The sequence below is a fragment of the Rhipicephalus microplus genome, chromosome 2 (assembly GCF_043290135.1).
Source record: "Rhipicephalus microplus isolate Deutch F79 chromosome 2, USDA_Rmic, whole genome shotgun sequence".
In the NCBI taxonomy this organism is placed as follows: Eukaryota; Metazoa; Arthropoda; class Arachnida; order Ixodida; family Ixodidae; genus Rhipicephalus; species Rhipicephalus microplus.
In genome coordinates this window covers 172878430-173166787 of record NC_134701.1, presented here as the reverse complement: position 1 = coordinate 173166787, position 288358 = coordinate 172878430, and the positions used below count along the sequence as shown (strand labels likewise).

Sequence of the window (288358 nt, the reverse complement as noted above, 5' to 3'; positions counted from 1 at the left end):
GTACGCGAGGCGGAAATGCAGCCACCAGGGCATTTTCTCTGTTTTTATTATTCATCGTTGGTTGCGCAGCGAAGGTAGGTATAAAATTTATTTACAATATATTTTTGAACTTTTTTGCCGGCACGTGTTCGTAGCTTACTGCTCCAACAGATTTAGCTTGCTAAAAGAATTGCCAACGGGGCCTCCTGTTCGCACACAAACTTCTTTTCCATTCTTCCGCACCTTTAGCTTTAGTGCAAGGGCTAATTACTTATTTATGAAGCACGGCATATTAGGATAACAGGGACTGCTGATGCACTGATAATATACAACACCCAGTCATTTTCGGTTAGCGATGTTTGGAATGGTTAATTGAATTTCAACAGTTACCTTACCGGAATAAAAATCAGGTACGTGATATATATTGACATCAGTACAAAACTCCTCGTGAGAGGTTAATTTGGCCCTTCTACTACAGCACTTGCATGGATTCCATTGAGGCTCAGCAATACCTCTGAAAGTACCCATACTACACGTATAGTTCTGCAAATACTCGCAGAGTTTATGCATTTTGCAATCGATACACATGCGTGTGTGCTTGCTGAACATAACCTATTTATTCCTGAGGGCACTGTGGCATTCGAGAATAGTTTTTAACTAATTTAGACCACGTTGTAAAATTCATACTTCTACGAATGTAGCTTTCGCAGTGCAAGCACATCCAGTTTATTTTTGTTTGGTCTCATTTCTACACAATTCAAAAGTCGCAAAGAGTAGTGACAACAATGACCTAAAAAAATCAGACATCAGGAAGCCTAGCTTCTCTGCATAAGTGTCATCTTACAATAAAGAAATAACTAGATGACATACAAAACATAGCAGACACGCGCCGTAACAAAAAATCTAGATTAATATATAGTTTTTCAGTGGATCGCAAGTCACAGTGAAACCTTAGGAAGTGTCACAGCTGATTGATTTCATGGCACGTCAGCATATAAAAAGAATTAGTTGTCATCGCTAACCCTAGCAGTCAGTGATAGTTGATGCTTATTGATAGAATAAAATCTATACGACCAATATTCCAAGAACACTTTGTTCGTAAATAACAGATCTACAAGTTAGCTAATGCTAGTGCTGAAATAACATTTTCACTTCGAAAGTACCTGACCGATATCGAAAATTAACTTGTTCGAAGACTTCGGTGAGACACTGACTATACTGAAAGGTTCTTCTATAGGATAAGCAGAACTAACGGAGCTACGTGCCAATGAAAAGAGGCTGTAAAGGACATGTGAACCTTCTACTACAATGTGAAAACATGATGCGTCCTAGTAAGATCTGTCTGTAAAAACTATTTGTGTCATTAGGCGGCCACTTTCATGAGCTGAAATAATAGGTCCATAGCCAAGAAAACATATTGAATACATATCTGCACCCGCATTGGTACACCTTTTTAGGAAAAAAATATCTTGACAATAAGGAATCAAATACAAAGGAAGGCTTATATCAGTAATTATTAAAAGGGGCTCTTATGTACATGTCTAGTTTGCACGTGTCTACGCAAAAATTGCAGTTATACCAAAAAGTGACAATTATACAATAGCTTTAAATTGTTCAGCACCTTCTGTATGAACTCTTTGATGAACTTCTCTCTTATCTAAATACATTCAAGTTGAGTCAAGATTTATATTGCGTAAGCTTTGTTTTCGCGTGAAGAAGTGTATTCCAGAACAAAAAGAAAGTGTGTGAATGTCCATTCATGTGTTTTTTTTTTCGCATTGGGGACTCTCTAAAATATTGCGACATTAACATATTATGTCATAGAAACCAGACACACAGGCATCATTTCGGGCCGGAAGACAGGGGTGAGCCTGCCTTTCCTTTATATAATAATAAACAGAAAGCTTACTTGAGCGTGCTAAAGTTCAAAAGTACTTTTCTTCTAACTATTTAAGTACACATATATATGAAGTGAATCACTTCCTAGAGAGACACAGTGCTTTAGGCATTTGTTCATGTATATTCTTTCACTTACAGAGGTATGTGGCACAATGCACTAGCTCAAGTACTTGCTACTACTATTGGAGACTTTGGTTTTTGCCGGCAGCAATCACCCTCCCAGATGTGATATTAACCGGTAAACCTAATTTATTTAGTCTCCAAAGCCCCGTCTGGAGTTTTCAATAAGCGCAGAGCTCTGTATTATATTTCCCATAACGCATATGCTCGTACTCTGCTAAGCTAGAAAAGTAGAATTCGTCAATTTCTGTTCCTATTATCACTGTGCCCAAAAACAATAGGCTCTCTTATTTCCGCGCGCTTCTAGCATACCGAGGTCATCAAGAAAACGGGAAACAAACGCAAAAAATCACTCTGACTTGATCAATGCAGCCCTAAATACATATAACCGTCTGGTTTCACTTCATCGTGAATGCGTTCATGATTATATAGGTCATTCTTTTCAACAACGAAAACGTGGAAGAGAAGTCACTCTTTCTCATCAAACATATATACTAAGGAAAATTGCAAAATTGCACAGAAAGCACTATGGCGTAAAACATGGCAAAAGATTATGGCTCAGTGCTGCGGAGCTGGAGGTATGAGGGAATGATTTTTCATGGCGATGACTAGATTGCAAAAAAGTAAAACCCAAAAATCCTCGTGTGGATACCTATTTAAAGACACTTTATGACATCCCCTTTGCGAGTACGCTAATGCAAAATGCTATCATGCTGTATTTTCCATACTCATATTGCGATTGAACCTTAAACCAAAAAAGCATTAAGATAGCTTGAAAAAGAGTCCACTTTATACGAGCGACAAGTTTAAAGAAGATGTTCTTTTTCAACTTGAACAAAAACGTGCGTTTCGGTATATGTCTAAAAGTAAACAACGTAAGGCCAACCTTGTGATCCACCTAAGTGTCTTCTAAGGTGCTAGATCATAGAAAATAACTTTGTGATGCACTTGAGTAATATTTAAAGTGAACTTCTGGTCATCGACCTCTATTGCTTCAGCGTACACAAGGAACCGACTAAAACTGTGTTGTTCATCATCATCATCATCATCATCATCATTATCATCATCGTCATCATCATCAACTTGAATGGGAGAGAAATGAATGAATTTGAAACTTTATTTTCAGTTCTCAGTGGCATGACTCAAGGCACAGTGGATCGTTTCCACGTTGGACAGTCAGACCCAGTCCGGCCGCAACATCATGGGCTCTCTGACCAACCTATTGTTTAGATCCGACGTTCATTTATGCAAAAGTTCTCAGTGATAGTCAGAGAGCCTCTCCTTCCAGGAACCCTATTGCCTGTTCCAACTGTCGGGCTCAGACGACGATTTTACGTTGGTTGACGGGGTCTGTCTTGGAATTAGCATTCTATTCTGCTTCCGAAAAAAAAAAAGCCGTAATAGAGGCGTGAATTTATGATGGCACAAACATACAAGAAAAAGTGTGCGCTCTCTCAATGAAATCATTACATTAAATTTTATTATTTCTTGGAGCGGTTAATTATCCCCTATTTTAGCTAAATTTTCTTCCAATGCAATCTGTATCGCAAACAACTCTCAAGTTGAATCATTACAAGTCGCGTGAAAGCTTCAAGCGGTCGCCCTGAAATGGGCTTGCATACTCTTCTTGTCTTCGGTTGCCCTGAGAGCTAGGCCAGAATGTTTTTCCGGACATGGAAGCGAGAGTTTGTGACACGTATACTCCTTCGGGAGACCCCCATGATTCACTGGGAATGGCTAATGAGCCCCACACACTGAGGGTGCTATTCTGGATGCTGTCGAATTTCGCCATATCGTCAAATTTTTAACGGCGGCATTTTAAGCGAATCAGAGAGGTCGCAGCAGCTCACTTGGCCAATTAGCATCGATCATTGGCGGAATCTGACAACATCGCGGAATTCGACAATGTCCAGAATAGAACCCCGAAACGGCATAATTGCACTCATCTGATACCTGAGTAACACACGCAATTCAATAGTGGCTACGACCAAGCACGATTAACCACATTGAATTGAAGTGAGCACCCAGCTCGGCTCGCCGATGCTACGCAGTGCAAGAAAAGTCCTTGTTTAAGGCGGCTGATATCAACTTGTACATGCTCGCTGGAATGCAGTCATACTTCATGGACGCTGCCACTTCCTCGTTCAACAGACAAACCGAGGTTCCCGAACTTGGTTTTTTACAACCGCGGTCACAGCATACCCACGGTCCCGTGTACTATGTAACACATGCGAGCCGCGGTCACGTTAATCATGGTTTAGGCTGTTAGGCTGCCTGTACAACAAGGCTTAGTAGTGCAGTTTAACTTCCAGCTTCGTCGCATATCTGTTTCGAACCAAACCGACTACAAATGTATACATTCGCGTCTTTCAGCACTGGCATCAGGTCTGGTTCCACCTGAGAAACTGTGATCGGGCGCTGCAATTTTCATCATGAGCCGCAAATTTTAACGTAATATACAACATTCAAAGTCAACCATAATATGGTATTCTGCAACTTGGAAATATCTTCGTAGGTTTTGCTCGCTATGTTGCTTTCCTCAGATATGTTTGCAGCGCGATATGTGTGTGTGTGTGTGTGAGATCTAACAGACAGTAATGCCAAGGAATGTATAGGGGAAGTTATTAGAACAAATGGAATTTAAATAAGAAGAAAGAAAAGTGGGTGAAAAAATAACCAGCCGTGAGCACTTTTCTTTCTTCTTATGTACATTCCATTTGTTCTAATAACTTCCCCTATACTTTTCTTGGCACAACTGTCTGTTAGATCTCATTGATATTGTGTCAAAACACGAAAAAACGAGCCCTTAGGTGTACACTTATTTCCCTTTATATATATATATATATATATATATATATATATATATATATATATATATATATATATATATATATATATATATATATAGTCATGAGCTGCTTTCGAAGAGCCTAATATATTGCTTTCATCCATGCGACGCCAGTGTATTCGTAAACAGTTCATAGCGAGAATGAACTACATCAAAGTTTTGGCACTAGGGTACTCAGTACGTTTAAAGTTTTTTCATCTATCAATCGCGCGAGAGCGCCAACGACGGTTCCTAGTTCTACATGTTCTCAAGAATAATTGTGCATTCCGACTCCCAACTTCTCGCCAAGCGTTCTGGAATATATTGGTTCCTGCCTCCCAGAATGAGGAGTATCGTGCTGAGAAAATACTTTTTTCTTAAGAATTAGTATTTTTAGTATGATTTAGTATGAAGCATCACTGCCAAAAAAGGGAACTTACACTCGGGAACCCATCCCACCAGTTAAAACAACACCCAAAATTTCCTTGTATTTGACAGCGATACGGAAAGTACGCGCTGTAAATTGCAGCGAAATAGGAGAGCAATATATCTGCCCCTCTTCCCCTTATATATGTAAGTATAATGTTTAAGGTAACCATTCTTCAACTCGTTTCCGCCGCGTCACTTCTTAGCTACTAGCTGTTAGCAACTTCCAATATATGCGCTGCCTCAATGCCGAGCCTCCTTTTATTGAGTCTGCCTAGGCTGTAAACAGGCCGGTCAGCATTCCCCCGCTCAGTACCAGCGTACCATGGCTTCCTCCGGCGTGCAACCGTTTCTCCGCCACCGCATATTTGCGGCCAAGTGTTCCGGTAAAGCGTGAAAGGGCAAGCGGGCAGGAGGTGGAGTTTGCGTCTAGGCCGATTTTCACTGGGATGCATGAAGGAAGCGGGCCAAGAAGAAAGTAGACAGTTGAGAGAATGAGATAGGCCCTGGCCGCTGTGGAGGAGAGGGAGGGTGCAAATTATCAGTGGTACAGCCACGTTGCTCCAGACTGAGTGGTATAAGGCGCTTGGCAGGCCGTTTCCTGTCCGTCCCGGAAACAAACCGGAAGTGCCACGCTCTGAGGAAGCGGAAATTAATCCCGCCGAAGGAGGAGAAGCCAAGGCCAACGAGATAAGCGTGGCCGAGCCGTCGGTTGCCGCCGGAACGAGGGGCGACATAGCGGAGCAGAGAACGACGCCACAATCGCTTTTCCCCGGCTGCGGAATTCAAAGCAAGACATATACTGTCTACGTTTTTTTTTTTTCGGAAGGAATGCAGGCGTCTAAAAGACGTTCATTTCTCTTCCTTTCAGAGATCTTGTTTCCGCCTCATACGTAGAATTCCAGAATGAAATTGCCATTAGACCCCTGCCTATATTTTTTCCGACAATTTAGCCCATCAAGTCGGACCCTGTGTAAGCGGCGAAAGCGTCTACTAGTTTGTTGCTCAATGTATGTTCTCTTTCGACCGCTTTCTCATCTTCTCAAACATCCTGAACCTCTCAGTCAGTGTTCTCAGTTACCGACTGTATTAGGGTGTATATTAGAATCAACGACTTCATCAACTTCTATATATACAATTTCGTAATATAACGCTGTAGCACGCCCATAAAGACCGAACGCCGGAAAATAGGGAGCTACTTAGCCCTATTGCTCCCGCCATACAATGATAAATCAAGATGAATTCTTTTGACAGCTTCTTAGAGCTCGGCTACTTGGTGCCCGTTCCTAAGTGGGGAGCCTTCTCTCGTCCCTCGCCCTAACTTAACGAAGCGAAAAGTGAAATCGTCGGCAAATAGAATAATAGCTCCAACGGGGATCGAAGCCAGGCATACTGCGTATCAGTCAATAAACTACCACAGATCCACTGGCGCGGTTACGAGCGTTATATCGGCTGAAGGGTGATGCCCGTATCAATGAATACTATTGCATATAAGGAGTGCACAATCGCACCGGTCCGCAAAGAATGCGAATTACATATAGCGCGGATGCTTTCATGCTGCCCACCCATTAAAGCGAGTTCAAACTATCATTCATCATAATCGTCATCAGGCACAACATCCGCTATGTGCGCAGCAACGTCGGTGTGCATATTGCGGATACTTCGCTACCTGTGATGCATTATGCCGCAGTGTGCACTTCCTAACTTTACCTGCAGTAGACTGCAAAAGTTTACGCCATTTGTTTGTGAATGCCAAAGGTGGAAGTGTTTTGGCCACTGCAGCTTCGCGCCAAGCGAAGCCAGGGCTCATCGGCTCTTACGTCACTATCCAAATGTGCGAACCACTGAAGCACAAGTTAGACACTGTCGCTGCCAACACCTGGGAAGCAACAGTATGTGATTTCAACATATCTCTTTTCCTAAATATACCACTGAATGAAAACACTCGCAGCAAGGTGCTCAAGTTTGCAATTATGGAGTATCACATTTGTCGACACTGTATTTGGTTCAGGCTCAGCTGATAAGAAACGTTCCCGAACTACCTTTCTTTTGGTGCTCTCAAAAATTAAGGTACTAACGCAAAAAAAATCTGACGAGTGAAGTACCTGTAAGAGTGCACTAGGGCGGAAATTACAATATTTGTTCTTATCACAGTGCAAGATGTGAATGAATGTGTAAATTGATCTAATACTTCTACTGGCAAATTAAATTCATCCTTCGTGCACCTTCAGTAAGGCTCTGTGAGCGCTTTCCATCTATATCCCCTATTTGACATGGGCTGTCACTATATGGGCTGTCACTTCCATTGTACACACTAGGTCATCCAACACTGATGTGACTGCAGCAACAAACAGCTAAGTAGATTCCAAGAAATTAACAAAATTAATGAAAAAATGAAACGCATCAGGTGAAGACAAATATATTGCACATCTGAGTCACCCGTATCTTTTTTTTCACGATTTGAAGAAAAATATAAGGTGAAGTCATCAAGTTTATTTGTATACCATTACCCCAACCAAGTTCGTTCGTTAATTGATGTAATATACCATAACTACTTGTGGAGCTCATTTACCTAAAAAATTGTAACAAACCATCTATGTGTTATATATGTACGTAATGAGATTAAAAGCTTTTATTTCGGGCTACCTCCTGAACCTCACAGCGCACTTACAGCGATTAATTTTTTAAAAATATTCTTGTTCATACCTGTGCCATGTTGCACACAGAATGACAAAAATGATGCAAATATTAAAGAAAACTTGCGATAAACCTGGTTGAGAAATGCGTTTTTTTCTTCGTTATGACATTTGTAGTTTAGTAACAAACCGTCCCGTTAAAAATGGCTTCGAGTAATCATTTACCGAGGTCCAGGCAAATTTTTATTAACGTGAACAAATGGAGGGGTGGGCTGAAATTGCGTAAAAATCGCCTTTCACGGCGGCACCTTTTACGCATATTTGAAACACAAACAAGAACGTCAATATATTCTATCTTTTGTTTGCCTAACTTAGAACAGCAGCGCTTCCTAAATCAAACTGTGCCGCGTATAACCACACTGTAGAACACTTGAGAGCTTTGTTGAGCAGTCGACGCACTAAAATGCAAAACATTTGCCTCAGAAACTTAACGCGAACACGGAAAAATAACAACTGACGGTTTACCAATTACTGAAGACGTCTGAGATGCAACCGGATAACAATTTTGACAAGATCATTCAAACGCGTAAATCACGCGTCGCTGATCAGTAAGATGGGTGGCGTAGTTCCCGTTTGAAGTACAAAAGGCCTTGCTTCAAACTACCTGACCGCTATGCAGTATTTCTCCAACTCTTCACTATATTAGTTGTAGTTTTTCTTATATACACGAATCTTTCAAATGCTTCCCTAAATCCTAATTGGGCATTTTTATTCAACTTTCTCATCTTACACATGTAATAAAGTGAGTGTTGCTGCACCGCGCATAGTAGCTCAACGCGGGTGCGTATCCTCCTAGCCGGCCACATCTTTGTGGCATGAACAGCGCTGCATAACACTCCTTTTGAATGCCTTTCTAAAACACTCATGTCATCACTTCTTCATACCTGGTCGCAAAATACAGCCCTTGTGCGTGGTAAAGGCCAAGTTGCGCGCTTGCTGCGTGATAACGCACGCCATCAACCACATGAATTCGCCGCTGCCAGTTCTGAAGATGGTAAAAAAGTAAGTTAGGCTTGTGATGAAAAATGAAAAAAAAAATATGCACAAGGGCTGCCACTGGAGCTGCCATTTGGAAGTGTGGTCTTACTTTTTTCGAACCAGCAAATGCTTCGTTGAAGCTTAAATGACAGCCTCTGTTGAATTACAAGAAAAAACATCCACTAAACTTTGTTGATTTCATATCTGTAACTTCGTAATAATGACGCACTAGGCAATGCAAAAAGAGCCCCCAAAGTTCCCTCTTCCTTCCTTCATTGATGACAAGGGTCTTATTCCGGCACACTGGATGCTTTTAGGTATAGGACGCAAGGGATTATTCGTTCGTCGAAAGCCTGTAATGAGGTCACGTGCTTCGTCACACCAAAAGGCATAAAACTGTTCCATATCCGGTGTAATGGCTAGTGGTGGCGTTGACTGACACTCGCACATTTATATGCACGTATATACCCCATAAACTGGACGAGGAAATGCCCACTGCTGGAGCTCAGGAGGTAGAGCACCGCACGTTTTATCTTTGATTGACAAAACATTATTTTGATTGATATGTGTTCAGAAAAAGTGGGCAACGATTCATAGCAATATTTTATTAGGTACTCTACTACGGGGGGGTTTAAAGCAATCCCGCGGGCCTCGCATTTGATGAGGTCCATCATATACTTATATACCAACATATAATTATGAGAGAAGCCGTAGTGGAGGGCTCCAGCATGTTATCTCTTAGCCTACTCTACGTCATTCACATTTACATCGAAATAACTACAAATACCATCCCCTTACTTTCCTTGCCTTTCTCCTCTGTGATACTCAATAACGGTGTGTTTAGAACAGAAAAACAAGCCTTATATTTTCAACTTCATTGGCATACTTGGAAGGTTTTTATCCCTTAAATCCTTCATCTGCGAGGCATCGGCCATTTTAGGCTTCTGTTTCATACCAATGTATTAGTAAGTTTGACAAAACAACAATTAACGTTTCTAGGAGAAAAGAACAAGAGAGAATGAGTGAAAAAAGACCAGAGATGTCATCGCACTTAAAGTAAAACTTGCATGCTACCCTATATAGAAAAAATGAATTACTCGGAATACGATTGCGACACGTGGACCCCATCCAGAAATCAATGAACTAACAACTAGCCCCTTGAGAGAAAGAGCAACAAAACGTATTCTCGCGTTTCTACACTGGTGTTATTTTGGGCGAGACATTTTAGTTCCGATCTATATCTGTATTTTTCGTGGCAACCGCAGGACTCCTCTACTCTCGGTGGCACCTGTTATGGCGTAATTGGCCAGATGAATCGATGATGTGGTGAGCCACAGCAGGGCAATCTCCTCTATCGATGACAGCGTGCGTTACTCCATTGATACATATTGGGCCTGCGGAGAAACGACGGCCAATTAGGCCGTCTCTAACTTAAGTTTAAGAGCATTAACTCATAGCTCAATCAAGTCTGCACAAAACGCTCGTAGACACATTTTGACAAATCGGGCAACCAATATCATACACTCTTGTATAGCTATTTAGGATGAACACGAGGTAAAAGCTAAAGTTCCTAAACAACGCGGCCACATTTTTTTCAAGTTGCTTAGAATGACTCGCATACTATGAAAAGACTCACTTTCACGTCTTTTTTTATAGAAATAGATAATCAATTACATAGATACCCTATTTTCTCATAAAAAATGAAAGTAAAGATAATGCATGTGTCGACACGGAAGGATAGTAGTATTGATTAGTAATCATGTGTTCCTTGGCTATTTTCTGCACTGTGCTTCAAGCCTCTTTACGATCAACTATAGCAGCTCTGCTGATAAAAATTGGCTGCGCTAACATTTGGTTGGCTAAAAAAATTACTCTCCAATTTAGTTGTAAATTAGCTTTTCTACTTTAAAAACGTTAGGCAAACGGTGTTTTATTACATAAAGAAGCAGGAGCACTTCCTTCCCGAACCGCGCAGCTGTACAGCTCCAGGGAGTAAATAAAGGCTCCACAAAAAATAATGACTCTCCCGGCGCTGTGCCTGTCAGTGACAAATGAGCCTGCTTTCGGCTACCCTTTTAAATGCGAAGTAATTTATTGCGCACTGCCGGCACATTCAACATATATCTATCTAGCCACCTACGTCTGGATGCTCTCGTGATTCCCCCTCTAGCTTGGCGTAAACCAAATTTATTACGGTAGGGTAAGATGGTTCGACGAATATGACTTGCTAGTCGTGACAAGAATAATTCACAATCAATTCGCGTAATACGCCAGACTCTTTCTTCCAAACATGTAGCCCGTAACCACGGGCGGGTATGTGCCACAGGTATGTGGTTATGCATCACAGGTGTTAGTTTGTCTACCGAGGAACAGCGAAAACAGATATTGGCATTTTAAATACGAAAACATCAAAAAAAGCCTACATTGGCAGCATGAACCTGATGAATGCAAATAGTAACTGCTATGATTTCAGCAGGAATATAGGAATCCAACCCAGGCTTTCTGCGTGGCACTCAAGTATTCTACCACAGAGCCACGCCTCATCTCGAAACTGCCCTGAAAACAAAGCCTATACGGGCGTAATGTTCGCGAAACGTCAGTTGTGGTTGCAGTAATGGCTGTCCAATATTATAAGCATTACATAAGTACACGTGTGATATTGCCGCCAAGTCGGGTTAACTTCAATTGTATACTTAAGCGCCATGCACTGAAGTTGGTTTATGTAGCACAGTGTACAGGCTGTACCATCCTCGTGCGCACAGCCACCAAATATCAGCCTATAGCTTCTGGGGTTCATAATACCAACACGTCTGTTGCGATCGTTGTGAAACTGTAAACAACTGGTTATATAAAACACATACGGCTTTTTATTGTGTGTCTGTGCGTGCATCTTTACGTGCCTTCAGCGCCACCTCGTAAAGTTTCATACAATATTAAAAAACAACACAGTCAGCGTCTATTCAAATAATTCGCATCGATTCCTAAGGTACGTAAGATCTGCCGATTTTTTTTTTATTATCAGGAAGTGCTGTGGACGTTATACGAAAAAAAATTGTTCAACACAATAATTATTGCTTTAAAAAAAAGAAAGCCCTGAGAAACCGTTACCACCTTATCTCACCTATAAATTGAGGTACTGATTCGTCATTTCCATCAAACGAAAGAAAACAATGTAGCCCCTTAGTGTGCCATTACTCCATGACCAGAAACTTCAGGCATCGCGCTTTCTTTGCAAAAACCCTTTTCCCCCAGCTACATCTCTACTCAAGAAAAAAAAACACATCTTACAATTTCATTTTTACATACATCTTCAAAAACTCGAATGAACACTTTTACCTAGAGGATGATTAAATATTGAACGAAAGCGTCGGAATTCAATCATGTCACATTAGCTAAGGCTCCTGCCATGTAGAATTGTATATGTGGGTCTTTGGCTGCTTCTGTCTGTGAGAGATTTTGGAACGATATACTTTGACCTAGATATAAGCACACAAAGAAACTTACTTATTGATGGTAACTCAGCGCTCTTTCCTTCCTGGTCTGTGGGCAATGTGAAATCTACCGTATTTAGTCGCATAGTACGAGTAACGTGGGCCAGCTCTAGCTGCTGCTAATATCTGTCGGCTAGTGTTGTCTTGGAAGATATTAATTAGTGCAAAACGTACGTATGTGACAAAAATGCAAATAATAACGCTTAATAAACCGGAAAAGTTGTTTTGGTTAACATTACATACAGGAAACTGCAAAAGGTTACTCGCTCATCGAGGACAGTTGCACAAAAAGTAAATTTTATTTTCAAATCATTTTTCCGTTGTCCATATTTTTGTGCTAACTTAGCTCTACTCCCATGCAAGAAATTTCTTTCCATAAATTAACTTACCCTTTCTAACTTGCATTATTAGTGCTGAGAAGCAAGGTAATGGAAATGAATTAGTACACATTAAAGAGCACCGTGAAGCATCTTCGAATCATTTATCGCCTATCACCACTAAATATTCTTTAAACCAGAAAGTAATGAAACATTTCAATGTTATAAGAAGACCACTTGAAATTTTTTTACGTTGTGACGCCCTTTACTTGCAAAAAAATACGGACAAAATGCAGAAAGAAGACTAAGCGTGCAGCCACACCTTCTTCATTACAGCGTAAGCATACTTTATGCTTGTAAAGGCGAAAGTGTCATTTTGCAGAAGTTGTTCATGTCCTGATCTTGTAACGCTCACGCACTCTTACACGCAGGCGTTTCACTGAGCTGCGGCGCACAATTATCAGCGGTGCTCTCATACTCCGCATCTGGACCTGTCATACGCAGGCATCGGACGACGCGCGGCCGTGCTTGAGACACGCGTTCGCTAATGACGCGACGCCCGTCTTCCCAGCATAAACGAAGCGGAACGGTAGCCTATTAGCTCGGACAGGACAAAGAAACGAAGCAGAACAAAAACGCCGTCAGTCCCACAATCCCTCGTGCAATTTCGCACATGTGTACACACACCCTCCATCTCCGAGCACTTTTTGCTCTCTGCGCCTATGCAAGCTGCTTCTCTGCAACGTCGCCAACTTGCGCCACGAAATCCGTGGCTCTCAAATGGCCGCGGACGAATGACCGACCGAAGGCGCCTTCAAATGCGCAAATGTCGACGCCTGCCGTGCAGTTGGGGGATCGTTGTCAGGCAGGACTTTCCTCTCCTTCCGCCCAGCTTCTCCGTTCGCATTCGGAAGCGTCCGATCGTTAGAGCGAGGCAATATTTGCGCACTTTGTCGGCAGGGCACACGAAAGGGTCGCTTAGTGGCAGAACGACGGGCGCAAACGAAGGAGCGTAGAACAAGGCGGTGCTAATCTGCAGTCTGAGCGGATCGTTTGCCGAGGATTAGTTTCGTGTATACGTTTGGTGACCGGCTTCATCGGAGGAGGCGCGAGCGCAGCGCAAGCTGAGCTTTGATGACCGCTGTGTGTGTGCGGGAAATTTATGTGACGAAAGCAACCAGCTTAACTAAGGTTCTCATTTCTATTGTTTCATTCAGGAGACTGCTCTTAGTAGACATTCCCCTTCTATATTTCTTATTAAGAAGGGGAATGCGCAAATTTGTCAACCGTCAACAGAGCAGTGAACACCAGATTGATCGCGACATGTCAAACTGCAAAAAGGACATCAACACATGTCTGCAATGGCCTCACACGCTTTGCGGATAACTTGTATTCGCAAAATCGTTCAGCTCGATCGCGCAAGGACGTGGTAAGGATCAGAAAGGCAACTAAGAACACCGTCTTTTCGTACTAATAAGCTACAAAAACAAGCATACAAATTTCTCGGAATGTTTGGTGAGAGAGCTATTCTAATTTGAGAATCGAGCAGGTAGCAGCACATTACCAAGCCGGTAACTTTACCATGTGAGTTGAGTGATATGCTGGTAACTGGCAGAGGATGGGCGAAAAAACAATTGTATTCGTACTTGATAAACTACTAGATGTTTTTATCTTGTTATATTGTTTATTCCAGTCTTTTTTTTACTTGATTCTTAGTTAGTGTTGGTTTTATCAATTTACTCATCTCTCTGTTTTCACTGCTACTGCTAATTGAGTAAATTTTGTAATCCCATTTTGAACAAGAGGTCCCCCTGCAGCCTTGTGCTTTCGGACCTCCTCCTGTATATATACTTTGTATACTGTTCCTTTTTCTGTACTAATAACTGAAATAAACTGAAACTGAATTAATCAACAACTGGAAACACATGAACTCTAGATATACGGTGTGCTTTTAAATATTGTGCAAAAAAATTAAAATGATTTCCATATTAGACTTTCATAACTTGTACTGGTGGCCGCATTCGCCACACGGTGCCTTGTACTTGAATATATGAGTTCAGGTGAGCAAACACTGCAACATATTTTGAAATTTTTAAACCACTCACTTTTCCTTATTTTTAAACTTTGTTGACTCCAAGAAACAATGAGTTTGATTATCCTAGATTGATCCACTACCACTCTCAGTGCTACACCGCTTAGTGCTTTAAAGAACACCTAACTGGATCAAAACATCTTAAAATAGTGAGTGTTGCTGTTCCTGCCGAAAAGTATTTTGGCTTCATTGGCTACAAGAATGCTTCAAGGTAGTATATCATTAAAATGCAGGTAGGGCGTAATTTTGGAACTCATTTCAAAAGCTGCCACTCCTTCTGCATGTGTGTCACATACTGCAATTTTCGCAAACTGGCGTCCAGCCGTTGAAAGGACGCCGAACGTCAACGCTGACCGGTGTGATCGCGAAGGAACAATGATTGTTAACTTGCATGCCGGAAGCCCTAAGTATTATTGTGTATTAGCAAACACCTCAGTATCAGGGCCATCTGCTACTGAGGTGAGAGCTGGAAAGAGCTGACAAATGCGCTTCTCTACGAATGTTCTCTGCTGACGTTTGAACTTTAGTACCTGCGCCATTGGTCATGCTGAATCATTGCAGGCTGCGCTCAACTCTGAACGATGTATAAGAGAGCAAGACGCACCGGTGTGGAGCCAGATAAAGAAATAATTTCAATGAGATGGGCAAGCCGTCTGCGATCGCCTAAACAAGTTGTCGATCGTGCTCAGATTCGACCTATGTCGTCGAGGTTTTTATGGCCTCAGAAAAAAACCTGGAAACACGGAGGGTTATTTACGCGAAGGGTATTTCCAAATCAACCCACTTGTTGGTGAAACATGGTGCAGAAGTATTACTTTTAGAAATTTTCTGGGTACGTGTTAGAAATTAGCTGCCCGTCTAAAGTTTGGGATTCGTATAATTGAGACACGTATTTAACATCTGCAGCACAGGCATTGCAACTTCAATCTCATATTATTAGCTCAACCTGCCTGAGGTCACCTGAAGCATCAGTTGCTGCAAGCATCAGAAACGCAAACCGGAACCCCCAATAACATCTCGCATACGATGGGAGGGGACTGAACGATTTCGGTCTTCGTATACGTATGCCTTCATCTAGCATATTGTGTTGATCTCTGGCGCCCCGTATCATACTCGAACTTTCACATCTGCGGCTACTTTTAACTCGATTCATGTCTGTCAACCTAGATTTACCGGGCGCTTTTAGGGGCGAAACAGGGAAGATTATTGAAAACTGGTAACAACATTTCAGGTGAGTACAACTGTCTTGTGTAACAAAATCACTTCAGTGGCGTGTACAAACTATAGAACATAGACAAGATGTAACTCACAGCACTTCAATATTCTCACAGATCACGAATCACTAAAGAAAACAAAGAGAAAAGAAACGCAAAAAAGCAGCAAATTGGAACAGATTCACATTTTACGTGCAAAGACAAGCAATTTTTCCCCCGAGTTAAAACGGCAGTAAAGGAAGTTCATTATTCCCATTCCGAACTCAAAAAAACCGTGTATGCCACCATCTGATAAAGGCTTCTTCACCCTGAGTTTCAATCTGTTCGGTAAGGTACCGAACCATGATCATTCTAATCTTCTGTAGCGCTAGGTATGCAGCTCGTTGGGGTCGTCGCCGTGCTTCGGCCATACAGCGGCGACGCCACAAGACGAACATTACGACGTACGAGTTGTTCAAATAGGCCCCTTCTGCACTGTTGGCTCGAAGGAATGGACCCTCCTTATAGTGAAGCTTCTTATAGCGCTACCCATTCGTCTCCCGTAGTCGTAGTAGTAGTCGTAGTGTGTAACCAGTCTTACATTTTGACCACCAAGGGGGTGCCGGTGAGCGATTTCTTCTTTGCGTTGCTGAACAATAAAACATTTGCAGCGTGCGCGTTGACTAAGAGCCGAATTCTCCTGTCTCTCATTCCCCCTTAGCAGCCATTGGCATGTACATTGAGCACTATCTGTCAAGAAAGGGTTGATACGTTACTTGCTCGGCATAACCTCCTTGGTTTTAGAAAAGTTTAGCGAGCGTTGGGCCGCAGTGCCACGAATTCAGTGAACTAGTATATACCATAAACTCGATTTGGGTAAAGGTGGGAAGTAGACACGAAGCGCAAGCCGTAAGAAAGTGTGCATGTGCCACCTCTCGTTTACTCCTTGGAATTTCCACTTGATGGCGGTGCATATGCGGAATATATGATGAAAAGATGCCAGATGGTAGTACTTGGAGTGTTGAATAGATGGACGAACGGACACACAGACAGATGCATGGACGCACTCACGGAAGGCTGCGCTGACGGATGGACGCATGGACGGACGCAGGGGCAGATGCATGGACGAACGCAGGGACGGAGGCACAGATGGACGTGCGGACGCACGAACAGACGCACGCGTGAACGGGCGAATCGACGCACGGGCGGTCACACAGACGGACGCATGGTCGGATGGAAGCAAGAACGAATAGGCGGACGGATGCTTCGCCCTATTCTCCATCATTCACTTCGTGGATATGCTGCCATTTTTTTTTAAATGCGAAGCAGTTCGTAGCGAACTTCAGCGACATTGTGCGTATCTATCTATCTATCTATCTATCTATCTATCTATCTATCTATCTATCTATCTAGCTAGCTAGCTAGCTAGCCGCCTACGACTTTTAGCTCTCCTGGCCGTTTCGCTCATGGTATCAATACCAAACTTGGTATGGCGTAACATAACTGTATGAAGAACATATTTGACTAGTCATAACTTGAAAATCATGAAATGTATGCCATAAATGTCATGATTTACATTTCATTGTCCTACAGCTCTTGCGGTGGTTTCGTTCACATGGCACGTTGCAAAACTGGTATTGTATGACATGATTGCATGGTGAACAGAAGCGACAGACCCAAACATGGAAATCATGACGTGCGTGCCCCTGTGAAGGTGCCCATACATTTCGACGTGACGCCGTGCACGTGCTCACCGGCGTTCATTTCATCGGGTGACGCTAGCGTTGCCACGCCAGGCACCGATCCTGCCATATACTCGCAGGCGCGCACCATGCTGCGTTGCTTTGACGCATGCGCGTTTAAGCACGTCCGGCGTCCCTCTGTCACGAAAAGAGGGAGACGCAGTGTTGTCTGGGTAACGCAACGGCGCGATATGCAGCCTGTTGCGCTTCGTGCCGATTGGCGTCGGGCCGGGTCCACGGACGGTGGTCGTGCCGTTAGCACCTGGCGTCAGACGATAGAGTTCTCACGTTTTGCTAATGTAGCGTCGCTGTGCCCAGCGTGCGCGCGCGTCAACGCTACATTGGAGTATATTGGGCCCTACACGATGCGCTCGCGGCTGTTTAGCTAGCTCCAGATATACCGAATGTGGTGTTACGTAACGTCAATAGATGACAAAAGTATCTGACTGGTGCCAACATGATAATCCTTAAATGCGTGTCATGTAAGAACATGACAATATACTACCCTCATAGGGTGCTCGTTGTTGACTCGCTAGCTCCACATATAATAAAGTTGGTATCACGTGACGTGAATATATGACGAAAGTAAAAGACACATCCAAACATAATAATCATTACACGGAAGTCATGTACGGCATCATTTTCCTCCACCTCGTAACGTTGTGTTGATTTCAAGGTGACATATTAACCTTTCTCATTCGTGCTTCACATATCATCGATTCTGACTCTATGTGGGATCTGCCATTTTTTTTAAAGCTGAGCATCTCATTTGAAATGTTTATCGGTTTATTGTAAGTGCTACAGGCCGTAAATTCTTTTTACTACAATACCAAAACCTAAATATGGTTGTTTCAATTTTCCAACACGTGACTCATTGTTGCGATGTGTCTGCTCGCGTGTGGAACAGACTAACCAGTGTCACAAAACGAGTGCTCAAAAAGGGCGCGCCGCCAAATTCTCGCGACGAAACGCCGGAGTGACGCAGCGAGGTCAACGATAAAAAAAGAAAACAAGCATCCTAAGACTCCCCGGGCACGCGTACCTCTCCCCTCGGAAGCGTAGGTTCGCCCACGAACCTCCTCACCCCACATCGGCGGCCGAGCAAGCCCTGGAATTTTCTCGATGGAAAGGGGCGTGGTGATGCCGGGTTGAGTCATCCGTCGCGGATGGCCCCCGTATTGTCTCGCCCTTTCCCCCAGCCTTCGCTGCGTATCGCGCCGACGAAATGATGATAACTTTCTGGAATCTCGCACGGAAGGTATTTAATCGAGCAGCCAAGATGGGAGATCAGGAGAAGACGGAAGTTAGCGCCAGAGCGCGCAGGGTATTCCGCCGTGTAGCCAGCGAAGGTTTTGTCCGTAGTGACAAAGCAGGAGAAGAAGAGGATTTCCACCTGAGGGCTGAAGGCTCGAGCTACAGGCAAAAGCGTGTGTCTACCGCTATCGAGCGAAGACGCGTGGCAACAGCTGCGAGTGTGAAGCCGACGTGATTCTGGCGAAGAAGTTTGAAGCTTGGAGAGCGGCCAAGTGAAGACGTGGAGTTTCCTGGAAGAGAAACTTCGGGGACAGCGGAACGACAGAGGTTTCCTGGAAGAGAAACTTCGGGGGCAGCGGAAAGACAACAACGCTGGACTTTGAGTGAGTGATTCTCGGAAGAGTATCATTCAGACTTTTGTTCCAAGAACTTCGAACTGAATAAGTTTCCTAACTCTTTAGTCTTTAAGTGTCTTGGTTGTTCGATGCATGCGACTGCATTGTATTGCGTATTGTTGTCTGTGTCCGCTGTTTCGAGTGTGGCTGATAGTACTGTGTTGTACATTCTTTGATTGGTGACACATTGTATTCAACTATTGTAGAGTGTGCATACTTGGGTATTGTTTTGATCTGCCATAATCGAGAATATAATTTTTTTTTGTTTATCAACTCTCGGCTCTGACTTGTTCTATGGACCACAGCCGGCGTCCGCTGGCGCACCAAATAGGACCACTTCTAGATTGTCCACGCTTTCGTGGTGCGGTTCGGGGGGCCAATACTTCGGCCCTTGGAATTAGCCCGGCGATCGCCTCCCGAATTAACGGGACCTGTGACAACCAGCTGTCATTAGTGTCACAGAGTAATATTGCTGTTCTTATTAGCGTTTTTTAAGCAGCTTGCGCACGTTTTTTTTAATTTCTGGGAACCAGCACTACAAACAACTTGCACTATTTCGTAAGGTTGAGCCTTGAATATGTCAAGTGTGAACTGCAAACACAACAAAGGTCCTCGTTTTCAATATTGCTGAGGGCACCATTCAAGGAAGAAGGCGGTCATATAAAAGCCAGTTAAAATGCTCTTGTGAAAGTCTCGTTTACAATGGCCGCCAACGACCAACACTCACTCAAGCAGACGGTTCTTTACAACTGCTCACGCATCTAACGTAGTTAGAATTTCTCCAAGCGTGTGCGAAGCTATTTGAAATACTTGAAGAGCCTTACATATAAATTGACAGCAGCTTGCCATTTGATTTCGTTGCCAAGAAAGCTACCGTGAAGGAGATTAACGGTTTATTGAGTGACTACTATTGTATAACACAGTCGACACTTTGTAAATTCTTTAATATATTTCTTATCAGCCAGGCCCATTTTGCTAGTGCCTCTATTTTGTAAGTTGTTTATCGTAAAATAAATTTTCTGCAAACCGCAGTGGGAACGTTCACAGATGCGTGCCAATCAGCGCAGAGCGTTTTTGGCTTAGAACATTTATACAGCCTGTAGGAATTTTCATTCGCTGTTCAGCATCAGCTTGATTAAAAGTTTCGTTCGCATGGAGGAACGACATTCGCAAAATAGCCCGCTCTTTAGTTTTCACGTAATTGATTTCGCTTTGCAAGCTTAATAATACATGACCGTTTATTAAAGTATTGATTTGAAGCGTACTTTCTGAAGCAATAATGTACGGGAGATTGGTACTCGTTAGCATCTACAGGTATGCATACACGGAGCTTTACTGCTATTTGTGTTAATTTTACTTCCCGAGTGCAGTACTATATTCAGGCCCCTTCCACGAACAGAAATATAGAGAAAGAACAAAGGGAAGTTCACGCATCACTGTCCAAAGAGCGCCCACGTCTCCGTATAACTCGCGTGCACGTTAGTTTCCAGAGCACCACAAAACGAAATCCATAAATCTTGTCAACACATCGTACTAACACTTTTTTGATAGCGTACTTTTTCAGGCAGTCGTTTTTATTTTTTTCACCTGGATTAGGCAACAATTTGCATAGCTGGTATGCGTATTGCCTTTTTGCGTCATTTCACAATTCTTTTTATTAACGATGAGCCGCAGAAAGGTAGTGCGTGTATATATTCTGAGCATGTTGATTACATTTAGCAGTTCTTTATACTCCATCTTCTCTTTACTTTCTTTCGCGCGTACGTGATTAAGCTTCCCCCACAAAAAGTACAGAGCGGGAGTCTGAGTTAGACTTCTTTCGCACACTTTTCGCTTCTCACTACTTGTGCTGCCGCCATTTTTTTTTTCGTTTCGTATGTCATCTCATTGTTATTCTGCTAGCTGCGCAAATCCATTCTCTAAAAGCAACCCACGTTGCTAGCTCATCGTGTATTCCGTGTAAATCTCCAACGCCCGTGTTCTCACTTCTAACACTATACTTCGTGCGCCTTTCGTTTTTCCCTTTACCGAGATAGTTGATTGCTTTTGCCAGCTCTACCCAAATATTTAACTCGTTCATTTTTTGTCTCCTGCTCTGCAATACAAACGCTCGTTGCGGTGGCAAAATAAGGGAAACGTCACGCGTGCACAGCTGGCACAGATTCGCCATAAGGCTCTCGACGCTTCTCCGAACGTTTCTTGAGCACCGCACGTACGCCTTTCTCGCACTTCGCAAGCAGAACGTGGACGAATGGAACTGTACAAGAAACACAGGAAAACTCAAGCTTACCTGCGATGAATTTCATGACACTGCGTGATTTTGCGGTTGTCTTTACACGTGCGCGCTTGCATTTCTAGATTAGTCTGCTTATAAATCACCTTTTTGCGTGTGTGGGTGCAATAATTATAATACTAATTTTACTTTACTAAAGTATGTTCTAAAGCGTTCAACAAGATTTTGTAGTTTCTATGTTCTCAAGAACTTCCGCTGTTTCTTCACAAAAAATCACAGCATATCCACAGAGTGGGGCAAAGCGTCCGTCCGCCCTTGCGGACGTCTGTGCGACCGTCCATGCGTCCATCCGTCCGTCTGTCTGTGCGTCCATCCATGCGTCCGTCCCTGCGTTCGTTCATGCGTCCATCCCTGCGTCCATCCGTCCATTCATCCATCCCTGTGTCCGTCCATGCATCTGTCTGCAGGTCCGTCCGTCCATCTAGTGAACTCTCCTAGCACAGCCATATCGCATCTTTTCATTATATATTAAGCATATAGAAGTAGCGCCATGCAGTAGACATTCCAAAGACTAAACGAGAAGTGACACTCGCGCACTCTCTTACGGCCTGCGCTTTGTGTCTACTTATCACCTTTCAGCGCCTCTATTTTATGGCTATATACTAGTTCACTATATTCATGGCACTGCGGCCTAATCGTCGCTAAACCTGCTAAGAAAAATGTATTGCCACGGACGTCAATGAGAATTCAACAGAACATTTTCTTCTTGGACATATATTAACAATGATGAAAAAACAGACATATGCATAAACATGGAACCTTGCTAAAACCAAGGAAGTTACGCCCAGTAAGTTTGACGTGGCAACCCTTTCTCGTCAGATAGTGCTCAAAGTGCGTCCTTCCTATACTAGCTTTTTTAGTAAGCATCAAATTCAAGGCGAATTTTATTAGAGATTATGTCACCACTACTCGTCTCTGTAAGTTATTTATTCAGAAGCAACTATATTTTTTATTTCTGATTAACGTGCGCAGGTTTCCTTCTCAATTCAAAAGAGTGTGCGTGTGGCGCTCTCTAGTGGGCTGTGGAGGTGGCTACCTACTACTACGATGACGACTACTACTAGTATTACTACTACATACAACCCGGACGCACGCCCCACGGCATAGGAAGCTTCGCCCCCAAACCTATGGGCCATCTCCTTGAAGGGAACCCTGATGAGATGGGAAGCCGTAGCGGTGCGCAAGGCGTTGACCCGGTTGAAACGGGCGTCGACGCGGGTGCTGGATGAACGTTTTGAAGCAAAACTTGGTGTAGCGTTCCCTGGAGCAAACGTTTGTTTGAAACGCAAGTACACAGAAGGAGGGACGCTTTGAAGACGCTTGCGCTTGGCTTCCTCGGCTCGCGTCTCATCGGTATTACCTGCGCACCGTCTCACTTCTCGAACGCGATCGGGGTTCTTGACTCGCACCTTGTCGGCATCGTTTCCGACGCTAGTGTTCGGCTTCCCAGGCTTGTGTCTCGTCAGCGCTCCAAGCATGACGTCACCATTCGCGAACTTTATCGGCTTCGCTAACCCGCAACATCAACGACAGCCGGGAAAATTGTGCGCACACTAGCGGAAAGCACGCCCCGGGGGCGTCCTGCCCGTCTAAGTGATTGCGGGACAAGCAGCGACGTGCTGTCCATATTGCCAACGTCGTCGGTCCACGGCCGGGCGAGACGACGGCGCGCGAAGCTGCAGAGCGCACCTACCGCGGCTTCTTCTCGCCCACAGATGGAGATACCCGATACCTTAATGACGCCAGTGCCAATTAGATAAATTGTCGTAATTTTTACTTCCCGGAGATCTAAATTTATTCACAGGTAAGTGTCATGCTGAGTAGAAGCCAACCTATAGTTGCCGGCCAAAAACTGACAACACTTCGAACCTTCGTAAGATAACATTTTAAATGCGAAGCATTTCTTATCAAACTTCGGTGACTTTGCGCATATCTATCTATCTATCGAGCCGCCTACGACTTTTAGCTCTCCTGGCCGTTTCGATAATGGTATCGATACCAAACTTGGTATGACATAACATGACTGTATTAAGAACATATTGGATAAGTAATAACATGAACATCATGACATGGATATCATGAATGTCATGACTAACATTTCATGGTCCTGCAGCTCTTGCAGTGGTTTCGTTTCATGACATGTTGCAAAACTGGTAAGGTATGACATGATTGCATGGTAAACACAAGCGACTGACGCTTACATTAAAACCATGACATGCGTGTCATGTAACAACATGACTACCTGTCAAGCTGATGATGCGCTCGCAGCCGTTTCACTAGCGTCACATATACCAAATTTGGTATTACGGTACGCGAGTGAATGACGAAGGTATACGTGACGGGTGCAAACATAATAGCGTGTCATGTAACAACATGACTACATGCCACGCTCATGATGCGCTGGGGTCCATTTCGCTAGCTTCACGTACATAAAATTTGTAATTACGGGACGTGAATGGATGATGAAGGTATGATACTGGTGCAAACAGGATAAACATGACATGCGTATCATGTAATAACATGACTTCATGCTAAGCTCATGATGCGCTCGTGGCCGTTTCGATAGCTTCAAACGTACAAAACTCGGTATTACGCGACGCGAACGGATGACATAAGTAAATGACCTATACAAACATGATAATCACAATATATTCGTGTCATGTAACAACATGACTACATGCCACACTCATGATGCCGTTTTCCCAGCCTTACACATGCCAAATTTTGTATTACGGGACGTCAATGGATGGCGAAGGTATGTGACTGGTGCAACCATGATAATGATGAGATGCGTGTCATGTTTGAACATGACTAAATGCCACAGTCAAGGTGCCAATACATTTCGACGTAACACGGTGCGCGTTCTCACCGGCGTTCATTTCGTCGGGTCACGCTGGCGTTGCCACGCCAGGCATCGTTCCTGCCTGGCGCAGGCGTGCGCCGCGTTGCGTAGCTTTGACGCATGCACGTTTAAGCGCGTCCGGCGTCCCTACATCAAGGAAAAAGGAAGACGCAGTGTTGTCTGGGTAATGCATAGGTTCTAAATGCAGCATGTCTCATTTCGCGCCGGTTGCCGTCGGGCTGCGCCGACGGACGCTGGTCGCACCGGTGGCGCCTGGCGTCAGACTATAGAGAGCTCGCATCTTGCTAACGTAGCGTCAGTGTGGCCAGCGTGCGCGGGCGTCAACGCGACATTTGAGTATATTGGGCCTTTCATGATGCGCTCGCGGCCGTTTGGCTAGCTTCACATATACCAAATTTGGTGTTACGTGACGTAAATGATGCCGAAAGTATATGACTGGTGCAAACATAATAATCTCGACACGCGTGTCGTGTAAGAACATCACAACATACCACGCTCGTAGCGTGCTCGCAGCCGATTCGCTAGCTCCACATATACTAAATTTGGTATCACTTGGCGCGGATAGATGACGAAGATACACGTCACATCCAAACATGATAATCAAGGCACGGAAGTAATGTACGGCATCCTTTACTTTTACCTCGTTACGTTGTGTTGATTTGAAAGTGACATCAATTTTTCTCATTCGTGCTTCAGATATCATCGATTCCCACTGTACGTGGGATCTGTCAATTTTTCAAATTATGAATGCACTGTAAGCAAGGTAATACTAAAGTAAAAGTTAAAGTAATCGTAAGTGAAGAAGAAGAGCGTAAGCCCAGAAATTGATCAGAGAAGGAATCCTGAGATGACCCCGTAGTTATATAAAAGAATGCATTCGAGAATAGCGATGTGAGATTTGTAGGCATGGGTTGGTAAACTCACTTATGAGCTCACTCACTGAGACTTACTCTAAGATCAAGCCGTGAATTTGAGTGAGGACGGTTGTGTAGGGAGTCTTAGAACTTGTGAGCAATAAGCATGACGTATATTTTTTTAGTGAGTCTGAGTAAGCTCTACCTTTCTTTAATGCCGACCCGTGTTAAGAGACTTGAAAAATAATGCAGTAATCAAATAAATAAATATCACATACGCTGACACATAGACACATGCATATATATATATATATATATATATATATATATATATATATATATATATATATATATATATATATATATATATATATATATATATATATATATATATATATATATATATATTTGTACGTGTGTGTGTGTGCGCGTGGTGTGTGAGAGAAGAGATACACCTTGCCCTATCACCCGAAATCTTGCTTTGTGCTATCAAGACCATGTTCATAGTATATTCCCTGCACTGTTTCCACGCCAGCAAAAAAGTGAGTGAAAATCACAAGCAAATATTTACGTTATCATCGTAATTCTTGCTCTTCTCTATCGTTTGAGTAAGCCTTTCAGGTTTGTTCTTTCATTTCTTGCTGCATTCAAAAAAATAAAAGTCTGTTTGGTGTGAAGCACCACGTGTACGTCTGTGTTTACTTCCTGAATTTTCTTCGAGAAAGAGTCAGATGTCACGTAGTCAATCCTTTTTATCACCATGCCATGGATCCAAGATGCCTAGTTGGGAATTTCTGAAGGATGATGCTCCGTGCTTCAGAATTCAATCTGCGCGATACGCCATACCGTTGACTTCTCCTTTAACAGTTTATCTAAGCCGAGCAAACAAGACTGCGCGAAGTGCGCTCCACTTTCAGAGGGCACTCACTCCACTTTCGTGCACAGCATCTGCACACTTCATCTCAATTGTCATGACACTGCGCTCTTGTCAGATATCTTGTCCTCCCGTGTAGCCGTAAATCCTGTTCCAGGGAGGTTGCTTGTGCAATGCGACACCTTCTTCACTGGCTGCGTCAACACGGTTCCCTTAGTCAAACGCTGTGTATGTTTGCTAGCTACAGCTGGGCTACTCCATGGCAACTAACCGGCTCTCCTGTGTATATGTTCATGTAGAGACATGTGAGTACTAGTTGATTATTTATGACTAGTGTCTTCGACTAAGGTTGTACGAGGACACGCTTTTGCACACACATGAGCAAGAATGTATTATGGGAAAGGTTGAACGAATCTGGTTCCTGAAAATACGCACTCCTAGCTGAACAACATGTCACAAATACCTAGTTTATTTCTATTGATGGAATGGCGGCTTACACGATTTCTGAAATGTATATTGTAGGTTGTGTTGTTATCCACTCCTTCCGAGGCTACTGCACATTGTGAAAACATGTAAGCATTAGCCTGGTGTCCCCTGCTTTTGTTTAATAAGACGTATTATGCTCATTAGGTCTCTTGTTGTGTGTCGATGATGCCTACTCAATGCTCATTAAATAGGTTCATGAGTTTTTTATTTTTTTAATACAAAAATGAAACCATAAATTAGCAATCTGTCAGTATATTCTGCACACGTCTGTGGTTTCTTAGCTGTTCTTTTTTGTTTATTTGTTTGTTTGCTACGGGTAGATGGCCGACTTTCACATAGCACATGTACATTTGGAGACGGTAAAAAAAAACATGCGACTTAAATGAGTTGTAAAGGACTAACATTGACACGATGTGTCATCTCATTCTTTCTAAGACAGCTTACCAGCCTGAACCTGTATATTTTCTCTCTAATATTTTTTCCAGTCATCTGCTTTCCTTTTTTTTCGTGAATAGTTGCAAAATTTTACACGTGTAAACAATTGGCCAACACTATTTCAATGCCATAGTTTTTCAATACACAGCATAAGGCAGCTTCGATCACACTATGCTCTTAATACAGAGATATTTGGCAGCATCACATTGAACCAGTTTACTTACCGAAAGTTTGGCACTTGCCCGTTCTACTACTACTAGCTAAGAAGATTGACGTTACATGAGACTCTTGTGTTGCCTAAAACCATTCTTATCTACCAAAGTGCGACGTTCATAGCGTTTCTTTAGAATCGAGAGCATGATGGTTTTCACCAGCTTTGGCATTTACCTGAAATCAACAGCACATACGTTGTAATGATGAGCAATGTTGCAGAGTTGCTAGCCCAAGTCTCTTCACGGAAATTAAGCTTATCGAGGCTCTTACACTTTACAGCATTGCCATAGTATTACGATCTCTAAACTTTTTTACGATATGCAAGACACGTATACAAAGGCTAAAAGAATATTTTAATAATTTTTATTTCACACAAACAGTGCTTTCGTTCTTTGGTTGTCATTTTTATTTTTTGCATACAGCGAAATTGTGTCGTCCAGCAACATGCCACTTTTACTTTTTCATTTATCACTATTGATGATATTTGGACATATAAGATACGACTGCAACATTTCGCAAATGAAATGTCACCACCGTGCTTTCGGACTTTCTGTCGCTGGGCCATTTATTTTAAGTGTTGCAACCCATGTCAGCGCCATTCCGTTTTCGAGACCTTTTTTTTCTTTTTTGTGGTCTACACAATAAACGCACGCGCGCTTGATAAAGCTGAAATATAAACGACACAAGATTTTTTCAAACAAAATCTTAATGATCGTCAAATAGCGCATTCTTCAATGCCACGCTGCGTCGTGACTACTTGCGTCAGATCTTGCGTTGATGCATGCCTTCGCAACTCTACCCTATTAATAATCAATCATCGGGACGACCTCACACGTCAGAGCTCATGTTCTAAGTCCCCAATGGTAGACTGACTTTCGGAGAACGTTCCGCATCATTTTACATCTTGGCTTTCATATCATTGTAGAGAGAAACGAGAAACAAGGAAGGCTGGGAGGTTAACCAGATGCTAGTATCCGGTATGCTACCCTACACTGGGGTTGGGGAAAGGGGGTTGAAAGAGTAAGGGAGAGTAAAAAAATAAATAAGAGAAAAACACCGACACACACGCACGCACAAAATCAGCCCACTCAAAGGTGTTCCGACAGGCCAGTAGTTCGTAAGAAGCCCAGTAGCGCTTGCGCGGCTTTCATCTGTGACGATGAGTCATGACGATGGCGCAGTATACTTTCTTCTGACAGCGGCTGGTCATCTAACCTGTTTAGTTTATTAGAAAGGTGTTGTCTTTCCAGGTTGTATTTCGGGCAGTCACACAGAATATGTCGAATTGTTTCTTCATCTCCGCAGTGTGCACAGTCGGCAGTGTCGGCCATACCTATGCGGAACGCGTACGCACGGGTAAACGCGACTCCCAACCATAGCCTGCACAGAGCAGTAGCGTCGCCTCGTCGAATTTTTGTTGGAAGCTGCATGCTTAACGTTGGATCAAGGGATCGTAATCTTGCATGCGTAAAGAGAGGCTCATTCCAAAGAGCCAGGGAGCGTTGGCGAGCAAGCATGCGGAGCCTCCTAGCAGTGTCCGTCCTTGAGAGAGGTATTGACTGGTCGTTGTCTTCTGTATGGGCTGAACGGGCACCTTGATCAGCTCGTTCGTTACCGATAATTCTACAGTGGCTTGGCAACCACTGAAATATAACGTGGTGCCCTTTCTCTGTTATATGGTGTAGCATTTCTGCTGTTTCAAATACCAACTGCTCGTGTGGACCACGGCGTAGATTTGACAGAAGTGACTGCAGTGCCGGCTTGCAGTCGCAGAAAATCGTCCACCGTTGCGTGCTCTGCTTGTTAATGGAACGCAGCGCAGCGCGAAGCGCTGCAAGCTCTGCTGTCGTTGTTGTGGTTGCATGAGCTGTCCTGAATTTGATGGTTGTGGCGTGCGTTGGAATAACGACCGCCGCAGTTGAGCTGTTTGGCAGGACGGAGCCGTCGGTGTAGACGTGGGTGCAGTTATGGTAGATATCATTGTAAATGTGGATTTTGGTACATACTCCGAGAAGAACAGCTTGCGAAACGTGTACGCGTATTCCGTTGTTCAGCTTTGTGGTTTCTTTTTTGCTTACTCGTCGAAATCAATAGAAGCGGAGAATCTTTTACGACTTGAGTCATTACCAATTTGTAAGGTTGGTGGTGTCGCTGAACCTTGTACTACACGGTAATAGCCTACATACATTGCTGCGCGAAATTACACGCTTTCACTTTCAGAAAGGGTATGACAAGTTTCTTGCGTAAGCGGACCAGCAGTGCTCAATAGATCGCTTGCTGCGCCTGCAGTGAGGTATAGAGTCATATAGAGTATATACGATTCTCTGAGGTAGACAGTCAAGCCGTAGACAATTTAAAAAAAAAGCAAAGAAATATTACTGTTACGTATAGGGCTTTCCAAAGCGATGCGATGGATCTGTTATTAGTGTCGTCCCTGAATTATAGGTCTGCATGTCTACACCGACATGCTTTCCGTTATTAGACCCATTACTGGGAAAAAAGTACGTTCTCGAAGGTACTGAATGCTTCACACATCAAGATGTTGCTCGATGTCGCGAACGATCGCCGAGACATTTCATCGGAGCAAAGTAGTGCCTGCCTTGGCCTTTGAGAAATGTGCTTTGCTAGCAGGCGGCCTTTTCAGTCTCTTGTAATAACTGATTATTGCTTTCGGACACGCTTCACGGTAGAATAGGGGTGCCCATTTCTAAGCGTAATACTTGATGTGCCTGAAATTAACATTCACAAATAAACGTAAGCTTGGTCCGAATGAAGCGTTCATTGGTTCATCCGCGTGAAGCAATGTTACAGGCGCCGCATTTTCCTCCAGGGAATAAATGGCTGCAGCTTCTTGTGATCTGTTCACAGATATAGTTTCTTTATACAGGTGCTGGTTTCAGAACCAGACCAAACGATACCGCCCAGAGGCCATGATAGCTTACGGAAGACGAGATTCATGAAAGTTGATAGCATTTTCGAGAAATTGTACAACGAGCGAGTCAAGTTAAACCTTGGGGCGCTTCATAGATGAAATAATGTGAGTGATCAGTGAAGGATAAACTGAGATGACGATAATTGTACGATCCTTCAGAACCCAAATGTCTCCGCTGCAAGTAAACGGTGTCCTTAGTACGAAAACACCAAGTCGATTGAGTTACTTAAAACAGCTTTCCTTTGCAATATCTATTGTTTTATTTTTTTAAATTCTCTTCGATTTCGCGCTTGCTTGTTGTGTTCTCCTATTGTTATACGTGCCTGTACTCGCGTTGTGCTAAGCAATGACAGCATATGAAAGCTGGGGCTCCGAAAGTGCTCTGCAACCTATGTACTTTTGGTGTATGTTCAAATTTTCTAGCTTCTGCAAGACCGTGCACGTAGTGCGAAATCGACCTAAAGGTACACCTAAATGAGGGCCTATTTTCATGAAAAGTTCTTGTCGGAGGCCGTATGCTTCCACAAGAAAAAAATCTCGTCCTATCTTAGTACTTTTGGATGGCCACAGTCGAAATAAAGCCTTCAATTTTATTTAAGTGGATACTTAAAAGGGCTTTACAGTACTTTTGTTGAGTATACACAGAAAGCGCTTCTATTCAGTAGCGACGTTCGTTAGAACACGTGAGCCAAACATGATAGTGCTGGACGTGGCGCGTAATTAACAAATATTTCAATGTCGGCTAGAAATCTTTCCCTTTTTTTTCTATCAGTGATTCAGTGATGCCATATGCCCGAATGACTCCGCTATATAAAAGACCACTGGCACACAGAGAGTCGTGTTCAAGAGAAATGAAAAAAAAAAAAGCAAAGTGTGCTCAAGATCATGAGGAGCGCGTGACGTAACTTTTGTCACCCTGCCATCACACTTCCTTAGCTTTCAGCCCGCTTGTCGGGACGAGAGAAAAGACAAAGTATGCATAGCATGCCATAAATTTATATCTCCCCTTCTGCTTGACGGAGTCTAAAGTTTCTTGTGGTGGTCGATTCGGGAAGCAATAAACTCTGTTATGAAAGTCGCCTGATGGTTGCTTGAAATATTCCTGCAAGGAACCTTTAAGGAGCAAGAGTAAGCAAGTATTTATATTTTGTCAACACCGAAATGTAAGACTTTAAAATAGGCAAATTCTTCGTAGGTATGCACACATTTGTTTCACGCCTGTGTGAAAGTGTAAAGTTCAAAGTGAATTCACTAACGTCGAAAGTCGGCCAAGTTGGTGCAGGGTCATCTTCTGTAGAAAAAAAAGCTGCGCAGCCGGACGGGACAGGCAAAAAAAAAAAAACAGAAACGATCAAGAAGTGCACACTCACAGCTACTTTATCGAAATGAAGCTAATAAACCAAAATGGCCGCAGCAATTATGACTTGTCATGGTGCGCTTGTTTGTTGCTTCTTTCTTTTTGTGTGTCCTGTGCTGCCGGGCAGATTTTTTTTTTCGGCGTAACAGGGAGGCTTGTAACGATGAGCAATCATTGAACTGTTCATTTTGGGTAAGCTTTGTTGGTTTTTTTGTTTTTTTGCGCTACAGAACATAAAGATATCAAGTAGCCGAGGTGCTATTAAGCTCAACCTGTGATTGATTGATTGATTGATTGATTGATTGATTGATATGTGAGGTTTAACGTCCAAAAACCACCATATGATTATGAGAGATGCCGTAGTGGAGGGCTCCGGAAACTTCGACCACCCGGGGCTTTTTAACCTTCACCCAAATCTGAGCACACAGGCCTACAACACTTCTCCCTCCATCGGAAATGCAGCCGCCGCAAAACCTCAACCTCTTCACAGCAAGACAGTGACAAAAGAAGGAACTGAACAGGGATTGTCGTTTGAGTCAACGTCTCGAGAAGTGGACTTGTTTTCGTCAAGGCACCAATCGACGAAAACTAGTCACCTTATCTAGACGTTGGCTTCAGCGTCATTTGCTGCTGAATGATTTCTGTGTGCTATGTTTTCTTTTGTCACCCTCAGTGCATCAGGGTCGATTTTTGACGGTAATAAACAAATGGTGATCAATCAGGTAGCTTAACGGCAAATGTCTACTTTATGGTGGCAAAACGCACGCGCATATATGACTGCTGAAGAACTCAAGATACCACCACTAAAAGCCTTTTTAATAAATCGCAAGTGCGCTTTTCTGCACTGCATATTTGAACAAGTATTGGCAGCAGCCGTCGTGTTTTAAGCGGAGTCGAGGTACTAGTTGAACGTGCAGAGGCTTGTTTGTTATCAGAGTTTATATCAATAGAAAGAAACAACTTTATTCAAAACAGCAAGTATCCCAAGAATTATACCCTCTCTTCTAGATGGCAGCTAAGAGTCCTCGGGACCTAGCGGCATCTTCGGCTTGCCTGATAACTTGTAGCTGGTCCTGGATGTTTGAGCTAAGCAACGCGGTCTCCCACTGCTGTGCGTTGAAAGACTCAACATTTTCCCCTCATCGCGTAAGCAAACCACACTTCAATAGGCTATTTGCACTAAATGACAAGCCGCCATTAGTAGTTAAAACTGCATAACAGGAAAGCCAACGTAGAAATACTTAAAGGCGTCTATTGCATCGTTAAGCTTGTGTTATTAGCCTTACACTCACATAAAACGTAGCAGTAGGCGGCTTTATCCATATTGATATGTACGAAAATTCAGACATCCGCTATACTAACATCCTTTTAGTATATATCCAGTAAAGTTTTTCACTCGCTAATGTGATTAACTCGCAATTTTTGTGTACTATTTATGGCGCTTGCAAAAACAACGGTTTGTGAACTGCTCTTTCAGATTTAGTAGAACTAGAATCGACGTGCTTGACAATGCTCCCTTGTTTGTTTTTTATGCCGCACAATACAGTTTATTGCCCACTGCGATGCGAATGCTCGACAGTTGTGCTACGGGAAAGCACTATAGCTTCTTTCACAGTGCGGTACGATTGCCGAACAGTACACAAATCGCTGGGTAGGGCTAGTTCCTAATTTTGAAACTAGTCGACAGAGTCATTTTGTATGTCCTATCGACAGCCCTGTTTACACAGACATTGCTCGGCGTCGCCATAAGTTTGCTCGTCATAGCCTTTTGTATTACACTTATTGCGCAAAGGAAGCAAAAGACCAACGTTTATAGATGTATACTATTTATAAACGTTGCAATAGACAGCGTCAAGACGATGGGTCACCAGCGTGAGAGAATTGCGAATACCAGCTACAAAACCTTTGTAGAACGTATTTCGCAAGTTTCAGAAACGGATCAACAAAATTTCTTTGAAAATGCAGCCCCAACACTTTCTTTATTCATGTTTTTTTTTGCTGTTAAAGCACTGCAGACGCTATTTGCACTGTTTGTACGTTCAGAAGCTGATGTTTACAGATGGAAATCGAAAATGTGTTTTTATTGACCTTATATTTTAACGAAGTATTAACTTTATGTGTCTTATGACTGAAGCCGCACCGGCTTTTGAAAAGTAAACACCACATTAGATCTTACGCACTGCCAATTAAGCCGAGTCTTGTGTGGTGCACCGCGATACAGAAATATACATGAGCTTCAGGTACAAATAATTGAGCAGTTAGGTTGTTCGAGGCAAGCATTGTGAAGTTTGTTTTATAGAAGTATTTGATCATTGCCCAATAACAGCAATAGTTATGCAATTTAGTCCGTAAAATAAGAAAATAACGGGTGCATAAGGTTGCTAGTGACTTTCGAGGAAATTTCGCTAAACGATGAGCTAAAAGTCTCCAACAATTGCCATTTTTTCTTCAGAGTTCATCGAATAAGTCACTACTCTAGATATGTGTTGCATGCCTAATAATAAAAATTTCAGAAATATGAATGGTCTTCAAGAATACATCATCTCCGAAACCCCTCAATTATGCTGACGTGTTTCAAAGCCAATCGCATCAGGCGCTCCAACTTTAAAGCGTTTGGTGCACCTAATTGTACAACTAGCCATGCGAATGGCTTTATGGCACAAGCCTTGGCTACCACCGTTTTTTAATTGAATGCTTATGATATCCTTCCACCGCGATTTGCTAGTTTCACAAGAGACAGTGTGGTACACCTTGGGTAAAAAGCGCCAAAGCGTTGCTTGTAGACAGCTGTACGTCCCCTAATATGAATGAAAATATTTATGAAGGTAACACGACATAAGCTTTGAAGAAGCGAAGCATTAGCGATTAGTATAACTTTTCTGTATGAACTAATGTACCGGGTGCCACTGTCCATTTTTTATAGTTCTTATGTTTGCACGCGTCGTTCTGATGTGTCTGAAGCATAAAAGAAATGAGCAGGCAGACTAAGTAAATTCTTATACTGGAAATAATTTTATTGTATTTACTGGCCGATGGCAGTAGAAATACGTAAATAAATATATTTATTGCATACAAGATACATATCTACCTCTCGGCTGTAAATATCTGAACGTGACCCTGAGGCACTTCTAACATTTCACGGAATGGGCACTACTAGTAAATGCTAGAAGCCCCAGGATAGTTTGCAGTCATTTGGCAAGGAACATTCTGCTCAATGACGTAAAATGTAGACATTTTTTGGTGCAGACAAAAGCCACATTTTACTTTCAAGTGAACTCCAAAAGGCTCACCTTCATTTTATTACAAGGTTAGTTGACAAAAGATTTTTAATAGCTTGTAGTGCATGAAACCTTTGCGAACTTTCCATAGGCCCCCTACGTAGCCTTAAGAGAATAGGTGCAGAAGCGTTTGTGCATTCGGTATTGGGTGACCAGCTTTAAACCACGAAGCCATTATGATAATCACATGTTCTGACGCCCGCTGTCAGTGGGCGCTTGTACAACACCTTATTACTGCAATATTTCATGCTGCATTGTAAAGCATGTGTACAGGACGCGTGTGTTTGTAAAGTATGAACTCTACTTTTACTGCATTCCCATGCAGAGAAAGTTCTTTTCACTGCATTTACAAGCAGAGACGTGGCCGTGTGCGATGACATTCACTTGCAACGCAAACGACCCGGGTTTGATCCCCACTCGGGCTTAAGCAACCTTTTCGCTCTTCACTCTGAGCCAGGACTTATTATTCTTTTTATTCGCATCGGCTCCTTAATTTTTCGGCCACGCATGAGATAATTTTTTGCTGGCAGCCAAGAATGCACACACCGAAATTTTTGTGAGACGAGCTTTTCAAAGCAAATACATAAAAGTCACTGTCGTTAAATAGTGCTTATCGAATCAGCAAGACGCCGCAAATAGAGGACCTTCATGTGTGGGTGTGTACAGCCTGTATAGATATGTGTTTCTGGGTGTTTGTGCTTCCAATGCCTAAAATACATGAAAGAAAACTTAAGACGTACGGAATAATTTAGAAAGTAATGTGCCAAGTGATAGAGAAGAAAATGGACACTGAAACTACCGATAAAAATTGTTACGTGAATATCTCGTCACTTAGAACACAACAGTATCGTGAATAAATTACCGCAAATAGGCATACATCAAATAGGCATAGTTTTGTCTCCTTTTTTTCTTTTATTTTCCGGAATGAAGCATTATTGTGACTTTGCTTTTTCCTACTGTTTTGAGTTGTTTTAAGAATTTTTCTTGTGGAAAACATACTTAGGAAGATGAAATGTTTGTAAGCAACATTTCAACCAGCTTGAAGCGAGGACTTCGTGGTAATAATTATGTCACTAATGAAACGCGCATTTAATGCATGAAACACGAAAAGAAAGGAACTTACTATGGGAGACAGCACACGCAAACTGGGTTTTACGTAAGCAAGCTCTATTCTGAATGATTTATTTTTATCAGCTTCTCGCACCCTATAACAGCCCCAAAGGAAATCTGATCTGCTAAATGGCCAATTTGCATTTATTTCTTGCATTCTAAGACTTTTGGGAGAACTTCAAAACAGTATATCATTTTTATGAAACACACTAGTACGTGTTTGTTAATGTGCCAATGTGCATGAGGACGTCATCCTAATGAAGAAACTATGTGCAGGAAAAACACATAAGGCAACAGAGTGTGTCGTCACAGCAGCAAATTAATAAATGCAATATGTGGTGTAACGACATTGACGTTGTACAACGCCAAAATACGTCTCCTCTGCAGATCACAATCGCTGTTAGTCTTTTATACCAGCATACTGTCATTTAGTGATAATTCTATCATATTTCATCAGATGCCTTGTAATGCCTTGCGCAATGATTCACATGCTCTTACATTGTATCCATCATGATACCCAACAATGTACCCCTACACACTTTGGTTTCATGTGTGATCTGCTAGAAGATAAATACGTCGTTTTCAGTTTTGCTATTATGTCGCCCTATGTATGAAGATGCCTGCCATACGAACACAATAAAAATACACAACAGTTCAAGGAAGCACCTTAATGATGGGCGTATGAGCTTAACCTCGAATAGGTTGCACCATACGTGTTCTTCCATATTGTTTACGATATAGAGACACGTTTTTTTCTCCTCTGGTAGCTCTTTCCCCGAGATAATGAGCGCTTGATGGCGATTTGATGAACCGTATGGCAACCGAATCAATATTATGGGGTCTGGGCTAATTTCCTCATAGTGCGAAAAGACGCGATGCATAACCGTCTGAGAATTTTCTGTGTGACGCAAGACCTAAAAAAGTGAAGTAATGTTATTATGAGGCTATCAAGAAAGCGCTGCAATGCATTGCGTGTACTTCAGAAGACCGCTCAAAATAAAAATTATAATAGGGGTCTAATCAGAATACTCTTTCAAAACCACGCTGCGTATTCTGTTATATTGCAAAGTATATACCGAGCAAAGACGGAAAATAAAAGATGTGTCACATAAATTTCTGTAGCATGATATCATCATCAGCTGCTGTCGCAGTGTAGGAGTTTAAAGAACTGAAGCAACATTCGGTGCCAGTTCAAGCAGCACGAAAGAGCACTTGATGCCAGAGGCATAAGCTGTTGCTTTTTAAGCGTTGGTTTTGTTTAGACAGAATAGCTTCCTTGTTTGTCTTCTCAACTGAAGAAGTGGGTTTACGTGGCTACAAAATTCTCTTGTAACGAAAATGGCACATAGATTTAGTTACCTGTAGATATAATTACCTGTTTTACTGTTTCTTTGCTCTGAGAAGGAGGAAGAGCAGGATTGAAGAGGGAAGGACAGGGAGGTTAGCCAGTTCTCGGACCAGCTGGCTACCTTGTCCTGAGCAAGGGGTAAGGCGAATAAATGATGAAATAAAAGAGACGTTGAACAAGAAAAAAATAGGGACCACAATGCGATCCACGACGCTGTTTACAGCCTGTCTCTAAGACCACTTGCCCTCAAGAAGCGCAATGACGCTCTCAATGCCTCGACCGCCGAGGACTGTCTCGGCCAATGTCCTAATACCCTTTCTTCCGACAATTGGCGATTGTCTAGTCTATTAAAAATTTTCTATTGTTCTTTTCTTGGCACACTGAAGCGAGGACACTCGGAGAGAAGATGGGAGAATGTCTCCACGCAGCCACTGTTGTCGCGTGTTGGGCTTTTCGCCATTCTAATTCGAAACGAATAAGCATTCGTAAAGGCCAACCCAATCCACAGACGGCACAAAATTGTCTCCTCAGCTTTGGTTATTCGTGATGAAAGACAGGGCTGTAGGTGTGTGTCCAATTTACAATGGCGTGCGTTGGTGAATGCCGGTGAATTCCACTGAGTGAGTGTCAGTTCTCGCGCAAGTGATTGAAGCCTTGTAGTGGCTTCCCTTCTGGATAAGGGTATAGCTGCACAAGGGGCATCATGATAAGCCGATCGGGCTGCTTCATCTGCACAGTCGTTTTCGTCGATGCTGCAGTGGCCCGGTATCCATTCATAAGCTATGTCACGTTTCTCCATAGCCCGGTGAAGAAGCAGTTTTATTTCAGTGACTAGCGGTTCATTTAATCCATGACGATATGGCGAGGCAATGCCCTTGAGGGCTGCTTTGGATTCGGAGAAGATTGATCATTTCTGCTGTGGTTCTTCAATTAGAAGCTCCGGGGTGGCACGAATTGCAGCGAGTTCTGCAGCCGTGGAATATGTCAGATACGATGTCCTGAACTTTTTCATGACATATTTCTCCGGAATTACCACTGCGACTGTTGAACTTGCTGAAGTAACCGACCCATCTGTGTAAATCGGAATATGGCCACTGTGTTTGTCGTGCAGAAACAGTGATGTTTTTTTAGGGCTAAATTTGACATTTTTTTCTTCTTTTGCGTTCCGGGGATGGTTAAGGCTTCCTGTGGATGTAGACACCACAATCGTAACGGGGGTCTTGCTGTGTGTGTGAAGTTTGCGGAAATCACCGTGCAATGTGGAGCAATAATAGCCCAAAACGCAGAGCGTGGCCTGGAAGTTAGAGGGAGGGCGAGGTGATGCGATTGAATCCGGATGGCATGTCTTATTCGTTCTTAAAGCATCGGCATGAATGAAGGCTGTGATAGGGTGTTCATGAGCGATTGCGAGAGTCGCTGCTGAGGATGCGCTTTTCAGAAGCCGAGCCATATTCTCAGTGCTTGAGCTTGTAGTGACTTGAGTACGCGTACGTTTGTTATTCGGGCTTTGCGGAGCACTGGTAGGTGGTAGCACATGAAGCCAAGAAAAAGTGCAGTATACAGTTGAAGGATGGCTCGTATCGGTGCACCCCATGATTTTCCTGCCAGAAACCTTTGGACGTGGGTGATCATGGTGGTTTCTTTTTCATGTGAGCGATGTGAGGGCTACAGGACAAGTCATGATCTATTATTACTCCCAGGAAATGGTGGTTTTTGTATCGTGTGTCCAATAATTCTGATGACGTATGGGGTCATTGCCTTGCGCGTAAACGCAACCAGTGAGCATTTCACAGACGACAGCTCCAGTCCTAGTCCTCGCAGGTAGTTTGACGTCAGTGTAGCTGCTCACTGAACCTGGCTCGTACGTGTAGACGCGTGACCACGGATGCCCAGATACAGAAGTCGTTTGCGTCGATCGAGATATGCGTGGAGTGTGGCATGGCGTTAACGAGGCCATTGAGCCCAAGGTTGAAAAGTATGGGGCTTAGAACACCACCTTCAGGTACACCACGATAAGTATGATGATTCCTTGTTGCACCATTTATGTCTGAACAAAAAATGTTATGTCCTTCAAATAACTGTAGATTCATTGGTAGTCGTGGCCCCCCAATACAATGTTGCACAAGGCGTTGAGGATGGCTTCATGCAGTGCATTGTAATATGCACCCTTAATAACCAACAACAGTGCTGCTGATATACTGTGATGGAGTGAGCGGAATCGAAAGTGGTTGGAGTGCGCAGAACTTGAAACAGATTGAGTGAGTGGAACTTGAAGTGCCCGCCATGAACCAAGTTGAGACTCTGCAACGAGGAAGAAGCTGGCATGGATGTGAACCAACAAACGATAAATTACTGAAGTGCCAGTTGAACGCAGCAATTGTTTGAAGCACGCGCGAGACAGAGAAGAAAAATAGGAGTCACAGCGGTGACCAGAGGAAGACAAACGACGCATCAGGGTGGTCGGGTTTCAGACCTGAGCGAAGGCTCCTACCTCTATCATATGGTGACCTGAGGGTCTTCAGGACTACTAGTCTGCGCTGACGTTCCCATGCTCGTGGATAGGTCCGAGCTGTCAATCTTCGGGCTTGAGCTCAGGCGAATCTGTTCGGTCGGAACTCCACCTCGAGGCCAGTGAGTAAAATGCAGCGTCTGCTGGTGCAGCGTCCACCGGCAGCCTAGGAAGGCTGCTTCTCCTATGGTTCGTATAGCTGCCCAATGCCGACGCCAAATATGGCGACAACAGCGTCAACCACCGTGCTTCGTGCCGGGCTTCCACTCAACGACGCGAATGAGATCCTACTCCCTCGCAACTGTCCGTGACCAACTCTCTGCAGGGACTGAGTGGTAGGACTTGTTGATGAGGGAGTAACTTATAGCATGCATATTTCTTTGTATATGTATCTGAGGAGTAGGACCAGTTATTTGGGTTAAGTGTTCACAAGCTATCTTTAGTAAATGTTTGCCTCAAATGGACTCGTCGTTCGGGAAGTGTCCTGATGTGGCTCCTCGGACATACCAAATTGAACCTGCGCGTTGTACGAAACAAAAAACTACAATGTTACAGATACAGGCGTGAGCAGTGCCGCTGTTGTACAGACGTGACAAGAGAGAGAGAGAGATGCTATGAAGTAAGGCAGGGAGTTTAACCTGTAAGCAAGTGTCTAGTTTGCTACCCTGCACTAGAAAAGGGGAAATGGGAGACAGAAAAGTAAGGAAAAGAGAATGAGAGAAAAAGAGGTGGACGGAAGCGAAAGCGCACTAATTCACTAAAACGTCACAAACGTTCGACGAGGCTGGTCGATCACAGGAACTTCACGAGAGAATTCGTCACTTTTTGGCGTTAAGCTCAATCTTTCCGGTATACCAAAGTTAATTTTTTTTGAAAAGCGACTCGTTGCAAACACTTCTGGTTGCAAACACTGCTTGCAGAGACTGTCTCTCATAATTGTACTGAGGGAACTGACACAAATTATGTTCGATGGTATCGTCCGCACCGCCATGATCACACTCTTCAACATATCTATGTGCGTGCAACATTTGTACATATATTTAGCGTGATTTCATGACGTGTCGATTCATAAAAAAAAGTGCATCACGGTCACCTTCCCTCCGCATGCTTCGCATAACATCGATTTCGAGATACGTGGGATCTTACAGATTTTTTTTAAGTTATTTGAAAGCGAACGTTGCTAGACACCCGGCTATTGCAACTCTAGCCAAATTTCGGTCTTTACAGTGCTATAGCAATAAAAGCAGGATTTCTTTAAAAATAAATCTCAAATTTGGAATCGCATAAAGTTTAAAATATGTAGCAAGTTTCACTATATTGGTACACCAGAACGATCACCGCATGACAGTTGTGTGTAACAATTATAAACAATGGGACATGACAGTAATGGCATGACATTACTAGTACTAGCACTAGTATTGTCATTACTAGCAATAGCATGCCATTACATGTCATGTTATGGCATGACATGACAAGACAGTAATGGCACAAAACATTAAGGTTAAGTTTTCATTGTGGCATACTGTTGGCAACTTCCATGCGTTACCATGAAAAATGTTATGGCATACAACTCATGACATCTCATTGTTTGTTATGGCATCTAATAACACGACATACTGTATTTTTCACCGTGTAAGACATAGATATTATTATATGTTATTTGCATTCATGTGCCCTCTCGATATTTCATTTTTTTCAAAAAAGTATGCATGCCTGTGTGAGTGACTAATGAAATTGTGAGTCGTTATATATGTTTTTACGTTTCCTAGATATCATATAAGAAACATGGGACAAGCTTTCCGTTTTACTCTATTGCCCCCCGATCATGAAAAAAAAAAGACGGGATTACAAGGGCCAAGACTCAGATATCTCTTAGAGGTACCGGCGTCGAACGCTAACAAAAATAAGTTCAAATAAATATTAGATGTCACAGAATAATATTTATACGGACAAAACTCTCATAGAAACTTTGAATTTACCTTCGCAATAACGGGAAAAATAAAGAAATAAAGTGAATAAAAGAGACATCATTGATATTAACGAAGTGTTTGGGAGTAGACCAGAAGTAATGAAGCGTCTCCTCTTCTGCTCCCGTCCTGCTCTCGAAGCGGGCATCAATAAAATTTCTTTTTTGAGACAAGACTGAGAACTCAGATGTGGTTAACGGAACAAGCAAATAAAAAAAATGATCAATAGAAATGGAGGAAACCCAAAGAGAGAAGACGCTATTCCGGTGGCTGGTTAAGGAAACCACGGTAACCGCAAAAGACTTGCTCACTTTAAATGCAGCCCCACAGCGTCCTTGTAGTTTTCCAGTCGTGTCACTCCCCTTGTTTACTCAGTGCACCAAGCGGCTGCTCTCTAAAGCATCCTGACACGTACGCAGTAGCATGCGAGGCGATGACGAGAGCGTGGCCTGGCAGTGGCATGAAACCGGCGCGATTCGGCTCGAAAATGGCTGCGCCACTAACGAGGTTAAGTCACGTATAGCAACAACCGTCGCTCAACACGTACCCGCGGAAAACCTCAGGGGCGGCCGTGCATGCTTAAGTCTAAAGTTCTTGTTTTCTTAGTTTGGTGTTGGAAGCTACCGAAGCAGACGATATACGTTTACTGCGGTCGTGAAAGTAATGCCCTTTCGTAAACTTTAACAAATCGATCCCGCCACTTCGTGCAGAGACTGTAATGTAAGTCACCCGCACTAGGCTCAAAATTTCTCAGAGGAATGGCTATTCGTACTTTTGAAATGAGCACATAACCATTATATCAACTCGACTGAGATCCTAGTACTGCTTGGCGGCATAGAAATATGCGATAGAAAAAAAGTGTGCCTTTGTTGTTGCTGCGGGGTCATACGTTTTCACGACGTTAACATTACCAAGCGCAGAGGGGCAGTATTTTGCCTGTTCATGGCAACTACAAAAAATAAAAAAACGCGTTATGTTCAATTATCAACTTTTTCATTGCACTAGCTTTATGAATCAGCCAGAATTGCTGATGTTTTGAACGCGTATCAAGAGTCTGCTCAAACTAAACAGACGATGTAATCTGGCAAAGCAATTCAGGGGATGCGTTACATTGCTGTCGAGTACTAGGTCGTGTGAGCCATTGCAGATTCAGTGGCCTCACTTAAAAAGATGTTAATAACAGTTGTAATTCAAAATAGGTACACTTAGTTCCTTTCATAGGCACATGGTATTCACCACCATGAAACTGTGGAAAGATTTACTCCTGGTAATCAAAACTCCATCTTTTCGTCAATTGAGATACGCATATAAAATTTCTTATTTGCGTATATGAATGGATTAAATTCAGTAAACCATACTTTTAGAGGTTGTTCTTTCTAATCATCACAACACATGACTTTTGTTACAATAGTTTTGTAAGTTATCGTACTTGGCTACTGTGTTTCAATCTATAAATTAACCTTTGTATATTACTTGTTTTATGGGCGAAGCTTCTTAAGGCGTGGGTCTGTCCGTCCCTTCTATGTATGTGTGTAGTACATAGCAACCGGTGGCACATACCCGCTCTAGAGCGGGTATGTGCCACAGGGGATGCGAGATGGGAGATGGTGGTACTTGGAGTGTTCACTAGATGGACGCACGGACGGACGGACAGACAGACTAGCAGACGGATGGATGGATGGATGGATGGATGGATGGATGGATACACGCGCGGACGTACGAATGGATGGACGCACGGGCAGACAGACAGACTGATGGACGGACTCATGGAGGACGCATGGACAGAATGACGGACGGAAGCACGGACGGGCTGACAGACGCTTCGCCCCACTCATCATTCACTCCGTTGATATGCTGTGATTTCTTAAAATGTTTTTAAAGACGATAGTCTTTCTTGAGGACTTTCAAAGCAAAATTATTGGTCTGTCTCTTTGTCTGTACTTTTGTCTGTTTGTCTACTCTTAACAGTTCTAGGTACTCTAAACGGCACCGACCGATACCCCGAACGGCCGACGCCATCCGCATCGCCCACCAATAGAGAGTATTGGTGCTGGGTACGCAAGCTCTTAGGGCGTTGTGGGCTTGGGAGCGCGTGGCGTGGCGTTCGCAACCCATACCCAACTGGAATGCCTTATAGAGGCGCGCGCGCAAACGCAAGCCGCACGAAGATCACACGCGCTCGCAGCGCCATAGCGTCTTGATTGTCGCGAAAGTATTATTTAATTATGTTTAAGATTTAATATGTTAAATTAAACTTACATAGTGATATGAAGTAAAATAATTTCAATAAATCATTGTTAAATAATATGACAGTTATGAACACGGAACCAAAAAAATTTTTTTGTATGCGCCGCACTTGCGACTGAAGTCGGCAGCGTCGATGCCAAGCCATCCAGACGGCCGGTCGTAGTCCGACAAGCGCGACGACAAAGCAACGGTGTAACGTGTAGCTCTGTGTAACTTTTAGCTTGTACGTATAATTCTTTACGTTAACGTGTTACCGGATTCCAGTTTGCGTTGACCGTGCTACCGGAACGTGCCTCTACCAACGTTTTGAGCTCATCATACGTAAACATGTATGCCTTTACGTTTTTGCTAACCATAAGTGGTGATGCTAGCTGCATTTAAACTGCATTTACCTTACATAGGAATGAATCACCGTTGCTTCAAAATCACGAGACTTTTTTATCGCAAAAAAGTGAAATATACAAGGTTGCTGTAACGATAGTGTCGACATCTTGTGACACTTCGTGCAACCAGTCATGAACATGTTGGCTTACGCGTATTGTTCTTCAGGTGAAAATAAATAAAAAGGTTACTAATTAGTAATAACGATGCTGCACGGTTTTCGCACCAGACGTACAATGCAATAAATGTTTCTGCAATAAAATGTTGTGATTGCTTGGTTTACTATGGCCGCGCTAGATTGCGCCACCTAATTAGCTGGTTGGAGGGCTGGCATATTTCTAGTTTTTGGGAACTAGGCCATTCTAGCTATGGTAATCTGGGTAAAACAATGTAATCGCTTTTGGTGCTCTGGCTTATTTTGAATAGACGGCTCGAGTATCCGCTGTGCGGATACAGTGAGTTCCTGCGAAGGTGGACCTTACAAGGCAGCCGATCCATACTGTCCGAGATTTGGTGCCTTTGTGCCATGATATTTGTATAGTGGCTATCCCCTATATATATTTTAGCTTAAAACTTATAAGTGAAAGTGTTGGCGCTGGCCAGCCTAGGCTTTGCTCGCCGTGAAGGTGAGTGACATTACGGGTAACATGATGCGCCAGGGCTGCTTATCTCCGCTCAGGAGGCCAGTGGTGGCAGTGTTGTTTATGGCCACGCGGATGCATCGCCCCATCGCCCCAGCGATCTTGCGACGAATCTGTTTGGGGTTTCGCGCATGCGCAATACCGCCTCCCCAACGTCCTGAGTACGCAAGCCGCTTGGGTACATAGCACTGAAACTCCCTAATGTTGTTCAAGCTTCAGCGTTCATACTTGTGCAATTTTCAATTAAAAAGCAATCATTGCACATATCTGAGGCACCATAAAACACGTATATATTCTGTATGTGCGTCTTTTACTAGAAAAGCCATACATAATTCTAAGGACCGTAGCGTTAATCACGCTGCGCTGACCATGCAACGCTTGTACGAAAAGGCGAGTGTTCCAAACGCTTTGCTAAGACGAGACGGTGATGGCACGCCTCCGTCGCTTGCGTTCTACACCTTTTCACCTGTGAGGCGCACGCCCGTCTCAGAGCCGTGCGCTTCGTTTTGAGAAAAACTGCCAGATGTCTTACGTGTGACGTGACTTGATGCGCTCGTTCGCCTCCACTGCACGCTCGAGGCACTCCAGCGCATCGCCTCCAGAATACAATTCACTGATTGTCTTACGCAGAACATCAAGTAAATGTTTTGTTCACTCTCTCCATACGCCAGACTATCGTCTTTCCACGACATTTGCAGATTCACATGCAGATACGGGGTCCATGTTTTTTTCTGTTGCTGTTCACCGTTCAGTTTTTTTTTTCTTTTTAGACTTCTTTTTAACTAATAATAACTGAGGGCACCGCTGCGGTCTTCGACTGTGGGACCCTGAACTGTATTTTTCTGTAGCCACAATTTATGCGTAAGGATAATTAATGACCGACTTTGCCTTTGACTTTGACTTTGATCGTAAAATTTAAAGTATATCTGACAGACAGGCCTTCAACCTATATTACAATACGCTGCATATTCGTTACAAGATTGTAATATCAAAGAGCCCCTCGACTTCCTCTTAAAACAGGAAGAGCTATAGATTTCTTCTTCCCACCATTTCGTGTCTTGTCAGAACACACAACGTGGCACCAGCAGTTTTTTCGCGTGATGGAATAAAAAATCACCTCTTGATCGATTTCTACACTGAAGGTATCAATTGTGAATGATTTCCCACCCTGATCTGCAATGCAGTGACACGCCCATTCTAGCTTATCTCACACGACTATCATGTGTGATTGACTCATTCCAAATTGTATCGTTCGTTTTCGACGGCGCAAGTGGGGACAAAAACGTGTAGCCGGAAAAACGTGAAATCAACATCATCATCATCATCATCATCATCATCATCATCATCATCATCAGCCTGACTACTTCCACTGGAGGACAAAGGCCTCTCCCATGTTCCGCCAGTTAACTTGGTCCTGTGCTTGCTGCTGCCAATTTATACCCGCAAGCTTCCTGATCTCACCTGCCCACCTAACCTTCTGTATCCCCCTAACCCGCTTGCCTTCTCTGGGAATCCAGTTAGTTACCCTTAATGACCAGCGGTTATCCTGTCTACGCACTACATGCCCGGCCCATGTCCATTTCTTCTTCTTGATTTCAGCTGTGATATCCTTAACCCCCGTTTGTTCCCTTATCCACTCTGTTCTCTTCTTGTCTCGAAAGGTTACACCTACCATTTTTCTTTCCATTGCTCGCTGCGTCGTCCTCAATTTAAGCTGAACCCTCTTTAAGTCTCCAGGTTTCCGCTCCGAAGCTAAGTACCGGCAAGATACAGCTGTTATATACCTTCCTCTTCAGGGATAGTGGCAATCTACCTGTCATAATTTGAGAGGGCTTGCCAAATGTGCTCCACCCCATTGCATGAAATCAGGATGGGCTCAACGTTTAGTGATGACATTTCCCAACATGCCCTACGAAGAAATCAGTGACGAGGATGGAATAGGGTCTGTAGGAACACCACTACGAAGGGAAACTAAGCACTCTACCGTTTTTTATTTTGGAGTGTTTGGGAGTACTCTAAGTCACGCTGTGTTAATTGCATCATGTAGTCTATTTGTATGCTATATATGTCACCTTAGAGCGCTGATAAGTAGTAAAATATGCGCGAGGTGACCGTCTATAATTATTATTTATTTTATTTATACATACTGCAGCCCCTATTAGGGCTATTGCAGGAGTGGACATACAAATGATCAGGTGATAACAAGCAGAAACAAAAACATGAGCATATGGCACAAATTTGTGGTTTATAGTACTACACAAGATACAGAATGAACAGAGCAAGAGCACAGAAAGCAAAAGAACATGGAAATATCTACTTAACACGCATGAGATATTGCACTCAGAAACTGCTCCAAAGGGAGCCCGCGGGTATCGCCGGGTAGCAAGTTCCAGAGCTCAATAGTGAAGGGAAAAAAACTATACTTAAATCAGTTTTGGGGTGAAGTGGCGTAATATTTAGCGCATGTTCACTCCTGGTGTGAACAGAGGGTGGTGTGGCAAACTGCAGATACCTGTGGAGCGAGGGCAAGCGCGGCGAAATAATCAAGGTGTACAGGAGCTTCAAGCATTCTGAATGGCGCCTGGCAGATAAAGGAGTTAAACCCAAAGGTGCTAAGTTGGACGTAGGCGAAAAATCCCGGTCATATCTTCGGCAGATAAAACGGACGGCTTTTTTTTGGTATGTATTCTAGTTTTGCAATGTCGGACGCTTTGTGTGGATTCCACACGACACAACCATATTCGAGTAATGGCCATACTAACGTTTTAAATGTTAAGAGCTTGGTTTCTTTTGGTGCTGCACGGAGAACGCGCTGTAAGTAACCTAATCTCTTCAGGGCTTATATTCTACGGATTGTTTTGGTAAATTTGTATATTTTGTGTAGCTTAGTACATACTCTAAACAATATAAATACTTCGAAGAGACTCACATAAAATTGATATAAAAAGTGTTGAAAGCTACTCTAAGCTAGTCGCATCAGCCCGGAAGCGACTGATCAACCGATTAAACAAAGGTACGGTGAGACATTTGGAAATAACGACCGTTAGGGACGCAGTATTTCTTTATATTTTACCAGTTTCTCTCATTTGTCTTGCGCAAGACCCTGGGTCAATGCTTGCGCAGCCATGATTCTCGATCCACCAGCCGCGCCCTGTAGCAACGTACCTCACGTTCGTGGTGTAGTCTGTCGAGAAGTCATTATGGCGATTGTTCCAGAGATACGCAGTCTTCCTTCAATTCACCGTCTCTTTATCAGCTGGAAAGAAAATGATCCCACGTGAAAAATAAACGGCGACGCAGAGTCACAACTTCACCACCGGTAGCGAATAAAATCGCTAAGCATCGCGGCAACAATTAAATGACACCGCGAGAAGAAATAAGCTGCTAGCGCTTGTATTGTAACGACGTGTCCTGAAGATGCACCTTCAGAGCATAGAAAAATTTGAGCCTAAGAGCCCTTGGGTAGTAATGAGATGTTTACCACAACGATCCAAACTGCTTCGCAATGTCCAAATAATACTGACTGGAGAGACACTAACTCGCGCGCATTTTCATAGTAGGCATATGCATTTGCGGATACTCTGCCGCTCAATTAATAAACTTTTTCCAGTCATCCATCCATAATGTAAGAAGCTGCCTGCGTCACCTGGAGCAGGGACCAGCCTGCACGGATTTAGTCAGACGGCAACGTGGCCGAAGCTCATCAAGTAATAAAGGAACTCCCGGCGGGACGCGAAGCCCTATGATCGAGCAGCGACATTGCGTGAGTGAACGTGCAGAAGAGCCGCAGCGACGGGCTTTTAATCGCTGTCCCGAGGCGAGCACGAAACGTTATGATGAATGGAGCGTCGAGGCTTCGCTCATTTGCTTGCATTTTCGCTACCTTTTGTGTCGGTGTGGTTGAAGTGATAGCATCAAGAAATGAAGCTGCGAGTGCGTTTACTGAAAAAAAGGCGAATAATGCTCTCCCGCTTAGAGTAATCTCTATTAGGTTGACGAGTCTGTGGCCCGCGGGCGTTAAAGAAACTTTGCGAAAAGCTCTTTTGTGCGGGCTGGCGTCTCGCAACGCACCTTGTTTGGGTGCTCACGAGACCACTGCCTAAACTAATGCTAAACACTATAGACCCTAGGGAAGCAAACAAGGACAGCCGATTGTATTGCGCCTACAGATAATTATAAAATTTTGGGCCCATCGCTCCTAGAAAGTAATCAGGCTATCGATTACATCATTTATATAGCGTTAACATTGAAGCCTGAAATAGTACATAGCCACGCACCTCAACGTTTATTAGCGAGGTATGCTTTAGTCTATTAGGGGAATCTATGCAGCATATGCAGACACAAACTTATGTGCATCTCTCTTCCTCTGTCTATCTTGATGGCTTGCTCACAACCTCCTTAGTTTGAGTATTCGTGAGTGCGTGCAACATCCCTTTTTCGTAGCGTATGAACAAGCATCGTAAGAAACAGGAAGTGGTGTATTACAGACACAGTGAAAATAGTCTTGAATTCGGCATTTATTAAAGCTTTGGAACAAGCCTACAACAGAGTTTCTCAACAACCAATACCAAATGAACATCCTCGTAATCTCGCAAACCCGGGTGAGCAAAGCAGTCAATATGCATGTGCGAGGAACTGTTCTTGTAGGCAAAAGGTGCAAAACGCGACTTGATAATGCCTTCACCAAGTGTAGTAAGCGCTTTCGCTAATTAACTATAGGAAATTTATCGTTCTTCGCGTCAGAATTTGTTATGTTATTACCAAGACGGTAGGAACTCTTTTGACTTATTTTGGTCAGCATGAGACTTCCATCAGCGCTCACTAAGGAAGGTCCTGCAGTACCCGTTACTGTTCGCGTCAGCGCCCCGTTTAGTGTAACTAGAGCGTAACGAAGTCAGGGTCGTGCAGATAGTATTCTCGACTTCATGGAGGAAGACAGAAAAAACCACGAAATACGTCATACAAAGGGACATGAGCCACCGATCGTCAACGAGACGATGAAGGCGTGCGCGGAGCAATGTATACATTGTGCAATGCCACTTCTCCAGAACGGCGAGCTCCGCCTACTGCCCGGGGCGTATTGACTCTGCGTGTTACCCCACCAGCCGCGGCTCGAGTGAGTAGATGTAGCGTTCGCCCCACTCCCGCGGGGTCCCACGGATCCGTGTCTGCAGCGAACCCTTTCCCGACTGTTGTCCGTCGCATGGTCCCAATCTTCCGCACCACCACTACCGCTGTCAGTGGCAGGAAAGCGGTGGGCCAGCCTACGCAGGGTACGGCTTCGGGATGAATTGGCTCCCACGACGTACTTCCCTCCGACTCCTCACGAACCACAGAAATCACATTGCATTGCTCCCTGCGCAAACAGGAAAGCTCTCCTATTATCGAGCCTCATCAAGCTCGGCCAGGTCGGTTCGTTGGCTTATAGCTAGCTTGCTTGCGAACCGCGAGCGCGTTTCGGTCCTTGCAGCGTTTCTCACCACAGACGGCCCTTCTTCGTGATTTCCTTCTTTGTCTCCTCCAGCTTTTTACGTATTGTGTGGTTGCTTGTGTGGGACACGCAACGTGTTGTGGTGGTATTGGAATGACGCCCTTACGCTGCCACTCCAGTGATCTGTGTGCCGTTGCCTACGACGCGCTTGCACCCTGAATATTCGTTTCCTACCACCTCTGTCTCTTTGTTCTGTGGATTAACCATATATATACCCATATATGAAATGAAAAGTATTGCAATATATAATTCTTCATCGGCCTGCATTTCATTCTTCTTTGTAGTTTAAGCAATACTATTATCTATCTACACATTATAAGAACAGGGAGAATTGAAAATGGAGAGGAAAGGTATAAAGGGTAACCAAGCCTGTGTTAACCGAGGAAAAGTATGAACTACAAAACTGGATACCTAGTATAAACAGGTAAAACGAGGACGTCTTTCCTTGTCTGTTATTGTTTTTTGGTTAGTGTTCAACTATTAAAAGTAGCCTTGCCTTTAGACCGAATACCTCAGTGAAAATAATTTTGTGAAAAAGGTTCCACACTTTGCAGCTGCTTCGTGTGATCACCAAATCAGCAAGATTAGTCCGCGACGTTTTTCTCTGTCTGTCTGCGTGCAGTAATTTCAGTTTCACAGTACGATTGATTGATATGTGGGGTTTAACGTCCCAAAACCACTATATGATTATGAGAGACGCCGTAGTGGAGGGCTCCGGAAATTTAGACCACCTGGGGTTCCTTAACGTGCACCCAAATCTGAGCACACGGGCCTACAACATTTCCGCCTCCATCGGAAATGCAGCCGCCGCAGCCGGGATTCGAAACCGCGCCCTGCGGGTCAGCAGCCGAGTACCTTAGCCACTAGACCACCGCGGTGGGGCGGTTTCACAGTATGAACTTTTCTTGAATATGAACAAAATATGTCAGATCAGTAGAATTTTCATGAAAAAATTGTCTGAGACTGCACTGATATATGCGGCTTCAAATAAATATTCTGTTTATTACCTTCTCAGCTGGCTTAGATGGCGTCACTAGCTATGGGTTCAAACTCTACGGCAGCCGTTGCATATATTTATATTGCTTTCCGCTCTGACAATGGCGAAGCTCAGCAGAACGTGTTGTCGGGTCAGCTAGCGCGTATATTCAGAAAACACCTAGACGCCTAAGCAGAAACAAGAAGCATAAGAAGATAACTTCTTTTTTCGTGTTTCGTTTTTCTGGTTGTGCTGTGGCATTCATGTTTCTCTCTCAAAAAAAAAAAAAACGGTGAAGCCCCTTAGGTTCGGCGACGTGGCCCGATGTCCAAAGTCACGGTTGCATGTTTTGAGGACGGGCATCTCAGGTCATTGTGATTTCCTGCTCTTACCGTTTGCCGAAATTATAAACACGACAAGCAATACAAGGAGCAGTCAAAGAAAATATTTTTTTGAAAGTTGTTGTTGGGCTAGTTGGTGCGTGTTAAAAGGAAATTAGATGACGCAAACTGTCGAGGAAGAAGAGGCGAAAAGAAAAAGCCTATTTTTCCCGGTGGCTTGAGTGCTCTATTTTGTTCAAGTAAAAAAACCTTCTTGCAACGCTTAACCGAAGAACTTGGTAAGCGTTGGTTCTTATAGAGTTGTGCTGCAGTTGTTTTTATGTGCGCACGTGACACGTCGGTTTCGTTCGCGTGATGAAGGCACAAAAGGCTTGAATTTTCAAGTGAATCATCGTATTAACGATAACAAGCGCATTGTATGTGCTCTTCTCATTTTATGCCCCAGTTGGGGGCACTGTTTCATGCTTATTTTGAACCAGCTTGCCTGCCAACAATCAGTGTCGAGATGTGCAGGTTGCTTATGTGCTAATTACACGTCACACTAACTTCCTTTGTACAAGGATAGAAGAAATAGAAGCAAAATTGCAGTAATGAAAACTTTTGATTTCGCAATCGCGGCTATCCATGACTATTCCACTAGATGAAAGTCAGGCTGGATTTTGTGTTAAGCTCCAGTTATTTTTACCATCTGGTGTTCTTTAACCTTCACCCAATTAAGTACATCACTCTCTACAATTACTCCTCGATCGAAGTGCGGCAGCAACACCCAGTATTTCAAACCGCCATATTCGGCTGAGTAGAGAGCATCATGCCACAACATGGTGGCACAAAAGCCTCAGTTCATAGTACGCATTGTTTTTTTTTTTTGCATGCGAGCGAACGTGTCATTTTCTGCACTTCTGCCACTCCGAACACTTCCTGAGACATACGTTTTATGAATCCCCCCTGCAGGTTTAGTTTTGCCATCCCTGGGTTTTGATGAGGAGCCCCCTGAGAGGTACCACTTCCTCAACACACTGGGCGGATCTTTACGGTGCCGGGGACACGGTTCGCCTTCGCCCTCACTCTGGTGGATCCACGCGGACGACCTGAACGGCTCTTCTTCATCGGCGTCATGGGCGGGCAGCGTCGGCATCATGATGTCCACTCCGGCGGCGCTGTCCGAAGTGCCCGGCCTGCGGCACACGAGCGCCGACGGATCGACGCTCCTCTTCCCAGCATTCGGGGCCTCGGAGTTCCGCGCTCACGTCCATTCGACATCGTACCGCTGCGTACTCAGCAACGCACTCGGAAGGATGGCTAGCCGCACCGTCAGGGTACGAGCAGGTGAGTTAAGAAAAAAAAAACTTACGTGCCACACACACACACTAGTTGGTCTAGAACCATTGAAATTCTTCAGCTCTCCAAAGTTGTAGTACTGTGACTTCAGCTGAACATCCCTCAAAAATTGTTGGCATGGGTCATCCTCAAGTTGCAGGCGTGTTTTAAAGACATAGCGTTCACTTGTTTATTTTAGTTTCAACTACAGTAATTCTAAAATTTCGGCACAATAAAATTATAGTCTTCGCTTTGCTTATTCGTGAGTTGAAAGATACTAAAACCATCCATTGCTTATTGAACTGCAACGTGAAGGAAGATTGCTGCTCTCTGGGCCTTTGTACGTTCCCGTGTCGTTTTCACGGTTTCAAGAGTTGTATCCACAATAAAAAAATAATGACAGCATATTCACGGAGTGAATGATGACTTTGCACTATCATCTAGTCTTTCATATATAATGCTGGTCTCATGGTTGCTAGACAAGCTGCGCAATTCTGATACAAGACACATACAGAAATGCATATACACCCTTCGACCGACCGACCGACCGACAGACAGACAGACAGACAGACAGACAGACAGACAGACAGACAGACAGACAGACAGACAGACAGACAGACAGACAGACAGACAGACAGACATTGATTGATATGTGGGGTTTAACGTCCCAAAACCACTATATGATTATGAGAGACGCCGTAGTGGAGGGCTCCGGAAATTTAGACCACCTGGGGTTCTTTAACGTGCACCCAAATCTGAGCACAGAGACAGACAGACAGACAGACAGACAGACAGACAGACAGACAGACAGACAGACAGACAGACAGACAGACAGACAGACAGACAGACAGACAGACAGACAGACAGACAGACAGACAGACAGACAGACAGACAGATAGATAGATAGATAGATAGATAGATAGATAGATAGATAGATAGATAGATAGATAGATAGATAGATAGATAGATAGATAGATAGATAGATAGATAGATAGATAGATAGACAGATAGATAGATAGATAGATAGATAGATAGATAGATAGATAGATAGATAGATAGATAGATAGATAGATAGATAGATAGATAGATAGATAGATAGATAGATAGATAGATAGATAGATAGATAGATAGATAGATAGATAGATAGATAGATAGACAGACAGACAGACAGACAGACAGACAGACAGACAGACAGACAGACAGACAGACAGACAGACAGACAGATAGACAGATAGATAGATAGACAGATAGATAGATAGATAGATAGATAGATAGATAGATAGATAGATAGATAGATAGATAGATAGATAGATAGATAGATAGATAGATAGATAGATAACAAAGGCACTCTGGTAATCACGGCTAAATCAAGCAGTTGCCAGCCATCCTGCGAACATTTCGCGTCGCGAAAGTGGAGTACGGCTTCAGACGCAAATGCTCAAGATTACGCGGCAAGCGAATAGTGTTGGACCCTGTTTACTGGGGTTGACCCACGATCCGATAATCTAGATTATCCCACGCCTGGAAAACTTCGTGTTCTTAAGTGGTTCCACGTAGGTCTAATTAGCAGACTTACACCAGAGGCAGCTTATTTTGTGTTCTGCAGTTTCTTCAGCGAGAAGCTTAGGGCATTTCGATTTCACTCTACGTGTTAAGCAGTAACGTGACAACCAACCAACGCAGAGCTTAACGGGCGCTTGGAGTATCTTTTTCTTTTTGTTTCCTCAGATAAGTGAGCAAATAATGAACTACGTAGGAACACTTTTGTTAAGTCGATGTATATTTTTTTGTATCCACGGAAAGCAAGCTATATATAAGTTAACCTATATTAAACACAAAGCTTTTTTTTTCATTTTTGCTATAAAAGATGATTCAGTAGCACACTTTGTAGCATAAACGGTTCGCATGGGTGCCTGTCTGGTAAAAACAAATCAGTCTGCTTTTCTTTCTCTTTGGTTCTATTCGGTCATAATGAGTAAAAACAGAAACGCTTATGCTTCGTGATGTGTCGCTAAGTGAGTGGTGCTGCGGCTCGAATTCATGTTCTCAATTCTTGATGCCTTCTACGTAAAACAGGTTTCTTCCGCGCATTTCGTTTTCAACATCTGGCAAATCTTGATTCAGAAACCGAAGGTACCTTTTGTTGGTAATTTCTTTGGAAAAGCCGCATAACGTTACTCAACAAATGAACTTTATTTTTATGCAAAGCAATACAGAGGGCCTAAAGGATCGTTAGCTCGAAAACTTATGGCCGAGACAAAAAGTATATCACGAAATAAGGTGCACAGTGTTAGGTCCGGACTTGGGAGAAAGGAGTTGAAGAAGCCGTTTCTCAAAAAAAGTGTACGTGATGGCCTTGTCGTTCGCACAAGCGGCAGGCCATGTTTAAGACATGTTTAAAAGCGGCGCCACCAGGAAGAACTGTTTGAGTGGCTGTGTGGCCGGAACTTGTTAGATGTGAGCAAACAAAGGTGCAACTGCCCACAGATCACCATTGTATGGTATGCCACCATGAGCTTATTGCAATTGGCCAGCTCGTTCGGCCAATATGTTTGGCCTACTTAAATAAATGCAATTGGTCTGACTTACGTTTGGCCAGTCAGTTTCATCAGAGGCCATGACTTGCCGTGGGGAAAACGCGGAGGAAAACCTGGTCTGTTAGTAGCTCATACCCAGCTTGTTACGATCGTTCTTGTCGTAGAAGCGGTACTCTACCCCTTTGTCTCTCGAGCTTTGTCGGGTAAATACAACCACTGTAAAGAACTGCCTGTGAAGATGTGCGTATGTGTGAGTGTTACGTCTAGCTCTTTGTGGCAAGAAAAGCAAACGTATTTCAGGCTTGTGAAATCGAGCAACACTTGTCTCCCCCCCCCCCCTTTTATTTGTCAACAGAAAAACACTCATTAACTTTGCTTGCGCCCATAATCTGGCTCCGAACCTACAGTACAAATCAGATAAGGCGCGCGTATTGAAATAAGTCTCAATGTAACGGCTTCCAATCCGGATTGCGGTCACACACCGCTAAACTAAACAAAGAAACAAAGGCGATGACGAACAGTAGGCATATGCAGTAAAACGGAAGCCGAAAGAGTTGTTACAAGGGAATTAATGTTTGCTGCCGAGTCATACTTTTATAGTAGAACGGGTTCTACCACGCCATCTTTATGAGCTCTCATCTGTGCGTCTTCGGCATGCTCATTACCACTGATGCCGTAGTAACCTGGTAACCACTGAAAAGTTACGTCATGGCCTTTGTTCATTAGTTGATGGTACAGTTGCGATATTTGCTGCGTCAATTGGTCATGAGGCACAAAACGTAGATCAGTTTGAAGACAGTGCAGAGCTTGTTTCGAATCAGCGCATATGTTACATTTTATTGGTACTTCTCAATCGATCGAGCGGAGTGTGCTGTGTAGTGCCGCGAGCTCTGCGGCTGTGGATGTCGTCTTGTGTCACGTTCCAAACTGAATGTTTCTGGCTTTTGGTGGGGAACACCAGAGCTCCACGAGACACCCCATTCGCCGAGCCATCTGTGTAAAGTTTAACTTGGTCTTTGTATTTTTCGTGAAGCATGAAGTGTCAGGTGCTTCAACGGTGGCGAGACCTCAGCCTTCTTGGGAATTCCTGGTATTTTCGAGTGCAGTGTTGGTTACTCCAATCACCAAGGAGGGGAAGGGGCATCTTCATTGATTGAATTAAACGATGTTCTAAATCGGAAAGCATCCAGTGCTATATGAAAGATGCCATGGTATGTGTTTCTGGAATACCGTTGGCACAGTTTTCATTATTCTGCGCTCAAAGCTCATCATGCTGCAACATTTGTTGAAAATTCTTCGTTATGCGAATGTCACTTACCCGATCCGAAATAAAAACCGGTGACATTGCAATTGGTAGAACAGCGTTGCTTGTCCTCAACCAATATGCTGCAGAAATTTTCCAGTTAAGCATTCGCCTTATGACCACCCGCTCACCAAAAGCGAAATTATACGGCACCATCCTACACATACTTCAACGCAAGGGCGTTGCTGTATTTTGGTACGGAAGCGCCATACTACATGACACATTATAGCTTTGTGTGGTACTTGTGTTCTGCTGACTAGTTGGTCATTACCGTAAGCGTAATGACTTTGTGATGTTTCTCAACAGTCTTCCATCACATTTTTTTTTATTTTGTCTCTACCTGTTTTCTCTTCCAATGTACGTGCGTGGCGGTTAAGTCAAGGTTTCTGTTTTACCGCTATGCCATCCTTCACCCCTGTATATTTCTTGTTTTGAAGCTACGTTATTTTAAGTACTAATCAGGAACTATACGCCCAACGCTCACATCTATGTTTCTTTCTCTGTCGTGCTCAATAATTTGACACAAATATTTATAATCCGACGTGCTCTATTCCGCTAAGTTACACGCAAACGTGCAGACAACTGTAGCAGTCGTGAAAGCAAGGCAAGTTCTCAGATACACCATTTAAATGCTTCCTCCTACCATTCTTTTTTTTCGATTTATTACAGCAACCCTCTGTTTTTTTTTATGATTTTTCAATGGTGGTCTTTATAGAAGGAGTCACGTATAATAGTCGTGCACCATGGGGTCCGCGAAAACTTTGCTGTTTTCACTTGCTAGTGAGCACATATATCGCTGTAAGCTCCCACTTAAAATCAGCGTCGCAACGCCAAACTTTTACGTATTATTGCCTCGCATTCTCTTCTGTTTGTCACTGACCAGAAGGAGTTTTTTACACGTTCCGCTATACAGGTCACGTACGACACAAACGACTATTTTGTATATTACACTTTGTATCGCTTATTCAACACAACAAAGGTGTTACGGAGTTTCCAAGCTGCTAATTACGCAATGTTTCAAACTTACTTTTCTTTCTGCCTTTTCCTATACTTTATGCGCGCGTACCCATAATGAGCTTCACTCAACATAGGGTAGAGCGTGTTTCTCCTATATATACTGTGGTTCCCTTTGAGAACTTTCGCTACGTGTTTCCTTTCGTGTTCACCTTTTCTTCCTTTTCTTGCTTTTTTACTGAGTGATTCTCCTCTACCACACCACTTCGCGCCGTATCCGCTCATTGAATATTCCGCACAAATCACCAACTCCGACTGCTAGTGCTTCTATATTTCATAACATTACTTTTTTGGGAACCTTCAAAGCCGCCATTGCCCATATGTTACAGCACAATCTTGCTGTATTTTCCTTTTCAGAAATTTGTTACTTTCGTGTTGTCGCTTTTTTTCGCGGCACGAGGCGACGTTGGCTGCGACGAAATGAAGAGCGCGGTGGAGCGCACGTGGAGACAGCCGGCGCTGATTGCGCTATTGTTCTCGGCGTGTCGGGCTTGGCAGAAGCTTCACTCTTTCCGGTGGCCCAAAAACTGTGCGCACCCTCCATCCGGTCTTTTTTCCTTAAAATACCAGGACGAGGCCCAGACACCGGAGACTAGACTTATGCACAAAAAGAACAAGCAAAACTGAAAAAAATTTTCGGAAACAGAAATATTTGAAGGGTACGCACATTCTTGGTTCATTATAGCCTTTTCATACTCTTGTAGGCGCTCTGACGTGCCGCGTCGTTCCATAAGAATCGTCCTAACGTTTTTGTTTCGTCAAACAAGGCAACAAGAGACAGTTGTGCCTATTTTCTATCAGTGTGTGGAATATTTTCTAAATTTTTGTTCTCCAAACATGGCGCGAAAGGAAGAATGTAATACAAACGAGTTCACATGCCTGTATTGTTCCTTTATACATAGTACTTAGTCTATCTCTCCCCCCCCCCTCCCCCCCGCACACACACTACGACAAAATGCAGATTTCTCATTTTCAAAGCACTTATCTTGTGGGTAAATAGCGCCGCTACCGAACAAATATGTAGAAGCAAAGTACACGCGCACCATCGTTGCCTCTGAAAAGTCGAAAAAGCCCGATATTCCATACAAACACGTTCGATGCAATGCCGAAAGGCGCAGGCCGTTTTCGCTTGTTGGAGCACGTTACTGAAAATGCTCTTAGCGGTTTTCCCTAGGGCATCACATCGATCGACTTTACATTCTCCGTTTGTTCGCTCACATCTATACATTCTTTTTTCTCGCTAGAACCATGCAGCGCTACCTAAGCTATAGATATTCGGCGTTAAGCAATTGCTCTCTGCTTTCACCCAGCTATTTCTGTACGAAACATCTGGCTATTGTTGCTTGAGCCATTCAATGCAGCGTAGAATATATTGGCTTCTTTTTTTTTCAAGAAAAAAAAAGGTGCAGTGTCATCTAAGGAAGATTCAGCTTGCTTGCGGGCCTCTCAATTGCATGTATGTTCTGCACTGCTGCACCTTTCTTCGAAAGAAGAGACGCATAAATGCGAACGACGGTATTGCCAACGCAGGAGTGTGCCCGGTGGTGAGAAAATCCAGGGGCAAGCTGGTGATTTGTTCATGCTGCGCATGGCTAGGCACGACCACCGTAGTGCTGCACCGCATAGACTCGCAAAATGAACGGTGGCGGCGCTGCGAGAAGGGACACTCGGCGCCTTGCTCGTTCGCTGATCTCCGAACATCTCCTCTTCTTTCTCCTGCAACGGCTGCCTCATCATCACGAGGTATAAATGCAAAAGTGCGCATCTAGCCATCAGAAAAGTAGAAGGCTCTGGTGATTAAAGCGGCATTTTTTTTCGTGTTACTCAACTGCTACGAAATAAATGAGCAGTTAATGCCGCGAATACAACAAAGGCACAAGTCATGTACGACTCATGACGAGTATTATCGGCATTAGCCCTTTCAGACGCCATGTACACACTTGCTACGCCATGTACATGCTACGCGTAGAGTTCATTTCTATTAAAAACAAAAATAAAACCTTACGTCATGCTTTGCTTCTGCGCTAAATGCTCGCTGGAAACGTTACTGTTAGCCTTTATAAAAAGGAGCGCATACAAAACTAAATCGCTTCACCCTGCACGCTTGAAATTAGTTCATAGAAAGGGGAAAAATATCTGTAGAAGCTTCGTTACGTTAGGTTGTTTTTAACCTAAATCTTAAACCCAAACTTGATTTTTCCAATTCGCTTTCCACACAGTGGGCAGCAAATATGAAGTAGTACCAGGCCTAGGGGAACAGCGCGATTTTCGTCATCTACTATGCATTCCTGTGCTTTTATTTTTGTCAGGTGAAGTTCTAAGATGTCAGAGAAGGCTAAATATTTCAAGCCAGTGAAACGTCGCGAGAAAGATCGATGCGGGAAAAATCTTTCCCGCTCAGCGATTGCGTCTCAATTTCTTGGCTGAATCTACCCTGTTTATTTTGGGCCCCCTTTTGTTTTGTGCGACAAACTGTTTTCTTATCACGTACACTTTGTTAGGGAACATTTGAGCTCAAAAGTACGTTGTCTTTGTGGAGAGAAAGGGGGGGGGGGGGCTCTTAACGCGCAATACTCAGTGGATATGGTTCAGTTCGTGTTTGTACGTTCGGAAGACTTCTGACTCGATCAATGAACAGAGAACTTTAACGTTTGAGATTTCCTACAGTTCCTTCTCGAACGCCCGAACCGGTAGTCGCAGATGGTCCTCTACATTCACTTCGGGAAAGAAAGCTCTCACGAATTCTTCAGATTGTGCTCTCGGAAGCATGCATCCCTTGATAAGACCAGACGGGCTGTGCGAAGTAAAGCCGTAGAATCGCAGGAAGCCACCTTCAGCTTTTGCCAACTTTTCGTCTTTTTATGCAGCGCACATTTATATTTGATTCATTCGTATTGCTGAAACCCTTCGATTTATTCTGGTTTGAGTTCCCCCGAAAGAGTAGTACCTCTTATTGACTTTCTTGGTCGCCCAAAATATACTACATTTGCATATTTTTTTCTAGAGTGGTCAGTGGTCATTCGAAATCGTTTCGCACAGTTAAATTGAACGATGTTTCGCGTTGGGAATTGCATTACACGCTTGAACAAAGAGGCACGTGCAATTCTATTGAAAGCGAAAGCTTGTCTTCTGTGTCCTGCAGGGTTCCGCAGCGTCCGAATATAAACAGTAGACGGGTTTCGGGGTCAATGTCTCGGTCTCAGTCCCACACAGCGAACGTAAAGAAAAAAACACAACAAAACTGAGTGAGGCAGGAACGTTTTTTTAAAAGACCTGGTAAATTCAAGTCGGGGTTCCCGGCACAGACTTGAAATACAAGTTGAAATGTGCAGTCGAATCTGCAAACCTACCAGGGATGACTTTGGAAGTTTGACTGCCGAGTTGACCAGGAAGACGCACTTATCGGCGAAGTTATGTCGAATTCAGTTTGAGAGCATCAACAAAAAGAAGATTATTCGCAAGAAAAACGATACATAGCTTGGGATGGTCGGAAAGAAGAGAGTTTTTTTTATTGACGCTATGGAATCCTTCAGGATCCCAATGAAAGTTTTTCATGTATCATCCATCCATTTAGACGCAGCAGGTCTTTTTTGTCTTTCCACATTCAACTGCTGCGAGTCAAGCAGATTAAGCCACATGACTCAAGTATGTGACCATAATGTATGCAGTTGCATGAAGCTAGTGTTTTCATCAACGTAAAACAAAGCAGCCTGTAGCCTGTGCTGCTTAAGTTTATTCATAGAAAAGGCTAGCATGAATTCCATGTGTGTACGTTGTGTTCTCGCCCAAGCAGCGATGATCAATGCCAAATAAAGCTGTCTTGCAAGATAACTACGTTCAGGAATATAACTTCCGGTTGAGCTCACTGAATGAAATACTGAGCTATGTGTAACAAAAAAGTCACAGCTTAGCCGCGAAGGCGAAGCAATGAAAGTGATAAAGATAGATATGGCAACGAGTGCAGTGACGGAACAGAATTGTTCCGCTGAAAGCCCAAGGCGTACGGCCCCGCCGCGGTTGTCTAGTGGCTAAGGTACTCGGCTGCTGACTCGCAGCTCACGGGATCAATATCCGGCTGTGGTGGCTGCATTTTCGGTGGAGGCGGAAATGTAGGCCCGTGAGCTCAGATTTGGGTGCACGTTAAAGAACCCCAGGTGGTCAAAATTTCTGGAGCCCTCCACTACAGAGAGAGAGAGAGAGAGGGAGAGAATTTATTTACAGAAAGGCAGAGAGGTCGGCCTGAGCTATAGTTTGCTCTGGCCTGCTACTCTACACTGGGGAAGAGTGACTGGGAAGTGAAAGAGTGGTGAATGACGATGATAAGGTAGAGAGATGATATGTTCTTAATAGGCTGGGTAACTCTACAGACGTGCATCCAGTCCAGTGGCTTCTAAGAAAGCAATGACGGCTCGTATAACCACATGTGTGCTGCTGGGGTCAGGCCAAGAACCTAACAAAACCTCATCGGTTAATGGTTGGCTAATATATCGGCCAATCGAAGATATCAGTTACTGACGTTCGCTTGTCTCCACTACAGCGTCTCACATAATAATATGGTGGTTTTGGGACGGTAAACGCAACATATCAATCAAATCAAGGCGTACGACTGTCCGCCCCAAGAGATAAACGAGCGCACGCGTGATAGTCCATCCTGTCTCTTTTCTGCGGCGCAAAGTACGCTGAGAGATGAAAGCGCGCGCCGCCGCGTCGTGACGATTTGGCGACGTGCGCTCATTGTGCCATCTCGCAGGTAATACTGAAAACACGATAGTTTCCCCTCCCTCGAGATGCCCGTCGCCAGTTGTGTGTGGTAGCTATAAACAGATTGCCGTTTGAACGATGAAGGAGGTGCTCCTTCGTGGCGGAGTGGCTAACGCCTCACGCAATTCAAAGGTCGGAATACCGATTCCGTGCACCGGAATCTTTTTCTGGAATATTTTCCTTTTTTGCGTTTTCCTGTATATATATACGCATACATAAACGGTGATGAAGGCGATGCTGACGCCGGTGGCATAAATTCAGCCGAGAGTTTCCGTATGATTGCTAACCAACTACATTCGACTACGTTGTCGAAGGGTCCCCAAAGTCCTGAGAATTCAAGGATGAGAGTAGTTTTACAGCAAAAGGTGCCAGATCACAAAAATAATTGCGTGCAACGTAGTTGTCCGCCGCGCTGGTGTCCACAACCAACATCGCGCGAAATAAATAAAAAAGTTACTAAGTAAATGAGAAACACCAATGACACAATGAGATTTGAACCCGGGTCTTTTCCGTGCCAGCACAGTACTCTGCCAATCTTGGTAAATTTGTACCGCACAAAATCGAAGCACCAAAAAAAAATAGGACACACAAAGTCATGCCGGTGCTTGAAACTGCGTTGCAAATTGGCCTTATAGGCCGGCTTGGTGTAGAGAAAGGAATCGCGTCAATACGAGCAATAAAGCTTTTTAAAACAGCCAAAGCACAGCCACGCGTCACACGACACGAACTACGTAACGAGTAGGTCATCGAATGCTCCAACTCACTGCAAAATCTTCAGGCATAAGTACTCATGCATGTTCGTCAGCCAGAGCATAACAAAAGTGCACCAAACCTTTTGCAAGTATGTAGCAGGTATCATGCTTCTGCGAAGAATGAAGAAGGATGGCATAGCTGATGGCTCCCCACTACTAAAGAATATGATGATTTATGGTGTATTGGGTACCCTGTCGGTGTGCTTGTAGCATCACTTAAAGAGTGTTTGACAAATGCTCTGAAAGGCCGCTCTTCCAGGGCTGCCGTATTTTTTTCTCGCCTTTGCTGCCATTTCTGCACGCGATATGACTTCTTCGCGACATATTTCTTCATACAGTCCGCGTGCAAATTCAGAACCACACTTTGAGCACATCAGAATTTCGCACTTGTTGGCTACACACGTTTGTACATTCGGCAACAGATGAGACCAAGTGAAATCAGTTGGTGAGGCATGGTAGTCGTGAATCACAAAGAATAAAGAACGGAGAGGGGGGGGGGGGGGGTGCGTTGCAAAACAGGGTACAAGACCATTCGCAACTAATAATGTAGTAATATTAAAAAAGTTGAAAGCAATCTCATCTACTGCTTATTCCCCCTCTCTCCCCATCACACACACACACACACACACACACACACACACACACACATACACTTCTCACCACATAAAAAGCAGAATTATTTTGATTGATTGACGCTACGGTAGGAAAAAGACAAAACGACCTAGATGATTAGAAAGTTGCGTAGCAGGTAAAACTTGGTCCATGCTTCGTGACAGAGCATGGTTGTGACTGTTGATCCTCTCGCGTGAATATGAATATACGAGGCACGTACCAAACGTTCTCAATTTGGGGGAATTTCACTCCTAAGTGAGGCAGCTTATCGACCTGACTTGTCGGTGAATGCTGCTCATGCTTGGATTTACTGTGTTCCTGTGTTTTTTTTCTGTTGATGAATGGAGTTTATGAGTTTAATTTTACAAGTTTTTGTACACATCCACCTGACTATAAAGATGCGCGACTTAATCGGGGTCTGCCTCATTTTTCTGGCATTCGTTCGCGAAAATGAGCCAAACGTTACAAATTGAGCATTTCCTAAGAATTTTTATGTTTTACTTTTTTCTACGGCCGTTTTTTTTCGTGTGAAATAGATTTGACGGTGCCACTGAAAGAACCAACGCGTATAAAAATTTCAAGAAAAGAAAGCATGATGGCGAATACACTCAGCTAAATGAACAAGTTGCGGAAGGACCCAGCTTGTAAGTCGAGCGAAGTGTCAAGTTGCAAGCAAGCATGTAGCTTTACCATGAAAAAAGGTAAGGCTAACCTATGCAAAAAAAAACGAAAACACGAATAGCCCCCATTCGTGCTCTCTGCTTCCCCTGTCCTGTGTTCGTGACTCAGCTTCTTGCGTGATGAATCCCTGCGAACTACTCAACTTCTAAGCCACGTTTCTTCATTCCTTCGATCAACAAAGCTAAACATTGGCAGGAGAATGCAGACGTAGGAATCTCAACGTATACGACGAGAGCATCGAGTGTTAGAACAAGGTGCTTGACATTTTTTTGTTTGCTTTTTTCTCATTTTGGTGCAATGGTACGCAAAGTTCTGAAGGCAAAATGAAAGAAAAACGGAACGGCAGCTCAAACCGCAAACCTCAGAAGTGCGCCGCGGTATGCAGGTCACGTTTGCAAACGTTTTCCCAACACTCCTGAAACGCAGTCCTGGCGCCGTACGGAGCGTGAGTCCCTTCCTGGTGTAGCAGGCTTCGAATGAATACTGGCGCTTGCTTCTTTTTAGTCTTGGTTTGATTACATTTTCAGCTGTTGTAATTTTGCCCCGCTTATTACACCCAGCTTGACTGTGGATGCGTGTGTCTTCCGAGCTTCCTTCGAACAAAATGCAATTTCTTTCTGCTGCTCATCTTTTCCACTGATTGAGGTTGCTGACTTGCAGTGTCTGGAAGCGACAGCGTGAAATCTTCGCTCTTTGGCAGCAGTGACTGATTATGAATGCGGAAAATGATGGAAGTTGAATTAATGAAAATTATTCAATTGTTACAGTGAACATGTGTGTTGGTTTTGCGCAATTCAGTCACAGTTTCATAAGCTTTGTATTGTGAACAAATCAAGAAACTGCATCTCAAGTCGTGATGAGTGAAGTTGGAAATGTGTGCAGATTGCTTAGAAGAAGCTATTACAACTTAATTCGGGAAAAGACAATGTTAACGAAATATAAAGTACATCATATAGGATGAATACAAGGACATAAATGTATACTGTGATGCCTAAATGATTTTGTGAACTCCAAAAATGATCTCCCATTATTAAATTATTATCTTCTCAACGTAGTATGATCAGCAATCAGCAGAGTTTTTACAGTACAGATTTACGAAACTTTACTGCACTGTTGTTCAGTTGTGAGAGGATATTCTACACATTATGTACGAACACTTAGGTAAAAGTTTTACTCACACCACATCCGAAATTTCGCATGAGTGACGACTACCACAAATATGTTAGCTTTTGGTGCAGGTGGACGCACCGTAGTTCACTTCAAACTGAGGATTTTCAATTTTATGCTTTCGGCCTGTGCATGCCTATATATATACTTGCTGACGAAACGAATACATAACCAATTATTGATTAGTTCAAGTCAAGTCGCAGGTATAATTTGCATGCCGCAGCAGTGAAAATACGACAAACATGATGCGAGTGCAAAATTAAAGCCACAAATAATACTCCCTAGCTTGCGGGACGTTGAGTGAGGCAGCGGTCAGTGTGTCGAAGATAAGACTATTTCGCTGAACTGGTGGACGGGCAAATTAAAGTCAATTTAGAGCAAATAACGCATGATATTGGCGAATAGGGCACCGACCTTGTATAAACTGACAAGTGGTCAAGCGCATCGGCTTTTGTGCATTCACCATCGGAGATTCAAGCGTTATCACTAGCGGCCACGTAAGTTCCAGAACTAGGAGTAACTACGTGAGCACGTGATCAGATTACATTGAGCACGTAATATTAGAGAGCTTTAGTACTGCGTACGCTGCGTACGTGGCGGCGTTGCGTACGTAAGAACGCCACGTTCTGCGTAGTGCGCATGCGCAGACCGCAACGCGCACGTATCGCGTTACGTACGCAGCCGCTACGTAAGCACGCATGAGATGCGTGCGTGCGTACGTATGAGGTGATCGCGCCGCTCTCGAAGAAGTTCGCGACAGCGCGAGACTTCGTTTTGCAAAATGGCGGCATCGGAGCCAAGCACCGACCGGCTCAGTGGCTTAAAATATGGCCATAATCTGGCTATAACACTTAGATTGGCTCACATTGGCTGTCAACAACACGTACTTCTATTTTCATCTACCAGATGACGCAACACTCTTCACGCTCGTTACGTACGCGGGTACTACGGCGTACTAAAAGCCGATTAGTGGCAAAGGACGCCACGTAACGCAAGGCGCTTGTGTAATGCGTACGTAGCACCATTCCGCAGTACTAAAACTCTCTATTAACGGCAAGTTATAACATCAATAAATTCTTCCCAGTCTTGCAGGCGCGCTTTGCGCAAAACGGCAGTTATATTAAAATAAAATGGTAGCATGAAAAAAAGTTAACTTTGCCGCAAAGGGAAGCAATGAACGCGAGCGCAACAAATAGGAAAGTCACGCACACAACGGACAACAGATCTAAACGTACCCCGCGTTTCTCACGCACATATAACGCACAAAACGTACTCACAGGTACAGATGCGCGCGAATAAGCGTCTCAGTTGTCATTTACTGTGTCTGAAAAGTGTGTGCTTTTCGCAAATGAAGACTCCAACTATTGCAATTACTTTTGTGCACCCCGTAACTACAACAGTATTGTTCCAGGTAAAGTCCGAGGCCAGCCGAAACGTACGATACTCCCCGCAAGATAAGGGCGCTCGAGGGAGCTTCACCTCCCTGCTCAAAGTGGGGCAAAGTACGCGTGCAAGATTAGAGCGCGCACCGCCACACGATGTGGCGACGCACGCTCATTGCGCCAACTTGCTGGTAATGCCGAAAATACAGTAATTCTCCTTCCTCTCCTCCCACGAGTACCGTCAGCAGAGGTAAGTGGTAGTTATAAATAGCTTGCCGTTTGAATGATGAAGAACTTGCTCCTCAGTGGCTCGGTAGGGTCTTTTAGCTGACCGTATTTTGCATCCCGCTTCACTCAGCCAGTCAGTGGTCGCGCCATTGCGCATGTGCTATACGGTCAGGCGCTGAGCGTGTGAACCATGGAGGAAAGAAATATGGGAGAAGACATATGGCATACGTATACATATATGGGGAATGAAGACGACGCGAACGCCCATGTAGACGTCAACGCCGGCGGCAAAATCCAGATGAGAGTGTCCATAAAATTGTTATCGAAATAAAAAATAAAAAACGGGTGGGGCATACCTGAGAGAAATTCCTTAACAGCCTTCGACGGGTTTCTCATGAGCCCCGCAAAGAGCCCCTGCTTTACTCCGCGCATGAGAACGCCCACTTTGTCGAAGTCGGTGTGGCGGAAAAGTCGTGTTATATCCTCCGTGAATATCGACACGATTTAGTTCGGTACCTGCACCCGTGTTTCCAGTAAAGCGGTGGCGCTTTCCATTCGCACGATTCGCACGGTGCTTGCAAACGTTGCGAGGAAGCTGGTCTGCAAGATGTCCCAGGTTGTCTGGCTGGGCTCCCTGCGTTTGAACCAGGCCATGGCGCTGTCTTCCAAAGCGAAGTACACAACTTGAAACTTGTCGTTGATATCCCATTAGTTGAAAGCCGCAGTCCTCTTGTACGACTCGAGTCAAAACTTTTGGGCTCCTCACATGATAATCCCCGAAAGACCAGCGGCTTCCTTTGCTGCTGTTTCACCATCGCGGGCTGTGGTGCAGTGGCTGTGACAGTTGCCATAGTCTAGGTCATGGCCTTGGTATTCCGATTGTTGTTGCGTAGAGGCACGTACTCTGGTGGTAGGCCTTTTGTGTATGGCTGATGCGATGGTCGTGGTGGACGTTGGTGTCTTTTTCATTACGTGGGCTGGGTTCACGGCCTGACGGGGGTTATCAGAATACGAGCGAGCAGCCTCTCCACGTGTCACGTGGTCCTGGCGTCGACTGATTCAGTCGGTGTGTAAAATATTAAGCTCTTCTTTTGGCCAAACTTTAGGCCGATAAGCTGAAAATCAAAAACAACAAGCAATACACGCTGCACTCTGACATCAGAGCAAAGAGCGTCGGCCGTTACTTAACTGACAAGTGATCTAAAGCGTCGGCTTTTATACATGCGTCATCGAAGATTGCAGTCTTATCGTCAGCGGCCACGCAAGTTCCAGAACTTAGAGTAGTGTTCGCGTGGAGCACGTAATATGGTCTGAAGGTTCTCGCATTATCTTGATTGTTCCGAGTCACTTTGGTGTGCTTTGCACAAGGCCACAGTTCCTTGGAAAGGGGACGGTAACATGAAAATAGAAAGAAGTGGTCTCGGCAATACCTTCTTTCAGACGTACTTCTCTGCGACAGCTTTAATGGAATACGGGATATATCATGCACACAGTATTTGTTTTTTTATTGCGACACTAAACGGAACCACGCAAAACTATGCAAGCTTCCAGCTACACTTTATGCGCGATGAGCACGTGTCAAGTTTCACCATGAATTTTACTATGGCGTTGGTATTCAGGGCAGGCTAGTGGCTTCGAATGCAAACAATATTCATCCAGCGTTCCTTTTGGGCTATTGTATTCCTAATATGTATTCTTCTGAAGTTATTCATGGAAAACTTTAGTCGTGTCACATTTAAATATCGACACCACTCACGTACTGAGGTAAAAGGGAAATACAGCTGCGACATTTATTTATTCGTCGAAAGGAAAAAAAAAAGGTGTACCGAGTGATTCTTGCTTGTGAAAATGCGTAATGTGACTTTTATTTAAACAGTGCGAAGGAGAAATGCTTGTTAGTGCAAAGTGATTAAGACAATAAATGTCTACAGTACATTCATTATTCTGTTGAATTTAAATTCGGGAACTAGAGCACAGCCGATAACTCTTTAGATGTCTGCAGCAGCGTTGACACGAAATCTCATTAGTAGCGTCGAGTAGTTTTAGAAAGATCTATTACAATACTGACAGGATGAAACAATGCGAGTGATTGTCTCTACAGAGTGGTGAATACCGTTTTTGTAAGTGTGGATGGAAGAATAGGCTACCTGCTGCCTTAGGTAATGAAATATCTAATCATACATTTGACGTCTCGTTGACTTGGCTTTTTAATGCCTCTCTTTGCATACTGGGTCTGTATGCAAGTTATACATCTTTATGCCTACTTTTTTTTTAGTGGTTATGTTGAAGATTCGGGTTCACGTTAAAGAACCTCAGGTGGTTAAAATTTCTGCAGTCATCCACTACGGCGTCCCTCATATGATGGTTTCGGGACGTGAAACCCCGGATGTCATTCATTCATCGGTTATATTTGCGCGATGTATAAACTCGATTATATTGTGTTTACCATCTCACTGTAATGCCTTTGATGGTGCTGTGAACGGTGTGTAAATGAATAAAATAAATTATAAAATACAGAAAGAGAGAGAGGTTGAGGAAAGGAAAAGACACATCTTGTGCAGCCCTCAATTGGCACAGAGCAGAGCACAAACAGTAACTAATAGCGGCATCCATTGGCGGATGCGGAGTGACCCATAAACTCTGCGCCACCGCACTCCACTCTGGGGAAGGGCAACAGAAAGGAACCAACCAATGGAACACACGCGCTCATTCTGGAGCAAATGGCAGGCTCAGAATGGAACGCGATGCGCGCGTTTCTCTTCTTGCATGAGTGGGCACGCTGGGCACAGCGATGTTATGCTAGCAAAACGTCAGCTCCGCCACGAGGTGCAACTGACGCGACCGGCGTACGTTGGTGCGCCCAAAGTTGGCATCGTTTCAAGGCACGAAGCGCTCGCGACTTCGGGTCGAGTCCGTTGATTTTCGCACAGTACACTCTGAAAACGAATTATGTCATTCATTGGCAGATTCGGAGCACTTCCGGTAATACTCTCTTGTGCTCCATTTGGAGCAATTCTATTCCATTAGCGGATTTAGAGTGCTTCCGGTATGTTTCATTGGTAGATCTGGAGCAACTTCGTCGCGAGCTCGACTTCAGCGGGCGACTTCTCCTACACCACGAAAATTGGCGGATTTGACCGGAAATTACAAGCGCCCCATGCCTAGAAACGGTTTCAACTTTCGGCCTGCCAACAGACACCGGTCGCGTGAGTTGCACCTCGCATCAGAGCTCACGTTTTGCTAGCATAGCATCGCTGTGCTAAGCGTGCCCACTCATGCAAGAAGAGAAACGCGCGCACGGCGCTACGTTCTGACCTGACATTTGCTCCAGGAGTAGCGCGTGTGTTCCATTGGTAGATTCTTTTCTGTTGCCCTTCGCCAGAGGGGAGTGCTCCGGCGCAGAGTTTGTCGGGCACTCCAAATCTGCCAATCGATGACACCATAAGAGAGTTCCAGGCACTCTCTTTGGGAGAGTACTTTCTTCTCTCACATTGAACTCTCTTTTCCAGAGTAAATCACCTCTTGTTGGGGCTGAGCTCACTGATTCTCCCAGAATGGGTCAAAGCGCACCCCCTCAACAGAGTATCATAACACTGACCGAAGCAGAGTAGCATAAACCCACCGAAAAGAGTAGAACGCCTAGGAAAAAAAACAACTTAAGCCAAAATTAGGCTTTTTAATTGTTTTTCATAGATATCTAAGCGCGACAATCGTAAGCATGGCTAAAAACGAGCACTATGACAAAAAAACTGAAAAAGCATGACTGTGTGGGACTCGAACTTTCGACCTCCACACGCAGTGCAGATTTAGAGTCTGACATGGTCACCACTACACCATACTGCACGACGGTAATAGCGAGTTTATTTTTTTATGTCATAAGGTATGTTTAGGACATGTCTGCATTTTCTTGTTCAGAAGCGCAGATTTCAGTGTCTCCCCTCTTATCGAAACCTGCCGTACTGCAGCTAATGTGTTTACTGTGTTTGTTTTGTGCTTCGTGAGATCAGGACGTGTAACCGAGACGTGTATTTTACAGCAGGAAAAATAAGATTAGCACATCAAACTATTATGAACGTCGTTTGCACTGACTCACTAAGTTGTTAGTCAATTTTTCGGAGGAAACACCATGCTTCTGAAGTGTAGACTAAACAGTTTTTTTTTCACCCCCTTGGACATATTTTCGGTAATGGTTGTTCACTTTCTACGATCTAAACCACAATAATTCACTGTAGCCGTACCGAACGCTAAGCTTACAGCACCATCGTCCGTTTGCGATAGTCGTAGTAAAAACATGAATAATATTATAAGTAGAATATCATATGCGTTTGCGTTGACTTTTGATCATGAACGATTGAATGAGATAGTACGTTCTTTTTTACTACAGAGATACGAAGCTAAAAACGTGGATACTAAGAGTTCCAAGTGCCTTTCAGTGCGCCGAAATTCACTGGCGCGCACTGTAAACGCTGTCCTGTTTGTTAATCTTCTCGAATGCCCTAACAAACAATTTCAGTAGGATTTACGCACATATTTGTGGTTATTAAGTAGTTCTAATCCCTCGTGGTGTGCTGACGTATCTAAAATAGTTAAAAGCAGGAGTAGAATCACGTTATACTATCTCTTACCTGAAGAGTATATGGGCATTTTACTCTCTCAAAGTGTGGTAGAGTAGAAAGCTGTTTCACTCTCTCGTTTCATACAGAGTAAAAAGGAATTTCACGCTATTTGATGGTTTGTGAGAGTGAAAAAACAGTCTGAAGAGAAACCTGACCTCTTTACTCTTGCGATACGATACCCTCAGCAGATTTTAGAGTGTAGAAAAAGTTGCTCCTTGGGGTGGATCTCGCGATGGAGCTGCTGAAGATCTGTCAAGGCAATATGGAGGAAGCACTCTCAATCCACCAATGGAATAGACTTGCTCCGCATGGAGCAGAAGAAAGTATTACCGGAAGTGCTCTAAATCTGCCAATGGATGACACCATCAAAGAAATACTAAACGCGATCAATCGAGGAGAAAGATGGCGCCACAAAACAGATAAATTATCGCGAAAACACTCACCACTCATGGAGCAAAACCTGCTTTGGCAAGTAAACATATATTGTTAACCTATGTATTAAGACGTAAACCTATATAATTATCCTCGAATGAAAAAAATACTAAGTACTTGCTCATGTTGTTGACATGAAATAAAACAACACTTATAAGCCTCGTATTTTCATTCCAACATCATTTCACGAAGCACTCAAACTATGATCGATCACAATAGCATTGGAATCTTTAGAGGGCCACACCCACGGCACAAGAGGTCACGATAGCAAATCGAGAATAGGCGCTATGGCACTTTTCTAGAATATTTTTGATTGACGGCCCTCCCAAAATTTCGCGAAGCTCAAAGAATTCTCTGTCATGAAGACGTGTTGCCTACGTGCTGTTACCATTTTGTTCTTACATGTCCACGAATTCCAGATGAGGCAGCAAATGAGGGCGCTGAAAATTCAATTTTCTCGCGAGCGGCGGACGTGTTCTTCACAACAATCTCGGAGAGATAACATTCATTTAAAAAAGAGTGGAAGCTTCCAGCTATGACTCGAGGTTTTTTTTTCTTTTTTGTCTAAGTAATGTGTTGTGTTGAGCCTTGCTTTTGTTTCCTCTCAAATATCTGCTGGCTATCCAGAGGGCTCACACGAAATGCTCGAGAAAGGACAAACAAGGAAAAACGAAATATGACAATTTCCCCAAACACTTTCGCTGAGATCACTACATTTTTCTCGGTCAACTAGTCACAAAAAAAGAAAACAACATGTCAAAATATGCAGCGCAGTTTTTATGCTTAGCCGCCAAACAAGATTATAGTTATAGCGCGAGAACAGAACGAAGACAAAGGAACAAGAACAAGACAACGTTTGTCCTCATTCTGTTCTCGCGCTATAACTATCATCATCTCATACCAACAGGCCCGAACCGCCACACTTCTAAGTTACGCCAAACAAGACGGCAGCAGAAAAAAATTATGGAGGCGAGCCTGATCCTTTACCAAATGCTTGGCGTGTGCATTGCACATCAATATTCGTGCGTCCTGGCATATTTCTTGGGTTCACTTCGTATCAATGGATCTGAAAGGCCACGTAGGAAGAAGCTTGTAAGTTCAGATATTCTCCTCAAGGTGCCGCGAAAATGCCCGTTTTTTTTTTCTTTTACCCGGCTGATTGGTATGTAACGTTAAACAATGCAAAACGTCGTAGTGAAGGGCTCCGGAGATTTCGACCGCCTGTGGTTCTTTAGGTGCACGCAAATTTGAGCACTCTGGCCTAAAACAATTTCGCCTTCAACGGAAATACAGCCGCCGCAGTCGGGATTCGATCTCGCGACCTGCGGGTCAGCAAACGAGTACCTTAGCCACTAGACCACCGCGACGGGGCCTTTTGGCCGGCTACGCCACAGTAACTGCGTCCTACCGCTTCAAAGAGAACCATCACTTGTCATCATCATAATAATATATGAAGCTTTCAATGAACGCAATAAATTAACGTTATTTACAAGAATATTTACTTTGCACCTACACTGAGGCATTATATGCATTCAGCATAGCTGTCAACTTTAACTATACCTATCCATTTCTAATGCTTAGATGATGATAAAAACACTTCTTATCAAACGATAACGGGGAGAGAAGACATCTTATGAATATTCTTGCAACCGGAATTAGGTCATTACTAATATACGCTTGAAAAAAAAAGGCAATAGGCAACACTTGGTGGTGGTGTTTTTAAGAAATATAGTGTGCGTGCCCAAGATCATGGTAGGAATAGTTAACCTAAACAAAGTGCTTATGGGCAGGTGTAAACAATATGGCGTAGTCAGGCATATACGCAAGAAAATCAAACTAGGTTCCATATATCTTGTGATTGCCTGCCGTGGGTGTAGCAAAAAAAAAGCTCGATGCAACACTGACACGAATAGGTGTGAAGACGCCTAAGATATGCATATTCGATTGATCGTTTTTGAGCACCCCGGATGCATTAAAATGCACGTAAATAGAAACTACGTACCAATAAAATAACGGGGAAAATAAATCATAAGGAAGCAGCCTCCTTTCTTATAACAAGAACAAGGAGGTATGCAGGTGATGTTTGAAACATGACCTGCATACGTCCATGTCCTTGTTATAGAACGTTAGAGTTTCTGAGTTCCCCTCCTTTAAACAGTCGGAGCACTCGCAAACGAGCACTCGAATGTGCCATTTATGAAAGTGGTACTTTATCACCAGTGCACAATGCGACAAGATCAAAAACTGCTATAAAAGCTATGATAGTTTTTTTTAAATGTACAAAACTAAACCTCTGATTCTCGCGGAGCCACAGTGCTGCGTGGTTATTGTATAGAGGGTGTCCCACATAACCTTAGCCAGAAATTGAAAATATGCCGGAACACGCAATAAGGACGCGACCAAATGCATGTTACTCACCGTTTCGTGGAGTTAGACTATTTTTGTGTTCTCCAATATTGTATAATTAGATATGTTTAATTAGCTACTTTTTCAAGATACGAAAATAGGAAAAAAAATCAATGAGAAAGTTGTAGATCGGTTTGCAAAACGTCCGATTAGACAGTTTCGAACTTTATATCCGTTAGGTATTAGTGTTTTTTCGCAAATGCCTGCAAAACAAAATATTCCACGTGACCAACCCGCTCGCACGTCAGTGCGCAAGATGATTCTAGTGCTCCCTAACGTTCTGCGTACGAACTACACGCTTTCCTCGCACCGGTTCATGACAGCAATATGCAGTCACAGTGGTTATTGATAGTGGTTATTGATAGCAAAACGTGTTCATCGTAAAGCCACCAACATCGTTGCGGCCCTGCCAAGACAGCAAAATGAGGCAAATGCTACGGTCGTTCGTACGCGGAACGTTAAGGATCACCAGAATCACTCCACGCACTGGTGCACGAGCGGGTTTGTCACGTGGTCTTTTTTGCATTTTGCAGGCATTCGTAATTACCAGAAAAACACTATAACCTAACAGATATTAAGTTGAAAACTGTTTATTCGGACGTTTTGTGAAGGATCTACAACGTCGTCATTGGAATTTTTTATCTATCTTCGTTTCTTGAAACGTTACCTAATCAAACAATATTTGCGAACACAAGAGAAGCCTGACATACTCCAGACAACGGTGAGATGCATGCATTTGGTCGCGTCATGAGTACGTGTTCCGGCATTTTTTTAAACTTTGGCTAAAGTTACGGGGGACACCCTGCATATGCATAACTTGTTTCAGTCGCCATCCTCCCCCATCATCCCTTCTTTTTCACACCTCGTCACTCTCTCCCTTTGTAGAGTAGCAGGCTAGAGAGAACTAGGCCAGGCTGAACTTTCCGTCTTCTAATAAATCATCTCTCTCTTTGCAATGTAGTTTAAATAAAAATAATATTGGTTGTATCTCATACACAATACATGCGTCATTTGCTGACTTTGTGCTGGAATAATAAGTAAAACAAATCACAGCATATCCGCGGAGTGAATGATGATGAGTGGGTCAAAGTGCCGTCCGTGTGTTCGTCCGTCCGTGCATGCATTTATTCATCCGATTGCGTTCGAAAATGCAGAAGACGCGTGGGTATCACCGACGAGACGCGAACCAAGAAAGCCAAGTGCAAGCGTCTTCAACGCGTCCGCGGCTCTGCTTCGTCCATGCCCCACCAATGATCTGCCACGTACGGCAACTATTCGAGAGACATATAGGCATTCGTGCTCCACGCATCTAGACGCAACCCGCGCAGCAGACAATCAGAGAGTAGTAGCACAGCGCCATCTACAATATCCTCACTGAACTGCAGTTTGTATGTACTTCTATGAGACACCACTGTCTATTATACTGTTCGGAAGATGGTGCCTTCTTTTCTGTCTCATCTCTTCTTTGAGTTACGCGTGACGCATGACAAGGTTAGACTAAGAGAGCTTCGCACATAAAAATCATGGCATATATACTAAGTGAATGATAATTTGTGAGCGAAGTAGTAGGACCGATTGGTGTTACCATAAATCACCTGTGATCTTGACCCACTCACGCACGTAAATGAGTGCCAAGCTTTGCAGAGTTATATACAATGCTTATTGGTCCTAACTGGTATGTTGTGTTGAGTTTTGAATTTCGTTTGGCGTTCATTATTAGTGCTTTCTGGTATCTGATCCAGCCTTACGTTGGCACAGACGATGTGTGCACGTTTCATTTGTGGTTGTTGGCTGTTTCTAGTAATACCAAACGCGTCGAAAAAAAATCTCAAGACTTCATATACTGGGAGACGCTGCTCTCGTCGGAGCGAGTGGACGCGCGTCGTGTCGGCTCCGGTTTCAACGAATGTTTTGCAGTGGAAGTCACCTAGAAGCCCACAAGACTTTGGTACCCGCGTATTCAGCTTGTCATCAGGAATCGCCCGGCACCAAGTTCCAGGTGGGGACTTGAATTTTGACACCTTTACCGACGCATTTTTGTCAACCACGCTGGCGAGAGAGATAGGCCTAACGCCTGCCAAGCCACCGGCAGCGCAGCTGCCAGAGACGCTGCTGCCTAGGCCGGCCTAGCTCTGCGGGCACCAAGAAACGCCGGTCGGCGCGTTTGATGCGTCCGACTTTTCGAGAAGAAATGGAGGTCACTGTGGAGGGAGAACCCATTTCTCGTGAAGAATTCGAAGAAAGTACAAGATGGAGCACCGTAGGATCAAAGAAGTCGACCCGCGGGCAATCACTAGAACCCGGTGCGAATTCTCAACAAGGGAATAACAGCAGGAAACGGCGTGAGCAATGCCTGAGTCAAATAACAAGATTAAGCCGGATGCCTCTACTGCCCCGAGGTGACTACAAGATCATCATCCGACCTAAAGGCGGCCTTCGACTCGCCGATCATGGAGCCGCCCGACTGGCGACTAGCATTTACCACGCCGCTGAAATTCCGAGAGACGCCCAAGTTGAGGACACAATATGCCCAAATTTCCAGCAAAATATCATCGCTGTGAGCACAACCATCGAGGCGCATGCTGATAGATACCACAAAATCTCTCGCATTGTAGTCGGCAACAAGACGTACGATACCAGCCCATATGAAGCAGCACCAGACGGTACGTCAAAAAGCGTGATACGTGATATCCCGTTGGAAGATACTGCCCGAGATATTACAGCTAATGTGATTACAACAAAGAACCCTACAGCCATCGCTGCAAAACGCCTCAGCAACACAACGACGGTGATCGTACTGTTCGCTGGTCTTCGCGTGCCAACATACGTTCGATACGGTGGGGCAATGTTGAAGTGCTCCCTTTACCGCAAACAGATAGAGACGTGTTACCAATGCGGTCACCTGGGGCACCGCGCAGATGTATGCCCAAACCCGAAAGACCACGTGTGCCGTGGCTGTGGTACGACCAACCCCCCGCAAGATCACCAATGCCAGCCCACTTGTCAACTATGCGGCGGCGACCACCAGACGGCCGAGAAGGCGTGCAGGGCACGTTACAACACGCCGTACCTGGTGAAACGCCGGCGATGGGAGCGACAACAACAATATGAAGACTACCCGACGAAGCCAACGCCTGTCGACAACAGCCTGGAGCAGCGGGACACTACCCCTACCCGGAAGCCCGGAAAGAAAGCCTGGCCGAGATCTCGGTCGCGGTCTCGGTCGCGGTCTCGCCCCCGGCCCCGCTCCCGGCCCCGCTCCCGGCCCCGCTCCCGGCGCCGCTCCCGGTCGCAGTCAACATCTCGGAGCCGTACACCTGGACCTGGCGCAACCTTCAAGGTGGGCTAGGTAGACGTAGTCTAGGGGGCGCGCTCGGGGTCTGAGGAGGCCGCTTCTCAAGGCAAACTTGATAACTTAGAGGCTGAAATAGCACAGCTAAAGCAGATATTAGCACAATGTAACCAAAAAATGACAGCTTTAGAGAAGAAAACAGGACCCTCAAGGAGAAGTGCCCCGCCGCGGTGGTCTAGTGGCTAAGGTACTCGGCTACTGACCCGCAGGTCGCGGGTTCGAATCCCGGCTGCGGCGGCTGCATTTCCGATCGAGGCGGAAATGTTGTAGGCCCGTGTGCTCAGATTTGGGTGCACGTTAAAGAACCCCAGGTGGTCGAAATTTCCGGAGCCCTCCACTACGGCGTCTCTCATAATCATATGGTGGTTTTGGGACGTTAAACCGCACATATCAATCAATCAATCAAGGAGGAGTTACACCACTATAAAAAAACAAAACATGCTCCATCAGTAGTACCACCGCTCTCAGCTGTTACACCCAGTGAAAAAATGGAAGAAGGTACAACACCACCACCTCCCAAGCGCAGAAAAAACCCAGGCCAATGAATACAAACCCCGAAACCCAGGCCAATGAATACAAACCCGCACGCGTGACGCCCGAGAATAAAGTCCTGAAGGAAGCTCAGCAATCAGTCAAAGAATTAAATGAGTGGATGAGCAACGCATTCCGACTGATCTCAGCCCTTACTGACCGCGTAGAGACTATAGCTAAAATTACCCAGCAACAAAACGAACACCTACAACAGCGACTCATCGCTGTGGAGGCTAGAATCACCACTCTGCCACCTAGTGGACTGGACCCCACAGCGAATGTAAAGCAACCGTTCTCGTCGGCATTCAGTGTGATACAGCCGGCGACATTCCAACCCCCTGCATCTCATCATAGCTAGAAATCACGCCTACACAATTTGGCAATGGAATTGTAGAAGCTACGCGAATAAGCAAGCAAATTTTCACCAATACCTTAAGGGGAAAGTTAAGCCCGAAATCATTTTATTGCAGGAGACACATTGTCTCGCTAAATTGGCAGGCTACCGCTCGATCGGACATGCCAACGGGGAGACGACTGTCCTTACCACCTTAGTTAAACGAAACCTTACGTTCACGCAACACGACACGGAAATTACCAATATAGACAATATATTTATTGAACTCGTTCCGCAACGCAAGACACAGGAAAGTTTTTTTATACTAAACATATACAGCAACCCTAAACAAAAGAAGCACAGATTTCTCACACTCTTTAAACGCGCCCTCAACATCGCTGGCCAAAATCCCATCTTAATAGCGGGGGACTTCAACGCACCACACACTGCCTGGGGATACTCTTATGTGTTTCCTAAAGGTAGCGCCCTCTGGTTTGACTCGCAGCAAGAGGGATTAACTCTCATCACCAACCCTAGCACACCCACACGTGCGGGCACTGGCTCCAATAAAGACACAACGCCTGATCTGACGTTCACGAGAAACACATCAGCAGCCACCTGGAAAAATACCCTAGAGGACCTGGGTAGCGACCACTACATCATCGAGGTACATGTTCAAGGTGGCCCACGTAAACCCACGGGAAAAGAGCTAAAGTTGGTAGACTGGACCCAGTTCCACAAATCACGTGAGAACCAGGTCCAACCCATCAGCGACATAGAGGACTGGATACACACGCTTAAACAGGATAATAATAATGCCACCCGAATCGTACCTCCCAAGGCACACCTCGAAGAGATCGATAGCCGACTCCTCTACAAGTGTTAGGCAAAGCAATCGCTCCAACAGAGGTGGAAGACACAGAAACACAACAGAAACCTCAGAAAACGCATAGCACTCCTCAACACAGAGATAGAGATGTATGCAACACAGCTAAGCCGGCAACACTGGGATGAAACCTGCGATGCGATGGACAGGCAGCTAAGTCTTAGTAAAACTTGGCATTTTCTACGGTTCCTGCTCGACCCAGAAGACAGCAAAACCGCCCAACGACCAACCATCAACAAACTAATACATGCTTACAAGGGCACCGACGAGGAGTTTCTTAGGGAGGTAGAGCTCAAATATATCTCTCAGGCTCCTACTCAGCAGCATCCAGATTATACGGGCCAGATCAACACTACTCTAGACGAAGAATTCCCCGAAGCGGATATCCGTGCCGCCCTACAAAAACTTAACACCAAATCTGCACCAGGTCCGGATAACATCACGAATAAGATGATACGCAATTTGGACGATGAGTCAATCACGCATATCACAGACTATAAATAAACTGCTGGAACACCGGAATCTTGCCCCCGCATTGGAAAACGGCCAAGGTGATTCTTATACCCAAACCAGGCAAACCACTGAATACTGACAATCTTAGGCCCATCTCCTTAACATCTTGCATAGGCAAATTGTTGGAACACGCTTTTTTGGCTAGACTGACAAATTACCTCGAAGACAATGATTTTTTCCCACACACCATGATTGGCTTCCGCAGGCATCTTTCAACGCAGGATGCCATGTTGCAGCTTAAGCATCACATCATAGACAGTACGGGACGCTCCACTAAGGGCATACTTGGTCTTGATCTGAAGAAGGCTTTTGACTCTGTCACGCATAGCACCATTCTAAATCAGGTCAATACCCTAAACTTGGGGCTTCGCACGTACAACTATATTAGGGCATTTCTTACGGGCAGAACGGCCACGATCACTGTGGGAGCACTCAGGTCGTCCGAAATAATCATAGGAAGTGCGGGCACCCCGCAGGGTTCCGTGATATCTCCCATGTTGTTTAACCTCACCCTCATTGGTCTTCCTTCAAAACTTCAAACCATCCAAGGACTTCATCAAACCATTTACGCCAACGACATCACCCTCTGGGTGTGCGACGGCAGTGACGGTTTCATTGAACAGAGATTACAGGAGGGAATTGACACAATTGAACGGTATTTACAAGGAACTGGACTATCCTGCTCGGCAGAGAAATCTGAGCTACTGCTATATCGCCCTACACTTAGAGGTCGGCCACCCAAACAACATCCCCAAGCGCAGGCACACGCTGATATAAAACTCACTACAAGCGATGGTCACGCCATACCAACCGTGGACAAAATCAGAGTGCTAGGTTTGATCATAGAAAGTAAGGGTACCAACGGAGAGACAGTTCGCAACATTGAAGCCAGAGTGTCTAACACGATGCGCCTTATTAGGCGCATTACCAATAAACAATAAGGCATGAAAGAGGCCAGCATCATCCGTTTGATCCAAGCGTTTGTTCTAACTCACATCACCTATACGGCGGCGTACCACCGATGGTTCACCGCGGAAAAGTCAAAACTCAACAGCCTAATTAGGAAAATTTACAAACAAGCGCTAGGTTTGCCTCAAAACACCAGCACCGAACTACTCCTTCAACTTGGTTTACACAATACCCTTGAGGAACTTATTGAGGCGCAACAAATCTCCCAATTCGAGCGTTTAGCCAAGACTAAGCCAGGCCGCCAGATTCTATGTAATCTCGGTATTACTTACCATACTCAACACGGAGACAAACACGACATACCACGCACTATCCGTGCTAAGCTAACAGTACCACCCATACCAAGAAACATGCACCCTGAACACAACAAGGGCAGACGTGTCAGTAGAGCCAGGACCATGTCAAAGATGTTTGGGCGCAACCATGAGGCAGTCTTTGTCGAAGAAGCACGCTACCAGGAACGTCACCACATCGTGGCTACTGTCGTAGACAACACACAACAATGCAAAAGCAGCGCGTCAATCATCACACGGAACGTAGAAACGGCAGAGGAAGTGGCTATCGCGATGGCCATAGCCCACACTAACGCCTCATGCGTAATCAGCGACTCGCAGACAGCCGTTCGAAACTACGCCAGCGGCAGAATCTCCCCCTAGGCATTGCGGATTCTTAATACAGGCAAAATTCACGAGGCGGACAAATACGTACACATTTTGTGGTTCCCTGCCCACACACCACTAGGTAACGCGGAGGCCAATCCGAATGAAGTGGCGCACAACGTGGCTCGAGGTCTTACGTTCCGAGACACGTCAGACGAAGCGGCCACCCAAACGGACCTTTCTGCGCCGGTGTGGGAATGGGACGATCGGCTCACTAAATTTAATGACATAATTCAACACTATCGACTGCAAAGGCGGTAGTACCCTCTGCCTCACTCCAAGCTAAATCGGGCCCAGTCCGTTCAGTGGCGACAGCTACAAACACGCACATACACGAACCCTGTCATCATGCACCACATATATCCTGACGTCTATAGTTCTAATCTATGCCAGTACTGTACCACCAGAGCCACTCTCAACCATATCCTATGGAAATGTCCAGCATTAGTCAGAAATTCTGGGGTCGCGGCCTCCAATGAAGACCTTCGGGCGCGTTGGCGGACTGCGCTGCTCAGTTCGGGCCTGGACAAACAACTGTGGGCGGTCCAGCAGGCCAAGGAAGCTGCCGGGAGACACGGTCTCTCTGTTTGCCCCTAGGTGGGAGCCCATGCCAGCAATCTGCAGGAAATTAATAAAGTCTATCTCTCTCTCTCTTCATATACTGCACAAGCCAGTCGTTGGCCGTGATCATCATTGTCATATTTCTCATCGTCATCAGCGTCATCGTCATGACATGTAGTGGGTACTTCGCATGCGCTAGGCCGTAATGGCTGAGAGAGAATGTGTCGTCTAGAACACGCTTATTCATTGTCATCAGCATCATCGTCGTCCTCATCCTAATTGTCAGCGGTGGCTACGGCGCACAGCGCCAAAAGACAGACATCGACCTTAAGGAGCTTCGCCACTAAAGACGTAAGGCAAGGCACGTGGAAGCTCTACCCCTGAAAATTTTGATTGTCTGCGCGTAGCACAGACACACAGCGTTTTCTGTATGTCTATAGAGTTTCCACATCTCCGTTTACCTCAACTGTGATGATTGCAACGGTTCACGTAAGCGTAGAGGGTTTCCTCTCAACCAGTGGAATGTGATAATGAAAATTTGCGCAGTCGGTGTGCAACACGTTCGCTATTTGTGCTGTGCTTTATCGCCCTCCTGCTCGTCACACCAGTTCACATACCTGTCGCGTGCTGCGAGTTCCATCCGCTTGTTTCTCTCATCAGATGTAGTGGCGCAGCACCGGTGAAACTGAAGGGGAAGGCCATTCACTCCTTGAAGAGTCAGTTGCGCCCTTTCTTGCACAGCCCCGGAGTCAGCCGCAGCTTTCTAAAAGATTCTTAGTTCTTTTATATATTTGTTGTGATTGCTTCTTGGCCATTTTTGTTAGTTACATTATTTAGGCCTTTGTTCGTTAACTATAACCCAGTTTTAAGCATTGCATGCTATTTTCGTAATCGCGTGTATCAATCGCTTTTCTGTGAGCATAATCGCGCAACAAGGGATGTATGGATGGGTGACAAGAATAAGGTGCTCCGAACATAAGAGACGGTGACAGGAACATGTAGTAACACGATTCCCTCGAGTAGCTAAATATATTCTCGTGCTCTTATAAATATTTGTAGCATCACACCAACGCCACGAATCAACATATTTGTGATAACGACGTTTATTTTATATTTCGCAATATGCAAAGCTAAAATTGAAACCGTAGATCCCATGCGCCAAAAACACGATACGTCTATGAGCCGAGAGTTTGTAAGACGCTCCTCGTAACAGCAGGCTGTGATAGCAGCTGGGAGTATAGTTGCTAAACTAAAAAATAATTAGTGTAGTGCACATTTTTTCACTTCTGTCAAATTGACGGAAGTTACATCGCGTAAGATTAGAATTATGTAGTGCGCTCCATCATGATTGGCTCAAGATGCCAGCACCTTCGCGAGTAGTGCCAACAGCTCAGGAAACAGGTATGTGTACGGCATACTTTCTCATGGAAGAGCACACAGTGGGTCCCTAGCAGCAGGACGCCTGCTTCAGACTGTGTGCCGGTTAATCTCCGACTGTTTGGAGTGCGACACACTCTGCTATTGGCAAGCAACATTGTACCAATCACAACATGTGTATTGAAAGACTGTTCAACAATTTAGAGTACTTGGTACTCTTCTAAGAGAGAGCAGGAAGCCGTGCAGCCCGTCGTGATTTTAGAAAAAGATCTTAATGGTTTGGAGTACGAGGTACTCTACTACGAGGAAGTATAAACCCGTCTTATGGGCCTCATACTCGATGAGGCCTGTAACCTATACGGAACGTGCATAGCGACTTCGCTGCGCATAGAAACGACGGCTGGTAGTAAAGCAGTGATGCAGTTAAGCCCTAACTTGCGCTATCGCAAGACCGTGTTGATTGCTACGGTCACTCAATGTTTTAATTTAGAAGAACGAAGATGTAAAACCACATCAGGTGTAAAGTGCGTTGTATGTAAGGTAAACGTTTATTTAAAATGCATGTGTTTTATTCCAACAAAGAAATTCACGCACTCGCACAAAGCCGCACCTATTTACTGAGGACTGCGTGACTCGGGGCTATTTTTCTTCGTCGACCTACGTTGTTTAACCGATTCCCGTGTTCATGGGCAAAGATGCCCTGGCCTCAACCGCACTTCTCTTTCCCAGGCTGTTACCGAAAAAAAAATGTGGCCTAGGAGCTCCACTCCTATAAACCGATTTAGGCAGCGTTGACCTGATGAATGCTAAGAATAAATTTTATGGTCGCAGCAGGAATAGAATCTAATAAATCTGCGTGGCAATGAAGTATCCTGCCAGAGAGCCACCTCAAGTCTAGGAAGTGCTCCGGAAAAAGGCCCAATGTAGCCGCATCGTCTCTCAAACGAAAATATTGGTGGTAGTATTGGCATTCTAAATTCGTAAACATTACATAGATGCTCGTACTATACAGGCATCACATCGGGTTAACGCCAGTTGTAGTTAATCGTCATTTACTGAAGTTGGTCTACGTAGAACCATCCAGGGCACCCATCCCCGCAAGAGGAAGCGCCAGATTGCAGCTTATACCACTTCCAGTGTTGTTAATGCCAATGTTGTTCTTGCAAGTGTTACGCAACTATATGATGATTTTAAGTGGGGTGTAACATCCCAAAACCACGCCTTTAATTATGAGAAACGCCACAGGGAAGACTCCGGAAATTTCCACCGCCTGGGGTTCTTTAACGTCTACCCAAATCTGAGCCCACGGTGTTACTCAGCCGCAGACATCTGGTTATACGCAACCTATGCAAATGTTCAACATACATGTCGGCATGTATAACATATGTTCAAACGTATAGTATGACTTTTAACGTGTCCCTCAACAAAATAACATGATGGTCACCACATGCTTTGCATGCGGTGACCATGGTGTAAAATTTTGGCACCTTAGCACCTTGGCATGTGGTGACCATGGTGCCAAGACATCGGTCACAACATGCTTAGCTAGTAGTGACTGATGTTTTGCCAAGCATGCTCCGCGTGCTTTGTATGACATCAATTACCGTTGCACTTGGAATCTGCTGAATATTTTGTTGCCGTCTTGGAGTGCTCCATGGCCCGACATTGCAGGGCCCCTATTGCAGTTCAGCAGTTGACCAACGCAGGATAATCGGGCTGACCAAAAAGAAAACGTCATTAAATAACACGGCACGTGTCAACTTTTTTGTTCCTAAGACAAAGATTTCGCGCACTGATGAACGTTTCAATTACTAGAACTGCTACATTTTTGTTATCTTTATACTTCCCTTGACCAGTTCCGAAGCGCGGCTTAGCCAACCGGCCGTGTGCTTGATTATCCTCAATGCAGTCTTTCTCGTTCTTCCTCCTCGCTACATTTTCTAGACGATCTCCCTCGAGCCCGTAGTTCATTCTCGTTAGTAGCAGAATACACACAGCTTCCTCACAGTGGTACAGTGATGAATGGAACAACAACTACTTGAACAGGTATACAAAATATGGTTGGTAACCAACTCTTTTCGAGCCTACCTCAAGTCAGTAAACAAGACACTTGTTTTAGGCAATACGATCATTCCTGGGACTCGAGTGGTTTTTGTGCTGTCAGTCCTCTAAACGCGACGCGTTGAGAGCACAGCAAGTTTTCGATCCGTCCATTTGTGTATCCCGAGCAGTATCTGAAGGCGAAACACAGAATAACTTTCTCTCAACCTGATGGGTCATCGACAGCAGATCTTGCTCGATGTTACCGCATGCACCCTTCGTGTGACGGAGATATCCGGTTGATGTTCTCTCAGCTTTTGCGATATTTGTCATTAGTGATTGCACGTTTTTTTTACAAATGCATTCAACTTGGTGATCCAGCGGGCGATGTTATCGATTTTGACGTAATGCGAGAAATGATGGGGATGGGGACGCCGAGAGTGTCCATATAATTTCTATAGCAATAAAATTACTTTTCTTTGATGAGCCACTGAGAGCTAAGGCAAAGTTCGGCTTTCTTTGATCGCAACCACGCGGAGCCTCTCACAGCCAGTCTGTCTATGCGGCTGCTGGATACAGTGGGCAAAGAAATTCACTAGCTTATCTTGGTCACGGAGCGATGTTGGCTGACACGACTTTGAAAGTTCGTGCTGAGAAGGCATTAAAGCTTATGACGACGAAGACACTTATAAAATCCTAGAAAACAACAGACTCGCAGCAACAGTTATAAAACGATTGAGATCTCGTGTCAATAAATACTGCGAATTTGTGTTTATGCTCCCCTTCACTGCCTCCTTCTGCTAAGCTGCCCAATGATTTTTCTCGGAGTACTTCTACACACAAGTTATTCTAGACTGCATAACAGCCTTACATTTCCTCTTTATCATGCCTCTTCCTTTCTTGTGTTCGAAGCTTTTTATCTATCTCCCATTGATTCTTATCGAACAATGAAAATGCTTACCTTTCGTGAAGCACGACTCATACTCAGTACACTCCGGGGCATGGTTGTAGGAGAGACGAGGCGAAAGATGTTATCCCTGCTAGGCAGTCCACAATGAAGGCAGCGCAAGAAAGTCTGGGGGAAAAGGGGGGGAAAAAGAAGTTGCTCCATCAGCACTCTAACGTCTATGCGTCGCGAAGTTCATGTTTAATGCATGCTGCTGCCGAGCCGGGAAAGCGGTGAGTTTGATAAGTCATGAGGACGCACGATCGTTACTCGTGCTTCTCGAAACCTCTCGCCAACTTTCATTTTTTTTTTCGCATTTCAGGACCTATCTCAACGGTGTGTATTACATGTGTATACTTTGTGTCTACTTCTTAATTTTCTATAGCGCCGATATAAACCAAGTGACTTTTTGTTTTTGTTTTGTACGCATATTCCACGTTACTGCTTCCCACGTTAGTAGTTGATTTTTTCAAGTTTCAACCACCGCCGTAGAGCACTCACTGTTCTCGCATTATTTTGGCTACAACATTTCAACGCGCACAAAATGCTTTGGTTTTCGCATTCTAGACTCGTCTTCTTTTTTTTTAACTTGTATTGCATGTAGAGCTCCCGTTGCGCGTCTTCTTTGTATGGTATTTCAACAACAACGCGAATTTCCATCTTCATGGTGATATGAAAAAACTCCTTTGAGGCTTTACCAACGTTGTTAGCACTCATACCTAATGACATTGCATAAAACATATTTTCATAGATACAATAAAGAGAATAGAAAATATTTGGCCTGTAGGTAAGAAAGATGAAATGCAAAAAAATCGCAATAAAAAACGAGAAGTTACGTAAACAGCATGATAAAAGAAGGGAAAGCTCGAATCGAGCTCACTTTTCGCATCTCGTTATGCAAATACATTCGTCAATTCGTCGATTGCTTTGACTTTCACACCAGGGACGAGACAGCGGCTGTTTAGAATTAACAAAAAAGTTTAACACTAACCTTAAACACTGCCTCTTTGTTTCAGATATAAAGGGATGGCTTAATGCTCTCCCGTAGTCGAGTACAAAGTACTCTAAAATGCCAAAATATTTTTTAAACATAAAAATTTGCCTTGCACTGCTGTTTCTTCCCTCGCTTATATACAATGTCATTCATGGAACTGTCTTTTCAGTTCATCACAATCAGAACTCGCTGCCATTCGTAGCTTGTGTTCTGGTTTATCAGTCCCCGTTCTCACTAAAGTTGCATCAACAGCACGAAGAGAACTAGGCACAAAATTAAGAAGGCAGAAATTTTCGAGGCAGCGTCGTTCGCCGGCGTTGTTTGTGTATTCAGTGCGTACAAACTTACTCCGCTCCTATCTCTCTCACATGGTATCATTTTACGCGCACGGAGAGTTGTTGAGCTTCAACTGTATATCATTAAAAACAGTACACAGGGCAGCAGTGAAAGAGTGATGATTCAAACAGAAACGAATATATGTACGTCCAGAAGAGGCCCCGCCTTATAAAAACGCGCTCCCCCCGAGGAGCGATATGGAAAGTTTATACAGCTGCTCGACTCGGCAAACTTGTTTTCTTCCTTCTCTTACTTGTTTTGTTCATCTTGTTGTTGTGGGCGTTGCCTTTCAGATCTGTTATTCTGTGCCCTTTACGCGTTTTTTACCACTGCAGCGCGATCGTTACTCCAAACCTACTGCACGTTGGTTTCTCATGGCGATCGTTACGTGGCGTGTTCATTGTCTCTGGCCATAAAAGCACCGTGCGCTCGAATAACGAGCGTCGTTCAAGCATCGGAGATAGCCGAATACAACCGCTGCGCACCTCTCTTCCCGCGTAGCCCTAAGTCACACACAAACCGAACGCATCGACATTCGTTTCTGGCCTCCACCCCCATAGCCAATGCGCAAGTTCACTCTTTCAGCGCTGTGCCGGGAACGGAATGGCCGAAGAAAGGCGGAAATCTCGCCTTTCAATCAACGCGTTGCAAATGTATCGAGTCAGCACGCTGTCCTCGCTTCATTTGTTTACTTGCCCTGCTTATCATTGTTTTCGTTTTCTCTCTGCCACGTAGGTTTCACTGTTATCCAGGCCAGCCGTAAATCCAGCGCATTCGATAGAACTCGCCTCCATGGCAGCATTCGGCCGATGAATCCATTCAGTGCCGCTCTCTTCGGCACGCTGTACCCGTCTAGAGCTCGTATGGGCGAACAAAGCGCCTTTGTTTCGGTTTGCGTGCATTTGTATGTGCGTGTTAAAACGAAGATGCTCGACCTGGCACAGTGTACCGGGCAATAGGCGCTGAACCTCGATGCGGAACGTCCGCGTAGATCAATGTTGATGTATTGTTGTAGTGCGCATACATATGCAGCGGGCAGCGTAGGGAAGCGAACAAGCCAGAACGATGGCATCTGAATAGGACAGCGCTTGGCTGGCCAGCCCAGCATCACCATGGAAGTGGAGAAGGAAGACGGCTGTCCATCTTTTGTTCTGATAAGGGAAGATGGCTCCCTTTCTTCGCGTATTCGCCACTGAGAGGATCCCTGGGATCGCGCGGAATAAACAGAATGTTTGCTATATTTAGATATAAGGAAGCCGACAGTGAGGAAATCTGGTTTGGCAGAAAAAAAAATAGCAGTTATTTTGTTATGAGTGCAAATGTAGCCTATCTGTGGAATCATAATATGAATATTATCTGGGTTTTTAAGCCAAAAGACCACGATAGCTGCACTGCGTGCAGGCTTGTTAAGTTTGCATTTGCAAGAATGTTTGTGGCGAGGAGAAATACAGAATCAGTAAGGGATATACGGACAGGAAACAGCGTTACTTTTAACATATTTTAGCAATGGTCGATGGGGGAGGGAATAGTGTAGGTCAGTCACATCAATTGAGAAGGCTTTTTATTCGAAATTTCCGACAGTATTCTAGGCTTCAAGGAAGCTCATGAAAATGCAGGGCTAAAAGATTTCTATATTGATGTGACCGACGTATAGCAATCCTTCCCACATTCACAATCGCTAAAATGTGTTGAAAGGGGCACTCGATCCTGTGCGTCTATCCCTTCCTGTTTCCTTATTTCGTCTCGCACTACGAAAATTCTTCCAAAGCCATCGTTGCGGAACATTCCGTAAATTTTGGGCATCTGGTGTTTTTTCACGTGCACTCACATCACTAGCTTCTCCCACTTCACCTACATCGAATGCGACCGCCACGTCCTGGGTCGACTCCTGCGACATTCGGGTCAGCTGCCGAGCACCCTAGCCGCTCTTACACCGAGGTGGACTGACGCATATTAGATGTGAAGCAGCTCTTTGACTATCCTGTGTGACGCTGTCTCTCCATCCGCACCGCTCCCCTCGGCGCAGCTGTTGGAGCAATGCCAAGTAGCTCACGCTCTCCTAGCAGCACGCAGTGACGTTTTTCTCTCTCGCCTACCGCGCACCCACCACGTGTCAGCTCTCTCTCGTTTCACCCTCTCCACCACTCACAACGCTCAAACACACTCCTAACGTGGGCATCACCTCAACCGCGCCCCATCCCTCTATCTGTGGGTGAGAAGGAGCCCCGAGACGGAGCGTGCGTGCACCTCGAGAATCTCATAGCGCCGCCAATGCGGACAGCACACCGCTGTTTGCGGCGCAATCGCGGCAACAGGCAGGACGCCATCACGGCGTTCTTCCCGCTGTGTGCACGTATTTTTCCCAGCTGTCTCCAGTATTGCGAGGGTTAGCGAGGCTGGTCGCGTTCGAGAAAGGCGACGACAACACCGACGCGGTGTGAACCAGGGAAGCCAAACGCAAGCGTCGACAGTGCAAGGCCAGTGACACCGTTGAGGAGTGAATCAAGCACGCCGATCGCGTTCGAGAAAAAAAGATGGCACGTGGGTAACACCGACGAGACGCGAGCCAAGGAAGCTGAGAGCAAGCGTCTTCAACGCGTCCCGCCTCTCGTGTCTTTGCGTTTCAAACAAACGTTTACTTGAGTAAACGCTACACCGAATTTCAGCTCAAACCATTCATTCAGCACCTGCGTTAACAACCAGTTCATCTGGGTCAACCACGAAAATGGGCGCCGCCGTGCTCAGCACTGCGCACCCATTTCATCAGGGTTCTTTTCGGGAAGATGGTTCGTATTTTTTTTTTTGCAAAGTACTGGTTAGTGCAATTTTCGTGCGTGTTTGCGTAAGCTTACGACTCTATGCGAACAGTTTACATGGATTTTATGGTCTAGTTCAATCCGGTGTGAGGCGCGGCCACCGTTACAGCATATGAGCAACGCCGACCAAATTTCAAGGCCGAAAGGCTGCCGCAGTGACGTCAGAGGTTGGGGGCCCAGTTGCCCAACTGAGCATGCTCAGTAAGGCTTTTTTTCCACATCTTTTATTCGGCCCAATCAAGCCGCAGCAGCTGCGAGACCGGGAGCGTTGGTTCTCCTAAAACGTGAACGAAACACAGGCTTTCCGCCGCGTTCGCGGCGCAACTGGGCCCCCACCCTCTGACGTCACTGCGGCAGCCTTTCGGCCTTGATATTTAGGTGGCGTTGATATGAGCGTCTCCTCCCTCTCACCCTCTCCCGTTTTGCAACAAGACGCAGGTAGCGTCTGCTGGTATCTGCTCACTTCCCGCGTTTCAAGGCATCCCTCCCTGCAAAGTTTGCACCCCTCTTGCGCATGCGTGTCCCCTCTTTCGTCGCCTATACTCCACCTCCCCCTTTTTTGCCTCGCAACGCCGGTGCAGGCAGTGCCTGCTAGAGAGTTTCTTATTTGAAGAAAAATTGGCAGATCCCACGAACAGTGAGAATTGGTGATATGCGAAGCACGAATAAGAAAGCACGATATATCACTTTAAAATCAGCACAACGTTGCGAGGTAGAGGTAAATGATGCCGCAGATGACTTCCGTGTCATGATTATCAAGTTTGAATCTGTCGTTTACTTTCGTCATCTATTCATGTCACGTGATCGCAAATTTAGTATATGTAGAGCTAGTGAAACAGCTGCGAGCACGCTATTGGCGTGGTATGTGGTCATGTTCTTACATGACACGCGTGTCAGAATTATCATCTTTGCACAGTCATATATTTTGTCATCTATTGATGTCACGTAACACCAAATTGGGTGTACGTGGAGCTAGCAAAACGGCCGCGAGCGCATCATGAAGGGCCAATTATACTCCAATGTAGCGTTGACGCGTGCGTGCGCGGGGAACAGTGCCGCTACGTTAGCAAAACGGGAGCACTCTGCAGTCTTACGCCAGACGCGACGGGCGTGACCAGCGTCCGTAGGTGCGGCTCGACGACAACCGGTGCGAAGTTCGTGCCGATGCGTTACCCAGACAACACTGCGTCTCCCTCTTTTCGTGACGGAAGGACGCCCTACGTGCTGAAACGCACATGCGTCAAAGCAACGCAGCACGGCGCGCACTTGCGAGTATATGGCAGAACCGGCGCCTGGCGTGGCAATGTCGGCGAGCACGCGCACCGCGTCATTTCGATATGTATTGGTGCCTTGACTGTGGCATGTAGTCATGCTCTCACATGACACGCATCTCATGATTATCATTGTTGCATGATTATCATTGTTGCACCAGTCGCATACCTTCATCATCCAATGACGTCACTTAATACTGAATTCGACATCTGTGAAGCTACCGAAACGTCCCCTAAAGCCTCAAAAGCGTAGGGCATGTAGTCATGCTGTTGCATGACATGCATGTTGTAATTATCATGTTTGCATGTGTCATATATCAATGTCGCCCGTTCGTGTCACGTAATACCAAGTTTGGTACATATGAAGCTAGTGAAAAGGCCACGAGCGCATAATGAGCGTGGCATGCAGTCATGTTGTTACATGACACGCATCTCATGATTATCATGTTTGCACCAGTCACATACCTCCGTCGAAAATTCACGTACCGTAATACCAAATTCGGTATATGTGACGCAAGCGAAACAGCCGCGAGTGCATCATGAGCGTGGCATGTAGTCAAATTGTTACATGACACGCGTGTCATGAATTTCATGTTACTGTCTGTCACTTGTGTTCGCCATGCAATCGTGTCATACCATACAAGTTTTTCAACATGCCATGTGCACGAAACCAACGCAAGAGTTGCAGGATCATGAAATGTAATTCATGACGTTCATGATATACAGGTCATGATTTTCATGTTATGACTAGCAAAATATGTTCTTCATATAGTCATGTTATGACATACCAAGTTTGGTATCGATGTCATTATCGGTACGGCCAGGAGAGCTAAAAGTCGTAGGCGGCTAGATAGACAGATGATAGATACACTCAAAGTCACCTAAGTCCGCTTGGAAGTGCATTTAAAAAAAATGACTGCTCGCGATTAACAACTGTTCAACGGCCACCCACCACGAATTTATAGGCATAGGATCTAGACCTTCAAGGAAGTGCCGGTGAGAGATTTCTCGTCCAATGGTTCCATCCATTGGCAGATTCGGAACACTTACGGTAATACTTCCTTCTGCACAATACGGAGCAAGTCTGTTCCAGTGGCGGATTGTGAGTGCTCTCTGTATGTTCCATTACCATATCTGGAGCAGATCGGCAGATCTGGAGCAGATACATCGCGAGATCCACTCTATGGAGAACCATTTAGGGGCGAAGCTCCTTATGGCGTGCCTTGTGCGTCCTCCGTTGTCGTAGTGCGTAACCTATGGCACATACCCGCATACCAGTGGCACATACCCACCCTCGGGCACATATCCGCATGTCAAAATGTTACGAAAAAAATGTGGCAGCATATCCACGGAGTGAATGATGGAGAGTGGGGCAAAAGCATTCGTCCGTTCATTCGTTCTTGCTGCCGTCCGTCTATGCGTCCGTCTATCTGAGCGTCCATGCGTCCATCCACCCCTCCGTGCGTGCGTCTGTTCATGCGTCCGTCCCTGCGTTCGTCCATGCATCCTCCCCTGCATCCGTTCATGCGTTCATCCATGCATCTGTCTGTGTGTCCATTCGTCCATCTATTCAACACTCCAAGTACCACCATCTCGCATCTTTTCATCATATATTCCCCAATGAGAAGCACCGCCATCCAGCGGACATTCCAAGGACTAAACGAGAGGTGGCACACGCACACTTTCCCCCGGCTTGCGCTTCGGGTCTACTTCCAACCTTCAACTACCTCAAGTTCATGGTATATACTAGTTCACTGTATTCATGGCACTATGGCCCAACGCTCGCTAAACCTTTCTAAAACCAAGGAGGTTACAGCCAGCGAGTATAACGTAGCAACCTGTTCCTGTCAGATAAAGCTCAATGTACATGTCAATGGCTGCTAATGGGAAATGAAAGACCTTGTCTACACCCATTTTCACTGAAAGTAAACATTAGCGGTAATGATGGTTTGAGATAAGCCTTGCTATTTAGTTTGTTCGCACACCACCTAAACTAGCAATTACTTTTGTTGGCTATTGTAAGATAAGTTAGAGCTCCCACTGGTTGGTGCTACGTAAACTCTAACTATGGAGCGAACTAGATAACTGTAGGGCACGTTGGGTGCCTGAAGGCTGCTACTATAGCTCATGTTGGTCGACTCCTAATGAGGGTTATTCCTGCCTATTATGTGGGCTAAATAGTACTTGGTGTGGGTGAAATAGAGAATGTTCGCCATAGCTGACTAATTTTGTCTTGCTGTTAGGTAGTGTCTAAGCGTTGGCTGTCGTCTCTAGTAGCAGCAACATTACATTTATTTCATCTGAATTTATTTATTTACTTGTTCACTTTTTCTCAGAAATAAAGAATGCTTTTCGACTAAAAAATCGTAGAAATTAATCGAGAATGCCAAACTTCAAAAGTTCGCAACTCACAAAATATTTGATAGCATCAAACCGCAGATATATTTAAAGGCAGCCTCACAAAGTTTCATACTCCATTAACAAATGTTGGAATTCAATACTCTGTTGGCGCGGATCGGGCAACAAGGTACGCTCAAGGATTGAATATTTTCACAAGGAGGCTGCCATTTTTTCCGCCCAGCACGGACTAGTGTCTGCGATGTTTTCCACACACTATGTCAGTGTGTGGGGGGTCTGCGCTGGTGTATGCAGCCTATGCGCTCAGTGCACAGGGAAATAGGGCTATTCATAGTCCGGTGAAAATACAGCAATGCTTCGCGAGTTGAAAGTATTGATTGATTGATATGTGGGGTTTAATGTCCCAAAACCACCATATGATTATGAGAGACGCCGTAGCGGAGGGCTCCGGAAATTTCGACCACCTGGGGTTTTTTAACGTGCACCCAAATCTGAGCACACGGGCCTACAATGTTTCCGCCTCCATCGGAAATGCAGCCGCCGCAGCCGGGATTCAATCCCGTGACCTGCGGGTCAGCAGCCGAGTACCTTAGTCACTAAACCACCGCGGCAGGACGCGAGTTGAAAGGAGCTAGTAAGTTACAACTAAGCTCTGAGCTTCGAAACGGCTGAAGCAGAAAGCTGCACAGACCCACGAGACGTTCCTGCAGCGGTGACCAGAATAAACAGAAGGGCAGCAATTCAATGGATTCCATAAGGAGCACGTGACAATGGTTAATTGGTTAGTATTTTTGTTATAGTTGGCCTTGCGGTGTTCTAGGAGTATGACCTAGCGTTAAATGTTTTGGCAACTCTTGAAGTAATGGAAAAAACGTGAATGGAAATGAGCCGTACGCTAGCGGTCAGCTTAAGTTCGCGCATTAGTGTTTATTATGACACTCGAGTTTCTTCGCTGCGATTATTTAATTTTTAACGTAACTCACACAATCGCTAGCAGATCACTTGGTTCGACTCAGACTGCCCCAATACAAATTTTAATAAACGAGAGGAGCACAAACACCGATGACCGTGTTGATTCGTGTCATAGATGAAGTGAATCGCTTATGTCTGATTGTTGTGCAGGATAACAAACGGACGTAAAACGTACGAGCTCAAAATTGCCCATAGAAGCAACACTAAGAGAAAATGAAAATAGGCGTCTTGCACACCTGGAAGCAAGGCATGACTCGACTTCTCTTCCCTGGGAGCAGCTGCTATTGGCGATGCGCCAAAGGTGCGCCCGTTCTTGGTAAAAATGTTTTTGTTAATAGAGCATTATAACGAAGCGCAAGCGTTGAGGCAACGGCTTTAACAATTGTGGGTTAATTACGTAAGACACATGGTCTGCCACACAAAAAATCGTTTGGTTATCATAAAACTACCCCAGTTATCGTACATAAAGTAACAAGTCGACATATGACATGCCGTCGAAAAAAATGGCAGAAATGCGAGGGGGACCTTCCTGGTTCAAAGAGCACTTAAATTCTCGTGGCCATTTCTGGCACGCAGTTTGAAAAGAGCTCATTGTATAACCTCGAAATAGAAGGCGCTTAGATTTCGGTAGCCGCAGGCATTGTAACTCATGTCTGTCTGCACATACATGAAAGATGTTCAGTGAAAAATTTTGCTTCATTTATTGCGGGTTCATCAGCTTGTAAGAGACGAAGTAGAGCCAAGTGATTTTCACTGTAGTTCATCAAGAGGAATACACCAATCATGGTACGAAAATCAATTTTATTGGCCAGGCTTTTAAACCTGACACTCTCATTACGAAAAGTCATGTGCGATGAGTCTAGAATGATATGCTACTGAATAGGACATGTCGTATACTCCATCGTAAATCAGTCTTTCCTCTTGCCTTGCCATCCTAACCCGGTCATCGCTTAAAAATGACAACTCATAGATACTCAATGACAATTTATCGTGATAAGAGGGTAATGTTAAGGGTACACCACACGATTATTTTATCCCGTGAGCTTTTTTTGTGATTTTATCTGCAGTCACCCGACACGTAGCTGTAACACGGCAGCCAGACCAATGGGGCAATTACGTGGTCAGCATGAATGTTTACCTCCTTTTAAAAGCCGCTGAGACTGCAGATTCCCTTAATTGAAAGCACACGCGTACGCACAGGCGTACGCACCTGCATGACCACGACATCACAGGCCGGTCCGGTCTCTACTTTAAAGCGTCAATTTTATATCCTTGCAAGAAGCGCTGGTACTCACAAACGAAGAATGCTATCTATATAAAAAAAGTTACAACACTCGGCCAGTACGTTCGCCTCTACTATTTATGCTGCAAGATGACTGAAAACAAAGTTGCAAAGCGCATGCCCATGCAGCAAATATTGAGGTTCTTGCACACGTAGCCAAGTATGAACGTTCCTATTCTCTAATATTCAGGGATGATGGACATTCTTTGTTGCTTGTCTGCTCTTTGTACGAATTCGTAATACCTTCATGTAATGCTTCATGTAATGCATGAATTCGTAATGCTTCAAAGGGCAGCTTGGCCAACGGCGGCTTGTAAAGAACTTGTGGACCAGTCACACCCGAAGTTAGGATGTGCACTCCACCTAAGTAAAACTAGGTCGAGAAGCTTGATATAGAACGGGGTTTTGAGTGTTATCTCAATTTCGAGCTCAGGCTTTTTATAGCAGCCATTTCTTATGACAGAGGACTCACATGAGAAGGGTAGTGGCTTGGGCCTGTTGGTAAGTCATGACGAGTGCTATAGCCCGAACTCAAGACGAGGACACAGAAAATATGGCACTCGTCCTCATTTTTTTTTCTGTCTGCGTCATGAGTTCGTGATATAGCACGCGGCATACATTAGCTCATGTAAATCTTCGCAAAGATAATGACAAAGAAGTTGAACGTCTCCTTCATTTTTTTAGATAAGGCAAGAATTATGACATGTACGGCCAAATGAATTCCCTACTGCCACTCTACGATTATAACGTGCTGCAATTATCTCTGCTGGTTGCTTAAGCGCTTGTTTGAATGCGAAGCATTTAATAAAATGCAGGAATTTTGAGCGTGTATAAGCTATTTGAGTGCTTCAATCAATCAATCAATTATTCAATCAATCAATCAATCAATCAGTCTGTCTGTCTGTCGATCTATCTATCTATCCATCTATCTATCTATCCATCTATCTATCCATCTATCTATCCATCTATCTATCCATATATCCATCTATCTATCCATCTATCTATCTATCTATCTATCTATCTATCTATCTATCTATCTATCTATCTATCTATCTATCTATCTATCTATCTATCTATCTATCTATCTATCTATCTAATCTTCCCAAGTCTGGGTGCAATCGTCACTTACTCCCTAATTTTGTGTACACCTTAAATAGTAAGTGAGCCTGAGAAGATCTGACGAATACGTCTGGCTGGTCATCCTATGATTTACGTGAAAACCATGTCGCGTTGCGTCGTCGAGCCCTTTCCTACCGACACGGGTGGCACATACCCCTATATCCTAGGCCGCGGTACGCAGGTATCTGCCACATGTGATTAACACTCTATACCTACTCCGGAACGGTAAAGACTGACACTAGTGACTTAGGTGTGAAACCATCGGTACCACTGACTTAATTGAAAAGTATAACAATCAGGAACTCAGCAAAAATTGAACCCAAGCGTCTTGCGTGGCAGCTTGGAATTTTACCACACAACTATAACAGCCTGGTTTTCAAATTGCTTTGGAAAAAGCTACTTGGTAGGTGTAAGGCCAGTGCAACTTTTATTGTGGTTGCATTGTGGACTATAATTTTGTAAGAATTCAATAAACATTACACATTTAAACGTATCAGACTAGTGTCACGCCGAATTATCACCAATTGCGGTTACCATGCTGACTCCACTTTATTGCAGTCTAATAAACAATGCACTTTTGTTCCTCTAATTAAGTAATCTATATTGAAACCTTGCTCGACCTCGAGGGAATGTGTTATTAAAGGTTACGTGCCATACTAACAAGGTCACAGTGCAAAGCGCTTTTTATTTCGAACCTACTGACATCTACTCTGTAAGGACGGGTTCACGCTAGCGGCAAGCGTGCCTCGCCGCTTGACGTTTGACGTTCTCAGGCAGCCGTGCGCGGCTGTTTGCTTCGCGCACGTCCGCCGTTCTTTGGCGTTCAAAAAATGTGTCCGAGGCCCATTTTTCTGCCGTTTCCCGTTTGCCGGAGAGTGGTTCAGCCAATCAGCGACGGAGGAGCGGCATGGCTGAGCCGCATCGTCTGCTTTCGCCTCTCCCCATTGTCTGCGTATGCCACGGGACACTTCGAGCTGCTTGCTTCTTGCTCCGCAATTTTCACGCCATGTCGTACGTGTTGTTCCTAGAGTACGTTCCAGCAGTGGATTGAGCATTTTCGCCTGTCCGGTATTTTAAAAAGCGCACGACAATTCAAAATGACGTCTCCAAAGCAGGCGTAAGGACAAGTGGCGGCAGCTATCTAGCGTGACCAAAAACAAGTAAACGTGTAATGTATGCCATCCAAGATTTGGGAAGGCTTGCTTAGGCCTAAAACATCAATTATTTGAGTAGGTTTTTCAAATAACGCGGCCAAATCGAATCCAGTACTGTGTTGTCGAAGCTAAAGGACACTAGTCTAAAGCAATGGGAGCATGAGTTCGGAGCTTACGAGCTACAGAGCGCACGGTGGCAGCTCGATAGATTTCAGGCGGTCGACAATTGCATTCGGAAGGGCAGCCATGTTTGTCGGAGGCTCAAGTGCTTCTCCGGCGAAGCTTGCCGTGCACTTGAAACAGCTCCCCTGCGGACGGCGCCAGCCGCTGGTCTATGGCACCGCGCCATCAGGGCATGGTTGCCGCTAGAGTGAACCGGGTCTAACGCAAGTGCGGACGTCATGCGAGTTCATATGCTGCCCAGCATAGTCGCCAGTACACACCCGTGTAATATTCTTTCCTGATAAGCCCATGATGTGCATATAACTGAATTTACCGCCTATCCCGCTCATAACAATTGTTTCAAAACCTATAAAAAAATTGCCTGCGCTTCAGCACTACGCTTCGCGTGAACAACATAGCTCAATTTATATTACTACAATTATTTGATTGATATGGGGAGTTTAACGTCCCAAAACCACCATACGATTATGTGAGACGCCGTAGTGGAGGGCTCCAGAAATTTCGACCACCTGGTGTTGTTTAACCTGCACCCAAATCTGAGCACACGGGCATACATATGATGCTAAAAGTACGTCAGCCTTCTAGTGCTGGTGCTCGTAGTGTCCACGCTATAGTGGTGGCGTCGTTACGCTGCCATGAAGAACTAGTTTTCATTTTTGCATGTTTTCTAGATGCGTGAGTGCGTATAAAATGTCTTTATGCCTTTACTGTGTATTATACCCATCTTTGTCTCGTAACATTGCGCTGATTTAAGAAGTGCAGCACAGCAGACTTTCTGGTGCATGCGCTGCATATCCTTGACTCCCACGGTACGCAGGACCTGCCAATCCCCCCCCCCCCCTGTAGCTATGAATATGCACACCATAGCCATGATTGATTGATGTGTGGGGCTTCACGTCCGAAAACGACCACTCGATTATGAGAGACGCCGTATCTGGAGTGCTCCGAAAACGTCGACCACCTGGGGTTCTTTAACTTGCTCCGAAATCTCAACACAGGGGCGTACAGTGCCGTAGACATGGGCTCCGGTAATTTCGACCACCTGGGGTTCCCTAATGGGCACTGAAGTCACGCAGTACTCGCGCCCCTAGCCTATCGCCTTATCAAAATGCGCCCGCCGCGGCAGAGATCGCATTCCTATCTTTCACGTCAGCAGCCGAGCACATGCGACGGCAGTACAACCGCTGCGGGTAGCTCAAAACACAGAGCTGCATTTGCGATTGTGTCATGAGCGAACTTTGCCATACTTTAATGAACGAATCCTCACTGAGAAGCTGCAAAGTGGTGGCGTGAAAAGCACCGAACTATCCTAAAGGAAGCGTTCCTTGTGAAAACAAATACGTATACATTTTCAAGAACGCTTTGGTTTTATCTCATTTACTTGTCGTTCGTCCGTTGATTCATTTATGTATTTATATATTTATTTGCTGTGACTTCTCATTTATCGTTCCTTGTTGACTTTTTTGTATTTATTGCTGGAAATCAGCTTAGCTTTTTCCTCACGCCCAAAAAATGAGTGAAAGATATCAAGCCTACGTTTTGAAGCCATGGGGAGCTTAGGTTATACTATATAATTTAGCGCTGAGATCCGCATTCACTTTCAGTGAATAGAGCACGCGGTCGTTCGCAACCATGCTACTGCTGACAATGTGACAAATAATAAGGGCTCCTTTAATAGACTGCAGTTCGATGCGAGACATATTTGCAAGCTATACATGTAAAACCCTCATCGAGACCACGTTTTACCTGCATGCACGCGCTGGTTCCTGTAACTCTCGTGACAACGCATACGTGACCAGAACAAAACCTACTATAGTCTGTTTAAGCTTCGTCCTTGTGTTTATCTCCTTCCTTGTACGAAATACGTGTATTAAAGACTGCAGGAAAAGTAGCCCAAATGCTAACCGAACTGAGAGCAGTGGACAAACGAAGTTATCGCCCTCCTGTACAGATAGGCTTAGCGAGGCTACGGCCATATATAATACCCCGAACGTTGTTCTATGCAAATGCTGCTTCATCGAGCGACAACGTATAGCCGGCGCTATCGAGAAAGCATTTCTTGTATGGCGGTATAGGTACCACCGAGATTCGTTTTGTTGTTTTCCCGCGAACAGCAAATGAAAACACGCTACATAATGACCCGGCAGTTCGTGTGTCCCCGTTACGGCACCTCGTTTGAGGGACGCAAGAAAATAGGCCGTCCCAACATAAACAAATGGCAACGACGGGAACGAGCACTGAAGCTCCTCCGTGAAGGTGTACCGGCTAACGATTCTTGGTCGATCAGTGTGAGTGAGGGAGTAGGGAAAAGAGTAAGGAGGAGTCCTCGTCGCGCTACGTCCACGGGAAGGAGTAACGCGCCTTACGGCGGCTCTATAAGGGCGACACGCACGAAATAAAGGCTTCGGGGGGGATCGGAAGAACTCCTTGCTTCCCTATAGGGAACGGTGCTGGCGGTGCCGTTCTGTGTCCGGGAAAGGGGGTGATTTCACCTGCCTGCACGATAACGCCTAATGAACTGGTGCCGAGGAGTCTCTGGCCAGAGCCCGCATAGTGTGCGCCCCTCCGAGACCACCTCCGCCCCCTTATCCCTCCGTGGCGCCGTCGTTAAACAGAATCACGTCGCCGGAATGACCGGAGCGGGAGTCGCCACCAGAGATAGGGAAATGCGGCGCTGCGGGAACGGCTGTAGCGCTGATCACAGTGACCTTTTATGTGCACTCGTCCGAAAATGTGCGCCCCGCGCGTGTACGTGTTCACTTGCCTTTCTGCGTGTACGTATACATCTTAATGACCTCGCTTCGTGCTGATCATGTGTATGACGAAAAGCAGGTATCGAGCAGACATATAACTGTTCGATTGCCACGGCCACGAGGAGATTTTAGTCACAAAAGTGGAACTCCTTGTTAGATGTCGAAAAATGATAAGCAATCCTACACTCAACTGTCAAAAAATGCTATAAAGTCATACATTTGACCAGTTTGAAAATTGATGTACCGCATCTTCTGAATACTTGGAGAGAGGGAAACGAAAAGAAAGGAACTAGATACTTCGAGTCATGTATTCTGATAATGTGGCCCGTTTGCTCAGATTTGGGTGCACGCTAAAGAACCCCAGGTGGTCGAAATTCCCGGAGCCCTCTACTACGGCGTCTCTCATGTTCACATGGTGGTTTTGGGACGTTAAACCCCCCATTTCAATCAATCAAATCAATCTGATATTGTGCTCACTGAAATCGCAAGTGTGTTTTTCTTCCTGCCGTCCACAAGAGAATTGGTGTCAAGCGTGCCCTAATCACCACTCACTGGCCACCACCTGCCTTTAACTAGAACTGCATAAAGTTTGGAAGGTAGACAAGGATTCCTGCTACAAGATGGCAGGCACGCATGGACACAGACAAGAAGAGAGACCAAGTTAACAGAAACGCCAACTATTAACAATAGAAAGGTACCCAGTGGTAGAAAAAAAAGCAGACACCAAAACTGTACTACGAATGCGCACGCGTGGACATCACCCTCTCAATGCGGACAATGTGGTGTGCTCTACGTGAGAAATCATGTTTGAGGAATTTGATATGCACAAGTTGATATACTGTTAATGGTAGGTAATTTATCCCTGTACCTTCGGCTGTGACAGGATCACGCTTCCAAACAAAGTCCATCAGTCCAGCTCAAAAGTGAATGAATGCCCTCTTTGTTCGTTTGCATATTCGCGAGGTTCATGTCACCAAATAAAATCTTTTAAGAAGGTTTCAGACCAATAACCGACAACGACCAGCAATTTTCCTGCGATTTCGCTTTGTGCCACAGTTCTAACGAAGGCAGGTGAAAGAACAAAAAGTATACAGAACGAATGCTGACTGGCTAGCGATGAAAAAAAAAGATTACCATATAATCGAATTTCGTCTGTGGCCTGCTCGAATATGTACTGCAATAACTGCTAATTTATAAAGAGTACAGACGAAAATGAATCACATAGTGATGTGCTAACGTTTCCTTGCGCAAGCACTCTTAAAGACCACTTAAGCTGAAGGCTTAACAACCACCTATACAGAATAATAGGGCTGTCTTAAAGTTACTTTAGGCAGTTACAAGACAGCTGGTACATATTGGTGGCGCCACTACGTATTAAACGGTGTCCTGATTTCTGATCAGAAACATTCACGTCTTCTACGGCAGTCTGCCCCTCTGAATAACTCGACTTGCTCTATTGCTCCTGTCTCATTTGCTTACCGAAAAAAAAAATCGTGTTTGACGCGAAAAAAAAAGAAACCTGCGCAAATGTGCATGCGCTGACTAACAAATGGAGTGTCATGGTTCATGCGCCATGGTGAATACGCAGCAGGCAATAAAATAGCATTTAGAGCAGTTTTGCACACATTTTGTATATCTGTATATGCGCTTGGTCATCAGGATTTCCAATGAACAAACTTTACAAACTGTTTGCACAGTAATGAATCCTGAATGGGTGTGAAAATCATTACACACTCGAAAAGAGGAAGTTTAGTCTGTTTTAGTGGCTAGAGCCCTTAACGAAGGGTAAATATATGAGAGAAAAAAAAACAAGTTAGTAGCCCCGGACGTTCGTTTCGTCGCGTCGCATCGATCCGGTGCTGTTCTGTGAGCACGTTACAATAGTGCTTTTCTGTGGTTCTGTATTTCGAACTGTGGTGTCTGTGCTGTCTAAGCACTTGTGACAGGAATAAATTTGTTGGGAAGTGCGTCCTTTGAAAAAAAAAACAGAAAAAATCTAAACACTAGAAGATTGTTCGAAACTTGTAACTGAACGCTATTAGCTTGAAGTTAAACTAACTTTCAAGAGAGCTTCTCTTTTAACTGAAATAAAAATTGATGGTGGAAACGGTCGGGGTGCCACGGAGAAATTGAAGCACGAGAATTGCTGGGGTTACGTTTCCCCTGGGTGGTATCTTAGTCACCTTTAAGAATCCACCTTCGCTTTCTGCACGTGCGCAGTGTGTGGAAAGGCAGCGGTCAATTTCGCTTGTGAAGCTTTCTTTTTTATTTTTGCGTGCTGTACGCGTTAAACCGCAAGTCGCTGAACTTAACTCGTACCTAAAGTCACGTCAACCCCATTAACCAAAGTGCGTCGAGTAACTTTCTTCTCGCTCCGTTTCGACATCGAGCGCTTCTACGTCACCGGTACTTGCCCCTTCAGTTTGGAAACGAAATTGCTTTCGTTCGCTGCAGTCGAAGTGTCGCTGTCTTTCGTACTTTTCTTTTGCGTTCCGCCTCAGTGAACGTGCCTGCCGATTTCAGATCGCGCCACAGGTATTTCATCGAAATGATTGGCTTCGTCAAACACGGCCCGCTCGATCGTATGGGAATGGAAAACTTTCGCATTAAATCGGGCGAAATATTGCACTCTCAGAGGTGCACTGCGTTGTGTGTATGACGAGTTGCTCTTGCTGAGAAAGAAGAAAAAAAAATCAAGAGTAGGTGAAATAACCTTATATAGCATAAATTTTGTTTTTGCTTAAATAGAAGTGTTAAAATTACTATTGAGCTTACTTTTGTACTAGCGAATGACATCCAACATTTTTCCACAGGCCATTCAAAAGAGGTGGTGTGGTAATATAAATTTATGCATTAAGGTGTATATATTTGCGCAAACTTCTTTGAGTTCACAGTATTAGGAAATGCTATATTAATTATGATGTTTCGATGTCATAACAAGAAAAATGGTGGCAGGCCTTTGCCAGAATACTGCACATAACGTACAATGAACTAAAAAATTTTAGGGCGAACGCGCTTGATGCCTCAAAACACAAAAAGCGACCGTGGGTGCTGCTGACCCGAACGATCCAGAAGTTCCCCAGAATTTCGCGGCGACATTAAAACGTCGCATGATGGCGTCGTCACATAGGTATTCACTTGGGGAAAGGTGGCCCGACTCCCGACACAATCCGACTCAAATTGAGGTGCGGGAGGCTGCGGTAGGACGTGAGAAGGGCATTTATAATTTAGCTCAGTACAAAATTCAGACAAGAAAAAAAAAAAAGAGGACAAAAGTTGATTGTGCCTTTGAGTCGCCTCAGAAGAATCCGCAAGACGCCATGCGAGTTTTTTTAAAGGTGAAGGCCTTTATTGGCTCATGCTCTCGTCCATCCGTCCATCCGTGCCCTAGAATAGACGTAGCTGTGGCCTTTCCGCCTTTCACGCTCTCAATGACTGCTGAGCGTAAAAATAAATCTAAAATAAGTGAATAAAAACAAGCCGTACCCAGTTGAATGGCCACAGACTTTCACCGAAAACACTTTGAAATTTAAAAACTGTCCTTGAGTTTTTTTTTTTTTTTGATCATCTGCCCAACGCATGTAATAAGCGCTCAGTTAAAGTACGCCGAGCAGTAGGCTGAAGCTATGCATTACCATTCTTTATTTTTATTCGGCAAGTAGGTTTCTTGCGTATGAATTATAAAATTGACTGAAATTTCTTCAGCTTCACCTGGGAAACTGTATTCCGGTAAATGGGCATGCTCAAATTGAGGCCCACAATGAGAGTGACCTAATCATTTTTGGCACTCACTCAGTAGGGAAACCTTTGCACTTTGACTCATTCCATTGGGTACCATGATCATACACTCATTCTCGACACCAGCGCGATGTGAAAGCTAATATGTTTCCATTGTAGTTAAAGAAAGCCTGCTGATTAGCGCAGGTGAGTTTCAATTAGTAGACTTTCAGCAGATTCAGTCTCGGTCCAGAATGCACTGAGTATGAGTTACTACCGAAGTATTCGTTTGAATGAGCCAAATCTGTGAGTACAAAAAGGGACATTTACGTGTCTAGTAAAGAAAACAAGGCCTTCAACATGAAGCGAGTAGTTGTCGGGAAGTCTCTTTAACTAGTGCTTTATGGCATGGATCTTTTTTTTTCAGTTACGTATAGGTAACAAAAAAACCAAGTAGAGATGGCAATCAGTCTGGAAGGATTGGTGTGCTGCCCTACGCTGGGGAAAAGGGTGCGAGAGTTTTAAAAGTGTAGAAAAAGACAGAGCGAAGGGAAAGAGGACACTTTGTGGTCCTAAAATCTTGAGGTGCCGAGCGGTGTTCCATTTTGCCCTCTTACATACATTCTCACACTCTGCAGCAATCCTGTCCCTCTGTAAATTCTATAGTGCCACATTTTGTAGAATATCTTCTGTTAGTTAAGGCCAGCTGGGGGGAAAAACAGTTCGACGTTTCGTCGAGCCTCATCTCATTTTAAAATACCGGGGGAAGCCAAACATTTCGAGAAGTAGAATAGAAAACAAACGATGGATAACTGTTACCGGGCCCGTGGGACATGTAGCTCTTGTTCTCGAAAGAAGAGAGCGATGGAGACTTTACGGAGAAAGATTGCTACAAGCGTAAGAAAGAAAGAAAGACAAAGTAAGAGGAGACACACGTACAGATGCACTTAAGAACTACAGCGGACGATGCCGAGACAATGTCGGTCGATTCGAGGCAGCGCCCCAGCGTAATGAGAATGGGTTGTCCGCCCACTGTTTTTAAGGGATCTCACTGCCAAATGGCCACTCCTATACTGCAAACAAGCAAAAATAAATGTTGCACGAAAGAACTGCGCACATTGCTTCAACGCAGTTGAAAAAGAGAAGGGTAAACGCAAGAAGAACGGTCGAACTCGCACTCGTCCTAGCAGCAGCGGCCCTCACCGGGGCTCTACGCTACGAGACTGACGCAAAGACGGCGACAAAGACGAAGGGTGGACTTGACGTGACACCGAAGGCGCAACGTGCGTGTTTCTCAGTCGCAATTGATTTCTATTTTTCCGTAGTTTCACCAATCTCCGAGCACGGCTCCCTGGGCTGTCACAACCCCGGCTTTGAGTCCGATACTTCCGGTGACGAATCGAACGCGTTTTTTCTCTTGCAGGCGTGTAATACACCAAAGAGGACGTCTTCGAGACACCTGGCAGTTATTATGAAGAATAACTCTACTGTATTCTCTCGTGGAGCAGTTCAATAAATGTTAATGTTCCCTTTTTGCGATGCTTTTTCTTGTGCTTGCTTAATGTCACTTCTATTTTTCATTCAAATAATCGTGCACCACATTTTTTTAATTTTTATGCCTATTACTATAGGCCTGTCGTCGACTGTCTTCAAAGAAAAATATTAAAAAATACCTGTAAAATGAAATTAGGAACATTGGGAACGCTTCAACTTCGAGTTCAAGAGTAGAACGTGACAGCGTGATTGGGCCCCTGGCGCATCGCCTTCTGAATTGTTAGCCAGGCTTTGGTTCTCAGTACAACCATGCCGCAAAGAAGCCACGGGCTGTGCACGTAACATTAGCCGTTGCCAACTTTGCTGAAGTTCTTGCCACAAGTACAACCGCCATATTTTTTTCCTTTTGCGAACCAGTGAAGGGCCCACTGTGCGTCTGCATATGACAACACGCGACCCTGCGCTGGTGCTCGTGTCGATGTTTTTGCTTATCATGATACGTCTTAGCTCAAAGATGTATCTGCACGTTGTAACGCGCGGGCGTTGAACACACCCGCGCATTGTGCAGTTAGCTCGTTTTGACATTTTCGCGATGCCATGCTTCCGCCACGCAGCATTATACGTAAACATGCGAGCAGGAAGCTACTTCCACAATCATGCAGTGCTTCTTTCTGGGGTAGTTTCAAGCAATTACGTGAATTAGTGGTAGAACACCAGGTTGTCATGCAGAAGGCCCGAGTTCATTTTTTTTCTCGAACCAAATGTTCTTAAAATTTATGTTGCGTCTTTCTTGATTCTCGGAAAACGGAAAGGGCCGATTTTTTGCTCACAACCAACAACGCCAACACCGGAATTTCCGCTAAACAAGCTCTTCAGCACTCTGGCGCCTATACTTGCTGTATTTTTACATGTCAGAAGCGTAATCTGATTATGTTTCACGTCGTAGTGTAAGGCTCTGAGAAGTTTCAAACACTTAGGGGCACATAAACGTGCACCTAAGTATGAGTATACGCAGGTCTCCCGCATTTTGCCTCCAAAATGTGACCGCCCGGGCACGGTTCAACATGTGTACTTCGGCTCAGAATTCTATAGAAAGTGTTACGTAATTTGTATGCAGCTTTGTGTACCAAGACCTATATATTGTTTACAATAAACGGCAGTGGACCCCGAGTTAAAAACATGAAACACACACAAAAAAAATGACATAAGTGGTCGCGAATATGACCAACCAACTAGCCCGCAAGTACATTTTAAGCAAGAATAATTGTGATCAAGGCAAAACGCGACTTGATCAACAGAGAAGTAAACGACTGTGATTGCTTGCCTGCTTTGAAGTTGACCTTGTGCTGAACTGTCCATTTTATTGTGCGGTGTTACTGTGTGGAATTCGCGGACAATATAAATCCGGTTATGTAACATTGAAAAAGCAGCAACAAAGACGGGAAAGAAAATATTTAGACAGTCAGAGATGAGTGAAAAATCACGAAAGAATAGGGATCTCCTTGTGATGACCAGTGAATAAATTGGATCCACAGTGTCTTGTTTCGTGGGACTACGTTTAGTAATTTATCATTTTAAGTGCGAAGCATTCCTTAGCGTACTTCGGTGACTTTGAGAGTATCCATCCATCCATGCATCCATACATCTATCCGTCTATCTATCTATCTATCTATCTATCTATCTATCTATCTATCTATCTATCTATCTATCTATCTATCTATCTATCTATCTATCTATCTCTCTATCTATCTATCTATCTATCTATCTATCTATCCATCTATCCATCTATCTATCTATCTATCTATGTAGCCGTCTACGACTTTCAGCTCTCCTAGCTGTTTGGATATTGGTATCGATACCAAACTTGGTATAGCATAATACGACTGTATCACAAGCATATCTGACTAGTCACAACAAGAAAATCTTGACATGTATGTCATGATTTACATTTCATGGTCTTGCAGCTCTTGCGGTGGTTTTTTCATATGACATGTTGCAAAATTAGTATGGTATGATACGATCGCATGGCGAACACAAGTGACTGACCCTAACATGAAAATCATGACATGCGTGTCATGTGACAGCATGACTACATGCCAGGCTCATGATGCGCTCGCGGCCATTTCGTTAGCGTCACATATAGGAAATTTGGTATTATGGTAAGTGATTGGATGACGAAGGTATTATGTGACTGGTGCAAACATGATAATCATGAGATGCGTGCAATGTAACAACATGACTATATGCCACGCTCATGAAGCGCTGGCGGCCGATTCGTTAGCTTCGCTTGTACCAAATTTGGTATAATGGGACGTTCATGGATTACGAAGGTGTGACACTGGTGCAAACATGATAAACATGAGATGCGTATCATGTAACAACTTGACTACATGCCACGCTCATGATGCCACGCTTGACTACATGGCACGCTCAGCCGTCTCGCTAGCTTCCCTTATACCTAATTGGGTATTACGGGACGTGAATGGGCGACATAGTTAAATGACACATCCGAACATGATAATCACGGCATGCGTGTCATGACGATAGTTATAGCGCGAGAACAAAACGACGACACCGAGACAAAAAGGACACGAAAGACACGAGCGTCCTTCTTGTCTCTGTGTCGTCGTTTTGTTCTCGCGCTATAACTATTGTCATGCCATACCAACTAGCCCAAGCTGCCACAATGCGTGTCATGTAGCAACATGGCTACATGCCGCACTGATGATGCGCTCGCGGCCGTTTCGCTAGCTTCACATATAACAAATGACGTATTACGTGACGCCAATGGATGACGAAGGTATGTGACTGGTGCAAACATGTTATTCGTAAGATGCGTGTCATGTGAGAATATGACTACATGCCACAGTGCAGACGCCAATACATTTCGACGTGACGTCGTGCGCGTGCTCGCCGGCGTCGATTTCTTCTCGTCAAGCCGGCGTCACTACGCCAGTCGCCGGTCCTGTCATATACACGCAGGCGCGCGCTGCGCTGCGTTGCTTTGACGCATGCGCGTTTCAGCACGTCCGGCGTCCCTCCGTCATGAAAAGAGGCAGACGCAGAGCTGCCTGGGTAGCGTAGTGGGTGTGAAGTGCCGCATGTCGCGGTAGAGTACGTGCACGGTAGAGCACGTGCATTCATTGCGCGTCTGCAGAATCTTGTTCCCCGACGCCATCATGTCATGGCTGAGCGAGTGTTAGAAAGGGAGTCTACAGCGTCTCACACAGCCTCTACAACGGGCAGCCTTTGCGTATGCGCAGTAAGGGTGCTCACACAGCGGATCGGGCTCGACTATAAGCTGCTTCGCATCTAAAAAATTGTCAGCTATGCACTAATCCTGAAGGTGAATGACCGCATTTGCAGCATATACCACATAAGGCCACAAGGGAGCTATATAGAGACGTGAGCTGGGGTGGTCGACAGTGGGAAAGGCGTCTTAGAAAATGTTGGAACAATTGACAGAAATATCTGTGCCCCCGACCTGTACAGAAGAAGGAACTGTTAGGGTAGGTTGCCCTACATAATTGAACAAGTGCCTGCGCGTTTCGGGTCTGTGACTGTATCGGTGTTTGCGCTCACTCCCCTGCTTCCAACATAACTGTGCTAGAAGCATGCACAAAGGTTTTCAAGCACTGTAGTTGATGAACGTGCCTGTAGTCAGAGCAACGTTCAATATAAGTTTGCGCACTGCTCGTAGCACCGTAGTAGTTGGCTCAAGGGGAAACGCTGTCCTTACAGCCACGTCCATGATTCATTCATTACGATACTCCTGGCAATGTAAAACAAAAAAGAAATATCACAGCATATCCACGGAGTTCATACTGATGAGCGGTACGAAGCGTCCGTGCGTCCACCTGCGCGACGGTCCATGCATCCCTCCGTCCGTCTGTCCATTCATCCCTCCGCGCGTCCATCCGTCTGTACGTTCGTATGTGCGGCAATCCATCCATTCGTGCTTTCGTTCATGCATCTATCTGTCTGTCTCTCTGTCCGTCTATGCATCCGTACGCCCATCTAGTGAACACTTCGAGTACCGCCATCCTGCATCTTTTCATCATATATTCAGCATATAGAAGTACCGCCATCCAGCGTAAATTCCAACCACTAAACAAGAGGTGGCACTCACGCACCTTCTAACAGCTTTCTCTTCGTGTCTGCTTCCCACCTTTCACCACCTCTAGTTCTGGCAATATACTAGTTCACAATATTCTTGGCACTGCGGCCCAACCCTCGCTAAACCTTGCCAAAACTAAAGGTTACGCTCAGCGAGTGTAACGCGGCAACCCTCTCTGGTTAGATAGTGCTCGAAGTGCGTCTTTTTGATACTAGTTTTTTTTAGTATGTAACAAATTCAAATTTTATTAGAGATTAAGCCACGAATACTTGTCTCCAAGTTATTTATTTAAAAACACCTATCTTTTTATTTATGATTTAAGTGCGCTGCTTTCCTACTTTATTGAAAAGGGTGTAAACTTGCCGCTCCTCTACTCCCTCCGCGGAGGTGGCTACTTACTACTACTACGACGACGACTACTGTGACTACTACAACTACATACATCGCGGACGCATGACCCGTGGATTCAAGAGCTTCGCCCCTAAGAAGAAAACGCGAATGCGTGTTTATGATTTTTTTCTTTGGTTGGTTGTATTTGCTTGGTTGGTTTTTTGTGTATGTCTCAATAAACTGTGGGCAAAAACTTCATAAGACTTCCACAAGGACTACGCATCATACGTATTTCGCGTTTTGAACCTTTCAAACTGGTCGGCTTTTATTCTTTTTGTTTTTTCATCATGGCTCTCTGCGAAAAGACCATCCGTCGTCAAACCACCAAATATATTAGGTGATTGCTGTTTTTCAGTTTTTGATAATGATGTAATTCACAGTAAGCGCTACGCGCCGCGTGTACTTAAGTGAAAGGTGTACTGCTTGACCTTCACTATTTTACCTAATTTTGGGTTCCGATTTTTCAGGAGCGATGCGTCTTCTTTGACGAATTGATTTGGCGTCATACGTCACTGCTAATTTAAATCTATTCTGCGTCGCATGTACAAAAAACTAACACCTTTTCGTTAACGCAATGCTTCTGCTACAAAAAGAAAAAAATCACTAACTTGTAGTTAACCGTATTCGCAATGAACTTCTGAATGTTTTTTTTTCGGCAAACAGCCTTAAATAAACCACCAAATTTTACTAGTCTTTTTTTGATATTATTCCAGTTAGGGACTAACTGAGAACTAATATCCTACACAAATGGACCTTCTCATTGTGTTCTCAGCGTTGGATAATGAATCACTACGCAATACTTTGAGCGATTTCTCCTAGAATAATAACAATTTGTTTCGACGTATTATTCCAAGCTTATGAACATATTCCGCTGGGAAGCGGAACACTCTTGACGAGGACACTTCGATACTTGTCATCAGAAGTGTAATCAGGAGGTGGCACCCCAGGCACGTGCCCCCACCCCCCCTAATGTTTTCTCCATGGCATAGACAGCATAATATGGCCATTTTAAGAGGGTGCCCCTCCCAAAATCAAAGTTGTGTCCCCCCCCCCTTCCCCACGACAAATATATCTGGCTACGCACCTGCCTGCCATGTCAGCTGACACAGACCCAAATAAGCGAACGCCTTAAAAAGCCTTGAAACAAACATGAGCAATAATGTTCTTGTAACTGAAATGAAATCACAATACGCATGCGATCTCAATACAAATTTGCAAAGTTAATACCAGCACAACTGCCTAAGAGAGAGATTGAGGGAACAGCACCTTGAACGTCCATGCGTTCCCAGTCATCATCTGCTTTTCTGTTGGGCGGAAACCCATGACAAAACAGGTGCTTCTTAAAGCCTAAGTGGCTATGGCAAGCTTTTCTTTCATACACTTATTTTCGCACTCCATAGTCAGAAAAAATAGCGATATAAGTAATGGTTGTTGGAGCCTTAACGGGACACTTGAAACGTTTGTTATGTCTTCGTTTCGAAGTATGCACTCCCTTCCTAACCTTCATAACGTCATGTTTGTCTCTACCACGTCGCTATAGTGCTTCGTCCCTGCTACACAATATTTGCGATGAGTTGGCGCTTTGTTCATGATCCGGTTAAGAGGCTTACGAACGAAACCGCCACACATCATAACCGCCCTGTATGTTTCTAAGTAGTATCCCCGAAGCCGCCCACTGCATGCTTCTGACACACTATGAGGAAATGTTGCCTCACGTTCCTGCTTTTCTGTTGTTGCCCCACTAGTATGTTTAGTATTTCGTGAAACTTGCCATTTGCTAGAGGTTCATAACAAGTGCTTGTAGGCCTGCCTTCCGACATACGCCAAGAGCTCCTTTATGTTCCTACGCCCACTCTCTTTCTTTCTCGAAGAGTTTTCGATCGTTTTTGTTTTCCCGGATATCCCTCCGAACAAGGTAGGAGTTTGCTTTCGTATTCTGTTTTTTCCCGGCTGCTACGATTGTTTATTCTCGGCTCACAATGAATACTACAGCAGCCGTAGCTCACCTTAAACTTTCAGGGCACGCTTGCCGTTCGGCTTAAGGCTGCCAGACGAACTGCTCCCCTATCTAGGACGCGCCAGGCGCTGTGTACATACGAAGTGCATACGGCTCACTTGCTTCGTTTCTTTATATCGGCGTCTTCACACCACTTCTCTGTCTTTTATAGCTTTCGGTTCTCTTATTTTTGAGCCTCCCGAATTCGCGTACAACCTCTCGCCCCATTGGCCCATGGTTTTCTTCGCACTGCTGACAAAGGCATCCGCCTGTCTGAAGCAGCTATTGTTCTCCGTAATCCTTCATGTCCACTATGCGGTCATGTTTATGTTCAGACTGCAGATCGGAAGCACCGCGCTCTAACCCGTATTCCTTTTATTTTTTGTTAATTCTTGACATTTCCGTTTCTTCTTCTACATAAAAAAGAAAAAAAACGTAAATGTAGTGACGCAAGAACCTTCCATTTGCGCGCATCGGAACTGCATTCAACCGTCATAAAGGCGAGCTTTCTGTTTTTTTTTATTTCATAAAGCATGTTCGGATTCATCGTTTTTTGAGCATATTAAGAACAGATGCTCATCATTGTGGAATTCAACTCGCCCAAAGCCTTCCATGAAAGAAAACCTTCTGTGGTGTAGCTACTGCAGGTGTATCACGGTTTATCAACGCGTACTTCTTCAGTAACTTTCCTTTCATTACTTTTCATACTTTTCCTGCAAAGTACCTGCATGCCTCAGTTTCGCTGCACGTTTTTATCCTGCCTTTTGTGTCTATACCTGTTTATTATAAAGGTCAGATTTGTGTTTCAGATTTCTGAAACTCACTCTGTCTCTTTTGACACATGTCAGTCTGACACTTCGGTCCGCATTCAGAAGCTTTCCAGATGCATCTGTCTCGCAAATGCTCAAACCATATCTTTTTCAAAAGTATATTGCTTGAGTCAACTTAATTTTGGATCCATGGGACTGCACACCCATGTTGCATACAACAACGCCAGCACCGAAGTTTTTAGGCCACGAATTTTAGCAAATTTGTTCACAGCCTCCGAATTAATGCGCACAACTGTCTTCACATCTGTGGCAACAACAGGAACGCTTCTCTTTTCTAATTTTTCTTCCAAGTGCAAAATAGGCATTCGGACTCACCCCTAGTTAGCATCCTTACCTTTCTTTATCCTTTTTCTCTGGCAAATGTTTCTTGTAAGTAGGAAAAAGTTGCAGCGAAAGTACGTGCACGTTTCTTGTGACTATCTTGGCTTCTGAATGAATTCCTTTCAACAACGAATAGTGCAAATTATCTTTCCATTGAAACTCAAACCACGTACGCCGCTTTGTACGGCTTCCGTTTTACAATTTGCCATTGGTCACGATTATTTACCTCATTCCAGCGCGCTTAACTTGTGCTAGCCATCTCCACCCTGATCTGACCCAGAGAAAATCAGAAAAATATTTCCCTACTCGTCAAACGTATTCCAATGAAGCTTTAATTTTTTTTAGGTCCGTGTCTTTCATAATACTTCGTGGTTAAGTGCACTGAGTTCCTTGTACGAGCAGCATGGTCGGTGGAGAGTAAATGAACGCCTCCAGTAAAATGCTGCGCTTTATTCGACAGGGTAATGTACCGGGTTCTTTAAAGTGAATAACGTTGCGTATCAATAAAAAGACACAATAAAAATTATCCCTCCTTTATTGAGTCGTATATGCAAGTTTGAAAAAAATAACAAAGTCCTGCCCCTATTAGGTCGTACGGAAGAGTAGAATGAGTACTTGCTAAGTAATTAGGCAAATTTTGCCTCCAGCTTGATGGCTCGTCTTAACTGTGCAATACATTACTCACAAAAGTTTTTATTGCGCTTTGTTCTTTTTTTTTTGTTTCAGCAGCTGTGCTTAGCTGAATTCGTCTTACACGCGATCAATAAAGCCTGTGCTCCGTTGCGCTCCAATTTCAATCTTCGCTTTCCATCGAAAGCGTTCTTAGTTTATGCCCTGTCATCCTTCTCCTTCGAACTGCACGTCACTCCACCGTGAGCACTCACTCTATCCTTTAACAGCTCTTTGAAATTCCGAACTTACGCCGACAAAGAAAAAAAATCTCTCTTACACTACACTCTCACCTTTTTCTTTTTTGAAATCGCTTTCGAGCAGCACTCTTTTACTCGCCCAGTTGAAACAACCGAAACGGAAACGATCGCGCTCCGCAAAGTCATAAATATTAACTAAACTCGTTATGCTGGTCCTAGCTCGAGAGCAGTACGGCACTGAGCAAACTTTAACGAAGAATTATACGGCCACCCTCAACGTGTCGACGCCTTTTCCGTGAAGCGGGTGCACCGCCTATAATCAACGTCACGATGATCCGTGTGCTGAACCAAGCTGTCCTCGATTCTGTTGGCTCCGCCCACCCTCGCTTGCCAGTCAAAAAATATATATTAACAAAAACAAACTGCGCACAGCGAAGCGCGAGCACTTCATTATTCGGACTCACCACTATAGCATGCGATCCACATTATTTGCTTCTTTCGTGAGTCCCTTCAAGAGTGAAACGCTGGTCGATGTAAACGATAATATATAAAAAAAGAAAATTAAAGGCTGGTGCACTGGTGAACATTCGAGGGATCGATAGGCTAATGCAGAAGAAAGCTTAGCCGCTTGATGAAGTTGCACAGATATTGATGGGTGGCACTCTGCATAATTGCGTTGATGGCAAAATCGTGTTTGACGTTCCTTACCGGTGTAGGTTTGACGATGTTTTTCACTTAATTCTCGGAAAAGACACGCGAAGAACGTAATCTTGGCATCTTAGAAGCAAAGTGAAGGCACAGTTGTTTAAGTATTTTTGGTTAAATTCTGCTTTTTTTGTCTTTAGAACCTTTAAGGATGACGGAAAACATTGGTCGACATAATCTTTTTCGTAATATTCTGTTTAGCGGGACGTGAATGGCATGAAGCTGAAAGCTTCACCTAAAGTGTTTTAGAAATACGTAGAAATATGCGCTCTAGAAATATGATAGATTGCTTGCGAGGAAAATTCTTTTTCTTCAAGCCTTTAGAAAGCTTTAAAGTGCCATAGCTAATGCAAAAGTTGTCTCTCCAAATTTTTCTGGTTAACACTGGCTAGACAACTTTGGGCATGTCAAAGAAAGAAGCAAAAAATTTAACTCGTGAGATTTAGATATATGCTCTAAACTCAACATCCCTAAATATCTGTATTCGGTCATTTTTATGTTTTTGTTTACAGTATTATTTATTATTAGGAAGAGGACGGTGCCTAGGTATGGCTCCAGATACCCGAAATCCGTTGTCTTAAGACGTCTGTGTTTAAAGCTAAGGCGTTTGCCAAGTCGGGGTGGTGTAAACTGGCCGTCTGTGAAGAGCTGTAAGATGAACTCTTCTGTAAAGAGCGAACCTTTCTCATGCGTGATTGTTGTTTATGACAAATAAACATGCTTCTTTGAATACGCACTTTTGGAAGTGGAGGTTTTATTACTTTATTCTTATTACTAACTTCATGACACAAATTGTTACGTGAAAGGATTTTTTCAAGTCGCTAGCTCAGTGGAATCCTGCCTAGCCACGGAATGACATGGACGAAAGACGAAAGAAAACACAGCACTGAACAAATTAAAAATATTTTCATAAAAAGTCATTTTTGTTTCTACAGGGGATCCTTCTTCTCAATGCTCAATGAACAAGGGTCCTATGTAGGGGCGATAACGTCTTCTTAAGAGTATATTTTTACTTTGGACAATCTTCTGTTTTCTTCTTCTGAGATAAAGTCTTACTATGTTCTTGAGTGCTCTAATAACCTGCTCCTGCGCATGTCTCCAACGTCTTGCGGTCTCAGCATGGCGTAACTTCTAGGGAAGGTTGTCTTTGCAAAAACCTTATTTTATAGTGGGACACTTTCGTTATGTATTTTGAAAAAAATTGGCAGATCCTACGTACAGTGGGAATCAGTGATATGCGAAGCACGAATGAGGAAAGTTGATGTCACTTTAAAATCGGCACAAGGTAACCAGGCGAAGATAAATATTGCCGTGCATGACTTCCATGTCACGATTGTCATGTTCGGCCATGTCATTTACCTTCGTAATCTATTCAAGTCACGTGATAGTAAATTTGGTATACGTGGAGCTATCGAAACGGCCCCGAGGGCATCATGAAGGGCCCAACATACGCTGACATAACGTTGACGCGCGCTCATGCTAGGAGCAGTGACGCTACGCTAGCAAAACGCGAGCACTTTAAAGTATGACGGCAGGTGCGACCAGAGTCCGTCGGCGCAGCCCGGCCGCAATCTGCGCGAAATGCAACACGCTGCATTTCGCGCCCATGACGTTACCCAGCTCTGCCCAGACAGCCCTGCGTCAGCCTCTCTTCGTGACGGAGGAACGCCGGGTGCGCTCAAACGCGCATGCGTCAAAGCAACGCAGCGTCTACGAGCATATGTCAGGCAGATCAGGGCCTGGTGCGGCACCACCAGCGTGACGCGACGAAACGAACGCCGACGTGCGTTCACGTCGAAGTGTATTGACGCCTTGAGCGTGGCTTGTAGTCATTTCCTTGCATGACACGTATCTCGTGATTATCATGTTTGACATGTCCCATACTTTCGTAATCCATTCACCTCCCATGATGAGAAATTCGGTATCTGTGAAGCTGGCCAAACGGCCGCTAGAGCATCGTGAACGTGGCATGTAGTCATGTTGTTACATGACACGCATCTAATTATTATCATGTTTGCGTCATTCACATACGTTCGTCGTTCATTCACGTCCTGTAATGCCAAATTTGGTATATGCGAAGCTAGTGAAATGGCCGCGAGCGCAACACGAGTGTGGCATGTAGTCATGTTATTACATAACACGCATGCACGCATGTCATGATTTTCATGTTGCAGTCTATCACTTGTGTTCGCAGCGCAGTCATATCATACTACACCAGTTTTGCAACAAGTCATGTGAACGAAACCACCGCAAGAGCAGCAAAACCATTAAAGTTAAATCATGACATTATTGACATGCATGCCGTGATTTTCATGTTATTTCTTGTCATATATGCTCGTCATACAGTAATGTTATGCCGTACGAATTTTGATATTGATACCATAAACGAAACGGTCAGGAGAGATAAAGTTCGTAGGCGACTAGATAGATAGATAGATAGATAGATAGATAGATAGATAGATAGATAGATAGATAGATAGATAGATAGATAGATAGATAGATAGATAGATAGATAGATAGATAGATAGATAGATAGATAGATAGATAGATAGATAGATAGATAGATCCGCGGAAAGTACGCAGGTGACCTTTTTCTCTATTCGCCACCTTCCAATATTTGGTGCTATCTTGCCGAGTCGCTTGTCCACGATCGGTTGTTATTGATAAGGCAATGTGGTCTTTTATGTAGGTCATTTGACGCATCACGTTAGCCCAATTTGTTTTTGCTTGGATAATTTCACGAAATAAATTGCTTTTGTTGGACACATTGGTTCATTCTGGATTATGATTGAGCGTAAACGGACAGGACACAAGAGCACGTCTAGTCCGCTTCTCTTTTTGAGTCTTTTCCGCTTGCACTCATATCTATGATGTCCCGAGTGCTTTTTTTTTATGTCCTAGCAGCTGTCCAGAAGACTGTTAGCAACGATCGGTGCGAACCGTGCCTCAAGTGTTAAAAGGAATCTGAAAATACTAAAACCAGGCTCTGAGAACATCAAAATGAGAACCGTGTTATTTCCTGACATTCCTAGTCTTTCTGGTGCAATTAGTGACGCATAAGAGTGAGTTAGGTGATGTTATTACAGTAGAGACTCCCGACTGGTTCATATGTATATCAGTCGCGCCTCGCCGTGGTGGTCTAGTGGCTAAAGTACTCAGCTGCTGACCCGCAGGCCGCGTGATCGAAGCTCTGCTGCAACGGCTGCATTTTTGATGGAAGGGAAAGTGCTGCAGGCAAGTGTGCTTAAGTTTGGGTGCATGCTGGAGAACCCCAAGGTGGCCGAAATTTCCGGAGCCCTCCACTACGGCGTCTTTCATATTCATATGGTGGTTTTGAGACGTTAAACCTCACAAATCAATTGTTACATCAGTTGTGAATAGTTCCATACCCTGATTTGACATGTTGTGGCCCACTTGTTCTTTGTTTCGCTTGCCTATCGAGCGTGATGAACTGATTTCGCCACATTTTGTGTGTTTCTGACTGCGCAAGTGGAGCTAACAGCGTGTAGCGGAGAAGCGCGGCATCCTGATTGGCTCTATGATTAGTGCTGGCATTTTACACGTGCTTTTAAGAAATAGGTGGTCATGAGGAGACATCGCCAGTCGGAAGGGTAGTGAAGGCCGGAAGGCAACCTTTTCTCGTCTTAGAACGCGGGGTGGTAGGTGTGGGGTCCTTTATAAAGCTTCCAGGTTGTTGGAAATTATTGTCTTAAGATTGCGTGTTTGACGCGAATCGTCTAGATCATTCGAGAGCTCAGACAACCACCAGTAATAACTCTGAAATCTTCGAGAACACATGCTTAAAATCCGACCCACTTTTATTGGCAAAATAGCAATGGCCAATGCTCTGTTCGCCGCCATCAGTGTACAGCGAGCATTGTCTGTACGAACTTTCGTCTACCGGGCACGAGTTCATAGAAATGAAATTTCGTCCTGAACCTACTGGCTGCTTCAGTCTTCAAGGTCACGACCACGCGATATCTGGTGGAGGTGCGGGTTAACAGCCTGTAGATTCGTGCACAGTGCAAGTCTCTTTCGTGCAATACATGCTTTTCAGCGCCTCCACAAACAGATTCTTTTTATTTCTTTTTTCGTCTGTTCGGTGCAACATACAATATGAAAGCGGTATAGAATAAGAATGGCTTGCTATCAATAGAATAGACTGCAGCCAAAGGAAGACAATATAGGTGTGCTTTTACCAGATTTGGCCAATGCTACTGAGATAACAAGCAATCAATCTGCGCAACAGAAGCCCGATAGAACCGGAAACATATTGAGGTTTCCAATTCAAGAAAAAGAAATTTCGCTTTTTATAAAAAATGCCTCTCATTTGCGAAGGTCAGTTAAAAATTTTGTTTTAATTAGTTTGCTCACTCAACATATGCGCGACTACGAACCTGAACATATATTTAATTTTACACAATTTTTCAGAGTAGCCTGTTTTATTGAATGAACATTTCTTAGTGCATGATTAGCGTCACTTGTTGATTCCATCAGTGTATATCTTACTTAAATACTCAACTACTCAATGTGAGCGCTAAATGCTCTAATAAAGGTCTACAGATGCCCAAATGGTAATCGTAATCACCACTAAAATTGATACTAACTGTGAACTCAAAATATCCTCCCCCCTCCGCGCAAGAAAATGCAACAAGAAACCTAAAGTTGTATAAGTGAATAATTGAAAAAAGATGCCCAACTCCGCTTCCTTTTAGGTGGAACTGGCACCGCTGGCTTGTACCTAACTTGTTAAATGTGAGCTTGACAATATATCCCTAATTGTAAAGATGTTTGAGACGGCAAACAGTGCAGCACTATGTAATTATTTGCCTAAAGGAAAAGAAGGAATTATTATGATAAACATGTAAACAGACATAGCAAAGAGCGGCATCTGTCGAAAGGGTCGGCCGTGCCCAATATTACAATAAACCAATATGTTTGAAGAGACGCCCCAAATCAAACACATCTCTGCAAAATAATGTCTCTGTTGCGTCAGAATCGTAGCCTTATGACGACGCGTTAGCATTGAAAAGTCATTTTTCTACACGTGACTTGTATATAAAAATGGTATTTAAAAAGAAACGCTACTGCAACACAATGTTCGCATTCGTCGACCCTTGTTCTCTGAACGCTTATACCGCCACCACCTTTGGTGCTTTGTTGTCTTAGAATTTTTGGCTATTCTGGGAAATGTCCTGTTCACATTTATTTTACTTTCTTTTCTGTATCATTAGCTTTTCACCATTTTTTCTGAAGGTGTTACCCACCCGGCGATTTCGGCATTCAGCTGCTTCCGGCAGGTGAAGGCCACAACGAGAATGTATGGGGACGCTATTCCAAGGAAGTGCAAACGCTACACCGAAAGAAGTAAAGCAACAAAATTTGACAGCCGTGTTTTGAGGGACCGCTTGAGCTTGTTTATTTGCGGACTGTTGCTGGCTCAGACACGCTGTGCCATTTTGCCACGTTCCCGCGCAAAGCGATCGTTCTCAAACTGCACAGCGACGTGCTTGCAAGAGGCATGTCATCCCTTTCCTCTCATTTCTTTTTAGGGTCTCTGCAAAAATTAAAAAAAGCTGACAACAGCTACTGCTTTCCGTCGAGCCATGTTTGAACGTTGCCTCTTTACAGTGTAGCTGCTATGCGCTAGTTTCCAGCAATCTGATTGCGTGTGATATCACTAGTAGTGAAGCTCCCATAAAAGCCCATGCGTTCAGTAAATGGCGGATCATCAACTGCTCATGGGGCTCAGCGTTATCTATGTGATGAGGGACACTTTCGGCGGAACAATAAAAATAAAGTGAATGTGACGTAATACCGGTAAACAAGTGACGTTATTTTGTTGCCATGAGCGCGAAATTTGATTTCAATATGCTTTTTGTAAGCTCCTGATTGTTATTGATTCGGGCTGACGCGATCACCACCCTGTCCTCCACGAGTGCGCTTAAAGTCAACACCAGCTAATCCATCATCAATTGATAACTGGATAGCGTTGTTTAAGTGCATTACCGTCCAGTTTGCCTCGGTTTCACGGGGAAACTTAGTCTTGGAACTTTTATTCGGCGTTCGTGGCACCATTCGTAGGTGAATTATAGCATGCAACAGCGTACCGTCAACCTGCAGCGCTCCTTATTGGCTTCGCACATACGAAGATCCTTCAGAGTGCACAATGCTTGTGCGCTTCTGTTTTAACAGCAAGAAATGACACCTGGTCACCCTATTATTAGGACTTTGTTTTCAATGGTAACAATATTCCAATTTTATAATCCTACAGACAACGGTAATAGGCTAAAAAGTTGCCGTGCTGGTGTAGTGGCTAAGGTACTCGGCTGCTGACCCGCAGATCGCGGGACCAAATCCCGGCTGCAGCGGCTGCATTTTTAATGGAGGCGAAAATGTTGTGGGCCCGTGTGCTGAGACTTGCTTGCACGTTAAAGAACCCCAGGTGGTCGAAATTTCCAAAGCCCTCCACTACGGTGTATCTCATAATCATATATGGTGGTTTTGGGACGTTAAACCCCATGATATCAATCAATCATCAGTGCTAAAAAGTTTGCGGTGCAACATGCACTATCGTTTGCAATCTTCTCAATCATATTGCTTTCACGCATGCGAATGTAGGCATGCGACTTGTAGCGTGATGATTAACTTGAAGATCTACTCACCGATAATGCGAATAAAGCACTGCGGGTTGAAGGAGAAAACCGGGCTGCAGGCACACTGATGCAGGAAATTGCAGCGAGCACAGTATTCCGAACGGTTGCCCTTGTTTCTTATGTAGAAGATATGGGTCGCCAGGCAAAAGGTTCTTGCTACTGCTTCGTTGTGCAGCGAATTCCGCAGGTACCGAGGCCAGAACTCAGCGTTAAATGTTATCCGCAACACTGTACTGAAGACCTTCAATAAACGATCAACTGCACCTCGCAACTTCGCGCACAGCAAAGAGCGCAAGCAAATGCGGAACAATAAAGCACTTCAGGGGGTGTGTCATCACAGACAAAATTTACGAACGTGCCTTTCCATGCAGCGCAAGTGCCGCAACGGCGTAAATGGCGAAGGTACAGAGGGTGCTAGAAAAAAGATTTTTCGTAGTAGCAAAACACTCTCATAAATTCTTTGCTCATTACACCTGCATATTATTGCTGGGTAAAGAAATTTCATTGATTAAACTTAGCGATTGCTTCGCCTTTGAACAAAACTAGGTTTTCCACTATTAGTATTCGTTCCTTCCAAGCATAGTCGTGCGTCAATCGCAGCACACCCATAACTCCACATGATGATGTCGCTGGCAGTAATTTCAGAACCACCTTTCGTCCGAAGTTTCGTAACCTATTCGAATAGAGCTTGGATTAAACCCAACAGCGACTGCTATCTCGCCAGTGGCATCTGTGACGGCGCTCCTGTCACGGTTGCTGGCCGTTTTCATGCGGCGGTGGAGTGTTCGCAGAATAAAAGCAGTTAAGATTGGGATGATTGAGGTAATCCCGGTGATTTAGATAGCCACAATAACACGTTGAAGGACTGTACAGATGTGGTTGCTGAGTTCCTGGCAAACTTCAGTTTATTTACACACTGACACCTAATAATAATTGGAGACCGGGATTATCACTTAACTGACCGCACAGTAAGCACTGGGCTGTAGTAACGTCGTCTTTACTTGCCGAGCCCTTATTATACTGCAGACATCGATACCAGCTTCTCGATGTAGTATCAAACCCTGGATCAGACTCGGCGCCTAGCACAACCTCTGTCCACGCTTCCCGATCTTGTCCTCGGGCACTAAGCTCCCCTCCTCTCCACTTCTCTTCAATAAATACCTTCCGTTTCATCTGAGACCATCTCGTAGGAGGAACCCCTTCTTGAGGTTCCACCAATGCAGCAAGCAACTCTCCATTCCTCAGAGACGTGCCTCCACCTCTGCGTTCTCAAACTTTGCTGCCCTCATCTTCCAAGAAATCAGCTGAAGAACTCAGTCATTTCGTCAACGTACAGCTTAAAAATACTTTCGCGCAACAAGTCTGGCTAGACAGCCGGTAGATCGTCTGAAGTTAGTACACAAGATGCTGCTGAATGTATGTTCACACTTACTGTGGCAGCACGCTGCCACATTATCCGGTCAGGAGCGGTTTCATTACAGGCACCACTTGTTTCTTAGACTGGCTCACCGTGAGAGCACTTCCGCCATGCGTGTGACTGACTCGCCAGCGCAAGGAAAGTGGCGGAAAAAAAATGACTCCGTATCTGCATGATAATCAGCAAATGTCGCAGAAAGACGATAGTCTTGCGTGTGGAGAGACTGAACAAAACATGTATTTGATGTTCTGCGCAAAAAAATCGGTGATTGGTATTCCGGAGGCGTTGCGTTAGAGTGCCTCGAGCGTGAAGCGGTGGCGAACGAGTGCATGAAGTGACGTCACACGTGGGACATGAGCACTATCTGGCAGTTTTCCTGAAAAACAAAACGCGTGGCTCTGAAACGGGCGTTTGATAAGGTGTAGAACGCAAGGCACGGGTAGGTGCCACCACCTTCTCGTCTTAGCAAAGCTTTAGAAACACTTGCCTTTTCTTGCAAGCGTTGCATGCTCAGCACAGCGTGATAAAAGCTACGGTCCTTATAATTACTTAAGTATGCCTTTTCTAGTAAAACACGCCCATACAGAATATATACGTGCTCTTATGGTGCCTCAGATATGCGCAATAATTGCTGTTTAATTGACAATCGCACAAGTATGAACGCTCAATCTTGAGCAACATTGGTGAGCGCTGCAGATGGGGTTGGCCGTTTGGGGTATCACGTGGTCTTGTTTCAAGTACCCAAAACCGTTAAGGTTGGTCAAACAGTCAAATGTACAGACAGACAGACAGACAGACAGATAGACCAGACTTTTGGCTTCGTCTTTAAAAGCTCACGGGGTTTGGCATCAAAGGCGCGTGTAGAGGCGAACGGCTTTGTACCCCGTCTGCACAGCCACTTTTCGTTATCTTCCATGTTCGTGAGGCGCTGTCTGCCGACTGGCGATCCTTCTCTTGCTTCAAACATAACTAAATCCTTCTGCAGCACAGCATGCAGAGGAAACACGATGAATTGCGCATATTGGAAAACTTCCGGATTTGCACCAAACATATATTTCACCATGTGTTATGATGGTACAACTCTGGACATTTTCAAATTTCACCATGTTGTCGAATCCCGCCATAGGTGAAGTGTCATTGGCCCATAGAGCTCTCACGGCCTTTCCGTATGGTTTAGAATATCAGCTTTAGAAAATTTGACTATATGGTGGAATTTCATAGTGTACGCGCGAATACCCCCGCTAAGACACTGACGAGCAATGCAAAATCTAAATGCCAATACTCCCTCAAAAGATCCCGGATGGATTCAGTTAAGATGAGCCGAAGTCGAAAGCAATCTTTTTCTTATCAGTCAATGTATTGATAATAACCAGCCACCCTTCGAGAACGTTCTGAGGCTAACATGGTTTTGCAGTGCCTCAAAGATTGGAGGCACCTAACCTGGTTTTGCATTGCCTCCGTGACGGAGCCGCCTTTCCTCAAATTAGGATGTAGTGTGATGATGGGATTATGCGTCGTCACGACAAACGACGTAAGAGTAAGTTCATGATGGGGCCATAAAGCCGTCACTGATTTCTGTGCGTCATCGTGGCGTCATTCCGTGACGTCGTCTGAGAATAATGAGACTTAGTATTTCTCGTCCCCGCCGCAGTGGGGCGGGGACGATTAAATATTGCCTTTTATGAAGTACCTGAGTCTTTCACCCTAATACAACTGTACGCTCGCACATTCCTCATATTAATCCCAAAGGAGCCCTTGTGTCCTTTAAGCCACCAACTCTAGCGGTTTTCTTAGGTCAATGGATCTCAATGAAATTCCCTGGGTACGTTCGTTTGCACAATTCCGTCATTTACGCCAAATGACATGCTGGAGTGATGCGCTGATTATTTGCAAATAATTTCAAAGCCTGCATCGGACCGATCACCTGACTTGCCAAAAGTATTGGCTATACTGTCTGTGTAGCGTCGGGTTTGGCATGTCAACGGATGTGACATAGCTTATGTCATCGCTAATTTTGGCCGCCAGCGTTAATGCTGGCCACGGGATGGCGGCGGCGGTGTTTGGCACGCAGAAAATTTCTTCCTTTCTTTGTGGTGTTTGGCCGACTCAGCTTGGCGCACTCGCCTACAGTAGAAGTGCCTGCTCGTCCCGGCTTTCACAGTTTTCCTAACCGGCGCCCGCGGGACCAGTAAACGACTTCCTGTTCTTAACAAGTAGTACGTCGTACGTAGGCACTGTGGCGATTGGGTTTCAGTTTTGGTGTTGTGCCTTTTTTGCTTATTAAAAATTATCTTGGAATTTGCTGAGCATTTCAGCTGTCGGGTTGGTGACAAGAGTGTCTCGGAACATAGAAGGTCCACTACCCTGACGTGGTCAAAAATCGCCGGAGGTGGCCTTTAAATGGGTACTGGCACAAAAATTCGTGGCCTAGATAGCCTGAAGGATTGATTTTCGGGGACATGCCTAATCACATACAGGATATCAACAGCAAATATAGCTAAGAAGGTATTTAAATTTAATTTTGAAGTTTGTGTGAGTGATTGACTTTATCGCGCTATTGACAGCCTAAATGGGACCCTTGGGGGCCACCTATACTTCCCTATGCTGCAGCGTGGCCCCTCACGTGACCACGCTGCAGCAAGTTTTGAGGACTCATCGCCTCCACTTTTCTTTGATCACGTTTGCTCTAGCAGACTATTACGCGGCAGCTGCTCGTGAGTCCATGGCCGTGGCACAAGAGTTCAAAGTTTTGTGCTCGATTGCATTGCTGACCCGTTTTCTGTTAGAAAAAAACTTCTTGATGAGAACAGCGCAGAAATGGGTGACAGTTCTGTGTGCTGACATGGTCGAGGGTTGCATCCACTGGGTAGTGATAGTTGCACACGGTGCATTGTCATTTTTGAAACGGAAACTAGCAATGCTTGGTAATAAATAACGAGCCTGTGTATAATGATCTGTAGCGGGCTGCAGAAAACGATGTGTAGTGTTATGTCTAACAGGTTCTCAGAAGTACATTGCAGAAAATAACGCAGGGCCTAATTTTTGGGTCAGTATTCCAATAAGCAGTGGTGGTTATGAAACATTCGCTGAAAGAAATGGTCTCACCTTTTTTTTTGCTTTCTTTTCATTACTGCAGCTTTTGTAGGTCTAAACGTGCGTATACGCTTTGCCAAAGCCATGGTATAAAAATTAGGTATTCATACTCACCACTGCTTAACATTTATTAAACCTCAGTGGTCATTATGGGCCGACACTGCGTGCATTTGAGAGTCAGTTAGTGGCGCTCGTAGGCAATAATAGCATTGTTTTGGAACATTTGCATAAATCTTCATTTAGAATTGTACTCGTTTTCATTCACATAGCTGCCACGCACGTGTAAAATAAAAAAAAAAACTGTGGCAAGGGCAGTGTGATAGTGTCAATTTCGAGGCCCTTAGAGAAAAAAATGACTACAGCAATGGGTGAAAGAAACATTTTACCAAGTTTTGGCTTGAACCTGCCGTCGTAGATTAGCGTCTAAAATCGAGGACACGGGTTCAATTCCTGAACACGGATGCCAACATTTCATTGCGTATGAAAGCAGCTAGAGTGAAAAAAGCATAATGCAGTGAACTTTCTTTCTTTTTTTACTAATATTGAAATAACTAATGCATGCAAAGCAGGTGTAGTCATTTTTTTTTGTGACGGCCGCCTTTTTCCGCGAGGCTGGTATAATAAAGACAAAAAAACATGGAAGACAGTGAATATATATACACACATGTACAGCTCTGCATTTTGTGACTTGAAAAGTTCTCGTTGTGGCTGAAATACAAACATGGTGCAAACTATCGATGTATTTCACTGAATGCACGTCACGAATAATGGTGTCCTAAATACTATATGTGTAGGCGCGTTTCCAATGATGGCTATGGCCTATATAGTCGGATACAATTTTATAAGTCCGCGGCATTTGTGCCCCACAGACACATGTACGTATTGTCTGCTCCAATAGTTGCACGCTATAGCCTGTCGTTATGAGCAAGATGGCGGGTAACCCACCTTCAAAAAACACGTGCATGCGCGAGGCTATTTCTTTAGTCGTGAAGTCGATCAGCCAGAATTCTTCGATCGTGTAGTTGGTGCCTTTCCCGACTTCCTATATTTTGTCCGACTATATTCGCTAGTGCAAAAGTTATCTCTGAGCCCAGCAAACGGAGGGTCTAACGTGGTTGCAATTGACGTGAAATGTACTTGGGACAGTCTAGCAAGTGCTGATGTGAATCCAGTTATAGTTAACTTGTCCCTGTAATCATGTTTGAGTGCACGAGAAAGAATTGAAGGTGGTGCAAAATTAAACCAGACTAACCGTGAGGGATTGTAGCATGTGATCTACAATTGGTAGCTTGCGCTGTAAACACCTGCTGTCACGACCGTACAGACGCCATGCGAGTGGCTGTCCCATCTCTATACTGTATATGTAGTCCTAGTATGGTATGCATTCCTCCAATGAACCACTTTGCTCCTACAAGAGTGGGTCCAGGATTTTAAAAATGCAGTTAAAGTGTCAAGCATATTTCTAAATAGATTTCGCTTACCTCCGCAGTGATCCAGCAAGAATATGAGGTGAACGTGCACGACGGCTTTGCCACAAGAGGGAGCACGGCCGTGCTGACGTGCCAGATTCAGCCAGCGGCGGCCAAGGACTACACGAGTGTGCTATCATGGCTCAGAGATGACAAGTACCTCATCACTTCCGAAAGTCAGACGCAAGGTGAGAATTAAATAAAAACCCCGAACTTTCTTTTATTATCGATGCTACCCGAAGGTCCCCCACAGCACTAAGATCACTCTCAGTAGAGCGTCCTTGGAGAAACGCAATAAAATGAAGCAGCATATCCGTGTAGATTGATAAATCATTGTTTACTGCTTGGTGGTAATTTCACAATCATGGGCTCGTTAGCACAAAAGGAAGTTGAGACCAAGTTTTTGTGCGTGAATTTTGTGCAGAAACTGCGACCCATGCACAGACGGCTCTGTGACGTCAAAAATGTGAAGGTCTGTTTTTCCATTTTAGCTACATCGACTCGGCTAATTTTCACGAAGCTTTCCATGTTAGGTATGTTCTTACCTGAAACTTAATATAGTTTCTTAATAACTTTTAAATGAATATTCAGGTCGCAGCAGAGGCTGTCAAAATTTATCATGTCACAGCAGTTACACGTGATATCCTTCAGGGGTCGCCATTGGCTCTTTGGTAATGCGTGTGTTCTTGCTTACCATGAGTTCTTTGTAGAAAATATTAGTGTTTCGGTAATGTGAGAACGTGCTGTGCAATCGACAGTCAACCGGAACATGTGTGCTAGAACACGTTAAATTTTTCCTCTTCTGTGTCTTCATACTAGTGTGGCTTACATCAGTTAGCTTCTGTTAGTTAACTAACATGTTCATATACAGAATAACGTCAAATGTTTTCTTGGTAACGGTTACAAGTTAGAATGATTGCATCTTAATGAGCCAAAATAATATATCTTGCCAATATCACGGCATGTTCTCAATTGGCAATGGACGGAACTTTTCACGACATGCTTAACTTGAAAATATGCACGAAGCTGAATGGGTTTAGGTAGGCTACCCTCAATCTGATCCCGAAGCACGTCGTAGGAAGGTGTACTCTGGGGTAACTATGGGCCCCGGGATTTCATTAGCTAGCGCCCAGTACACAGTGCACGAGAGATCTGCATTGATTCCTCACCATAATGAGGCCACCACTGTCGCAATCGAAGCAGCCGCGACACGCACAACACCGGACCGATATAGCAACAAAACTACATTGGAGTATACCTTGAGTAAATACTATCGCAAATTAAGACACCAATGAAAGTTTCGCCCACAAACTAAAGGGTGATATAGGTATGATGAAACTTTACCTTAAGTATCACTAACCTTACTTCTAGCAATACCTTTTCTGAACAGTATAACAGATGCCCTTTCCATGTCACACTTCCGCTGCATGTTTTACCGGATGAACACATAATGAACAAGAGCCGTGTGTTTTTCAGGTGTCCTTTGAACACTACATCCTCATATAGTCATGTACAGTGAGGTGTAGTACAACTTTTTTTTAGTCCAACAGTGCAACACAAGCAATTCACAGGATTTTGTAGTTAGATAACAACCATAATTTTGGGGGTTTGACGTCTTAGAAACACGATAGGAATATTGGGGACGCCGTACACTAGAGGGCTCCAGATGTTCTCCCCACCCGGGTTTTTTCAACGCGCGCGTACGTCTAAGCATTTCACTTTAATCGAAATGCAACGTGACGGCAGAAATTTGATCGGGTCACCATTTTTTGTACCTTAGCCACTAGACCCTTGTGGCATTTTAAAATTCTCTCTTTTACTTCCCTCTCCCCCTCCCCATGTGTAGGGTAGCAAACTGGACGCATAGTCTAGTTAACCTCCCTACCTTTCCTACATTCCTTCTCTCTCTCTCTAAAATTCATGCATTGGTGAAGAAGAGTTGGTCAAGAACAACTTCAAGTCCCACACGAAACTTTGAGATTATTATGAATGCCGAAACGCCGGGCTTCGAATATTTCAACGACCTGGTGTTCTTTGGTGCACATCTAAACCATGAAACCTTCGATTAAGCAATTGAGCCAAATATATATTAGATTTCTCGAGCACTGTCTTTGTCCAGAAGAATTGAAGCCGGACATAATTTTTAGTTTATTCTGACCTTTACGCGTGGTGGTCAATTCAATATGTTATGCTCGTGGTTATGCTTACCCTATATAGTGTAATGAACTTCGGTTGCAGTGCACTTTGTGCCTCTTTGTGATTTGCTAATAGTGCTCTTTTCGGCACCACTGGGTATTGGAAATACATACTCTTAATCTCTACGTGTCTTAAGAGTACCTGCTATATAGCACCGGCTTTGCTGTCACGAAATTCTGCGACGAACCTTTGCGTTAGCCGCGTACTTATTTTAGACTCGAGATACGCATCACTCTTGTTCAAAGAATAAATTTAATGCACAACCATACATGAGTTAGCGCCGAAGCGCGCCTTCATAAGCTCACCGTAACGAAGAGCCCGAAAGACAGCTTAACACGTTAGAATCATGCTATAGTTTTGCTCCCTGTTTCCTGCGGTGAAAAAAAAATGAAATGAACAAGAGACATCCTCGAATGCATTTCTGTGATAACATTAAACAAGCACAAAGCAGCAAGAATTAAAGACAAAAACGTTTTGCGTGGACCGACAAACCTAAAATGAAACGGGAGGAAAAAACGTGCCGTCCAGTGCAGATGTTCGGGCCGCAGTTGAGCCTCGCAAATGCACACGTCGTCGGCAAAACCCATTGAAATTTAAAAAAGCAAAAAAACCCTATATAGAAAAGAAGAGGAACAATGTGAAGCAGGCACGGAGAAAGCTTGTGAGTTTAACAGGCAATGAGAACAACAAAATGAATGGGTGAAAAGAAAGAGGGAATGGGAACGGCAGCGTTGATGAAGGGTTAAAAGTAGCACACCGGGAAATTGAGGCATGCACGAAAGAAAGGGAGAAAAGAGATCAGCACCGCGTCGCACCGCTTGGCTCTCTCATTGTGCTTCACTTGGTCTTCGCTGAAGCGGCGAAAGGCTGGAGCCACTTAAGCGGAAACACGGTGGGGTGTGTACATGACGCGTGTTTAAAAATGAAAGTAGCAAAGGAGAAGCAATGTGTGATATAGAGATAAATTTACGTTTTCGTGAGTGTATTTGTGGATGTGCCAGCGGAAGAGAGTGAGAGCAGGTGAAAAAGTAAAAACGAGTAAAGAAAGTAGAATATTTCAAAAGTTTGGTAGATAATGCGCAATGTTCAGCGATTTGTGTATCTTTCTCTCGGCTCACGAAAATTAAAGGTGTGAAGCGTGTTCGCACGAGCGATTTATTCGCGTTCTAACGGACTTCGCGACCGTTGTGTTTTGTACAGCGATTTTTTTCTTTCGAATCACTTTTTACCAACAAAGAAATATAAAAAGTTCTAAAGAACACCTTTCGCGTTGTACTTGATGTATGCACGGCTTTAGATATTTAACTATTTTTATCGCTCCCAAGCTTAGAAAAGGCTAGTAGTATGACTGCAGCTGTCCCTAAAGCTGTTTCTTGTGATGATAAATCAAGGAAGAAGTTCTCAGTAGCTGGTAATGAAATATCTTAATTTTTTTCCTGTTGCATTCACTGAAGGAGAAGTACCAAGAAAGCTGTTTAATATTAGTTTGCAACTTGTCATGCAACTTACTGAATTTAATGTGCGCCACTGTATGAAACTACGGGTAATTGATTTACTTCACACATGAACCACTTTTTCGTCATATTACATGAAGTTCTTTGATTATGAAAAGTTGTAATCACTGCTAGAAAACAGCCACGAGAATACAGAAGACAGCAAGACAATATAGAGATGGAACAGTGTCTCGGGAATAAATTTTATACTAAGTTGAAGAGGCTCATTATCGGATGTACCAGCTCGTCGGAATACCGCAAAGCGCTGGGAAGGTTATAATAGGGAAAATTCGTATCCGTGTTTTTTTTTTTACCAGAAAGGTGCGAACGAGAACCTGCACATAAAGTTCTCAAAATGAAAACATTTTTTTGATGTTCGCGACAAAAAAACGCGTCCTATAGTGATGTCGTTGATTCAGAATTCATCATTGTCGACCTTTGGGCATATACCTTCAGAACTAGCAATAATCTTTATTGGAGACAATTTCCTTCTGCTCAACAAAAAAAGAAAAGGCCATAAACCAACGCGCCCTGGAAAAACCTACATATAGTAAAGTTTTATTTTGAAGCATAAAGAAATAGTATTGCCCAGTGTGACATTTTTCCCTATTGCTTCTTCTGTTCCGTCAGGTATCGTTTAGATACTATGTTCGAGAAAACCGTAGGTCAAATTCGAACGCAAAAAAATGCTTACAAGGATTGGCAGAGACAAGCTGGCTTCCTGCGTTCACAAACGCCATATGCTCATGTTCAGTTTTCGGATGACGCAGGGACTGATCAGGGACAACATTGCTAGAGATAAGTAGCAGTCACTGCCAGGGGAACTCGGGAGGTTCGAAAAAAAAAAACAACTGCTTCTCTGGAATAAAAAAAATTATCCCCTTCTCCCTCACCTTTTCTCTCGATGCAAGAGTTCCCTCATCAGTGCCACTGGTCTACATATGGTATAATATCTGTGGCTGAGAAAAACTGGCCGAGGCGGCAAAGGAAAAGAGCGGTATGTACGTTCGCTTTTCCACTCACAATGATAGAGAGTTTTTCCTAAAGATATTTTCAATTTCTGGAGTCTCACGTGCCATTGCCACGTTATAATTATGGGGAACGCCGCAGTGCAGGGCTCCGGGAATTCCTGCCGTACGGATTTTTTACAAGTGCAAACGGGATCGCACAGTTAACGGGCCTCTACCATTACGCATCCATTAAAATTACGGCTGCCGCGCTCACCTAAAAATACCTTGTGCGGTAAACTGTCTGTAGATGAAGAGAAATAACATTAAAGCAAAAACGAACTTGATATTATACACACACATAGACATGCGCACACACATTCTTTCAACATTGATTTCGTAGCTCCCTCTAACGACGCAATGTTTTCCTCTTTTACTGCTAAACAATTAACAGCTGTGAGTTTGGGAAAATGGTGGACGATTTAGAGTACTTCATGTACTCTATTATATGGGAGAGCAGAGAGCCGTTCCGGTTAACACAGGAAATTTCATGTTTCTGGTTGGAAAAACATCTGTGTGTTTAGAAAAATGGCAGCATATCCACGGAGTGAATGATGGAGACTGGGGCGAAGCATTCGTCCGTCCATTTGTTCTTGCTTCCGTCCACGCGTCCGTCTGTGTGACCGTCCATGCGTCCATCTGCTCGTCCGTGCGTGCGTCTGTTCGTGCGCCCGTCCCTGCATTCGTTCATGCATCCGCCCCTGCATCCGTCTGTGTGTCCGTTCGTCAATCTATTCAACACTCCAAGTCCCACCATCTCGCATCTTTTCATCTTATTTTTCCCATATAGAAGCACCGCCATCCAGCGGACATTCCAAGCACTAAACGAGAGGTGGCTACGCACACTTTCTTACGGCTTGCGCTTCGAGTATACTTCCCACCTTTAACCACCTCGAGTTCATGGTATATACTATTTCACTGTATTCATGGCACTGCGGCCCAACGCTCGCTAAACCTTTCTAAAACCAAGGAGGTTACGCCCAGGAAGTATAACGTAGCAACCTTTTCCTGTCAGATAGTGCTCAATGTACATGCCAATGACTGCTAATAGGAATTGAGAGACAGGAGAATTCGACTTTTATTTAACGCGCACGCTGCGAATTTTTTATTGTTCAACAACGCACAGAAAAAATCTCGCACCGGCACCACCTTGAAGGTGAAAATGTAAGACTGGTTACACAATACGACTACGACTACGACTACGAGGGACGAACGGGTGCCACTTTAAGGAGCTTCACCCCAGAACTTCGTAAAGCAGTCAACGTTGTTTCAGAAACTTTTGCTCTGATTCGACGGCTTCCGCAAAAACAACATGGTTAAACACAAGCACATCTGGTATTGCTCTTTCTTTCTACCTTTTAGCGCGTGCATTGCAACTACTGCACATAGAAACTGCTATACGCAAACACAGATGCACTGCATAGGCATAAAACATTGCTTTATTTATATGGGTTAACGTGCCACTGAAAACCAGGCCAGAATCTGCACATTGGACATACACGAAACATATTACAATATCGGAGGTTCACCTAAAAAAAATTATGGTGTGTGTATGATGCACCTAACACTGGTGTACTGTGTGTAACTTTAACCGGCTTGTGTGTGTTTTTTTATTATTATTGTGCGCTGGAATCGCACAGGGAACGAGGGCTCTTGCGTTTAGCTTTTATTGAGGTGTGATGAATGAAACACCATAGCGATGATGTCACCGGGATGACATTAATAAAATATTGCATGCGGAGCTACATACAAACAAGTGTATACCGACAAAAACCACAAGTTACGAATAGTGAGCAGTAACCAAAGTGAACGTGCGTCAACGACCTTACGTTGGAGCACGAATGGAGGTTTTGTTTTATCATGTTGCATTAGTTAGCGAGTCGGTTCGAAACCCCGTCTGTCAGTTCATCCATCTTCGGCCAAAGAAAACTTTGGTACCTTCCAAAGAAAGTGTTACCTTCCGCTGCCGACCAGGCAGCGGAAGGTAACACTTACACAGCTTAATATCGTGCCTTCGTACTGCCGCTAATGATCTCTTCCCCGAAAAATCTGTATAGGGCACAGCTTAAGGTTATAGGGTGCACGTTCGATAGCGGTCGGCTCATGTGGTACCAATACGACGCATGTATACCACTTATACCTTAGCACCCTTACAATAGTACTCTCACCATGGCACACAGTACTTCTCCTCCTGCTTCTTAAATGCGTTCTTTGAACAGCTGCGCGTGGTCTTACACTGCCTACTTGACAGGAATTTTCGAACTGCTCATATTCGTCCGTGCTGTGGTCTCACCTCTCAGTGCACGTTGAATTCATAAACAACATTGGGGTTGTTTCGCTTGCTGCACCAGCTAAGCTTCTTTAAATCAGTGTTTCGTTGACCTACGCCAAATCGGATGCTGTAGTAGTCAGTCGCTAGACTTACTCCGAATAAATTCGCAACTTACCAGCACCCAAGCAATGCTTCCCCATTTCGGTGAAACTGTGGCATCTTAGTCTGTTAAAGAGCCTGCTGCCTATAACTATAGTTGATGTCTCCACGTAACTTTGACTGTCAAAAATGCATCAGCCGAACCAGTTACCTGATTAATAAGTAAACTTGTAGAGCCACCCAAGTGTTTAACTAGCTTGCGAAGTGGCGACTTTAGTGTCCGAAAGTGTCATATGATGAAACGAAGTTCCAAAAAGTTACAATGTGCGTGCGTGCTTGCCATAAGGCGAAGGCCCACAGAGAGAATTGCCACTAAACCCTGCAAGAGAGAGTACTCATAGTACAACAATTGCGGAAAGTACACAGCTCAGTCATCGAAATCTTCTTGGCGTATATAATGAGATGGTTATTTGGACTCGAGTTACAGCACATGCAAGCTGTGCTTTTCGCGTAATTCCCGGAATGCACTCAATTATTCGCTTTCCGCGTGACATCTGATTAGAGTGCAGTGTTAAAGTATTCGGGAAGGTCCTCCTCAATCTACGTGCGGCTTGCGCCGCGTTACAGCACGTCTACCAGCGTCCACCGGTAGAACCGTGTCACACTGGTAAAAAAATTACAATTGTGCACAGCTATATATACTATGCATGCGTGATGATTGAGTATCTTCAGCATAGCGACGATATTAACTTGCCCTACTAACGCGTGTTCAAAAGTGCTGACTTAGAAGAACAACCAGTCGTAGCAAACTCAAAGGGCATGAAGATTTTGGCAGAGAAGACTTTCAAGAAATGTGACCGTCGAGTTGAAATATGACACGATGTCACCACTTACTTCATTTATTTGGAAACTGGCTTGCGCTGAGGAGAAGTAGGCTGCACTCTACTCTTCCTGTGACGTCCCTCCATTAGATGATGTATTGCCTCGGTAGATGCAGCTTTGAAGACATTTCGTCACATGCCTGAGCCTGTAGGGTGTACCGCAAATACGTGGTTGAAGTATACACACTTAATGCGGTGACGTTGCACACGTAACACTGAATGATGCCATTCAGAGCCCATTTCGTAAGTTGCGCTATATGTACACTTATAGAGAAGTTGTGAGTGCACATTTGATCATTTTGCCGCAAGCCGTAGAACGATGGCTAAATTAAACTATAATGTCTATAATGTTGAGCAACAATGTGAAACAAGCTGCAGAGGAAGCTCAAGAGAAAGCGATGCTCTTGCCATATAATTGAAAGTCATTTATTACAGAAGCTGGTACCACGCTCTATGAATAGTTGTAGTACGTAATCTTCTTAGGTTGAATTTAAGTGTTTCTTTTTGTGAACATGTGCAGAAGAGTGCGTGTAACTTCTAAGAAATTTCTGAATTTATGGAAGGAGTCATGTACTCAGGGCCCTCTTTCTATGGTATTAACCTTAATCTCTCATTTATTGCAATACAGCACTCGAAAATCTTCATATAAGGCTGATCTTTCGGAAAAAAGGCGGCCCATTATTTCTACAATGTTGCTGGCACAACACGACTATATACTACTTTGTACAACTAAGGCTTAGCTTAAGTAAGTAACTATTTTGTTATGCTTTGACAGCCAAGCGCTCAAGCAGCCGTCCTTACATTCATATTCACGTGTAATTACGCTGTGCTATCATGAAAAGCCATGCGCAGCACGCTGTCTTAAGATGTGATCACGGCGTGATAACTACAACATTGAACTCTTTACGGTGCCAGCGTTGTCTGTATTTTTCTCACGCGGCAAATCAACCGAAGAAAGGGGAAGCCTGTTTTAATGTCCCCTGTCCCAATGTCGGAGCAACAATTTTAAGCTCTAACCATCCGAGAACGTGATCGCGACCCTGAATCGGCTTTGCATGTTCAGCTGTATACCCTGCTTTGCGCCAACGAGCTACAAAGAGTGAATGATATGTACAAGGAGTGTTTACGCAACACCTAAATATAGTTTCCCTACAACGCGGGATAGAGGACATCGAAAGAGTAAACGTGGGTTCAGGCAATAGTTGTATAGAGAGATACTGATATGGCTTTGCGTTTTTCGCTGTAATTTCTCACTAAATGTTAACACCAGCCGATTTTATGAAGTGGTATGAGTGGACAGGCATCTTCAAGATGATTAGGAGCATCGGACAGTTCGCCCTTGGTCGGCGGAGTGCATCCGCAAGGGGCATAGGCAGAAATGTTTTCGTGTTATGGAGTGGAAAGCACCAATTTGATTCGAAATAGGTTCCAGATAGGTGTATATAGTCTAGTGTCATTTGTAGTCTGCGTGCCAAGACAATTTTGGGGAGGAGAGGGGGATGGGGGAGGCGGGGGGCTCGTGCTCGGTATGTTACCCCTGACTATGCCACGGACAACTGCGTAAAAACACAGCCATGATCTGCTTGTGCGTTTTATCACCACAGCAAGCAAGCAAGCCTCGCTCCCTCATGTGTCTAGACAAACGTTTGCTAGCGTTCAAAAATTTGCTGCCCTCTTTATGCTGCCCCGAACATGTCCGTGGGATCGGGGCCTGTAGACTAAGGCGTGCTTCCGCTCTATTGAGCGCAATCTCTCAACTCCTGCTCTGTTCTTTGTTCTTTGGAAGAAGGCAACATATATTAGACGCAGTGGGTAGCGAGGAGGCGAGATGACTAGGAATACCATGCATGCACGCAACCTGGAACTGCTTTTTCACAGGCACTTGCCACTGAGGAGCAGCCACGTCTTCGGTGTTCTATTTATTTTGTGACCGCCCGCACACCTAGAGCTGTCGCATGCAATGCGAGGAATCAAACTTGAACATGCAATAACGTGTCCCAGCTTGAAGCTGTCTGATTTCTCGCAGCTATTGTATCTTCTTCAGTGGTTAACTTGCACGGGATTTGTTACAGCAACCATCTTATTGTCACCATTTCGCAGGCAAGTATGCGCTATACCCGAGCGGCGAACTTTACATCCACGACGTGGACGAAAGGGACGCGGAGCGCTCCTACCGGTGCCAAGTACTGGACCACACCACGAACGCTACGAAAGCAAACACGAGGCCTGCCAGAATCATACTTCAAGGTGAGTGACCTTTCACTAAGTCGAAAGTGCGCGAAAGTCGCGCGTATACTGGTATTAAACGTACGACGCCTTGTGACGCATGGTGAAAGCAGTTCCGCAGACGCAAGCGACATGAGAGGAGGCGACACTTCGCTCTTGCACACCCGGCCTCTACCTTGCACGCATGGCGCTTGTCAACTGGCTTAATCATAAGAAACGTATTAAGTCAACGAATCAGGTTCCGCCGTGAGTGCACGTGGAGGTCTTTACTGCGTGGAAAGATTGCAGCGGGTTTAATCTTTACAGCCAATGGCGCGTTCATAAGGTAAATTGCACCGGTAAGGAATATGTTTGGGTCTTAATACTGGTAAAAAAAACTCAGCCTCCAAGTCGACTGCTTTGACATTCAACTCATTGATTAAGTGCAGTAGTACTTTCACTAACGCAATGCCGATAATAAAACCTAGCTCCTCATCATTAGGAATTGCTGGTTAGTGCGACGAGATTGTTTTTTGCTAAGCTTTGAATATAAGCATAACCATTGTGCTAGCCACAATCAATAGAAAGCGAGATAGTAAAAGAAGTACGGAGAAAAAAAAAAAGAGAATTGTTTGATTACAAAGTCGACGCACTGCTCCACACTCGTTTTGTCGATTAAGACGCGTATTGACACAAAAAAACGGACTTTGTTGAGTTCTTCAAGAGAAAATTCAAGCTAATCTTGACTGTGGGCCTATGATTAGCAAAGTCGGGCTAGTTATGGCAAAAAGCGTCCTCGAATAAGAGCCTTTGTAAATACCTCCTCCAGGACAATCTCTCTGTTCAAAAAGCTGTCAGCTAAATAAGAACGAGAGTATCAATATTTATTCCACATATTTTATTACACATATTTTACACATACACGTTTTTTTAAGGGACTAAGCTATTTTATTAGGTTTTTTGTGAATATATGTACCGTTTTTATTTGTTCGCTCCGGGTGATCACTTCACAGATAAGCGCAGAGTTAAACTAGGAAGTTTACAGACCATGGAACCTTAGGAAAAAGATGAATGCTCTTGTTGCTTCGGCAGGCAAGCCTGAGTTAGAACTCCAGCCGGCTCCAAACTGCGCTAAGAATTTGTACGGTGGAGTTCGGGCGTATGCACTCACCTAGAAAATTCAATATTTTATCATGCCTAGTGGTCTATGAACTTTTGACACTGAGTTAACCCCATCGTCAACGCAATTTAATTTGAGACCGGTTTCAATGCACCCTATTTTAATTCCAGGAATGCAGTCATAACCGATACCATTGTTGAGACGCGATGCGGGTAAAGTTCTTAAAAAAAAACATCGCTCTGCTCCGCAGTAATAAATGCTTGTCCGAGGACCTCCAAACTTGGAAACTTTCGCCGACATGGAAGATGATGGCGTCATCGTCGAGCATTTCTTCACAATAGGCGGCGGGCGAAGAAATTGAAAGAGCGGTCTACATGATTGCACCCCGGTCCGGCGATTGATGTACGACCTGCCTCGTGGTTCCGATGAGCAAAAGACACCAAAAGTATATCCCAGGTGTTTTTTTTTTCATACGTGTAACAAAAAAGAGGCGTTAGAAAGCGAAGAGGGAGGCGTTGCGCGTCGCAGCACCGATCGACCAGCCAACGACTCTTCGACCGCGCCAAGAGAGACGGCGTTTCTGAGCCGGAGGACAGCGATCGAGGCTGTATAGTCACCGGGCGCCGGTGCTCTTTCAGCCGCAAATGTTTCCGGGCTGTGGGGGCGAGTGAAAGGGAAAGGGGGAGAAAAAGACTACGCTGATCTCTGTCTGTCGCGCATCCACCTTCAGTTATAAGCCGCGTTCACTGGCTTTGTACTAGTATACGTGGATTCTGGCGAACGATCGAAATCGTTCTCGCTCTTCCCTTTCTCTTCATCTGCCTCACGTGACCTATTCTTCCTGATTTTTTTCCGCTTCCCCATTTGTTCTGCCATCACTGCTCTCGACGCTGAAACTCGACGACGCAGCCGCAGTGAAATCGCATCGAATTCAACGCGGATCGCGCTGTTCTCTCTCTCGATGCTGCTGCCAAAAACACCGCTGCCTGTGCGAAGCTCGCTATAGCTGAAGATGAGTTAAGCCAAAGCTGTATTAACAAAAAAAAAGGAGATTCGAAACGTGGGTGGTCAGATGCGAGGGAGAATCGAATGACACGGGTGACAACGACGACATTCACCCTCGTTCCATCGCACTCCAGCTTTCGTCACCTCTTCTTTTTTTTTATCAATCCTCTTTCTCTTCCCCTTTTTCCTCATTTCTCACGTCTCCTTTCCGGCCAGCGCTTCCTGAAACTTTTCTCGGGTACGCTGCGGTTCACGGTTCACTGTCCGGTGTCGCGGAAAAACGGGCGCGAACGTTACGACCCTTTGATGGTGGTTCGCTTCTGCGACGCTTCCTGTAAGCATTTCCTTCTTCATTATTTCCTTTCTCCTTTCCTGTTGCTCGCATCGCGGGTCGCGTTTTCCCGAGGCAATCGAGCGAAACGCAGTCACTCGCCGTCCCTCTTCCCATCGGATTCGCCCTGCAGCTAACTACAGGGGATTCTTCCCAATTCTTGATTCCCTCCATTCTCATTTTTTTTACCATTTTCTTTTCATCTCTGCTGTCTTCCATACAGCTTATTCCTTCCCATATTGCTTCTGTTTGCGGGACGAGTCCGTGTGTATGATTACAGCTAACACGAGACGTCTCTCTATTTCAAATTTCTCCTACGAACTGCACTTTTTTTTTTCTTTTGTACAATTAATGGGACTACTAATACATGATTAGTCCGTGCACGCACAACTTCCTTGACCTTATATTACGCTTCCGCGCCCCACTCTTTGTAACAAGGAGATAACGATGGGTAATTTCGGCGACAAATATACGTCTGGGGCACTGCCTGATGGGTCAAGCGCAAACTGTGCCGTCGAGTGAGGAAGGGGGCACTGGGGTATTATCGGATTATCGAAGAATACGAAATTTTCTCGTAATTAGCGCATGCGCCTGTAAGGGTCTTTCCCAATGAGCTGGAACTGCGTTCAACGCCGCAAAAGGTTCTCCCCTTAATCATCTCGTGCACTGCTCTATAAACATACATCCTTCCAATACATGTATTGTGCCGAATTTCTTTACGCCCTTTCGCTTGACGATAATAACTGCGCTTTCCTGCTCTTGATGCATAGGGGCATCCTGGCACTTGATTTTTTTTATTGTTTACGAGAATGGGCGTTTATACCGGAATCGACACACAGCAGTGCGCTCGTTAATTAGTTTTGCAAGAAGTTTCCCGCGCTGTCGCGAATAGCCCCACTGCTATGCTGTCCGTAATTAAATTACGCCCGTATTTCTGGTCCTCCCCATGCAGGCAACGGGGAGGCATGCTATAAAATCTTGCGTATCCCGCTTCTGTGCGGCTTGTCGTGCGGGGCTGTCATTATTGCGGCACTAAAAAGGTAAAGTATGAAAGGCGTAGATGTAGGTGATCCTACGCCTACGTGTGTTATAATGAGCCTATAGATGAGATTCCAACGACAGGGTCTGTGTAGGTACCTAATAACTTCGGGTTCTTCGGGAATTCTTGGGGCATGGTGTTTTACGGCACGTGGCAAAGAACTTCACCAGTCCTGAAGAAAACCCTTCCATGACTACACTGAAGGTGTATAGGTTATGAAAAAACACGGACTGAGAAAGACGGGCCACACACAGGCGCTAAGTGTTTGTCAACAGAGCATACCGTTGCCACGCAGTGGTACGAGTACGACTGGTTGTAAACTCTTTGAAATCTGGTAACACTCTATGAAATATTGTGATTGATACCACAAAAAAGACATGATATATAGGATGAAGGGTTGTTGTTCTTGTTTTGTTTTTGATTTACGTACGCGTTTTTATTTATTTGTTTGTTTGGTAGACCCAACCTGTTGCAACACTACAGCCACCACAACCCCGTTCTTTTTTTTTTATCAAACGCAGTGATGTCAAGCCAAACGGAGGGGTCATTTGTAGTTTTGATGCACGTTAAGTACTTATGAGATAACAGTCAAACTAATTAGTATAGATAAAATACAACAAGCCGCTGGAGAGTACGCACTCGCAATGTGCGTGCCATGGACCGAACTCTGGCAGCAGTCTTTTTCTGCACAGTTTCTGCGTCACCTCCGTCTCCAGTGTAACTCTGGGAGTGTCTGCTTGAGCTGTACTGGTAACTATGACAGAAAACGTGCAAAATTCAAAGACCGCGTAACATTCTTCCTAGCACAAATCACTTGCGCTCAATACTGATTAGCCGAAAATGACACTTCTTGGATACACTACAAAAGGCCACTGCCGAATGTTGATCGCATCATAGGCTGTATTTATTTGTTTTAGGGAAGCATGTCTTGTTATGGCCTTATGTAAATGGAGCCTTGGATATGCATAATTTGTTATTTACCTACTTATTTAATATATAGAAGATTTCTTTCTCTTTAGCACGTTTAAAGGGTGACAAAGATACCTATTCTTTGTTTTTTGTGGCGAAAGCTATTTTAGGATCATAATAAGGGCCGATTTCGGCCCCATAGTTGCCCGCCACCACCGTCTGTGTCCATAAAAATTATCGATTGAAATAAAGAATAAATTAAAAAAAATATACACCAAGAGCAGAATGGCAATAGAACCCGGACCTTCTGTGTGGCTTCCCAGTACTCTACCACTAAGCCTCGCCCTATTAGGTCATCACCTAATAGGTGATGACCTATTCAGGGATCCCTGCAATGAGGAATCACTTTAACATGTGTGATGAAGTGTATTAGAGCAGTCAAGTAACAGCCAGGCGTAAGAAAATGCGAATTGCGGCACCAGTGGGTTTTTGAATGATCCAATTCATTTCAACAGCATCAGGCGTAATTTCCCATCGTCGTCAGCCACGGCATCAACAAAGTGTACATAACATAGCGGGTACCACAAATTTTTGAAAAAGTACGATTGATGGGATAGTGAACGCTTCCTCGCAAGGCAAAATATATCATGATGCATGATGTAGTGGGTACCATTCGAGAGTGCCTGTATTAGATGCCCAAGTGCTAAAAGAGGCTCTAGAAAGGTCATTGTTCCAGCTTTCGCTGTGGTTGTGCTGCGCGTTCCGTGCAGGTCTGGTGTTTTCTTGTTCTTTTATCAGGGTATTGTTACTGCAATCAAGCCTTACCAAGTTGGAATGACTCTAGTAACAGTTCAGAGAAAATGCGACGTTTCGGGACAACCACGGTGCATTTCTCAAGGGAATGGACAAGAGACGGCAATGCTTGCGTGACCAACACAGTTACTCCAGAGAAAGAGATCGAATAGGTCCCAAAATATCATTCTCGCTTTAAATTGTGGCTGGAGCCATTTCCACTTAGGAAACCTTTTACTAAGCTAGACAGATTTCTGTCGAAATGCTCACATGCAATGAAGCCTCAAGCCGCTCTACATCTTTCATCCTAGGTCCCCGAAAGTCCGAAGCTCCACGCGTGGTTTCTTGGACGAAGGAAGTGACGGTTGAAGAAGGCCAGCTAGTGACGCTCAGCTGCGCGGCACGTGGGATGCCACTGCCAGCTTACCACTGGTTTCGCCAGTCCGGCGTAGACATGAGGCCCCTGCTGGGTGCGCCAGCGCGCGGATCTCAATCATCGTCCACAGGTGGCAGTCACCAGCAGGGACATGCGTCGTCGTCTAGAGGCACCCTGTCACTCGGGCCTGCACACGTTCAAGACGCGGGTCGCTACGTGTGCCTTGTGAACAACACCTACGGCGAGGACAGAGTGTACGTGACTGTTAACGTCAGAGGTTAGTGTACTCTACATTGCCATAACTACGGGCTTCTGACTATTGAAACCTATTGTCAACACCAATACGCGCAGTAGGGCGCGCTTTCAGGCCTCATGTTTCAGACTCTCGCCGGAGATCTTACAAACGTGCAACAATTGGGCTGTTCCAGTACTTTGTTAGCAGAACAGTCAAATAATCACAGGACTGATAAAAATGAACGTTCTTCTTTTGCATTGTAGTGTTTCTCCACGGGTGATAGGTTTTCATTAGAAGGAACTTGAGCTTACTGAATTATTACACAAAAAGCTTTGTGTAACAATCAACGAAGCTGTAGGAGTAACACATGCCACTCCGAATACTTGTATAATGTAGATCCACGATATCTAACAAAACGTAAACTTCACCTTTATTATTATATAGGCTCCGTTTTACGTACCAGCTAGTAACCCACTTGTAGCCTTATCGTCTGCACTACTTGACTGTCTAGCGCCGTTACTCGAGATATCGTCAAAAACACACTACTTTCTAAAAACCTTCTTCGATAATTTTACAATTATCGTGCCTTTGTTGCTTTGGCCCGTGCAGGCTCACCGCTCGTGAGCGTGAAGCCCCGATTTCAGCGAGTTCCTCTGGGAGCATCCGTAACGTTGACTTGCAACGCTACCGGTGGCGGCGCTGGCGTGTTGGCGCGAGAGCTTCACTGGTACCGCAACCTGGTGCCCGTCCAGCCATCGGCTGCGGACAGGGTGCGCTTGTTGGGCTCCTCTGTGCTACAGCTGAGCTCGGTCAAAGACGGACAGGAAGGCATCTACCAGTGCCTGCTCGACAGCTCGCGGGAGTCGGCACAGGCGTCTGCGTTCGTCTTACTCATGGGTATTCACCACAATTTTATTATCTCTTCAAAGCACTGTCAGTGAAAAGCAAAGATTGAAAAATTAAGTGCACTGCTCTCGGCTGAGAGAGAGAGAAAGAGTCGCTATTTACCATGATGTAATGGTTAAGACAAACCAATAAAAATGGAAACATGGCACCATTCGCGATGAAAGGTGATTTACCGAAGCATCGAGGCGGAGGTGTGTCAATTTAGTTTGAATATTATTGCAATATTGCAAGATGATGTTCATATGTTGGAAACTTATTGCTATTGTTTAAAAACTACCTCCTCTGAAGCGCACAGGCACGCAATATAAGGTTAATGTGGCTTCGTGGGATGAGATTCTCTTTACATTTAAGACGATTGTTATAGCGCAAGCACAAAAGGACAAAAAGGCGGGTGCTTTTTGCCGTTGTTATGAGCTTGTGCTATAACCATCGTCATGACCTGCCAACTAGACCAAACAGCCACGCCCCTAATTTACTCTTATGTTGTGACCGACTGTTGTCGCGTCGTCGTATGTTTTAGCATTACAACTGGAGAACTGTATAACCTTTCAGCTCTGAAATAATTATTTTGTTCGTAGAAGTGTTTTTTGCATGTTTTTGTAATGCTGGGGGCCTCAGGAAACCACTAACGAAACATTAACCCGTGGTGCAAGTAACTATAAATTCAGAAACACGTCTCTAAATTAGGTCTTGAGGGTTTAGTCGTTGTGAAAAGAAAAAAAAAAGGACTTCTGTATTCCTGCAGATTAGTTGACAGAGAAGAACTAAGGGTCAAGTTTATTTTACATAAGAATATCGCTATCAACATAAAGAAACACTATCAGTGAGAGGACAGCAAGTGTCGTAATCAGGTTTATTAAAAGGTACAAGATTAACATAGTACAGACCTACGCGCCCACATCAAACCATGATGATCATTTCGTTCAACGGTTCAATTATGACGTAGAGACAGCCATTGTTATATTAAAGTCACAGTATACTATTCTAATGGACAAATTTTATGGAAAAGTAAACTACAGACAGGGTGGAGACCATTCAGTGAAGTAATATGGCATCGGCTCTAGAAATGCCAGAGGGTATTTATTAGTAGAGCTCACAGAACGTAATAATTTACGGATCTTGAATACTTCTTTTCAGAAAACGTGCTAACTGTAAGTGAACGTGACGAAGTGTTAATGGTGACTGAAAATGAAATAGTATTCATTCTGTGTGCACACAAAGGCATTGTACAGCATGTAGAAGTACTTGGCAAGACCCGATGCAGTGACCATATAATGGTAAGGGCTCGTATTCAAAGTACCGAGTACTCTAAATGGTTAACCACTTTTTCTAAACACACAGTTATGTGCTGGCGCTCCTGAACTTGGGTAATAATCTTGGTCTACTGGGCCTCATTAAGTATGAGGCCCACGGGACAGCTATATGCTCTCCCATGATAGAGTACATAGTACTCTAAATTTTAACCACATTTTCTGCCCACATTTATTGAAGTCTGAGTCAGATTGCATTTATAGTGTTCATATAACCTATACAGACGGAAGTCTCAAGTTTTTAGTGGTTGCCTCTAATGTTTGTGCATACTAGTTTAAAAGCTTTCCTTGCCCCGCCGCGGTGGTTTTGTGGCTAAAGTACTCGGCTGCTGACCTGCAGGTCGCGAAATCCAATTCCGGCTACGGCGGCTGCATTTCCGATGGAGGCGGAAATGTTGTAGACCCGTGTGCTCAGATTTGGGTGCACTTTAAAGAACTCCAGGTAGTCGCTATTTTCGGAGCCCTCCACTAAGGCGTCTCCCATAATCATATGGTAGTTTTTGGACGTTAAACCCCACATATCAATTTAACAAGTTTTTCTTGGTTTCATTTGCTTCGAAACAGCTGCGAAGATCGGCACTCGTGCAATATATACAAAATATGAAAATCTGGAACAAAAGAACTTTGCGAGTTGCCAGCGCGCATGGGCATAACCAAGAACATATCTGGGTGTTTTTCGCGATTGCGTTGACCCATGACCGAAATGATCGTATAATAATTTTATTACATGTGTCCCCAAGGTGTTGCGTCACCAGCGAAGCGACACCGAAAAAGCGCGGACCCCGACTCAGTTTGGCCCGGGTCTCGCATTTTATTAATTTTCTTAGGTTTGTCCTCTTTCCCCTTACGCCGCCTGCGTTCTATCCAGCTCTCAAATTCCGCTGCTCCATCGAACTAAAAAGTTGCCTTCCCAACACAGCTTGGAGACCCATAGCCTTAGACCCCCCCCCCCCCCCCCCCCATTCTTAAACTCTTCAAAGTCTTCACAATAACTCCTTTGGCAGCTAATGGACTACTACTGTCATCGCTTTCATATTTGAAGGGCCAACAGCGTAGGCCTGCTCAGGGCTCTCCAGTGAACGTTAGCTTACCATAAGCTTTGGCGAACCTCCAGGGCGAAGGTTTAAAAAAGCGCACCCCCACCCGTGCAAGTGAGCCGAAAAACAATACAAGCCTCGCAATGAATATACCAAAGAAAAGAAAATCATGATGGGCTTCTGCTGACGACCCAGCTCTAGTCTTGGAATTTTCATGGATAAGATGTGAGAAACAAACAGTACTTTGAAAGTATCACCAGGCGCACTCTGCTATCATGACCGTAAAACAATGACGATAGTTATAGCGCGAGAACAAAATGACGACACAGAGACAAGAAGGACACGAAAGACACGAGCGCTAACTTCCAACTGAGTTTATTGCGCAGAGCACGAAAATATATAGAGGAGACAGTGACCATGGCACAAGAGCAGAACATGAGTAAGAAAACCAAAAACAAACAACACAAATACAAAGGCACTGAAAAACAGCAAAAAAAAAAACCTAGAAGAAACCGAACCAGAAAGGTAAAGCTACCTGCCCGCACCGAATCCTTCGAGGAACCTGCGCTCCTTCTCGGACAAAGCCACGGAGGGCTTGCTAACACAAGGCACCTGTTCGCGTGCCATCTGCGCAGCCTCGACAATGACCCGGGTGCTTACATCTCTGTGTTTGTACAACGTCGCTGTTTCCTCGAAGAGGGGAACACACTTGCACTCAGTGCAGTGCTGGGCAAGAAAACCATCTTTCCCGTTTTTAACATTGTTCGCGTGCTCTCTCAGCCGATCGTTCAGACACCTTCCGGTCGTTCCGACATAACAAGCACCACATGAATGGGGGGTCCTATAGACGACTTCCCGGGAGCAGGCCGCATACCTGTTTCGATGTTAAACTCTGCAATCTGTTGATGATTTCGTTTTCAGGGGGTTGGTAGATTTGGTGAGGCTGCTTATTTGAACGGTGCTGAGAACAGGACACGAACTCCAACACGTTTTCCGATTTTTTTGAGCCTATGTGATATCTGGTGTATGTATGGAATCACGGCTATCCTTTCACGTTCTGTATCCGTGTTGATCAGATTTTGTCGCGTCCTCTGCTCCACCTTAATAGTCCGCTTAGTCCGAGAGGGAACGAAGGTTCCTCGAAGGATTCGGTGCAGGCAGGTAGCTTTACCTTTCTGGTTCGGTTTCTTCTAGGTTTTTCTTTGCTGTTTTTCAGTGCCTTTGTATTTGTGTTGTTTGTTTTTGGTTTTCTTACTCATGTTCTGCTCTTGTGCCATGGTCACTGTCTCCTCTATATATTTTCGTGCTCTGCGCAATAAACTCAGTTGGAAGTTAGCGCTTGTGTCTTTCGTGTCCTTCTTGTCTCTGTGTCGTCGTTTTGTTCTCGCGCTATAACTATCGTCATGCCATACCAACTAGCCCAAGCTGCCACACTTCTACGTAAAACAATCACAGCATATCCACCAGGTAAATGATTGCGAGTTGGGCGAAGCTCTCCGTGGCCTGTTTTCGTAGTAATACGAGTGCGCGCGCATAGAACCAACGGAGAATCGGCAAATGTCAGTGCCTCGTCCACCAGCGTCGGGAAGCCCAGCATCATTCATAACTACGAGGCCAGACTGCCCGAGATAGACGCACCGGTGGACGCATGGGCAGACGCATGGACAGACAGACACACGGAGGCACAGAAGCATAGATGGACAGACGAATACTTCACCCCACTCATCATCATTCACTCCGTAGATTAGTTGTGACACCGTTTTTTTTTGGCATGCAATGCAATGAAACTGACGACTACGACGACACGGGACGAACGACCCACGGCGTAAGGAGCTTCGCCTCTAAAACGTGTAAGGCCCTAACCCTGCACTCAGTTCAAACAGTCATGATACGTTTGAGTCAGTCAGGGTCATTTTACGGTAGCCTGATTTTTTTTTTTTTTTTGAGGTTGGGGTTGGGGGGGGGGGGGGGCATCACTTTGATTTCCGGAGGGGCACCATCTTGAAGGGGCCATTTTTCGCTCTCTATGCCATGGCAAAAAAAAAAAAATTTGGGGGGGGGGGCACGTTCTCGGTGAGCCACGCCCTGTCTTCGCCCCTGAGATGTTCTTAAATAAAGTACTAAGTTGCCTTGTGGTTGAAATATGGCTCTTTGTGCGATCACGGCAGAGGTGCCAGAGAACACCGTACAGCTGTGTCGTCACCTGTCGACGCCCCCTCGAATGACTTATGGTAAGCTGAGATACAAAGTCATCCGTTGCAGTTGCCGCGCTTGTCGTGCGTGTACCTGGGAAACCCGTTGATTGCTCTCTTCCGTTTCTCATGACACGTTCGCCACTTTTTTCGAGTGCGTGGTAGAGTTATTGTTTGAAGAAGCCTAGCTTTTCCAGACTGATTGAAATTAAGGGCTTTTTCTCATAGGATCACTCAAGCACCCAGAACACATCTTAGTGCAATTAACTGCATTCTTGCACTTTCGCGTCTATTTGAGGAGTAAAATCTCAGACGCAATGACGAACTACTCGACACTATGCTTTATAGTTTTTTTTCTACGTAAAACTTCGCTACTACTGTTTTGGCTCAAGCAGATTAAGAATAGTCATAGAATTAACCTGTTGATGTCATCGCTATCCTTCTGCACCTTGTCGCTTAATTGGTCACATAATTACAGATTAGAGCGATAGCTAGGCAATGTATACCAATCGCGTAAACGTGTTGTCTGAACAGTTTACGCAAGAATTACAGAAAGATTCCGCCTCCAGATTTAAATTTCGCACGTTAGGTGCGTCCTTCGATATTGGCGCCTTTCTATTGGCATGATCGCAAAAGTGACTACCATTCTCCATTGGCTCCCTACTAGGACGATGAATACATTACGTGCATACCACTAGAGTAAACAACAGTAAAAGTATCGGGCAGTCTTCCCATCCCCCTTCGATGATTAGGAGGGTAGCGGCCGTGCCAACACCTCTCTGAACTTCATTACGAACACGCCATTTGATGACTGCAATCGAAACGGCTCTCAGCAGTCAGTAGAAATTATAAAGGGCTATAGCATATTGTGCAATTCTTGCTTCCTAGTAACCAAGCCCGAACTGACTGTGACCTTCGCCGAGCAAAACACGTACCCGGGCAGCTTCGTGTCGCTCAAGTGCGCAGCGCGAGGTCATCCGATGCCCCGTGTGACGTGGACTCTGGACAGCGGGCCCGTGCCGTCGTCGCGGCGCGTGCTGCGAGGAGACTTCGTCACCGAGGACCACGTGGTGCACAGCTTCGTCAACCTGACGTCGGCCAACGTGACGCACGGCGGAGAGTACGCCTGCCAGGCCGAAAACGAGGCCGGCCGCGTCGCTCACTCTGCCTGGCTGAACGTGCTCGGCCCGCCGACGCCGCTACCGCCACGGAACCTCACCGTGCTCTCGGGCGCGACGCTAAGCCTCGCGTGTCCCGTCAAGGGACATCCCTTCGCCTCCTTCACCTGGTACAAAGGAACACACGGTGAGTGCAAACTACAGGTGTGCGCAAAGCAGGTCCGTATAGCCCGTGGGGAGGGAGCCAGCGGTGCCCCTCCTCTCCCGCCTAGAAATTCGAATGAAGGGAGGTGTTTTGCGCATGACATATAAAAAAAATGGGTGCCTGGTGCAGAATTGTTCACTGGCGAGAGGAGGAGGGAGATAAAGCTTTATTACAGCAGCACCCTCCCTTCTTCCCATTATAAAGCTTGCGTGACATCACTGAAGCCAGTGGGCGGGATTACCAGCATAGGGACACGTGACGTTTGCGATGTCACATTAACGTCATCGAATCATCACAGGAGGTAGGTTCTTTCGTTACTTAAATCGAGAATCGGAGGTAATGTATTCGGCTCAGTATGTAATGACATGGTTGAAATGTAATAAAATGTGTTGTTCAAAATAATGGCGCTTCGCCATTCACAAGAAAGCCTTGTCCACACTGCACGAACAGAGGCTCTTCTGACAAGTCACTATCACTCTGTAGGAGATGAAGCGCAACTTGTTTCTCACCAAGGTCGCCATCGTGGAATGCCATAACAGTTAGGAGCTGAGACCATGACGTCACGTACCAGCCATCCATATCCTCTCAATGGGCTGCTTACAATAAGAACGCATTGTAAACACCAGAGAATAGAAAGGTAGCGCCACGCCCCCTCCCCAACCCGTTTTTGCCTATCTTCGCCCGTGCGAGCGTAAAATCTAGTACGGTTTTTGTGAAGTAAGAATGGTTCATGCAATAATAATAATAATGATAATAATAATAATATAATAATTCATAACAAACATGCCGGCCATGTCGTGTTCTTCATACTGTGCATAGACAAGACTAAGCACGTGGGCCTCAGGCTCTTGGTCTCTATCGAAGTATGGCCGCCACGGCATGGATCTAATTCAGGTGGTTAACGCTGCGGCTATAAAGCATAATCAGCAGCGGCTTAACGATCCGAAAGCTTCGATAGTTGTCGCCTCCTGCCACCCATCGTGATGTCACAATTGTGATTCCGTGTGGCTGAGACCGCGTGCTGAATGACGTTACGTGCCAAAAGGGTTAATTTTTTCAATCTCTTAATCAATTAGAAAGTTATGCGGTCGAAAAAAAAAACACTCGCACCACTCCAGCGTTGAACAGCAGTGTGCCATATAGGTGCATGGTAAAAATATTAGAGACTAATAGCTAAGCGGCTCAGTGGGCCCGCCCTGCAAATAACTAGAGGCGCCACCTGAGCACGCGCGGAACGCTGGCACGGCCAGCGCTATCATGGGTCGAGCCGCTCGCCAGATCCTTTCGTCTCCTTAGCGAAACAAGTGCTGCGGAAAAGCGTGCTAGCGTTTTCCCAGCAAAGCCTCTGCTCGATTGACCACGAGTTCATTGTTGTTCTACAGTTGGCACAGCAATGCGCTCCGCTGAAACAAGGGGGTACCACTCAGCTGTGACTCTTTTCTTGTGTCACACTCCGCTACCCCCTTCGCTCCTTAGCTGGGTCCGCTGACCCGCTGAGCCGCTTAGCTATACTTACTACTGACTTGGTCACAAATGCGCAAAACGAAAAGCAAAAGTGGGGAAAAAAGCAAAGACTGCTTTACACGTTTTCTTCTCTCTTTGTATATTATTACAGCGAATCAGACTCTCGTCGATGGCCAGCGATACCGGATGAACAGCCATGGACGTTTAACCATCCATGATGTCGATCGGAAAACTGACGATGGTGTCGTCGTGTGCTCGGCCACCAGTCCCGACGGTCGCACAGCTGAAGCACAAGTCAACCTCCACGTCGCAGGTGAGGAGACCAGTTTCTGCACGTATTCTTGTGCGCATCGCCGTAACCGTTAACGTTCCTTATCACGTCATCGCACTCTTCCGCCCCAAAACGGCTCCCGTCCCAACGAGCAACATACATCATACGCTTTTTGACAATCAGCTATGTTCAAATACCGGAGTCCTCTTACTTTTTTTTCATTGTGCCGCGATACTCATCGTGGCACCTTGACTATCTTCTTCACTGCTAATTCGTTTAAAAGGTAGTCTGTGTAGTTTCGCGCTAATGGGAATCACCAAGTTGTAGCTACAACTTTATTCCTTCAAGATATGACACGACTCCCTGAAACGAGTCATATCAAAATATATTCAATGTTGCCTGAACGCTGCCAAAACGTTGCCTCAACACTCTTTTTATGTCTATGCTGTGTTGCAGTTCCCCCAACGATCGCCCCGTTCTCGTTTCCCTCTTCGGTACGCGAGGGTGAAAGAGCGAGTGCCCACTGCTTCGTCTCGTCGGGCGATCGGCCGGTGTCGCTGTGGTGGCTCAAGGATGGCCATCCTCTACAACCAGGCCTTCTTGACGTCAAGCCGCAGCTCATGAACGAGTTTCTTTCGGTTCTCTACTTCGAAAGCATCGCCGAAGAGCACAACGGTTCCTACACATGCGTTGCCAGCAACCCGTACGCTCGCACAAACGCCTCTGCTCAGCTGGTCGTGCAAGGTGAGTCAGCAAGGCCATCTTGCACCTTCACCACCAGCCTCATGACTACAACCACTACCAAATCCATCTACATAACCATTCTTATAACACTGTCGTGTTTATAAAATCTATTGCGAAATAACTGAGCGAAACCACACACAGTGCAGGAACAAACCTGGAGTAGATTCAATACAAGCTCGTTTAGAACTCAAGTTTATTGAATGTAATAAAAAAAGGCAAATTGAGTGCACATGCGTATTCACAACTAAGGTGGTGTGTAAACGCTCTGTAAAGCGCCTGCATGAAGCTTCCAAAAATCTTCTGCAATCGGTAACCAAAAGATAGCGACAGATCAGTGAGGGAAATTTTCGAGGCTTTGCCACGTACGCACACAACCAGTTCTACTATGCACTCAGTCACGCCGACGGATAACGTGTGCTATCTGGTAAGCCGTCCAGGCACGTTCACACGAAACGAATCGCACGCAAGAGGGCAACCGGATTTCCAAAGAGCAGGCAACGAGCATGCGTTGGTGATGAGATTCACGGATGGTAAGAATCGGAGCACTTCCGGTGGCACTTCTTCTGCACCGTGTGGAGTGAGCCTGTTCTATTGGGAACATTGCCAGATCCGGATCAGCTCCACCGCCAGAACCACTCTTTGTAGCACAGCTCTCTACACCGCCAGTGGCGGAGATTTAACCGCAATTCGAAACCACCCCACGCTTTTGCAGGGCATGACGTCCCACGTGACTGACGCAGCGCGCAGCCACAGAGCGCCCGTTCAGTCCGCGCGCCCTGTCGATGTCAGCCGCGGCTCGGAAGCAATAATATTGCATCACGGTGCCAGTGGCATCAACATGAATCCGCTATTAGAATTCGCTACGAGTTGCCTTTGTCAGCGGTCCTCCACTGAGGCTGAGCCATTCATGAATCTAAGGTGATCGTTCTACCATCTTGCAGCACTGCGCGGTATTGCGCGCGCGCGTGTCGGTGCCTCCATTGGCTGCGGGGAAATTAGCCAGCTTTTCCACGCGAAGAAATTGGTCCGGGCACGGTCCATGCAAGCAGCCGCGGGTTTCCGACCTTTTGAAATAATGCACGTACACTCTCACGAGTCTGCCTGTCTGCATGCTTGCGCGCTCTGCGTTTGGTGTGATCATGCCTTAAGTCTTAGGCCACGAACTTTTCAGCGAATTACCACGTGAGCTTACTGCGTGACGACAGATGTGCGCCCGTTCCGCCTTCTTACAATCTCTTTAGTGAAGTCCAGTTTTAAGCGAGCGCTTATCTTGTACATATCACTTCTTTGTTTAGTGCGTTTCGCTCCACTATTTCACTACGATGAACCAAATGACCCGATAATGAATGCTTCTGTCAAATTTATTTGCAATGCATGAATGAAGTGGTACATGGATGTTTCTTTTCCGCCTTACGTCCGGTGACCCCGCCCTATTTCTTCGAACAAGTCATTCAAAACACCTTTTTTTTCCGCCACGCTCGATGGCGTTTCTCATTTATTGCCAACACTCGATGAGTCTAAGGTCCCACTGTTCAAGCCGTCTTTGCTGTTTAGTACACAACGGGTTCAGCGTAGTACTATCCTTCCCTTCTTTGTCTTTCTTAACTAGCCTGAGCTTGAAATTAAAACAAAAAATATGCCCACTGTGCCTGTCGCCGCTTATGGCCGGGGTAACACTTTGCTCTTTGCTCGGCTTCGCAACCAAAGATAGTTGTTTACAAACAATTATCGAAGGTTGGTGAGCACACCAAACCAGCTCTGCCTATTTATGAAAGTTCAAACTATACCAAACTAGGCGCTTAGAGTTACGATATCCACTTGCAACAGAGCCGATCGCCAAAAGGTCGAACCTATCAGAATTTCTCATGCTGCACATCACACTTGCTCTACTTTTCAAGACTACGTTAAAAGAAGGAAGTTGGAATGTAGGCAGAACGGCTTGGAAAGCACCCTGTATTTGGACGCAAAAAGAGAGACAAACGATCGCAATTTTTTAGCAGATTATCCTTTCATGGTGCACCTTATTTGAGCGCTCTTTGCGTCCCCTGTTGTCTGATGTGATAATTCGTATGGATTTGAGAGGTATCCGTGAAACACATGAGCTAGTTGCCTTTTCCTATACTTTCTCTTAAACAGTGGCCCCTAAGTGGGTGTACACGCCATCTAGCACCAACGCCCTGAAAGGAAGCACCATGCGATTTGACTGCCAGGCTGATGGCTTTCCAACGCCAGTGATCCGCTGGAAGATGTCAACAGGTAACATTGCGTGTGCATCCATAAATGTAGATATTCTTATTCCGTGTTAGATTTTTTCATATGACTTCAATAGTTGTCCGACGTCTCAATACAAATACAAACCACAAGCTGAAGAGTGACGCTTAATTGACCGTGCTCAGAGATGAGGTAGTGAAGAGACACTGACACGAAAGTTGTGATAAATTTATATAAGTTGTTTGCTTTGGAAGTCTGTCAAATCATAAATAATTGTCTGTGGTGAAATTCACCGTGGTTCAAGGTTTCTCGATACTTTTTCTGTTGATGGTTTTGCGCAGGGGGTGTCAAAAAGAATGTTGGAGTAAAAGTTTGCTCAAAGAAACACAGAGCACATAATGTTGTTGCCACTTCTCAGCATGTGCTACCATAGTGGAAGTTTTTCGTGCTGCAGACTGGTTACTTTTTTAATATTTGCAGGGATTTATTCTAAGTCTGAATAGCATAGTAGATGTAAATTGTGCTGCTAAACTTGAACAGTTTTTGTTATCACTTGTGAACAGTCGTTCTTCAGTGCAGCCTTGTTTGGATGTAGAAAAAGAAGATGTTGTAGACTATATTACGTGTGGAACACTCAAAGAAACACATTTACTTTATGGTTATTTTTTGTCCCACGCGAAAAGGCATAAACAAATCAGCGTTTATACTCACGAGAGTATATGGCTAGAGAAGTTGCTACATTATTATCCTCGCCCACAATCCGTATAGCATTTGATAGTTCTTTGAGGTATATAATTGAGTGCTCTGCTTCCTGAGCTAGTGCTCGGCAACCATTTCAGAGGGTGGGCCAATCTGCAAGAAAGCGACTAAGTGGGGGGCCAGACGGCCACAGAGAGGGGAGGGGGGGTGTGGTAAGGCGAGGGGTGACGTAAAAAAGAACGAATATTGGGGCATTGGCGATTCAGTACAAACATTGAACAAAAATCATGCTTATTTGCTGCAAGCACGTCAGCAGATGACAACTTACAGGCATACAATAACGGGTTCAAACCCCATCAGAGGTCAAAATGCGACGTCGCGCTTCCTGATAGGAGGTCAAGAGGGGGAAGAGAAGCGTTCTGACATAGTGCCGGGGGGGGCCGCATATTACTGACTCGCGCGCCACATCTTGTCAACTATTCGAAATGAAATGCCTAAAGACTTTCACGTTATTTCACCAGCTGTCCATTATAAAGAGCCGTTCTTTATTTTCGCTTGTTAGCGTTTAGATAGTATTTTTTTTAGCCTCAGTTGCCGGCGCTCAAGCCGGCACGCACGCCACGTGAAAGCGAAGTAGAGAGTTCGCTAACGCTGCTCGCCCAGCCCGGGTGACGCCCCAGTCTGCGTTTTGTCTCTTCCTCAATTCCTCTCGCTCCTTCCTCCCTACCAGGCTTTCTCTCCCGCTTTTATCGAGCGAACGAGACGGCACGTTTGCGCGACAGCAGCCCTGTTCGCTTAGCTGCATCGCTCTGCCTACGCTGCTATAGTACAGCGTGCTCTGGCACGCTGACATGGAAAGCACGGCACCCCGCATAACTCCACACAAACAAGCTGCCGCATACAATAACGCCTCGTCGGCGTCCTAGACTCGGCATGCTGAACTGCCGATGCATGTTCGCGCATAGCTGGGCGTAAAACACTGATTAGAATTCAATCGAGCCTGACACCTAAGTTTTACACACTAGCTTGCCCTAAAGTGCTCGGCTCCATTTTGTAAGGGAAACGCGTCACGATTATCGTATTCTAGCCCGGTAATGAAGAAGTAATGAATGTTTGTCTGGTAAGGTTTAAGCAGTCTGGAAAAGGATAAGGTTCATTTTGGTTGGCATTTGATTTTTTTACAGCCACTCGTACATTTACTTAATGCAAGAAGAGCTTTCCTGAATATTTTTCGGCATAAGAAGAAAGAGCTTCTTTGCCTTAAACGGGAACAGTATATTACTGACAGACGTCGCACAAAGACGCTGTGTAGAACACTTTCAGCCAGTGTAGCACTCAGCGCGCGTGCCAACTTCAGAACAAAACATGATCGAACCCTCTCTACCTACGATGTGAGTTCTGCCTTTACGAAGAAGTGAGGAATTTCACGTTATTTCATATCACAGGAGGCGTCTCCAGCAGTTTTGTCACCATACGGAGCAACGCCAAGCTGCAAGTGCTGGAAAATGGCTCGCTCGTCCTGCAACACGTGGATGCTTCCGACGCAGGCATCTACCTTTGTCAAGCCACCAATGGAGTGGGTCCTGAGCTCACGCACGAGGCGAAATTAACCGTTTCCGGTGAGGCACGCAGAAGTTTAAGGAGCCCCGTACAAGAAATACGTGAAAGGAATACGAGTACTGAAGGCTAGAGCGATACCTGCTTGTTCGCTTGTTTGTTGGCTTGTTAGTTTAGTTAGTTAGTTAGTTGGTTAGTTAGTTAGTTAGTTAACTAGTTAGTTAGTTAGGTCAGCGAGAATAAGAAGTGTACACAAATTATAGATTTTTGAAATTGCCAATACACTATTTGCACCAATTACTCGCACGCGTTTTATTCAAACAATGCGCGACGGTACTAATGTGATTAAATAGAAGGAGTGGCCCGACTGCCGCTTAATCGTCTGGACAAGTTCGTAACAGCTAAACCAGCATGCATTTTTTCGACCTTGCCTGAATGTAACTGCGAAAAAATTCGATGCACTTGTTTAGGTGGAAATCTTGTTCTGCGCTCTTATTTTGTTTCTACTTTAGAGCTTAGAATGTTCACTGTTGCAGCTCGGCCAAGCCTAAGTGCACCAAAAGAAGACTTTATTTAATACAATACAGTTGCTCAAACGGTATACCTCAAGACACAATAACTCAACTGTACTAACTTTTATTCCTTCAAAAGCATCATAGCTAAAGTGCTGTTGGAACAAGCATACATCTATAGATTAAAAATGACAAACGAAATTTAATTTTTGGAGGCCCATAAAAAGAGAAATTTCATAAGCACAACACTTGCTTAAACTTGTTCAACATAATACAAGAAAAAATGTACTGATAATAGAACATTCAGCATATTGCCTGCAAAAACTACTATTTGCAAAGGTTGAAAGGATTCTTTTGAATGTTTAGAAACGTAATCAAATTCATCTAACATAATGGTGTTCACTCCGAGAATCTGCTGAGTCTGCATTTAAGTTAGCTGAGTGGTAAGATCGTCCTGCGATATTTAAATGTGTAACTTTTCCCTTATTTTATATAGCAGGCACGTCAAAACAAGACATTCTAGCGCATCACACCAGCTTTTAAAGTTTCTGGAGAACATGCGTTCCTGTTTCTTTACATGTTCACACGCGTCCTTGCCAGGTGCTAAATATTTTTTCGGCCATATTGCATGACTAAAAAATATCCGCTGAATAGGTGAGTCTATTGAACAGAAATTTTCATCTTTTTGACTACATTCTTTAAACCCCAGTCCCTGCCACCTTCATCACCAGTTCCATGTCGGTGACGTCTCGTAAGGGAGACAAAGTGCACCTGCAGTGTGACTCCATCGGCGACCCTCCACTCACCATCACGTGGTACCGTGACAACGTGCTTCTCGACATGGACAGACACCCGAGGTAATTAGCGCGGCCACTTTTGCCCTCCACGACGGCCACGTAGTGGTGACGGTCGGACGTCACCGCTTATTCGCCAGCGATGGCGTTGGTCACGTTCCTGCTTCGTTAATAAAGGCCCTCGACATAGCTCGACGCATCTGATTGGCTTTGTCGTTTCAGACATTGCATAGCGAAGATGCAACAACAACAAAAAGGGGAAGGTAGTTGGGTGTCTTCTGTATGTGTGGTAGTCTAACGTTTTGTTTTCATTCTTTCTGCAGCCTCTGAGTGTGCTTGGATCCCCGTCAGGAATAAAATATATGGCTTTTGGTCTTATGATCTAAACAATTTGATGTCATTTTCGGCGTCAAGTTCTGCCAACTTTCCGAGCAATCACCCAAGAAGGCACACTTTTCGAATGACTCTTCATAACCGCTGTAATCGACTCGCGATACGACATTGATACTTTCATTATGGTGTACGAGTAATCACAAAAATATCATTTAGCTTTCGCACCTTTTAAATCATTTTGCGTGCGTTGCGCGAGTGCACTTGTTTTGAGTAGATTGAGTACAGAATAGTGCATCCTGAGCCTGCGATCATAATTGTCTTAAGTGAAGTTTGCATTATAACTCAAAAGTATTACTTTATGGCGTTTATTGTACCTGTTTCAGCAACTATTATCTCGCCAATTTTTGTTTACGACCACTAGGTACACCTTGAATGATCATGAACGGGAGGATGGCATGGCGTCTCAGCTATTGCTCCGTGATGTCAGGACAAATGACACTGGAACTTATGCATGCAAAGTAGCCAACAGCCATGGCAAGGACGAAATGTTCATCAAGCTAACAGTGCAAGGTAATGCGACAACCTTCTATTCCTTGTTCCTGTCGTCTAGATAGTTACTATGAAGAATACACTCACTCTAGTTAGGTATTCTAGGTATGAATACATGTAATACCAGTAACTGCCCTGTGCAAATCATTTTAAAAATTTTTAAACACACCATGATTTGATGTTCGTGTGCCACTAATAAATGTTCAGCAAAATGTGTAGCACACGTGCATCATGCACGACAAGTTTCTGTACATTTCACAAAATATCTCATATTAGCTAGTTGAATGGCCCTGATGTGTATATATATGGATGGCCATTGCACATGCTCATTGGTTAGTCAAATGTGAGATTCCTAATAACGTTCATTAGGGAAAAAGTATCAGAGTCAACAAACTGTTCTTTAACAAACGTGATACTAATTCACTCAGCCGATGGGCTTACATTTATAGAAAAGTCCATTAAATGTGCAGCTGATATATAACGGTTTGTTTGTTTACGTATGTGTCCCTACCTACTTCATTGGTACGAAACGCAAAGTAGTAAAAAGGGCAGCGGTACAGGACTCCAAGAGAACTTTTTCTTGATTATGAAATGAATGTTTTGTAACATTTTTAGACCTCATTCTATTCGTTTAACATTCTAGGCACTGCATTATTGAATAAAAATGAAAATGTAGCTTAAATGGAAACAAAAAATAACGGACCAAAATTTCGCAGTAATGAATGAATGCTGAGAATTGTGCTGGGACACCTTCCTATTAGACATTTTTTATTTAGTCGAATATTACACTTCTGCAAACGAAATTGCATTAGTTCAGTTCACATACACTCATTCAATGTGAGCCATTTATTTGGGGCAAATATTTGCACTAAGTTTACGTAACCAGAGTAGAATTACTGTCAAGAAGAGGCAAAAGAAGGAAGCCCTTTGAAAGTTCTATGACAATTTGTACACTTTTCAGAGGCCCCCTCTCCACCAACAAATGTTCACGTGAGCCACCTAGCAAGCCGCTCTGTTTCCATACGTTGGAGCGTACCTTTCGATGGAAATTCACCGATCACCCAATACGACTTCAAGATACACTCTTCAAGAGGTAAAGATAAATTTCAGGGTCTAAGTTGTGTTCGGCTATTGTCATTTAACATGTGAACCGTCAAAAGTAATACAGTACAAAACTGATGATTCAATAATGTCACTCCCGTCAGCCAGAACCAAAAGCACTCCTAATATGAGTGCGAAATCTTCTTACAAGCGCTCTTGGCAAATGTTTTTTGTGTATGTGAATAAACAAAACTGAATTTCTTGTGTGGAAAAGTGTGATTTATTGCGCCACTTCGCGTGGAGAACCACTTGCTATCGGTTCAAGGCAAGTGTTGGTAAACCCCCACTATTGCTACGAAGAGAAATTACGGTGATTTGTGGACTAGCCTGAGTGATGTTAGCTGTGTGTTTCTTCTCCTTCAGTGGATGCTTATCAACTATTCTTCCCGTATCTTCGTGACACATATCTATGTTTCTTTAACATAAATGGTCAAGTTCACACGTGGGGAACACAACAGCAGTAAAATCCCAGTTTACCGAATGGCCTCCGACGTATTTAGGTATTACGATGTTAAAAACCATCTCTGAGACCGCGCTCATTTGGGCTGTGACTTGAAAATCGCTAAGCACGCAGCAAAGAAATAAACCTGATAGCTAATACTTAGAAACGGTATATGCATATTTTCTCTATTTTCTTTTGGGCTTGAAGATGGCACTTCGCGCGTGATTCCAATTCCTGGAACACAGCTGGAAATGACACTGGACAGCCTGAGCCCGAACTCTGCCTACAGGGTTGAAGTAGTCGCTGTCAACGGTATTGGCACTGGAAATCCGAGCGAGCCTCTGTTTTTCACCACCGACACAGAAGGTATGTGAACCGATGCTTTCCTATAAATAAAATGAAGATTACTTTCATAAGGTCTCGGCTAGTTGTTGTGGTGTGGTTGATGTTTTGCATCAAAACATTTTTTTTCGTCTGTCCTAATGTGGCCGTTTTCTGCAATAAACCCCATTGCAAGCAATATGTTCCATTACTAGCAGTGCAATTTTCTTATTATAAGTTCTTTGAGCTTCTGCTTTACTTTATCTTTCAATCTTGCTTTTTGTGGTTTGCTGCAGTACTTACCTTGGGATTCCTTCTTTTCAGGCAATGCCATGTAAGTAGAAAGTGTAAAACGTGCCTTGTTCAAGTGAAGGGGTTGTAACTAAACTTCACATGTACATTTCATCACTTCAGCTTTGTGCGATCATCAGGAGATTCCTAAATTAGTTTACATCCCAATCTCTCTAATGCAGTAGGTAATATTGACGCTTTTCTATCACCATGCATGGAATAAGAAAGGTTGTGTTTCGAGTCTTACCAGCACTCGTTTTGTCCCATCTGCTCCCACTGTCCTAATTGTATATTGTGAAGCTGTATGACTTTATATTATGTGTAGTACTTTTTTTTCATTGGGTCTGAATTTTTTTTTTGACACAAGCATAACAAAGAAGACGTGCTTTTTACCAAACCGACTTCATAAGCCACCATTGCTTGTTCATTCTCTTTCCTTCAGCACCATCGGCGAAGCCCGTCGACTTGAAGGTTATTCCACTCAACGCAACCAGCCTTCGTGTTACTTGGAAGGTGAGTGCATAAATTTTTCTGTGACCATGTCACCCTGGAAGTGTTGATCATGAGCGATATAGATTTACGAGACTTTTGAACACCGCACAAACTTGAAGTGCGGCGAATGACCCTTTCCAGCGAAAACCACTAGCATTTAAGAAGATCTTGACAAAGATTCTCTTTTTTTTCGAAGATTTCTCAGCATCAGGTTAAACCTAAAGCATCGTCAAAGTATTCGCAATAAAAATTTAGTGACATGCCGTGTACTAAGCCTGCTACGGGAATTTATATCATACCCTCCTTTTCACCCCTGCCTGGCCTCCTTAACTCATGAGGCATGCTGCCATCGCTAACGATCGCAGAGTTCTCACGAGTGCACTCATCGTTTTGAGCGTCTACCAGTCTATACCTCCGAGACCACTTGCCGACAGGTTGCGCACCGTCTCGGAGTTCATCACGTAGTGCGTCCGGCAATACGCATGCCGTCTGGCTAAAAAGGCGAAGATCGTGGAGTGCTTCATATAAGCTCCGAGGGGCGCCGCCACCCTACCAGCCGATCTCGCGCATTCTACAGCGCATCACAGCCAGTCAGATTAGCAGCAATGGCTGCTTACGTGCTCTAGAGCCGCCAAGCGGCAAGAACATTTCGCTCTGTGAATGGGCGGTTGAAAATACGTTTGGCCGAGTTGCAACAATCTGCACCAGCCCCGCCGCGGTGGTCTAGTGGCTAAGGTACTCGGCTGCTGACCCGCAGGTCGCGGGTTCAAATCCCGGCTGCGGCGGCTGCATTTCCGATGGAGGCGGAAATGTCGAGGCCCGTGTGCTCAGATTTGGGTGCACGTTAAAGAACCCCAGGTGGTCAAAATTTCCGGAGCCCTCCACTACGGCGTCTCTCATAATCATATGGTGGTTTTGGGACGTTAAACCCCACAAATCAATCAACAATCTGCACCAATCTACTACCCTTCGCAGCTTTAAAGCGTTGTAATAACTTATACAGTTTACGCAGAGAGCTAAAATTAGTCTCTAGATAACCCCAGGGACTTCGTCTATTGGTCCAATGTGTTTGTACAAAATTGCCAAAACTGTTGGAGGGTCCCTTCAAATTTGTCTTTGTATGTGCGAGAGAGAGAGAGAGAGAGAGAGAGCGATAACGCGTGGGTGAGCGAGCTTATCATAAATGTGCTTGTGAAGTGAGCCAGCAATGCGAGTGCTGCTGTAAATTTGGAGTATTAGTTTCACCCGGCAGGCCCATTTATTATCCTAAATGTACAGTTAAAGTAGTACTACAATGGCAAACACGTCTGTTGTGCACTAAGGCAGTCTCTATAAAGCATTGTTTCAGTTCGCTTTTTCATGCACGACAGCATTGCCTCAACACCCCTGTTAACCTGGCATATATAAAATATGCAGTAGTTCGTGGCTCATTGTGTGGATAATCAGATGGCTACATGTAGGTTCATAGATTACAGACTTATGTAGGAATATCCACTACCAGCTCTACACAGTGTTCATATGGTCTGTTCTAGCCTTTACTAACGTGAGCCATCTCTAAAACATTTGTTCAAGCCAAACTGCCGCCGTCCGACATAAAGACAAGAGAAGCTTCGTTGTGCCGAATAGGCTATAAATTGCTGAATTTTAGGTACCTCTTAGCACTGGCAATTTTTATTTTTGCCTGGAAAAGTACGCCACCTGAAACCTAGTTCGATGTCTAATCGCAGATGCTGCCAGGTGACAGCAAAATTGCTGGCTACTATGTTGGATACAAAGCAGAAGCCGATGGTCGCGCTGAATCTTTTGTCTACAAGACAGTTGAGTCTCGCCCAGGCAAGACCCAAGAATGCTACATCAAGGATCTACGTCCTGGTACGAAGTACACGGTAGTCGTTCAGGCGTACAACGGAAAGGGACCAGGGCCAACGTCTGACGAGACTGTGGGAGAAACTCCAACATCAGGTAATTGTTCATTGGTACAAGAGTCATTTTTAATGGCAGTTTCTCTGTCAGAAAATGATATTGTGCTTTTATCAAGTTGTCTGCACGAGCAATGAGTATGTTTTTTTAATGATGATGCTCATATTTCATTTATTTGACTGCCTTTATTGATTCTTCTCGTTTTAACTGCGCAGGCATATAATTGCATGGTTAGGTGAATAAACATTTGTTGTAAGTCAGTGCTTTTGCGTGTGTCCTTCTTTGCCTGGTGCTTCGTCGTTAGCACTGTTTCCCTCCATTATTTTTTTATCCTCTGAAGATTGAGTATACCACCAGTCATTTAGGTTGTTTAATCTATGGTATTCTGTTGTAACTATACTATAAAAATAGAGCAAGAGATGCTGACTTGGTTAACAGTATTTTTTGCATCTTATAGGTCAGACTCACAATACATCGTTACGTAGATTACAAAAAAGAACCTTTATAATTGCCTCTGTCATATTCACGTTTCCGCAGGTAATGCTACTGGCTAGTTTACACTAACTAGAAGTGGAAGAACACCGTATTGCACGAACGAAATTTTGAGATAAAGTTTTGAGATAATGTTTATTTCCTGTTTTCTATCTTCTGTATTCGGAGATTAGCTGTTTACAGGGCCTTATGCATTGCAGTCGTGTACCCACTCATGCCGTTTGATATGCTCAAGTATATGTTTACCGGCACACTTGTTTATACAGCTCTCTCTTTTTATTTGTCTAGACATTGCTTCACTTTTTCGCGTGACCGTCAACTACACGTCATCAACAGAACTACGCATCACTTGGAATGACGTCATCGGACCGCGGCACGGTAAGAATTTATTTAGCATCTATGCGTGCCTACCCCGTCTCTGCAGTAGGTGTCGTAAATTATGTCCGCGCAAAGCAACGCCACCTACAGGCGAATCAAGGACGGAGAATGAATATGAAATTAGTGATGGAGTGTCGCGAATGAGGCACATATGAGCCAAGAGCAGCAATGCCGTTAATCTGAGAAAATATACGCGTACTAGAGAGAGGAAGAATACAAGAAAGGCAGGGAGGATTACTAGACATACGTGCAATAATTAAATTAACAAAACGGTATCAGAAAACACACGCGAAGACGAGTACATCTCACTCGATGACCATGAACATTTTCTTTCGCCATGCTGTGGTCAAAGTACCAAGGAACAGTATCTTGGTCAGAAACGCTACCAGTGTAAATTACAACGACGTTTTCCTCGGTGAATTGGGGCGACCAGCAAGCGGGCAGTTGCCGTCGCAACTGCTAGAGGAGGTTAGCAGTGAACTTCCCCCTACCAGTTTCTTCATCTTCCTACTCGGGGTTGGAAGTGCTCAGACTGACAAGGCATCTGCACTATGATGTCGCGTTACAGCGACGGGTGCGAACGGGTGCTCGTTGCCTTGTGTGGAAGCATGTGTGGCATCCGGGAGACATTCTTGCCGTGAAAGATGCGTGGTTTCCATGCTAGAACAAATGCTTCCCGCGTCTGTCAATGCAAGATTCAACGTTTCCAGCAACTGTCAGGTCCCATCATTCTGGATATCCAATGGGCTCTTGTATCCGCCGAAGCCACCTCATTTGTTCAAGTTGACCTCGGCTGCGGAGCGGCTAATTTTCCTGGGATATTGTTTGAGCAAATTCCTTGGTTATTGCCCATTTGCAACCAATGTGTCATTCAGAGGCCGATGGTTGAAATATTGAGGACGACAAAGCCTGCTTTTTGACCTAAATACAAATCATACGGGTAATGTACAAGAAAAAAAAATCTATTCGCTCGGTCTTCGCTAGCGTTATCGTAGCAACATGCCACTATAACACTAGTTAAGAGAGAATAAAATGAGGGAAAGGCAGGGAGGTTAACCAGAAAATGGAGCATCCGGTTTGCTACCCTGCACTAGGGGAAGGGGGAATGGGGAAGAAAGATTGGAAACGAAGCGAAGAGGGAAATAGACGCACGCGAGAAAAAAAAGGAGGGGGGGGGAGCTGGGGTGCTACAGTCTATACAATAGGCCGCTGCCACGCAAAAAGTTCAGTAAGGCCTTCACTGATTTTCTGTGAGCACACAAATCATGCAGTCTTTCCAGCACTGATTGTTCAGACAAAGGTCTGTCGTCAAGGTGAGCTAACGCAGCAGCTATTTGCCGTCTTTGGACGCTGTAACGAGGGCAGTGACAGAGAACGTGCTCTATAGTTTCATCGCTGCCGCAATGACCGCAAGCAGCACTGTCTTCCATGCCGATTCGGAAGGCGAAAGCTTTGGTGAAGGCGACACCAAGCCATAGTCGGCAAAGCACCGTTGTCTCGAGTCGGGAGATTTCAGATGGAGGCCGGAGTCGACGAGACGTGTCCAGTCTACGCAGTCGCGTGTGCCGTAAGCACTCGGTGTTCCACAGGGATTTCAATTCTGCATTAGCGATTTTTCGGATAGTCATTGCAGCATCAGTCCTTGAAAATGGTATAGATTTTTTTTCACCATCTTCGTGTGCTGATCGGGCCGCTGCATCGGCATGTTCGTTGCCCAATATGCCGCAGTGACTTGGAAGCCACTGAAACGTGATTCTGTGTCCTTCGTCGAAGAGGTGGTGAAGCAGCTCTCTAATTTCCAGCACTAGTTGTTCATGAGGTCCCCGGCGTAAGGCGAATATCAAACACTGTAGTGCTGCCTTAGAGTCCGTGAACACGCTCCATTTCTTGGCTTCTTGGTGTTTAATGACTTGAATTGCGCTACGTAGAGCAGCAAGTTCCGCAGCTGTCGATGATGTTTGGTGGGATAAACGAAACTTCACCGTTGTCGCTGTTGCAGGAAAGATCACAGACCCTGCAGACCCTTCCACTTTAGTTGAAGCGTCAGTATATAGATGAGTATGGTCACTGCATTTCTCATATAACAAGAGAAGAGAAAGCTGCTTTAGCGCTGGAGACAAGAGCCGGGCTTTTGACCCTATGCCTGGAACCGTGAGTTCAACATGTGCACAGGTCATACTCCATGGGGGAGTTGAAATCCTCGATGGAGTTGTATATCCCGTAGGAATGCGTGTGCGAAATGACAAGACTCTCTGGCAAAATGAGGCACGAGGTCGGGCTTCTGGCAGTGAAGCTAGATGATGACGAGTAAGATGCCTCACGTGTGCTCTGAGCACTTCCATCATGATATGCGTCTTTAGCGGGTAGTCATTAGCGATCTCGATTGTCTCAGCTGTTGATGAACATCTCGGTAGCCCCAGGCAAACTCGCAGAGCCATGGCCTGGATGCTTTCGAGAGTCCGAATGTTGGTTCTACAGGTGTTGGTCAACACAGGCCAACTGTAGCGCAAATAGCCAAGAAAAAGCGTCTTGTACAATTGCATCATTGCATGTACTGAAGTCCCCCAGGTTTTTCCTCCGAGATACTTGAATAAGTTAGTAATTTCTGTCAGCCTCTTCTTCAAGTGGGCCACATGTGGGCCCCAGCAGAGGTCTCTATCAATGAATACGCCTAGAAATCTGTGCGTCCTGACATATGGTATGACTTGGCCATCGATTGATATAGCGTATGGTCTCATTGGCTTTCGACTAAAAGCAATCAATGCACATTTCGCTGGCGAGATTTTCAGACCCTGGTCCTTGAGGTACACTGATACCAACGTCACAGCTTTCTGAAGTCTTGCGCGTACCTGAGGCCTTGTCACGCCAGATGTCCAGACGCAGATGTCGTGAGCGTACATGGATAACTGGACCACACTTGGTAATCGTTCTACAAGACCAATGAGAACGAGGCTGAAGACGGTTGGACTCAAGACGCCACCTTGCGGGACTCCACGATGCGTTGGGTGTTGGGAAGTTGGACCATCTGCATTGTTCACAAACAAGGTCCGCCCTTGTAAATAACTGCGTGTCCAACAATACAGTTGCCCGCCTAGGCCCACTGACTCGATGGCTTCGAGGATGGCATCATGTATAACGTTGTCGTATGCTCCTTTTACGTCAAGGAACATGGCTGCAGATAGTCGTTTACCTGCCTTTTGTTGCTGGACATATGTGACGAGATCTATAACATTGTCGATCGCACATCGGTGACGGCGAAAACCAGCCATGGCGTTCGGATATATTTCATAGTATTCCAGGTACCATTCAAGCCTGGCCAAGATCATTCTCTCCATTACCTTTCCTACGCAACTTGAGAGTGCGATCGGTCGGTAAGAGGCAATGTCCAGGGGAGATTTGCCAGGCTTAAGGATCGGTACCAAGCGGCTAATCTTCCAATCTTGCGGAACGACGCCAGCTTGCCAGGAATCGTTGAAGATGTTAAGGAGTGCTTCTCGTGCCCGTTTACCAAGGTCGCACAGCATCTTGTATGAGATGTCATCCGGGCCAGTTGACGACGACTTATTACATAAGACGAGCACCGCATCGAGCTCCTGTGATGTAAACGGTAGATCCATGCGTGGTTCCCGTGAGTGAGGGATATGATTCACTGTATGTATGCTTGTGTACGCTGTCTGGCCCACGGTCATAGCGCAGAAATCTTCTGCTACCTCAATTTCATGCCGGCGATGAAAAAGTGCAAGGGCTTTGAAGGGAAAACGCTGCTCTGGAACAGAACGTAGGCCTCGCACAATTCTCCATATCTGAGACAGTGGTTAATGAGGATGTAGCGACGCACAAAATTTCCTCCATCGTTGGGTGTCTAATTTGTCAAGGCGCCGTTGTATCTTCTTTTGGATGCGCCGGGCTGTCCGTAGATCGTCCGTAGAATTGGTGCGTCGGTATCGTCTTTCGGCACGACGGCGTATCGCACGAAGTCGCTCCAGCTCGAGGTCATATTCAGAGTGCTTCGAAGATCATATTATTGTGCGCATAGTCGCATGTGCAGTTTCCTTAATAGCTTGCTGAAGACCATTGGACAGGCCTTCTTCACAAGCATTCTCAAGTTGAGTTTTGAACACACTCCAATCTATTCTTTGTGTTGTGGTAGAGGAGTACGTGTTCGAAATACCTTTAATCTTCAGGTAAGTGGGGATGTGGTCGCTTCCGTGTGTTTCAATTTCCAAAAACCACTTTACCCGTGTAGCAAACCGGCATGCAACAAAGGACAAATCAAGGCAGCTGCATTATGTAGTGCCTCGTAAAAACGTAGGACTGGCGTCATTCAGAAGGACGAGACCATGGCTGGAAACCAATGATGCTAGACGTCGTCCTGTTGAATTAAGCCTTGAGCCTCCCCAGATGGGATGATGCGCATTGAAATCCCCGGTGATAACCCACGGACCCGGATGTGCCCTTAATATGCCGTCTAGTTTGTTGGCGTCGAAATGACTTGATGGGGATATATACACGCCTAGAAGTGCGAATGTCACCTTTCCTTTTTTAACAGACAAGCACACATACTGATTGCCGTCGTGAGGTTGCACTGGCTGGACGACGTAAGTAAGCTCCCGGCGAATAAATACAACAACCTTGCTACTTTCGATGTCACTTGAAGAGAAAAATGACTCGTAGCCAGATAATCTGATTGGGTGCGATAATTTCGGTTCACATATAATCATGATAGGAAATCGGTACAGATAAACAAACTGGCGAAAATCGGATATGCGAGATCTCTGACCTCTTGCGTTCCACTGAAAAATCAACGCTTCTCGGACCTCCTGACGGAGCGACTTGTGATTGTCGGCCATGGCTTTACTGGAGGCTTGCAAGGACTGGATTCAACGCGTCCAGCACCTGTAGGCCGCTCCTAGCAGTTGGCGTATCGATGCTTGTCAGAATACTTCTGATGACACTCACAATAGATCGCAGCATAGGAATAATTTGACGATCTGCTTTTGGAGCCTCGTCATCAGCAGCATTGGCTTTCACTGGGAGTAGAGAGCGGGAAGGCTGTTCGGAAGGCCATGCGTTCGCAAGCACCGGCCAGTCTTCAGGGGAGAGAGGCTTCGCCGGTGGAGGTATTCTTGTACTCTCTGGCTTTCTACTGGATGTTGACGGTGGTGTAGACCGAAGTGGTGCATGAATATCACCATGACTGGAGCGCTTCCGTCGGTGGCGACGTCAACGCCGGGTTTTCTGTGAAGCTTCTCTATGGGTGGAGTTATCCCTGACCATTTCTTTCAGGATACTCATTTCTTTCTTGAGTCTTGGGCATTCCTTAGACATGGCCTCATGCGTACCTCGACAATTGCCGCACCTATAAGTTGTTGCACAACAGGTGTCTACCGTGTGCGCCTCCGCGCACCGGGGCCATACGGTGGAGTTCGCACAGAAGCCCTTGACATGACCGATCTTGAAACACTTGTGGCACTGAAGCGGCTTTGGGACAAAATGTCGTACCACATGCCGGAAATGTCCCACCTTGACGTGCGTAGGGATTGAGTCGCCCTGAAAGACTATCTTAACGCAGCGGCTGTTCCTGAGGCGGCTTATATGCTTAATGACCACTCCTTCGTACGCCGGTTTTATCAGAATGGGTAGATCCGTGTTTGGGATTGCCAAGTCAATGTCGTAAATGACACCTGCAGTGCAGGTCCCAGTCATCGGTACGACCGCTCGTACTTTGACATCTCCAAACTCTGTCATCACTCGAAGCTTCTCCAGCGTGTCTGCATGTGTTGTGTCAACGGCTAAAACGTTCTTACGTGTGTTTAGCCTGACCTCTTTCATTTCATTCTGTGCTATTCCCTCAAGAACATTGGAAATGGCTTGCCTGTTCAATTTTCGAAGGCTGGCGGAAGGATCCACGGGCATGAAGAGAATGGTATGCGGCCAGCGTTCACTCCTTGCCTTCACGGTTGACGTGCTTGCTGGTGTTGACGTCATGATCAGCCTCATTTTGGCCTTGCGGCTCATCACAGACACGAAGCTGCCATCTAATGAGTCGTCGCCGTCGACTGAGTAGATGTCCGTGTCTTCACTGGAGCTGCACCAAGAGCCTCGTTTCCTTGCGGAGCTTACAAATGTTGAGCTGTAGCCAGACGGGCCAGCGGTTCGTTCTTCGTCCATGGGCACGAGAGCAGGAGCATCTCTTGAGCCGTCGCTGGTGATGGACCATGAGCCTTGAGCCACAGAAGAGCTTGAGGGCGCTGACTTTTGACCACGTGGGCCTGTAGAAGTCACCGCTGCCATCGCCACAAGGCGGGACGCAGAGAGCGTCCCAGGAATTGTGGAAAATATAACGAAAAACAGTTAGTAGTGACAGACGCGTTCGATCACTAAGAAACTTCGTCGTCGTCCTCCCACTCTAACACTAATTTCCTTCACTGACTGTGCGGTACTTGCTGTTTCATCGACTTTTTTATTCAAGTGACTGGTAATTACCATCAATAGGCGTTAACTTCTACTCCTTTCCACATGCAGGCTACAAGCTCTTTATTCGACCGAATATAAGTGACTGGGAAGTATACAAGGTGTCAGGCACAACGAATGGCTACACTTTCAGCAACCTGCGCTGTGGGACGCGTTATGAAATCTACGTCGAAGCACTTGGTGAGAGTAGACCTCGAATGACGTCCATAATCACAGCCAGCACTAAAGGCTCCGGTAAGTGTTCGGATCCTCATCACTCATAACTATTGCTTGACTCCCACTGGTCATGATTCATACGCACACGCTGCCTGTTTTGAAATGTCAAACAGCACTTTTTCTACGCCAATGGCGTTATAGAAACAGTGGCTTGAGCTTCACTCAATTGTACGCAAGCTTACGTCATGCATGACTTTAAAAGAACTAAAGAAACTCGTGCAACGAACAACAGAATAGAGGATGAGTGGGGGCCACGGCCGTGTTATGGGGCTAGTACGAAATAATGCTGTGCAAGTTTAGCCACTTCAGCAGCTGTATCACGATTTCCTGAAAATAGGGCACGGTGATTTTCCGCTCTGCTGTGCGTGCTATAGAGTTTATAAAAAAGGGCGTTTGTTAAGCGACTGTCTCGCAACGCTGTATTAAGTCACCTCGTCCATACGTTACAGTAAAATAGACTTACAAACTTAGAAGAGGTTTTCTAAATGAAGCACGCTACCTTCACCTAGGCAAAACACTTTTTCTGAGCCATATTCAAAAAGTATACATTAACTGCAGGAAATGTAGTTTGGCTAGAAGCGAACAGCTGGCGCTGAGCATCACAAACTTATGATATCTCATCCATTTAGTCTGGAGCGATTCAGAAGAAGTCGTTTGCTTACAGAACGTTAACTGACTCAGCATTGTAAACGGATAATAGCGGGCGATGTAACGATGTTCATACGCGCTGCACAGTACCAGTGGCGCCCGCACACCAACAGCCGCTGCTGGTGGATAGCGAGAACGTGCCTCTAGACCAGGAAGCCTTCGGGGACGGAGGCTGCCCTATCGGCCACTACGTGGTCAAGTACCGCGCTCTGGACGACGCCGAGTGGACCGTCGTGTCCAAGGAGGGCAGCAAAGGTCACGTCGTGGCGCTGAACAACCTCGAGAGAGGACGACGCTACAAGCTCCTCCTCGGTGCGGCCAACTCAGCGGGCTACACCGAGCGCCTGTATGACATGCACGTGGCACCAGCCGCCAGCAAAGGTGCGTTAATTGTAGCGTGTCAATCAATCATCGAAATGCATTTCTATACAGCTAAAACCACAGAATTTTGAAAGTTTGCTATCGTGAAGCACCCGTGTAGTAGACGCCGAGAGTATTATGGCGAGGCAAGAGCATTTTCGCCGTTTCCAAAACATTGTATGCGGCTATATGTCCTAATAATAATAATAATAATAATAATAATAATAATAATAATAATAATAATAATAATAATAATAATAATAATAATAATAATAATAATAATAATAATAATAATAATAATAATAATAATAATAATAATTATTATTATTATTATTATTATTATTATTATTATTATTATTATTATTATTATTATTATTATTATTATTATTATTATTATTGGATGCTTAAACTTTGTCTTAAAGTGTTGAACGTGACAGCGATATCGTGTCCCTAGTGCGTACTTCCAAGACTTAGTGCATGAAAGCTTTTCGAACTCGCTATGCATCCGCTACGTGGCCTTAAGGGAATAAGCGCAACAACGTGTGTGCCTTGCATAGTGGGTGACCGGCTTGAAGCCACGAAGTTATTACAATAATCACCTGTTCTGACGCCCGATCGCCATGAACGCTTGCACTACGCATTATTACTTCAATATTTATGTTGCATTCTGAAGCATGTATACAGGATGCGTGTGTTTGTAAAGCCGAAGTTACTTTCACTGTGTTTCCAAGCTGAGGAAGTTATTTTCGCTTTATTCACAAGCGGATGAGTGGCTGTCTCGTAGAGCACCGGCTTGCCACGAAAACGACCTAGGACCAATCCCCACTCAGACCGAGGTGTTCTTATGTTATCTGCATCTTTCTATATTTTTTGTTCACGCACAAGATGATGACTCTCCGCTCACAACTCACGACGCCGACACCGGAATTTCATGGAAACAAGCTCTTTCACGCTATCGCGTTAATACTCATTATTTATACTGCATTACATCTCTAAGTCAACATGTTCCACTATGTACTGTCCCTCGCTCAGTCATTGTTTATGAAAATAAATAAACGTATTTCGAAAATAAAAACAAACAATAAAAATGCATTCGCGATGGAGTGAAGCTTTTTTACATTGTTTGAGGCGGTCTTCATATATCTGCGGTCATCAATCTCACCCCCTCGTCTTGAATATTTCTTTTAGTCTTTACTGTTCTTCTGAGAAGGATACGTTACCCTCATACTTGTATGCCATTTTTGGCGTCAAGACAGTCGGGGCACAACGTTGCAAAGATCGAATGAGCGCTTGTCCCTGTCCTTCTGTCCGTGTCTAAGTAGTGCGCTCTTATTGCGAAACAGGCATGTATCACCAACTCGCCCAATCAACCATATTGGCAGATCGAATTAGCTCCGAAGAAATGGCGATAAATCTGAGGACAAAACAAAACATTGTCAACAATTTCGCTTAAATTGTGCCCGTTGCTGTTTGGAGTACGCGGTCTGCAAATCACTTGTGGCCCTGATTTGGATGCAGGTGTGTCTGAGACTTCGACAAGTGCGGCGTCTCAGCAAGAGATGCACCGCAAACTGGCCGTGGTAACTTCCATCGTGTGTTCGGTGGTTGTGCTGATCGTCATCATTGTAGCCGCCTGCGTGGAGCTGGGAAGAAGGAGAAGAAGAGAGCGCACCGATGCAGCCGCCTCAGAAATATACGGTGTGTTTTCCTAAGATCGCATTCCACTGTCTCGGCATGCTGCCAGCCTAAAAAGCTTGCGACACAGAGATTTGTGTGTATGTATGTATGTATGTATGTATGTATGTATGTATGTATGTATGTATGTATGTATGTATGTATGTATGTATGTATGTATGTATGTGTGTATGTATGTACGTATGTATGTATGTATGTATGTATGTATGTATGTACGTATGTATGTATGTATGTATGTACGTATGTATGTATGCATGTATGTACCTAAGTATTTACCCTTATAGTTATTATATTTATTGTTCTGTTGTGGTACTCGTTGCTTTGTTACCAAAAAGAGCCTGAATGTGCTTGTCCCTGTGTGGAATTACATTACTGTACGCTGCTGCGCGGACCTTCTGTACGGACACTGCCGTGTGGACGTTGCTTTACGCTGCGACGCGAGTCTGGTGAAGCCTTTACGGGGCTTTTTTTCGGCGCCAATAGCTATGTGACAGATGTTTAAGTAAATTCAGCCGAATTTAGTGGGGTCTTGTATATTCAATGTTACTGCTAATTATGAAACAAATAGCGCTCGTATATGGCCAGTAGGCTACTGTGTCTTGGTTCTATGCCTACACTGTTTGATTTATAATACTTCATACACATACCTTTTATTTGTAGCAGATCTCTTCCTCTTGTTGCTAGCTACTAAATAGTCATATTGTTGCAATGTTATGCAATGCAGTATAGTTAGTGCGTCAATATAAACTCGTAATTATGGTTCGAACACCTTAATGTAGCGGTTGTAATAAAAGTTTGATTAACGTTAGATCACATGGTCCATTCTAGCTAGCGTCACTAAGCGACTGTTTTTTATGCAGCCGAACCGCGCTTGAAACCTGCTTCAAAATGCGAGGAGGTCGCGCTGGCCACCTGGGACAAGCAAAAGGAGCCGCTACCAACGCCAGCGCGCAACGGCGAACTGCCCCATCAGCAGCAACAGCAGTTGCAGCAGGAGCAGTTATATGCCCCGTGCCCGTACGGCACTTCGTCGGGACGGCTGCGGCAACACGTAACCGAAGGCACCCTGGGAAGGCGGCAGCACACGAGGGCAGAGATTGTCGAGGAATTCTACGATATGCCTTTGCCGCCGGTGAGTGAAAGAGATCATTGATAGAAGCGCGTTTTTTGCTTTGGTCGTAGAATAAAAAGCATGCTTTTTTTCCCATTGGTTGGAAGATTGAGACGGGAATATTAGTTATATAATTGTAAAGGTAGTGATCGGCCCGATGCCGTTAAGTTTACTTGCACAGTATCCTGAGGTGGAACTCGTTCAGCGGTTAACATTTTGAAATGTGGCGAGGCATAAAACGAGAGGCAGCGATGAAAACATGAAGCAGAATAAACCGAGACAAGAAAAAAAAATCCAGTATACTGCAATTTCTTGTCATGGCAAAAAGCCAAGAATTTTAAAACAAAAAGTTAAAACTATCATAGTCTTGAAAAAGTAGTGCCTTGAAGTTAAGGGAAAAATTGTTTCATAGTAATTGCTCGAACAAGAAAAAGAGATAGCGAGGAATAGGAACGATGCTGGTAGTCCAAGCGAAACATCCTTCCTGTTCCTGTCTCTTTTTTTTTCTTATCTCGGCTTCTCCTGCTACCTTTTCGTGCTGCTGGCAGTCCGTTGGCAAGAACTATGACCCCACTTGCCTATCTAGCCACCGCAATGAAAACATTGGGTAACGACGAGGTGTGCTCCGTTCGCAGGAGCCATCTATGGTGCTCGCGAAAATTAGAATTTCGATGATACTCATTCAAAATATGATGTAATATATATTGCGTTCCAATCAAAGACCTTGTGCGGGACAATAATCGTAAGTACATACAAATGTTTATCGGAAGGTTTTGGTCGCATCACATATCTTTAGTCAGTTTCTATTCGTCCATCTGTAATTTCTCGGGTCGAGATTTTGACAGTGAGTATCTGATATGCTCAGTGCCCTATTAATCTTTATTTCCTAATGTACCAGGATAAATTGACAATACTCGAGACGTAGGACTTCAGTTTCGCCTTTTTTATTTGAACTCAAACTATCACCGAAAGTTTCCTACTGATGTTACGATTGTAGGCGTATGACTAAGCGACAAACAGCTTTCGTTGGACTCTCTTTTCACGGGGCAAAGTGTGCAATCAGTTTCTCGAAAATATACATCAATAATCTTTCTTTGAGTTGTATTGACTCCTACGACTTGATGGCAATAATTACTCATACTATTGCCTCTGAGGTACGTATTGTACAAAACGTGTGTTTTGCAATGATCGATAATGAATACGAGTGACTTGATTTCCACTTGGATTTCAGTACGCCGTTCACCGACACTTCATCCGGCTGGAGTCATTACCTGTTCATTGTCTCGACAAAGAATCTCGCATCTAACTAAAGAACGACACACTGCTCAAAAAGGTACACAAACACGCTTCACACATTAAAAGAAAAAAACAATTACCTGTTTGAACGCCCACGAAACGCACTCAAGATATGCACAGCCACCGCAAAACGCACTCTGCCGCATCATTTCAAGATATCGATTTTTTTTCTGCAAAGCTTCCCAATATACAGAGTGTTTAGAGAAACGCTTCCAATATGCTTTAAAATTACAGAAAAGAGGTATCTGCGTGCTATTTGCAGCGTTGTCTTCCTGTGGCAGAAGGCATCTTCAGATGTGTAGAAACATTAATTACGGCAGCGATTACCAAAATTAAATCAATTACATTTTGAACCAGTGCAAATAGCCGATCGAGTCCAATCGGGGAATTAATGTACTTCCTGCGAATAGTCAACAGCCGCTTTGAAAGTTTGGATGGGCAGGCACTGCAGGTAATCGCTTGAGAGTGATTTGTTCTGGTTAATTTAGCTGGCGAAACCGAAACTGAAGCACCAAACTGCGCATTCACCATTCCCTTTGACAACGCCCTCAATGACGACACTGTTCCCCATGCATAGGTGGAGAAGAATAAGCGAGCGTCGATAACCGGCCAAGAAGCGAAGTGTCTAAACTGATGGTTGATAACGGTGAAAGAAAGAATAAGGTCATTGAGGGCATTGTCGAGATGAGTGGCAGATGCGCTGTTAGGTGTGTCGGTTTTGATTTTTCCAGCTAAATAAGGCTCATTGCATCGCTCCGCAGAGTTTACCAGTGGTCACGGAATATTCCAGTGGCCATGGAATATTCGCAGAAAGAGCTTGAATTCGTTCCTTTAACTCGACTGGCTATCAACACTGGTTAAAAAGTTGATAGTGTTAATTTCTGTTTTGGAGCCGTAATTATTGTTTGTATGCATCTGAAGATGCCTTCTACTACTGGAAAGGCAACGTTGCAAGTAGCACACTGATAACTCCTTTATGTGATTTCTAAAAAAAAATATTGGACACATTCTTGAAATACCCTGTGTATTGCGAAGCTGTGCCTTTCAGCCATACCAACTGCTTTGCTTTTTGCACGTGCGCACTGTAGAACCAGAGTCTATTGATACTTTTCTACTGGTCATGAAACACCCGCATAGCGCTATGAACGACTAGGCTACGGAAAATTACATGCCCGTTGTAACCGCAGCGCGTCGTTGCGTATAGCTAGATTGGGTAGCGCGCATGGCAGCGCGCCTTTATGCCGGTTCTTCGTAGAAAGGAGCGCTGCCATCGAAGCAACCCATAAACGCTGAGCCAGCGGCGTTCTAGACTCTAAGAACACACTGTGCATGCTTTGAATTTTTTCACGCGAACGTGTTTGCTGTGTGGCAACATGGATGTTTTCGTAGGCTCCGTGACACCATTCGGTAAATTATACTAATACAAAAGCTGATAGTCTAAAGAATATGAAGTGAGCTAAAAGTACTTTTCATTGACATGTTTTATCGAAGTATGACCGAAGTAATATGTAGATAATATATCAGAACCACCGATATAACCAGAACTTGCACGCAGGCTTTTTGTTACAAGAAACCTATGCAATTTCTGCTTGTGAATGCTGCATAGATGAGGACAGCATAGACAATGGATGAGGCCTACGAGACGGCTTTATGCTCTCCCATCGTGTAGTACTTCCTCCTTTAAATCGATAACAACTTTTTCTGAACACACGATAGTTAATGCACTGTATATGACTGTTGCACGACCGCAGTGGAAATGCGGAGTTCACTCCTTGGTTCTTGAATATTTGTCGACATGGCCTTATCATGTGTTGCTACGCCTGGGAGTCCTGACAGAACGCCATTACCTCTGCTAAGTCAATCTGTGTCAAGGCCAGTGAGCGAGCCCACCTGGAGCCATCACCTCAACGACGTCATCTATGCTAGCGGCACCGGTTCGTCTTTTGCAACGCACGGCGAGCACCCCAAACCCACGGGCCTTATAGCAGCCTGATTATGCAATCGCCGCCATCAAGTCTGACGAGTCTTACGCAATGCGTGGCAGCATCACTCGTCTATGGGCGCAACCCAGCGGCGGTCCCTGACTGGAGGATTCGGACACCACGGCCAGAGGCGCTTCTGATTGGACATTGATGACGTAAGGAATCACCCGGAACCTACAAAAAAGCCAAGTGGTACGTCGCCAAGCAGCTGACCTATGCGTCAGAGAGAAGACGACAGCGTTAGAGTGTGCGAAGACAACTCGGCTCTTTGAATTCCTGTCGTCCCAGTACCGAATAGCTGTCGTCCCAGTACCGAATATGCAACTGTATTCTATGCCGTACTTCATTCTTGCCTTAACTCACCGTCGTCGTGTCTGCTCGTCTATCAGCTCTTCACAGAAGCAGCCACGAGCTGACATACGTGCTACTGAACAACCTTACCAGCCCATGACGTCGGCACACTACGCAACAGTGTCGGTGGTGGAGCGAGTCGTAAAAGTGTGAAGCCCACGGACGGCTTTAAGCTCTTCCATAGTCGAATACCAGGCACTCTAAATTGTTAACAACTTTTTAGGAGCGAAGCACCCCTTAGTCTAACTTTGTCCAGCGTCAGGCGTAACCCGCAGAAGAAGCAAGCGATAAAAAAAGGAAGGCAGTATCTCTCGATAAGTATAATAGGTGGCACTGTCTCATGGAAGTACAAGGTGCAGTTGAGTCAGGATATTGTAGATGGCACTGTAACACTACTTTCCCATTGGCTGCTGCACGGGCTGTGCCTGGTTGAGCGGGAAACGAAAGCCTGTCTGAGTCTCCTGGATTGTCACCGTACGTGTCGGATTGTTGGTGGGGCATGAACAAAGGTGAGCAGAGGACTGCGGTGGCTGGTCCTCTTCACCAAACAGACAAAAAAAAACAGACATACAGATAGACAGATGGACGGAAGGATGGACGCACCCAGACACGGACGCACGAACGCTTTGCCCCTCTCATCATCATTCACCCCGTGAATATGCTGTGATTTTTTCCACCACCGCGCTCATTGACTTTCTACCTCACTGTGTGACAGGACGCCTTGCCTCCTTAGCGGGAACCTATCTCTGGGGAGAAAAAACAGCAAACATTCAAAGCAAATTTTTACAGCTTCCTACAAGCCATGGAGGCCTTGGTCTCCCAGACATATCAACGTTCACGAGAGCACTGGCTGCAAAAACAGCACAGAAGCTCTTCGATGACATAAATTGTCCCGTCTAAAGGCTCTTCATGTAGGGTAGTAGTACGCTAAAATGAACTATCACGGAAACTCCGTTCATTGGACCACGAGCAGCAATTTCTCTTAAGTTATTCAGAGCAGCTAGTGGCTTAAAAAGCACAGTTGAATCAATAGGTTCATGCAGCTTGGGAGATGATTCATGACAAGAAATAAGAGAAATGACGACAAGTAGTGCACTGAGCGAAACAGAATGAAACAGAATCATGTGCAAACAAAATGAACACAATGGCATTGGAATTTTGTACTTGACAATGTGTGCAAATTTCACTGGTTGCAAAAATGGAGGGTGTTGCCGAAGCGTGATAGGTTGTCACAATGGGGAGTTTTTCCAAATGACCACTGTTCAAACGGCGATAATATAGAGACGGCACGGCATGCTATGTTCGAGTGCTCAGTGGCGAAAAGAGCCAGGAACAGGTGCAACGCCCTTTTGGCTTTCGCACAAGCCGCATGGAGAGAGAACAGGAGCTCTCCGGAATACTGGTCTTTGCAGTGATCTTGTACGTACTGTGACAGCGACGCTGTTTGGCGGATATACGGCACAAGCCTCATAAAGGCACCTATCCCGCACTCTAGAAAATGCGGCTCAGTGTGTTGAATTATCTCGATGAGCAGCTCGAAACACACGGCGAAGACGCTTTCCTTCGAATATGACACACACGTTTCTTCATAATAAGGAAGGGACAGCCATGAATGAAGGTGGCGGATACGTGTTTAATCTGGCCATATGAGAACTTCTGTACTCATCTATGACTGACTTTATAAGCACATATGCGATTTAGTTTTTCTAAAATTCTTTATTTCTAACAGTCAAGTGGTAAGCGATACTTGTCGCCAAGCAACCGTGACAACCATTGCTTCGTTTATTTACTATTTCAATCAATAAAAGGAAAAGCTGGAGTTTTCAGTAGTTCTGTATTAACCAAGCGAGCACTCTAGTACGCATACATACGTGTCGTTCTCTAAATGCGCATAACTTTATTAACTTAAATTTTTCTCTAACTTTCAACATTTGGATACACAAGCATAAATTAGTCCTCATTTGTAAGATATATGCTCTCTTTACTTGCTTTTGTTGTTTGGATTGTATATGTACAAGTTGAGTGTACAATAACACTACCCTTCCGCACCAGTTCAAACAATCTCACTACATTGCACTTTGTATATTATATGCAAATCATTTAGCGCTAGCGCTTTGGGACATGTTCCATGCGGATCGCCCCAGATTAACAAACATATGGTGTTTGATACATATTCTGAAGTAAAAAAACAAATAAGACAGGAAAGTATTTCCTGGAATAGGTTGGAGCAGCGGACATAATATATTTATAACAAAAAACAACAAATTTGTGTCAAGGTAATTGTTAACTTCAACTAAATAAAGATTAGTGAGGTTCAAAACAGCCGGCCCGGACATAATGGTACACCTATAGTGAACATACGTAATTAAATTGCATCTGCGTGTAGAGCTATGCATCACTCGCCTAATAGCTTATAACATTATTTATTTATGAGCCGAATTAGTCTGCCCAAATCATGTTGCATAACTCCTACTACAGTTGAGAACACGGCGCTTGCGGTGATACATTAGTTGATTGTTAATTTACACTACTGCGTAATTATTGCTCAATAATTTCTGTAGACGGTTAAGTAATTCAAGGCACAGTAGACAGGTTACGCATGATTTTCAAACAATACATCGAATTCCAGAAACGTTTGTGTGAATATGTGTGACGACGCACACGGAGACGCAATATTAAGGTGCAAAAGGTATACGAGCGCAAACTCAACTGCAATGACAAGACATGACACGAACATTATTTATGCCCTGAGGGACAGATATTTAGGGAAGCCTCCCGCCATAGCAAGTCGGTGGCTCCGCCCACTATTGGACCGGAAGTCGGAGATCCGTAGCGATGTTGTGGGCCCTCTGGATGGCCTGGAGTTGTGCATGAAGGCTGCTGTTCTTCAGGGATGCATCCCATTGCTCCTTCGAGATGGGCGGAGAGGCGTTAAGGGCGGGGTACAGCCAGAGCATGTGATTAAAAGAACATGACTCGTGGCCACATTTGGGGCACGACTGCGAATGATCGGGGCCTATCTTGTTAAGGGATCAAGGAGTAGGATATGAATGGGTTCGAAGTAGTCTGAATGTGCTCGCTTGAGACTTGGTCAAATCGGGGGTGGAGGGGGGGGGAGCTGGAAACATTTTTCTGAACAGATGGTAGCACGAAACAAATTTCATTATTAGTAGACATCGAATCTTTGTAAATGCCGACCTCGTTACAAGCATGGCTATTCACGACAGTGCTTCACGTGAAATCGCGCACTATCCAGTGAGCCTGCTCGTTAGGGTTACATCTGAGCGGGTTAACTGAACCATCTAGATGGGCTGCAAACCACTCTAGGTGGTACCCTCCTTCACTGCACTCCCGGGTTCGTTGACGTGCTTTCGCCACAATACTGTTCAACTATTCAGACACAAGGGCGTTAGCGAAAGATCTGACTGCCGTACGCAAGTGCGAGAAGACAACAGTGGGGGCTTTTGCGCTGTGAAAAGCCAGAGCGATCGCCACTTCTTCTGCCACATGAGAAATTTCGGTATAAACAAAGGCTGCATAGACTAGGGTACCTTCCGCCTCAATGACCAAAATATTGAACTTATCCTCACCGTGATACCTGGCAACATCGACAAACAGGGCCTCTCGTTTGTGCTGGAAAATTTGTTGAGTATCACCTTGGCTCTCGCGACTCTTCTACTCTCGTTATGCACTGGGTGGATGTTACGTGGGACAGGGTCGACCATTATTTGAGTGTGGATATTCCTGAACTTTCGTCCCCTGTTGATGCCGAGGGTGGATACCCGATTCACTAAGCCAGGAATAAAGCTAAACTGCAATACAATTTTTGCTGCCCTTGAAGTATTGCAGTTGGCACCAGTGGGCATACTGGCGGCCATATTTGATAGGTAGGATTAGATGAAGCATCACTCACGGTTTACCACTTGAGATAGTAAACAACTCGTCAGCTATATCACTGCCCCGCCACGGTGCTTTAGTGTTCTATGGTACTCGGCTGCTGACCCGCAGTCCGCGGGATGGAATCCCGGCTGCGGCAGCTGCATTTTCGATGGAGGCCAAAATGCTGTTGTGCTCAGATTTGGGTGCACGTTAAATAACCACGGGTGGCCAAATTTTCCGGATTCCTGCACTACGTCGTCTCTCATTATCTAATGGAGGTTTTGGGACGTTGAGCCTTACATATTGATCAGATCAATTAGCCAATCAATCGTCAGGTATATTACTTGGTCAATAGGCACCACTGCTATGTGGAGTTTGAGAACACATTAAAAAATGTGAGAGTTTTTATATAAAGTTGAATGCTCACGCAAAAGCGTGAGTTCCTATTCGAACGAGACAGGTCAGCCGTCTTCAACCTACCACAATGCCTTTGGGTTTAGCATTTGTGCCTGTACGATGCTCACGTGGGAGTTTTAAGACCAGGAGAAAAGCAGAGATATACCTTGGTATACCAAATTTTCTCATTGAGTATGATATACCTCACCTCAGTTTCGCTTCCTTCACAACAGTTTACTGATCACACCCCTCCGACATAACTTTTTACTTACTCCTCGTATATAATATAAATCCCTTCAGCATAATTCATATCTCTCAGCCCACGTGGAAAAAGAGCGCCACCGCATTCTGTAAACAGGATAGAGGCAAGCCAATTTTGTATGTGTCTTTGCCATTAAAAAGTAACGTGCTGCATTACGCACTACAATGAAGGTGTGTACCGTGGCATACCCATTTCCGCCAGAACTTACGAAAGGAACCAGAAAAAAAATGTTCTAGAAACCACACTTCTGTTTAAATGTCTTCATATTATATCGCTGCCTGCATGTCAGCACGCCACCTTCTCGTTTTTTGTTTTGCTGTACGCAAGTATATTCGACGCTGGTGTATATTTATCAGTTGAATTTAATGCAATAATTGCTTCGAAGCATTTTACTGTTTTATTCATGCACGCAGGCTTGCCCAGCGTAACAATGCACAACGTTTTTCATATTCCCGAATACGGTGCGTTGTCTCTCGCTTACTGCTCATTATATTCTCTTTTCAGGGATTTCGGTGCTAATAGTAACTAATTCGGCGTGGCAGTACAGACTGCGTGGGAACAAGCATGATTGAAGCGGGAGCGAGGACCACTCTGCAAATCCGTCTCTTCAAGGATACTGAAACCAAGGGTTTTCCTTCAACGTCTCCTAGCCGCCCACTGATGGATACACGGAAAACCAAAAATTCGTGCTCGTGTGTATGTGTGCGGTGTGTCTGTGTGTCAGTGTGTGACAAATGCGTCTCTGACCTACGTGCCGCGGCAAAACTCAAGAAGAAAAAAAAGATGTGAAAACATTTGTGTTATGCGGTACTTGTGCGGTAGTGAGTGAACATGACTCAAGACTTGAGGAATGCTCTCAAGAGAAGATAGCTCGACTAGTCATCTGAGCGTGCTTGCAACACAGCATGGATTTCCGATGTGCGATGCCGGTCGTCCATACGTTCAAGCAAGGACGCTTCGAAACGACCCGTTGAGCGCAGATCTTATTGTGATATGACAAACGCTATGTGTGGCGCAACGTAGTGCACTTATTAGCCGGTTACCTGCGACCGGGATTACGGAGGTAATCCGAAAACTCGACTTTGTTAGGGAAGAAGTGCGTCACGTCTGGCACAGAATGCTCCGATTGTGGGGAATACGTAAAAGATGCTGTTCGTAGATGTTTAGTGTAATCGGCTGCTCTAACGTGTCTTGTTGCCGACGTGAACAGCACTTACTGCCTGGAGCCGTACGTGTAACAGATATTACCGAACAGAGTGAATTTATGAACTGTCAGCGTCATTGCCCTCCACATTTAGTGTTCACCGATTGTTATAAAACGCTCTGAAGTGCAGGAACGGTTAAGATTCATTTGTTCGTGCACAGCTTGCTGGGTACGGATGTTCTTTCGTCAAACTAAAGCAAAAACGTCTGCATCTCGGGTCTCTTCCTTTAAATATAGCGTGTTTCCACTAACTTCTATAAAGCAGTGGAGCTGATTTTATTTTGCACCGCAATGTGGTGACCATGATTAGACGATAATTTCAAGATCTTCGAATAGCTGTGTGCAACTTGAGCTGATGGGAAAGAAAAGTGACCACAATGTGTTGACGGGATGACGATGACGTGAGGGGTATGATAATTCTCTGTGAGACTCCACTACTTATCGAAGGGGCTACTTTGAGATTACATTAACGAGGTCTATAGGTACGCTACTTTCGCTCAGTATATAGGAGATGCCCTAGATACCATTGTCTAATCCATGAATAGTTTACTGAAGAAAAATAACATTGCAGTATTTCGCTAACTACATAATGCCCGTCTCTTTGTCGTAACGAACCTCAGTGTAGTCCTTGATGCTTTCGCTACGTGAGAGGTACAAAACACTCAAGAGATACGAGATTTCGGTTTATGCAGATGGTTCGTCAAAAATATTTTAAGTAACTGGGGAAACGTTATAAATGATGAATGGTACACTAATGAACCTCTAAAGCAAGCCCACAACTCAATGTTTTTTGTCTAGTATGATTTTAAGGTACCACATGGGCATTACGAACTTTCACATGCTCGCCAAACATGTACCATGTTTTTACAAGTAATGAAGAAGAGACTGTCAGAAACACCTTGACAATATCTTCACTTAAAATGGTGACATATATTCTATGGGATTACCATGCTTACAGGGGAGATGCATTAAATTTCTCACTTAATGCTCCCAAATGTGCACCAAACAGTGCGAGGTCCCCAAGCGCAGGCACATAACAAGGTATGCGCATGAACACGTCATCATAAGGATAATGGTGGTAACTTGGAAACAGTCTTCACTTCACCGCAAAGGTTATGTTTCAACAGATATTGAAGTGTAAAGAACCTCGGCTGCTCTACTTTACTACCGTCTGCAGCACACACACACAAAAAGTTATCATAACCTCATAAAGTACAAAAAAAATCTAGCTGAAATTGTGCACCGGCCTTTCTTACATATTTTTTACCTCAGGAAGCCAGCATGAAGAATGCAGCATAAAGTATGAATTATTGCAGCAGTCCAAGTAACACGAGCGGTGCTGCTTGAGTGCCCGGTCCATATGCGAAAAAATCCACGGTTTCGTCCACACGCCTACGGCTAAAGCACCAGTGCTCTATAGATGAGCTGGCAATATATGAACAGCAAAAAAAGCAAAGTGCGGGCATGACTTAACAGCCATCGCGGTGGTCTAGTGGATAAGGTACTCGGCTGCTGACCCCCAGGCCGCGGGATGGAATCTCGGCTGCGGCGGCTGCATTTTCGATAGAGGCGGAAACGCTGTATGCCCATGTGCTCAGATATGGGTGCACGTTAAAGAACGCCAGGTGGTCGAAATTTCTGGAGCCCTCCACTACGGCATCTCTCATAATCATATGGTGGTTTTGGGATGCTAAACCACGCATATCACTCAATCAATCATCAAGTATGAGTTACCTAAACATGGTCTATATGCTTGAAGAAAACAAAAAAATTGACATGTCTATACGCTCAAAGTAGGTTCAATATTTTGGCGAGCATAACGTTATGTTGTCGCTAGATTTGTCGAAGGCAAGTGCGACAGCAATGACCGTCACTTCGGCGTTACTATTCTTGCTAAGTGGATTGCTGTCAGAATAAGCGAGATGCATGGCCTAAATGAACTATTACCTATGTTATAAAATAAAATGAGACCAGTAAGACTACAAAGGTACTTCCAAAAGCTGTGGTAATAACTGAACGCGAGTGATGGCAATATTTTATGGGTCTGACTTGCATAAGCTGTACCCTTTTTTAAAATCATATTTCTATTTGTATTGCATACATCGTATATAGAAAGAGGAAGAATATCCTCTCTGAAGAATTTCAATCCGGCAAAAAACGGGAGTGTCTATGAGAAAAATTTGGAAGTAGAGGATGTCCTTTTCCCGTCGGCAACACCAGCTACAAGCGCTCGTGAAAGATCATGCCTGTGATATTTTAGGGACATGGTGCCATCAGACCAAAGTGCTTAGATTCTTATATAACAAGCATTGTCGGACTAATCCAGCTTATGAGTTCATTGAAAGTCGCAACATGTATTACCGAAATATTGTTGCATTGGTTTGAACGAAATATTTCTAATTGGTCTTCAAAACATCTTATGGTATTTCTTATAAAGCTTTGAAAACGTTACGCTTCGAAACATAAATAACGATGTTTTCTGGAACTTCTGGAGGCAACGCCAAGTATGAATGATAAGGCACAAATCTATAGAAGATTTGCTATGGTGTTTAAGGAAATCGTCCCACTTTCACTGAAAAAGTGAAGCAATGAATGAGACAGCAGCAAATTAAAATTTAACATGAAGAACAGCTGAAAACTCGAAAATTGCAGTGCGGTACTCAAACATCGAGGTCGCACGAAGCGAGCTGACAGTGTACGAGCACGAACTAACAGTTGCAACAATTTGACATTTGCCGCACATGGCTCGAACACACACACACACACACACACACACACACACACACACACACACACACACACACACACACACACACACACACACACACACACACACACACACGCACGCACACCACACACACACACACACACAACATGACTGATCCTTCTGTCGTACGAATCAATATAACACGAAATTTAAACACGTTTTCACAGAGGTAGTTGAGCGTTATTGTGCGCTGTTTCGCCACAAGTTCGAAGAAATGAATGCTATAGCAACAAACTGTATAATGTTCACTTGAATAACGGCAAGTCACTTGAATATAGCAGTACGTTCCTCAAGCCGAAACGACAATCGGAAAGAACATCTGCTGGACGCATGCGAAATAACTTTCACAGCTCGGCACTTAAAGTGCTGTGTGTCCCGCCGCAGTGGTCTAGTGGCTAATGTACCCGGCTGCTGACCCGCAGGTCGCGGGATTGAAGCCCGGCTGCAACGGCTGCATTTTCGACGGAGGCGGAAATGCTGTACGCCCGTGTGCTCTGATTTGGGTGCATGTTAAAGAACCTCAAGTGGTCGAAATTTCCGCAGCCCTCCACTACGGCGTCTCTCATTATCATATGGTGGTTTTCTAACAATAAACACCACATATCAATCAATCAACTTGAAGCGCTGTGTTAAAACACCACGAAGGAGGCAGGGAGCGAACGCCCAAGTACGCGCAGGACGAGGGCAAACTAAGAACAGTCACAATAGTTACATTGTATATGAGTAGCATGCTCCGTCACAAACGCAGCCGCTGCAGCAAGCCAAATGACTTTGGGGCTCTGTTTAGCATCAAAGCACACTTGCGGTGGAAGCAAAAAACTTAAAAACAACACCGACAACGAGATAGCGTGCGCACAAGCGATGAGCCCAATCAGGGCGCACGCGCATTGAAACGCGCGGCATGACGACCTTCAAGGTGAACCCTCGGCGCCTTTTGTGCCATAGCGCTAGTGAATACAAGAACACGCTGATATTACCAATCTATGAGTACCGCCAGTGATTACCTGTGTACTTGAAGCGCCTAGCTCACCGTTAGCATGCTGAAGAATGTGCGGGCGGGGGGTTTTAAATTTCCGCAGTCACTATGCCACGTGTTTCTATAGAAGCATGGCCTGGAAACAAGACTGTACGCTCTGTGGCCGTGTTGGTTATCACAGCACGTTGTCGAGGAAAGAGTTATAGATTCTACTTTGGTCGACGGAACCATTTCATCTGGTTTTTCGTTGCAATTTTCAGTTTATAACTAGGTGACCAGTATAAGAGCGAGGGATTGTGGGGTACATCATCTGCTACCGGCTTCTGGTTCGAGGAGAGTAGACGACGTGCCTTAAATTATTCGGGATTCATGTACGCAGTCGCCGCTTTATCTTTGTCCTGCTAAACCGTGGTAAGTTTTCAGCCATTGGCTGCTCCAACTCGAGCGTGAAAGGCTAACGCATAAATCAATTCACATGGAACGAAGAAAAAAAATGAGGTGGGCCGCAGCTGTGAAGAGAGCCACAGTGACAAGTAGCCTTTGGATACCGAACGTTCAATCCAGAGTGTGCGAAGACCTTTTTATCACAGTTATGTGTGTATTCCGCACTAATAAAAAGCTTACGCATGAATTGATGTGAATGGTTTATCAAGAAATAAACTGCGCACAGGCGCGCCTGGCAAAAATATTATGGGAACGCGTGGGTGAAATCTATACCTGCCATACGAGATGAGTGCCGGTCATTGCACCCATATATGTGACAAAAAAACAAAAAAACACGGGAACCTTCACTCAAGATTAGGTTTACTAGAGGCACTGAACGAGCCCATTTGCGTTTATCTGGGTCAAACTGTGCGCCAGGACAGCACACAAAGGAATAACTGCGTTAAACAAGAACAAAGGTTTGGTTTTCACCGTTTATGTCTAAATGTACTGTTTATTTACCGCAATGCCGCGCAGCTTGACCAAGATCAGCGTGCAAATAAGCATCTGGCTTCGACCAAGAAACGCATCTGATAGTGCGCTGAAGGCTATGAAAAAAAAAAGGAAGATATCTCAACGCGCTCGATAAATGCTCAGCTTCATGCCGATCGACCCAAGATGTCGGCCAAAGCAGCGATCCTGAAATGAACTCGTAGCACACTGCTACAGTCATGCCCATTCCCTGAGAGCTTTAAAATGGTGATTATTTTTTATCTGCAGTAACGTATCATCAATGAAAACTGTCTTCTGTATCGACTGATCTGCTAGCCAAACTGACAGTACCTCCAAGCAGCATAAAAGCATTGCAGAGCATTTGGGTACCATGAAAAGCTTCCTAGATGTTCATGGTTTTCGTAGCTGGTCATTGCCGCAGCCACGGTTAGCAGAAACAAAAAGAAAACAATTTCTACCATTTATAAAGCACTGACATTGCACGGAGAGGTGCTTTTTTCAACGAAGGGGTACAAAAGTGCGCGCGTGCCGCTGCTATAGCCTGTGCGGTGCGTCGAACCGGAAGCCGTCATATCCCACAGTTCCCTGCGATTGCCTATTTTGCCGGTCACCTATTACAGCTTCATATGCGCGATGGAATTACGTCAATGGAGCCGTAGAGAACCTCGGCATGTAACACTTCTGCGTTATATGGTAAACACAAAATGGAGACCGGCGTAGGCGAAAACGCCGGAGCTTCTATACCAACGCTCACATTCGCTCTAATGTAGAGGTATGATGTAAAAACGGGACGTGATAAATGCAAGTAAAACAAGCAGAATTGAAAAAGAAAAAAAAGAACACCAAAGACACGAAAGGAACTGGTACACATAAGACGGACACCAACAGCTGTCAGTTGTCACTTAAACTAACACCTTCTTTGGCTCTTACGGCCAGTAGTACACTGTTTTCCCAACGTGGCCTCGGCATATTTAGTGAATAAGCTTCTTATGGTCTATAGCTTAACGCCAACATTGCGGAAAAAACACAATGCGTACTAACCTTTCCCTTTAAGAAATGAGTGCTTCAGAACGGGCGACCACGTCTGTGTCTAAAAGCACAAGTCGGAGTCACGCATGCTTCGGCGAAATACGAATAGGCTGGGGTTGACTACTTATATAGTTAACGCGCCTTGATGCATTTGTTCCTTCGTACAAGGTAGTGACACCTCTTATATTGTCCGCACCGCCGACATATTCGTTCAAACAGTGTAAATGTCGCTACTTCAATAATTAAAAAAAGGAAACGCCGTACCAGGCACACACACACACTCATATATATATATATATATATATATATATATATATATTTATATATATATATATATATATATATATATATATATATATATATATATATATATATGAAGTTAAGTAGATCCATCGCGAGAAGTCAAAACGTAGTGTATATTTTTCGACTTTTTAGCCCGAGTTTCATCGGAAATGAGGGAACAGTTAGACCAACCAACTGTACCCTCATTCCCAGCTTCCAGCAAAGAAATGTCGATACTAGTTGGTTGAAAATTTTTCATCAGATAAAAGGCTTGGCCACACCGCAGGCGAAGTGGGCAAGCGTGTTTTAGGGGCGAATCGCCTTATAGCGGCACCCGTTCGTCCCTCGTAGTCGTTGTAGTAGTCGTAGTGTGTAAACAGTCTTACATTTTGACCTCCAAGGTGGTGCTGGTGAGAAATTTCTTCAGTGCGTTGTTGAACAATAAAAAATTCGCAGCGTGCGCGTTAACGAAAAACTGAATTCTCCGAAAACGGGTCAGGTTTCCACTTCATGGCCTTGGCTGCGCTAGATTAAACCAAGTGACCTAACCAGCCGCGGCAGCTTCAACATGGCGGCAATGGCGTCGGTGGTGGCTCGCGTCGGCTCGAATCGCAAACTACCTATGACGGCCTCAACGAGGACGCGTTGATCGAGAGCCTGGTTTGGATTACAATCGCTGAGAGCTCTGGAATTAGACGGTGCAGCGGCAGCGAGTCGGCATGTCCTAATGTGTTCCGCGTTTGTGTACAGCCAGCTGAATCCACCGCCGCTGCTGCCGCTGTATTCGCTCGTGTTGTTTCTGCTGGATTACCCCCTCAAACTACAATTGAAAAGGTGCGAGTCGTTTCTTTTCACTACTTTGCGTGAATAACTAAAATTTAGCATGAACTTCAGTTTTCAGAAAGCAGGAAAAACGAATTCATTGTCAAGGTATTGATGACAGCGGCTGCGGGATGGGGCAAAACTAATGTGAACATGTTCGACGTGGGCGGTCGTGGTTTTCTGGCCGCTCGGGCGTCTTCATTTTCTCTTCACTTCCCATTTGTGAACGCGCCCTAATAGTCACGGTTGCGCCGGGCACCGCGTCTCGACGCAAGCTGTTCGCTGGGCGGGCTGGCCATTCCCTGCATAGAGCATCGCTCTGATGCGGGTTGATCGCTCCGCAGTTGCGCCCACGCCGTCAAGCGCCGTCGTCACGAGAGCGTCGCACGTCGAGAAGTGAACACATTTCATAGCACCTTTCCACCGCCTCCTGCCCTGCACCTCATAGGCGTCTGTCGTATCACCAATCTGGCCCTTACGTTTTTGAACGTTCTTAAGGCTGGTGCACACCGGTGACTAGCAGTGGTCGCGCGACCATTTGCGACTGGCTACCAAAAAACAACTGATGTTCACACCGGCAGGGGCTAGATGCAAGCGACCGGAAGTCGCACAAGCGGAGAGTCACGTCCGGATCTCGTTATCAGTCAGAACTCTGGGGACCGGTGCCGATCAGCTGATCGCCGCCAGCTGAGTGAGCGGAGCAAACCAGGTGCGCTGCATAAACAAAAAATAAACAAATATTGAGCATCGCTGATTGGTTTCAGCAGCTTTGCGACTGCAGTCGCGCGACTGAAAAATTGGTCAGGAAGCGACTAGCCAAAGCAGACGCCTTAAGACCGTCTGCGACCGTTCGCGACTGCTTGCGACCAGTCGCAAATGGTTGCGCGACCGCTGTTAGTCACCTGTGTGCACCAGCCGTTACTTGAACTCTAATTTGTCATTTTTTTTAAATCAAGCTTAGTTCCCCCTGTTGCATTGTACGTACCTTTTCTACCTCAGTGTTTTTAATGTTTATTTTAAGTGTTCTGTCTTAAATGTTGTGTGTATTTTTCCCACGCTTTCCTTTTGTTCATTTCTCCTCGCACGGGACGAAAAATAAGCGTTGACGAGCCTTAGTCCCTTCATTGTTTGCATCAAACCTGCCTACTCTTTGAGGAACCACCAGTGAGAAGCAGATGTAAAAAAAACACACACACGGAAGTACATTCACGTGTGCAGTTTCACTGTACTTCCAAATAAACCTTCACGAACAAGGACACTCCACACGAAGCAAATGTTTCAACAGCGAAAATTTACACACGCAAGATAACGAAGCGAGGAAAATACATTTCCTGGAAGTGGAGCATAAGGACGCTGGTGCACTCACACAAACGGTAGTTGAGGAGCGTAGGGAAATGAGAAACGTAGTTCTGTTTTTAGAAAAGAGGTCGAAATGGGCATGTCTGCCCAGCCATTATGCGAGAACGGAAAAGCAATTGAACAAGAACTGAACGTTAACCCGATTCATGAGCGTCATCGTGATAAGTTCGCGAGTAACATCGTTCTCGGTGGCCCTGTGTCTGATTACAGAAACATAAGAACTGTGTGCTCTGAGGCCCAAGTGACGTGACTAGAAGAGAGAACAGAAAGTGGAGGTGCCCGAAACGGTAATTGTGGCAGACAGAAACAGTTCGCCTGCATGCGTGCGGACAAAGCAGAGGCCGCCGCTGAAAGCAAGCAATTTTCCGGCTGGTAAAAGCGCGGCCATATACATAAGTGCTTCGCAGTAGCTTAATGGGTTCGGTGGCACCATCCTACTGGGTGAGAAAATATTACTTGCTCGACCTGCGCAAACATCTAAGCGATTGGTAGCAAGCACTTTAATGGGAATGCTTCATTTTATGTTGGTGAGGCTTCTTTAGTTTGCCTTTGTGAATTTACACGTTCGATCATGTGTGTGTGTGTGTGTGTGTGTGTGTGTGTGTGTGTGTGTGTGTGTGTGTGTGTGTGTGTGTGTGCACGTTATTGAAATTGCGTTGTGACATGTTTACTTGTAGGAAGCAGAGGCTACATGTGGGTGCCTATGAGTTTACTAAAGCAATTTTCGAATATTCCCGTAAACTTTGCTTTAGCTATGCCTGCCTACTACTCCCCTGGCTTAAATTGCCATGCTAAAAATGTTGCAGGAACAGTTCACATATATACACTTGACGCTCGCATCAGGGTCCTCCAAATGCGGTACAGTTGTGCTCTGTAGTACAATTACAAAGCCTGCTGATTACAAAAATTGAGGCGGTAACCCGTTTCTATAAATGTACATTACTGTGCCACGAATGAACAAAAAGACAGATGGTAATGTACTAAAAGGAAGAGGGTAGAGGTCTAAAACAAGTGATTATTGGACCCTTACATGGCTGCATTGAATGATGCCTAACTGTAATAATTATCTGACTATTTCACAAGTGCCTTTCTTTACTGAAGCAGTGAAAAGAAAATTGTTTTAAATGTCCAGACAAGAAATGACAAGACAAACTGAGATGTGCAACTTAACGAGAAGAAATAATTCATTACGGAAGAATAGTGTAAAATTGTGCTTCGTTCTTTAAACATCTTTCTTAAGAGTAAATGACATGTCTTCTATCTCGTGTAACAGGCGCTCATATCACTTGTGAAAGCTACACTGAAATTCGACTGAACCAAGACCGTAGTACTGTCAGCGATTGACTTCAACTACGCTTTTATTGGCTATTCTGAATACAGGCTACATTCCTCACGTCTCATCCACACAATCAGCATAATACAGGGCTGGGCAGTGATACTCAAAAAACATCTTCCGGAAATACGATATCTAAATACAAGTGATGAAAGCCTAAATCACAAGTAATTTTGTTTGAAGTCTTTCAGGTAACGGTATAATTCAAAAATACATTCACCCAAAACCAAAAAATGTATCCCGGGATATAAAGAGTGGAACACAAATACCGAATGCATCGTTGTTTCAGAAATGCTGATTCTACGTGAGGATCTTATAAGTGCCGAATAATACTGTGAATGATGATGCAGCATATAAGAGGCATTATGTCAAATCAATTGCTCGGATGACTAATGAACATCAATTATTTAAAAAAAAATTGTACAAGACCCGGGAACTGCCGTTGGGCTGGCCGCCCGACAAGAATATAGGTGGGGTATCAGCCTCGAAAGGCAGCCGCTTTCATCGCCAAATGTCGCCAATGTTGCCTCCGCCACCCTAACCTGAACAGCGTCAGGCGCTTTACCACACGGGCCGCTTAAACTGAGTGAGGATTTCGTTCAGAAGAAAAAGCAACACATACGGGAAAATAAGTGCGAAAGCCTAAGGGATTTGTGTGGTCATTGCACCCCCATATTAAACAATAAAACCTTCGAAGCAAAGCATATGTTTTTCTCAGAGATGCTGCACCACTAATCATATCTGCGTTTCCTTGCTACTTCAAGCCACACTGTCCCAGAAGGCTAACTAATCTAAGAGCCACCGCGAACATGAAATTACACGGCGCTTCAGCCTTGTCTTTAGCCTTAGCTTGCTTTGTTGCCTGGGCTCGATCGAAGACGAGACTCAAGGGGTCCTGGCTCTTTTTCCTTCATTAATCAAACGTTCTAATTACCCAAGAGGCTGCAAGTTGTGTTCCTGCCTTTGATAATTGTGTCTCGTACAGCGGATTTTGTTGTTAGATAGAATATTACAATATTGCAGATTTTTGGAAAATTTTTTGTCGACGTTTTTTTTCATTAACCAGGCTTTCAGTAGCCGATAAAATACTGAATCGAAATGCAGAATTGTTCGCGTAGAACCTATAATATTATGATAATGCATGTATTATAGCGAGTCTCCAAACTGTTTTCTACAACGAGGCTTAACTAAAGTGCACTGAAATAAAGGTAAGTGAGTATTTTCTTGCATTTCGGTCGTTCCTGAATGTGCCTGTTACGTCTTTGAAATCGGACTGACTTTCTCAAGCATAGAAGCACGTGTACTAAATGGCTAGGCTATATTAGTCACACGACCTGGCGGGGAATCCTTCAACATGGCACGTGGCTGCAGCCCACGTTTAGTCTATTGCAATGTCGTTTTTGTCACGTCACCCCCGCAGGGCTTCATCTTCCCCCTAAACGTATGTCTCTTTTAAATGTCCTAGACGTGTAGCTCATCAACATTGCTTACATACGTTGAAAAAATGTTAAAAAAGCAGAAGCAACGGCCGACCGCAAATTAGAATATTGAAAAAAAAAAAACGTTTCTGTCAGAAGAAAAACCGCCAGGCATGTGCAGATCGCGCAGCGCAGTCCCAGCGAAAGCTGCAAGAGTGGCCTTTTAAAGTCTTTTTTTAAACATTTTTTTGTATAACTACTACTTGCAGATTATCCACTACGCCACAGATGATCATAATGTTTGTGTAGTAGTGTAGCAGCAGGCATTCATCATGCAATTATTCATCATTTTGCGAAAAAAGCGTCGTGCACACTAGCAAAAAATGTTATTGCCATTTTTGTAAAATTCACGCTGATGAAGAGGAAGAATTATTACTGAAGCTTGATAATTCGTGAGTCTGAGCATTCGATAACGCACTCTTTACGCAATTCACATCGCGTGACACCTGATTGGGTCTTGGTTGATCTAAAACGCTTTAGTGCTCATATTAACGCGATTCCTTTCACAACGCGATTCCTTTCGCTCGCAGGATTCCGTGCCGGCTGGTTGTGCCTCCCCCCCCCCCCCCCCCCAATTTCTGACGACAGTGCAGCTCTTCCCGACTGGGCTCCCCATACGCCATCTCTTTACGCCGACAAGAGCTCTCGCCGAGTGGTGCCCTGTCCTCGGACTCCTGTGACCGTGTCCATCTTTCCTATCTCGTCTTCCGTCACTCGTTGTCCTTGCGCGTCGCTCTCTCCTTCCTCTGTCTATACACACCTTTCAATCCTATCCCTTTAATCTCTCCTTGCCCCCGTTCCTTGTGAGCTACTGTTGAGGTGTCGCACTCTGATGGAGACAGTTACGGGGCTCACTTTTCTCTTCTTTTCCCTTCAAGAACATCAAGCCTGCCTGAGGCAAGTTCGTAACGGAGTTCCAAACATTGGCGTGGTTCGGTGGTGCAATACTGACCCGGCACTCAGGAGAATGGGGTTTGAATCCCGCTGTGTACTTAGTGTTTTTCTTTACAACTTTCTGTTTCTTATTTCTTGCGATTGTGCTTACAGGCACCGGCGGCGGTGGTGGACAACTACGGCACACGTGACTCTTCTTGTGATCTCATAACAGCTTTTGCAGCAAAGAACCACATGGCTTTCACCATCGTTTTGTCTTATGTGAATGCACGAGGGATGCTGTGATAGTTTAACAGCGAAAGCTGGCATCAGATCACGACAATTGTCGCGTATGGCAGCATATTGTCCGCTACCGCCGCCGCTGCCAGGGCCTCCGGTGTCCATAACAACTATATAGCACATAAATACGCCAAGGACACCATGACTTTCGAAACCGGGTCTGCTGCCGGCCAGCCCAGTGTTCTACCACTGAGCCAAGCCTGCACTGGAAAGTTTGTTTCAAACTGACCCTAGGCTGATTTGATGTCAGAAAAAGATTCGCGTTAATATACGCAATAAAGCGTTTTAGACAAACCAATGCACAACCAGGCGTCACACAATTCGAATTGAGTAACGCTTGTGTCATCGAATGCTCTGACTATAAATTACTAAAGCTTTCGGCATAATTCTTCATCGTCGTGAGCCACAGCATCAAAAACTGCAACAGAATGTTTTGCTAGTGTGTACGCAAAAATGATGAATATTTATGGCATAGCCGGTAACCTGCAAGTGTGGTCGCAGTAGGGATACAAAGAGTGTTTAGAAAAAAAACGGATTTCAAATGGCACTCTTCATGCTTTTGCTGTGACTGTTGTGTGCGTGCCGCGCATGCTTGGCTGTCTTTTTTTCGTCGAAATATCGATCTTGTAGAGCCAGCTCCGTAACCCTTCTGGACTTATAACGTGTTTGTGCACTGCATGCGGAATTGGATGCATTTCGTGTAACTTTGCACTGCCTCAAAAGTCCGCTCACCTTGGACCAAGTTGCGATGATATCTGACGACATCGTCACGTGACGTCGGAATACCGTCATAGCCTCGCAAACCTTGCCGTTACGTGACGTCATATGATGAAGCATTGCGTGATGTTGATTTTGGCATCCCTCGAAATGGACACGCCGTGTAATGGCGCTAACGACGGCCAATTGTAGCGTTTGATGAGGCATGTAATGCTTCTGCCCTAACCAGAAAGTCCCTGTTCTCCCAAGAGATGTTATTTCAAGAGATTAGCGTACTTTATCGACTCACGCTTGCTCCGCGTGTTTCAGTTCCCCGTTACCACAGCACCCCGGTATAAACCTGTCTCCCGCAGTGAGTTCATCACGAACGTCTGCTACAATTTGTATTAATATATAGGTTTATTTATTTTCGTCCTCATTGTACTGTTCCCTGGGTATCTCTCAGGAATCAGTATAAAGTGCCAGGCTCCAATTTCCCGCAATCCTAGTTTTTTAAAGGAATAAAGCTTGTCTTGCATGCCTGCAGTTGTGTCCTCTCTTGTTCGAATGGTTGTCGCCATTAAGCGATACTTTTCTGATAATTCTTCTGCGTGTGTATACTACGAACTATATAGTTAGGAGAGAGCTCTGTGTAGTGTGGACACATTTCTATGTAGTGTGCACACATTTCTGCGTGGTGTGGACACTCAGTATTGAAAAACTTGGACTCATGGAGTAAGTGTTGTGCTATGTACATATGTATAGCCTTGTGTTTGCTACGAAATATGCGATGTCGACCTTTGAGCAATAGAGGAGGAGTTGCCGGCGCCACGCATTGGCACCAACCTCTCCTTATGAACATTTAACTAAAAAAAGACAAGAATCCCTGCTTTTGGAATATCCAGGAGGAGGAGGAGCTCAGCCTAAATCTTGTAGTGCTTAGCTGAAGATTAATTGAAAGAGCGCGAATGCTATCCAGTTGGTACGTATCCATAGTTAAAAACAGCGCGAACTAAACATTGACAAGAATTAACATGGCACCAGTGCTGTTTTGTGTGAACTGACATAGCACTGCTTCTGTGTGATTTTTTGTCGGCGTTTACTTCGCGCTGCCTTCAACTGTCGGCTGAAGAAACACCTGGCTGTTTACATGTTGCTATTGGAGACAGCTTGCCAGGCAATATTATACACGATTATTCTATGTAAAGCCTCTCTATAATCGCAATGAGATGTTTTTTACATTACATTCGTAGACGTCTTTATAAAACATTCGTTTCTAAAAGCAAAACAAAAAAGAATGAAAACATGAAACACGCACACTTACGAAGGCGTACATAAGTATACGACAACAGGTCCGGTGTTCTTCAAGATAACGAGGATTTGCTTTTCATTCAGTCTCTTAAGTTCAACACGTACAGGATACAGCCAACATATTGATAATTAAACGCTAATGACACTGGGTGAACTGCTTTACATATCATGTGGGACTGCCTTCGATCAAGGGGGCTTCAGTTGCGTTGTTCGGGAACTATGTCTCACAAGACCTCCCAATACATTGTCCCACTTTCGCATTCACACGAATAGTCTCCAACAGTTCTATATATACCGTTTGTTCTATGAGCCCCCGAGTGCTATCAATAAATTTTGGCTGCTATTGCTTGCGACGAAAGCCGCAGGTACTGGTCGTTGCCATCGACATTCTTTTTTTGAAATTTCATGCATTGTCTCTTAGTCCTTTCCTGAAAGCGGCTTTGTTTTTCTCGCTTTTTTATTTCACAACATAACGACGTTTCATTCGTCTTCTTGTTTTCACAGTGGTATATACATTTTATGAAGCATTACAAAAGTTATTTGGCTTTGACTTTGGACTCGACCGCCGTGGGGGCAAGAGGGTACGGTGCTCAGATGGGGATTCCAAAGTTTTGAGTTTGATTACAATCGCGGCAGTCCAATTTTGATGAAGGAGAAATGCAGCAAAACATCTTAGAGACCCCAGAAATGTCGGAATTGCCAGAGCTCGCCTCTTCATGATAACATCTTAGAAGTGGCGCGCAAAGCCCCAGCAATGAATACCAACTGCCTTTGAACTGACGACCCACAGTGCATGCGGATTTCTGCTGCTTCTACGTGGGCGTATGGCCGAGCACATCTTGACCTACCTTAACGTTCCTACTTTTGAACGTCACTAGATATTTCACCATAACTAGTAGGTCTACATTGATTGGTGTTTTTTTTTGTTTGCTAAGCAGAAAAGAAGGCTAGTCAGCAGTGAAATAAATATTTTTGCTTAAACTTCTACACTATCTTTTCTAGCGTGAGACAGATTGCGTCCAAAAATAATTCAACTACCTTGAAGTTTTTTGCACATTCTCTGACGTGTAAGTTGTTCTTGCTCGAAAGGCGACGCTAAATACTTGGACTCCTTATAAGTCCACAAAAATTTCAAGAAAACAGAGCGTAAAATTGGCACGCTTAAGTAAGTTTCTTCCAGAGACTACGTTGATTAGAACCGAAGTGCATTTCCTTGTTCCTAGAGCCTCTCTTCCACGAGCGGAACATTGTTTGTGCAGCTTCTTTACAGACCCGCTAAGAATTATTGACTTCTGAGGGGCACTGGGGCAGCCATAATTTATGAGCATGACCGCACGCTCTCTTTTTCTTCCATATGAAAAGGGGATAGAAGGAAAAGTACCGAACGGATGCTGCTAGGCCAAACGGGGCAAAAACAGTTCGATAAAATGTTTGTTCATTGACAAAAAAATGAAAACACTCGCATGACTGATTCAGCAAGTTAGGAGCCGTTAAATGCGAGACAGCGAGACATGTTGCGAACAAAAAAATAGCCTTCTTCCTCTTTCATCTGGTTTGTGCGTTGCCCCGACGTTTGAAACAGTTGGCGTGATGTCTGCTGCCTGCCTGATTTGAGCGTGGTCGGGCACCGTTTTCCCGTGCAGGCTATATAGGAAATCAGCCAGGAGGAAACAACCGCAACGGAACGACTTCCGTGGAAAGTAATGAAACTGTGCTACAGTTTTACAACTGCTCGGCGTTCTCCTGCGGCCGCAGTCTACCAATCATGGCGGGGCTGCTCTTGCTTCGGCTCGTTTAACTGCCGGTCATTCGAATTCTGCTATAAAACCGCGAGTAGTGTCTTACTTATACTGCGAGTCTACTTTCGAAGCATATATTGTGGTTCGCATGCTTATAATTATTCTGTTTTGGAAAGTGGCTATCATTCTGAAGGGCTAGCCGTTTATACTGCTTTGTTAGGGCTCATGGAAAGTTTGCCTTTTTTGTTATAACTGATGCAGTGTGACCTCGCACTATCATCCTCGAGGACATAGGTTCGATACCTTGAAATGGCAGCCACATATTGATTTGGAGAAGAATGAAGGTGGATGTACGCGCAGCACTCGAGCATTAAAATGCGTCATTTTTAGAGTGAAAGCTGTATATTGCTAGGCGAATTAAAAGCCGTTCGTGGCGAGTAACGCTAAACGCCTCCATTGGCTGCTCCATCTGTTACGTCGTTCTCTACGTCCCACCCAACATCACACGCCATTAGGAGCACCGTCGTTCATCTCTCCGCAGCCGCCACCGTGCACGTGCTTATCAGTTCTAACGGAGTGGTATGAAAGAGAAAAATTAAAGAAAATTCGGCAGATTCCATGCACCTCGGGAATTGACGTTCTCTGAAGCAAGTGAAGGGAAGGTGACCATGCTTTAGTATTTTTATTGAGCGCCGCATTATGTAGTCGCGCTAAATATACGTACCCATATTTCACGCGCAGCCATGTGTTGAAGAGTTCCGGATGTTTCTATAATTGTTTGTTTGCATTTCTTCAGCGATTCCAACAGGACCGTGAGTACTAGCAGCACCAGAAGTGATAATGATGATCAAAACTTTATTACTCCCAAAAGAAGGGAGTGGTCGAAAGGTCGGTTACGATGCTTATAGGAGGTCGGCGGGGATTACTTGGGACACCGAGGACTCCAATGCGCGTGAGAAGCGATAAGCTGATTTGAAGCAGTGGTGGTCGCGATGATGGTAGCCCTGGACACTGCTACATAAATCATTGTTGGCGCATGGCACCTAACTGCACTTGACGTTAACCCGACGTGACGGCTGAATATAGGAGTAGGTATGTATTGTTCATAGAGTTGGAGAGGCCCCAGCACTGAAAACACAATTTACGTTTCACGAACATTGGGGTCAATTTGAAAAGTAGTCACGAGACCTGGCGTGGCTCTGTGGTGGAATAATGGCCTGCTACGCAGAATGCTTGGATTCATTTCTTGTTGGTACCCTGAAATTTATTCTTTGCATTTGTCAGGTCAACGCTGCCAATGTCAGGTTTTTCTTAACACACGCGTCATAATTTCCAATGTATGTTCTCGCCGTTTCTGGATAGATATGAAGTGTCAATTACCTGTTGCACATACCCGAATACTAGTGGCACAACATACCCACCCCCTCGTATGTGGCACTGTCCGGCTGAAAGTGTCAAAGCATGAGACGGGACTATGACATTAATAATGTCTTGACCAACGCTTCATATTCGTGAAACGATCTCACCGTTCTCCACTTATTATGGATTGCGCTAAGTCAAGGGGCTGATCACGGCAAAACCCACACATAAGCGGCTTGATAGATAAATAGACGCCAATAGTGCTCGCAGTACGCAAAAAAATGCTTCGCATTTAAAAAGTGCAGCGCCGTATGTCAGGCGAGGGCACCCCAACCGCGCTGCACAGAGATGGGGAAGAAAAAGAAATTTATTTTTCCAGCAAAGTTGACTAGCAGTGGGCCTCAGCCTCAGCCTATAGGCATCGGCCATGAGCCCGGGGGCTCAGGCGGCTTCCTCGGCTGAACACCGTCGTTGGTATATTAAGGGGCTGAGCAGAGCCTTCTCCCATGCCCTTTGCTTTGAGAGTGCCCCTTCATGGTATTTGTATGTTCTGTCTTCAAAAGTCGGCCTTTCCCATGGTATGCGAGCAACTGTTGCTCCGTCATCACAAACCTTCCATTTTTATGTGAAATGTTAACTGGAAAAAAAAGAAGCTAGGAGGTGAAAAATTTATTATGCCATTTTTCAGTAAAGGTAACCATCTGCGGATGTGAAGCAACGTGGAGGTGGTTCATTTGAGCGGGAAACGATGTGCTTTATTGAGAGCTTGTGCTCGCTCCAACACTGACACTAGCGGTGATGTCGCCCAGGAAAGAAACTGGGGGAGGCGCAGAGGACGCAGTAACACACTTCTGTTTCCAATTGGAAGCTGCCAATCACTGCTAATGGGCAATGAGATACCGAAGACGCCGATTGGACACAGAGGCCCGCAGTCCGGTTTTAGTTATTGCACACGCTGCGATTTTTATCTTTTAACACCACACAGGAGAAATCTTCCACCACCACTACCTTGGAGGTCAATGCTCAGTGCCTATTTATACAGGGTGACTAGTGAACGGTTGTGCAGCGCCAGCAATATTATTTATTCAAGAAACTTGCTATCGAGACGCTGCCTGCGTCAGTGTAGTGAGGTGATAGAGGGAAGGAGCGTAGTCAAGGATATGGTGAGCGGACACGCATGTGCAGTAATGGTGGTCACGCCACACGCCGGATTGAGCTCGACTTTAAAAAGCATCGCGTCTAAATGTCCTTATACAAATTTCAGCTTAGACGGATTGTGACAAACAAAAGCATCAACAAAACGAGCAGCTGCGTAGGTTCGCATGCTGTCATAGAGACGTGCAATCAGCCCTTCACTGTTTTTTTTTTTTCAAAAAGAATTATGGCGTACAGCGCACTTCACTATTATACTTGTTGCGGGTCCAGTGGGGACAGAGAGGAGACAGAGAGGTGGGTGAGTGTAGGCTAGCAGATGCTGCAAGCGTCGGCGTTGGGAGAAAAGAGGGAGAGCGTAGGAGAGGAGGGGAGGGTCACGCATGCGCAATGGAGGTGATAGACACCACAGGGCTGCGAGACAACGCCTCCGGCGTAAGATGTTCCGCATCTAAAGGAATGGTGTGAAAAGGTAATTGGGCCTCACCCTGCCCGCGCGTGCATGTCGCCTCTCACCGACCATGCTCTCACCGAAGAAAAACAAAGCAACTTTTCAAGAATGGTGACAATAGGCGATCATGAACTAAAGAACTAGTGTTCGTCGGGCCTACGCTGCAGTCCGGGCTCGAGAGCAGGCCCGGGTGGCCTAGCGCAAGCAGCAACTGCCTACTGTTGGGAAAGACGGTGACGGCAGCACGGTCCCGAAGGCGCCACTGCTTCGAACTCCGCTGGGAAGGTCACCAGCCGTTTGGTAGTGTAGGTTTATCAGCTCGCGACTGCTTCTGCGCAGACCTGATAGACGACCGGACAAGAGAACGGTGAGCTAAAGCAAGGTTTATGTACAGCATAGAAATAGAGGTGTTACAAATTAGGCACTGGGACAGACAGCTTAGAGACTCGAAGAGCCTAGCTCTCGTCACTGACACATAGGTCTACTGCTCACGATGCGCCGCAGGGCTTTTTTTATAGGCACCGGGTGGATTCTTTGAGTAACCAAATCTCCAACCAGAAGCGCCGATGGCCGTGAGGTCAGAATCCTCCAATGGGGCTCGCCGCTGGGCCGCGTCATTCTCACCAAATCTGGAGCCGCTGTGCGTGGTTGCAGCCAAGGACGAGTGACTTCGCCCCGCATTGCGTAAGACTCGCCCGACAGGAAGGCGCCGATTGCTTCGAAGGGCTCGTGGGCTGAGGGGGCTCGCTGTGGGTTGAACGACAGAACGGCGCCGACGCGTGATGACGCCGTTGAGTTGTTGGCGTCAGGCGGGCTCGCGTGCTGGCCTTGACACAGATTGCCGTTTTCAGAGGCATGGACGTTCGGTGTGGACTCGCAGGCATAACACTACCGAGGACAGCAGTCTTCCAAGCAGAGCTAAATCGTGACGAAAAACACAAGCGTCAATGGCGGACAGATACTGCTAATCACCACGCCCACCTATAAATTGAAACATTGAATCCAGGTGACAACTGCGAACGGAGAGCAGAACAGTATGAGCACAGCAGCGTCGATAAGTCAATCAATAAGTAAAACGAGTTTGCCGGAGCTGACGCCCTCTTTCAACAGAAGTTTCTCGAGAGGCTTGGATTTTGCAGCTCCGAGAGTTATGCAGCCTCGTCAAATAACGCGAGGTGGTTGAATGAAATCCGGAGTCCACATCATCAGGCATGACTCACAATCACAGCGTAACTTTGGCACGTAAAACCTCATTTTCACACCAGTATTCTCGGTCAAACAGAAGCCACTATGCCTCTCATCCACGAGATGATCATGGTATCCCTGAATTCGTGACATTATTACTACTTATTATCCTAGATTAAAAAAATAATTTTTGTTGTTTGATTATTGCTACCCTAGAGATAAGGCAGAAATCGTGCGCAATAACATGAGCTGGTTTCCCTACTTGAATGTCTCCCATTGTTATTCCCATTCTTTATTCTGTTATCTTTGGTCATTTATACGTTTCGTAAGTTTTTTATGTGATTTGACGTTCACCGAATTTCCTAATACATCGAATGTTTATAAATTTGGCACCTTGAAGTAAGCTTTTGCGTTATTCAAAAAACGGAGACGTTCCTTGCGAACAAGGGTTCGCAAGGAACGCAAGGTTCGCAAGGGTTCGCAAGGGGAACATATTAAACATGAGATTAGTCCGATCCCACCTTCTGAAAAATTAGTGGCCACAGTTTTCTAGCTGCGTAACTCAAGAAAATGTGAACTTTCCAACTGCTTACACTACGATGTTTTGCCTTTTGATGTTTTTACCCAAGACAGAACACCAGCAGTATGCCATTTCAACGAGCAATTCTGTGGTGTGCCAGAACCACTACTATTATTCATATCAAAAAGCTACCAAAAGGCATCAATGCGGTTATATTCGAAAGTAAACTTTATGAGTAAAAATATAGAGTCTTCAGCACTGGCGTTAAAAACACTACTTCGTTTCACATGTAATGCTTTAAAATTGTTTCAATGGTCGATTGAGCACGTGCCCGCTCAACTTGATTTTATAGTTCCTCAGATCAGCAGTATGTTATTTGCCGTCCTTCGCTGCACAAGTGTCGGGCGCAGCATAGTCTCATGTGCAACGTCGATGCCACCACATTGCGTTTCTTGCGAGTTCCCTTTCACGCCTATCACTTCATTTAGTACCACCGCTTTGATGACTCCCGCTGAGCCACGTGATGTTGTAAGCAGTGAGATCTTATACGGTAATATTCATACTAACTTTGCTTTTCCGAGGGGCTTTCAAGGTTTACTTGCCCGAATAGAGGGAGGGCCCGGTGTTTTTTTTTTCTTCGCCTTCAGGTTGCACCTTCATACGCAAGCAAAATCGCCGTCAGGTAAGTCATTGCTGTCAAGCTCGATGGCACTGGCTTCCTACAGTAACATACTACAAACTTGCCTACAGTAACAGACTACAAACGTCATAGAAATTACAGCTTGCTCACTTGTTTAATAAATAGCCGAAGAGTGTGTGTGTGAGTGAAGATCCCTCCTGCCCAATGCCGCTTGGTTTCTTTATTGCACGCTATATTTTCTCCCATTAAAGTGGAATGTACCCTACCGAGAGCAAGATTAATATTCAAGCACGACAGCTTGCACGCTATCAATATAAGCATTACTGTAATTACACGAGCGAAGTGTTCTTTCCTTCCTTATTTGCGTCTGTCCAAATACTTTAGCTGCAAACTCTCGAACGGCGACTCCAGCTGAGCCCTCATTTCCTCCAACGGAAGCACGATTGGCGGATGAAATCTTCGATCACAATAAAACGAGATATGTAAAGATGCCAAGTTCTTGCCATTGCTTCTTGATGACCATACAGAATGTGAGGGCCGAAAATTGATTACGATGCCCCTCGTTATGCCGCTGAAAGGAGCCCGACAGCAATGGAAAATGCGCTCTCAGCTTCTGTTCTGAGCTGCTATTTATCCTCGCCTTCGATCGAACGTTCTCTGCAGCTCAAATATGTTTGACAGGCAGTATTGGAAAGCCAATACCTTCGACAGCGCATGCTTGTGAAAGTTCGCAGGTTTTTACCGCAGATTTCTCGAACTGCGATAATTTTTATGTCAAGTCATCTCAACGCCTCTCTCAAGTTTTTTGTATCTATACCTTGTTTTCTAGCATAATGAATCTTCTGTCTCTCCCCAACTCCCATCTCAGTATAGATTTCTGACATTTAGTTTTCCTCGTGATGTTATTCCTTGAAGGCCATGGTACATCATGACGATGAAAGCCTTTTTTTTCAACTTATATTGCTGTTTCATTTAAAATGAGAAATTTCAGGAAGGTCTGCGTACTACAGCGATCTTCGACTTGACTGCGATGCGCTTTCTCATAAAATATGTTATGCTCTAGTGCACCAGAAAAAGCGGCTGCAACCTTTGATCCTGATTTCACACTGAATTTGTATGGATGAAACACCTGACTCAAGATCCATCTGACTTATCAAAAGCAAAGCTGCATGGTGTGCTGTATTGTATGGAGGTGGCCAGCTTCGAATAACGGAAGTCATCTAAGCATTATAAACCAATTTTTGTTTACTAGTCAGAGAGAGGGTAAAAATAGAATTATCGTTCTGCTTGTCCCCCCAACCCCATATGCACCTTAACACTGTAATTAGCGGAGTCATGCCAAAACCATAAAAAGCATTAGTTCATTAAGTAATGAACAGCAGAAGAGATTCTATTGTGTTGTATAATAACCTCATCGCCAAAAGCTGGTTGGCAAGAGTAATCAAGCAGAAAAAATTGGCAGATCCCATGTACAATGGGAATCGATGATGTGCGTAGAGCGAATGAGGAAGGTTGATATGTCACTTTAAAATTAGCGCAACGGTATGATGCGGACGGACGTAGTTTATAGTATAGACAAGTAGAAATGTTATGCGCGCTCATGTGTCTTGATGAGATGCAAGTATGTTGTTTGTAGTCGCGTAACGACGGCACCATTAACGTTTTCAATACGAGCGCCAGCAGTGGTAGGCATGTAAATTATGCCTTGCATGACTACCATGTCGGGATTATCGTGTGTGCACCTGGCATTTGTGTTAGTTTTCTATTTACGTCACGTAACACAATATTTGTTATAAGTGAAGCGAGCCAAATGTATGTGAGTGTGCTGTGATCGTAGCAGGTAGTCATGTTCTTGCATTACACCCATGTCATGACTATCGTGTTTACATCAGTCATATGTCTTCGTTATTCATTCACGTCTCATACATGACACTGAATTCGGTATATGTGCAGCTAGCGAACTGGCCATGAGCGCATCATGAGCAGGACAGGTAATTTTGCTCTTACATGACATGCATATCGTGATTGTGATGTTTGCTCTAGTCATATATCTACGTCATCTATTCACGTCACGTAAGTAATACTAAACTTGGTATATATGACGCTAGCGAAACGGCTGCAAGTGCATTATGAGCGTGGTATGTAGTCATGCTCTTACATGACATGAAGGTCATGATTACCATATTTGCACCAGTCATATATCTTCGTCATCCATTCACAACTTGTACTACTAAATTTGGTATATGTGAAGCTAGTAAAGCGACTGCGAGTGCACTGTGAGCGTGGCGTGTACTCTTGTTTTTACATGACACGCATGTCATGATTATCATGTTTGCACCAGTCGCACTTATATACCTTCGTCATTCATTCACGTCACGTAATACCAAATTTGGTATATGTGAAGCTAGTGAAACGGCCACGAGCGCATCATGAGGGTGGCATGTAGTCATGTTTCCACATGACAGCATGTCACAATTTACACATTTCGGCCTGTCACTTATGTTCGCCCAGCAGTCAATCATACCACACCAGTTTTGCAATATGTCATGTGAACGGAACCACCGAAAAAGCAACTAGACCATGACATGTGCATCATGATATTCATGACACACATGTCATGATTATCATGTTATGACTAGTCACCTTTGCTCGTCATACAGTTTTGTTATGGCATTCCAACTTTGGTACAGATCCCATTATCGAAACGGCCAGGAGAGCTAAAAGCCGTAGGCAGCTAGAGATAGATAGATAGATAGATAGATAGATAGATAGATAGATAGATAGATAGATAGATAGATAGATAGATAGATAGATACGGCCAAAATCATTGATCTCCGCATCGATTTTGCTTCGCATTAAAAAAAACAGGAATCAGGAATAGATGGACAGTTATGGCTTGGTCACACAGCATTCCGGCCGCTGAAAGCACGCCGGATCCAATTCGGCCGCGGCGAAATTTGTCGAAAGCGCCCTCTTGACGCCGATCTTACTCGGACCTATTTTTGAGGCGTCTTCCGCCAGATTGGTTCGCTGTGAACCAAAAAGAGCGCTAGCTGTGGAATTCGAAGAAAAATGGCAATCAACTCCGACTCGCTCGTACTGTCACAGTGATGTATCGTGCGCTCAGCAGAAACGCTCATTGAAAGGGTGCACAACCACCCCGTCCTAAGCGACAAACGCCACCACAAGTACAAGGACAACTTGGTAAATAACGACTTGTCGAATAAAATAGCAAACGACCTAGGATTGACAGGTAAATACGAGTTTTTGTGCCTATGTAGCTTTGCTCGGTAAATCAAAAGCACCTTCTGATGCAGTCGCATTTCTCGTCAGAGTTGCAACGAGCATTTAAACGTGCAATACAAAAAGATTCAAGATTTCATGGGTACACTGAAGTTGCGAGCTGCCAACAACATCCGGGGAACGGCCAGTCCATCTCGTGCTCACCTTGTAGTTCATTGTTCTCTCGGCAGATGGCGCGCTATGGTTACACAACGTAAGGAGCCTGTATGAACTCCCTAATTCGGTGGATTCAGAGGTGCGGTGCGCATCCAGAGCGAACGACACTGTGTTTCGGCCACAAAAGAATTTCGCTCGCTGTAGAAAGCGGATGCTCCAGCGTCAAGTAGGGGCTAGCCGGGGAGAGTAACAATTCGCTAAAACAGAGAAAGTGAGTGCACGTTGCTAATGGTAAATTTAATAGTAGCGGTTTCAAGAACGATGCTCATAAGCAATTGACGGCTCATCGTCAATTATCAGTATTTTCTAAGGTTCACCCCGAGTTCGATACTGTCCAGTATTGCTGTTTCGCTAAAATCGAGGCAAGGTGACACAAATAATAAGGTGCTCCTGGATTTGTATCGACTGAAAGAAAAAAAAAATAGCTCGCTCTTACTTCTTCAGTTCTAGTTCGTCTTTTCCTGACAGCAATACGGGGACGTAAATTGAACTGCGACGCACTTCGTGCACTTTCAGTGAGTTGCAACGACCGGCAAACAACCCCGACCAATGCCAGACACTGCTTCGTATTTCGATAACGGAACGTAATTGAGCATTCCATTCTTCGGTGAGCCTGTCTGACTTGACAGCGCTGCATCGCCTTTTCGAAAAAAAGAGTGACATAGTTCGTAGAGTGTCAATCCACTTACGCTATTGAGAAATGTCCCGCTCTTTTTCGTTTTCTATCAAACTTCACGAAAGCTACGAAGGCAAAAACTCCAAGCACTTTTTTGCGGAGGTGCTCATCTTGGGTATTTATTGCGATATTTGAAACAACTTTTCCAGAACACAGTTCTGTTGGCTGAACACAAAATTTGATGAAAGCAATATTTCTAATCCACCCATTTTGAGCACGATGCTACGAGGGAAAAATATATACAGTTCTATCCAGAAGAAGTCTTCACAGTTCAAAAAGAAAAGAAAAAAAAAGAACTTTTCTCGCTAGAACCCCCTCCCCCTTTTTTTAGGTGTCTTTACTGGTTTCCAATATAGTTTTTTTTTTCTTCAAAAGAGCTGGCACATTTTTTTTCTTTTAAAATTTATGAACCAGTATTTTCAGCTGTCCCCGAATTCTGTATTACAACATTAAATTACAGCAATTTGAGAAAAAGAGCAGGACAATGGACCGTCGTACACTATTAATGCATCATAGGGAAGAAGAAAATGATAGAAGCTAATCTGTTTATTACCAACAGCCATAGCGTACCAAATGATAAGCCCCCACCTGAGATAGTTCTGAGTTACCAGGAAAATGAATATAACACTAACTTATCACATGGGGGTAAGAGAAGCTTTACATTTCTTAAAAGTAAAATTGGTGTCACTAAAAGATTGCTGGAGCACTCGTTTGATTCGCCATTCACAAGAACTGTTATCGAACATTCAGAAACTGCATGAAATTACCTCAGCCTTCTTTCCTGAAGCAATGCGGTATAGCTTTAAATATGAATAACGTGCAGTGGCAAGGAACGTTATTCAGGTTTCGCAACTTTCCGTTCCATAATAAAGTAATGGAGCTGCTGCCGATTAGTTTCAAAAGGATTTTATAGATGAAATATGTGATAAAGATTTGACAGTTGAGAGCGATATTGTAGTGCACATCAAAACGGCACCAGATTTATTTTCGTAGTTTTCATGGGTGTTCTTGCAGACAAGGTAGATAAACTAAGAAACAGACCGCAGGACCATTATTTTCTAACGCGTAAAATTTGTTACCTGGGGCGATGGTAGCATACTCTAGGGCAGAGGTCTACGGCGAAGACAATGACTCAGACAATTGATTGATTGATTGATTGATTGATATGTGGGGTTTAACGTCCCAAAATTACTATGTGATTATGAGAGACGCCGTAGTGGAGGGCTCCGGAAATTTCGACCACCTGGGGTTCTTTAACGTGCACCCAAATCCGAGTACACGGGCCTACAACATTTCCGCCTCCATCGGAAATGCAGCCACCGCCGCCGGGATTCGATCCCGCGACCTGCGGGTCAGCAGCCGAGTACTTTAGCCACTAGACCACCGCGGCGGGCCAGACTCAGAAAATTGGAAAGGCAAACGCTATGGCAATGCTGAGGTTTTGCTAATCTTTTTTTTTTAGTGGCACCCGTTTGTCCCTCGTAGCCGTAGTAGTAGTGTCTAACAAGTATTACGTTTTGACCTCCAAGGTGGTGCCAGTGAAAGATTTCTTCTGTGCGTTGTTGAACAATAAACGATAGTGCTCAATGTACATGCCAATGGCTGCTAGGGGAGAATGAGAGACAGGAGAAATCGGCTTTTAGTTAACGCGCACGCTGTGAATTTTTTTATTATTCAACTGCGCATATAAGACAAGAAAGGGTTGCTACGTTATACTCGCTGGGCGTAACCTCCTAACTTATACTCGCTGGGCGTGACCTCCTAGGTTTTAGTAAGGCTTAGCGAGCGTTGGGCCACAGTGCCATGAATACAGCGAACTAGTGTATACCTTGAATTCGAGTTGGTTAAAGGTGGGAAGTAGACACGAAGCGCTAGCCGTAGTGTGCGTGTGCCTCCTCTCGTTCAGTCCTTGGAATGTCCGCTGGATGGCGGTGCTTCTATATCAGGAATATATGATGAAAGTATGCGAGATGGTGGTACTTGGAGTGTTGAATAGATGGACGAACTGATACACAGACAGACGCATGGACGGACGCAAGGATGGCTGCACGAACGAATGGGCGCATGGACGGACGCAGGAGGGGATGCATGGACGAAAGCAGGGACGGACGCACAGATGAACGTGCGGACGCACGAACAGACGCACGCATGGACGGGCGGATGGACGCACGGGCGGCCACACAGACGCACGCATAGATGGACGGAAGCAAGAACGAATGGACGGACGGATGCTTCGCCCAACTATCCATCATTCACTCCGTGGATATGCTGGCATTTTTTTTATTTATCGCACAGATTTTATATGGACGATTTTTTTTCCATTGAATTGATATGAACAATTGGGGTAGCTTTAGGCCCTCGCCGTCATGTTACGTATAAATTACAAATCGATGGAATGCCCCCGCAAACCTTCTGTTCTATGAGCTTGTAAAAGTGCGCCAGTGCTGGAGATAAACGCCGCTTAAATGAGAGATGAAAACAACCGGCCCTCTCCTTAGCACGAATGGCCCATGCGATGACATTGCCCCCCTGAAAGGCCTGGCGTCGATGGCTTATCGTGCAGAGCTCACTAAAGGGGCGTGATGGGACGCTGCTGCGGAGTGTTAAAATTCGGTCGAGCAGCAGCAGTGAATGTACCTCATAAGTGCATGGTTTCGAGCACTGGCGCACACTCTTATCTTGACACGCATCAGGAGATGGCTCATAAGTTAGCCGTCTGCACAACGCTTATTGTTTGGAGTACTATACAAACAAAACCACTTCGGTGCGTGGAGCGGATTATCACGTTACCCGACTGCTTTATTGAGTTACGAGAGTTCGAACGCAAAACAGTTAGCTGTTAGGTTTATTTCGCGGCATTACAAGTCATTGCTATTGAATTTATTTTTCGCCTTTTCGGTGGAAATAGGATTGCTATGTCATTTATTGTGATTATAACACAGTAACACAAAAGAAATTGTGTATTTTCTGTAAATATATTGTGTAAAGAACAAACTGCTTTTCATGACAATGTTGTATGGAATATGCTGAGCAGTAGCGTGCAGCGAGACAATACAAGGTATAAAACTAGCTTTATGTTTTCATTTAATTATTTGTACTACAATTCCTCCTGAGGTTCTAGCAGGGTTGAATACAGTACATTAAAAAAACACAATCTAATGGCACCCAAAAGATATGTTTACATACACGCAAAAATTAGAGCAAAAAACTAAGCACAAAAAATCCCGAATGTAGCTTCAGTCATTAGAAAAAGCATTTATCGAATGCGCTAAGTAAAATTCAGCAATCGGCGACACTGATATGCTTTACACATTCGCTAATAAAATAACTAAGAATGTTTTAGTGATTAAGAAGGAATTAAAATGTGGACAAATAATCTGCTTGTACAATATAGCTACTGAGGTTATTCCAGTCTTTGACGGTTTGCGAAAAAAAAAAGAATACTTGAAACATTCATTATGACAACGAAAATGGGTTGTTGTTGTTCCATGCTTTTCACAAGTTCAATTAGATAAATTTACTAACGTCCACGCTATGGTGCACGTTGACTAACTGATATAAGAGTAAACCATATTTGCATCGTATTATTCTATGTATCTTTTGAATATTACACTGCGAATAAGGATTGCTGTTAGTGCGCGACGGCGTCATTAGCTCCTCGCTGAACCAGGTGGCGAGAACATGAGAAGAGCGCATCCACAACCCAGTCACGATTATCCCGCCCATGCCGCTAGGCCCTTCATAAATATAACGACAGCTTTATGACCGGTGGCAGCAGCGACCACCCTGCGTAAGCAGCGTTTTATTTGCACTATTCATATCGACGTCAAGCACGCGCCTATGTTTCTTTTGTTTTTTTACCAGCAAGTGCACCCTAGATCATGGGTGTAGCTGTTATTAACATAAGCTAGCTCTTTTGCGATTTCGGTTTCTAAGGCCCAAACAACGAAACGTTCCTTTCCTTTGAACGCGTCCTCTCCTTACGTGAGGCTTCCTTACAACCAAGTACCGACGGAGGAAGCAAGCGTACTCTGAAAGCTCCCTTAACTCGTCCTCGCGGGAGGAATGGTTGCCGCGCTCCTGCGTTCGAGATTATCGAATATAAGCTTTGCTCACGAGCGTTTATTCTGTAAAAAAAGTTGGGTTACCACATCACTTCCAAATTGAAGTGTTAATATAGAGACGCGTGTACGCTTTCTTCCAACTACGATTATTGAATGTGAAAAGCCACCGTAGTCGAGCGCAAAACGTGGTGCATTCTAGCAACACTGCGCGCCGTCGTGCCTGGCACCGTGCACGCACGTTCGCCGCTCGCGTCTCCCCGCAGGGGTGGGGTGGGAGGGTTGCCTCGAAAACGAAAACATCACGTGGGCTAGCTGTGAGGCGAAGCGCTCGTTCAGGGCAAGGAGCGGACCTAAGGACGCACGAAGGTAGGCCCAAAGCAACCTTAAGCTGAGGAAGCGCCAAGGAAGCCTACACCGAGGGCTCCTTAGTGAGGAAGCTTTCAGAGTGACATAAGGCGACCTCACAAAAATGAAGGCTTCCTTACTGAGGAAAGGAACGTTTCGTTGTTTGGCCCTTAGCCTTGCTGCGTTTTCCTCCCGCTGAGATCCGTCGTGCTTTTCGAGTAATTTTTTGGGAAATATGGCCGTCATTCAACCTTCCTTTGTCTGTTTCTTTTTTCTTCGAAAGATTGTGAGGACGTAACAAATTACGGTGGCCCCAATTAACACAGCAGGACTTCCAATAACCGTCTGAAATATTGGAACCTTAAAACAAAGCTGCAAAGAAAAGATTGCCAAGCGCAAAATCTGTCGTGCTCTTTAGTTTATCTTCGGTGGTCAATCCTCTCTTTCTTAAAGCCCCTGATCTCTTTCTGAGTTTTGCAGCCTCTGTGCGAGTAAACTTAAAACTGTCTGATTACTATAACGCTGTATGCTCATGTGGTAATAATCACTCATATGTTATTTAGCGTGCTTTACCAGGTCCTTCATAGCAATAAGTTTTGCTGAAGGTACCAACTTTTCATAGGAAGTAGGCATAAATAAAATGAGGGGGGGTGTCAAAAAAGCTTTCAGCAATAAATATTTCGCCTAATTTCAGAACGAGCTCTCCAATGAAACATTGAAAGCAGGTATATAAATAGATAGCTTGCTTTTTGGACTAATACATTCTGTGGTAATAATTTCTGTATCGCAGTGAAACCAGAATGGTGTCTGCAAGAAAGAAACGAGACGCTTCAGAAATATTTTCAAACTTCATTTCTTTTTTTTCACGAAGATGTAACTTGAAACACTGTTGTGGATTCATAAAGTGTGTCATAGACTGGTTGTTAGGTGAAGTGGTAGTATGTTGTAAACCATTATTTTTTTAACAAAAGTGAAGCCTGAAATTCCAATTGTAGGGCTTTTCGTTTAAAACTCAAGACAAAAATATGGGTTGTGTGATAAAGGGATATTCGAGAATAATAGGGATCTCATTGGAATTTTTCACGGGCACCTAATTGTCAGTGCGAGGGTTTTCTGACTTTCAGTTGAGCCGAAATTCGTCCACCACAGCCGGGAAGCGAGCTCAGCTGGTTGTTCGAGGTTAGCAGCCTAACAAAAAACAACAACGTAAAAGAGAGATTTTAAGCTACGTAGAAATACAAAGTTGTACTTGGTTAGCTACCTTACATGGTTAGAAAAAAAGAAAAAATAGTGCTAAAAAAATTCGGCAGATCCCACGTACCTGGGAATCAACTTTATGCGAAGCACGTGGAGGGACGATGACTGTGTTGTATTATTTTTTGTGACACCTCATAAAATGGCGCTCAGTATATGTACAAATGTTGCACAGCAAAACATGCTTTAAAAATTTGCAGATGTTGATATAACCATTTTTCCACTTGGACAACGAGGTCCGCTTGAAATGTGTTTTAGCAACACCAGAAGCTGATATGAAGCGCTGATGCACGCGAAAATGCTGGCCCTTGACACCGCTACCTAAATCAACTTCAGCTCATGGCACCTCACCACAGTTGACGTTAACCCGACGTGACGGCTGTGTGAAAGGTGTACATATGTAATGTTTATAAAATTGGGTAGGCAGGACTGCAACCACTATTGACGTTTCACGAAGATTAGCGTCTATTTGGAAAGTAGTTCCGAGACCTCGCGTAGCTTTGTGGTAGAATGCTTGAGTGCCACGCAAAACGCTTGGGCTCGATTCTTGCTGGGACCCCAAAATTTATTATTTGCATTCGTTGGGTGACCAACGCTATGTCAAGTCTTCCTGACACTGACATTTATTCTATGCCTTTGTTGGGTTCACGATAGCGATGTCCGGTATTGCTTAACGCTAACGCGTTAAAATTGCCCATGTGTGTTCTGGTCATTCCTGGGTAGATACTAAGTTCGTCACCTGTGGCACGTACCCGCTTACCAGCGGCACGTACCCGCCCGTGAGTATGAGCCACTGTCTGACGGGAAATGTTTGACGAAGTACGCGGGATCGTGACATTATTCATGTCTTTATCAGCGCGTCTCCATCTTATTCTCCCATGCTAATTTTGGTTCACGCTAAGCTAAGCGGGTGACCACGAGAACACCAAAACGTAAGCGGCTAGATAGATACATTGAGAGAGAGATAGATAGGTAGATAGGTAGACAGATAGATACGCTAAAAGTCTACGAAGTTAACTAAGAAATGCTTCGCATTTAAAATATAAAAGTTCACATACAGCCAGGCATCGCTCAACAGGAAAACTGGACGATCTCGCACACCACTCCGATTTCTTTTAGCTTGTTTTTAGGATTTATCCATCCAGGCTACAACTGTACAGAGTGCTGTTTATCGGATTCTTACGGTACAGCTTACCTCCAATATCTAACACTGACAAGACCAACCTGTGCGCAATTCAGAGCATTCAAGCCCAAGCACTTAAGATATTCCTTGGATTACACCGCAGTGCTTCAACGGCTGAAACCATTGCCATCACTCAAGATCACTCGATAAAGACGCATATTATTACCGAGACGATGCGCATGCACCTCGGGCATTATGCCAGGACCCCTTCTCACCACCTGGCAAGCCTGGCTGCTGAAAGGCCCCGCACGACATACGGTGCTACTGTCTACAAGCATCGTTCATCGTTTACTGAGACGTACGCACCTGCATCAAAGCCACTGCTTTCTTCTTGGAGCTTCAGCCGGCCACGAGTGCACTTAATGATTCCAGGAATGAGTACAAAATCAAACTTACCAACAGATGCCCTGAAAAAACTGAGTCTATTTCTACTGGAACAAAACTACAGTAACCACGTGCACATTTACACGGATGGCTCGACTACGCCGTCTAGTTCAGGTGGAGCAGTGGTTATACCAACACAAGGAGTTACTCGGTGTTTGAAGATTTCACATGCGAGAACGTCCACGATGGCAGAACTCTAGGCTCTGCGCAGTGCACTGGAACTCATCAATTCTGAAGAAAGACCAAGTAAATTGGCCATGTTTTCTGACTCAAAACCAGCATTACAGTGCCTGCTGTCAGTTCTGCGACGCGGATGCAACGACCAGTTGACCTACCAAACAGTGAAATTTTACCACGTCTTAATACAAAATGGTCATGACATCGTCTGTCAATGTTTACCTGGGAATTGTGGTATAAGCGGAAATGATTCTGCAGATCACGCTGCTCGCACGTCACATGAAGAAACAAACAGCGTTCCGATTCCGCTTTCAAGAGCAGACCTGGTGAGACAGATGCATCAACTGGTTCGCAGTCTCACACTGACTGAGTAGAAGACACCAAGCATATGACGTACATTACTTCACGAGCTTGACCCTTCACTGCAACTCCGGCCTCCGCCCAGCCTACATCGACATGAAGCTTCGCTTCTCTATCGCCTTTGGCTGGGAGTTGCTTTCACGAAATCTTATACCACGTTAATCGGAATTACTGACAGTGCGGCGTGCGATGTTTGCGGCACTGACGAAAATATCGAACACCTGCTGTGCCAATGTCCTCGATTTGCCTCAGATAGACAAGTACTTGCCAACGCGATGCGGCGACTGGATGTTTGGCCTCTTTCTGTGCAGGTGCTATTACAGCAACGTCCACATGCCTTGACAGCCCACAAGGCAGTGAAAGCCCTGCTGTGTTTCCTGAGAAAGGCAGGCTTGTGTGAACGCCTCTGACATGCGGTACAGTTCTACACGCTGCAGTTAAATTACTGTCAGTCTCTCTCCCGTTTTTTTCTTTTCCCTCTCTTCCCTCTTTCTCATCTTTCTTGTCCCCTCTCCTAATCCCCCAGTGTAGGGTAGCCAGCCGAATGTCTTTCTGATTAACCTCCCTGCCTTCTGCTTTTTGTTGCTTCCTCCTCCTCCTAGCCAGAGGTGATGCAGGTTCTACGTTCCTTTCCGTTATTGACAGGTTTTAGATGAGTGGTGCTATGTTGTTTATACGTTTATTTTTGGAGCAGTGAGGTTGGAAATATATCGCAGACTCATACACACAATGCGGTTGTTTGAACTCCAAAAACCGAAACCCTTGCTTAAACCGGACGTTGACACCACTTATATATCTCTGGGCGCGTTGTCATTGCCATGGACTTTCCCTTGTTTCCGAGCCTTCTCTCAGCCTCCACTGCCTTTCCCTCTTTCTTGAATACTGCCGTTGTACGTTTTGAGGATATTCAGTTCGTCGCCGCAGCTTCGTAGCCATTTGTTCAGCTAACTGTTGCCGTCATAATTTTTAGTGGACTAGTGTGGAGTAGTATTTAGTCCATTTATTGTGCCACATATTCATTTGTGATAATAGCTTTGTGGTAGGCTGCACAGTTGTACATGCCTGTGGTGATGATATCAGTTTTCTTCAATCTACCCACAATGATGATTGCCTGAACAGCTTCTCTGATGAAATTTGGTGCACTTTGATCTAGAACGTGAATCGCTGGGTATACAGCCGAGCTGGTCAGCAGTGCCAGAAACGGACTGTGCACTATTTGAGTAATCGGCTTTTGAGCGTTGGGCATTTTCTCAGAGGCATGGAAGTATGAGCCATTCTCTGAGTGAAACCTTCACGCCAGAAGCAATGTGGTGCATCTATTATGTTCATCGACCCGGTGGCTATGGCCTCGCCATGATGAAACACAAAGCGATGATGCATTGATACAACCGCACATTTCACAGAAATGGGTCAACGCCACAAGGAGATCAGTACCCGGGTAATATGGCCTTGGGTCTCCGTTGGCCTAAAATGACGCGACTTTTTTGGGCGTACCGACAGCACTAACTTCAAGTCACTTGTTTCACATCATGACTCACTGAGAGTGACGTGACGTAAGGCTTTTTAAGCTTCTCAGTAGCTGTTGCATACACTCTTAACTTTCTTGATATGCGTGGGGTGATGTCTGCTTCTATGAAGGGTCGTAACTTGAGTAGACTGACACACTGTGAATCGCGTGTTTGCAATAGTGCTAATGACAATAGTGCTAATACAATGCTATTGTGATAAAGTATTTACGGGTAGACGCATGAGAAAAACAATTGCATGCCGCTGCAAGGTCAACTCAATGGTTCGCTGGGCATCGAGCAATCTTTCGCCAAAATGAAATAATTCCGAAGGTCATCAATTAGACATAAAGCAGTAGGAGGCGAGAAAGAAGTTGGTTCATGGAACAGTGCGTGTCAGTCACGCGTAAAAAAAATGGCCCCGTATCTGCATGTTGATCTGCAAATGTCGTCAAAAGACAATAGTCTTGAGTGTGAAGAGAGTGAACAAAACATTTATTTAATGTTCTGCACAAGAAAATTGGTCACTGGTATTCCGGAGGCCCTGCGTTAGAGTGCCTCGAACGTGCATACTTACGGCTTCGTGTATGAAAGTGTTTCGGTTTTGTTTTGAAAGAAATATTCACCTCTTTTGAAATTCGCGCTCCGATTCGGAAAAGTAAGTGTAAACGAACAAAATGGTGAAGCGCAACTGCTGAACATTTGCAAATATTTGTTTCGTAAGAAAACAGCTCCAAGTCACACGAACACGCACGGAGCCAAAAGCACGCCAGAAGTATGAATGTTAGACAAATGTGTGTACTACCCACCATTCCCATGCTTGCTGAAGCGCCGTGTGTTGCAGTTCCCATAGACACTTGCGCCAGAGTTCCCTCTAGTGTACATTAAGAAATTCTATGGTTTTAAGTACCCGGTGCTGTACTTGAAACGGCTAGACAGACAGACAGACAGACAGACAGACAGACAGACAGACAGACAGACAGACAGACAGACAGACAGACAGACAGACAGACAGACCAAAATTTTTGCGACGAAGGTCCTCAAGGAAGACTATCGTCTCTAAAAAGAAAGCATAAATAGAAGTCTGAGCTCGCAAAGAAAACATGCTTTTTAATCTCCGCCATCCAGAATGAGCAGTCACCACTTCTGCGTGCCGCTCTACTGTCGTCGACGGTGTGGCAAGAACAAGTGCGAGAATTGCCGTGTTGGCCGAAAAACGGCTGGCCTTCGCACCAAGAGCGAAACGGCCAGTCACGTCGCCCCCCTTGTCACTGCCCGAGCTGTACAAATAAACACCACGCAGTAAGCCAGAGCCGGTCGGACACCCGAGATGCGAAAGAGCGCGCCAGCCAGAATAGGTTTACGAAAAAACAACAACAATCGGCAACAGAAGCAGCAGAAAGACAAAAAAAAAAGACCCCGCTTCACCGAAGCGTGCATTTTCGAGTGGACGGCAGCTCTCTCAACCGCACGTCTGCCCACAGCTGGCTTCAACGCGGAGGCCAAATAACGGGTTGCTCCGACAACGACGCCCCCGGATCCGCGACCAATACTGGAGTAGAGAACGTGTCGTCTCACTCGAACTCGCTTTCCGGCTTCCACTGCCGCTGTTCTCTGTCATTGCCTCAGCGACGGCGCCCGGATACTGAGTGCCAACCGTTGGGAGAAACCTTCGATTTTTCAGAATCGCTGCTCGTTCGCGCTCTGCTTGCGTGCGACAAGGTGCTATTGATTCCACTGCATTGTTTGCTTATTGTTAATTTTCTTGTCTATAGCCTTCCCGCTTGCAATCATTTGTGGTGCACTTATGGCACTTTTTTGTTCCTGTGTTCCATTGGACCTAGTTTTATTTCACAGCGCTGACATAGAAATATCGACTCCCTTCAGTGGCCATCGGTTTTGTAACTTCAGGAAGTTTTAGGTGCTCTATCTGTTATAACGCACTTACTTTTGTGTCATGGTGTGCAAAGACACAAACGCGAATGCAGACGCAAGCACTCAGACACACGCACACAGGCGCGCGCGCGTGTACACGCACGCACGCACGAATGCACTAACACACAGAGTACGCATTGTTTTGTGTTGGAGGTGCAAACGCTGTAGGCCCGTGTGTTCAGATTTAGGTGCGCGTTAAAGAACTCCAGGATATAGAAATTTCCAGATCCCTCCACTATGGCGTCACTCATAATCATGTGGTGGTTTTGGGACCTTGAACCCCACTTATCGTCATCATGATCATCATCATCATTCTTTTTGTGTTAGCTATAGTCCATTCTCTTGTTCCCAATGAATTATATCTATCTATCTATCTATCTATCTATCTATCTATCTATCTATCTATCTATCTATCTATCTATCTATCTATCTATCTATCTATCTATCTATCTATCTATCTATCTATCTATCTATCTATCTATTTGACCCTTGTGGCGTGTGGCATGCCTTTTGTCGCCATGCTCATGATGCGCTCGTGGCTGTTTTGCTAGCTTGAAATCTACCAAATTTGGCACTGCGTAACGTGACTGAAGGACGAACACGAAGGACAGGAGGTAACTTAGTACTCACGAGATTAATTTAATTCACAGCACTGTGGATTATTTCGCAAACAGGCCAGCCGACACCGACTTTCAAAGTCACACTGACCTTCATTAACATTGTCTTCAGTCGAGGACGTTGAAGGGGGCTTCCAGTACCTCGTCAAACGCGTTGAGGCGCTCGCTCACTTGCTGGCGCAATGCTTGTCGCCTTCTTCGACTAGAACGAAGCCAGGAAGTTCTGCAACATGATTTACATGCCACGCACGTGATGCGCTGCCGGCCATTTCACTGGCTAGTTATAAACCAATATTGTTACTGCTTGAAGTGATTGTGAGACGAATAGAAATGGGACGTAGTAACATGGCATTCATAACAGCCATGTCATATGCAGCATGATTTACATACCATGACAATGGTACGCTTGTGCCTGGTTTCCTAGCTAAGTGTACACCAAAACTGGCATTGCGTGGTGTGAGAGCATTATGAACATAAGTGACAAGTGCTAACATGAAAGCTCTGACCTGCATGTCTTGTATGGCACAACTTACTTGACACTGTACTGGTGAGATTTCCACCTTTTTGTTAACTAGGAACAGACCAAAATTACTGTTGAATAACGGGTGGGAATGACGAACATAAATGAGAGCTCATGCATTCTTATATACGACATTATGCGTTTCATTAGCACCATATTCCAGATTTTGTATGCATGACTACATGACAAACATACATATACACTGAACTCGATGCCATGACTTGAACAACTTCATTTGCCTCCAAGACAAAACAAGGCGTGCACGCAGCTCTTTGCTGTCTGCTTTGCATACCATCAATTCCTGCAGTTCATGGAATCTGGCAGATTGTTTTTTTTTTGCTATCAGCATTCTAGCGTCCTGAATATACCTGAAGCAATAAAGATCTTCGCAAAGATTCGCATTACCATTTTTTCGGAACTAGTTTTTGCTTTGTCTTCACGATCTCTTCTGGAATAGTATTCTATATTTGAAAAAAAAAAGAAATCTACGCAATGTTATTAGACATTCCTTCTGCGTTTTTCAATACCGGACTCACCTGAAAATCTCAAGCTATTTTGGTCTAGCTATACACAAGACTTGCAATAAGTTTGCATTGAAGAAGGGTTATGCTTCACAAAGCAGGCCTAGGCATTCTCTTTCCAACCAAAGATGAAAAGCAGGGCGTTTCATTTCTTCTCCTGTAAGATTAAGCGTTGATTTTAGGAAACGTATAGTTATTCACAAAAGACTGGATTCAACCATAATAAATATTTCACTAGATATTATGATATGTACATTTTCTCTGACAGTCTATTTGGTTTTTTCTGAATCCGTGCTTGAGATTCTAAGCACCTGGCTTTCACGTTTCCATCGGCGCAGTTGCCATTTCCGAAGTTCGTTTCCATTTTTTTTTTCATTCTCAATGGCATTTCTGTCAGAAGCTTTCGTGCCGCACGCAATCCCAGACACAGAAAGCAGCAAGAAGATGAAAAGCCGATGTGCAGGAAAAGGTGAGAGCCTTGGAAACGTGGCTGCCTTTCTCTCCATAGCTAGGAGCCCCAGATACGCTTGCATTCCGAAGATTTTCTTCCATTGTCAGCTGGATGGAATGCTGGGCACGCAAGAACTCTATTCCAGAATGGCTTGCTCGCGAAGAGCTCGCTGCCAGAGATTGCGGTTAGGCTCGTTGCCTTCTTACCGATATACGATATCATTATTTCCGATTTATTTCGGGCACTGACGTCTAGACTTTTTTTTTTACTTGTCAGGTTTTCGAGGGTTCATGTTTTTAAGGAGGCCCCGTTACCGTGTACGAAGCTGTAGTTGTACCATATCCAAGGCTGTTTTTTACGAGTCTGCATTTTCATCATCAGGCAGTGAAATATTTTAGATGACTAACTGGAAGAGAACAAAATCAAGGTATGTGAAAGTAATTTAGAGAACGTTTAAACATTTCAAATGTTTTGCGTCAAGACTACGACATGATTATGATGCGGGTCATGGTGAGCTACCACGGACAATTCTTACCGTATCCCCAACGTGTTCGTGCAGCCCCAATAGTGGAACATGGATGTTCTTCTTTTTAGCTTCAAAGAAAAGCGTAGTCCTTGTCTCAGGTAATTGATCCTACGTACTCGGGATTAGCAGCACCCCACTTTATCGGCTATGCTACCATGGCTTATCGAATAACTTCTTGTAAATGGCAATCTTATAGCGTTTTTTGTGAAAGGCACACCAGACAGTATTATCTTTTCGCTCAGAGCAGTGGCATACATCACAAAATTCTGAGTAGTGCGACCATGACATGCCCATTAGGCTAGTCAATTCACTTAATGCATTTTAACCATGAATATGCTTATCACTGCTTGGTAGTTGAAAGTGTTTGTTGTAAAAAGAAAAAGAATCAATCGGGTGTTTTCTGACAGACAAAGACAGACATTTCTGTGATTAATAAATTTTCCTTTACACCTCTAAACACTTCTTGCGCTTTTGTCGTGGAAATAATGTCGAACATTCATTTGCTTAAGCTATAGTGAAAATGTAGAATTGTGACCTCCTCCCGTAAGGAGAAGCCAGGACCATGAGTCCATGCTTCAATAGTTTAAAAGCAACATGGAGTTTGCTGTAGTCTTTTAACGCTGAGACTTCTTCATGACCTACTGTACAGGGTGAAAAACACCATTATATTCATACTGCCAGTTTCTCACTTTAAGCGCGTGAAACATTTCAAGGACCGCACTTGTGTTTCACCCATAGATCTGACGTGGTGTGGTCATGCTCACAATAAAGTGCTCTATACAGACTTCAGATATTGCTAAAAGAGTTCACAAAGAGTTTAACTTTAACTTATGAGACCAAAAATTCTATTTAACTTCTATAACCTCCAGGTCATCGCAATAATTAACATTATGTTACTAAAAGTGGTTTAGATACAGGTGTTTGACTTCTATGCCGTGCAAGAGAGGGCATCAGCGCCACGCTGAACACTCCATTTTTACTCTCGCCTGCACTGCCCCGGCACTTGGTCGCTACATCAGAAGCGGAAAAAAAGCAGACAAAACGTGCTCCAGATGACGTGTATCTCAATGGGCTCGAATAAGTGTCAAGTCGATAAATTACACAAAAAAAGCAGTGCGCATGTTGCGCTTCGAATTTGCGAATTTCTATAAAAACTGCCTACTCGTGGCGGGTAATTCATACACGCTTACCTGACACACGACCGGTGTGATAAAAAGATCAGTAGGAACTCTACGAACAGGAATCACTGCGGGTTGTACTACGCCCAGCCTGAAGTTTCATGGTGGTGAAGATGCATTCATTGTTGTTTTGTTGTTGTTTTTTTTGGTTGAAGTGGCCAGTCAAGTTCAAGAAGTCGAAATCTTGTATTACGAAGCTCCCTGAATTTCTTGCGATTTTTCGTCTTGTTATTCATAAGAAAATTACGTTGCAAGCTACACATAGCATGAGACTATATTGACTCTTAATGTTTGCCTAAAAATTGCTTACATCTTAGAGAGGGAGAGGCTCTTCATTAGGAAAAACATAGATTTTTGCCGGCGTCCATATATCGCTGGCAAGTCACTCTGTATAGCAATGGGGAAAGACTCTGAAAGATTTTGGTACATATCTCGAGAAAAAAAATATAGGAAAAAGTTGTGACTGAGTGAACATGACAAAACTATTTACAATTAGGGTATTAGTTGAATCAAGGCTTTTCTGTGGGAGATATTGTATCATTAGAGCCTTCCGACAAGGCCATTTTCAGATAAGGAATTGATCATTGACAGTGCAACCCGACGATGTTCTGAAGGTCAGCGCACAAGACCTACTATGTTGTGCAACGTTAATTGCTTGTGACAGATTATCTTAATGTCTTGTTCAAACAGTTGCCTCTCATCGGGGTACGCGGGGCATTGTAGTAGTATGTGCTGCACTGCCTCTATGGTGCCACAGTTATCCAAACATGAACTCGTGGTACGCCCTATTCAGTACATTCGAATGTTCGTGTTTGCCACGTTCATTCAAAGACGGTCATATAACGACTCTTGGTGGCGAGGGAATAAGTGGGAGAGTACCGCATTCAGTTTAGGGCCAATACAGCAGAGAAAGCTATCGTTGTTAAATGACGAATGCCAAAGGTGGTCTTTTTTTTTTTTTGGTAGGCATATCTTTTTGCGATGTTGCAAGCGCCGGCTTTTGTAGAAACATATTCTTATGAAATTCCTGAATCGTAGTTCATTTCAGCCAGCTTCGTGAGGTTTTTTGTTTCCCAAAATACCAGCATGATCAGGTATCCACTGAAACGTAATGCTGTGTCCAGCAGCCTCAGCTTTGTGATAGAGATAGGTGATATGAGATGTTACAGGTTGTTGATTCCCACATTTATACTTACTCCGCACCTATTTGTTGCATACATTCGAATATGCGCGCATCACCTAATTGCGACCGGCCTATTATCTAGACGGGGAGTGTGCCACCTCTCTGTTTTCTCCTTCGTCCTAGTGACACATGCATTCTTTCTGCGGTTTATTATTTTTAGATAAAAGCACACCCAATTATGTTTTTAAGAGGGCATTTCACTTACGTTAATAACGTGCATCAGTCATGTCTATACATCAGCGCGTACAAGAGACAAGGACAATATCACGTTGATAATAAGCGCCTCATTGCTAGCTGACATAAATATATCAATTACTGCCTAAGCCAACAGGCACTCAAGGGCAACTTTTAAAGAAAAAGCTTTTATCAGATCACAACGGCAGTAAACTCATTGTGCGCAACGACCTCGCGTGAAGCAAGGAAACAAAATAAAAATAATTCCCCAGGACATCGGCCACTCTTGCTGTCTACCGTCATCAACGAAGCATCCGCACCTATAACCATGGGTATCCATGACCCTGAAGTCGCTTTTCAACATCATGTAGTGTTGTCATCCTGGGTGAGAGATCGCACCGATGTTGCGTGTTATTCTTTGCCATTGCCGTCATTGTCGGGGCGCGTGACCGGCCGACATAAAATGAGAAAAAAATTATTAAAATACCCGATTCAAAACTGAAGTTGTACTTTAGCACACTGCATGGCTCTGGAGTATTCTACCACAGAACCACAATGGTGCATGCTTGAAACACATTTGTGAAAATACCTTTCGGAAGCGTCATGTCGGGCAAGAAATCTCGTTAACCTAAGGTATGATATGTGGGGTTTTACGTCCCAAAACCACCAATTGATTATGACAGACGCCGTAGTGGAGGGCTCCGGAAATTTTGACCACCTGGTGTTGTTTAACGAGAACCCAAATCTGAGAACACGGGCCTACAGCATTTTCGCCACCATCGAAAATGCAGCCGCCGTAGCTGCGATTCAATCCCGCGACCTGCGGGTCAGCAGCTGAGTACCTTAGCCATTTGTCCACCACGGCGGGGCTCGTTAACTTATGTAATAGAGTGCGACAGAAGAGCAAAACAAAAGCCAGTTATCACGCAAAGCTAATGTGCATCGATCATGTGGTTTGATGCTTTCCATCTAGTGAAAAATACTCAGCCATATTTCTCCACCCTCATCCCATCCACAGCAAAGTGAACATTGACAGGTGCTTCGCTATGCGCACAAAGGTGAATATTGGCGTTGCAGGCGCTGTTATATTTCACAAATGTTATGACTTATTGCGTAGTCATTACCTTTCTGAAAGCCAAAACTTCAAGCACACATGTCTTAGCCCCAATAGGGAGCTGTGCACAGAATTCGTCTTTGGCAGTATTGTAATAGCCTGTGAAGGTTTTGTTAATTTGCTTCCCTCCGTGTTTCATATCCGCCTTTCGGTTAGATTTGGTTTCAATTGCCATTTTCTCTTGAACCATTGAGATGGGTTAAATATTAAAGCTTCTCATAGCTAAAAATTTAGAAACTCACATAGACCACCGAAAAAAGAAGATTGCTTTTTGTGCGTTTTGTTCTAGTGTGCTGACCTTGAAATGTATTTTCATTGTGTGAAGGGCTTCAGTGCCAAAAAATATACGAGAAATTTTATTCCTGCCTATGAATTAATTAGTCTGAAACCACAAATGCTGTAAACACCATGTTGTTAATAAATTTAGGGCTACGTTACCAAACAACGTGCCAATCATTTTTCGTTATTTCATGCTGTGAGAAACATTGCTAAATAATGAGAGCAGTTAAACGAGAGAGGCGCATGTGAAGTGAAATGCAGTACTCAGTACAGTGCAACATTAGAACGAAGCTACAAGAACTGGTACCATTTTCGCTCTGCCTTGCGTCGTTATTGATTTTGGTTCACATAATGAGTGCCACAATCGCAACCACAGTGCCGAACCCAAAAAATGGCCGCAGTTCAAGGCCTTTCATTAGCGTCCGCCAAAGGCGTCAGCTGGTGGGCTGTTGTTCACGCAGAGAAAGTTTGAAACAACGCACGCAGCTGTTGGCAAATTTGAACTCCGATAGAAACACAGAACGTGGGAAATGCTAGCGCGTGCGCCATCGCTTGGCTAAGGATGCAGATGCGAACGACACAAGCGAAAAACAAAAGATGACTATAGAGACGGAGGCGGCGTCTTCGCTTATACCAGAAGAGGCTAACTGTTCTCCGTTCGTCCTGTCATCTCCAACTCGAGTGTCGTGTTCTACGCTCAGTTTAAGCCATCGAAGTTGTCTCACCCTCCCTTCCAACCCCCCACATGCTCTTTTCTACGTTCGACCTAAACTATAATTGGCACCGCAGTGATGAAGACATTTGTTTGCAAAATGTTCCAATAACTTGGTTTCTTCACCCTATCTAGGAAAGATTATTTAGAGATTTGGTTCATAATTAAAACAGCCTAAAACGAGTGATGAGACACAACGCGTTAAATATACATCACTCTCATGAATGTTTGCCACTTTCCTGTCAATTGTATCAATAGCACCCTATAAAACCAACTGCGAGTTTCATTCATGGGTTTAGTATATGGCTCATTGGAACATACATGTCTGTTTATGTTTCATGAAATGCTTGTAGATAACAAAACTGCTTTGTATCCGAGTGAACATGGTTGTATTTTCATAAATCGTCATACAGCTTTTTGTTCGCAAAGAATATCGCTTTTGCTTATAATTACGTGAAAGCCACGATGCAGATGTACATGCGGTGTAAAAGGGTGCTTGTCTGAACTTTATCGTTTTAGCAAGATGGCCTTCCGTTATATGTATTCCAAATACCCAAGGCCAGATTGCGGCGAATGCTGAAAATCTCCTGACAACCGCAGACCGCAGAACGAACCCCTTGGCCTAAACTGGACAGAGAGACAATATATTTTATAAGCCACCTGTAGCCCAAGCGCGTGAATTAGTATCCATATGTGTCGCGGAATATGCTGTGCGACGTTCAATGGGCGCTTGTTCTTTTATAACTTAATGGTTGTCAAGCCTCATCTGTCTCAAACAACGGGCCCCTTTACGATCTTGTTCCACAACTCCAGAGCGTAAAACTGAACTGTTCATTTAGGTTTATGAAACCTTAAAGTCAAAGTAATTACTGAATATAGGTTCACTAAAAAAGCTGTATTAGGCACACCTAAAATCTAGAGAGCATTCTGCAATAGTGTCACTCAGGAATATGCCATGACAACCTGGTACCCGTACCCAAGACGCAATATGGAAAAATATAAGTAGTACTTATGTAGGTGCAGTCAAAACAAACTACTTGCAAGAAGCTCAAGTGAAAAATGTACAAACGGGTTCACTAGTAAAGGGAAAATGTTCGTGGGCATCATATCCAGATTTCGTTCTCTGGAAAAGCATAGTGAGTTAGGTTATCATGAGGCTACTATTGGTTGACTGTTTTGCTTTTTTTATAGACGAGTACCAGAAATGAACAATGTTCATGTCTACTTGCAGTTATTAGGACCCGAAATAATACAGGCGCACATCACAGTGTTCTATTTAACAGTGGATGGTGCTGTACAAACAAACAGCGAGTCAGGCTAACAATGTAACCAGTGACAAATTATTTACTAAAAGTTTTCAATTCGCTAAAATAGTTCCTTAAAACGGTACTTCGAATTTGGGAGCGAAGTTTCGGAGGGGCAATGAGTATGAACATGAGAAAGCCTATGAGAAACGCCCACTCTCTCCTTTTCTGTCAAATGAATGCATCAGTAGCAAATACATTAGGGATTCCAAAGTGAAGTAAGCGGCCTTCTAACGCACGTTTTAAATATCTTAAAGGTGGTGATTTTAAATTACAGGAGGCAATATCAGGTTCAGTTTCTTGTGTTGGTTAATGCCCCACTTGTCAATTTATTGTTTCGTCGATGTCGATCATTATCCCTCTAACTGTGTAGGTCCATCTTATTGTTGTACTATAGGCTTCTGGGAGCGGCTGAAAGGACTGCTCACAGGGGCTTTCGGAATTATCATAAGCCTATAAAAAACCTCGTGTTAACAGGAGGTTTTCATGGCCGTATACATTGAGGGGAATTCGGAATAAGAGTTTCTGGAAAGTATCTTAATAACCTGTGATTCGCTGATTACAATGCCTTGATGAATCACTCAGGGGACGATTCACAGTTCATGATTACTGAACTGCACCCAAAAAGGAGAAGCGTAGGTAGAAAAATTAATATGCATAAACTAAAGAATGTGCAAAAGTCTCAGCAGAAAACAGAGCTTTGTGATAGGTGGAGAAATACTGAAGTTGTAAAGAAATATATTTGCTTAGTAGAGGTAGAAACCGCGGAGCCAAACCATGACAGTAAGATCACACTCGGCAAGACAGAGAGAGAGAGATAAAGATGCAAGGAAAGGCAGGGAGGTTAAGCAGACGCGCATCCGGTTTGCTACCCTGCACTGGGGAAGGGATAAAGGGGAGAAAAGATGTTGCAGAGAGATTTGAAGGTACACACAATCACGAGCACACTCGGGGAGCACACACAGTCTACAGGCGGTCGCTCAAGTTTGTTGACTTTAGGTAAAGTAGCAGTGCTTTAGTTGCTTTCTGCGCAACTGAAGCAGATGCCCAAGGTCCTAGTATCTTCTGCACACAAAATGGTCCGGTGTCAAGTTTATTCAAAACCATCCGGAGCTGGCATCGCTGTGTGTCGTAGCAAGCGCAGCTGCACAGGACGTGTTCGATGGTCTCTTCAGCTCCGCAGAAGTCGCATGTAGAGGTGTCTGCCATACCAATGCAAAAGGAGTACACCTTTGTAAATGCAACACCCAACCAAAGGCGGCATAACAGTGTCGCATCGGAGCGGGAAAGCTGTGATGGTAGCTTTAGCTTGAGCGAAGGATCCAGTTCATAAAATTGTCACCTTTGGAAGCTGGTAGACGACCAGAACGTACGTGTGAGATCTCGAGCCAGCAGGTAAAGTTGTCTTGCTGCATCATTCCTTGATAGAGGAATCGGGACCACATTGGTTCCTTCATGGGCTGAGCAGGCTGCACCATCGGCTTATTGATTTCCGGTAATACCGATATGTCCAGGCAGCCATTGATATATATTATCATGCCCTCGTGCTAGAGCTTCATGATGGCAATGTCTCATTTCTTGTACCAATTGGTCACGACTCCTCCTACGCATGGCAGACTGCAAACTCTGAAGCGCTGCCTTCGAATCACAGAATATGACCCATTTTCCTGGACGTTCTTGAACGAGATATTGTAAAGCAGCCCTTATAGCAGCAAGCTCTGATGCCGTAGATGTAGTCATATGCGACAACTTAAACTTGATTGTCATTGCTGCAGCCGCAATTACAGCGGCACCTGATGAGCTGCTGGACGAGACGGACCCATCAGTGTATATCTGCGTTCGGTCTAAGTACAACTCATGTAATAATAGCAGTGTTGCTTGCTTCAATGCTACTCTAGAGTGATTGCTTTTCTTTTTGATTCCCGGAATTTCTAGACGTACTTGCGGCTGGTCGAGACACCACAAAGGACATACCATTCTCGCAGCTGGCGTATAACCTGATGGAATGCTGTTTAGGTGCTTGGCTATGACGTCTGAAAACATAGCACGTGGTCTTCCGGAGGGTAGAAGGACCAAGTGGTGGTCGGGGACACGGCTAGCATGTCGAATGTGCGCTCTGAGGCAATCCACAACTCTATATGTCCTGACCGGATGGTCTTTGGCAAGCATGATTGTGGCATAAGTAGAAGCGCATCGGGGCAGTCCAAGGCAGATACGCAGTGCCTGACCCTGCACACTCTCCAATGAATGAGTATTGGATTTGCAAGTGTTAGTCAGCACCGGCAAGCTGTAGCGCAATAGACCCAGAAATAGGGCCCTGTACAGCTGTAGCATGGAGGCCACAGAAGTTCCCCATGCTTTCCCGCACATGAATTTCATTATATGCACAATAGGTAGCAGTCTCTTCTTCAAGTACGCACAATGTGGGCTCCACGAAAGACTTCTGTCGATTATTATGCCCAGGAAACGATGCGTCCGTTCATATTTCACACTCTGCCCATTGATGTAAACAGGGTATGGCGTCATTGGTTTGCGTGTAAACGCCATCAACGCGCACTTTACAGTTGATATAGTTAGGCCTTGTTTCTGAAGGTAGGCTGTTGTGAGGGTTGCTGCCCGCTGTATTCGTGCACGCACCTGAGGGCGAGTAACTGCAGCACTCCAGAGGCAAATATCATCGGCGTATATGGATAGGCACACCGACTTTGGCAGAACCTTCACCAGAACAATGAGGGCCACATTGAACAATGTGGGGCTTAAAACACCTTGCTGAGGTACTCCGCAGTAGGTGTAATGTTCAGCAGTTGTACCCTCATATGTTTGCACAAATAAACCCCTGCCAGTTATATAATCTTTTATCCATTGAAACATTCGTCCACCAATGCCCATTGCTGCGAGAGAAGTGAGGATGGCATCGTGAGCTACATTATCATATGCACCCTTCACGTCAAGAAAGAGTGCCACTGATATGCGCTTGCGACTTTTTTCTTGTTGCACAAATGTCGATAAGTCAAGGACACAGTCGATGGAAGAGCGGCCCCGACGAAAGCCTGCCATGCAAGAAGGGTATTTGGTGTATCGTTCCAAGTACCACTCGAGACGAAATAGAACCATTCTTTCCATCACTTTTCCGAGGCAGCTTGCGAGGGCAATAGGACGATACGCTGTCAACTCCAATGGTGATTTTCCCGATTTCAAAAGTGGTATTATTCGACTTATTTTCCATTCTCGCGGAACACTGCCGCTGAGCCAGGAGTAGTTGAAGCATGTTAAAAGTTCTTTTCTGGCTTTTTGTCCAAGGTGTCCCAACGCACTATAAGTAATACCATCAGGACCTGGCGATGACATGCGCTTAGAAGCGACCAACGCACCTTCCAGTTCTTCCATGGTGAATGGAATGTCCATTTCTGGTAATCGCGTCTCAGGAACGATCACGGCGTCGATGCTCTCGTTCATAATATTCCCGGTAACTCTCGTGCAAAATTCTTCAGCCACCTCGAGTTCACTCTCGGCAAGCATTCTCAAATTATTAATGGTAATCTACCACTAACTCTCGAGAGGAAGGTATATAACAGCTGCATCTTGCCGGTGTTACGAAGGCACCAGCTGCTGCACTGCAAGAGGTTGTTGCCTGCAAGCACCACGAATAAATCAAAGGAGCGTTACTGGTTTTTAAGGACAGATTAATCCGGACTAGTAGACGTGGCACTGGAGCTCGCACCATGACGGCTAGGGCGGCGAACGGACAGTGCCGGATCCCCCCCGTTGCGAGCTTCACCACGGCAGAGCTAGCGGGTGTCCCCGTAGCCACTGAGGTCCTGGCTGAGGACCATGCTCAGCAAGCAGCAGCCACGTTCTACGACTCTAAGCCAGCCCTTAAGTGCCTCGTGAATGACAGACAATCTGCGACCTTGCTGGGAACCATGTTCTCCGCATTGACTGCCGCGGACATTTCCGTCTTCTTTCACTAGAACCAGTATGTAAGAATCAGCAATAATTAACAGTGCGGCACTCTCGCCATCACCACCATTCCTGTTTTGTGCCGCTCACAAGAGCAGCCATGGCCTTTGATTTCACGAGGCAACGCTTCAAACGACTGCCCATAAGCGTCCACTATGATGATAAAACAGCTAGGCCAGCGTCCCAAACCTGCCTCTTTCAGAAGATTGCTCGAGTAAGTGCGAGCGCACAACTCAATTTGTCTCAAATTGGGCTGCGTGGGGACAGCTGCGTGCTTTTGAGGTAACGGAAGCGCCCGGTCACCGACCTGGAACGTTGCGGGAATACTTATATCATTAGCGCCTCCTCTGTGGTCGTCAATGGTCGACGCAGAAGCACTCAAAGCACAGCACTGTCTAGAGCCAACAGGGATTCCACCTTACGAGCACTGGCGAACTGCTGTTTTCTTCACCTCCCAACCTCAAGGCTCTCCACAGCCTCTTGGAGCTTGTGGAGGTGACCGGGATCACTGCCTATCGTTGAACGTCGACAACACACTAGACTACATTCTTTTTTTTTGCATTAGTTTTTATAGTGATATTCCCCCTTTTTTGACATTATGCAGTGCTTTGTATTAGGCTGCAGAAGCAAACGTCAATTACACTACTTCATTGCAGACTAGTTGGTTCATACTTCAAAAAATCGACTTGCTGAGCAAACTTGAAGGAAAGCGAGAAGGGAGACAGGAAAGAGCGCAAATGTGCTCTTTCCTTTCTCCCTTCTCGTTTTTTTTTTCAAGTTTGCGCAGCAAGTCACTTTGTCAATCACACCATAAACCACTGCTACTCTTTTATGCGCACCTTGACACGAGAAAACGAAACTCCTCCTCGTGGCAAGGTGACTTGCTGCCGTAAGGAAGCGAAGCTAATAAGCCACGAGAACTCGCTTCCACGTAAAGTGCACGGCAAGCCTTGAATGTAGAGATTGAAACGCATACACATTATTTTTTATGCCGACCGTAAAAGTACAATTCGGTATGTTCGAAAAGTTCGTGTGAAGCTGGAAAACATGTACGCAAACTAGGCCAAACACTTTGCGCAGGTACGTGCAACTAGTGAAAATTATAAGCCACGTGTATGACACGACACGAAGTGGTCTGATCAGTTCATGCTAACGTTATCAACACTTCTTAGCTGCTGCTTCCCAGCAGATAACCCCCAGCCCACGGTGGAGCGGAGTGGAAAGTAGGCACTATTTGGGATGGCACCTTAGATGATGCTTCCCTGTGCAATGCGCAGCTTTCAACGTAGACTCACGTTTTCGCAATCCCAGAATACCATTGCTACTGTGATAAAGTAATGCGTCTTTGTGGACATTCGCGTGTGTCGGTCATGTACGAAAAAACAAAAACAAAACAGGAATCCTTTCCCTATCAGGAGAACCGTGCGACTCGAGAATGGTGTGCGCGTGCCTCGCATTGTTCCTTCGTCGCTTTATTATTTTACTTATTCCTTTATTTTTTTCTCTTTTTCTTCCCTTCCTCCCTTCCGCAACTCATAAAATAATTGGCATGTCCATGTAGCAGCACCACATCACAGTTTCTACAGAAAGATCTACGATCGTGCATTTATGGCATGAAAAATGCAGATGGCATGAAAAGTGGCATCTGTTAAATGTAGCAGCCCCTGGCCAAGATGAGACTTGTATACTGAAAACAGCTCATCACTGACAAAAAAATGGTTGAGAGGGCTTGAGTCATTGGGAAACAGCGCACACAAACAGGCATATCACAGGAGCATCTTCTATGGTCGTATTTCGGTATCACGATGACCCTTTCATTTGAATCTGTGAGTCGTAACATGTTTAGTTTGAATATGCATGCAAGTAATTGTTAGAATATGCAGCCCCGTGGTAAAGTCATTGTATTAGAGAACTTTCTAATCTCTCGTAGTAAAGTACGAAGTATTCTGAATCGTTAGGTAATTTTTCAGGCACCCAATAATGTTTTTTCTTCGAAGGGATGGCATTCTGCTATCCTACAGTAGAGTACCATGTATGTACTCTACATGATTAAACACTTACTATAAAGGCACTCATAAGCTCAAAGCAGGTGGGCACAGTGATAAACGAGTGGTCCGACACATGCTTAGTGACAGCTTAAAGCGCCTATAAAATGTCCCCGCCTCGCCTGCGTTGTTCGCCGCCAATATTCCTCGGCGCATTAAGGGGCATTATGTCATTACTTCAATTCTACACTCGAACTCCTCGCTTGTGAAACAGAGGAGGCATCCTTTCAAGCCTCAGCGAGGTGTGAACAATCGAGTCTGATAATGTGTATAAGGAAGGCTAACGAGGAATCGAGCGTGCTAATTGGGTAAGGCAGATGCTTTCGCAAGGGTTAAGGACCAGTGCGTGTATTGGCAGAGGTACAGGCGCCTGAACATCGCTGTGTATCGATAAGTGTCGGCTAAAAAGCCTAAGTGGCGACATTACGTTTTTGCCCCTGGGAACTCATCTCTGATTCTTTACACGCTCATGAGTTAGCCAACAAAACCCGCATCTGAATTATTAATGGCAGGAAAGCGGTTGGGTTTGACCAACCGAGGTTTCGACATGTAACAATCGGGGGCTACTTATGTAACGGAACGACGGAAAGAAATAAACAGACTGGCTGGTAAGGAGGCTAAATAGTTCTAAACTCTTTGAGACTCTTTGTAGAATATAACATAAATCACGTGATTTTGTGGCATGCTTCAGGTAGTAGGTAAGGGAACGTAAATTACATTGAAGATTTTATAAATTTGAACTTTGGCGCAAAAAACCTACCTTTTTCTATCCTCAATAAGTAGCATATGGTTGCATTTCATCATTTTGTGGACGCAGTATGATGTTGGACAAGTTACTCGGCCTGCCGCTTTCCACGTGGATTGTCAATAGTCTAAATACCCTCAGCTGAAGACAGACTTCCATGATATTTATGTACAACGCTTAGAAATGATTTATGCAAGCATAAGAACATGAATGACTTGTCATAGAATCAATATTTTACTAAACTTTAATATTTACGAAATAATACAGCTCACACAAATTGGTGTGTTATGGCAACGTTTCTGGCGCAATAACACATCGATGCCTAGCACTAATATTGTGTAAGTTTGGTGCACTTACACACATTTGTTTTTCATTAGTCGTGTAAAAAAGGGTCAAAGTGGCTGATTAAATCTAGATCGGAAAAGAGAATAAAGGGAATAGAATTCAGAAGTTGAAATTACCAAAAATAAAATCAAGGAATTCAAATGAGAGTGACCGGAGGCATTTTGACTGAGCCTGTAAAGTTAGCATTTATTTGCTCTCATAGAACCTGATTTTGAGAATTCTAGATGTTATGTGTTCAGAAAAAATGTTTAACGATTTCGAGTACTTCGTACTCAACTATGGGAGAGCACTGAGCCGTCCCGCTAAAAGAAGCCGAATTGGTGCGGTTATTTTAAGGACCAGAGATGTTATTCAACTGTAACGTAAATTGTGATTTGCAATTTAGGTGAAATGAAGTAATTTAAAGCATGTTATATCTTAGACCTTAGCAGTTGGACGTGGTAAGACCTACTTATGTTACAACATCATTGAAAATATTTTCAGAGCTTAAGACGATATTCAAGTGAATCATTAAATTATTGCGACAGTGACTATTGAGGTCTGCAATGTGTAAGCTGAAGAAATTTATTGCCGAAGTAGAAGTCTTAGAGACGCTCACAGCCACTACAATGTGTCTCCATCCTTCGGCTCCGACGTTTGCTTTTGGGTTCTCACGCATGTATTATATTCCTGATATATAATATTTCAGGCTCTAAATTTTGTATTTAATAGACAAATAAAAGAACAAGTTTTCTTACGCACACTGTAAGCTTGTTTGATTTTTTTATTGATAAGATATATAAGGAGATGTTGGCGCACAATTATGGCGCCGGCTATTCCTTAGCCCATGAGTGGAACTTGAACATGTATCTTGAAGTAAAATATACAAAGCAGTGCATGGAAAATAGAACACTCGGGCACAGATATGCAAAGACACACTAGCGAGCGTTGGATCCAAGACTAAATTAAACCCCTCGAACGCGGCGTTTCATCGTCTGCTTGGCACTTGCAACCTTCCCTATATTGCTTTCGATTTGCCGTCGCACATGCCTACCCTCCACAGCACCTTGTCGTGTTTCAGCGCGTATTGATCGAAGATAAAGGGCATTGCAATCGTCATGATGCTTTCGAGGAATGTTTCTTCTTTCGCTACCCTTGCTGTTAGCTATTGATTCACTTGTTTCTCCACATTAGGTTCTTTCCTGTCATTGACCTGAAAAGCCTTGGCAGAAAGACTTTTGCGAAACTTCCAATTTAAACCGAGAGGCCCATCAGCTCGGAAAGCCTGGTGGCATGCAACTTCTAAAGACTTTCTCAGAAAGTGTACAAGACGACGGTGCCGTTGCCGACATCAAAATAGTGGTGAAACGTCTTTCAATCCTCCTGCTTTGTTATAGAATACAGGCATCTATTGTTTTAGGTTCGTTGCGTGAGGGTTTCAGTTTTGTCAGCGTGCGTGTTTTGTGGCGGCATTTTTGAGCGTCTACAGCTAACGCTGTGTTCTTTATGGGGCTACTTTTTCACTACTATGGTCACCACGGTACTGCGGTCTCAGCTGTTAAAAACACTTTAAAGAACCTAGTCTTCATTTTGTTCATTGGCATGCACTATAGCATTTCAGCATCTGAATGAGTTCCGTAATGCACACTGTTTCAATGGTTGCGTACACAATACCCGTGTGCTGATGTGCAGGCTCAAGACAAAAAGCACTAAAGTTATTAGCACATACCGATGGTGACGCACAGGAGCGCTTTACTTAGTTGAATATACATATATACATATATATATATATATATATATATATATATATATATATATATATATATATATATATATATATATATATATATATATATATATATATATATATGTGTGTGTGTGTGTGTGTGCGTGCGTGCGTGTGTGTGTGTGTGTGTGTGTGTTAACGGAAGCCCATTTGTCATTTTTCCTTATAAACCAAGTTTTGTTGCTCAAACTACTAAGCTCGCTTCGTTGAAACAGGCAACTCTGTAATACTTTGTTTTTGAGGCTCGTTGAACCACATCAATAATTGAACTATACCATAAGTGTCACCTGCGTACTGTGGCGTGGCTGTTTTGCCTTAATACTGTCTGTTACTCATTTATAATTATTTTATTCTTATTTCCGTAATCTAGCCTTAATATGTTGGTCACCTTTGCAAGCCTATGCGTGTGCCTTCAAAGATTGCCCAAGCTAGACATGGTTCTGCCTGTTGTCCTTATTACACACAAATTATGTCATGACATCCTTATTCATCGTCACAGCATCGCAAAAATATTTTGAATTACATTGGCGCAGCTAAAGTATAGTACAATCAGGCTGAAACAGAAACAGCGTCCGTTGTAGTTGTGGTCCCCTAAAGAGATCTCATGGAACAAACTTATGAATAATATATGAAAGGGAACAACAAACTGAAGTAATCTGGGGTTTCTGTGTTGAGTGTAGTGGCGAGATATCGTCCAATCCTGAACATAATTTTCAGTTACATTTTATTCGTGCTTTTATATATACGCAGAAGTTGTTATTGCAAAATTTAGGACTGTGCCTGAAGTGCAGCAGTTGGGAGATAACTTGTAAGATTCCCGAATTGCCTCTGTGATCTTCCTGAGCTCCTCTTCATGACCTTCATGGAATGTCTTCTTATGTTACGTAAACGCTTTTTGACAGAGTAAATAATTTTTGCAGTGCTAACTGTCCCGCGGCGCCAATGCTCACATTGTTGCCCGAACTGACAGCAAGTCAATGTCTAGTGATGTGTTCACTTGTTTATTTTCGTGCATGATGAGTAAGTAAAAACACCTACACGGAGATCCACAAGAAGCACTACCGAAATCTTGGAATAGTCAGGGACGGTTTTGTAGTGGTAGAATAATTAAAATTCAGTTATAAACCAGGAGAATGCTCCTCCTGCCTTAGAGGTTTTACTATGCAAAACTTTTCATGTAACAGAAAAGGCGTAGCTAGCACCAGACAGAGGCACCAGCATCTTTGCAAACATATTTACGAAAAAAGCGCAATTTTCATCGAAATGTCAGCTAAGCAAACACAGCATACTCTTGGTGTTTGCAAGTTTGTCAGCAAAGCCATGCAAGCAAAGCCGTACAAGCTTAAAATTAACCCCTTAACGAATATCAGTGTACTTAATAATCACCAATCTTCTATAAAAAAACAGGCGGTGATCATGAGAAAGAAAGGATGAATACATGTTCGATTCGGAAGTCATGCGCCACCTTTCGTACCATGACGACGATTGCAATTGATACACAGGCCTTGTTTCCGAGTACTTCACTTCCGGTATGTCCCAATGCAGCGTCGTAATCCTGCCATTGCTACCCTCCTGTGAGCTTTCTTATCCTCAGCCTTCGTTAACGTGCCTGTCCCTCTCTTACTTTTATTTTTTCTGTTTGCTCTTATAATTTTGAAAGTGTATATTTTATATTGCTTGGCACACTGCTTACGAATTCAGTCTGTGTACCGCAACGACACGCCTCTTGGTTGACCTGTTTCAAAGTTGCTTTGTGCCCCCACCACATCTATAATGCACAAGCCACGTGTTATCCTACTTACATTACTTCCCTGCTTCTATCCAAGCCTTGCGCATCTACTCGGTTCCGCGCACTGTACATAACGCTTGCCACCTGGCGCAGGAAGTGTCACGCCAAGCACCCATCCTTGTTCGGGAACAGCGAAGCAAGCCAACTGTTTCCGACATGAGCCCTAATCCCCGCTCGCTGTCTACAGGCTTCGCTAGTGCACGCGCTCTCACGGTTTGCGACAGCCTGCCGCGGCTCCTGACGTGAAAGCGAACGCTTGGTTGGAAGGCGCACGAGGACGCTGTTGTTTACGGGCTCACGCATCTGCATGAATGAAGAGGCGGCCCACTTCGAAGAGGCTTTGTTCTCTGCCGTCGTTTGGTGCCTCTTTGTTTTTATTTGTTGTTACGCTTACGGAAAAGTATACTATTGTCAGATCGCATGGAGGGACCCGCTACGTTGAAGCATTTTGTCTATTCACATTTAGGGCGGCAAAATTGGAGCACCGGGGAAACGCGTGTTCTGGGCAGTTTACGCATTCACGAGTTTAGAGCGTTGCAGAGCTCTCTCGTGCGTCACCTTAACGTTGCGTTAAAAGGGAGTTCCTTGTAGTATGGTGACGTTAACCATGGCAAGTGAGATGTTTCTATTGCTATAATAAGGTTCAGAGCACTTCACAGAGTATTTTTCTTCCAAACATTTCTTTTGCACTTGAGTTGTGCTATTATGAAGAGGCCGACTGCAGAAATAAGCTGACTTCACTTCATATGTCTGGTATGTCTCAACAAGTAAACGAGTGAGCACTAACGGAAAAAAATGAGGAATAAAGTTCGTGAAACAAAAAGAGATCTAGGCATCGTGCCTGAGAGTTTTCTAATGCTCTATAAGTGTGAAATTCATATTTCATAATATGTTAGAACAGAAAAGTACTTAGCACAGATGCAAATGCAATGCATGTTACTCAAACACGAAAATTCGTTAAGTACAACAAACCAAATGAACGCAGCTTCTATAATTTAATGTTATAATAATATTAAAAAACAGTTTTGAGCATGGCTGCATTTTGTTTTCCGGGGATTTAAACATTATATGTTTATCACCAAGTAACAATGAAAATCTTAATTAGTTGAAGTTCGCACTGCGTTTGATGTGACTTCCCGCCCAGAGAGCCACACATATCCAGAACTTTGGGAAGATGCGAATCGTCCATATGGGAATGATTAGGCCATACCTCAACCTCGAAATGTATTGATTTACACTATAAAAAAAAGCTTCGAATGAGCATGTTGTTCAATATAAAATTATTACAATTATTCATCAAATTCATATGTACCATTATTCATTTCTGCTCAAGAGATATCAGTGGCTTAGTTTCAGAATGTACAGTCGTTTTGCCAAATTTTGTTCAAAGACAGATTTTGTAAGGACAGCCAAAACGCTTAAACAATCTAACAAGACATGACCTGGCCTTGCCAGAACATTGAGTGACATTGTAGAGGTTTAACTAAAACTGTTTGAGTTAAATAGAGCTTAGGCTTTTTGTAGTACCACGGTAATATTTGGTTGCGTGGCATTTTCAGTTTGGTTTTACTTGCTTTGTGTCTTAAGCTTGGGGAGGCATGTACCCCCTGGCAGGCTGCATTGATTCAGTTCCACTCGGTCGAAGCGTGCCCAACCGGAATAGCCATGAACACAGAGACAGTCTGGCGCCAGCATGGTACGCTGCGTAGTTCGGCAGTGCCAGAGACGGCCAAGCGTTTTGACTTCCTGTTAACTCAAGGAAAAGGAACCAACCCCCACGGGGGCAGCTGCGATTAGAAACCTCCTTATGACGGCCCTCTAGTTGTCTCAAGGCACTGGCAGCTGATGCATCAATGGGCCACTTCCACAACTCAGTGCACCGCGGTGACTCCTCGCATCGGTTCGGCCTAGGCCGCGGCAGTGTACTGTTTGCGCGCCTGCGAAATCGGGGGCGCGCATTGCGAAACCGCAGTGATTGCCGTGAACTTTATTTTCGTTCTGGTCCGGTGGGGTAGCTCTCGAAAGTGGGCGGACTCGTGACAATTCGGTGCCTGGGGTGCCTATACATTGTTGAATTGCCATATCTTCAACTGCTCCCGCGTAATCTTGCAAGTGAGCTCGGAAGTGGAACCACGGGCGGTCAGCGAGTGGTACTTCTTGCAGTGCACAGGGGACAAGCGGATTATTTCCCCGTCGTCAAGAAGTTGATGTCTTACAAGGACATCATCCTATGACCGCAACACCAGTACGTGTAGCTCTGTCTGGATAATTGCGCACCGTGGAGCTTGCCCAAGCCTCTATGACTTTTTCTAGTTTTGTGTTATTTACATTATCGTTGATGTGTTATTTGGGGAGAAGGCATGAGCTCCACGTGCACGAAGGTGGCGTCCTTGTGACGGGGCTTGATCGACCAATTGTACTTTCCTATCAGTGGACAAGCAGGCGACGATTCACCGAGAGTTGTGTAAGGGTGGAGCAACGAGGGAATAAGAAGAGGCCCCAGAGCTCTGCCAGGCGTTCTGAACCGGTCTTGATGTGTCAGGCACCGTCGGCTCTGCCGAATCGCATGGGGTCGCCCTACAGAAAACGATTCATTTCCGAAAAGGTTTTCTTTTCTTTTATTTAACGTTGATGTTCATACTTGTGTAAATTTTGTACAGTCTGTAAATACAAGTTTTTCTCAGTTTACTAGAACTTCTCCAGCATTTCTGCTTCATCTTCAAGCGACCAGCAAGTCAATCGCCGCTATTGGAATAGCGGCAGCACGTGTCATCTCCCACTTTGCTATACCACCTCGAGTGGTTCGTCTGGGGCGCCAAGTGGTGAGAGTTAGTTTCTTCAACACCAAGAAAAAACTAGATATTACTACTCTTTTTGCTCATTTGGAACAGCCTCTGTGACATGAACTAATGACTAGCTTTTGTTGTACCCAACTCAACCAAATCATTTAAATAGCACACTTCTGGGATTGAGACTTGCATTTCAGGTTGGTTACGCTCCTGTCGAATAAGGCTCACAAAATATTGGTGTGGAATATTTTAGTAGGACTTGACACCTGTCCTTCAGTACCATTACTTTCACTGCATGTATGACCGTCATATTTCGCAACGTTTTTTTCTGAGAGAAAATATTCTTTTCGGGAGAAATTTCTGAGATTAGTAGGGGACACTATGGACAGTCACTGTTGAACTGGAGTGGCGCGTTGGTCTGTGTCTGTGAGACTTCAAAACCGAGACTGCGGTAACTTGATCAGAATGCAGAAACAAAAGTGCAGATAGGAAAATGCGTAGGGTGAAAGGTCAATCAATCAATCAACAAATGGACGGGCAAATCAAAGAAAGGAGAAAGAAGATGATGAGGTGGCTAGTTTTTGAAATGCCCGTGGCCGATCCCCCAAAGTGGGTTGTGTGATTCTTCCGAGAATCATCATCATTATCGTATCAGCCTGTGAAAAGATGTGCGTGTCGAGCTGTTCGAGGGAGTCTCAAGGCAGCTGAGTTACTGGCCTGAGCCAGTAGATTCGGTGGCGATCTCTTCAACTGGCAAGGACGGCGACTGCTGCAGCCCGTTGCCGCGGTAATGGTCTCTGGAGTGCACTTAGCAAGATTAGTAATGACACCTTGGCTGAGTCTCCAGGAAGCACCTTCCCTCCTCTAGGCTGCTCTACCGACGCAGGCATCGCCTACCCTTCGCCAAATCATCACCACGGTCTTCCGACATTGACCAGGCTGTCAAATAAACTTCGTATATTGTGGACGCCGACATTCTCAGCTTCTGGCAACCTATACTCTTAGACAATGTGTTTATACAGTCATCGTTTTTTTCCTTCCTACTTGTAACTCCATTTTAAAACTAGTTTTACAAATAACAATGAAGTATCATTATACCTCATGGTTTTGTGTTTCTTTGCAATTGAGACCATTTTCTCTGTGGCAGTAATTAACAGTAAGAACCTAACACATGACAGATTCGTATTACATATTCATAAACAGATGCAAGTAGTGCCATTTCACGGAGCTAACAATGCAAGTTGCGTCTTGTGACCATTTAGCTAAAGCTTGGCCATCATTGCACTTGTTTCTACGTTTAACTACCGCAGCGAGGGCACGTACCTTGTGTTTTTTTAAAGTTCTCTGAAGATGAATTATTTAAAGGATGCAGTGCACTGACCCTACTTAACAACTTCTAATAATGAAGCTGCCATATTTTTTGGGTTTATTAGATTTTTTCTACACTCAATTGACACTAAATTGACTGCCCTAGATTAGCTGTACATGCGAAGAATAACGCATTGATTTAATGTACTTCTCTTCAAAGAAATGTTATCTCACCCAAAAACTTCAAAAAACAGAAATCTTTACACGGGTTTTAGATGATCACAGGTCACGTAATGATCATGCTCACTACTTTTATCACTACATCCCCCTTCTTCATTTGTTTTCTCTTGAATTCACATGGTCACAAACACAGGGATTCTTCAGCAACGCTGCAATTTTCCACCAAAACATATGTTATAACGTCAGCAAAAAAATAATTACCCATGAAAGGAACAAATTTACACAAAGGATACGAAAGTTGAGCTTGACAGTGGCGATTGATACAAGTTGAAAATACATAAAGCTGACTCCCCGCGATGGCATCGCTGAACGCAGGCTTTTCGGGTAACACAGTGCGCTAACAGAAGCCTGATGACTGCTTTCAACAAATGGGACCAGAAATACAGCGACTAAAACGAACACGCGAGCACAAAAGAGTTACTGGCCGCAACAATTCAAGGGAGCCATGGTAACCGCAAATGGCGGGCGCAGTTTAGAATGACACGAAGATGTCCTCTTTTGCGCGCGTGTTTCTCCTCCAACGCATTTGTGTGTGCGTGCAAACTGCGCTGACGTGGCAGACGCGTGCGGTGCGCGAGGCGAGCTTGTGAGAGTTTCGCCGCTGCATTCTGCTCGTAAATGGCTGCCCCACTAACGAGGTTAAATTCCGTAGAACCGCCGCTCGACGTAGTCCCGCGGGAGTTATTGAAGAGAGAGGAAGCGAGAGCTCGCATGCATAAGCAACGCGGAGCAAAACTTTTCTTGTGCAGCGCGTCGTCTCGCGCCGTGCAGAGCTGCTGCCGCCGTCGACAGAGCGACGGTGTCGGGTCGTGACTTGGTCAGCGCTTTCGCGAACCATGTCTCATTAAGATGGAGAACACCATTGTACGTCTGAGGTTAACAAGGTAGCCGCTAGGATTCATGCTGGAACTGGAAGACATTGTGTCGATTAAAATAAATTAGGTTGCCTGAGCAGCTTTTAGCATCAACTATGCATTAGGAATACGTTTCTCTATTTCGCGCATATTCGTTTACTGCTTAAAGGGAAGCTGGAGTGACATTTGTCCTAACCAAGGTTACTTGATCATTACTATAGCGCTGGCATGGGAAGGGAGTATGGTAATATATGCCATTCTGAGCATCAGTATATTTACTTTGTACACACCAGTGAATAATTGCTCACTTATGCCTTTTAAACCAAAATATTTCATAGGAAATTTCCTGAGCACACACATTGTGAGACACCAAATACAATCGAACGGTTGCAGGTAACCACGACTCTTAAGTACATATGGTACGAAAAACAAAAACGCAAGGTCCAAATATTTAGGGATGACGCTCTGTAGGCCGTGGGTCGTTCCCTCTTCTGTAGGAGTAGTAGTAGTAGCGGTACCAGTAGTAGTAGTAGTATAATGATTGATATGTAGGGTTGAACGTCGTCAAACCACCTTATGATTATGAGAGACGCCGTAGTGGAGGGCTCCGGAAATTTCTACCTCCTGGGGTTCTTTAATGTCTCCCTTAATCTGAGCACACGGGCCTACAACATTTCCACCTCCTTCGGAAATGCAGCCGCCGCAACCATGAATTGATAACGCAATCTGCGGGTCAGCAACCGAGTACCTTAGCCACTAGACCACCGCGGCGGGGTCTTAGTAGTAGTAGCCACCTCTAGTTTATGAGTTTTTCAATAGAGGGTGCTGTGTGTATAAATAGATTTCATCAATGTAGATGAGGCATTAGGCCAACATAAAATATTTTTTCTTTTCGATTATTTTTTTTTATTGCGAGCCTGGTGGCCCAAATGTCACCGCCCCGTAATAAAGAGGCCGCTCATAGCATTCATTCATCCATTATTTTCGGGAATAATATAACTAGGCGCCGTTAGTGGTTTTCACAGCATATCCACGGAGGGAATAATGATCAGTAGGATGAAGCGTTCATCCTTCCATTCGGGTGTGCAACCATGCGGGCATCCATCCGTTCGCCCATCCGTCCATCCATCGGTGCGTCCGTGCCCGTTCATCTAATCTATCCGTTTATTCATCCGTCTGTCCATCTGTCTGTCAGCCAGTCCATGCTTTTTACGCCCATCAGTTCATGCAACCATCCATCCGTGCGTCCGTCCGTGCTTCCATCCATCCATGCTTCTGTGCTTCTGTCTGTGCATGCGTGCGTCCAGACGGATCGACGTACGGATGAACGTATGGACGTACGAACCGACACACGGACGGACAGATAAACGCTTCGCCTACTCATCATCATTCACTCCGAGAGTATGCTGTGATTTCTTGTTTGCAATGATAACGCAGGTAATGTATAGAATACCTAAACACCCCGTGATACTCCTGAAACCGCGCTCGTCCTAGTTTGAATACCACTGAAGCTGTATTGACTCATCTTCAAGCCCAGCCAGTTCCATCGCAAGAAGAACCTCCCTGGAGTGTTGGTGCTCACCCTTCTTCTTTGGTTGGCCATCTTCCCGCACTGCCCACGCGACACGCTATTTTTATGTTATTTGATGTCGTTCCTTACCTCCATATCGGCCGGAACACCCAGGAAGGCTTCGTCAGCGTTATTGAGTGCAGATAGGTGGGTTGAAATAGCCCTAATGCACCTCTCACGATAATGGTAAATAGCGGCCGCCATTCCCTGCGGATAAGGAAGTAAACAAGGAGGTCCCGCTAACAGCGTAGCTCGTCAGTCCTCGCTTTTCGGTCTGCCTCCACCGCCTGGCTGATGGAAAAATCCTCGCTTGTCGCCGTACATCGCAACAACCGCACCGCCAAGAAACCTCGCTTGCACCCTCGCTAACACAAACGGCCACACACCCCCTTCCCTCTCTTCACTCCTGTGGCGCAGAATACTGAGAAGGTTTCAAGGCTCCCACCAAATATACCTTGTTGAAACCTTGTTTATTTAAATAGCGTACCAGGGTCATGGTGGACAGCTAGCAGTACGTTTCATGTTTACTTACAGCGAAACGTACAAAGCGTAACAAATTTAGGTTTGTTTGTCTTGCTCTCTTCCCCACCACGAAACTGTCAACACACGCCAGAAACAGAACAGCTATCTGTAGCTAAAGTCCAAGCATTTTGTCGTGACCATTTTGGCGCAGCTGCTGTTGCGGTTGCCCGGGGTGACAGCATGTCACATAAAACATCAACAAAAAACAATGCATCAGTGATAACTCTAAACGGGGTTACTTTCTCTGCTTCTTTCCATACAGCATCTGTGAAGTTTTACGTGGCAGACCTGTAAATTTTTATTTCATTGTTTATTGTTCAGCTTTTGAAACTGTACTGCTCAGTCCCCTAAAGTTTTATAGTGAAGTGAACGTGTTCTAGAAGGTTGCCGCACTTTGGTCGGCGTAGATAAACGCAGAACCTTAATTATACGCACCACTTCAGCAAAGCCGGTAGCAATTCTATAAAAAGAAAGATAAAAATTTTCTACATGGTTTGCGTCACTTTCTCGCAAACGTTTGAGGTTCAACTAAGCTTTTCACCACCAAATGTGCTGGCCGAGAGCCTACAAAGTATCTGACGTAAATATTCATGCATGGACAGAATTATTTTCATCTGTGCCGTTAAACCATATCTAGTGACACAAAACTTATCGTTAACGACAGTTTTTTTTGTTTTATAGTGGTTAATGACTAAGAGCTAGCATCAATAATGAGCACATTTTCAGCACCTGCGAAAATATTTTCGTTATAGTGAGTCTAATCAAAATGTTTCGTACAGTTTTGTTGTTCTGCTGGCGTCTTTTTTATTTTTTAAAAATTATTTTTTGAACAGTGGCGAGAGGATTTGCTTCATTTGCGAAATGTTATCCGTAAAACCTAGACCAGTTGTCTTAAACTTATTGAATTAGCGGGTTCCAACCATGAGATTCAGTGTAAAGCTTGATGGAGTATTGACACAAAAATTGAAATACATTCAACGTGCTGCTTCAAGTGAGTACGCAATTTTGAGACCGCTAGAAGCTGCACTGTTGAGCTTGGAAAGGCATTAGGTGAATTTTAATACCCATACCTTAACAATCACTTTCGGTTTTCATTTCGAGGGCGTGGCTTCGCAGTAATGTAGTACACAAATAAGACCTCTGAAAAAATAACGTCGACAAGCAAAATACTAGCGCCAGCTGTGCCAACGCTGTATTTGTACATTTTTATCTTTTATCTAATTTATCACCTCTTGCGATGCTTAGGTGGAGCAGGCAGGGTGTTTTTGTTTAGAAATGTTATAGTATTTTATTTAACATATTTTTCGTCTCAAGTTCACTTCATTGTAATGTCAGTCGCACCTGATTGATGAAAAAGAGAATAAATGAATTGTCATTCCCCTATATACACAGCATTTTTAGGCATTAAAGCTGCATGTAAGACTCAGACTTTCCAAATACTGGGAGTTGTGTGGACACGCAGTGACAGTGTTTAGTCCAGTGGTGCTGGGTTACAGATGCTGGCTGACGGATAATTTACAAGCACACTAAAATATTTTATACACGCTGTCTGACTCTAGTGTGTAAAGAGCGTTGATATTGCATATCATGGAAACAAACAAAATCTTTATTGGGCTGTCTCAGTCAGATAAAAACCTATTTAGAGGCTCGGCCAGTGAAGAACGTCGGAGTAGTGTAGTGTGTAGGGAGAGGGCGGGGCAGCTAGTGTTATGACAATCTTGCCTAATGTTGCCTATGAAAGGCACGACCCATATACGGATTGTTTCTAAAGAAAATTTGACATCAAGATTAGAGAGAGCGATAGATACTAATTTCGGCAATGACTAAAATCTTGACAAAGACTCGTAAATCTGTTTTGTTTTAGGGCCAAGTTTCATGTCATAGTTTCTAACTTGTTGAAAAGAAAAGACAAAGAAATCTTTGAAAGCAGTGTTGTCTCTGTATCCTAGCCGACCAAAAAGTTTCCATTGCGATAGACGTGAAAATAATGCGAGAACCGTTCAACTGAGTAACAAAACTTTATGCTTCGTGAAGTCGCGGGCCGCATGTGACCCAAGGGTCACGTGTTCTAAAAACACAATCTAGATTTTATATATAAAAGGACTCCTCATTTTCAAAGCAGCAATATTGTTCCCCTGACTAAGTCAAACCAAGAAATTATAGCGATGTTTTGTCAATTCATCGGCTAGAAACACATGAATGAGCTGCAATATTGCAAACATAAAAAGCTGGTCATTTTTTCTTTTGCCAGTGTGTATGAAATTTATGGCGATGATTGCTTGAACATCGTAAAACAGCTTTTATATTTATTGCATAGCCAAACATGCAACTTAAAAGATATCTTTTTTTTTCAGACAAATACAGAGAAAGAAGTATAAATTGATGGTTTTGTGTATAATATCCGTGGCTTGATCCTTACATGATCCATCTTATGTAAGTTATTAGGCAGTCATAGGTAAAATTAAAAAAATGCCATATGAGATGTCACATAAAAAAACAACTTCAAAATGAAGATCAGTTTGAATTCTTCTGTGTTTTGCTGATTCGTCCGATTGCGCTCGGCACAGCGGAGCGTTTCTCGGCACTTTTTCTTCGCTTTTTTTTCTACGCCTATTGCACAAAATCTGCACCCCGGACAAGGGCCCACTTTGTCCTCTCTCATAGCACTGGCGCTTCAAGTCGGGGAAGATAAAGACGTAGTCGTCGACATCCTTTTCTATGAGTGTATACATTTCTGCGACACCACCCCCTCTGCTCTTACAAAACAAAAAGACAGCCAGTTTCTTGTCGGATGTTTCTTAAGAGCACAACTGCACGTTTTTTTTTCAGTAAGGCTTCTCACACAAACGCTTTGCTTCTAGCTCATACGTCAGTGCGTATTTCGGTCCGCCATTCTTGGTGTCAGCTTTTATGCTGCGTTCTGTTCTGCGCTTTTTTTTGTTGTGCTTTTGAGCGTGTGACATCGTCATTCCGGTTTGCTGGCTTAATAAGTCTTCTCTCGCTTTCCTCCCGTCTGCTGTTTGCTCATCTCTCTCTTCATACAGACATCTCATTCTTTGCTTCCCTCATTAAGTCGCTATATTTCTCATTTGGCTGCCAGCACTCCTGCCTTTCTCTCAAGCTTTTCGCCATTGTTCTTCGCTGCTGCACGCGCTGATTAATTCGGCTCTCCTAATTAGGCGCACACTTCACCGGGAGCCCAACTTGTGAAATGGCGAAAGCAGAAAAGTTCGTGTAAGTCACAAGCGCCAGTACTTGTTTCATTCAGAATACTTTTATAACTGTAAATTGATAGTTTTTTGGTTTGGTCGGCATGCGTCGCATTACACTTACTTATGCAGTCACAGGTCTAGACTAGTGTGATAAACTCGTGACAAAGAAGCAAGCTCACTACAAAGTACCTCTACCTTTAATTTATTTCGCAGATAAGGCTTCTCACAAACACATTGATAGGAGGTTATGAAAAAAAAAAAGTCAGAGCTTTGCCGGAAAGGCGAAGCAACGAATGCGATAGCAACAAATTGAGAGGTCACGCGCAGAATGGAAAGCAGATCGAAGCATGCCCCACGTTCCTCACGCATAAACGACGCACAAAACGTACTGATAGGAACGGATGCACGCGAAAAAGCGTCTCATTTGGTACTTTGCTGTGTCTGAAAAGCGCGTGCTTTTCACAAACAGAGACTGCAATGATTGCAGTGACCTTTGTGCACCCGGTAACTACAGCAGAATCGTTCCAGGTAAAAACTGAGGCCAGCCAAGGCGTACGACCTTCCCCTCCTAACCGCCGTGAGACGCGCCCTTAACTGGCCGGGTGAAGTATGCGTAAGAGATTAGAGCCGGCGCCGCCGCGTGATGTGGTGACGCGTGCTCGTGGCACCATCTTGCTGTTAATGCTGAAAACACAATTACGCCTAGAGATGCTCGTGAGCAGTGGTAAATGGTAGATATAAGTAGCTTGCTGCTTGAACAGTGAAGTATGTGCTCCGGGTTGGCTCAGTGGTTAACGCCTCACTTTCACGAAGCAGAGGTCCCAGGTTAGATTCCGCATGCCGGAGTGCTCTAAAGACGACAGTCTTTCTTGGGGACCTTCGACGCAGAAAATTTATTTTGTCTGTCTGTTTGTACATTTGTCTATTTGTCCATCCTTACCGGCACTTTAAAAGACACCGCAGTGAGCGGCCGATACCCCAAAACGGCCGACCTCATCCGCAGCGCTCAAGGCTCACCGTTCATACTTCTGCGATTGTCAATTAAAAAGCAATTATTGCGCACATTTGAGGCACCATAACAACACGTCAATATTTTGTATGTGTATTTTTTACTAGACAAGACATACATAAGGGATTCTAAGGATTGTAGCGTTTGTCATGCTGCACTGATCATGCAACGCTTGCACAAAAGGCAAGTGCTTCCAACGCTTTTCTAAGACGACACGGTGGTGGCACCTACCCGTCGCCTTGCGTTCTGCACCTTATCACCTCCGAGACGGGCGCGCACGCCGCACGCGCGCTTCGTTTTCCAAAATAGCTGCCAGATGGCGCTTATGTCTCAGTTGTGACGTGACTTCATGCGCTCGTTGACCTCCGCTGCACGCTTGAGGAACTCTAACGCAGTGCCTCCAGAATACCATTCACCGATGTTTTGCGCAGGACAAAAAGTAAACATTTTGTTCACTCTCTCCAGACTCAAGACTATCGTCTTTCGACGGCATTTGCAGTGTAACATGCAGTTACGGGGCCAATGTTTTTTCTAGATTTTTTGTTGCGCTTTCATATATATAGATACGTACATATATACGGTGCATGACATCGACAACCACGTCAACGCCGACGCCGATGGCAAAATCCAGCGGAGAGTGTCCCTATAGCTGCTATTGCAATGAATATCATCCAAGACCTGATCTCGTCTACCACTGGTTTAGAATAGTGTGCTTGTTTTGCCAGTAATATTAGCTCTTTCCGGTTTATTTAAACCCAGTTTTGTTTGGTGCAAATAAATGTGCGGCTATTATGAATATTTGTTTTATTTCGCAAGAGTTTCGTTATCGCTTAAACAATTGGGACTTACCTACACGAAAAGAAGCGGTCATTCGCATGGCACGCATTTCTCATGACTATCTGTCATGTTCAAATGCGCATTGGTAGTTACCAAACGAACAGATCTCACTACCTGGGATGGGCATTCAGGAAACCAAAGAAAGGTCAATAAATTCATGTTTAGGTGTTAGAAGCCTTTACTGCAACACCATGTGTTTGCGATAGCACTACTTTACTTCACTTTAGCTGCTTTTGTGTGCCATGTAATGCCACGTATAAGGGGTGCCTGAATGTAAGTATATAATACAGTGATTTCAATCCAGTGCTTTGACGTTAATTTTAAGTATTGATGAAAGTGTGTGTTAACTTTGACAACACGCTTTTATTTATTTAGTCTAGCAAAAATCCTTCCTTGAAAGAAATTGTGTTCTTTAAAGTGAAGCTTTATCTTCCTCAATGCCTGTGACTCCATTTGGTAGCATTGCTTCAAGAAAGCGTATAGTTATTTCAGTAGCCACTATGTTTTACTTTTAACTTCAATTATTTGCGTGGAAGGGATTAGGCTCAATGAGATGGTACTTCATGTCATGTATCAGTGACGTACGGGGGCTTTTAAAAGGGGGTATCTCTAAATCGTATATTTTTTCGTCTTCGCAGCACGTAACTAGAAATTTCTATAGCCTATTTTCCCGTCTGACATTACTGCTCAATGATTTTCGATGAAGTTGTAGTCAATTTCTGTTCAAAATCGGTGCTTTGAATGGCAGCCAGCAGACACTGATTGACTTAAATAAATTGTAATTATGCATTTGACTTCTGAACAAAAACAAACTTTCCGATTTTTTTACCAGCAAAATATGCCATAAAATCACAAAAAGGGTCAATTTCGGCACCGAATTTCTCGGCCGCCCCCTCTGTAACCTCTCCTCTGTCAATTTCTCTGTCACCACCGCCTGTGTTCGTCACCGCTCTCAGGAGAAATAAAATGAAAACTAACTTTATAAAAACACGAAGGACACACTACGATTTGAAACCAGGTACCCTGCGTGCCAGCCCAGTGTGCTACCACTGAGTGACGCTGGTTTTTGAAGCTTAGTTGCAAACTGGCCCAAGGCAGGCTTCACGTTGCGAAGAAAATCGCGGTAATATGAGTAATAAAGCATTTTCGAACTTCGAAGAACCAGCCAAGCGTCCTACAGTAGACATTCCGTGACGAATGGGTCATCTAATGCTCCAAGATGTTTCGAAAGGCCTAGGGCATACTCCATCGTCATTAACCACAGCGTCGACGTATTGAATGGCTCTCAATGAAAAAAAATGATGGTTTGTGCCATACTGGTTACCATGCAAGTGTGCCTGTAGCAGTTGCCCAAATATTGTTCCAAAAAGAGACTAGAAGGACCACTCGTAGAGCTTTCGCTGTGACTGTGCTGCGCGTTCTACGCAGAACTTGCGTTTTTTTTTCATATTTGTTTAAGAATATTTTTGCCCTGTTTTCTACTATGCTCTAGAGCAGAATAAAGAAGGTTGGAATAAATTGACCGCTAATTGTCTTCTCTGGTCTGATGAGTTTATTACCAGTGTTTACCAAGGTTCGCAGGACAGGGATCCTGCGGCCTATTTTTTTTTCCGCGGGCATCGCTGAAAAAAACATGCAACCTCACGCGCCCAACAAGCTCTCGCTTAAGAGACTTTGCTCATTGCATGGAGAGATCTACGCGTGTCCGCGAAGACAGAGCAAGACGGACCAATTTTTCTTGGCCCGTTCAACCTAATTAATCCCCGCAGATTATATTCAACAGCGAGTGCGTATGCCTCTTTGAAAAATTTGGCAGAAACCACGTACGTTAGGAACAAATATTATGCGAAGCATGCAGATAAAAGGTGATTGTGATGTAACTTTTCATTGTCCGAAACGTTTTGAAGTGGCACTAAACATGTTTAAATATGCAAGCACAGAGACACGTAAACAGTTGCGTATGTTCTATATTACCAGTTGTTTTGTTAACATTCGTGTAACGAAGTAAACAGCAACACGGATGTTAGCAATACCAGAAGCGGAAAGCAGATATTACGTTGTGGTTCCTACTAGTATGGTAGCCCTGAAAAATGCTAAATAAATGAACTTCAGTGAATGAAGCTTCAATACAATTGACGTAAACCCAACGACATGGCAGTATCTAGGAGTACAAGTGTAATGTTTACAAAATCGATTCACCAGCACTCAAACCACAATCAGTGTTTTACTAACATTAGAGTCTGTTTGAAAGGTAGGTATGAGACCTGGTGTGGCTATGTGGTAGAATACTTCATAGCCTCGCAAGTTTCTGGGGTTCAATTCCTGCTGGAACCCTGACACCTATTGTTTGCATTCAGTGGGTCATCGCTGCCAAATTCGGCTTTTCCTTAACGCTCACGCGCTAAATTACCGTTAGTTATTCTCACCATTCATGGGTACACATAAACAGCCAGTCTCCTGTGGCACATACCCGCATTCCTTTGGCACATACCCACCTACTGGTATGTGCCACAGGAACGCGGCACATACCAGCCTAGCGGTATCTGCCACACGTCTGGCTTAAAGGGTTCGACGACGTAGGTGACAGAGTTGTAACAATATTCACATCATGGTCATATCACGATCATTTTCATATTTGTCAAGCCATGTTACCCTACCATACTAATTTTTGTTTGCCCACCTTACGGGGGTGATCTCGAGACCACCGAGACGTAGTCGAATAGATAGGTAGATAGATAGATAGATAGATAGATAGATAGATAGATATACAGATAGATAGACAGATAGATAGATAGAAGAATAGATAGATAGATAGATAGATAGATAGATAGATAGATAGATAGATAGATAGATAGATAGATGGATAGATAGATAGCAGTAGGATAAGAAATGCTTCGTTTCGCATTCAAAACATCTATTTCTTGAGGTACTGCTCAGCTCTTGCCAGGTTCAGAAGAGGAGGATCCACGCGCTGTGCCTGCATTCTTCCGGGGGCTGTACAGCGCTCGCCTTCACCTGTTCTCCAGTCCTTCCACGAAGTGCATATGGTCTTACCATTTCCCTCTCGTCAAGAAAGATGGCACTTCTTATCATGTGTCTCTTCCGTCCATTTCATGGGGTGGTGCTTGCGGGTTGCGTTAGGATTCCAGCTTTCGTTCATGCCATGTGCGTGAATCCTATCGCGAAAACTTACAAGGCCCCTGACACATTCGACTAAGTGGAGGCACTCCACTGTGATTACTTCCTTGTGAACTTTCTATCGATGACCGAGGTTCAATAATTAGTCCTCTAAAATTAACAGTCACCAGTTTTACCTCTCTGCCACTTTCATTATCCAAACTACAGGAACTTGCTCCCTAATCGAATTTCTTTGATCATCATTTTACTAACATCGACTGAAGTCATTCTCCTAAAACATTCACGCATATAGTTCCATTATTTACCTATCAGTCATTTTCATTGCCTTTATTAATCTGGTATCATGCTCAGACACACTTTAACTCTTTTTTACATGTTTTCTTCTCTTAAAAATTAGCGACCTGCTGCACACGACGATGACGCTCCACCGAAGTTTTCTGTGATGTGTGCTGTGTCCGATTCCCTTCGCCCTTATCACGTTGTTTTCACAATTTCGCAATAACTGAGAGTCACAAGAACGCCAGTTTTTTTTCTGTATTTTAATAATAAGAGCAGGTGATGTCAAAGCGAGCGCAAGTTTTGCGCGCCTTATTTCGCGAGAAGCTAGTGTGGTCTTGGAGAATGAGGCTGAGTGACTGAAACGCCAAAGTTTAACATTTTTTTTCTTTTGCAATCCTTAAGAAGAAGTGAGCACGCAGCTCGCGCGCATGCAAATATGAGACACTAGGCGGCTTCAGAATTTCCGCTTCTTTGGCTTTTTGTACACACAGCTTCGTTTCATCACATCAGCCTTCGCATGTGGTATATGGGGTTATCACCCCTCGTAATAAAAGCCAGTGGATCTTGCAAATTAGGAAAATAAAAAAAATCAAAGCTTGTTATGCGTGTGCCTGAAGGACTACTTGTCTGTCTGTCTTTTTTTGCTTGCTACGCAATGCTTCTTCCTGTTTCCTGCCTCCATTACGAGAATAGAATTGCCATCCTCAGGTTGAGCAGTGCAACACTTTAGTTTAAACGTGATAGCATGACGGTAATTTGTCCATATGCGGGCAAAAATAGAAATCGAAAACGTGCAGTGGCAAATTAGATCGATAAAATATTAGATTACAGTATCAGAAACGGCCCTCCATCGACACGCCTACGCTGAAGAGAGCATCTGTGTTGGGACAAGAAGCATTGCTTACTACGCAATGCTTGTTGTTCCATGTGTACACATGGGACAACAGGTCGGTGAAATCACTCATACGTCTAGCGATTCTGACTCACTTAGAGTCAAATTGAGCCGTGAGCCTGGGTATGAGTGAGTCCTGGTGAATAATTCTATGGTGAGTTTGAGTTAGCCTGGCTGCAGGAAATTTTCATTTAAGTGAGTTTCGTTGACAAAACTTTTGACGACTCAGAGTCCGAGTGAGTCCAAAGCAGAAAATATCTTTCTTGAGTGAGTCTGAGTTACTTTCACTTTTCTCTAATATGATCAGGCCAACTCATCTTCAGCATTACCATTAGCCTTTGCTTGATTCACGCTGACACTCACGTCATCTTACACGTAGTCGCAAGCTGTGTCTTTCATACATACTTGTAATACAATACTTAGTGACCAGAGGTGTGAAAAACAAGTGGGAGGCTTATTCAAGGAAGCGTTTGATAAATTCGTTTTATGACGTACTCTTTTTCACGAAAAATCACTTTACAGTACTGCTTCACAAACGCTCATAGGTTGTATTTGATGGTACGATATATCAAAAAGCGCCAAGAAGAGCACAAATTATGATAGATATTGGTGTCATAGAACACGGACATCATGTCCGAAAAAATTATTTTAGGCTAACGGACTTATGAGTCGACTCAGTCGGAGCCAGTCAGGCTCAAATCGAGCCATGGTTCTGAGTCTGACTAAATCCAGGTGAGTGATGTTTTGGTGAGTTTCAGTTCCAGTGAGCCAAGATCAGAAAAATTGTTGGTGAGTCTGAGCCGGAGTGAGCTCCACACGTTTTCCCGCTCTGTGCATGTGAATATGTGAATATCGAACCTACTTAGTCCGCTTTATTTTGTTTGCGATCACAGACTCTCCTCTTTTCGGGGCAACACAAACAACTCATTGGACAATTGCGAGGCAACGCAAGATTTAGTTAAACACACACACACACACACACACACACACACACACACACACACACACACACGCACACACACACACGCACACACACACACACACACACACACACAACGCACGCCCACACAAACGCACACACACACACACACACAAACGCGCGCACACACAAACGCGCACGTACACAAACACACACACACATACACTCACACACAAACGCACGCACACACAAACGCACGCACACACGAACGCGCACACACACAAACGCACACACACACAAACGCACACACACAAACGCACACACACACACACATATACACACAAACGCACGCACACACAAACGCGCGCACACACACACTCACACACACGCAAACGCACGCACACACACACACACACACACACACACACACAAAGTTGCACGTTTTTTTTTTCACTGCAGTAAGGGTAACCCTACAGTGGTGCACCCTTTACAGGCTGCGTAATGCATGCGTTGGAATTTCGGCGTAATGAAAGTTTGACAAAAAAAAGCCCTCGTAGCCATTCCCACATATTGAATACATATAATAAATATAAATACCATTTTTTTAGAAAATATTTGATGGAAATTGTCTTTTTCAATGAAAGAAATTGTCGAATGTTTAGTTATTGCCTCAGGGAACTCGGAGGGCAGCCTCACGTTGGGGCAATGACGACTACGTTTGAAGGTTCGGCTATCGGTAGTTGTTGCAATGTTGCAATTGCAACGTTACACAGTCCCGCAAGACGACGACACAACATCATATATTACATAAATGCCCATTACGTTTAGCACATTGCAGTTTTTATAGTTTCGTGCATCCACCGGCACATTTGTCAACGCTTTGCTAATATACGCGCAGCATGCGCATGCAGTGTCGCCGGCGTTGAGATTAGCGACCGAAATGCAGCTGGTCTGAGGTCCTCGACCATCAGAAGTTGTCTAAAGTGGCTCTTGAACTCTGTATCGTCTGTAGGAGCATAATCTGTGCACTATCTAAGGAGCATAATTAATCATTTCAGGCATCTCTTGCGGAGAATTGAGGGTAAAAGCATCAAGTAGGTAAAAAATAGATAAAAAATAGTGTCACGATACACCATAATCTCTGGCATGACAATTATATTCGTAATAAATTGTATTTACACAACTATTTATTTTAAAATTCATCCTGCACTGATTTTACTTGCACAGTATAAAATATTCTGGTTTAGGGGCAAGAAAGCAAGTTTTGAAATAGAACGGAATTCTCAATATACAAGAAAAGAAACACATAGACACACACAGAAAAATGACAAAGTTCGAACTTTGTATAACCACTGGAATATATTGAACGAAACTGCACACACATCATCCAGCACTATGCGTGCGCAGGGGCTTAGGGCAATGGAAAAAAATTCCTAATTTTGTGTACCTCGTAATTCAGGTAGTGATATAGCCCTTAAAAACTATTAAACAATTTACAATCTTTACATAGCACTCATCCGGCTCATCCTTCTCATTCGGTATGCCTCCGACGTTTTTGTGCTGCATTCCAAATATGCGCCACCTCCTGGAGACCCACATTTCCAGCTTATACTATCCCTGAAATCACGGCTCTGATCTTGAAATGTGTATGTTCCAGCATGTCAATGAGGCAAATACTGCCAGATTGCCGAGTGCATATGTTCTCTCATGAATGGTTTTGCTGGGAAATGATAGTTACCATGCAAATAAAGTCAAAAGCACCGAATAGCAAGTCGATCAGTGGTCATATTTCTATGTGTGTCGAGGATTTCATGTTTAATGCATGCGCTTGGCGAAAGATTGATGGACGCGATGATGTGAGTGCGCATCCGCTCGAATCTAGGACCGCTAAACAGTTTCACTTCTCAAAATGTCACAACCGTCACTTTTCGTCACTTTTCTTGTTTTGCTTCCACGTTAATGTTTGTGCGTTTGGTACAAACAACAAAATAAATGAAAATCATTGTTTTTAACACTGTATATGTGTCAGCATCAAGTTCTTGTCGCTATAGCGACGTGACTTTTCTCTAAGAATAATGCGAATAGTCCATCATTCAAATATTTTGGTATTTTCCAAGCTAAAACAACACAATTTTTGTGGGGAGTAAAAGTGCTAACGACCATGCAGGACCATTTTATCAATCCTAAGGCAAGTGTAGGCTAAGTCGAATGCACAAAGCAATGAAGATTGGCGACAAAAGAACAAGTATGTGAATCAGCCTCATTCGCTGCTTACGAAGTGCCGACTCCGAGTTATGCAAATGGTCGCATCGACCTGTACATTTAGTTGACTTCAGAGTCCCGGTTGTCGATGGCGGACGCATAGAAAGCAAAGAAATCTGTGTTATATTTCTTGTCTGCACTTTTTTTTCCTTTCTCTTGACACTTCACACCCCGTCCATTTTTTTATCTCTCGTCCTAGAGAGGGCATCCCTACATTGTGTGTGGAGTCAGGGTTGTATTAGCTAACTTGATTTTTATGTGCTAGCTCAACGCACTTGTTTTGGACTGCCGTTGTTTTGTGTAAGGCAGATAAGACAAAAGCAAAAAAATCTAGTCATTGACAACGATGAAGTCAGCACTGATAGCAGCAGTTCTGACAATATAGCAATGCCCTTGATTTCGCTTGCGTGTTCAGAACTTTTCTACTTTTGCTGTTCTTGATATCTCCACCGGATGCTCTTAACAGCAGAACACTGTCGACTGTGAAGAACAGCAACTGGCTCTTTTATTCGTGAGAACAAAGGGCAAACATATACATATGCAAAGCATGCTTCAGATTGCAGCTAAGGGACGGTTTTGTACACCGCTATTTAAGCTCGCTGAACTCGTTGTCTCACACTGGGTAGTTCGCTTTTCATCTCTCTGTCGCATTTTTTTATATAACCTTCCCGCTTTATTTTTCTGGTTTTTATTGAAATAAAAAGCGTCTCAATGAGTTGCTTTTGCCATTGCTTGGCAATGGCTTCCCCTTGTGTATGTTGTTTTTCTCGGTTCATATCTGTAATCTCTCTCTACCTGATGAATTCTGGCCTGCTCCAGAAAAGGTAACTAGTTTAAATATAGGAACGTTAACTACCACCACACAAAGGCCTCTAAGACAATGCGATGTTGGTGCAACTTATGCATCATAGTATGACAATGCGAACACACTGATATATATATATATATATAAAAATGGCAGCACCAACGTTTACAAGGTTACAAATCTAACCGAAGAAATGCTGTGCAGAGGAAATAGCTCTCTATACTACAGGTTTTTGTATTATTATAGGAATCTTGACGCATATTTCTAACTGTTCCGCGGTTATTCGTGGGACAGTTAGAAATATAGAGTAACTGTGACATATGTGTGACTTCTCCCCAAAGTGCTATTAGAATTCAAATTCTTTATAATAATGGCTCTTGATACGTCATAACTATATATATATTGTTTTTATTTTCTCTGTTTCCGCTATGGTCTTTGTTTGTGTGTGTGTGTGTTCCGAGGAAATACTTTTGACAATGGCTCCTTTTGTATCAGTTTTCAATGTGCGCACTTCGTTGCTCTATGAAGCTACGTCGACAAGACATGGCATGTTCTATCCCAAAACGTGCCGTGTATGTGCTGTGCATTTTTTTAACCGTTCACATTTTTAAAAATCATTCTGTGCAATCTGAGTGGAGTAGCTCTAACGCATCCTTTTAAAGCAGAAGGTTTCCTTTGTTGTCCATTGCGCTAGTTGAAAAAAAAATGGCGCATATCGAATGCGTTGGCGTGCGCACTCTATGAATCGGGTAGTCCTAAAAACGACATATCAGTTTTTTTTTTTGCAGTGGCCCATGTACAATGTCAAAAAACATTTATGCTCGAATAGTATTTGCGAAACTTCAAAGTTACATTAGTCAAATTACATTGTACTGCACCGCAGAAAATAATTCGAAAGGAGGCCTGACACCATACGCACGGAAACCACACGCACAACTGTACAATTGAGGCAAGTTTCTTTGATGCTCTCAAAAAGCGGTAGTTAATTGAACTCAATCTAACTTGGATTACTTCTTCTTTTGGACGGGGTAGCTCACCGCTTGAGATGAAAGCTAATTTCAGGAAGAAAACTTTAGACTGCCACCGTGAAATGGAACGAGAACGTGGTGGAGTGCTCCTTCTCGAAAAAAGGATGCAGCAAAACAGGCGGCGAGCTCCTTGATGGGGGTTTTCTCATTTTCGTTCTTGTTGTTCTTGACTGTCGTTCGCTACTCCTCCGACCTTCTTCGTTTCCGATGTACACCGAAGCGTAGCTAGATTTCCTCTTCAAACTAACATTTAAGAAAAAAAAGGAGGAGAGAAAATGTCCGAATAATCAACCGCAGCCGCCACTACCGGTTTTCCTGACGCCAGGCGCTCGCATTAGGGGAGCCGCAGTTTCCTTTTTGTGGGAGCACGTTCCACGCCAAGCAATACGTTTCTCAGCAGCTCGCGCACTTACTTAGGGTGAAACCAGACTTCTCGACCAGAGCTCGAAGTCACGTCAGCCCCATTAAACATGATGTCTAAAAGCACTTTCTTCCACTTCTCCTCCGCTCTGAACTTTTCCTCTTCTTGTTACTCTTTACTGTCAAATCAGAGCTGTACGTGGCGTTTTTCTGGGGCTGTCCCTTTACGTTCTATTTTTTTCACAGGCATTTACTGTTTGTGGACGCGTGGTTTTGGCGTTCCTAATTATTATGGATGATGCAGTTTAAGTGCAACATTTTTTTAACAAGTTTCGACGAACCTTGTACTTAGGCATCGTTCAGTGTACTTTTATATGGCACAATATTTCTTTTAGTGGTTTCATTCATAGGTATCCACGCCGTAGCCGAGGGTCAAGTAAGCATTCCTGGTAGATAGGAAAATAAAAGGAGAAATGTCTGCCTTTTTTTCGGTGGTCAGACTGGGGAGGAGCGAGATGCCTATTGCTGAGCGTGGCGATGGTCACAGTAGTTGGGGCCTGCTTTCTGGCTTCCCGCTTATCCACGCCAGTTCCCATGGTTGCATCGACCGAAAAATCGCTTCGTATGCTCTTTCACGTGAGGTAAACGGTGTAGCTCGCGTTGCTTAGAAGAATTGGTAGGCCACATGATGCGTTTGTTGATTATGCTCTACCAGCCAATAGCGTCTGCGTTTAGGAAGCTGTTTGTTGTAGGCGGCCATCAAGCGACATATATTTATTGTTTATTATAAGTTTGGACGTTTTCACGCCTACAAACTGCAATATGAGTATAGCCGCCTGTGTTCCTGAGGACTCTGGATCGATTTTGACCATATGAAGTTTTAACATGTCCCTAAAGCTAAGCACAATGCGTTCATTCAACTCGACAGCCCTCTGATGTGGCCTCCTTGGCCCAAAGTCGAACGCCTGTCACGTCTGTGCCTTTGTGTGGGTCACGCTTTGTTGCATTCTTGTGGTGGTTTCTATGTCAGAGCATCAACTCGTCCAACAGACAACTTTTTTATCTTGAACGCCGGTTTCTGGAGCATGGGAGCTATGAACTTCTGTCAGTTTTATACTGGCCTCTGTGCACATGACACTATATTTGTCAATTTATTAGATGCGAAGTATATTATTAGCGAGTTTAATTCGGTGACGTTAGCGCACCACTGCACATGCGCCCGTTCTTTCTCCTACACTCCTGTTTTACGCAGCTATTCGGTCATCGTCTTTTCTCATCCTGCCCCAAGTGGCCTTCTCGCAGTCTCCTCTTTTACGAAGGCGCTAGGTTGCCTTCTCTCCTTTTCTTCGCCCGCACTACAGCTTGTAAACCCTTTCTCTCCTCTCTCACCCCCATTTCATAAAAGCACGTGTGCACCATCGGCATTCCTTCCGTAAATATCGTTTCGCTCCCGTCAAGATCAGTTGTAACGTTAACGTCGGTGCCAGTCGCAGCAGCACTTCCACCTCTGCCGGGACCAAGATCGTCACAAAGCAGCAGCAGCGCAGGGATCGCAATTCCAATTTCTGAATGCTTGCGCATATACAAACGCACATGCTTAACTCCAATCATTACTTATTATCGCCCTTAAAGGAATTATGAGGGGATGCGAAGCAGCATTTGGGTTGCACACCAAGTTTCCGTTTAGGTTCTTTAGGCGCAAACGGAAGCATAGCACAAACACAACGTAAGGGCAATACAAGCAGTAGATAGAAACCCCACACAATGACGGAAACGCCGAGTGAACATATACGGAAACTATGTGTGCACCCTCAATGCTGCTTCGCATCTCCTCATGGTTCACTTAAGGAGGAGATGGCTTATTGTTCTCGCAAGGAAATGTTTACTGAATGCTAGAGGTGCTCCTAAACTATGACCATTTCGTTCAGCTATCTAATGGTTCGCTCTTGCATTGACTGCTGCCTCTTTTAGATGATAGTGGCGTTTACCCGTTTCGGACCTGCATTTTTGAAACAGGTGGAAGTTTTTGTTTCTTATAATTTTAGGTTACTACACGCTCAAGTGCACGAAAATATTTTTTTCTGAGCACCTCATTAGTATACAAAAATTTGGCTCCATGTGCTACATATTGGACACCAGGGCTAAGTGGTTATAAAATGAAATATGGTGAACTTAAATACATATTTATCTATTTAATCCCGTTCAAGTTATCGTTGTGAAATTAACACACAGCAAGCAAGTATTGGCTACAACACCTAAACTGTCCAATAGCAAATCATTGCGCTCGTGATACATTGCTCCTCATTCCACTTGCCTGGCCACCATCTAAATATTGAACATGTGAACTTTGGAAGATCCAACTTCATCAAATATTGCCGAATTCGGCTTTGCAGCGCCCGATTTGATTCCGGCAATTTTTCTAAGGGCAAAGTGATTGAACTGCCCTTCACTGTCATCATCTTTTAGCTCCATCACGTACCATCACTATATTTTATAAAACGAAATAAAATTCATTACGTACCATCTCGTTATTAGACACTCCTTACATATTAACTAAGGGATGTGGGCAGGTTTCTGAACTACATTAACAAGAAATCTGGAGCTTTTAGAAGAACTATACATGTTGATTAGCCTGAATGCATTGCGAGGTCAAACAACCCCTGATCCCTGATTATAGTACCTAGAAATATTTCTAGACATTTTACCATGGTGTCTTCTATTTAGGACAAGAATATTCTCCACTGCTGCGGGCGATACGTTAGTGTTAGGGAAGACCCATTTTATAAATAGCAAGTTAGGCATCTTAGAAACAACAGTAAAAATACGATAGCTACTGACATAATAGTTAAACAGTAAGGTGTTACTTATTATTTGGTTGCCGCGAGTGTCATTGTTTTCGCATTCAGCATTTTCTTTCCCACTTTGCAGAGTTTCAAAGAAGATGACGAAAAAAAAATTACTACCTTACTTGCGCAGATGCATTGAAAATAGTTCAGACACCAATTTTCATTTTATGACTTCATTCTGCCCCATTTGGCAGCGAAATATCTGCCTGTCTTTTTTATAGGACGCCAAGGTCGAAATCATTAAGGGGGAAGCACTTTAGGGGTCTGGTCTGTTGCCTCACACTTGGCGTAAACCAGGCAGAACTATGCATACCCAGGCATGGCAGTCATGTATAGTATAATATAGTATGGTGCAGTAAAGTATAGTACGGTGAGGAGTAGTGACAGAAGGATGACTGTAATCCATAGGACGGCCTTGTATGCCGTCAAGTAGGCAAAACCATGTATAAGAAAACCTTCATGGTTTAGTATTGCAAAGGGGCTGAGAAAACGAGTGAGGGTAAGGAAGATTGATGTGAGCGTGACGAGGAGTGGAGAGGTTATCGTATAGAATTGACATCTATAGAAATAGGAAGGGGTCGGAAGGAGTCGCGAGGTAGACGACAAGGAAGAAAAGGAAGCTTAGGGCGAAGTACTGCATAGCCGTGTGAAGTGCAGTATAGCATATTAGTGGGAAAGAGACTGAGGGTGAGGAGTAAAACAACGAGGAAAACGGAAAGTGGGCATGTAAGATAAACTTCAGCAAAGCCCTGTTGAGCACGAAGGCAAGGAACGCAAGGAATGCAAGGCACAGCAAGAAAGGCGCAAGGAAAAGCGAAGGTGAGGAGGAGTAATAAGAATAAAGTAGCAAGGAGGAGAAAAAATTTCACCATCTCCCTGAAAAGGACCGTAGGCTGATGCGAAGCATCAAGGTTCTGCAGCATAAGCAGTCAGTTATCAGTCAGGTGACACTATTTCGTTATAGAAAGGACACTATTAGGTTATCTTTCTTCCAGCCCTATATAGAGTTTTCCACGTGAAAGGCATTTTTTTTCTGCGGACCTTCCAATTTTCAGAATTGCATAATCCTGGATTTATTTGTCATTGGTCCTTTCGAAGGTACATTTGTAAAAGTACATGATCTATAGAGGTTCATGTCTTTTTCTAGCACAAAAAACAGAAAAACAGAAGCCTATGAAAAACGCACACGGGAAAAAGAAAATTTTCTCCCTCCAAAAAATGGACAAGAAAACGACGATATATTTTTTCTGCGCCTGGATTGCATTGTGAGCGATGACCTGCTTATCGCGTCGACGTCGGATCGTGACTCAGCTCGCGCTCGCTCACCTGAGCTTCGAGATAGAGCGGAACAAATGTCACAAAGAATGAAACAAGAAAACAGGACGATTCAGTGGAGGCCATTCGCTGAAGCTCCTCGTGCGTACGGGAGAAAAAAAATAAATCTTGAACAGTACGCGACAAGTATAAAGATAGAGGACCCAGCCAGCGGCACACGATGGCCTCGAGAGATCGGTTCAACAGAAACGGGCTACGACACAGTACAGGCAAACGTTTGCGCAATCCTAGCCCTATCTTTGTTGCCTCGGACGCGCAGACACTCTGCAAACGCAAGCGGCTCTAGGGGCCGATGAAAACCGCCCTGCGGTGCTATATGGAGTCCCCTGCTGTGTAGCGGAGGAAAAGTATAGCAAAATGACGAACATGTACAGCAATCGTTGAAGCGTGATGCTTCCCTCTTCTCACTGATGTCGCTTACATTGTGCTTATGTTTACATAGTGTGTAACGAATATTCAAAAGAAGGAAAATAAACAAAAAGACAATGCACCACCTGACAATATATCTCCCTCTTGTTCCCGTTGATCACTCCCAGTTATATTATAGCGCGCAGAGTTCACCTTACAAAGATGTTTTATGAAGCAATCCCTGCAAATGAAGTGACGAATGAATACTAGGCTAACGCAGAGGACCGATTCAAACTAAAAGATGACACACACCTTGATAGTATATAGCTTAAATGAGCCGCTAGCACTTCGCAAAAAAACCCCTATATTTCTCATTCAGGACGCCACCTGAAGAGAGCTGCGCAAATCAACTACGCAAGCTAAATGTGAGAAAGGCAAAAGACACAAACAGAAATCAGAAAAGAATATCTAGTTGGCCGACCTCTACCTAAGAAATGGGCAGTGCTTGCTAAAAAATGAATGAATAAATAAATAAGAATTGTCTATGACCACACTTCAGTCTCATCACGACAACAGCTATGTCGAACTAACACAGAGTAACAGAAAAATTCGGCCAATCGTACATACCTAGAGAACGATATTATGCGAAGCATGCGGATGGAAGCTGAATGTGTTTTATTTTTTTAATCGAAAGATACGATATGAAGTGGTGCTCAATATAAGTATGAAACATCCGCGCAAACATAGGTGAAACAGACACATATGTTTCATATCGGCAGTCGTCCTCACTTTCGTAACGACGCAAACATCAGCAGGGATATTAGCAACACCACAAACGATAAGCTGATACGAAGAGCTGGCGTTTGCGCTGGTACACGCTATAAGGATGATGGAGTGAGAGCTGAAATATAACACATTCGGGCACGCGTACACTGCTGCGGACAACGCAGAGTTGCCTGATATAGCGCGACTCAATGATATGTGGGGTTTAACGTCCCAAACCACAATATAATTATGACAGACGCCGTAGTGGAGGGCTCCGCAAATTTCGACCACCTGGGGTTCTTTAACGTGCACCCAAATCTGAGCGCACGGACCTACAATATTTCCGCCTTCATGAGAAATGCAGTCGCCGCCACCTGGATTTGATCCCGCGACCTGCGGGTCAGCAGCCGAGTACCTTATCCACTAGACCACCGCGGCGGGGCGACATAGCGCGACTAAGAAATGCGTTTGCATTTGAAACTTGCACCAAATTTGATGGACCTTTCGTCATCAGTGAAAGGGTGTGTGAGAATACGTGACGTGTAGGTTACCCCGACGGTGAAACGAGTGCGGGAAAACGCAGGAAAAATAATTCTGTTCACATTTCTCTACTAAGTAAAGAGACGAAGATACAGTACTGCATGAGTTGTGTGGTGTGGGCAGACTACCGGCTCAGAACAAAATTAGAACAGCCGATCCCCGGCAAGGGTGTTTAGTTGGCTATCGTTTTGTTTACGATAGATAGATAGATAGATAGATAGATAGATAGATAGATAGATAGATAGATAGATAGATAGATAGATAGATAGATAGATAGATAGATAGATAGATAGATAGATAGATAGACGCCAGAGGTGCTTGCAGTGCGCAAATAAATGCTTCGCATTTAAAATCCGTACACATAATGAAGCGTTAAATTCATCTCCATTCAAAAACCGTAACGGCGTCCCGCAATCAACTGTCGTTAAATATAGAACTCGTACGCTACCACTGAAAACTTTTCGGTGTGCAGCCATTTCAAATGCGAAGCATTTCTTAGCGAACTTCAGTGACCTTGCGCGTATCTATCTATCTATCTATCTATCTATCTATCTATCTATCTATCTATCTATCTATCTATCTATCTATCTATCTATCTATCTATCTATCTATCTATCTATCTATCTATCTATCTATTTAGCCGCCTACGACATTTAGCTCTTCTGGCCGTTTCAATATTGGTATCGATACCAAACTTGGTATGGCATAACATGACTGTATGAACATATTTGACTAGTCATAACATTAAAATCATGATATCAGTTTCATGAATGTCATGATTTATATTTCACTCTCCTGCAACTATTGCGGTGGTATTGTTCACATGGCAAGCTGCAAAACTGGAATGGTATGACGTGATTGCATGGCAGATACAAGCGAAAAACCCTAACATGAAAATCATAGGATGCGTGTCATGTAACAACATGACTACTTGCCACGCTAATGATGCGCTCGCGGGCGTTTCCATAGCTTCACATGTACCAAACTCGGTAGCACGACACGCGAATGGACGACATAGGTAAATGACACATACAAAAAAGATAATCACGACATGCGTGTCATGTACCAACATGACTACATGCCCCACTCATGCTGCACTCCGACCGTTTGGCTAGTTTTACAAATGTCAAAGTTTGTATTACGTGACGTCAATGAATGAGGATGGTATGTGACTGGTGCAAACATGATAATCATGAGATGTGTGTCATGTGAGTTGAACACGACTGCATGCCACAGTCAAGGTGCCAATACATTTCGACGTGACGCGGTGCACGTGCTCACCGGCATTCATTTCGTCGGGTCACGCCGGCGTTGCTACGCCAGGCACCAGTCCTTTCATATACTCGCCGGCGCGCGCCGCACTGCGTTGGTTTGACGCATGCACGTTTCAGCGCGTCCGCCGTTGCTCCGTCACGAAAAGAGGGAAATGCAGTGTTGTCTGGGTAACGCATTGTAGCGAAATGCAGCATGTCGCATTTCGCACCAGTTGTCGTCGGGCCGCGCCGATGGACGCTGGTCGCGCCTGGCGTCAGACTATAGAGCGCCCGCGTTTCGCTAATGTAGTGTCGTTGCGCCAGGCGTGTGCGCGCGTGAACGCTACATAGGAGTGTATTGGGCCCTTTAGGATGCGCTCGCGGACGTATTGCTAGCTCAACATATACCAAATTTGGTGTTACGTGACTTCAATGGATGAGAAAATATATGACTTGTGGAAACATGAAAATCTTGACACACGTGGCATGCAAGAACATGACAATATACCACGCTCTTAGCGTGCCCGCGGTCGTTTTGCTAGCTCCACATATACTAAATTTGTTATCACGTGACGTGAATTGATGCCGAAGGTAAACAAAAAGTCCAAACATGATAATGATGATACGGAAGTCATGTACGGCATCATTTACTTCCACGGCTTAACGTTGTGCTGATTTCAAAGTGACATATCAATATTTCTCCTTCGTGCATCGCATATCATTGATTTCCACAGTAGGTGGGATCTGCCAATTTTCGTACAAGGTCTTTCTTCTGAAGAGGCCGATAGCTTTGGAATATGTTAATTTTTACGCCCTTGGTCTTAGTTTTTTTATTGATTGATATGTAGAGTTTAACGTCCCAAAACTACGATATGATTAGGAAAGACGCCGTTGTGGGGGACTCCGGAAATTTCAACCACCTGGGGTTCATTAACGTGCACCCAAATCTAATAACGAGCACACGGGCCTACAACATTACCACCTCCATTGGAAATGCAGCCGCAGCAACCGGAATTCGATCCCGCAACCTACGGCTCAGCAGCCGAGTATCTTATCCACTAGGCCACCGCGGCGGGGCTGGTCTTAGTGCTATAGATGGCTAATAAGCAGTTTAGAAATGCTAAAATATTGAGGGGGTTCGAAATAGCGTTAAATATTATTATTGAGCTGAAAATATTAGGAACATAATTATGCGAGCCCCTATCAGAAAAAAACACGTACCCTCAAGATTTATTATATTGTAGGCATTATTCAATGAGTCAATATATCTGAATCATTTGTTTCTGAATAAATTATTTAAAAGTTTGAATTAGTGCATTTTTTACTCCTCTGTAATCTATTTGCGGCCGCACTTAAAGTATTTCGCCCGGCAATACATCGTGTTGTCATCGCCTCACAAAGGGCACGGTAATTGGTAGCCACACATATGAATTGCATTTAGATGTGCCAAAGGTCCCACTGCGTGATCTCTCATAGTGTCATATGAATCACTAACGTAATCAAAGTAAAACTTAAAAAACAAAATCAGGTCACAGGATCCAATTCCGTCTACAGCTTCTGCATTTTCACCTTCGCAGAAAATGCTATAAGCCCATGTGGTCAGTTTTGGGTGCACATACGTCAAGGAACCCCAGCTGGTCAAAATTTCGTTAGCTCTTCACAATGGCGTCTCTCCTAATAAAATGGTGGTCTTAGGGCGGTCAACTGCAAATATTAATGAAAACAAACGAACTCATCAATACTTACCAGCACTGTTTGCTCATACGTTATTGCCATGATCGCATTGCGAAACGGGTGAAAGAAACAAAAAATGGCAGCATATCGACAGTGTGAATGATGGAGAGTGGGGCGAAGCATCCGTCCGTCCATGCGTCCGTCTGTGTGACCGTCCGTGCATCCATTCGCCCGTCCGTGCGTGCGTCTGCTCATGCGTCCGCACGTCCATCTGTGCGTCTGTCCCTGCGTTCATCCATGCATCCGCCCCTGCGTCCGTCCATGCGTCCATCTTTCAGTGCAGCCTTCCGTGAGTCCATCCATGCATCTGTCTGTGTGTCCGTTCGTCCATCTATTCAACACTCCAAGTACCACCATCTCGCATCTTTTCATCATATATTCTGCATATGCACCGCCATCTACAGAACATTCCAAGGACTAAACGAGAGTTCGCACACGCACACTTTCTTACGGCTTGCACTTCGTGTCTACTTCCCACCTTTAACCACCTCGTGTTCATGGCATATACTAGTTCACTGTATTCATGGCACTGCGGCCCAACGCTGGCTAAACATTTCTAAAACCAAGGAGGTTGTGCCCAGCGAGTATAACGTAGCAACCCTTTCTTGTCAGATTGTGCTCAATGTACATGCCATTGGCTGCTAAGGGGGACTAAGAGACAGGAGAATTCGGCTTTTAGTTAACGCGCACGCTACAAATTTTTTATTGTTCAACAACGCACAGGAAAAATCTCCCACCGGCACCACTTCGGAGGTCAATATGTGAGACTGGTTACACACTACGAATCACACTACGACTACGAGGGACGAACGGGTGCCTCTACAAGGAGCTTCGGAGTTCCAGCCTTCAACGCGATCAGCGTTCCAGTGGCGTTGCTGCCGGGCGTCTACTCGCGACTTTGCCAGCCAGTTTTTTTTTAAGTGTGCATACACTTTATAAGCGACCCCAAACCATCCACGGCCGTCGGCGGCGTCCGCAGTCTTCTCTCTATCTTTAAAATAAAGAGGACTTGGCGGGCAGCAGCGCGACGCTCTACCGAATAAGCCACGGACGCGACGCTGATATCGGTGTCAGTAACGCGCCTTATACCCCCTTCCCCTTCGCTCGCTCCTCCGCTCTCCTCGCTCGCTGCAGCTGCGCGCGCACCCCTCTCTCTCGCGCGCCCGCCTTCTCTCTCAGTCTCCCGTCGAGAGCGGGTAATGAGGGGGAGTAAAGTTAAAATCCTTTGGCATTCGCCAGTGAGTTAACGTAAACTCCCCCGTGTGATCAAATTGCAATTCCCAGGAACCATTTCACCATAAAGGAAACATAGTGTGATTAATAAATATAATAGTGCAAATTAATAAATACCCCTCATAGCCTCCCCCCGTGTATTCGCACTTAACCATGTTCACCCTCGGGAAAATGCTTGGGAGTATTTGAGACCTGATCCCATCGTCGTTGGCCCCTGCCGGGACCAGCGAGGATGGCGTCAAGGCCTGCGGCACTCCCCCTCAAGGAGCACTGCTTAAACTTCACTGTCCCGGAGGGGACGACGTCCGTTGACGAGATTATCGATGGCCTCGAAGACGTCATGGTGAGTGAAGCGGTGCTGTTCCTGCAACACCTCGGAGCTTCGAAGTTCCTAGTTGCGGCTCGGTTGGCTGCACAACCAACCAAGTTGATGGTAAACCAAGGATTCAAGTTACAAGGTCACAAGATACAGGTTGAAGCAGTCGGGGCGCCAAACGTACAAGTCAGTGTGTTCCGCTTCCCGCCGTACGTGTCAGATGACGCATTTATTTCAGCTCTTCAGCCATACGGAAAAGTGAAGGGTATCACATTTGTTACTTTGCAAAGGCATCAATTAATGTACACTGGCACCCGCATCGTCCGAATCGAGATGGCCAAGCCCGCCCCTAATTTCCTATCAATTCAAGGTAACCGCGTTATGCTCGAGTATCGCGGTATGCGCAGAGTGCGTGCACGGTGCAGCAGAGACGATCATGTTGCGGCTACTTGCACAACACCCTTCTGTCATTGATGTGGCACCTTCGGCCATACATCTGAGGATTGTGTGTCCAAGTGTAAGCGCTGTAATGGGGACCACGCGACGAAAGATTGCTTCCGTCCCAAGTCATACGCAGACGCAGCGCAGAGCACCTCACAGTCAGGGGGGCGCTGCGAGCGCTCGATGGTGACGGACACACTCCACATCGCCTCCGTAGATTTTCTGCTATTTCTGCGGACATCCACCCTGGTACCCCTGAAACTTGGGTTTATCGTCACCGCCAAGTTCTCCGCTTCACCTAGACAACACCTTCGTCCAGGTGGGTCCAGTTTTGACAACTTGAGGGACATCCTTCACTCCCGGCTACAACGCCGCCTCGCTAAGGGCTCTCAGCCCGGCGATGGCGGCCGCCAACGGGGTTACCGGCTATGATCCTACCTCAAGCCAAGTACTGCCCATGGAGATTTCATCCTCCGTAAACACTATGCCATCAGAAGACGAATACCTCGACGACATGGTGAGACTGTGGCAACGCAAGCAAGCCAAATCAAAGTCTGCGTATCAACAACAACGAGACGCCACAGCTGGCCGCCATTCCCCAGCCTTGCAAGGAACGGCGGCGTGCCATCCCTCCGGTGTTGTGCCTACCTCTGCTCCGTCCTCGCAGCCAGCGAAGCAACACAAGTGGCGTCCGCGTCAGACTCCTCGCCTCTCTCGCGACGACTACATCGTAGTAGTGAAACCTCGCGTTCCCTGCGAGCTACGCACATTTGTCCTGGCCGATCGCGCGGGCGACGCCATCCGCAGCTACCTCGGCGACCGGACTACCACGCAAATTCAAGTGTGGCCAATCTGGGAACAGAACATCTTGGTCTGTAGCACCACCATTTTGCCTATGGCACAGCGACTCCTCGGGGACTTCCAGCTGCAAGTGGGGGATCAGCAGCTGCCCGTTCGACGCCACGCCAAGGCACCAGGGGATACATGCAAGGGCGTCATCAACGTAAACCCTGCTGAAAGCCCGGAGAAGATAAAGTCTGAACTGTATTGGCCTCGAGGTACTATCCTTGCGGTCCGCAAACTCGGAGATTCCGCGACGGCGGTGGTGACTTTCGAGGGCACGAAGTTACCCCGCTTTTTCTTCTACCACTGCGTGGCAACATATATCCGCGCCTACAAGAAAACGGTCCCTGTTTGCACCAAGTGCGGTACCATCGGCCATCGACCACCTCAGTGTCCTCACCCCGCTCCAACGCAGTGTGCCAAATGTGGAACCCCCGCACCTGCAGGTCTCAATACCCATGACTGCCACCCCAAGTGCCTCCTCTGCCACGACGCCCATGAGACTGGGACCAGTGGCAGCACGGCAAAATATAGGAAACGCAAGAAGCCCTCAACATCTCCTCGAGGAACCACCTCATATTCGTCACAGCCAGACAGCGGCACCAACCTGCATCAGTCGGCTCCACCACTCCACGCCCACACTCAGGCATTCCCACCGCTCGAAGCACCAGCGGCGGTACCTCAGGTGAGCAGTTGGGCAGGGAATGCTGCTTCTAAGCCTCTCTCACCCCCTTCTGTCGATCCTCCTTATCCCGAACTTGCGGCCCTTCGCCAGCAAGTTGCGGCATTTCAAAAGCAAAATTCTCTTTTAGCTAAACACCTCGAACTCATAAATAAGCGACTTCAACCCCAACAACAGTGTACTGCAAGGCCATCCGGTATTGCCTCCGCTGTCCAGGCGGCTACGCCAGCTACGTCCAAGCTTAGTCCTCGCGCTAAGTCCACTTCCATAAAACCGCCGGTTCAAGCAGCCATGTGTACTCCCGCACTCGGAACCGGTGCCGCATCTACTCCAGAAGCTCTTGAGGCTCCTGGGGCACCTCAGGTTCTCTTGCCCGCTAACCGAACTCTCCCTAGCGAGGAGCGCGCCCCGCGCATAGAGGAACTTACGCGCGTCGAAGCTTCGATTAATCACCTCCTCACCAGCTTCTCTGTCCAACGCATAGTAGTAGAGGTTACCCAGGCTATTCAAGCCTGGGCAATCACCCAGTTTCAACCCAAGGCATCGCGTTCCCGCTCCTGCTCGGTGAGCAGTGAAAGTGCAGCTCCACGACGTCGTCGTAAGGTGGCTACCACCACCCCGCCGTTGGACAATCTGGCCTCTGTGCCCCTCCCTGCCTCTGAGGATTCCGAGCGGGACATGGAGGGCCAAATATAAAACCTAAGACAATCACGATGGCTACCAATCGTACGTCCCGTTCAAACATTGCGTCTAAATTCGAGATCATACAGTGGAACCCTGGAGGCTTCGGGAACAGGCGAAAGCGTTCACATCTTTCCCTTTTCCTCTGCTCACTTGGCTCTCAGCCGGCCGTCTTGGCGCTCCAAGAATCTGGCCCTGCTCCATCCCTTTCTGGATACTGCTCCTATGTAGGCGGCACCACCACATGTCTCCTCGTGCATAAAGCTTACACGACGATACAGATTGACCTCGATCTAGATCTTCCTTACGACTACTGCATGATATCAGTGCTGTCTCAGCGGAGGGGCCAACCATCAATACATATCTTAAACGTGTACTGTCCCCCTCGCCTTGCGAGGGCTTCGTTTGCGCATCTCTTCCATCGGGCGCTGCGTATAGCGGCCCGACAACCACTGGTGATTGTCGGGGACTTTAATGCCCCCAGCCCTCACTGGGGTTACCACTACGAGAAGGCCCGGGGCAGAGAGCTCAAGGAGCTCAATTCCTCGCTGAGCCTCACGCTTCTTACCGATCCGGCACAACGCACACGTTCCGGCAACTCGGTCACGCGAGACGCATGCCCCGTCCTCTCCCTCACCCGTCACATCCGCGATGTTACATGGGAAAATTTAGGCGAAACCCTAGGCAGCGATCACTTTTTACTCCGCATTTCGTTCACACCGCGGCAGAAAATGCGCCAGCACTGGGGCCAAGCCCGTCTCACCGATTGGACTCAGTTCAGAATGCAACCATTTCCCGCCGTCCTCTCCTCGACCGAATATGCAGCGTGGGCATCATAAGCCCTCCATTTGAAACAAGCGAACACTCGCACCCTTGCAACCTCTAATTTGACTCCTGCAATCAATCCACACCTCCTACATCTTTGGCACGCTCGCCGTGGGCTCGTAAGGCGTTGGAAACGCAACAAACCTAATCGGAAACTTCGCGCTCGCATTGAGGCGCTCACTGCAGAGGCGGCCGCATACTCTGCACAACTTTCCGATGCTAACTGGGCAGACACCTGTTCGAAGGCTGCTAACCAGATGAGCTCTAAGAGTGCGTGGCGACTCTTTAGAAGCCTTCTCGATCCCTCCACCACCAGGGGAGAAACGCAACGCCAGCTCCACCGTGTTCTGCATGCCTTTCAGGGCACTACGGATCAACTCTCGCGAGAACTTTGTGAGCGCTACATCTGCCGCACAATTGATCCCGCGGGCCCAGCATATACGTATTCCGGCGCCCTTAACAACGACCTCGACGCCCCATACACGCTTTCTGATTTACGATTTGCACTCACGAAAATGCGACGGGGCACGGCCCCTGGACGCGACAGAATCACAGTATCGCTCCTGGCAAATCTTCCCGACCAAGCACACCTCTCGCTACTCCACCTTATAAATTCAATATGGGACGGCTCTCCGCTGCCAACGGAATGGACCACATCGGTCGTGACATTCATACCCAAATCGGCAAAGTCCGTTAGTATCGAGGCACTGAGACCCATCTCATTTACGTCCTGCGCAGGCAAACTCATGGAAACCATGGTTCGCGAACGCCTTTCCGCCTACTTGGAGGCCAGGAGGACCTTTGCCGACACGATGTTTGGCTTTCGCCCGCATATGTCGGCGCAGGACATCCTACTCCAGCTTCAATACGATATCATAGAGCCGACTACTATGCGCCATAACGATAAAGCCGTGCTCGCTCTCGATCTCCGCAGGGCGTTCGACAACGTCAAACACAGCACTATACTCACTAACCTGTCTACCACAAACTGCGGGCAGAAGACTTTCAACTACATTCGCGTCTTTCTATCACATCGCACCGCCTTCATTCGCCTTAATTCTACCGAACACGGCCCGTACTTATTAGGCACGCGGGGTACACCTCAAGGAGCAGTCCTGTCTCCTCTGCTTTTTAACCTGGTGATGATGATTCTCCCCTCTCTTCTAAGCGAGGTCGAGGGAATACAACACGCACTATATGCGGACAATATCACAATCTGGACCAACACCGGCTCCTTAGCGTAAATCGAAGAACGCCTGCAAAAGGCTGCCCTTCTGGTGGATACCTAGGCTGGTTCATGCGGCCTGGAGGGCTCTCCAGCTAAATTGGCTCTTCTTTCAGTCTCTCCGCTACCGCCACCTCAAATTTTTCTTCCGTCCGGGCCCGTCCCGTCAGTGCAAAATATTCGGGTTCTTGGCCTTCACCTCACATCGTCCTTGGATTCAAAGGGCACAATAGCAGGCCTCAGATGCACCAGCGAGCAGGTGAGCCGCATGATACGGCGAGTGTCTACCAAGCGCGGCGGCCTCCGCGGGTCTCAGTCCCTCCGATTGGCCCACGCGTTTGTGACCAGTCGCGTCCTCTACGCCTTGCCTTACCTTCGCCTGCGTCGTCGACACGAGCACCAGCTGGACGTCCTTCTTCGTTCAGTATACAAACGCGCTCTGGACCTACCTATTGCAACTTCCAACAGCCGATTCGCGGCTCTGGGGGTACACAACACCTTTGCAGAGATGCGCGAAGCTCATCGCGTTAACCAAATCAATCGACTGTCGCAGACGCCTTCAGGGCGCCGTCTTCTACACAGACTTGGCCTTAACCCGATATCTGACCAAGACCCTCTGCAGCCGGTACCAGAGCTCTGGCGTCAAAAGCTATGGGTGGAACCTCCACCCCGTAATATGAACCCCGACCTCCATCCTGACCGTAGACTAGCACGCGCCGCGGCCCTTCATACGCGACACTCCGATCGTCCTGGTGTTTTCTACGTGGACGTCTCGGGTCCCTCCCCCTCGGGTCACTTCACGGCTGCCGTGATTACAGAGGGCAAATACGTCGATGGCCTCTCCTTTCGAGCAGACACAGTAACGCACGCTGAAGAGGTTGCCATAGCTTTGGCCGCCTCTCACCCTGCCTCACGCACCATCCTGACGGACTCGCGCTCGGCCTGTTCCCAGTACCTTCAAGGTTCCATTGCCCCGCTGGCGGCTACCCTACTACAGGCAGCCTCTTGGCGCTTTAACCCTCATCCCATTCGTATAGTCTGGACCCCAGGCCACTCGGGCCTGCCCGGCAACGAGGCGGCAAATGCCGCTGCCCGCGCTTCTCCTGTCCGGGCCGTTGCCCCTCCATGTCCCGAGACGGAATCTGGCAATACCAACCTGACGCGCTTTCGCGAAATTTTGGCTTATTACCGGGCTTCGCGCCGCCTCTACCCGGACCCCGCACGCGGTTTGGAGAAAGCGGACGAACGACTGCTACGCCGCCTGCAGACTAACACCTTTATCAGTCCGGCGGTCGCCAGGCACTTTTTGCCGGAAATCAATGGCACCTGCTCGACCTGTCATGTCCTCGCCGACACATATGACGTCGTAGCATCGTGCCCAGTTAATCCCGTCTCTTTCTCATCCCCTTTTCCTATCCCAACTAGAGAGGCTTGGGAGGAGCACCTGCTCGGCTGCTCTACCTTGGCTGCGCAATCCTCCTTGGTGGAGCGCGCACGGGCAGCTTCCAGCTCCACTGGCGTCCCAGAATAGGGTCTGGCCACTATAGCACGCCGATGGGCCACGTCGGCACTCTCTAGTAGACTTTTTCTGAAATAAATGTTTTTTACCACCACCTACCTCACAGTCACTGAAAGAATTCCCAGAACTTGGAGAGTCTGCTTCGAAGAGAACAAATTGGAACCTTCAGGCACATGGAAGTTTTGCAACACAAAACCAAGCCAAGTCAACAGAAGATTCCAGATTATTGGGATGAAGACAGCGCAACCGACACAGAATTTCATGATGCCAGGACAGAAGACGCCACCGGCGTTGATGCCGCGTCGCCATGCACAATGAGTGACAACGACGTTTCTGCGCTGACTGGGGACACAGCAGCGTTGTCATCTCCCACAACGTCGTCAGAGGAGCCCAGCAACGCTGTGGAGACGCCGAGTGCGTCTGCTACGTCCTCATCAGAGGAACTCAAGGCTAAGAAAACGAACAATCCTTGAACGCATCAACGCTGGAGGAAGCATCCCAAGTATCTCGGGGCGCTGGCCAATCGGGAAAATTGCTCCGACCTTCCGAGGCAACAAGTGCAAGTGACGAGCTCCATGAACTGGAAGGTAGCGTGAAGACGACGCCCACGAAAGAAATAAAGACCACGTCTTCAAGGAAACCTAAAACGTCTCGCACACACGCTGTACCGGCCCAAGAATGAGCGTCCGACAAGACATCTAGTCATCGTTGGAGCCGGTCACAATCACGAAAATTAAGCAGTGACAGATTTCCGCAAGCCTCACGATCGGTATCTTTGTCTCCTGAAAATACGTGTTCTCCCGACAAGTTGTCTAGAGCCACAAACTCTCAGCGTCGCACCAAGCCTGGTAGCTCGAGCAGTGGAAGTGATGTCACCACCTCCGGGACATCCAAAAAGCCCCGAATGGATTTGCCAAGCCGAGATCCATCACCTGTTGCGGGTGAGGACTCAATGTTTTTTTAATTTGTGCTGCACACTTAATTCTCTCCGCGTCCTGTTGCCTGTACCGTTGCAATGCTTGCTTCCCAGCCGTACAACCAGTATGCATTTGTTGTCTCTGATGCATGCAAGCTGTTTAGTATGCCATATGTTAGTCATTCATGATGGAACCTTCATGTGCCAATTTGTGAGTTCTATGCTTTGGCGGCTATGCTCTGTTAAAGTAAGTGCATCATGTGAGTTACGTTGCATGCTGCGTGTACAATTTCGGTTATTAGTGGTTTTGCCTACTGGGTCCGTTCTATCTGTGCGCGTGAGTAAATCTCAGCGCCAGTTCTTCGAGTATCGTCACGTTGAGTTCATCTACTGCCGCTTGACCTAGGAGAGGCCGTGCTGTCCCATTACTCATCGCTGTTAAAAAAAAGGAGAAAAAAACGATTGTTTCATTTCCCCCTAAATTTTTTTTAATGGGTAGGCTATCTTTCATGACTGCCAATGTTCTGGATTCAAAGATCTTGTAAAACAGCAGGAGATAATGAACATTGTGCGCTCGCTCGGGGTCGAAGTGCTTTTTCTGCAAGAGACCAACTTTTGAACGCGGCGCGACGTCATGACCTTCCGTACTAGATTTCGGTTGAAGTCTTCTTCTCTTTAACGCAGACGAAGTCGCGTGGCACCGGTGTTGTGTTTCGCAATCCGAGGTTCAGGCGGGGTGCGCATTGCCTCTTCGATGCAGAAGGCTGTGTTATTGCGGTGGACATGTGGATAAACGACCAGGGGGCCCGATTCACTAACTTTTACGCGCCCGTAGATAGGTCTATTGCCAATAAATTTTTTAGAGGTGTCAGGTCATTCCTGCTAAATTCAGCACCGTGCGTGTTGTTAGGTGATTTCAACTGTGTTTTTGATTCAATTTGAGATGTCCGAGGCCCTAGTGGAGGACAAAGCACATACCATTCGAAAGAGTTGCAGAAAATATGTAGAGAGTTGAAGCTGGTCATTGCATGGACAACGCTTCACGGGAACACCTTTGGAGCCACGCGCGTTCATGGTACGTCTCAGAGCAGAATTGACAGAGTCTATATCCCTAACGAGCTCGTTGCAAGTTTAGAGACATGCAATGTCATTTCTTTAGCGCCTGGGCAACGCAAGCTCAGTGACCACATGCCAGTGATGTTCACCTTGGAGGCCCAGCTGGGAAGGCATTGCTCCAAGTTGTGGCGAATGAATTCATCAATTTTAAAGGAAGAAGTTTCGGTATCTGAAATGCGCATGAATATCAATTCGTCTTTGGAAGACACACCGCAAATTACACCGACAGCATGGGATCTCCTGAAGGCCAGATGGCGTGTGATTGCGCAGGAGGCCGGGAAAATGCGCCATGCACGTCTAACATCACAAATGAATGAAAATGGAGGCGTATTCAAATCGTTGAATGCGCAGGTAATCTAACCGGCGCAAATCAAGAGCACATTGTGGCCAAAAAGTGTAAATACGACCTCTTGTTGAGGGCAAGGTCCGGGACTTGAAATCGCGCAGAGGTACTGCACCTGTCTATGGATGAACTAGGTAACTTGGCATACACGCAGCGAGTAGGGGTCAGAAAACACCAGCCCAGTATTATCGCTGCAGCACAGACAGAGTGTGGGAGCATCGTCACAGATATCAAATCAATCGAGGAGATCTTTAGGGTGGATTTTGAAATGCTCTGCTCTGCAGATCACCCCTCCAAAGACAGCAACCAGCATCAAAGAATCGCAGACTTTTGTGAAGGCTTGCCCACGCTGTGTCCTGGGGCGTCTGATATGTTCTGCGCTGAGGCGACAAAAGATGAAGTTTGGCAAGCCTTGAGGAAAATGAACACTACCTCGGCTCCAGGTCGAGACGGAATACTGACGGGGTTTCAGATAACTTTTTTCGACGTCCTAGGCGACGCACTTACTGACATGGTTAACAGGTTCATTGTTGATAGGCAAAAGCCGAGGTCTTTCAGTGAGGGCCGTGTAGTCTTGCCGCCAAAGGAGGGCATAGATCATGATGATCCACGGCCATGGAGGCCGATTACCCTCCTTAACACGGACTACAACCTTGTAGCTACGATCCTTGGCTTGAGGCTAAAACCTTTTCTGCCCAATATAGTGTCACCCACGCAAACGTGTCAAGTGCCGGGTAAGTCAATTTTTCAAACACTTACTCTGATAAGAGATTGGTTCTACTATGCGAACGCCAAAAACGTTACCGGTGCTTTCGTGTCATTGGATCAAGCTAAGGCTTTCGACATGGTCGAACACGACTAACTATACTGCGTACTTAGAATGTTTGGTTTGCCTGAGCAGTACGTTCGCTGTATCACATCATCACATCACATCACTTTAATACCTTAAAGACCCCCATATAGGGGGTATTACATAAGGGGTGGGTTACAGGTAAATGTACACAGGTTTTCAAATGGAAATGTGCGTGGTGACCTTCTCTTTAAATGTTGATGGACACGGGATGGCTGGAACGTCACAGGGAAGGCCATTCCAGTCCACTGCTACACGGGGGAAAAAAGAGGCAGAAAAGGTAGTAGTGCGAGCATGTGGACGGGCAATTTGAAACGCGTCGGCAGTGCGGTGAGATATGCGCGTCGGTGGGACGATGTAGGGTGCTTGATTAAGAGGGTTGTGAAAGAACCTGTGTAGCAAACAAAGGCTGGTAATGCGGCGGCGCACTGAAAGATTCGAAAGACCAGTTTCACGTTTAAGGGATGATATGCTTATGTTATATGAATATGAAGAATGTATGAACCTAGTGGCGCGGTTTTGCACAGACTCTAATTAATTTATCAAGTATACCTGGTGCGGGCTCCATATGGGAGCTGCATATTCTAGTTTAGTTCGGATTAAAGATTTATAGGCGAGAAGTTTGATGTCAGGTGGGGCATGACGCAAATGACGCTTCAAAAAACCCAGAGTTCGGTTCGCTGACGATATGACGTTCGTGATATGCGTGCGCCATGAAAGATCACTGGATAAGGTGACGCCTAGGTATTTATAGGATTTAATTTGTTCAAGAGTAGAGTTAGCTATTACGTAAGAAAAATGCAAGGGATTATGCTGGCGTTGAAAAGAAACGAGTTTGCATTTAAAGGGGTTAAGCTCCATCAACCACAGGTCGCACCATTGCTGTACACGATGAAGGTAATTTTGAAGCGCAGTTTGATCAAAGGGGTTAGTAATTTTGCGGTATAGAACACAATCGTCGGCAAACATGCGGATATGAGAAGATACATGCATGGGTAAATCGTTAATATATATTAGAAACAGAAGGGGTCCGAGAACGGAACCTTGGGGGACTCCCGATGTTACCGAGAGGGAGCTAGAATGTTTATTTTTAATATCGACAAACTGGGAACGGTTAGCAAGAAATTCTGAAATCCATGCAAGAATTTTGGGGTGCAGATTCAACTGGGCAAGTTTTAGTAACAGGCGTTTGTGTGGTACCTTATCGAAAGCTTTAGCGAAGTCTAGAAAGATTGCGTCAGTCTGGAAGTTACGGTCAAGATTAGCGTGCAAATCATGAGTAAATATAGCTAGCTGTGTTTCACAAGATAAAAATTTACGAAATCCATGCTGGGAAGAATGAAAGAAATTGTTAGCGTCCAGAAAGTTTATTATGTGAGTGTATATGACGTGTTCCATGATTTTGCATGAGACGCTGGTTAGTGAAATGGGGCGGTAATTTAGAGGTGACTGTTTGTTACCTGATTTGTGGACCGGAATGACCTTTCCCACTTTCCAGTCTTCTGGCAGCGTTCCTGTTTTAAGCGACAATGAAAACAGCATCGAAAAATACACTGCAATAATTTGTTTAGTGTTTTTAACAGTTTAGAGTTAATGTTGTCAACGCCAGCCGATGATGAAAGTTTAAGTCTGTCGATAAGGGACGAAATTCCAGCAACAGAAATTTCCACTGCAGTCATTATCGGTAACGTCGTAGTAGGTGGCGAGGGAAGTGGCGAATCGGCTTCTTTTGTGAACACAGAGCATAACGCGATGTTGAAAACGTCGGCACAATCACCGTCGCTAACTTCCTCACCGGTCAGTAAGCGTTATTTTGCGCGGTGGTTGCAGGTTTATAACTTCCCAGAACTTTCTAGGGTCATTTGTTAGAATTTTAGGTAAGTTAATGCGATAAAACGTCTGTTTTGCACTTCGAATTGCAGCATAATATGCGTCTTCTGCAGCATAGTACTTCTCCCATGCGCACGCAGTACCATTACGTTTCGCAGTACGAAAGAGACGTTTGTTTTTATTTTCCTGCCTTATTAAAAGTTTCGAAAACCATGGTTTATTTTGATTAGCAGGTAAGTTCATCTTTGGGATATATGTATTAGTTAACTCGAATATTTTGTCCCTAAAGACTAACCAGTTGCTATTAAGAGATCTGGAATTGAAACTGGATTCAAACTCAGGCAGGAAATTTCGCAGTTCATTATTGATTGCTTCATAATCACCTTTGTTGTACATATGAATTGTTTTGCTGGAAATGTGGCGTGTTTTAGGGATGAAGTTTAATGTAGTATGAATGACTTTATGATCACTGATTTCACGTAAGTAGGAGATAGATTCTAAGCTTTCGGGGCTGTTTGTTAGTATAAGATCTAAAATGTTCGAAGATTCACTAGTTACACGAGTTGGTTCCGACACCAGTTGCGTAAGGTTAAAGTTCAGACAGACATCGACAAATTCTCTTGCTTCGGCATTTCCTGTAATTAGTTGCGTTTCGTTTATCCAGTCAATATTCGGGAAATTAAAGTCGCCATAGAGGAGGATATGTGCGGATGGGTGTTTATTAGTAAGCGTAGACAGCACTTCATTCAGTTCGCGGGCGAAATTTGGATCAGAGCGAGGGGGCCTGTAGCATACGCCAAGTAATACTGTTTCGGGTGGGGCACGGCACAATACCCATAATATTTCAAGTTACGAAGGAATGTTGATAAGGGAGCAAGATAGCTCTTTGCTAGTGGCGATGAGTACTCCCCCACCACGTGCGTTCTTACGGTCATGACGAAAAAGATTAAAGTGCGGCAAGTCAGCCAGAGCCTCTGTATCCGAAATGTCGTCAGTAAGCCACGTTTCGGTCAATAAAAGTATACTACTGCCAGATGATTTTAGTAAATTAGACAGGGGCACGCGCTTAGGAAGAAAACTGCGGATGTTAGTATAAATTACCGAAAACGAAAGCTTAGCTTTAGTGCTTGTACGTGGCTGTTGGCGCGCTTGCCGTCGGCGTACTATTCCCTATGTTTTTAGTTTGACAATTCCTGCTTCGTGGTCGTAAATGTATCGCTTAGAGCCGATGTGCAAAGTTTGGAAGCGCAGTGAAAATGGCACAGATTTGCTCCTAGCGAAAGCAACGAGCTCTTTTCGGGCTATTCTAACAGGGTGTGTGAAATCTTCGCCAATGCTAAAGTTAGTACCTTTTAGTTTTGGGCCGTTTGAAAGGATAGATTCTTTAGTTTTGAAAGACGAAAATTTCACTATTATAGGCCGTTTGTTGTTATTGGTGTGCCGCCCTAGGCGGTGTGCACGCTCTATGTCTTTCGGTTCGATTGTGAGTTGAAGTCGTTCAAGGCAGTGCTGGATTAATATTTCTTCTGACTGAGTGTATGTTTCCTTAGGATTAGTGTCAGGGAGATTGTAGAATATTAGATTGTCACGCCGGGAACGGTTCTCGATGACATCGAGACGCCCGTCTATGTCGTACACACGGTGCATTAGCTCAGTGGTATTAGTATTTATTGCATCTACTTCCGATCGAAGGGTTAGAAGATTTTGGCAGTGATTTTCCAAGTCAGCAATACGATTTCCAAGATCGGTGATAGTCTGGTTTGTGGTGGCTATCTGAGATTTAAGACCCTGCATCTCAGATAATATTGCCGACTGGCCCTGTGACAACTTTTTCAGCTCAGCGAGTATATCTGGCCCGTGGTTCGTCCCTACATCTCCCGATTGCAAGAGCAAGGCACGTACGACATTCACACATTCGGTAACAAGCAAGCAGCAGCACTGTGGGCTCGGCAGCTGCACCAAACAGTAGTTACTTGATTTTTTAGTAGACATGGGATACGAACTATCAACCTGCATGATCAGGAGAAACGGGTTAGCGGCCTGTGTGGT

At 44.7% G+C, this 288358-nt stretch overlaps 1 protein-coding gene across 1 annotated transcript; it reads left to right on the top strand.

Moving 5' to 3' along the window:
* The first annotated feature begins 50400 nt into the window (after window positions 1-50400).
* Window positions 50401-187071, top strand: LOC142792740 (cell adhesion molecule Dscam2-like). Its single transcript, XM_075885669.1, has 23 exons — window positions 50401-50470; window positions 52957-53331; window positions 129714-129881; window positions 139742-139888; window positions 145354-145695; window positions 146263-146550; window positions 151987-152403; window positions 154037-154198; window positions 154613-154900; window positions 157037-157156; window positions 159256-159429; window positions 160589-160736; window positions 161428-161576; window positions 162517-162648; window positions 163306-163464; window positions 164153-164223; window positions 165930-166164; window positions 166903-166992; window positions 173518-173700; window positions 174418-174711; window positions 176209-176388; window positions 177246-177517; window positions 186167-187071. Exons 1-23 carry the CDS (start codon window positions 50401-50403, stop codon window positions 186179-186181), a joined length of 4479 nt encoding a protein of 1492 aa, XP_075741784.1. The 3' UTR covers window positions 186182-187071.
* The last annotated feature ends 101287 nt before the right edge of the window (window positions 187072-288358 follow it).

What these genes read in the sequence shown, in the direction of transcription:
- LOC142792740 (XM_075885669.1), top strand. Translation starts at nt 50,401, where the DNA reads ATGGTCCCAATCTTCCGCACCACCACTACCGCTGTCAGTGGCAGGAAA. An exon ending in TGCGTTCGTCTTACTCATGG is followed by an intron (nt 146,551 to 151,986) that starts GTATTCACCACA and finishes CTTGCTTCCTAG; the next exon opens with TAACCAAGCCCGAACTGACT. An exon ending in GGGAGAAACTCCAACATCAG is followed by an intron (nt 166,165 to 166,902) that starts GTAATTGTTCAT and finishes TTATTTGTCTAG; the next exon opens with ACATTGCTTCACTTTTTCGC.